The following is a 227,585-nucleotide window of genomic DNA, read 5'->3' on the forward strand; positions in this document are numbered from 1 at the left end:
ATGTATGTATGTGTGTATGTATGTATGTTTGTGTGTATGTATGTATGTGTGTATGTTTGTATGTATGTATGTATGTATGCATGTGTGTGTGAATGTGTGTTTGTATGTATGTGTGTGCATGTACGTGTGTGTTTGTATGTATGTATGTGTGTATGTATATAAGTATGTATGTGTGTGTGTATGTGTTTGTATGTATGTTTCTGTATATGTGTGTGTGTGTGTGTTTGTATGTATGTATGAATGTGTGTATGTGTGTATGTATGTATGTATGCGTGTGTGTGTGTGTTTGTATGTATGTTTCTGTATATGTATGTGTGCGTGTGTCTGTATGTATGTAAGTACGTATGTATGTGTGTGTGTGTGTGTGTTTGTATGTATGTACGTATGTATGTATGTGTGTATTTGTATGTATGTAAGTATGTTTGTGTCTGTAAGTATCTATGAATGTATGTATGTATGTATGTATGTATGTATGTGTGTATGTATGTGTGTGCATGTACGTGTGTTTGTATGTATGTATGTATGCATGTGTGTGTGTTTGTGTGTGTGTGTTTGTATGTATGTATGTATGTATGCATGTGTGTGTGTGTGTGTTTGTATGTGTGTATGTATGTAAGAATGTATGTGTGCATGTATGTGTGTGTGTGTGTGTGTGTGTGTCTGTATGTATGTGTGTATATATGTATGTGTGTGAATGTATGTGTGTATGTATGTATGTAAGTACATATGTATATGTGTGTGTGTTTGTATGTATGTGTGTGTGTGTGTTTGTATGTGTGTATCTGTATATGTATGTGCATGTATGTATATGTGTGAATGCATGTATGTATGTATGTATGTATATTTGTTTGTATGTATGTGTGTGCATGTATGTATGAACTAAAAGAGAGATGGTTTTCCACAAAAGTCCATGAGTGGGAAAGGTGCTAAGCTGTAGTGTGTCCTGAGTAGCACTTACAAAAACTGGTGTCTCTCATGTTGACTCAACTCGCACCACTCATTAAAGTGCCACGCTCCCCCAGCTGAGCCTCATCACATCATTAGATGACTCCAGTGGATACACATGTACCTCACAGTGACGTCCTTTATATCGTCACACAGCTTAACCGCACCTCATTATTATCACTCAATGAAAACTAGTCCAAAGTGTTTCTGAAAAGGAAAAAGGAAAAAGAGGAATTATAACCCCCCATCACTCCTAACAGTATGAGCAGTGTGTATTTATGTATGTACAATATGTATGTATGTATGTACAGTATGTATGTATATATGTGTGTATGTGTGGGTGTGTATGTATTTGTGTGTATGTATGTGTGTGTATTTATGTATGTGTGTGTGTGTATGTGCGTATGTCTGTGTATGCATGTATGTATGTGTGTGTGTGTTTGTGTGTATATGTCTGTGTATGTAAGTATGTTTGTGTGTGCGTGTGTGTGTGAACACATACATACATCAATACATACACATACATACACACAAATACATACACACGCACACATACACACATATATACATACATACTGTACATACATACATACATACATACATATTGTAGATACATAAATACATACTGTTCATACTGTTAGGAGTGATGGGGGGTTATAGTTCCTCTTTTTCCTTTTTCCTTTTCATAAACACTTTGGACTAGTTTTCATTGAGTGATAATAATGAGGTGCGGTTAAGCTGTGTGACGATATAAAGGACGTCACTGTGAGGTGCGTGTGTATCCACTGGAATCTTCTAATGATGTGATGAGGCTCAGCTGGGGGAGCGTGGCACTTTAATGAGTGGTGCAAGTTGAGTCAACATGAGAGACACCAGTTTTTGGAAGTGCTACTCAGGACACACTACAGCTTAACACCTTTCCCACTCATGGACTTTTGTGGAAAACCATCTCTGTTTTAGTTCGGTGATCCACCAACAACTGAATTGAAAGGCCCAGATGGAGTTCGCTGCTCACAAGAGCAAAGACCAGTGTTTGCACAGCCTAGTCTGAAGGACCTATTAACTGCTACTGGGCCTGTGAACTCAGTAAGCTAACCCACCTCCCAGCTATTTCTCTAGTCTTTGAAATCAATCCAACTGCTTCTTTGTCCTCCCTCGTTTCCCCCTTTTCTACACACTCCAGGTTAGGACTAGTGTTGATACTTAGCCCTTAACCCCCAGACCTGACTAGTCCGTAACATAATTTGGAGGCTCATCCGGGATATATTCAAAGATTAATATCTATTAATGTTCGATAAAACTGGTTTAGCGATTAGACTTCAGTTGGTGAGTTACATCCAAGCATTCTGTTTTTGAGAGGAGACACAATTTAGTTCGATTCAGCTTGGGAAAAGCTGTATGTTGCTAAATTTAGAAGTAGACCATGGACATACAGCTATGGGTAGAATAGCTGCACGGTGCTAACTTCTCACTTAAAACAGATGGTTATGTATATATGTAAAATGTAGCTAGCTAGAAGGGAAGTTAGGGAATACATTAACCTGTGTGTTGAGGTTAAAAACGGGGATATAAGTCTATAGGTTGGCGATAACAGGTTGGTTTAGTTGGTTAGGTGATAGCTACTTAGCTAGTTATGGCTGGTGATTTTCTGGTGTTTGCTGCAAACAGTTCGGTTTGTGGTCTATCTGTGAGTAGCATTGTCATGAGCGCTGTGTGCAGGTTATGAGTATATCGATTTGTGGGAATATAGAAACCAATGTGCTACCTTTTCTTAGCAGGTTATATGTTTTGTTGCTAAGGCTATTTGGTAATAGTTACCTTAGAGGTAATTTTGTGAGGGTCTTGTCTCTCTTGGTTAGCCTACTTTGGTGAGCAGTTACTAATGGTAACAATGGCAACTTTCAAGGTAGAGGAGTTTTGTGGAAGCAATTTTGGGCGCAATGAGTTGCTTAAGCTTAGAAAGGAAGATTTGCTTGCAGTAGTTCGATATTGTGAGGTAGGTATAAATCAAGAGACTAGAAAGCCAGAGATTGTGGAGACTTTCATTTCAGTGTTATGCCTGCATGATCCTGTACAGGAGAGAGAAACAGAGGAGGAGAGAGAAAGCAGAGAGAGAGAGAGGGAAAGAGCGGAGAGAGAGAGAGGAGGAGTGGATGTTTCAGCTTGAGTTAACATAGATGGCAGCAAGAGAACAAGAGCAGAGGCTTGATTTAGCAAAGTTGGCATTAGAGCAAGAGAAGCCTAAAGTGAGCGATAGTGCCTTACAATATAAGCAAAAAGCTTGTTTTGATGTTTACATCTGTTTAAAACCCATGCCAAAGTTTAATTTTGATAATGTAGTTTCTTTTTCTTTGAAGCTTTACAGAAAATTTCCAAAGAGCTAGAGTAGCCTGAGAATAGGTGAATGTGGCTAATCCAGAGTGCGCTTGAGGGTAAAGCCAAGAAAGCTTATGCAGCTCTAGATGCTTCCGACAGCAGAGACTATGATGCTGTGAGGAAGGTGGATTTTGCAGCCAATTAGGTGGTGCCAGAAGCCTACCAACAGAGGTTCAGGTCTCTGCAGTGAAAATCAAGTGAGACTTTCCTTGATTTGGTTTAGCAACAGGAGGTTGTGTTTGACAGGTGGTTAGCAAGCACTAACATGCATACCTTTCAAGAGTTGTGGTAACTTATGCTGGTGGAGCAGTGTAAAACCAGTTTACCCCGGCATATGGAAATACAACTAAATGAGAAGCGTGTCACTGAGTTGAGAAAAGCTGCTATGGCAGAAGATTCTTACGAGTAAACTCACAGAGAAGTGTCTTGGAAAGGAAAGTTTGGCAGACAGGATAGGAGGCAGGCTGCCACTGACAGGCTTGCAGAGGCTGCCCACATCTGTTCAGTCTCAAGGGTCAGGGAAAAGGTATGAGAAGCCATATTTTCTTAGAAATGACATCATCTGCCATTACTGCAAAAAGCCAAGTAATATAAAGTCCAGTTGTCCCAGTCTCAAGAAAAGAAATTGTTGATTAGTTAATTCGTGCCCAGACACAGACTGGTCCCTGTGAAGTAGACAATTTGAACCCACCATCCTGCCCAATAGTGAAGGGGTTTGAAGGTTTTGTGTCAAAAGGAGTGGTTTCTGGTGCACCCGATAGGGAAATGATGCCTATATCCATCTTGTGGGAGACAGGTTCCATGCAGTCCTTAATGGTTCAGGGTGTCATAGACCTACCGCCTATTTAAAATCTTCTACCCTAGTGAAGGGTGTGGTAGGTGGTTTTATTAGTGCTCCTTTGCAGAAGGTGTTCTGGAGTCAACCTTGCTGGTTGAATGAATTGCCTTTGTTTGGGACAATGACTTGGCTGGTACTCAGGTTTGTGTGACTCCTGTTGTGAGTGAGAAACCTTGTGAGGTCCCTGAGACCATGGCTTTGGAGAGAGAACACCCTGAGGTGTTTATGGGATGTGTGGTGGCACATGCTCAGGCTCTTGCTGCTGAAAAGGGAAATTCAGTCGAGCAGGATGAACTGTCTGGTGCCATGGCTGATACCTTTTTAGCTAGGCAAGCTGAGGCATCCTCCTGCTCCCAGTTTTCTCAGGAAGCCCTTATATCAGAGCAAGAAAACAATCCTTCTGTAGCTCCATTAAGACAGACAGCTAAAAGATGTAGCTGAATGTTTCTTTATCAAACATGGAGTCTTGTTGAGGAAATGGCAGCCTTGTGATTGTCCTGCAGAGGAGAGGTGGACCGTTATTACCCACATTGTGTTGCCTGAGAATTTCAGGAAGGAAGTCCTGCATTTAGCCCATGAAGTATCCATGGCTGGTCATTTAAGCATCCGGAAAACTCAAGCAAAAATCAGCAGACATTTCTACTGGCCCAAGATGCATTAAGATGTAGTTTTGTACTGTCTCAGTTGTCATGCTTGTCAGGTTGTGGACAAGCCTAACCAGACAATTCCAGCTGCTACTCTCTGCCCTCCACCTGTCATGGAGGAACCTTTCTAAAGAGTACTGATTGATTGTGTTGGTCCTTTGCCAAAATGGGAGTGAAATTCTATGGTACATTAAGGTTATTAAGAAAGTGGTTGATTACAGTTATGTTGTTGAGACACCCGAACGGAGACAGAAATCACGATTATGTCACATCAGTCTCTTGAAACCTTATTATACTTGTGACACTTCGTCCACTGTGTGTATAAAGTCTCAGGTTGCTGTGGATAGTTACGGCTAGGCTTAAGAATTCCAGCACCCTGGCCAATCTTAGAGAGTCACTGAGTTATCTCACCACAGAGCAGAGAGAGGATATATTACTATCTAGTAGACCAGTATAGTCCTCTGTTTAGAGATACCCCTTGCTTAACAAATTTAATAACCCATGAATAGACAATGGTGAGGCAACCCCCATTAAGCAACATCTGTACCAGATTAACCCACAGAAATGGGCCCAGGTGAAACCAGAATTTCATGGAAGAAATTGGTGTCATTAAACAAGGCTCAAGTCAATGGAGTTCTTCCTTAGTCCTGGTTCCCAAGCCCGATTTTACTGTGCATCCTTGCATTGATTACCAAAAGGTAAATAATGTGACTAAAACCCATGTATATCCTGTACCTAGGCTGGAGGACTGAATTGATAAGATTGGAAATTCACAGTACGTGTCAAAATGTGACTTGTTAAAGGGCATGTGCCGTTGACAGAAAGAGCCAAAGATGTGTCTGCAATTATGATGCCAGAATGTTTGTATCGCTGTCAGGTTCTCCCATTTGGCATGAAGAATGTGCCAGCAACCTTTCAGAGGTTAATGAATTTGGTAACCTCTGGATTGCAGAACACTAACATATCTAGATGATGTGGTCTTTGTTGCAACACCACTCACAAACTTGTTGAAAAAGGGAGTTAGATTAAGCTGGTCAGTCTATTGTCAGAAAGCTCTGGAAATGGTTAAAGCTATTCTAGCTGGTGAACCAATGCTAGTGGCTCCAAACTTCTCTGTCCCATTCAAGCTTGAAGTGGATGCATGTGATGTTGGAGTGGGGCGATGCTACTACAGACTGATGCATCAGGAATAGACAGGCCTGTTGCATACTTCTCTAAGAAACTGGATCGCCATCAGAAGCAATATTCCACGGAGAAGGAAGCTCTGGCTCTTGTCCTGTCTTTAGCACTGGAAGTGATCTGGTAGTTCTCACTGATCACAACCCACTTACATTTCTGTCAAAGTTCAAAACATCCAGTCAGAGAGTGTTCTGTGGAGTTTAATTTTGCAACCACATAATCTGACGGTAATGCATTTACCAGGGAAAGAAAATGTTATTGCAGACACTCTGTCAAGGGGATGAGCATATGTATTGTGTATGTTGAAAAGTTTGGGAGGTGCATCATTGATAGTAATGCATGTGAATTAATGGAGACAAAAGACTTTTAGATTAGATTATACATTTGTGTAGTCTTTCAAACTGATAGTCACAACTCCAGAGTAGTTAGACTTGTTACTAATGAGGGTTACTAATGTCATGTCTGTATTGTTGATTTTAAGAAAAGAGAAAATTATTCATATAAAAAGGATAAAACAAAAAGAGAAGAAAAACAAATAGGTTGGATCCAGATGTTTTCTTGTTTTTTAGTTGTTGTTTTTTGTTGTAAGGGGAGAGAAAAGTAAGGAGTGATGGGAGGGTTATGGTTCCTCTTTTCCCTAAACATTTTGGACTGGTTTTCATCGAGAGAATAATGAGCCATGGTTAAGCTTGTGTCAATAAAAAGGACATCAGTGTGAGGTGTGCGCACAGCCACTGAATTTATCTAATGACTTGATGAGGCTCAGCTGGGGGAGCGCGGCAGTTGAATGAGTGGTGCAAGTTGAGTCAACACGAGAGTAGCCAGTTTTTGGAAGTGCTACTCAAGATACACTACAGCTTCACAACTTTTTCGCTCATGGACTTTTGTGGAAAACCAACTCTGTTTTATTACAGGATCCATCCACCAACAACCTGAACTGAACTGAAAGTCCCAGACTTAGCTCGCCGCTCATAAGAGTAGAGACCAGCATTGGTGAGGCCTAGTCTGAGGGACCTACTAACTGCTAACCTGCTAATGGGTCTGTGAACTCAGTAAGCTAACCCACCTCCTCGTTTCCCCCTTTTCTACAAACTCCAGGTTAGGACTAGTATTGATACTTAGCCCTTAAACCCTAGACCTGACTAGTCAAGTCAGGCTGAACAACATGCGCAAGAACTGGAACAGTCCAAACGGTGTGATCAACGTCATTTTGAGGATATCTAGCGGGTGGATGTGGACATCCCCATGGTGGTATCCACGGACAAGGTCCACTTTGGAAAACATGACTTTTCCAGCCAGGTGGATGGAAAAGTCCTGTATGTGTAGGACTGGGTAGTGGTCAGGTGTTGTTGCGTTGTTGAGGTGGTGGTAGATGCTGCATGCGTGCTGTCGGTGCTGGGAGGGGCATGTTTGATTATGAGCAATAATTGATAATTATCAAAGGTAATAAATTATTAAAATCAATACAATTATTAATACAAATTAATAATACGGGGCATCACCCCGAAACAGTAGGGTAGTCTAATAAAAGGAATTCACCTAGAATTCTAATATCTGAGGGATATCAGCATCCATGGGTGAATGAAGAAGGTTTGAGTCTGAGCTCTGAGTCTCTCAACCAGCCTTTTATCACAACAAGTAAACACAAGATGGTGGATGGTGATCTGGGATGATGATGTTGCGCGAGAGTTTAGATGGCGGATGTGACTACGGGAGGAGAGACTACAGCCAGTTTGACATGTGTCTCTAACAATAGGATAACTTGGGAGCAGATGTTAGCTCTGTTGCCAACTTATCTGTGTTATCTGTGATAGTTAAATGTGTGTATGGGTGTGAGTGTTTATGTACATGTGTGCGTGTAAACAGAGTTAGTAGCAAGACAGAGGAAAAGAAAAAAAAGCCGGCTCACAGCGGAGTGAGTGATTCAGAGGTACGCACAGCTGGCATGGGAGACGTGCGTACACCCAGCTAGAGGGCATGAGGTAGACACCAGATTCCTGGGGATCCAAGCCTCAGAGAATGACAGCCTGGCACTCGAAAGCAACAAAGTGCCTCACACCAAGGCAAACATCAGCACAGGCCCCAGGGGTGCCGACCGCAAACTTTTGCGGAGCACAAAAGTTTAGATGGCGGACGTGAGTATGGGACAAAGTTGCGTCACGCGAGGATCAAATGGCAGATGTGACTGCAGTGTTTTGATCAGAGATAATAGTAAGATAGCATCTGCCGGCTTAACATGTGTCTGTAACAATAGGATAAGTTAAATGTGTGCATGGGTGTGAGTGTCTATGTGTGTGCGTAAACAGGGTTAGTAGCAAAAGAGAGGAAAAGAAAGAAACGCTGGCTCATGGTGGGTTAGCGACTGCAGGTTTCTCGATGCGTAGCAGCGAAACATGGGAGAGTCGACTCAGTTGGAGGGCAGTGGGGCATAGAAGTTATCCATGTCTTCATGAAGAAATCCTTTTCTTCCTTCTGCAGGCAAACAGGAGAGCTCTGGGTTGCAACACTTGCCTCTTTTCGGATCTGGCAGTTGTGCTCGGTTGATCACAGGGAGAAGTCTCAGCTCATCCAGTGAGGGGAGGATCTTCAAACTCGGTGAGGGGAAATACACGTGCATGGTAGTTTCCTCCTTTAGTAAAGTGGCTCACAGAGAAAGTAAAGCTTCCTCCAGCATGGCTACAATGGAAAGGCGATGGGTTTTTCTGTGCACCTGGTACTTAAAGCTGCTGTGACGTCACGGCTGTGTTGCTGTGACTCCCTCTGGTGTTGGAGCATCTCTGCTAATGAGAGACAAGAATTTGGGGCTCTCTGAGATTCACACCAATGTGCGATCTGCAGGGCAGGCTGGGAGATGTAGACTGTGTGAGCAGCCTTTTGGTGCTATTCCTTTGTTTCAGGGATTAAAGGACAAAGGCGGCCTTGTTGTCAGGCTTCAGAGTTTACAAGTAGGCCTGCCTTTGTCTGACCATATGGTTGAGGCCCAGTTGTGCCACCTGCTCCCAGGCTTTGGGGCCATGTTGAGAGGTGAAGCCCATGAGCTGTTGGAGTGGCAAAAGATGCAAACTCTACCTTGGCAATGGTGAGCTTGGCTGGGTCGAGGTGTCGAGCCTGGGCATATACTGGTGGGCTGGTGGTGGTGATGTAGTGTTCCACCCCATGCTTGGCGGCAGACAATGAGAAGACGGGCTGCTTGAGGTCTGGAAACTCGGTGTGGAGGCAGAGAAACGGAGAAACGTCCTGGCGTTTCCCGTTGTGACTAAACTGCAAGGAGATTAGCACTACTTGCTTTAGGGCCAAACTTTGCAAGGTAAAAACACAGGCCGGTGGTTCGCTGGCATGGGGGAGCTGCTGCTACAGCAGCAACTGTAACATCTCCAGTCAGTGATGAAAAAGCTTGGGCTGGAATAAGCGCAGTCACGCTGTGTTTTTGTCCTGCTAGGAAGAATGTCACTGCGTTACCATAGTTTAAAGGACCGTGTCCAACTGTCACTGTGCCAGTGTGAAGGGAACACAGAAAAGGCACATAACTGATTGTGTTGCACCACAAATTATAGTACATATATATACACATACATACATACATACATACATACATACATACATACATATATATATACACACACACACACACACACACACACACATACATACATAAATTTTTTACTGAAACACATACACATACATACAAACAAACTTTCTCTATTGTTGATATATTTACACTCATATACACACACATACATATACACACACACACACACAAACTGGTTTTTCTATGTGGCAATTTGTACTGACACACACACACACACACAAACTGATTTTTCTATCTTTGTGGGGTTAGGGTGATATACTTTCTTCTATTGTAATATAAATCTACTCAAATTAAAGCTGAGACTTGGTATTTTAATGTAGTTATTATTATATTTCAGTTGAATGTGCTGAAGTCTTAAGAGCAAAAAATGTGGAGAGAATACCAATTCAACTGATGTATAATATCTACAACAGCAACATGTTAAGCAAACAGAGAGCTTACTCAATTATGAAAGCAAAGTTACTGCACTAAGGCTCCTTAACTGTAGCTGAGTTGATCCACACATACATCAAATGAAATAAATGAGCATTATACACAGAAAGTGCATTTACTTAACCAAAGTCATGGATTTTAACAGGCAACAAAAATAACAATAATATTTCTTAAACTTCTCAACAGAATTATTTGTCTTACAGTCTCATGGACACACATGATCTCTCAGTTCACAAAAGTCTTTAAATGAAAGAAATCCAGTATGAAATTATTGGAAAAGAGATGAAAATGTCAACGTGGCAACTTACTTTGATGTGGTGAACTATCAGCAACACACCAACCGCTACAGAGCATGAAGCTGGAAACAGGATACAGCAGTTATCGGTGTCCTTCCCTGACTGGCCAAGACGCTACATGATCCAGAGCTGAACAGATGGTGGCACAGAAATTAACCTAATAAAACAGGCTATTTTATTCATCCACAAGGGGGCTCTCAATGATTATTTAATAATGCTGACCTTTTGAAAAGTATTGATTGCATGTGTCTCTCCAGTAACACTTGATGAACACTTGTGTCACTTCCTCATCCCAACCACTAGATGGTAGGCATGACTTATTTAGCAATGGAAGGACTTCCTGCAGGGACCATTTTTATTTAAAATGCCCTTGGCAGGTATTACATTTAGAAATGATTTTGCATCACAAGTCACATCACATAATTAATTTAAAACAACTGTTTGCTAAATTTAATATTTGCATTGCTGTATTTAAGGCCAATACTACTGTTCCTGGGAAGCAGAGAAGAACAGTGTCATAGACCGTCTCTTGCTTCTGTTTGGGATGTGTCCTTTTTACTTCACTGCCATGTTATTATATCTACTCAATTCTTAGACATATGCTTTAGTCATGCTGGTTGAATTTGATATTTGTGTTAATCTGATAACTATAGCATACTATACTATACTATAGCAACCAAAGAAAATCAAAATCCATCTAATCCAATCTGATCTTACAATTTTACTTCACTGATTAATCTAATTTCTGAGGAAGAATCTCATTTTCATGCCATACAGTACTTACAAAAACAAAAAGGCGATTTCCTTTGGATGTTACTGTAATGGAGCTGTGATATTTCTGGTCTGAAGAACCTTAGTTATTGAAAGAGTGTCCATTGGGAACGGAGCGCTCAGAGTGCATAAACAGCTGGCGTACCAACACCACCCTGTCGCTCTACAACAGCCATTGGTAAAACAGACTCTCTGAGCTCAGGCCCACACCATCCAGTCTACTGCTTAAATTTTAAAATCTCAATTTCTACATTTTTAAAATGCTGCATATTTGATGATCTGAAAGGAAGGAAACTCACTCTGGAAAATCATGAGCTGCCCCTGCTTGCAACATAAGCATTTCAGGAAAATGCCCATCAGTGTCAAATAGTTAGAGAGAAACAGCATTATTGCAGCAGTTATGGTTTCTGTTGTTCCCTCATAACTGTAACAACTGTAAATAGCGGACATGGAAAAGCTGGGAGTGTAAACCTGGAACTTGATGGTTGTGTCTTAGATTTCACCCGCTCCCATTTTACACCACAGCAGTCCAGTCTAGCTACTCTCGTCTCTTCTCAATGCAACTAGTCAAGCTCATGCATATTTAATTGTTCATCCACTGGGCTGAGATCAGATGAACCTAACTAGCTAAAGGGGTGGTGCTGGGGAAGATATTGATGACGATGAGGATAATGGTAATGTGTAAAGCAAGGGGCTGGGTTTTGGAAAACCAGCTACACCTGCCCCTCCTCATCCTGACTGGTTGAGTTATGAGATGGAGAGGAGATCTGAGCGATTCGTTCAGTTCAGCTGCAGACAAAAGGGGCTCACAATGCCTAGAGACTAAAAACTGGATTCTACACTTCAATTTGCTATATATTCCTATGTATATTTATAAATCTTTCTCTAAACTGGATCTTTTGGAGATGAAACACGTTCCAGAGGCTGAATGGTGCCTTGTACATTGAGGAATACAACATCATCCCTCCCTCCACCTCTGCACTAATTCCTCTCTTCACATCGGAGAAGGGTGGAAGGGTAAAGTCTGTGTTACCTCTGAGGGAGCCTTGGCACCACTGAAAGGTGGAGCCAATCCCCAGTGCCACAAACTCAAGAAGGATGAAGAAGAACATCTAGTGGATTTTTTTTTCTCCTTTCTCAGAACAAAGTGTGTTAGTGACGTATCAAGACACTGTTTTGAGATAAAGGAGCCAAGAAAGCAAAGACACAGAGAAAATGCCTTTTGGTGGGTTAGCAGGTTTGAAGGAACAGGTGCTTAAGCCAGGGAAGGAGGAAGTGAAGAACACAGTGGGGGACTCTCTGGGAAAACTGCAAAGGTGAGAGAGTTTGTATGGAGAATGGTGAGAATGAGGCATGAAGGCTTTGTGTGTTTGATCCACACACTCAAAAGTTTTTTAGAAGTCGTTCAACTGCAAATAGCAGTCGAATGACATATAAGCAAAGCAGTCTTTTCACTCATTATCCATATATTGTATTCACGGTAGAGATGTAATTTTTAAAACAACTGAACAGCAGTGTCAGAGGGATATGCAGAGCCTGGAAGCAACCACATTAAGCCCAACGTGTTCTCAGAGATCCTGACGATAAATAAATATTTGATTCTTGTGCTTTCCCTGCAATTCCAGTGATGTAATCACAGATCTTATTTTAAGACATGAATACATATTTCATATCTGATACATATTTCACAGAGGGATCTGTGTGTGTGTGAGTGTGAGTGTGGCAGGGGTAATGGGGAACCTCCATATATAAGGAAGATTGTTGTCATTTTCAGTGATAAAGTACTAAGTATGCAATTTCCTGGAAAATGAATTGTGTGTGTGTATCATTAATATATATGTAGCCTACTTTTGTCATGTATAAAGGGAATGTATTGACTTCAAAATTACAAAAAAGTGGAAATGGGAATATCTTTAGTTTTTGCTGTTGATCAATGAATGTAGATCTAATAATAAAAATAAACCCATCTTTGTAGATTTTTGAAATAATGAACATTTTTCATCTCAATGAATTCTTATTATTGAGCACACAAGATTGTAAAAATGATTTTTATTGGATGGCAATGTGGGACAAAATGAAGTAATGAAATTTATTCAAGTAGATAATTTGATTTTGTCTGATCAAAAGTAAAAATAGTCAAATTAGTCAATATGTTCTGTTGTTTCTTTGCAAATGTATGTTAAGCTTGAATCAAACAGTTCATGTATGATGTGAATAGCCTGACATTGATCTGGACCTTGTGTTACCTCAAACACATTTGTCATTTCTTTTTAAAATATGGCCAGTTAACAACATTTTTTTGCAATGAACAAACAAGCCATTTTGGTGAATGCAACAGTGGTCAAGTTCCACCACATTTTAAAAACTGAGCACATGAAGTCGGTGATCAGGTAAGGAACCTTTAACCCTGTTTTTGAACATATACATATTTTAGGAAAATATATGAAAGGATACTGAAAGGATGTGTTTTTTTACATTAATGCAGCTTGTACACAATGTTTGATGTAGTTGTTTATGGGCTGCACTGTTCTTTCAATTCAAAATCATGAGAATTTCAAACAGATTAAGGCTGACAAGGGTCTTATTCAGGTCTTTGATATTGGTATCCAGGATGGTTTTCTGTATCTGTTACTCTGCACTGTCGCCTAATTGATGTCACTGAAGGCTGTGAGGAGATGTAAACTTATTCCTAAGTCTACGAATAGACTGACTGTATTTATAGCAGTATTATTTAATGATATAAAATAGGTGACAGGACAAATAAGCCAGTTGTTACCATTTAAAAGACACGAGTTGTTCTTAAAACCCTGAAATAAAAGTGTGAATTAGATTTGTTTTTTAAATTTTTGATGTCAAAAACTAATCCCAGTTTCCTGTAAATGTCTTAAGAACTGCAGCGTAGATCTGCTGCAGGAGATGAAAGCAGTTTATGGGTGTTGGGGGGAAAACAATGAAAGAGATGGACTCTGGGTAGTGGAGCAGGTCTAGAGAGTGATGCACCTTAAAGCAACCTGATGAAAGAAGTACTGTGACCTTTTTAGTCATGTGACTTGGCTTCACATGCTGCCCTCTGCAAGAGAGCAGAAAGATTCATGTTATTGTGCTATTTTGTTGCCACATTTCCCAGAAGTTATAGACAAAATGACCGGACTGTGACATGACCATCATGCACAAAACTATGTATACTACTGTATGTATACTACTGTATGACTTGCAGCTAAATTCAGCTTTAAAAATATTACAGAGTTTAACACAGGGGGAGTTGAAAGTGCAGGAAGAATATGGATGAAGACAAATGTCTCTACTTCAGGCTGAAGAGATAACAATAGATTGATACCGCTGATTATCACCTACATTTATTGCAAAGTTGAATTTGTTTCCTGCCATTTGCTCCTCAGGAAAATAGATGGTAGTAATGTAGAAGAAGAGGACAACATTGAACTAACAGAGGATGGGCGTCCAGTGGCATCAGCACCGCGTCCTGCCCCACTGCTGGACTGTAACTGTGGTGGTCTGCCCAAGCGCTACATCATCGCCATCCTCAGTGGGTTGGGTTTCTGCATCTCCTTCGGCATCCGCTGCAACCTTGGTGTGGCCATTGTAGAGATGGTGAACAACAACACTGTTTATATCAATGGGACTCCGGTGCTTCAGGTAGCTGGAGGTTAAACCTTTTCAGACCCTTACAAAGCAGACTAAATTATAATTTAACTTAAACTTACTCAACTCTTTTTGTACCAAATGACGTTTGTTGGCAAATTAAAAACTACTTCAATTTTAATCAACTGTATGATTATTACCATATTTTATATGTGCTCCCCTCAAAGTCTTTTTTTCTTCCTTTCCAGAAAGCTCAGTTTAACTGGGACCCAGAGACAGTGGGGCTGATCCACGGCTCCTTCTTCTGGGGCTACATTGTCACTCAAATCCCTGGCGGTTTTATCTCAAACAAGCTGTCCGCCAACAGGTCACATGCCCTTAATGACTTCATAACTGTTAATAGTTTATCTGTAACACTGTGATCTAAGTTTTATATGACTATTAATTAAATATATTTGGTTTTTAGACTGTTGGTTAGAAAAAATAAGCAATTTGATAATGTTGCTTTGGACTTGGGTAGTTGTGAGGGGCATTTTTCACTTTTGTCTGACATTTATTGACTAATCAGTGCTGAAAATAATTGTTGCAACCCTTAACCTAGTGCAAACAGCTATTGACCATGAGATAGAAACGGTTACATTTGAGGTGAGGTGACAGATGATGGTTTTTCTCTTTTGCTTTTACTTTTTTCCTTGGGTTTAGGATGAAGTCATGATAGCTGCAGCCCTGACCACATATGTTAAGACAGGATCACAAGAAAGACTAAAAAATGATAAAGGTTTGCGGGGAGTGCCTCCTCGGCCCTGTGTGGTTAAAGGGTTAAAGCTGTACGGTGCGGTGAGCGGTACTGATGGAGCAGATAGCAGTCCTGTAATAAAAGCTTCACAGGAAAAGAGGACACGCCACTGACAGAGTTAATAATGAAAGATCCTGCCTCTGATTTCTTTCTGAAACACCAGCCACTGGAATATTACAAGTGTCACTTACACACTGTTTTGGAAAAAGAGAAGGAAGGGGGGGATGAGGTGAAGGAGGAACGAGAAGGGAGCTAAGCCGTGCTGCGGTGATGAAGCAGAAACTTGTGGATTGAATGGGATGTCATTATCTCAGTCCATGAAAGGCAGAGGCGTGAGATCTGTCTCATTATAAGGCTGACTGAGATGCTTTGACCGTGAGATATACTGCCTGCCAATATTAGACATCTACAGTAGCTTCCAGACACTGGGTAGCATGTGTTTGTTGTGTTTTTAGCTGTTACAAAAATATCTGAACAATATCACAACATTCAACAGTCATGGTTGAATGTTGTGTGTAATTTGATACCAATTTTAGGGAAAACAAGAATTTCCTTGAAATAATTGTTCCATTTAAGCCAAAGTAAATATCATTATTGATTTATTATTGGAAATTTTACTCTCCATGTTTATTTGTATGTTTGCCTGTTGATGAATTTCACTGTTTTGCATGTTTAACAGGCCTGCTGTGCACAAACTAAAATACTATGTAGGTCACATTAGCAATTAGTTGGAATTAAGTAATTGGAGGTGCACCAAATAATATCAAATTACACCTTTTTTCCAGGATAAGGCTTTAAAGGAATAGTTGGACATTTTGGAAAGCATGCTTATTTGCCTTCTTGCTGAGAGGTATATGACAAGATACCACTCTCATATCTGTATGAAGCCAGCAGCCAGTTAGCTTAGTTTAGCACAAAGACTTGAAACGGGGAAAAAGCTAGCCTGGTTCTGTCCAAAGGTAAAAAAAAAAATCTGCGTACTAGCACCTCTTAAGCTCATTGTTATGTCCCATTTGTTTAATCCATACAAAAATTATGGGCCAAAACAACAATTCACCATCTCACAGGGGTTTACGTGCTAGATGATTTCTTGCCCGAGAGCAATGTTTCTGGAGTCTTCAATGGTTGTCTGGCAACTGGAGCCAATGAAGAAATAATCCAGCACATCACCCCCTGTAAAATTGTTGTTGTTACATGTTGGTTTTTGTATAAAATAAACAAAACATAATTAATGAACTTCAGTAGTGTTTTTTGGTGGATTTTGTTACCTTTGTTATAGAGCTAGGCTAACTGTTTGCTCCTGTTTCCAGTCTTTGTGCTAAGCGAATTGGCTGCAGCCTCATATGCATCGGACATATGAGAGCAGTATTGATCTTCTCATCCAACTCTCAGCAAGAAAACGAGTAATGTTTCCCAAAACGTGAAATCATTTCATCTTTAATTAAGTGATTCAGGTGGACATTAATGATACCTTTGCACAAAGGGATGACATGCCAGTTTTTCTACAGGGTGTTTGGAGCTGCCATCTTCCTGACGTCAGTGCTGAATATGTTCATCCCATCAGCAGCGAGGGTACACTACGGTTGTGTCATGTTTGTTCGCATCCTGCAGGGCTTAGTGGAGGTAAGAAAAAAGATAGTGATGGTTAAAAAAATTTGCAAATGATGATTCTTCTTTATTAGTGAATCCAAAGTTCCCTTTCAAGTTGATATTTGACCATTAACATCCACTGTCACATGACCCTGCTAGGGTGTTACCTACCCAGCATGCCATGGGATGTGGTCTAAATGGGCACCACCTCTTGAACGGAGTCGACTGGCCACCACTTCTTTCTGTGGTGAGTGAGGCTTCTGTTTTGTCTTGTCAAAACACTCCAAAAATATTCCCAAACTGACCACAACACAAGGCTGTTACAAACCCGTTTGTCCAGTTTACACAGCCTTACAAATCACACTTGTTTTTCAGATGTGGTCCAGTGCTGCTGCTCCAGAAATTAAAATAACTGTGTTACACTTTGAACTGGTACCATGACAACCCATGCATCAAAACCCTCTTGACATTGTCTGTAAATGAACACGGCTCACCTGCGTACTCTGAAGGAGCTTTTCCCTCTATTCACCTAAATGAAGTGTCGCATTGCTCACTATCCAAAAGCACTCTCATGCTCCCTGCTCCATTCAAAACAACTGTGTTCATGAATCTGTCAGATAATAGGAAACACATTAAAACACCCTCTCTGTGGTGGCTGTGCCAATGACTCATTTTGACGATGTTTATTCAATGAAACTAATGTGTTTCTTTGATTTGTTTTTATTAAGACACATTTACACAGTGTGGTTTTATCACATTAGAGTCAGTTTCCTTGTAAGAAAGTTACAGTTTTAAGTAGTTTTATTCAAACTTGAGAGAAAGAAAAATAAAGATATTTTTTTAATATTTGAAATATTTTTAGATAATTATCACATATCTGATGTTACTGCTTGGCATAATAATACCTTGACATTGCTATATGACACCCATTGCTCCCATTGTTCCCAGGATCCTATGCAGGAGCGGTGATCGCCATGCCTTTAGCTGGAGTGCTGGTTCAGTATGTCGGGTGGTCTTCTGTCTTTTATATTTATGGTAAGACTGATGTTTGCACAAACATCACAAATGTAAAATAATAGCACAACAGTTCATTCACACAAATAAAAAGCAATGTAGAATACAAAGAATACAAGATGTTGTATGTTCATGTTAAGATAAAATACAATGAAAGCAAATACAAAAAAAAAGTTTTAGGCAGGGGCCAATCTGTTGCTTTAACTGTGGCTGTTTTATGGCTTTGGAATAAAACCAAACTTCCTTGTATTCGTTTTATATACAGACAATGATAACTGCCTTTTAGAGGACTTGTTTAACATTATGCTGTGCAAGGGATCTCCATGTTTTGTGAGTTATTTTAGAGCTGAGGTTATCAACCACCTTGCATTTTGTTCATGTCATTTTAACTAAGGATATTACTTTCTACTTAGTTACCCTTTACAAATGGTTTTAAGTAATAAATAATTGACTAATGCTTTATAAATCTTGTGTAAGCTATTAGTAAGAACAACCTTTGGGTTGCCAGGTTGTGAAAAAAATCCTCTGGGCTGTGGTCTATCCTCCAGCAGGATATTTGCCTTTTTAGCTCATTGACTCATCAGAAATACACTGTAATGGATCACTTAGAACTTCTAGAGTAAATTGCAGAGACCCAAATCCCTTTTAACCCAAATCCCAATTAACAACTTATCAACATGTATAACTGCAAAATTAATGGATTAATACAAGTATTTATTAACAGATTACCAATATTTAAGTAAACAACTTGTAAAGGATGACTCAGAATACACCAGGTGTCAGCTGGGTGACATGCAGAGTGGTTTTCATAATACGTTTCTCATTAGCAGTTGTACTTTGTATTCTTTGCACAATAAACCTTATCTGAATTGGTTCTGAGTTTGATTAAAACGATTAACACTGACAGAAAATTCATACTTTGCCAAATGTGTTTTAATAAAAATCTACTTTGGTTCTGCTGTGATATGATCTCATGATTTATTGGTGTAAATTAGCATTTTCCTGTCTGGGCTCTGTGGCTCACACCATGTTCATTTCTTTTTAATAATGAAACTAAACTTTGTGTTTCATTATTAAGACCTAGAGTAGGTCTGGGCTTGTTTTAATTAGTCTGTCCTGCCCCTCCTGCTCTGTAACACCTTAAAAGGCCTCCACTACACAGATAAACATCTTTAAGTGTATATGTATAATACCAGTCAAAAGTTTGGACACACTTTCGTATTCAAGGCAATGGAAAGGTGTCCAAACTTTTGACTGGTACTTTACATTCACTCTCTTTGTTGTTGTTTCATGAAAAGGTGTTTTTGGGATTGTATGGTATGTCCTATGGCTACTGCTGGCATATGGAAGTCCTGCTGACCATCCCACAATCACAGATGAGGAGAGGACATACATCGAAACCACCATCGGTGAAACAATGCGCCAGCTAAGTGTGACTGAGGTGTGTATGTGTGACACTGTATGCTGTAAATTTCAGGGTATCACAGTGCAATTTTTTATCATTTCACTAAAATCCTGGCACACACACAGCACAAACGGCATACAGTACATTGACTTCTGTCTCCCAATTACAGAAATTCAAGACTCCGTGGCGTCGTTTCTTTACCTCCATGCCCGTCTATGCCATCATCGTGGCCAACTTTTGCCGTAGTTGGACGTTCTACCTGCTTCTCATCAGCCAGCCGGCGTATTTTGAGGAAGTCTTTGGCTTCCCCATCAGTAAGGTTGGCCTCATAGTTTCAACTCTTCAACTGAAAAATGACAAATATCCATAAAGACAGACTTTTTAAATCATAGGACTGATTTCCATTATGACTTTCTGAATGTATAATCTCCCTGCAGGTGGGGCTCCTGTCTGCTTTCCCCCATATGGTGATGACAATTGTTGTTCCAATTGGAGGACAGCTGGCTGACTTCTTACGCAGTAACAAAATCATGTCCACCACAAATGTGAGGAAACTCATGAACTGTGGAGGTATGTCATTGTTAAACTTTATATTGGAAATTAACACACGCTCCGGTTTTACAGGGCCCCCAAATCATACTTCCTTTATTGATACTTTATTTCAAAGCTGTTTTTTTGTTATTGTTATTTCACCTTCCGACGGTATTGTAGATGATTAGCCTATTCATTGTGAATGCAATGCAACATTTGTTTCATACTTGTTAATTGTTATAACTAATACACAAATAATAATCGTTTAGCTGTTGATAATTTCAACAGCAACATTTATATCAAGATAGCATTTTTATAGGCTCCAGATGTGTTAGCCATTGCTTTTGAGCTAGCTTTGCAGTGAGAGCAGGGATGTTTGGGTAAATTACAGTCAACAGATGAAGGTAGTCTGTGTGAAAGTGGAAGTTATTCAGTCTCTAAACAGTAGTCTGAAATTATTTAGGATGCAGGCTTTGTGAAAAAATAATGTTAATGTAAGGCTTCTGTCCTTCTCTGAACTTGTTAGTTTATGATTTAAATCATCAAATCCCATGATGTCTTCATTGTAATCAGAATCGGAATAAAAGCATAATTTAAGCTAATAAAAAAGTGGAAACACATGATACTGTAAAAGTGGAATTTCAGCTTGGAAACGCAATAAAGTTACCAAGCTATCAACAGGTCAGTGAATTCAGCCCCGTGTAGGTAGATCACTCCATCTTTAGCGGTACCTGGTTGGTCCAAATATGATTGAAACATGAGGATTTAATGGAGATTTATGAAAGACTGAGTTTTATTTTCCGTTTTTTCCAAGGTGTCAGTTTCTTTTTAGAGCAGCTGATAATAACAGCACAGCTAATAATGGCACAGCACAGTAAATAGCGGTCTGTAAAAACTGCACAAAATTTTGCTGAAACAGTAAGTTTAGTTGATTATAACCTGTATTTTAATGGCATTAGATGACTATATTTTCAACATATAACTGCTTTTATGAGATATCTTGGATTTATTTCTTGGCAAAAGCGTCCAAACAGTGAGATCCTTTTAGATAAATTATAGTGTTATATGCGAGTTTACAAGTGAGGTGCAACCACACTAATGGCGACTTGGCTACTTCCGCCTGTAAACCATCTATAAAAAAAGTTGGGTGTATAAAATTAAAAATTAATTAATTAAAATTAATGACCTGTTATTAAAACTGTGATTTAAAAATAGTTATTTTCAATTTATCTATCCTGTAGACCTCCCTTCCCCTCCCCAGAGCATGCTTAATGTAATTTTCAGGAACTTGTGCTTGAACCATAGACTCCCACTCTGGCAGCAGTACCAAGCGTTTCCATTTGGTCTGTATGTTTGGGGTTATTGATACATTTCTTACAGATACATGGGTATTCATTGCTGATTTATTATGGTGTTTCTCACATTAAGTAATGATACACATGCTTAATCTTTACAGGATTTGGTATGGAGGCTACTCTACTGCTGGTTGTTGGGTTTTCTCACACTCGTGCGGTGGCCATCTCCTTCCTGGTGCTGGCTGTAGGCTTCAGTGGATTCGCCATCTCAGGTATTTCCACAGCAGCACCAAAGAAATGTTTGTGTTTCACCTTAAATTCAAGAGTCTTAACTAAACCTAAAATGTAAAGGTTTTGTTTAACAGTTGGTTGAAAACATGTAACTGCACAGGATGGATGTTGCAGATCCACTTTTTTTTCTTTTGTGCCTCTCTCTGTGTTACAGCTCCGTCTTTTGGATTATGAAAGACCTGTCTAGAAAGTGCAATGCTGTTTTCTTTTCCTTTGGGTGTGATGCAGTATACATGCATTAGTCTGCCAAGCCTTCACACAGGCACTGCTCCTGAATATTTCATAAACCGTAGTCAAGGAAACCAAAAACATCAAAATTTGTGTGTGGATCTAAACCACATTCACTTTTGACAAAGAGAATGTATTCAGTTGCTATGATAATCAAACGTTATTGTGTATACTGTGTTGTTAGGTTTTAATGTCAATCATCTGGATATCGCTCCCCGCTATGCCAGCATCCTAATGGGGATTTCTAACGGGGTGGGAACGCTGTCTGGAATGGTGTGTCCTCTTATTGTTGGAGCGCTGACAAAACACAAGGTACAACAGGCTAATTTGCAACTCTGACAACTTGTTTCATCATATTTTGCTCTTATCTTGACTGTAACTGAAGATTTCCTATTTGTTCATTTCATATTGAAACTGAACTGATTAAATTATTTCTTTTATTTTTAATTATTGTGTGTAAAGCCACTCCCAGTCCTCTATAAATGTATAAAACATCATCAGTAACTAAGAGACAGTGTCCATCACTGAGGTTTCCCCTCACTGCATGTATAAAATATATCAGGCTTGCTTTTTGGTGAAACACAGAATTTCTGTAATAATCTTGCACCTATCAAAGGCTGTTATTAATAATTTATAGCGCTGTAAAATTTATTATACACTTTGCAGTTGTAGTATTTCCCATACCCTGAGTAAGGCAGTGGATTTACAGCATTACCTCAGAGGTACATCATTGACAGATCAGTTATTCTGCTTCTGACAGGATATTCATTGCCTCTATTCATCTCCCCACAGACTCGTCTGGAGTGGCAGAATGTCTTTGTTATTGCGTCCATGGTGCATTACTCAGGGGTCATCTTCTACGCTATCTTTGCTTCGGGAGAGCAGCAGGACTGGGCCAACCCTGAGGGCACAAGCGAGGATAAATGTGGCATTATTGATGAAGATGAGCTGGCTGAAGAGACAGAGATCAATAGCGAGAACATGACAGCCCCCAAAAAGAGTTATGGAACCACAGACAATTCATCTGGTCGGAAACAGGGTTGGAAAAAGAAGAGAGGGGTGACCATGCAAGAGGAGGAGGAACACTACGGGAATGGGGATTACCAGGACGGGTACCAGTGAGCCCTGTGGGGCCAAGGACTTCCAAAACTCTCAAACTTGATCAAGGCTGAAGCTTCAGTTTCACACCTGTGGAAATGTCAGAAACATCAGAGAGCTGTCCGGAGCAGCAACATCATATGTACCTCAAACCAGCCTGTCCTCATTTTGGTCGATACACCAGTTTTACTGTGATAACTCATAATTCATAATGAAACACGACATTAAGGAAGTCCAAATTCTAACACATATTTTTATTAGGAATCAAACTTTCAACAAGAATGAAAGAAACATCAGCAAATACATAATAGAAGCAGAAATTACGATGATGGATGAGACACTTGAACAATAAATGTAATCTACACTGACTATAGAGTAGTATGCTTGGTATCATGGCAACTAAACCACAAACGACAACATTCATGAACCGACTAGTGTTAAAAGAACATCAGCAACACACGTCAACTTTCAAACCCGACTTCACTTTTCCTGCAACCTGCGTTGATCGTACTCTGTCTGTGCAAGCAAACGTTGACTGAACTTTATGTAGCTTACTTTTAAACTTGTGGACAGATTTTGAAATGTTTTGTGTCAGCTATGCAACGTGAAAAGAGACGTGCTACTGGAATGTAATAATGGGTTTGACAGCAAACCACAGTGTTAATGTTTGTTTGTTTTTTTTGTTGTTTTTTTTTGTTGCTTGTATGTATTTGTTGTTGCTGAATGATTGCACTATATCACCGCTTCGCTCGCTCTTCTTTTCTGGGCAGATCTAGTTCACCCTCCATTTGTGATGCATTTCTTCCAGCATTATATCAGCTTCATTATTTATAGTGCTGTGAGCTCATAATGGGATGAAATGGATGCTGAGTTCAGTACTGATGTTACTCCATGAAGCATTTAGAGTAACACATAACCAGCATAATAATTTATTCTTCTAGTGTCTTTTTTTGTGGTTTCTCAGTGTTTGATACACGGAGACCCAGTCTGTTTCTAAAAATAACGTACTGTAATGTTTCACTTTAATCATAAAAAAAAGTATGGGAAATTTACACCCACTGTTTATCATTACTGTGAAAGAACAGAAAAACAGTTTTGTACAGTAAATTATCTTGTTGTTGGAGAGAGCATTGGTTTGATTTGCACTTTACTTTAACACACAAGAAATGAAATATGCTACCTTTCTATTCTGTATTAAGATTGTTTAGAAACATAAATTCCATAAAGAGCTTCAATATTCTGGATTATTCTGGATTGCATTGGAGGATTATTGAATAATGTGCATGAGTTTTTCACCATTGCATTTTACTTTATGTATTCAAAAAAAAAGAAGAAGAAGAAGAAAAGAAAACAAGCCTAGTTTTCTGGTCTACAGCAATACTAGCATCTCTGTTGGGTGTACTTAGGCACAGAGCTGCTTTGAGCTAAATGCAAAGTTAGCAAGGCAACACGGTAACGTTGACAGTGCTAGGTCGCTAATAGCAAGTATAATGTTTACCATGTTCACCCTCAAAATGCTGTTTTATGTAAGGTCACAGCAGTAGCTCTCTGCAAGAGATGATTTTAATCTTCTCATATCTGATCAATAGGAGATTGGCAACTGAAGATCATGCATGTCTGACTTCATAAAACATGCAGCAGGATTCACTCTTTAATATCCTTAAATGAACAAAAAAAAGTCTCCTTCCTGGCTTTTTAACTAACTTACATTTTCAACTCACTGCTCTCTTTCTCTACTCCCAAATATCACGCAAGTTTTTTTTCGGTAAATGGCATGTCAGATGTGAATGAAGAGGTAAGGAGGAACATTAAAGGCTAATTCTGGTTTATTTCAACCTGGTGTATTTGCCATAAATGTGGCCGTTGTTTCATTCTAACTTGCGTGAGCCTCCTAAAGTTTTCCAAATAAACAAGATTTTTACATGAATCATTTCAAAACAAACACAAACGAGCCACTATTAGCAGCCATTATGGCTAATGAGTTAGCTATCGAACTGAAAATGGGATCAACATCCAGAGCAACATGCGTGTCAGTTCCTTTACACATGAGCCTGTGACTAGGTTTCCATTCAGCTTCAGTTTTACAGATTAATTCAGTGCACAGATGAATATGCAGGTAGGTTAGCCAGCAAATTGCTCAGGATGTGGATCCATATGCCGTTATCTGTAATGGCAGCTATAGTTTGTTTCTGTGTTCTGAGACAAATGTTTAATGATTCATTTTAAAATCATGTTTATTATGGCCACATTTATGGGAAATACATCATGTTGAAATAAACCTGAACCATATCAAGTCACCAGTGTCTAATTTACAAAAAGTCATCACTAGCAGCTTGATGAAGTCAGCAGTGCTACATATTTTATGTCTGAAAAGTGGGCTTTAGTTTAGTGTGTTACATGCTAATTTTGCTAGGACTGATGGGACTGTCAGTTTGCAGGTATTTCATCATAAACCAAAGTACTGGACCATGACCTGGTGTTGGCATTAAATGAAAAGTCATGGACATGAATGTGTACACCAAATTTCATAACAATCTATCCAATAATCCATTTCACTCAAAACCACGAACATCAACATTATGGTGGTGCTACAGGAAAAGTAAGTCATTTGGTTTCATCTGGGGAACATGAATGTACTGTATGTACAAACTTTCATGGCAATAAATCCAACAGTTGTTGAGATATTTAAGTCCAGACCGAAGTGGTGAGCCGATTGCCATCCTGAGAGCCATGTTGCTAGCATGGCTAAAAAGACTGTTTTAAAGGCTAAAAAGAAGTACAAGAACACTTGTGCCTTCTCACACTATAGTATAGTATAGTATAGTATAGTATAGTATAGTATAGTATAATAGAGTATAGTATAGTATAGTATAGAATTTTACACTCAAATTATTCATATAAAGCCTTCATAAAGGCACAATGCACCATTTAGTCAAGTTAAATTCTCATTATCTTCTGCAACTACTTGACAAAATAGACTCTCCCTAACACTGCTTGTTTATGTTAGTGGACTCAAATTAGATGTCTATATTTTTAAATATTCCAAAGACGGCTGTTTCCCATCACGCTTTGGTAAACATCCTTTGTCTTATCTGACCTTATCCGCCACTGACTCATTTTCACCACGGAAGATAATTACTGGACAGGATATTCGTCACCAGTGTCAGACTTGCTTCTCCAAACTACTACCACTTCAAAAGATGACAGTCAGAGGGTCTTTTTACTTTGGAAGTTAACATACATAAGTTAAACACTTAAAAATACTACTTTGTGTCCATTTGATATTTAATGTGTGTGTCACTTGCAATACAATTTGTCTGGGATGAGTAACAAAACACCAAGGTAAAAGGAAAGACAAAAGCCCAGACCGACACCCAATATCTGCTGTTGTCCTCATCATAGAAAATGGACATGGAAATATAAAATAGTTGTAAAATAACCTCATCAATACTTGTGAGAGCCCTGAAGCTGTACATGTAACTTATAAATATGTACAACATAGTTGTATCTGTCCAGAGGCCACTGCTGCCAACTCATTCCTCACATGCTCTCAAACACAGACCAGATAGTCCACAAACAGCCAGCAGCCAATGGCAAAGGTTCTGTTTATTTCAGAGAGACTGTCTGTTGACTCAGAAGGGCCTCTTCTGATGGAGCAACAACCCATCAATGATTAAACTATTGTTTTTGGACAAATTAAAGAATGTAAAGACAAGAAAAATTAGATTTTATGTGTCCATATTAGAGTACACAAAGACAACAGGTTAGGTGAGGTACAGTATGTGCCAATATAAACAAATCTGGTGTTGACTGTCACTGCACATTACAGTCATATGATAAAATGGCTTTGATCAGTTCAAGGACAGATGATTGCCACATAGTTTCCTTCTGTGTTTTTCTTTGATAACCTAAATTTTTTTTTTATCCTTGTGAAAATATAAAATTGTAGTGTAGCCAAGTTGTTACAGTGACAGAAGACATTCAGTTTTATTCTAAGATAAGTCCAATAAACTACTGGACTAATAGCAGAATTTCTCCTCGGTTTGCTCTCAGTTGTTTGTGTCGTGTTAATCACTGCATGTATATGTTCCATGTGTGTTGTTTGTGTATGTGGGTGGGATTTGTAATCTGCTGGAGGATTCATGTGGCAGCCTCTTGTCTTGGTGAGATAAAGAGGGATTTTTTTAGAGAGTGTGTTTGGAGGGAGGGAGTTGACATGGACAGGGATGGACAGTTTAATTAATAACCACCATCCATTTCTCCCTGACCTCAACTGGTCACACATGCTCTTGCTGGAGTCCAGACACAAGCAGCTTGATGTGCATCAGCAAATATTGATGGAACTGTAGCTCACAGTGTGGATATCAGAAATAAGGCTGAAGAAGAAAGTTACAAAGCAGGAAAAACAGAGACATCATCTGACAGGGATAAGGTAAGGACTACGAGACCGACTATTAATGCATTTCATGTTCACTGGTGAACACATGACTTCTTATGAGCCCGTGGTGTGCCACTGTGTCTGACGGGGAGAGAGGTATGTTTGGCTGTGTGGGCTGTTAAAATGAACTCGAGGTTTCTGTATCCTTGTGGGTTGCTTTTGGACCTCAGGGGAAATTACACCAAGTTAATTAAAAAAAAAATGTGGCAGATGAAGTCTATAAAAGTAATCGTTGCACATGTGACCATGTTGTGGCCTTGACACCAGAAAGGCCATGGAGAAGTTTAAAGACGTCATTCCTGAGATGCTTCCAAGCTCATTTACAATTCAGGTTTTTACTATAGTATTAAATTAGTTGTATATCTTAACTAAGACTGAAGGCTTGCACACATTATGTTTAATAAAATTACATTACAGGGGATAATAAAATGCTGATCTTGTGATACAGCCTGTTAAGAGAGCTGTAACTATTCAACATATACTTGAACATGTGATGGGACAGGACATATAAAAACTGCTCTAACAATAGATAGAAAGAATATACTCTTTGCATGACTTGTTGTCGGGGAGGCCTTGTTAGGGCCTGACCTTCATCCCCCACCTCCCTGCAGGCAGCTATCGAACATCTCATCCGTGTGTGGGAGAGAAGACCTGTCAGGTGTGTTGATGTAGAAACTCAGTAGCTGATGCTTAATTACTTTGTGATGGAGGTTTCAGAGGATCCTGCAGACCTCTAAGAGAGTCCAACAGAACTTCATCATGCTTGACAAATCACAATATTTCATGATCGTTACAGAAGCAATCAGAGACGTACAACTTCTGTGCAGCGCACTTCAACTGGCGTTTTCTGAGTTGCTGCCCGACAACCCTCCTGAATGAATGAGTGGGTGGGCCCCGACATCAATGTGGTGGGACCACTGCAAATCCCACCCAGCGATGAATTCTCCATCTCAGAAAGCTCCCACTTGTTTGGTAAGTGTATTTGGCATGAACTAGGTCACAGAAAGACAAAACACATCTAAGAGTCTTCAGCCACACCAACAGTTCTGTGACACTGTACTTAGGCACAGGGGTGCTTTTAGCTGAACGCTAATGTCAGTATGCTAACATGCTCGCAATGACAATGCTGATGTTGTATGTTTAACATTTTCACCATCTCAGTTTAGAGTAGCATGATAACATTTGCTAATTAACACTGAACACAAAGCACAGTTAAGGTAATGGACACATTTTAATTTTGACCTGATAATGGTGCTACAAGGGAAATAAAGGGATTGCAAAAAGTTATTACAATTCATCATGAGGTAGACATAAATGTATCAACAAAACTTCATGGCAATCCATCCAAGAGTTGTTGAGACATTTCACTCAAAACCACAAATGTCAACCTAATAGCGGGACTGGAGGAAAAGTTAGTGGGCCACCAAAATCATAATGATTCAGAGCCATGAATATTCGTTCAAGATTTCATGACAATCCCTCCAATAATTGTTGAGATATTTCAGTGTGAACCAAAGTGGAGAGATAGAAAGATACCTCATCACAAAAGGCACAAAAGGAAAAGAAAAGAAATAGAATAACAGGCATCCCAGATCAGTGATCCTGCAGTTGTCAGGTACGTGGAAAGACCTGAATGTCACAACAACCAAGTCAGGCTGACAGCACAGCCTCCAATCAATCTGAGTCAGTTGTAACATCTTAACACCATGTGTTGCGATTGAGAGTGAGTAAAAATTAGTTAGTCAGCAAGCAGTAAATTGTTTCCCAGCACCTGCACGAGATTTTCAGGGACACATGTCTGTCTTGATGATGCATGAACTAGCTCACAGCCATTTAATAAACCCCTGCACACCACATTGTAGTCAGTTGGTAGCATCGCCAAAATCTGGAAATGACTTCACACATCAGTTAGCTACTTTTAATGATGTATAGAAATGTGACTGTCTAGTTAATGGTTAGCTGTGGCAACCTTTGTGCCACTTAGGATTTCTCAAGCAAGCGCCATGTTCAGTGCCTGATCTGCTGTTCTGCTGTTCTCACGTCTTTAAATGACAGAAATAAATAGAAGTTCATTTTTTTTTAGTTATAGTTAAAAGGAGAAACTAAACTACAAAACACAGCCTGAATGTCTGGATCAGAGCATAAAGTCTCTGAATAGTCTGTGTTTGGTATCACAGAGATGGCCATGGTCCAGACCAAGTCTTCAAAAGGTCAGTGTTACATTGTACTTAACAGGTATCGTATCAGTAAAGAGTGTCAGTTGTCTGTGATTTCCGAGAATGTTTTAGTACAGCTGAGTGATGATTCATGTAGAGCAGACGTAGTCTTTGAAATGGCATTCATCGCCCCTCTGCTGTTTTTAAAGATGTCATGATTATACCATACATGCTTTTGGAAATCAGCAGTGATAACACAATATCATGATCCTGCTAACATTCCTATATCACTTTCAAATGTGCCAACTTGTCTGGAACAGAGGTACATGTCATTCTAAAAGACACAGTGTGCTCTGTGCAAGCAAGTTGTTAATCATTTATGGGTTTATAGTATGTGTTGTGTGGGTTACTGAATACTTCTGAGCCAGTTTATATTCTGACAAGCTTCTGCAGCGAAGAACTTGAAATGTAAAGGCGTTTTTCCTTATCAGTATTGAGGGTTAAATGATAGTGATTAATGTTTCAGACTATAAAATCTGAGACAAACTGGTGATTTTGGGGTTAAAACATAGAAGTGACTTGACTTGACATCATTCTAAGTGGATTTCCTTTGACATTTGACTGAATCTGACACTGAAGCTTCACCATTCTTCTTCAAGGAACCTGTCCATATATTGAAGCTCCAATAATCAATATTTTTATTGTAATGCTGTTACCTGTAGTGACAATCCCGCAGAGAGGTATCATCCAACTCTGCAGTTCCCAGTTTGTTTTAGCACCGTTCAGCACAATGTTTTGGTTTTCGGTTTGTTTTGGTTTTAACTTTTAGCAGCTGGAGGACCAGATATTTCCATCACGGGTTTGGTGGAGACCAAAATGGAGCTATGTAGTGGACTTCTGTACATTTGTTAGCTGTGCAGAAAAACAGCTCCAAATGAGTGCTGATGGTGCTCCATGTCTGTTGGATTTGTAAATAGGCATGTAATGTTGTGTTTAGACCTTGTTCCACTTCTCCCAAATGGCCAAATAAGAATCAATTAATACAGATTTAAATGTCAATTTAACTTTTGTACATGCTGTTCTTACGCCGTTTTCCATTTCCTCTTCTTCTTGTAGATATTCTGGCAGATCAAGGCAGTCCTCTACTGCAGGATCCCGACATATTACCCTTCAGCAGCTATCCCAGCATGCAGTACCCGTCCATGGAGCCAACCATGTCTTCCACACCATACTACTCCAGTCAGAACTACTACCCTCAATACAGTGGAGATGAGTGGTACTCACACACAGGGATATATGAACTGAGGAAAGGACCTCTCGAGGTCAATTATGATGCGGAGAGGGAGGAGGTGTCCACGGTGGTGCCTGCTGTGTGCAAGAGGACCCGGCACATCCCGCAGGCTGGAAGGGTCAAAGGGGAGGAACTGTGTGTTGTGTGTGGAGACAAGGCCTCTGGATACCACTATAACGCTCTCACCTGTGAGGGATGTAAAGGTGAGAGGAGCGTGCACGGCTATGTTGGATTTGAAATCATTTCCAGTGTTTGCTACTTGGGTTTTATTCATAAGGGCAATTTACTTTTTTTAATATGAAGCCAGAAACATGAGTAAACGCTCACACATACAAGGCAAATGTGTGTCCTGTAAAGATATTTCCAGTCAGATGTTTTGTTTATGATCAGCTTTTCAGGCAAAATGCAAGATCAGTCTACACTGGCATTAAACCTTTATGTTTTTTATCATCCACTCATGAGACATGCAATATACATATGTTAACCTCAAGTTTTGGAACTTTGACCATGTTTCACACAGATATCCAACATCATAACAGTATATGGATAACAGAAAATCACAAAAATACTGTATGTCCCATTCAACCAAAGTATTGGACAAAATGTAATTTTGACCAGATGATGGCACAAAAGTCAAAAGATCAAAGTTATTACAATTCAGCCTCTTGGCCCATGAAAGTGTCTACCGATCCAAAGTCATTAGAACACATCGTCTGGGAACAATTGAGAATAATTTTGTACATTTCAGGCCAATCCATCCAATAGTTGTTGAGATATTTCAACTTGGTGCGATAAAGTCTGTAGGATTCATTCTCTGGAGACCAGGGATGTCTACAAATTTTCAAAGCAATCCATTTTAAAGTCGTTGAGATATGTCAGTCAGGACCAAGTCAGGGTCGACAGGCTGATCGCCATCCCCACAGCCATGCCGCTAGCATGGTGAGCGAAGTCATGGCCTTTAGCAGCTCCTCCCCATGTTTCTATAACACCGTGAATTTGCTGTGATTCCTGCCAAACTGTCGGCCAAATTACATACGAGTGTAATTCCACACTGTGATGTCGGACAATGCCAGGAGTGCAGCAGCTGGCCTGTCTTGCCATTTGACAGAGAATAGGCTCAGGTCTACCTGGCCTCTGCCTGGTACTGCTGCCAGATTGGGTTCCCTCTCAGCTTTCTGCCGTACAATGCAGGAGCAACCTGAGCTCAGTTACGTTAATGCATGTCATTGTGCTTAATGTCCTATGTCAGAATGTCTAATAACTGTTCCAAAGTTATTCTGTGTGTGTGTGCGTGTGGAGCATCCTCAGCTGGGCTCACAGGATTCTCTCTGTGATATTATTGGAACGAGATGTAACCTAAGAAGCAGTAATTTTATTTATATTGCAGTTATTTACATTCATTTCAGTGAGGAAAGATCCTGGATTTCAAAAATTTAGGCAGAGAGAAGGATCACTAAAATTTCTGACCTGTTCAGTGATGAGAACGTTTTCATTAATGATCTTCAAAAACTGTAGTGTCCCTCATTGACATTGCTTTAAGTATCATCAAATAAGGAATCATGTTATTACAAGCGGTGTTACCTAATTTCTTCGTGAACAACAGAATTCCGAAACACAGTAACTCAGTCATGGATAATTTTAACATCAAATTTTAAGTAGTAAAAACTACTTCCCCTTTTTGCTTTTAAGCTAGCTTTTAGATCGGACTCAACTTGTTGTCTTCTTCTCCTTCGTTCTGTTCTCTACCTGTTCCACTTTTTTCTTTTGGCCTCTGTTGATTACAGACTCTGCAGCCCTCTATTGGACATTCTGCAAAACTGCCACATTAATCATTTAATTTGATTAAATCCTCAACCATCAAACCCCATAAATAAACATTACATTTATGGGGGTTAGACTGACATTATTCCAAAAGGTTTCCTTCGGTATCTGACTGCTTTGGACACTTAGGCTTCACCAGTCTTATTCAAGGAACCAGTCCATATTATTAAAGCTGCACTAATCAATGTTTTTGATGACTATGGCTGTAACTTGTAGGGATGATCTCACAGAGAATTATCACCCAAATCTGCAGTTTCCCTCAGCTTTACGGAGCTCTTGTTGCATATTTCAGCTCACTTGTGTTGGTTTTCCGTTCTGCAACTTTACTGTTTTGGTTCACTCTCACAGCTCTCATTAGTGTCGCTTTTGGCAGCGGCAAACAGCTGTTTTCAGCTGAAAAGCTCTGAACTCACTATGCACTCCCTGCCCAGCAGCAAACAGCAGAGAGAGTTAGCAGCTGGTGAACATGGTGGAACATTAAGCAGCTAAATATCCAGATATTTCCCTCAGGAGTTGGTGGAGACAAAAGATGAGGGAGAGTGAATATTGGATTTACATTCCTCAGGTGGCAGGGTGATATTATGTCAGTGTTGTGTTGACAGCTTGTTTCCACTGCCTCAAAATATCCACAAAATCAATTAATACATGTTTAAGTATCAGTATAACTCCATATGGAGAACGGACTCTTTCAGACTTGTATTACAGTATATTATATATACAGTATATATACAATTTAGTTATTACCCCTTATACGTCAACGAGTAAGCGGTAATTTACTCCACTACTTTACTGTTGGGTAATACATCATATTTATAAGATAAATGTGTTATTATGTAGAATCTTAATGTGCAAAATAACTAGCAACTATAGCTGTCAAATAAATGCAGACGAGTAAAAAGTACAATCTAAAATGTAATAGAGTAGAAGTACAAAGTAGCATCAAAAGAAAACAATTAAGTACCTCAATACTGCACAATTGTCCATTTCTATATCAAAGTGCAAAATGTATCAGCATCTTCTGTTCCAGGTTCATGCCTTGTTTCGCCCTCCATGTTCAGGTTTCTTCAGACGGAGCATAACAAAGAACGCTGTGTACAAATGCAAGAGTGGCGGAAACTGTGAGATGGACATGTACATGCGCAGGAAATGCCAGGAGTGCCGACTAAGAAAGTGCAAGGAGATGGGCATGCTGGCAGAATGTGAGTATTACTGCTCGTTAATAGACTTTGATACCTGTTCATGTTGGCAGAACACTGAGGCAATCTTAATCAATAATGTGGGGAATGAAAGGAATGTAGATACTGTACATTCATATCATGCACACACTCTATTTTAACTTCAGTAGAGTCAAGAAAGACAGTCAAAGGCTGCCGTGGTGAGCCCTCATTTGCTATTCTGACATGACCTGTTTTATTTTACTGTGGGATTGAATGTCTCATATCACACAGAAGAAAGACCCAGCTTTTGTTACTGCTACAGAAATAGAAGCAGTTAAACAGACACCTTAAGCTCCATTTAGGACAAATTAACACCATCATTAAAAGAAATTTGCTATAGTGTTGTTTGTCTTAAAAGTTCTCTTAACACGTTTGTCTAGGGTTTTTAAATACTGAGCATAACTCAGTTGTAAAGACAGAAACTGTAAATGTGAACATGTACTTTCTCTGGAGTCTTTGGAGGATTATTAGTTATCGGGTCAATTAGGAGCTGTCAGTTGAAAAGGGCAGGAGGACAGACTGGACTCCTGTTGCTCATAAATAGTGCAGGCAAGTTGTGATGAATATTGCAGGGTGGCAGGCACTGATGACTAACTGCTGCTGCAACAGGGACTCAAAGACCTTTTTTTTTGTCATAATGTAAAAAGACAGATACTCTCCTCACTGGCCTCTCAGGACATTGTCTCTCTTGTTCAAAGAGGGAAATTATTTGATCAAAATCAGAAAAAAATGTGAAGTAATGACAAGGTTTTTTACATTCACACAATACTATTAAGATATGATAATACAAGACAGTTAAATGAAAATGTATTGATCGTTACTGGGAAATGAATTGAATATAACAAAAAAAGAATATGGTAAAGTTTTATAATGGTAAAACATTAATTGCACAAGATTAAAAAAGCAACATTTCAAAGTTCACCAGTTGTTCTATATAAATGTTTACCAATATACAATATATCAAAGGTCTCATAAATGAAAGTAAACATTTACAACTGCTGCTGAATGAAGAGCTGTGAGGCATTTAACACACAAAGTGAAGCCTTCATCACTGCCGGCAGGTCTGCTGACAGAGATCCAGTGTAAATCTAAAAGGCTGCGCAAGAACACCAAGGCCTCCCCGGGACAGTCGACCGGAGACGAGACAGAGGGGGCGGACAACATAGACAACAAACAGGTCACCTCAACCACCAAACTGTCAAAGGTAATCAGACACACTCATTGTACAGCATGTGTACTGACTGATGAGTGTGCCACATGTTTCCTCCTTGATTTCACATATTTCTACAAGTTCAGGTTTGCTAAAACAAACTTATGCTGCATTTTATTTTACTTTAGACAAAATGGCTGTTTCCTATAATTTGCGAAATACCCTAATGCATATTATATAAATTTCAGGTGTGGCATTAACCAGTTTATCTATGTGTGATGCTGTTAAAGGCTAGACATATAAATAATAAAGTAGTTATAAATTTGCTCCAGAAGAAACAACACTCTCTGTTTATCAAAAAGTACATATTGTGGCGTTGTGTCATTGTTCACTTAGTTTTAAAAAGTTGTCCACGAAATGTGCATGAAAAAGTAATTAAGGGTTCAAATAACCTTTTTGACAGCTGGGTGTTAGTTTTAAGAAATGTGCCACCACAAGTTTGGAATGAATTACCAGCTCCTCAAACTCCTACATATAAATCATATAAAGTCTGTTATATAAGCTGTGAAACAAACAACATCTGGCACCACTTATGTGTTGTTTTTGTTTTCTCTTTTTATTCAGGAAAAAGTTGAAATTACAAAAGAGCAGCGGGCACTGATGAAAGTCGTTGTAGACGCTTACAACAGACATCAAATTCCTCAAGATGTGGCCAAAAAACTGGTATATTACACTTAATATCACTTCACATTTCACTTTTTTCAATCTGTTTCATTGCTGTTTACTGTTGTTGTTCCCCCCACAGCTACAAGAACAGTACAGCGCAGAGGAAAACTTCCTACTATTGACAGAAATGGCAACAAGTCAAGTCCAAGTTCTAGTGGAGTTTACAAAAAATATTCCAGGTATCGTTTCCTTGTTTGCAAATCATATAGAATACACACTTTTACAGGCCTCACCACACTGGTGCTGCAATGCCAGCAAAATTACAAAATGTGTTCCTTGCTGGATGTAACACATGCTGTGACGCCTCTTGCAGGCTTTCTGTCTCTGGATCATGAAGATCAAATCGCTCTGCTGAAAGGTTCGGCTGTGGAAGCCATGTTTCTGCGCTCTGCTCAGGTTTTCAGCAGAAAGATGCCGAACGGACACACGGAAGTTTTGGAAGAGAGGATACGTAAGAGTGGTGAGTCAACCGAAGCTATACATCTGTGAATGTCAGGTGCTGTCTGATACATCATGGTGTACTTTTGGTACTGAAGAGCTCCATCCAAATTCAGATGGTGTAACTACTCTGATTCATTTGGTTATAATGAAAACTGAACTTAAATCACTCAAAATATAATAATCTGTGTTATTGTGAGTGTGAAACTACAATATCTGAAGTATTTCATGACCTTCAGGAGTCTTGGTCCTTTGCACCACCATTTGCAGCATCATGACATTTGTTGCTCCAACTGCAGTCAAGCAGCCAAGTCTAGTCAGATCAATAATTCATCTCCCTGATCTGTGTGATGCGGCTGAGAGATGTGTGCTGACCTGTTGATCTCTGGATGGGTGTAGGTTACACAAGGTGCACAGACACCCTTGCTGGGTACAGTTTCACTCGGTTTGGGCGTGTGTGTGGGCACGCTCACAGGTAAAGGAGAGCATTCAAGGCAAACACAGCTCTTTGGTAGCATTGATAAACACACACGTATATATTGTTGGAAAAAAAAAGGGTTTTCTCAAATAGATATTACATATACAGTTACCCCAGAGTTTACTGCCTGGTGGTTTAAAAACATTTTTTTTGTTTGCGAGGTGTCATCATGTCAGCCAGGTTGGACAGTTAGACAGACAGTGACAGTGATGGCAGGAGTGTGTGTGTGTGTATGTGTGTGTGCGTCACTGGGACCCTCAGCGCTGCTCTGGTGTGAATGGTGGGGATAAGAGATATTCACACTAAAGGCCAGTCTGGGAGAATAAGGGAGCAAAGCTGTCTGAAGAGACCATTGTTCCTTATCAAAACATCAAGAGTGCTATTGTCCACTTCTCTCCCTCTGAGCCCCACTGGCATTTCTGAGTGCTTGATGATGTGTCCAAGCAGACAGACACCCTGTGCTAGTTTCAAGAGAGTCAAAAGTAGGAACTGCTGCCAGTGTGCGAGAAGAAACTGAATGCAAACGTTTGAAATGATATACGGAGCACTGTGCAGTTTGGCGGCAGTGCATCTGTAGTATTCATTCTTATATATCATTTAATTGTTATTTTTAAAAGAACAGCATGAAAGTTCATATTTGCTTTATATTTTTATGCTCACCAAGAAATGTCTACTCTTGAAAGGAGAATGAAAATAATCTTTGTGCAGGTCTTACTGTTATTGTTGCTATTATTTTAATTTGTACAAAGAAATATTGTGACATTATGTAATTAGAGTATTTCAGTTATGGAATCATATACAGTGAAACACTGATCCAACGCCTCATTTGACAGTAATTAATCCTTGTTATAGAAAAGATTTTACAGTTAAAACAACTTTTATCTCTCTCAGATATTAATTATGATACCACTTAGGTATAAAGATATACTTCAAGAAGAATCTGCTGCACATTGATTCATTCTTTCTTTGTTTCACCCATCCATAACATCACATTCATCTCAATAAGACACAGCGCACGTCATCTTTGACGCTCTGCTCTGATTTGTAGAGGAAAAGCTGAACAGTTTGTTAGCCTTCGAGGTGAAGTGGTAATTGTAGTATTACATTTGATTTTAAAAGGCGGCCATTTCCAAGTGGTTTCAAAGTGCAAGATTGTTTCAAATGCACTGAACTGTGTGAAGCGTTTTGCAAAAAGTGTAATTCAGGAAGTTGGTTTTCTTTTCTTGTCTTTTTTTTTTCAAAATTAATCATTAATTCTTTGGATGTTTGGATGTCAGATGGTTATTGTGTAACAACATCCACTATGAGATTGTGCAACTTTTTTGTTTGTTGAGTTGTTTTGTTATCAGCTGATGCGGTTTCTGATTTCAATTTGAATTTACAGGCAAAGCTACTGTAGAAGTCCTTACTTAGTAATCAGTCTTGGTCTACAGAGAATCAAATGATTTTTTAGTGTTTAGATACAGTGTTTAGTTTGAAAGGTGCATTTGTTTTCAAATAAAATAACACCAGAATATTTACTGTGAGAACATGAGGTGCACGATCATATACAGAACCAGTCAAAGGATTGCACACACCTTCCCATTCACTTGAATGAGAAAGTGTGTCCAAACTTTTAACTGGTGCTGTAGGTGAACAATAATGCAGATTAGAGGCGTCCTGGCTCAAAGTGCAAACGGTTATGCAAGACAAGCTCTTCCTGCTTTTTTCCTCTTATAAGTGAATATTACCACATGACATTGACCATGTGTGTTGTTCCCACCTTTACACAGCATTTTGTGCCTTCATTTATATAATTATCTCATCACAAGAGGTGCAGCATGTGAGTTAGTTTACCAGTGTCCAAGTTTAAATTTTTGGTATCAGACAGATTTCCATTAAATAAAAGAACTTTTTTTAACACCTTTCATATAGATACAGGAAGGATACAGTGGATTTAAAACTGTAAGGTTTAACCTCAGCAGTCAGGATCTAAGACTTAAGGTTCATATTTGACTTTACTGTATTGTACAGTTGCTTGTGTGTTTTCTGCAGGTATATCAGATGAGTTTATCACACCATTGTTCAACTTTTACAAAAGCATTGGTGAACTCCACATGGCGCAGGAGGAACAGGCCCTCCTCACCGCCATAACCATCCTGACACCAGGTGAGCCAGTATCAACAGCTTTAATTGATATTTTGTTGTGCCAAGTTGTTGTGTCACATGTGCGGTGTGTTTCCTAAATCAATATCATCCTTAAAAGACTAATGTATCATCACTAGATTTGGTCAGGTGTCTATATAAACAGACATCTGAGCCTCGCTTTAGAGCTCGCTCTGAGTTTTGCCTGCCTGACTGTCTGCTTCATCCTTTTCCTCTCCAGACCGGCCTTATGTGAAGAATCAGCAGGCTGTCGAGAGACTTCAGGAGCCAATGCTGGACGTGCTGAGGAAGCTGTGTGTCCTGCAGCATCAACAGGAGCCACAATACTTTGCTCGTCTCCTGGGCCGACTGACGGAGCTGAGGACACTCAACCACTATCACGCAGAGATGCTCACATCCTGGAGGATGAATGACCACAAATTTACCCCGCTGCTCTGTGAGATCTGGGATGTGCAGTGACACACCGGGAGAAGGTGTCAAGTGGTAGTTTGGGGATGATAATATGGACATTTCAACTTGCAAGACAAAGTCATGGTCCAGCCACAGTGCATATTTATATTGGATGATATGGAATTAAATCCCTGCACAACCTGTTTGCCTCTGTGTTGCCTGACCTTAGTGACAGTTATCATCATTTTGTTTTATTGTGGAGTTCAGCCAACTCAGACATTTGAAACATTACATTAAAGGATGAGTTCACAATTTTAAAAATCTGTCTTAAAACAACAGTCAGGTGCCCATATGAACATAGAAACAGGTTTCCTTGTTGTAATCATTCCTCCTGTTCATACTGACCATTAGAAGATCCACTTCAAATGCACTTACAATGTAAGTGATGGGGGACAAAAAATGGATTTAAAAGTTTATCTTAAGAAGCTTCAGCCATCTAAGTTAGACAAATAAAATGGATATCTGAATTCCCTCTTTGTGTCTTGATGGACAGTGTTTTCCTGTTCAGTTGCAGTGGAAGGATTGTAACAAAAAGAGGGGATCTGGCACTAAAAAGACAGTAAGATATTGACTTGATTTGACTCATTTGGATGGCTGAAGCTTCATATTAGCTTCAGATAAATGTTTAAATACATTTTTGCACAGAAAAAGGGCTGTGGATTTTGGGATCTGTGGATCTCTTCATGGCCAGTATGAACAGGCACTTCAATATTGTTTTAAGACAGAATTGTGAACCTGTCCTTTAAGTACAGAAAGGTTTTGAGCACAAAGAGGCAACTGTTCAAAGTTTGGCAAATTTCTTTTACTGTGGACGTCATGTAAAACATATTGAAGACCCAGAGGGATTAGTAGACAAGTACAAACACTGGAACGTATGCAAAGCAGAGATGGTGCTCATTAGTTTAGATTACATTGAATTTAATGATGGGTTCATTTTTTTTTATTTGTAAAACCACACGTACACATACTGGCTGTAAATACATAAAAGTTGTATATTATTCCTCAATGAATAACAAGATTAATAGGAAAATGTTTACATTTATAAATGTTTAAGCTTATTTTTATAGCTGTTTGTTAGCACAGGGGAAACAACCATTTGTTGAGGAGTACACATACAGATGTGATATCTGCTACATCTGGTTCCTTGTTTCTCATATCATTTTTTCTGAAATATTATCTTAATAAATTAAACAGAAATATGTTTAATTTACTGAAAAAATGTTGACTAAATATTAAAATATGAATATAAAAGGTTTTCTGATTAAATATGGTCTTTCATTTTACAAACTGGAACAACAACTAGGAAAAACAATTATTTTATAACTTGTTTAGTTATTCTGTATCTCACATTTAACCTTCTTTATTAATATTTCATTCTAGCAGGGTATCAGAACAAATGTTTCAGTCAATTTTCTATAATTAAAGAATATTTACCAGTGCTGTTGGCCATTTTTAATGCATACATATCATTACACTGATGTTGATGTTTGGTTCCTCCATTCTTCCCTTTTGTAAAGCTCATTCTTAGATTTTGTGATACTTGGTGTATTGCTATGATGGCTGTAGTTGATATTAATTGTGGTCGTTGTAGAACTAACGAGTTTTAACAGTTGCAGCAGCTACACCTGGAGAGTAGTACACCTGACAGTACAGTCAACATAAATGTAAACTGACTTTACCTTGTACTCAGTGCAACATATTGTTATTTGACTTAGAAGAAATGAGAACTTTTTAATTCACTCAAGTGTATGAATTTATTAAGTTTTGCCTAAAATGCACACAAAACATCAAAATAGATACATCCACAGTATAAAAGCTCCTCATGTAACACCACTCACATGATCATGATGTATCTAAAAATCTCATTTTTACAGTGAGTAAATTTTAACCATTATACAGAAAATAAACTATACATAATTTACAAAATTGTCCTCATGCCGTACAATGATCATTTTTACATTAAATGCTTTTAAAACTTCTAAATACAAATAATTCTAAAAATAAATTTGTGAACCAAACTGCAATTTATTAGTTGATCAAGAATTTATCATACAAACACAAACAATACTTTGTCTTTTTGTGATGTCTTACAGGTAATTGCACTTTTAGGACAAAAATAACCATCTTGAATGCTAGATAATAGTAATACAGCGCCATCTTGTGGAGAAATTTGGCAACAAACTTTATCCCTGGAATTACATTGTTTGAACAGTAAACATACTTACACTATACTGAAAAAAAAAGATTAAAACAATTTTGTATCTGCTTAATCCATATAGAAATAACCTACAGAATTTCTACAAATCAAACAAAATAAGTTTACACATGACACCATGAAGGGTGGAGACGTTTAGAGATGAGTTCTGTCCTGGTTTGTGGGAGGAGTGACTGGTTCTGCTTCAGGATACACCAGGAAGCCAGAGAAGGTGGTGTACCTCCCCTGGTTGCTGTAAACGGCGTAGCGCTCATCCTGCTGACTGTACAGCCACACGCTGTCGCCCCGACGGAGAGACAGCAGCAAGCTCTGACTCTGCATCTCCCGCCTCTTGGATGTGTCCTCATCAAACACCATGGCCTGCACCTGGCCCTTCCCGGTCATCAGCTTCACAGAAACAGCTTTACGAGGGTGTTTCCCCACAGTGAAAGCAAAGTAGTAGGCCCCTGGGAAATGGCAGGTGAACAGTCCTGAGGTTTTGTTGAAATGGCCGCCGATGTTGACGTACTCCACATCAAAGGTCAGAGGTGGCTTGCTCTGCTGCCTGCCACTCTGACCCATGAATGTGGATGTCCGTGCCACTGAGAAGGCCGATCGCGGCTGCTCTGACATCTGACCTCCCCAGGGATCAGCGTGGGGGGGACAGTTCGGGTAGTACAGCCCTGGTTGGGACAGGTGATTGCTGATGTAGCTGCTGGTGGAGGTTTCAGGATAGACGAGGTAACCAGAGAAGGTGATGTAAGGGCCAGCATTGCTGTACAAAGCATACTGGGGACTTTGCTGCAACATTAACCACACTGTGTCCATTTCCTTCAAGTTGATCATTATGCTTTGGCTTTGAACTTTCCTTCCTTTCTTGCGGTAGTCATCATACGCTATAGCCTGCACCTCCTCCGTGTTCTTCACCAGTATGACAGAAAGCATTTTCTTTGGAAATTTCCCCACAGAGAAGGAGAAATAGTAAGCTCCGGGGATGCGGCAACGGAAGTGACCGGTGTCCGGATTGAAATCTCCTCCGATGTTGACCATGAGCCTGTTGAAGGTCACTGCCTTCTGCTTGCCTCCTACCACACTGTTGGTTTGTGTGGCGGAGAAAGCAGAGCGGATCCCTGTTGTCACTGGAGGGGCATGAAGGGGTGAAACTGGTCCAGAGCAGGCGATCATGATGAAGAAACATGCCAGGTAGCAGTGAGTGCTCCACTGAGCTAAAAAAAAATTAAAAAAATCAAAGAAATTACATTTACAGATGACAGAAAGAAACTTAATATTTGAGGTGTTGTTGCTGTATGAAATAGAAATCTATTAAATTTCAAGGAAAGATAAACTTCTGTTAGATTGAGCCTTGTGTGTAATAATGCCTGTAAAATACTCCAAGCTGATAAAGAAGTCTGGCTAAGCCCTGTCGAGATAGATCTCAAATCAAGCACTCAGTGTGAGCAGTAGCCCCTCTATAATGTGGCTGATATTGTCTGTTCTCTCTGTGCACTGAGAGAAGGGACTAGATTAGGTGCTGGTTCATCTGTTCCTGTGTGTGTCAAACAATGGAAAATTTTGGAGGGTTGGTGAGGTGGGGCAGGGCAGAATGCTAAAAGACATCACTGTTAAGTGTCAATGAAACGTTACTGGGAAGTATGGGTAGGTTGGAGCAAATCAGTCCCATGAAATTGTAGCTTTTTCATTATTTCTTAGGGAATTCATCTGTTTACATTCCAGAAATTGTGCTATTTTTACCTTTACACATATTGAGGTAAGAGATAAAATAAGGTAAGATATGTACCGGTAGAAAAGCATTATTTTATACAAAATTACTTTGGAGGAGCTTTTCTTTTAAATGTTTGGAAACGTCCACAGAATTTTAAATCACACAATGTCAGACTGGCCTGAAGCGTCTTCATGATCAACAGTAAACTAGCGGAAACCTTGCACCTGTAAAGGCGACCAACATGAGTAGTAATTAGGCTCAGATTTTACACCTGGCTTTTCCTCCTGTTGCCTGTAATATGCATATTTTACAAAAGACTAATAATAGATATTTTGCCCGAAAAGCAGTAATGTTGTCAGAGTTAGGAAAACAAGTGAGCTGGCAAAAGAGTAGCTTTATAGGAGTCAGATACTCACAATTAGGTTTCAATAAACTTTTCAAAACTACAATCCAACATTAAAAAAAAAGTCTACCGTGTAACATGTTGAATTCTTATGGATTTGAATGCAAGTTTGTGTAAAAAAAAAAAGTCAAAAAAAAAAACCTTGAGTACAACGAACTTGATCAGAGATTAACCTAAAATCATCACAAAATTCAAAATAATCTTTTTCTATTATATTTTCCTGCCAATATAAATAAAATAACAGATCATACATTCATTTCCCTTTCTGTTTCCACTCAATGAATTTGTTCTCAAAAACAAAATCAATTAAAAAAATATCAGACTCACCTGTTGGTCTCTGTTGGGATAGAAATTGCATGCTGAACATCCTCTTCTAGTCACTTTTTTAAAATGAAGCTCCAGTGAGTTCGCTGCACTGCTAATGTCCACATAACAGGCCTGACACCCACAGGGACAATGCTTTTGTTCCTACGCATATATCAGGAGGAGGAGCTCCAAACACCCTCCAATATATAGCTCCTATTGGGCCTGCAGTGCAAAAAAAAAAAAAAAAAAAGTGAACATGCCTTGAACCGTGGAAGTGTTAAGTCTAATTCATGCTTTGTTTTGTCTAAAACAGGTAGAGAAGCAGTAGGACACACATTCTGGCAGCCTCAGAGAAACATTTGCTTCTGAATCAAGTTATTAGTTTAGATAAAAAAGTTCTGGAAATGTGAATGTGGAAGATGTATTAAGTTGCCAAATAACGCACTGCTATGTTTATGGTATCTGCCAAGGTGCTGTAAATAAATAAACTGCACTCTGTAGATGTGATGTAATGATTTGATCAAAGTGTTGTGGAGGGTAAAGTCACAACTGAACAAATCATTAAAATTCACCATTAAATTTATCAATATCACAGTGTAAAACTGCTCCATAAAGGTGTAAAATCTCCACCTGAAAAGTGTCTATAAGTGGCAAATAAATGTAGTGGAGTAAAAAGTATCACAATTCCCTCAGAGTTGTAGTGCAGTGGGAGTTATGTGTGGGACTTATTGTTGTTGTTGTTGTTGTTGTTGTTGTTATTGTTGTTATTCATTAAAGATTCTCTGTTTGTTTGTTTATGTTTTGTTGTTGTTGTTTGTTTGTTGTTTGTTTTTGTTTCTGCTCGTGCAGTGGTGCGGAAGATGTTTGTGTTGATTTGTTTTATTCCGGAAAATAATAAATAATTCTAAAAAAAAGTAGCATAAAATGGAAAGTAAAGTACAAGTACCTCAAATGTGTACTTAAGTACATTAGTTAGTTACATTGCACTGCTGGTATTTCAATGGTGTTTACCATGAGAAATTGAAGAACTATACATAAGTCTGATGCACAGACTTGTTATTCCTTGAAACAATTTCACATAAAACTGCGTCAAATATTGATCATATTGTTCTTTTAAAAAACTTTATTTACACAATGGAACTTACAACAGGTTTACCTTTCCAGCAACAGTAACAAGGCAACGTATGCTCGAGGTAGTGTACAGATCATAATACATCAATAAAGAAATCAATAGAAAAAGCAAACAAAAACAAAATTAAATTAATTACAAATCAAATTCATTACACAAGGCTCTAGTTTTCATGGCATTAGAATTTGTGCAGTATTTTAGTGTTTCCAGGTAGGATTTTAAGTTTTAGGACATGTTGGATTTCTGTTTTGCAAATTTGCTGGCGTGTTTATGGAATTTTGCCAATAAAGAAATAAGATTAATAACATATATTTTCTTGATAGGCATTTCATCAGCAAAAAAAAATCCAAATAAAACAAATTCAATTTTGAGACACCTCTCACATCTTATTTGAAACAAAAAATTACTACCTATACCAATATACAGATTATTCCAAACAAATACAGAAGCAGGTTTACTAGTTGTGCTCCTCTGGATTATTTCTCTTATACATTTAATATTATTTTTTATACTTTTTTATACTGAATTCCCTATATATAATCCTGGTGGAGTAGTCTGATGTGTTATATCTCTGGTTGACAGCAGCATTTTAATACCTGATAACATCAAAGACAATAGTAATACTACTACTCCCTGGAGAATTTGATATTGTCTTTTTTTTCCATCACTTTATTTATAGAAGGCGTCACTTACAACATGTGTGACATTAATACAATAACTATAACAATAAATAGGAAACAATTATGCATCATAATGAAATAAAGATAACATAAAGAACATGACTTCACTTTCAGTTTGTTGTTACAGACAACATGGGAACAGGACAAAGAGTCAAAGTAATAATAATAATTAAACAGATAAAAAATAACTTAACAGAAAAGGCAATAAAATCAGATTTACTTAGAGCATATTAATTGTATGTGCACATTTCTTATTGTTAATAAGTTGGATAGACTCAAAATACTCTCTAAATTCAATCATGAAAAATTCAAACGAGAACTTGGATTTATGGATGTGAAATGTTCCCAGTAAAATTAATAAATTGACAGTCTGTTGAAGTTTCAGGTCTTGTTTAATAGTATAGTATTACATCCTTGGCTTCCAGTTTATTGAATGGTTGGTTTGAGTGTTAAAATAATCCTCAATGTTTGTTTGTTTTTTTCCAGAATCCTGATGTTTACTGACAATCATAAAATAGATGTTTAGTTGTGTCTTCATTTTTACAAAAACGATCATATTGTTGTCAGCTGTCATGACGCAGAGAGCCCGGAAAACGTGTGTGTGTGTGTGTGTGTGTGTGTGTGTGTGTGTGTGTGTGTGTGTGTGTGTGTGTGTGTGCTGTCAATGCCAACGACAGAGAGCAGGCAGTGAGAGCCTAAAGCCCGCATTTAAGACAAGATGGCAGGACTGCCCCGCAGGATCATCAAGGTAAACATTTTACCCTTCAAGCAGCAGCGTGTCTGACTTTTCACTGACGGCTCAAACTCAACACACTCAGTCTAAAAACTCCCAAATGCTCCGCTGTTCCGCCCCGGTTCACTGTTTTGTTTGCTAACGTTAGCATCCGGCTCGCTAACGTTAAAGTAACTTCCGTTTCATTTCCGTGCCCAGATACACCGAGACACGGCGGGTTAAAATACATAAAGCTGCGTAAAGAAGAGATCACTTATTCCAAATATACGTTACTTAACAAGAATATGAGTTTTCCCTTAATTGCTTAAATCTGACTATGAATGGCTGGCTAACCAGGCTAACGATGCTAGCCTGTGCTAGTTTGTTAGCTGTGTTTGTAGTTGAAAGATGAAAACAGGAACACTCGACGAGCCAACACCAGCCGGAAACGCCCAGTATTATACTTTTCTGTTAAGTGAACATAAGATGTGACATTTTCCTATTGTAGTCTTTTCTACGGACTCTGACTGGCCTTTAGATTTCACTGTTTTTAAGTTACTAGCGTTAGCTAGCTGGGAGTTAAAGCTAGTATGATAGTTTAGACGTAACGTGGTGACGTCGTACTACTTAACCAACACAGTAGACTGGTTTGATAGTTGACCTGCAGTCACTTCCAGTGCAGACTTTTGCCGCAGAGCCCCAGACTCTCAGAGGCTGATGTAAGCAGGTTAAAGAGGGTTTGCTAAAGATGCTCTTATTTAATAAGTTTCATCCACTGGCTTTCAACAATGTGATTTATTGTCATAGGTGTTTGACACTAATGTCAGTCTTTTGCTTTTATGAAGATTTGTTTTCTGTTCTCTGCACCACTCAAATGCAAACCCACAATCACATTAAAGATCCCCTCCAGACATGTTTTAAGATGTATGTAAAATACTCTACTTTGAGTAATAATTTGTGTCTGAGATGGTTTTTCCACAAAAAAAGTTCAGTTATCTTTGATGTCTCCTACTTCACTGTAAAGTCCATTCTCAGTGTTTGCGCACTGGAGGCTTCAAGTTTCCACATCACACAAATCGCGCACCCGTTAAAATCAGATTTCCATTGAGCACAGAGAAACCTTCCACTTTCAGCAGATGAATGTGAAAACAGCCTTCCAGTGCCAAACTCTGCACAAATATCATTCTGCACAATGAAGCTCAAACACTCAACTGTAGGAACAAGAAGAAAAACACATTTTTGAGTACATTTACCTGTCGTGACAGTCATAGTATTAAGTGTACGTAGCATTTTATTTCTATGTCTTCTATGTGATTTCACACTGGACTCTAAAGGGGCTCACTGGCTGCCTGTCTGTGTTGTTACATTATCTTGTGTTCAGGAGTTAGGTGTTTCAGGTGGGGTTCAAAGTAATGTTTTCATTATTTATTAATACACAGATTATTTCTTAAATTAAGTGATTAATCATTTGGCATATAAAATGTCAGATGCCTAAAGTTCCCAGAGACCAGGGTGATGTGGTGGAACTGCGTTCACTGTCTGACCAGCAGCCACTAATCTTTGACTATTTAATTCATTTAAAATGAATTAAATAGTTAGTATTTAAAGTATTTACAAATACATAATTTAACATCATTATTTCCAGATATTGAAATTACAGCTCATCTGATTTGTAAAGGAATAAGTCTGTGTTGAGATTTATAATTAAAGCATCTAGAAAAATGAAGGAAACACAGGTGTTTTGCACATGTGAAGCTGCACAGGTGAGTGAGTAAACAGACCACAGACTGGTGTTGGTGGGAAAAGGTGGGAATGCTGGGAACACTACATAGCGGACCGAGCCCTTGAGCCCTCAGAGCGTGTGACTGGAACTGGGAGCCCCTCTCCCGTCTGTGTTTTCACTGCATGGTTTTGTCTGTGGGTTATCTGAAACATTTCAGGAATTTGTCTCGCAGTTGCATTCAGGAAAAAGAGCGTCAAAAACAAGTGGAGGCTTTACGAGCTTTATTTGATGCTATTTTTTTCATACGTAGTCGGTTATGTTGTTTTTATTGTTCTGTTGTTGTCAGCGATGATGGATATACTGCTGTATATGAGGCTCGTGTGCAATGCGTTCAGACAGACACAAGGAAAGACGAGGTTTAAACAAATTAAGCCTACCGTGCCTTCCAGAGTTACAGGAAAAGTGTTTGTTGAATATCAGTATTACAGTTGAATTACTGTAGATTAATGAAGAGCTGAGAATAGTACAGTGTCTAATGTTTGAATAGCAGTGAGCCTGAATGTAGTTTCATTGTTGAAGGCATCTCTCAGGTGTGTCAGTCCAGCATACCACACAAACCATATCAGATACCCGCTCCTCTTTCTCAGCAGAGGTGTGTGTTTCTGTCGGCCACTCAGCTGTCACCGTAAGCTGGGAGTAGCCTTGCTGCAGTGGCTGATGGGTATGGACATAACGGTCTCCTGGTGGTGTGGTGGCTGCGTCAGTGTCACCTCTAAAAGACAGTGACATACTGCACAGAAAGTCTTCAGATTCACAGCAGCACTTAGCCGCTGTTGTCGTCAAAGACACCCTCCTCTCTGTGTTAAACGATAAATCCAAGCAGACTACAGTCCAGCTTCTCACAGCTTTTTGCAGCTCTGAGGTTTAGGCTGTGGCTGTTACAAACCTTTAAAATTAATACATTTATTAAACAGGATTTACCAATATTGAATTTAAAAAAGGAGAGAGCATTTCCTCCAATAAGATGTGTTTAAAATCACTACAACACTGCCATATGTCGTTTCCAGCAGTATAGTCAATACTCGATACAGATGTAGATGTCTATAAAACACAGCTTTGTTGGTAACTGCCATGATTTATTACCAAGCATTACACTGTCTCCAAGTTTCCGCAATCACTGAAGGAGAAGAGCATAAAATACTTCAATCCACTGTGTCATATAGTTCTATATGGATCTATATGATTGGTGGATCTTTGCGTGTAAGATGCGGGCTGTCAGTTGCCTTGAGTGGGGAAATAAATGCTTTTGTAAAATAGCAAAAGAGGGAAGTCTGCTCCCCTTCAGTCATCACAAAAGCTTTCAGACAGATGGAGAAAGAAAATGTCTTTATCCTTTTACACAATTGGTTAGTAAATGTAACATAAAAACACACCTTTATGTACTTGTCATTCACAAAAGAAACTTTGTAAATCAATGCAAAGTATCGGCAAAATGTTGATTTTTTTGGTCCTTGAACTTGTTGAAAGGTGTGTTGCAAAAGAGAGAGACATCACTTACATCCTACATCCAGCTACAATGAAACGGTAGATGGGATTGCAGATTGGTTGCTCTGGATCCCTTGGAGGTCATTAGCTGCCTTTTGTAGTATGACAGGTGCTCTGTGCTGCATCTTCTTTAAAAGTCGAGCCATTTTCCAGTCTGGTAACCCTGTGCAGTTGTATCTCAGCCCTGCCAGAACATCTTGCCCTGCATCCTTCCTTTCACTGATATATTAAACACACATACATCTCTGAACGGGGCCTTATACAGGCAGTGCAGTTTGAGGCACCAACACGTAGTTCATTTCTTCCTTTTTTTTTGTCTTGATTTACCAGGAAACTCAGCGTTTGCTTGCAGAGCCTGTCCCAGGCATCAAAGCAGAGCCAGACGAAGGCAATGCCCGCTACTTTCACGTGGTCATCGCTGGACCTCAGGACTCACCTTTTGAGGGAGGCACATTTAAACTTGAACTCTTTTTACCAGAGGAATATCCCATGGCAGCTCCTAAAGTACGCTTCATGACCAAAATATATCATCCCAATGTAGACAAGCTGGGAAGAATATGTCTAGACATTTTGAAAGGTAAGTGAGCGCCGCAGTACTCTGACACAATTAATGCTTGGGCACATACAAGCTATTACGTGTGGTGTACAGTGTGTTATTCAAAGGGACAATTGACAGGAAATGTGTCTTTTCCCAAGCAGCTTTACTGGCCAGTTTACACCTTTTCTGTCTTCAGTCTGTTGAGTCAGACTTGTTACTGTAGGAAAGCCTGTATGTATTGTGTCCTGTGATATTTGGCCTGTGAATGAAGTGAGGGATTTGCCAATTTAATCCTGCTCAAAAGATCAAGGGCCTCTTGTGACCTATCACCACCGTCTCTTCACTGCCCCTGCAGCTCAGAATAGATACACCATTCCCTCTATTCCTTTCTCACTCTTTTTTTTCCCCCTTCTTTTCACCACCCTTTTCACTCTGTCGTCCCTTCGCTTTTGTTGGTCTCCTTTTTTAATTTTCTTAGCACCCTCTGTCTTTTTGTTTTCTCCTTTTCTCAGATAAATGGTCGCCAGCTCTGCAGATTCGTACAGTGCTGCTATCAATCCAGGCGTTACTAAGTGCACCGAACCCTGATGATCCCCTAGCGAACGATGTTGCAGAGAAGTGGAAGTCCAGTGAAGCTGAAGCCATAGAGACAGGTGAGAGCTGTGATCTGGCCGGGTTCATAGGAACATCCACCTCAAACACACATATACTATACAGCAACAAATCACTGTTTACAAAGTATTTTGCATTTGAATTTGTTGCTATGTCTTTATTCACCTATATCATATCCTTATTTTATACTGTATATCTTAGTTACTGGAACATGATGAAACTTTACTCAGAATATTGTTTTCATTGTTTAAAAAAAAAGTCAATTTCCGAGTGAGTTCCTCCAGTGTCTCTTTCTGAGGCATGTAAGAGGGGTCCCTTGTGGCCATTGGTGGTTATTGTAATAAAACTTAAAACTAAAGCTGCAGACAGCAATAAGGCAACTGAGTTCATGTCTCCCAAATTTGATCATGAAGTGGAAAAAAATGTGATTTATAAATTCCAGCATTTGTTCAAAATTCATTTTCATATCAGGGTTTTTTTTTTTTTCAAAAAACAGGTGGGCATGTATGGCTGAAACTAATGATTATTTTCATTATAGATTAACCTGCTGATTATTCTTTTGATTAATCAGTTCATCATTTAGTCTATGAAATGTAAAAAAAAATCATGAAAAAATTGGATTCATAGTTTGTTAAGAAGCCACAGTGATATCTTCAATTTGCTTGTTTTGTCCAAAAACTTGAGATATTCTATTCATATTTTATTCAGTTATTCATATATGACAGAGAAAAACAGCATGTTGTCACATATGACATTTTTGGTATTTTTGCTTGAAAAATGACAAAATGAATGAGCTATTCGTTTATTTCTGTTGATTGATTAATTGGTTATTTGCTGCAGCTCTAATGGGGATGTCATTTGGGAGCTTCTCCTTCATGCTAACTACGGTTAAGAGTCACTTTGGTAAATGTTGCTTCTCTCTTTTTGCTCTACAGCCAAGTCATGGACCAGGCTTTATGCTGGAAACAAAAATGAAGTGTAGAGCAGCCTAACAAGCGGCGACACAAGTGGAAGACAAGTGTGAACACAAATCCTCATGTTCTGCCAAGACCTCTTCCTACTTCATTTGCATTTAAAGGACACCGTCTCATATATATATATATATATATATATATATACATACATATATACATACATATATATATATATATATATATATATATATATATATATATATATATATATATATATATATATATATATATATTATAAACATGAATATATTGTAAAGGAAAAAAAACTGCTGACAATTGATGACAATTGCTGACAATTGGTGATTTAAATGCACACTAGTAATGAAATGACTCGTCTTTGTCCTAATTCACTGCTGTTCAGATGCATGGGCGGAGGTTTTAGATCCACTCACCTGGCTTTCTTCATACATTGATTTTTTGCCAACTGCTGCTTTAACAAGCGTGTAGAGGGGGATAGAGGTCTTACATCCCACATTTTTGGGGGGATGTGTATTTTGGGGGAGGGGGGGCAGAGCAGTGGAGGGGTGAGGAGGAAAGACTGGCTAGATGTGGTCCATATGGTATACTTTTTATGTTTCTTTTAACTTCTTGTGTCGCTGTTTGTTTATTAAAAGCAGCTAACTACTACTAGCTCACTGTATGTAGACACTCACCTGGAGATGGACCAGAGTTTTGTCCTGTGTAGACGACCAATCAGGACGCACAAACAATCAAAGCCCTACTTCTTCTTTAAGTCACGTCTGGCTTTGTAAAAAAAACAAAACAAACTAAAAACCAAACTGAGCCTGCTACTGTCACATTAACTTTTTCAACCACTGCCAGTGTAGACTCGAGGTAGACTTGTCGATGGTGTGGAGAGAGAGTGTGAGGTTCAGGTGGACATTGTGGACCTTTCCCTAGTTTTAGCACATATGTTTTATGACCATATCCAGTCTTCTATATGTGACTCTTTCTTGCTATTGTCATACTAACCACTCTGCTTTTTCCCTGTGTCATCACAGTCTAATGCTACAGTGGTTTACCTTCCTCCAATTGCATTTATTTCACATAGCAAGGGTTATACTTGAGCTATCGGTTATTTTGATGACGTGAGGGGGTTGGGGTGGGGTGGGGTGGGGTGGGGGGGCTGAGGGACATGTGTAAGAGAAGATGCTGAGTTTTGGCAGGATCAAATCAAACTCCCAAAAGATCATTGAAGGCTTCGACTCTCGACTGTCAGCGTGTCTTTGGCTGAAAAGTCTGTATTCAGTTCACTGTTTGTAAATTCATTCTTTCTAATAATCTGGGGGAGGAAATGTTTTCCTGCTCTCAGACTGCTATGAAACAGTCCACCTGCATACTTTTTTGTTCTGTAAATAAAATCTGTTGATTAATAAATCGTTTCTCGGGCGTGATTCTTGATGGGATACGTATGATACCGCTGTTGATGTACTGTATGCTAAAAGAAAATCATTTAATACGTTTGTACAGCTGGCTAGTCAGATACAGTCTGATAATGCTCATGACCAACGCCAGTGGTGAAAATAGTTACTTCTTTACTCTAAGTAGGGCTGCATATAAGGATTTTTTGCAGTATTTGGTATTTTTAAAACAAACCATGAATTGAGAAAATAATCTGTTGAGTAATCGATAATTAAAATAATCGCTAATTGGTAGCACTGTCTCAAAATTGCTTGTTTTGTTGACCAACAGTCCAAAAACCCAAAGACATTCAATTTACTGTCATATAAGACAAAGAAAAGCATCAAATCCTCACGCTGGAGAAGTTGGAACCAAGTAATGTTTGACATTTTTGCTTTAAAAAATCACTTATGATTAATTCATTATCAAAATAGTTGCTGATTAATTTTCTGCCGACTGACTCACTGTTTCAGCTCTGAAAGTATCAATATTACCATATAAATGTACTTAATAGAATAAGTCCCCCATTCAAAATTCTATGTAAGTGAAAAGTACAGAAATACAGATAATACAGAAGTATTATCAACAAAATAACTGCCACATAATATATGGTATGATGTATTACAATAGTGAATTATTATTGATGTGTTAAAATGTAAGCAGCATTTCAATGTAGATGATTGAAGTGTGGCTAATTTAAAGTATTTTACAAACTGTCACCTCAACAGGTGTCACTTATTTAGCCAAATTAGACCTTCTCTCACGACTGTGGGCATGCGCATATGCACTGATCTCTTAGTCCTGTCATTTTGGAAGCAGTCTACATTTAAAGTTGAACATCAAGTTAATCACTGAGTGCCATTTTTAAACAGCTCGCCTCCTTCCACTAGAGGGAGACCCTGAGCTTTCTAACTTTCATACTTAATAGTACATTATCTGGCTTTATTTACCTCACTAACACTGCTGTAACCAGACCGTTTGACTCCACTGGACGTGTTTCAAAATTGACGTGACGTGTTTTGTTTATTTGACCTCACTTTCTTTCTTTCTTGGGGCTATTATCGGGCAATCATGAAAATCCAAATGCGACTGGTGAAGAAAATGTGTTTTTTTCAAACTGGGTTAAGGCAAAAACAAGGCGTAGGCTATGCAACAACAACCAATGGCCAATAAATTGATTTAAAAACCTACAAGCACGAGGCGGCGCATTTATTCCATTCACTCCACTTTTAAAGTCTGTAGTACAATAATACAAATGAGCTGCAAGGGTCAAAGTCGAAGTTTATTTATTTGTTTTGGGTAATTTGTTTCTTGTTCTATTTCTGTTAATGTGACTTTAAAAAAAATAATTTCACTAGAGGGATCACAAAAATATTCTTTAAACACTAATTTCTGAAATAAAACGTTTGCTCAAACAATTTTAAAATGAAAACGAAAAGTCTCTTTAATCATTTTCTCAAGAGCGCTTGAAAACAACTCAAGCAAATTCCGCGAAAAGCGCTCACGCACGCGACGCTTGTGACGATTTGGCTCATTAACGTCGCAGTTAATGATGAGCACGAGCCTCAGTGTGCAGTCAGCCTGTTGCGCAGCTCTTAGGTCAGTCAGCTGGGTCGCAGCTCACCGCCCGCAGATGTGAGTTTGTTGAATCATGCGTGTTGACAGCGGCCACTAAACCAACATGGTAGCTACAATATACGAGCGTGCAGATGCGGTCTGATATGGTCTCACATCCAGGGAATGAATGAACCGAGTACAAACTGTTTAATTGGGACTATTTGAAGAAGATAACTACTGCGGGGGATCCGCTGCTCTGCTCCTGCTCTGCTTTCTCTCTCTCTCTCTCTCTCCCTCTCTCTCTCTATCTCGGACGGACTTTTAGTGTCTGGTTGAATCCAGGTTCTCGCTTTTTTTTGCAACACTTTTTGACGTTTCCTGCCTCTCGACTATTGGGGAATATATATGATGAAGTTTAAGCCCAACCAGACCAGGACGTACGACGGCGAAGGGTTCAAAAGAAGAGCGGCGTGTTTGTGTTTCAAAAACGAGAAAGAGGACGAGGTAAGACGTGTTCGTCGACGGCTGTGGGTGGTTGTTGAACTGTTTGCAGTGGTCGTCGCTGGGACCTTTTAACAAGCTGTATTTTTGACATACCTAGTCCCAGTTCACCCACTGGAAGCTATCCTGCTTTAACTGTTTAAGTTAACAAACCTCTTTAGTTTATCCGTGCACGCACGTGTGTGATGTCTTCAGGTCTTTAGGTGAACATTACTTGGCTGCAGGGCCAAATATTTGACCTATTAAACTACAGGAGGTCTTACAAGCTGGCACCCAGCAGGAGACCATCATTTTCATTTCCTGTCCAAGAGGAAATCCAGATAACTGCCTCAAGAGTTGTGCCACTGTAAATCTATTCCAGCATAATTCAGAAGGATTGTGTCTATTTCCAGTAACAGCCTTGCATGCTCAATGAGAAGAGTGTATTAAATGATATTTTGCTTCCACAAATAAACTTCTCATCTCGTCTAATATCACATGTGATTATAAACTTTAGTGCCACCAGTCACATGTGGAACACCTCAGCCTGTAAATACCACTTGTCATTATAAAATCTTGCTTCTACATTCACTCACAACTTATGCTGTCATCAGCTGATGTTGTCACTGTACTTGGGCATTTCCATACTGTGATCACCAGTGTGCTGGTAAGACCTGCACCCTGTTTCTGGTGCAATTCTGAAAATTTCCCATCTGCAGTCTAGTTTTGTTGTTGCTTGTTTTGAACTGTAGAAAATAGGTGCATCAGAGTTCTGTAACCTTTGCCACCTTAATTCATATTTAGTCTGTATTAAGTTACAGGTTGTAAAGTAAAATTAGCATTATAATAATACATTCATATGTACAGCACAGTTCATACAAGTGCAACTCAAAGTGCTTTACATCACTGCTGCAACGTTTACTCGATTAGTTGCTAACTTTTAAATGAATCGCCAACTATTTTTATAATTGATTAATCATTTTGAGTCATTTTTAAGAGGAAAATTGCCAAATTCTCTGATTCCAGTTTCTCAAATGGGAACATTTGTTGTGGACTGCTGGTCGGGACAAAACAAGACATTTTAGCTTGCATCTTGGGTTTTGGGAAACAGTGATTGAAACCTTTCACAATCTTCTGACATTTTATAGAACTAATCAATTAATCGATAATGAAAATAATTGTCAGTTGCAGCTTTAAATATTACCTCAGTAACATTGGCAGCACTCACACCCACTCAAGATTGCTTAATGCTGAATAAAATATCAAACCTGATATGTTACCTCACATACGAATATCAAACGTAACATGCCACCTCACAGGGACATGTGGATATTTAAAGAATGAAAAGGCTGCCAGCACAGTTGAAAGTTTGAATCTAACGGAGGCGGATCCTAACACGAGCTCATAAAATCAGCACATAAAGAGAACAGATTTTTCATTTGATGCTGCTGAATTAAAGGGGGGGGGTTTAGTATAAGTTAAGGGTGAGTCAATATGGAAGTGGTGATACAGTGGGGGGGGGGCGAGGGCAGGGGTGTTCTAGATCACAACATGTCTGCCTAGTGACGGCAGCCCCTCTCAGGACCACATGCGATAGGGGGAGTGGGGTCGTAGGGGGCTGAGGGGCGGAGAAGGGGTTGAGTGTCACACTGTGTGCTAAACACCAAGTGACCTATCAGCTGCAATTTATAGAAACAAGGTGCAGGCACTTGCTGTCCCCTGACAGATTCGCTTTCCTGCTCCTCGTGCTCCCACCCTCTCCCCTTCCCCTTCTCTCTCTCTCTTTCTGTCGCTCTTCCTCAGTGTCTCTCTCTCTCCTGTCAGAGTGCTGACGTGCTAAAATCACTTTGATTATTGTTGATTGCACTGGAGGATTATGCAGTGGTGTCACATCACACACCAAGCTGATCCTGTTCTTCATTGCTACTGTCTTCGCTTTGATTGCATGTGTCACAGTTTATGTGTTAAACTATCCATCCAGTCTGCATGCCAGGTTTACAGCCACTTCCTCCATGTCAGCTGCAGACACAGATCTGCAGAAAAGTGCTGGACAGGATGACTTAACATGTGTTTGTACTTGAAAAATCATGTAATTCTGGCACCAAATATGTTACGTTTAGTCTTTATGTAATGAAACCAGAAGTAACTGACATGTCATAAATGTTTCCAGTGGGGCCTGACCGATACTGGATTTTTGGGGCGATACTGATATTAGGAAGTAAAAAAATTCGGATATCGATATATCAGCCGATAATCTTATATATACAAAATATATTCATAAACACACGTTTTGCAATGATCCCTAAAATGTGGTTATCAAACACTTGTGACAAAGATATGTAATGGAGGCATGATATTTTACAGTTTAATGATAAACTTTATTGTATAAAATGACATCAGTGCACTGAAACAGTGAACTTCACTAATAATTATAAAAAACTATAAATTAAAAAAAACATGTACATATATTAAACTTGAATTAAGAAAAAGGATCACATATACATAAAATGCTGCCTCTATAACTTAAAAATTAAAAAATATTGGCGCATATCAGACAACATATGCGCTGATACCGATATATCTACAATAGACCAATATTGGCTGACTGATATATCGGTTGGGCTCTAATTTCAACCACTACATCTTACAATAGAATGCAAAACGGTTTCCAAAATTACCATCAAAATGAGAAAGAAAACATTAATCTTCCTTTTTTTAATGAATTGTTCATTTAAATGATGGAAAATTTCACCTTAAAATGATCCAGAGCTGAAGGTGATGTATTCAGATCGCTTGTTTTGTCCAACTAACAGTCCAAAACCCAAAGATATGCAGTTTACTGTCACATAACGAAAAGAAAGACATCAACATCTTTATACTTTAGAAGCTAATGGTTTTTGTATTTTTTGCTTCAGGAATCACTGAAAACATGAATCAATTATCAAATTTTCTGTTGATCATCTAATTTGACGAATCCTTTCAGTTCTAATCACATCTGACTACAGCTGGGCAATATGGTGAAATCAGCATCACAGGCTAATGTATGTAGAAATAAATCATTTAATTGATGTTCAGTGCAATTAACTGTATTCCACTGTTATGTATTACGCAGGACAAAGTCACACATGTACAAGAACTAGACAAAACTTAAAAAATCTAAAAGAAATTGAACCTCCATTACGTTTCTGCTTTTGCTTGGTGTGAGTTTTAATATCTGTCTGCAGTATTTTAGCTGGATTGTGATCAGGTGTTTATCACTGTAAAGCTGATGCGGGGCTCTTCCTCACTGAGCTCGCACGGAGGTGAGCTGTTGGGGTCATTAACCTCCTCCGGTAAGCTCTTTTGTTTTCATGCCGAAAGACAACTGCTGATCCAGTGGTTTTTGAAAAGCCTTTTAGCTGCGGGCGTGTGCGCGCGAGCAGCTGCGTACGTGCGAGTGCCTACGTGTTTCACATGGCGTTTGTGTGTAATTGCGCATGCATGTGTGTGCGTTGTGTGCATTTGTGTCAGTAAGACAGCTGCCAGTGTTTCTACAATCCGCAGGATCCTGCACAGGTAGTCCATGGGGCAGGGACTCAAATGCTGCTCTCTTCTTCTGCAGCTGTTAACTTGCCAACTCATCATCATTCATCACACGGCAAACTCTTTACAACACATTAATGTTACATACAGTGTAACAATCCTGGTGGAGACTAAATAAATTAGTGTGCTAGGTTAGCAATTAATGCCGGAGGGTGCAATATTGCTTCAAGAGATGCCTTCTTTTGCATCTTTTGGCGTCAACATTTCCCTTTTTTTTGCATAATTGTCCAAAGCTTTAACCATTCTAATCATAATCAGTGAACCATGCACTAATGTCCTTTTATGTCTTCCATGTTTTCATATGGCACTATAAAGAAAAGTAGGGTGGTGACTCAGGTTCAGGATTCAGGTCATGGAAAGTGATATCACTTGTACCATCTAGCATGGCCTGTTATCCATACATAAATATTGACAGAGTTGCCAGTGTTTTGAAACCAGTCATATGGTCTCCAGAGAGATTGTTAATGCAGGAACAGAGACAGAGAGTTTTGTCAAACCCACATGCATTTAAACATTTATATCAATGATCCAAAGCAAGTAAACAGGCCAACAGGAGCTCTTTGTGAGTTTTCAGTGGTATTCGCATAGCGGCTGATTCTTAACGAGGACGGTGTTGGTGACGGGATAAGCTCGGCTAACGGTGACGCTGTCAGAATAGTATTTGTATGTAGTTCTTTCTGAATGTGATGGAGCCCCTGCGATTTCTTGAGGGTTTTATCTTACACTTGACCTGGTTACAGAATGAGTTACCGCCAAATGTCAAACAGCCTGAAGTTTCACTCATCGCAGTCATTTCTGTGCAATCAAGACCAGCTTCGACGGCAGTGAAGATGTTATCGTTATTGCTCCTCACAAATCTGCCGTGCTTCCACTATCGGATCTCAGCAGGAATGTAGGCACATCTTAATGTTAGGAAACTTCTGTTGAACAGTCGTGTTTGTTTAGGGTTTAAAATATGCAAAGAGCAGATTTCTTTTTTTTTGTGCTGGTTTTTAATCAGCCTTTGATGTCAAGAGATCCGGTTGAGGGTTTTCCAGTGCAGGAGAATGGACTGGCAACACGTCACGTACCAGGTTAGCTGAAGGCCGAATTCAGAAGGTATTCACACGTGAACTTAATGTGAGTCAATGTGATGCCAGATAGGGTGTAAGGTCAACTGACTTTATCTCCAGAGGAGCACCGTGCTCAAAAAAGACCAAACTGCATGTGTTTGAGGTCAGTTAAACATAGTATGCGGCTTTAATTTAGACTTTCGGATTCCTCTGCTGATCATCAGGTTTTATCACTTCTTAAGTTTAAATGTTTTATTATTATCAATCTTTTTAAAAATAATGAATCATTAATAAGAATATTTTGGGGGATTATTGGTGCTTTTAACATCTAACAGGCTGATAAATGGAAAGTTACTCTCATTCACTTATTTTAATTACGTGGCGAGTGTGACCCATCCACACCACGCTCATGTTGCATTAAATAAACTAATCGAACGACTGACACGACATGTAAGTTGTTCTATACACTTCCTGCTGAATGAACAACTCCACACCCAGCTGCCACCAGACACCTGTAGTGGTGACGAGCTCTAAATGTGGGCATGCCGTTGCCGTGTTTTTGGCACCCTGAAATCAAGATACCTGAGACCTGACCAAGTCCTCTGTCTCTCTCTCTCTCTCTCTCTCTTCTGGGCAGGTGCTACTGGTGAGCAGCAGTCGACATCCAGACCAATGGATTGTGCCAGGAGGAGGAATGGAGCCTGAGGAGGAGCCCTGTGGGGCTGCTGTCAGAGAGGTGTATGAAGAGGTGAGCTCTTCATCTTAACATACACAGTTACACACATACACACACAGATATAGGTTAATAGGTTTGTGGTACTTTTCCAAAGCATACTGTATGTACTTTTGTGTAATATTGCAGGTGAAAGTAGGAACTTCATTGTTGGTCGTGGGAACTTCCAACATGTGAGTTGTGAGAGTCAGCTGATGAACAACATTGCACTTACAAGCTATGTTGTCATAAAATGAAACTGGAAGATAAACAATAAGCAAACATCAACATTGAAGTATTGTGAACTAGGTCAAATTCATGTGTTCAGAAGGTCTTGGGTGTGGAAACCGACTCCCAAAGCCTCAGATGTTGGAATTTACCCAAAGGCACGTAAACGTATCATCATGACAAGTTTTTAAAAACCTCTGCCCGGCCCTGCATAGCTATGTACTGATAACATTGACAAAAAAAGCAAAAAAAACAAAGCAGGGTAATTCAATGATTTGTAACCTTGCTGAAGCATATTTCAAGTAGATTCTTAAACTAAAACCAAAAGCAATCTTGAAAAACCGAAATCTGAGATGTTGTGGTATGTGTTGGAAAACAAAATGAATGCAGTTAAAGCAGGTTAAACCACAGTTAGGAACCATTAATCTTACTTTTTTTTTTACTTTTAAATTCTAAAACTATTGATGTATATAACTATTAATTGTGAGAGGCACAAAAACTAATTATCATGAACAGAAGGTAAGTACAGCAGCAATTCTTGGATTGTAATGTCATCAGTGTTCACAGTATGAGATGCTCCCACTTTTTTTTTTTACGAGCAGGATCCAGATGAGGGTTTGAAATATTTGGCAGTGATGCATAAATAGCCAGTTAATTGTTCTGTGGTTTAGTACCGGGGTTGCTGGTAGTTGGCCAGAGTGTTGTGAGGGGAGTGAGCTGTGAGTTTCTGCCTCGGATAGTAGTGTGCTGACAGCTTTGAAGTATGGCAGTGACATTTGGGAAGGGTCTCCAGTTACCCACATCCTGTGCCTCCCAGACCAGACATGTACCTGAATATAGATGAGCTGCAAACAAACTACTGCTTCAAGCTAACAATTCAAATTGCTATGTTTCAATACCCTGCTGTCAAGGTCAACACATCGACGTCATGGATCCACATGATCGTTTTAATTAGTGCAAATGTGAGATTTCTCTCACATTTGAGCCTGTCTTAGGCTATTTCTATGTTTCATCAATATGTCTTACAGTATGTGTATAATCACTTCAGCAAAATTATATACTGTTTTGACAAAAGTTTGGGAGAAAATTTCTACACACATACTTGACAGACAGTAGTTTACCAATTAGACACTACATACTAATTCTAAGCAGGTTTTGAGTGTGTTCACACTAGAAGTATGCTCAAAAAAAGCCAGTATGAATACTAAAAAGCCCCTGATTTTTGTATGTGCTGTTGATGTACGCTATTGTGTCACAATGTAATGCACAAAGGAAATGTGGGAGCTGTCCACAGCTGCACAAACGCATAAAATAAATTTCAAATTCTGGTGAAACAGCTCCAGAATCATCTTGGGGAAAAAAAAAGAAGAAAAAAACTCTTTAGATAGATATTTGGATCTTAACCGGCAGTGAAATTAAAAAGCTGCAGTTTGGATGGTGTGCAATGATGTATGAATTTTATAATTTCCTGCTAATTTCTTGTATACTAATTTCAAAAACATTATACTATAAAGTTGAAGCATGTACTATGGAATTGGGACACAACAATAGTCTCTGTCTGTTGTGGGGTTCCAGACACCCTAACTGATCACAGCAGCTCTAAAACGAGAGGCCAACTTTTGAAATATGCCACACAGCAAGGGTCAAAAGTGCTAAACAAAGCCCTGAACTCCTGGAATGCTTCTATTTGTCTCCCAGCCAGCAACAGGGATCATTTTGATTTTGAAAAAGTTGGTGATACATGCCACCGGTGTCCTCTACTTGGAGCACGGTCCACAAACTGCATAGCTTCACTGACTCACACTAATGCTGCGGTTCAAAAACTTTTTTTTTTTATGACCCCTTAATACAAAACACTTTACTCATCCCAGGGTGCATGTCTATTTGTTCTGTTCAACTCAGGAGGGATTTACGCCTCACAGACTGTTTAATTTGAACAATTTTAGTGGCCTGAATGAAAGCTGAATGAAAATTTAAACAAAATTTTGTGTAGCTGGTTTATTTTTAACCGATTTCCTTCTCTGGTAATCCTCTTGCGACCCTTTGGATTCAACTTGTGGCTTCTCGCGGGTCCTGAACCCCAGGTTGGGAACCACTGCTCTAGGAAACGTGAGTTGATGATGTTTCACCAGCTATATCCAGTGGCCACCCTCCTCTAAAGTAAATTTGTAACGAACTGTGCATAAGCAGAAATTGATCTTGACTCGTGCCCTCTGTGCTGTCGCCCCGTCGTCCCGTTATTCAGACTATGTTTAGGTCTACCTGGTCATGTCCGCTCTGCCGTCTCACAGGCACGTGGCATTGCTAGGATGGCACCCAGCCTCGGGGTTTCCCATCCCACATGAGACAAATGTTCGACATGCATACACATTTGAACAGAGACATGCTGTTCCTCATACCAGGTCATGCGTTGTTGTTGTTGTGTTGCAGCTCAATGACAATACCATACAGCTTCGTCAGTGTCGGAAACACAAATTTATTATCCCACAAGACGATGTTCGGTACTGTGTGGTAACTCAAATGTAAAAGTATTGAATGACTCCTGATTAGTTTTCTTTCTGCGTGCACAGGCTGGTGTGAAGGGAAAGCTTGGCAGACTACTCGGGATTTTTGAGGTAAGCTTGTAAAACTGTCATGAAAAATTGTAATGAATTCTCACATGATATATAATACATTATCTAACAATCATGTATCAACCCTAATATCATACTGAGGATGCCTTTATGTGCCAGTCTTCAGAGACAGTACAGTCAATCACAGTTTACACGTCTCTTGATGCGACAGCTTTACATGCATTGCATCGACACAGTTTATAGCTGTAACGTAAATCTAAACCTTTGCAGCACAATCAAGACAGGAAGCACCGGACGTATGTCTATATCCTCATAGTGACGGAGACACTGGAAGACTGGGAGGACTCTGTCAACATAGGTATGCCTCTATATTTTGTTCACTCTCTCACCATATTGCTGATAGTTACACATGAATGATACAGGTATTTATCTAGAGGAAATACCTATATCATGGAAGGAAAAAAAGCTTTTTACAACAAAGACTTAATACACGCCTTTAAAATAAAGATGTCAGATGTCACACAAATCATACATTTTCAGGAGCAAGCCTGCTAATTGTTTATGTTTTGAAGATTTGGGGTCCTCCAAGTCAGTGGTTCCCAATACTTTTGGCGTGTTAGCCCTTTAAATGCGACCCCTTGTCACAAGATATGGACTTGCAGTTCACCCAAAGAATGATCCCCCCGCCCCCACCTTCTCAGATAGATTTACACAGATCATAATATTTCTGTGCACAATTTTAAGAGCATACAGGAATTCAAATGAAAATAATTTTTTTTAAAACATTTTGAATTATTAAAGGTTTTCCCTTTGTCGATCAAAGTTCAGAAGATTGTATCTTAGTGTCAGTAAACAACAACCATCAAATTCATAGGCCATTAGTTTCTCCAATTCTTTGATTAGGCATAATGTTGCATAAAACATTAAGAAGTGTGTAGAAATACTCAAAGTGGATCGTAGCTACTTTGGTCATTATTATTTTGCCTAATGTTGCCTTTTGATATGGATAATTTATGGGCATGCCAAAAAAAAAAAATCACCAGTAGTAGTTTTGAGTGTGAAAAATGTGAAAAATCAAATGCTTCTCCTGGGATTGCGTAATTCAAGTCTTTAAATATTTCTAACTGGTCTGGAAAAAAAGTGGTCGTGACCATTTACTCCCTTCACCCACAGAAATAGAGTTCAGCTTGTTCACAAGGGGGAGGAATGTTTGCTGTGCCCAGTTGTTTTCCAGTTACCGTCACTCACCACAGCCCCCCTCCGTACTTGTCCTCTCTTGCCCTGCGCGAGGGCTGCAAATGAGCGGAAAGGGCTCGGCAATACTGGTTTAATTTACTCTCCCTACTCTGCTGAAAGGCCAGCGGTGGTGTGCTTCAGGGTGTCAACATAAAGTGGGTGAATCCTCCCCTCTCACACCACCCTCTTATTATCACAGGCCACGTTGAAATCCTTAACCGACTGCTCTGGAATTGAGCAGGAGGAGATAATGGGTTGGAAGTAAAGTATAAATAACTCACAGCTGACAGTTTACTGGACAGATCGTTTTATGGAGGATGCTGTATTTGGAAAGTTTGGTGACAGGAAGGCTTCATAAACACTAACTGAAGTAGGTCAGGAATGCCAGTTTCCACTCTAACTTTAGTACTGAAGCATGTGTTGCACAGTTTATTCCTGAATATGTTGTATAATATTGTGGTTTAGCAAATTCAGGCTATTTTTCCTGTTAAGCAATCTAACTCGCACCTCAGACAGCTCGGATAAAGAGCTTTAGTAAAGAATGTTGGGGGGCTTCAGAATCAAATGATATCCTGACTGAGAAGTGACCCTAATAAAGTAGAGTTACACATTACCTTTCATCTGGGTTATATAACATGTTGTGATTGAGCAACATGTATATTTTTCAATACCACCGCCAAAGTGGAGCCCCCTGCTCACACTACCTCACATGCTTTTCATTCATTGGCTGGACTAGATGAGGGGGGTTGGGTTTGTGTGTGGCTCGGAGCATCAGGAGAATTGAAAACGCCTGTGGATCAGAGGATGCCGAGAAGTGGCCTGAGCATCGGCTGATGAACTGGCGCGGTGTCTGACTCCCCCTCGTTATTCTGTTGCTTGTTTTTTTTCTTTTGATTCTCACCTACTCTGAAGAAGTCCAGATGAAACGACATTTCCGAGTGAAACAAGATAGACAGGCGCGACATAACGTTGAGAGGAATTTGATTTGAACCTTGAAAAGTGTAATAATGAATCCTAACTCTGTGCCGCTAAAAGCTGAAGATTGATTGATGGGTGGATGTCGTGATATTATTGGTTGAAACTGGTTGGTTCAAGCCTTTGTAAGTCATATTTTGTTTTACAGGAGGAATAACATGATTGGATTTTGATATAAGTTTATAAAGATATATATATTGTTAAATAGGTGCACAATACGACCAGGGATGTGATCTAAAAGGGTTAAAAAGGGATTTTTCATTTCATCTCGACTTAAATAAAACCTGAACGCTGAGCTAGATTGGTGAGGCCGTGTATCACTTTGGGCTTGCCGTCGAAACAGTGCGTTGGAGGAAGCAGCAGGTCGGGGCCCCGGCGTGCTTTGGATCGTCAGAGTCTGGTAAGCCCACATCCCTGCTCCTCCATTTGGTCCAGCCTAAATCCCACACACTGTTTTCCACCAACATCTCACATTTATGTGTCCAGTCTGGGTACATAACAGTTTTAAATGTGGAGTTTTATTTTACACAAACAAATGTGTTTATAGTCAGCATTTCTTACCTAAACGTTACCTTGAGATTTCCTTCTTCATAAAACGTTTGCAAAGCAGATTTTTAAAAAAATGTTTTGAAATATATTATAATATTATTAAATACTTTGTTTCATTTCCATATCAGTCTTCTTCTTCTCAGGCTTTTGTCAGCACATTGCTACACTTTTTGGTCCATTACTGTCACCAACTGTCCATCAGTGGTGTTGCATGAAAGTAGCGGCTCAAAGTGTATTGTGTCACCACAAGCTAGTGTGGACACATCGTTGTTTGTGTGTACAAACTACAAACTAATTGGGGAAACTACGCTACTAGAAGTCACACTCCAGTGGGTACCTTTTTAAAAAAAGAAAAGTTTCAGATCAGGTTTGTATCAGTTAAAGCATATGTTTGGTGAACAATTCAACTTTGAAAAATATGATCTTTAATGTAAATTTGGTTGGGAGTATGTTAGAAATGATTTGTTGCATTTAGCCATGTGGCTATACCAGCTTCTAAGACTAAATGAAGAGCTAGATTTATGGTGTGTCTTTACAAGCTCAGTTTAACTGTTATTATGTAGTATTTATACAAATTGTTGGAAATTATATCAGAATTTGATTTTTATTTGTTTGTTCTTTTGGCTCGGTTGATGTATTTTAATTTAACCAAAAGATGGTGCCATAATATGTAAAGCAAACACAGGTGGTGATGCAGGTTACACAGATGATAACTTGATTACCAATGATGTGATTATCCAATAGGATGCCTTGTATTGTTTGGAAATGTATAAAAAGTGGTTTTCAACCCAGCATTCTTGTTTGGCCCCTGATGAAGACACAGGTCGAAACGTTGGGCTTTTGATTCAGTGCAGTGCTGTTGAAATAAAAGAAACTGAAGAAACGAACAAGTCTATGTGCGATCCTCCTCCTTCAACCGAACAATTCAACTTGGAAAAATATGATTTTTTTTGTAAATTTGGTTAGGAGTATATGAGAAATGATTTGTTGCGTTTAGCCTCGTGGCTATACAAGCTGCTAAGAAGCTGTAACACATACCGAGTTCCATCGATTGCAGACCCCAAAGAAAGGATGTGAGCCTCACCTCAAACCTGGTGACTCATCTCTCACAGTGTGGATTTCCTCAAGCTGAGTGGTGGAAGTGGACCTCGCCGTCTTCTTGCATCGCTAGCCATGCACTGACGGTTCATTCAGGTTGACATATAAACACAGACAGAAACCAAATACTTCAAGGATGAGAATTATCATTCACTGTCCATCAATTCAACACTTTTTTACCTCCCTCTACAAACTCATATTAGATAAGACCCATCATCTTCTTGATCTTCTGCAACCGATCAATAGGAAAATGACAACCATGTTAGCAAGATATTCTACTGAAGTGTGATTTAGTAACCTCCACATGTTAATCAGTGAAAGCCAGATGTCGAACCACTTGCTCTTTTCCTTTTCTCTGATATATATATTTTATTTATCCACAGGAAGGAAGCGTAAGTGGTTCAAGGTTGACGAAGCCACCAGGGTGCTGCAGAGCCACAAGCCTGACCATGCAGAATACCTACGCAGACTCAAGAACACCTGTAATCCCACCTGCAGTCCGGTCTGTAGCTCGACTAATGGCAACACCCTGGGCTCCCAAGTGACGGACAACAACACACCTCATTACGTTTGCTCCACACAGGCCTCGGATCTAGTCAACAGATAGGATCATCGCTGGCAGCAAGCAGTTCTTTTAAGAGGACTCCAGGATGGATATATCACCTGAAACAGACATCTGGATTAATTACATTACTAACAAAGACTCTTAATATGTACAGTATGGACTCCCTGAAGCTGATTTGAAACCAGTTTTTAGTGGGCTTGAAGAGTGCCAAAATGTTTTCCTAGTATATTTCCGATTTTATATGTATATTTTTTAACAACCATCACCAGCTGATAGAGCAAATGTGTCCCTTTAAAGCTCTCTGCTTTAGATGGATTTTTTTTCCCGTGGGCTGCTTATGCGATGGAAAGGTCATTTCTAGTCTTACATGCTGAGTAATATTTGATTGGCAGTGCACACAGTGTTTGGGTGGTTTTCCTGGAGGCCAGTACTGGGAAGTGTTGGCTCTTAGAGGAAATCATATCCTTACAGTCACGCAGTGCCAAATCATGTCCATCTGCAAGATGTCTTGAAAAGCTCCATGTGTATGAATATTTTATTACCGTTAAGTTTTTTTTTTATGAATTGTTATGACACTTTCTGGGTGTGTGGAGTAAAACTAATGTCGTCTCACCACAACTTGAGTCGTGTGAGGTATTTATGCTGAAGAGAGCTGGGTTTACTTAGATATTACCACCTTACAAGTACACACAGTATCATCTCTATTCAGTAGTATTAGAAAACGCTGTACTTGTACTAGGATTAGGATTAGGAGAATATCTGCAAACCAGTAACCATGGTGATGCTGCCTTGAACATCTTTTTATTTGTCCAGACAATCAATGCTCCAAGGCTTATTGTTTAATTGAGCAAATTATATTGACACACATACAAGAAACAATATCTGAAGAAACTATTATTATTATTAATAATAATAATTAATTAATTATTATTAAGTGCTTTTGACAAATGTGAAGTCCTGTTAATGTCTGAGAGGACAATAAGGTGGCCTTGGTTTTGTAGAAGAGCTCCAGTGTGTCGTGCTTTTGTCTGACTCTTCTAAGTGCCTTCACGAACACAGAAGTTAATTGTGTTAAGTCTGTGAACACCGAACAGCATTGACTGGAAGCAGTACAAGCCTTACACACACTGCATTGTACCCACTGTATTATAGTGTATTTCTCAGCTTCTGTTAGATTTGAACAATATAATGTACAAAGAACCTTGGGTTTGTTGTTACATTTGAATGTACAATATTTAGTGTTCATCGACTGAATTTATTTATTTATGTTTCATAGGGAAAAATCCCCCCTCTCATCATGAACAGGAAACTATGACAGGAAGTCATGGTCATGTGGGTAGGTCTGGACTGTTTTATCAGCACCCCAGAAAGAGAGAGAGTGCAAATGATGTGATAATTTCAGTTTATTGACTATCATAGGGTCTCGTAATTTAGCAGCATTGGAAAGATAAGTGAATAACTCTTTTTTTTTTTTTTTTCTATTTGTGCATGTATGACTGGAATATTCTGCTGTGCACCATCATGTTGTATATATTACAATAAATATAACATTTCAATACAAAAAAAAAAAACTCCAGCAGTGAAATCAGTGTGAAGTTGGATATTCAACAGACATTCAGTTTGAAAGACCTCCAGACAACCAGTTTCTCTTTCTGTATATGGCAACAAAACCTCACCTACGCAGCACATGATAAAATTAGGTTAGGGACCATCTGTAAATTACTGTCTGACTGAAATATCACATCGGCTATTTTTTCAATACCAGTAAACTGAAATTCATTTTAATTTTGGATTTTATTTTTTCATTCTGTTAATTTACATAAATATTAAACAGGAAAGTTCGTTTTTTGTGAATACATGATAAATAGTATATGACTACTTTGTCTATTATTTTAATTGAAATATTATTTTTTCCAATACCTTCCATGTCATGTGACCCAGTGGTTCAAAAGCTATTTTAAAGTGCCTAATCACATGATCCACAGGGGCCACACCCATTCATATTAGTCATTAGTACTTTTTCAAATTATTAATAATATTTTTTCATGAATATTATTTGTTTTCAATAGCTTCAATGTCATGTAAACAACTATTGACCACAGTGTTTTATTTTTATTTCATTTGTGCACTGAAACATGACAGCACTTATGTATTATCTCGAATCTTGAGACTGTTGAGTCCTGCTCGACCATCCTCTCCATGACCCGCCCATCCACTGCTGCTGCCGGAGCCTGGTCAGGTGTTCGTGGTACAGCCACCTCAACTTTTGCTTTTGGAAGAACTGATTGGATTTTCGTGTCCGGACAAACACAATCAAGGCCATGCTCAGACGGATACTACAAATGGTAAGCTTCTGGGACAACAAAGTCAACCGTATCGCCTTTGTTTGGTCAAACCGAGTCCGTTTTTCGCTTGGGAGACACAGGCCTATCCTTTCTGTTTTTAATGCTGGAGACGCGCGTTTTATCAAGCGAGTGTGTTGCGGGTGGGCGGGGTACTGGTTTTTGAGCAAACGGAATTGATGGAATGGAAAAAACCCCACTACCTCGGGAGGTTGCAGTGAACATACCAAGCGCTCCACACAGCTAGCCGTTAGATGCTAACTCGGTTCGATTGACTGATGCTACTCTAGACAGGGATGTAGCAAGCTAGTACCTGTCTTTATAACGCAGTAGCAAACTAATTCGCTAACGTATCCATATTGTCAGGGTTAGTCGGTGAGGAACTCATCCCTAGCTAACGTAGTTTGTCACTGAATCATTTTATTATTAAGGTTTCCGTTAGCTAGCCATGTCATAGCATTGGGTTAATTCATCGTCCACTGCACACATGCTAACGCTGACGTCTCGTGTGAGCTGGCTCAACACAACATGAAAGATAATCATGCTCTTTAATTAATTAGGCTTATCATAATGTTAATGGTAGTATGGTCGTTTGGATAAATTACCAGCTTGTCACAAAAGTTACAAGTGGGAGGTTAGCTGCCTAGCTAGCTTTCTACGTAGGACTACATTTCCCACAAGGCACTGCTACATGCATCATTGTGTACACTTTGAAGTCTCGGCCAGTAAACTCAGGAAACTCCATCTCTAAACACCGTGCATTTAGGTCAGGGGTGATTAAAAGTCTGACCTGTAACATATACACACTTTAAAAACAAATGAAATTGAACTGTTGCCCTTTTTGCATCAGTGATCAATAACCTCAGTGTTAATTATTCACCCCAGTGTTGCCAACAACGCAATATTATAACGGGCGGAGGGTGTTTTAGGAAACAGTCTGATTAAAGAGGACTCATTGTCTAATAAACATCTGTCCTCCATGTGTTTGTGAACCACTGACTTTATTTATAATACAGTCTTGACTGTTGTAGTCTACTTTGCCAAGATAATGATTACAAATGCATTTTTATTACCTTTCAAACTTTCTCCGTCACCTTTGACCAGCAATGTGTTTGTACAGTGCAATACAGGCACAAATAAGGCTAACAGGCATGTTGTCAGCCTATTTCAAGATAGTATAATACATCTTTAAAAAGAAAAGATTACCTGTGTGAAATTAAATTCATTTTTACTTTTTTATTTTTATGGATATGAATATTATTTCCTTATTTGGCAAAGTCAGTGAAGTGCTAGTTAATGTTTGTGTAGGGTCAAAGGGTGTTCCATGATGCAAACCTTCAGCCCGCCTTCAAAGTGGTGTTTATCTAACCCTCCAATAGACTCTAGATGATACTGTTCGAAGCGCCTGTACCTACACACATACACACACAGCCACATATTGACCTCATTCATTCACGCAGACTATGACCAACAAAAACAAACCTTTTAGTGAATGGACCATTGGTGGTGCAGGGTTTGCTGCAGGTTTTTTAAAAATGAGGGAGACATCCTTGTGTTTTTGCTTCACGCCAGCGGACTGAGCTGATTTGAAGTCCTGTTTTACTTCAAAGAAGTTACAGGTTGTGTTATCTATTATAACCTGGCCAGTTGCCTGACATATAACCACATAGCATTTGTATGGCTGCTTTAATGTGTTTATGGAAACACTCTTAGGACACAGGTGAATAGTCCCTGTCATGAGACGTGGTGGTGACAGCACAGCATCATGCTGTGAGGATGTTTCTCTGCAGCAGGCCCTGGAAGCCTGCTGGAGAGAGACAGCAACCTCCCTTTACCCTTGCGCTCTTTACTTGCTCACATCTGGGTAAAAGTTGGATCAAGTGAACAATAATTACTTTTCAGAAAAGAACTATGAGGCTTCCCAGAGAAGAGGCCAATGCCCTCAGCAGAGTCTTGACTCACAAAAACAACTGCAGGGTCCAACTTATTAGACTTAAACACATTTCGTGTAAATGAATAGCTGCACTTTTAATGTTGTTGTGTTCTCCTTTCGGGTGTGTATTTATTTAAGACCGCTGTATCATAAAATAACAGCACTGCAGTATGTGGTGGTACCAGTTCCTCCAGCTCCCGAATGATGTCTGAAAACTACTTGGACGTTTTCCAGGATTCATTGTTTTACAACTTTGAATCACACTGAATGTAATTGAGCTTTACTGACACTGACTGAAAAACAGAAAAAAAAACACTGTCAGCAATTACAGCCTTCTATGTATGTGGCTAGATCAGTATCAGCTTTGCACATCTGGAAACTGGACAATTTTTCCCCTTTCAGCTTTTACAAAACTGCTCAAGTTCTCACAAGTTGCATGGAAACTGTGAGTGAACAGTAATTTTCAAGGCCTGCCAAAGTTTTCTGTTGGATTGGATTGAGGTCTTGACTCTGACTCGACCACTTCATGACATTAACATTTTTTTTAATCATTACTGTGCAGTTTTGGCTTTATTTTGGGGGATGTTGTCTTTCTGCAGGTTTCTTGCTGCATTTATTCTCTCCTTTGTTACTTGCTGCATTGTGTTACCATCCATCTGCTGCAGCTCAGCCAAGAAACACTCTCCATGGAGACCCTGACATTGAAGTTTGCATCAAAAAGACTAATTTTGGAAGACATCCACTTGATTTGACTAACTCATACGGCTGAAACCTCATTTTGTTTTAAAAAAATAATAACAATCTGGTCCTTCACTATCATTGTTTAACTGATTTTTTTTTTTAGGCAATTAAGTTATTAAACAAATGTAAAGTCTATTCTCTCTTCTTCTCTAGACTCCTGGGAAAGGAGGCTCCCAGAACGCAGAGTCAGAGCAGCCCAGCACAGACCTTAATCATGATCAAACCTCTGAGGTAAGGTTTTTTCTTCCTGCTGTAAAGTGAAACTGTCTGATCAGTTATTTTCACATGGTTGGTCCTCATAATGAACTTCTGTTTTTCAGGGCTTCATCTGTCCTCAGTGCATGAAATCTCACAACTCTGCGGAGGAGCTGTTCAAGCATTACCAGCTGTTCCATGATACCGGAGACCTTCCCGCTCATATGGCCCCCACAAGGTCTGATTGATATAAATATAATGTTTAATTATAACGTGACAAAGAGTCTGATCCCATCATACACTTGATAAAATGTTACGTTGTGTATTTGTGGTAACGTGCTCCTTCCTCCTTGTAGAGAAGACCTCACAATGTTACGGCAAGAGGTTCAGGACCTGCATGTTTCTCTCAAGGTATGATCAAGTTTTTTGAACTGTGACTGTGAGTGTTACAAATGTGTGTAAAGTGATCAGTTCATTCAAAGACGTGTGTGTGTGTTTTCTCACCATTAGGAAGAAAGATGGTTCTCTGGAGAGCTCAAGAAGGAATTAGACAAAGTCCAAGGACAACTGAAGCAAGTAATTCCTTCAAGATGTTTAATATGTATTATAGCAACAATGTCTTACTTTATTACTTAATAATAATATTACTGTATGGAAGAGTTTTCTAAGACATAATAGCAATGCTTACTCTTACTGTACATGCTCCTCTCTTTCCCTCGATTCCTCAGAACGAAGGACCCGTGAGCTCAGACGACTCAGGTAGCGGTACGTTACATTTCTAAATACACATGTAAAAGATACAGGAAAATGTTAATCGCTAACATGCGGCGCTCTTTTCTCAGCCCTAGAAAGGAAATTGAATGAATCGGAGACAGAAAAGTTCAACATCAAGCAGATGAAAGACCTGTTTGAGCAGAAGGCTGCCCAGCTGGCCACAGAGATAGTAGGTTAGTGTGGGACTGTGCAGCCCAGGAAACTGGGAGGCCTCTGTCTGTAGGGCAGCGTCACGAAACTACTCTTTTACTAGATCACAGTGAAGCTCAATCCATCCATTGTGTTTTATCCAGTCTCGCAGAAGTTATTGTTCTCTTTTTTTTTTTTTTTACAGTTTTTTGTGACGATGTCTTTTCCTCAAATCAGTTTTTTTTGTATGTTCAGATTGATATGAACAAGTGAGATATTTGTGCGTGTTTTGGATGTTATTAAATGGACGTTTTTTGACTTGTTGAATCTGACAGACTTAAAGTCCCGCTATGATGAGGAGAAAAGCTTAAAGGAGGCTGCTGACCAGAGGCTTGCCAAATTGACTGAACAACTGCAGAAAGAGAAGCAAGAGAACGAGAGACTCCAAACAGAACTGGTACGACACGCATTAAGTTTCCATTCTCTCCTCACCAGGCTTGAAACATACTTTTTCTATAGACCTTTCATGAATGTTGTGCTTTTGAGTAAGAGAGAATAACGTTGAATAGACACCATGAAATCGGGTTGGCTCTGAGCTGCGCGGCGGAAGAATCGACACAGCTCCCATCCAGACAGTCTGCTCACCGTTGTTATAGAAACGTGAAACAGAACTTCATCGAAATAATTTATATCTCTACACGTAAAAGTAGAGTTTCACACAAATGTAGGTTTGACGCCTTGTGTATTACATTATGATAGTTGCATTTATTGGGCTGTAGTCATAACTAAGAGGACCTAGTTTTGTTTTAACCTAATACTAAAAAGCCTGTTGGTCCCCTCTGTCTGCCTCTCTGTCCCTACGGCTCTGTTCTGCCCCCTAGCTGCAGCGACCGGGAGTGGAGGATGTAGAGGTACTGCAGAAGGAGCTGGTGCAGGTGCAGACGCTGATGGACCGCATGACACGTGAGAGGGAGGAAGAGTCCGAACGCCTCAAAAACCACTACGAGCAACTGCAGGCTAATTACACTACCTCAGAGGTGAGGGGGGGGAGCACATCTTCACCTGTGACTGATTCTCGATAAAACTTTCTCCCAACGTCCTGCAACATAAGCTCTCCCATCACTAGATTATCTGTAAGATAATGTGAAATACAGTATATTTTAGTTTTTAGGCAGGACAGCAGGATTCTTATTTAAAAATTACTAAAAATAATTTATGAGGTAGTTCCTATTTACTGTAGTCATCTTAGACCAGATGGCTTTTTGCCTGTTTCTCATTAATTAATGCATGGTGAATAATTCAGCCTCATCTCCTGCATTTTGGATCCCAGAAGGAGAGGAGTATTTATAGGGCTCCATCAGGCAGCTCCAGGCCCTCGCTCTGCACATCTCTGCAACATATCTCAAAAGACAGTTTCATATTCATTTACACTGAGAAACGACAGTGTGACTGAAAATTGTCTGGTATTTGATTTCTTGATGGAGCTCAGGATTTTAATTAGACTGCAAGTAGTCTGACGAGATAGTTGTAATATCTTGAGGTTTAAATTCCACAGTATGAGCATGCCTAGTCTTCCAGCACATGTCAGCATGGTATCTGAAATATAAGGCAACACTTAACATTATATTCAGGCTTATGCACTGTCTGCCCCTGCAAAATACACAGCAAAAAAACACATCAACCCCACTTTTGTATACAAATACTCTGCTTAATGCTGCCACAGAAGGAAGTCGTCACTATTAAATGCAGTAAATTTGTGATAAATCCGACTATTTATTCTCTCAGCAGCATCATGCTCTGTGTTGCAGATTGGCCTCTTGCTGTCGTATTGTGATTTACCTTTTGTCTGTGTCTCTCTTTCCCTCCCCTTCTTCTTCTACTTCTCACATACTGTATCCCTCTCCGACACTCACTATTTCTTCAAGATTCGTAAACTGGAGGTAAAAACGCGTTTCGAGTTTGTCTTGAATTCGGTTTCATCTTTTTGAGTTTCTTTAAGTTTAAGAAGTTTTTCAGAAATCTTGTTGTTTTGTTTTGTTTTTTTTTTCTATCAATGTGCAACCTCTTTATGTTTTTGTGCGACTGAAGCCTGGTTGTTACTATTTTTTGTTTTTTTTTCTTTTTTCTTTTTTTGGTTATGTTGTATGTTTCAGTTCTTTGATTACACACTAAATGCTGTGACTTTTATGTGTCTGTCAATATTATATTCTAGATGACCATATCCCAACTGAAAGCAGAGCTGGAGAAGGGTCCACAGGAAGCAGCCGTCTATACGCAACAGATCCACCAGCTGCAGAGCAATCTGAATAATTTGCAACAGCAAAGCCAGGTAACACACACACACACACACACACACACACACACACACACACACACACACACACACACACCACTAGAAATAAAACAACTACAGTTATTATAGTCATTTGACAGTTTTTATAATTCTGAACAGATTACAGCAGACACAAATATAAAATATTGTGTAGAATTACTTTTACCTCAGTAATGTTAACAAGCCTTGCCAGCTGTCCCTCAAGTACAGAGCACGCCATCTCAGTTTCTGTAAACCTTCCTCTGTTGCTCGGCATCAGATTCAGGCGCGCTCACAATGCCCTGCTGTCACCAGCCTTCTTTGGCAACCGAGACATGTTGACAAAAATCACACGCAGCTCTATAATTAAACCAGCAGGGGGGGATCTCTGCCATGCCAGCTCTCCTACTTGGGGTGAAATACAATCACAGGTAGCTGCATTGGTGCAATGGGAATAGGGGGACGAGGGACACAGTGTTTCTGCCAGTGATTAAATCCTCGCACATCAGGTGCTCTCCCAAGGCCAAGTAGGTTTTCTGATAGCAGGAGGATTACAGAACTGGATCTTCAATTTGAAGACCCACCCCACGCTTCTCCTCGCAACAGGATACCCTGATAGACCTGATACAGATGAGAATAGAGACAAAAGTAATGGAGCAGACAGTGACATAGAGAGGATCAAGACAGGCAAACGACCAACGCAGGGTTTCATTGGTCTGTAGCCCCATAATCAGAGAGGAGTGGCAGAGAGCCTCGACAGTGACACAAGAGAAGGACCGCAATGAGTCTGAGGGATGAACAAAAGAGGTTGGGAATAAACACAAAGTCTCTAGAGAGGGTTGTTAATGTTGCCCAGCTGCTGCGGTGGACCGGGAGCCAGCAGAGGTTTACTGGACATCTGTGATGTCCAGGAGTCCTGTCACACTCCCTAGTTAGCAGCACGCGGCAACTATTAACAACATTTTGTTCTTTATCACCCTGTTGCCAAGTTTACTGCCAGAGCTTACACCAGGGCAAATGTTGTACACATACCATGTTATTCCAAGTCCTCTGTCGTAAAACTTTCCCCTAGAAATGCCATACCACACTTTACTCTGGAGTGTTTTTCTAGAGCAGGGTGACTGTTTTTTTCCATAGCTTATATCACACGTGGTGTTCGTGCTTAGTTGCAGCTCCTATCACGCTAACTGTTTAATTTAGAAAAGACAGATGTTCCAGCATGGCTTAATTCATGCCTCATACAATCATTTATCAGCCTTTGAAGCACTGTCAGTCTTCATGAGTCATGAGACACTTTATCCTAAATAAACATTAGAAAACAACGTTTTTTTTTTACTCGATCCTGTTTAGTAACATCTTGCACTCTTGTATTTCCCAAACATCTGTGTAGCCAGTATTCATGTGATCCATGTTAACGTGTCCTCCCCGCTTTCTTCAGAGCCTGTCTGAAAAGCTGGCACATAAGGAGAAAGAATATCAGGAGCTGGAGGAGTGTCTGGGGGCTGAGAAGGCTGCTAAGAAAGGAGTCCAGGACAGCTTGAGGGAGAGGGAGCAGGAGGTCCAAGAGCTCCAGGCTCGGGCCACCGGGGCCGAGACGTCCCTGCAGAAGGCCCAGACAGAGCTTGGAGAGAAAGCTGAGGAGGCGGCCAAGTTGAAGAGTGAGATTGCGGAGCTGGAAGTGAAGCATGCGGAGCTGAAGGTTGAGAGGAAACAGTTGGAGCAGCAGAGGGAAGAAAAAGAGAGCCAAGGTGCTCAGCAGCAGACTGAGATCGGTCAGGTGAGTGTGACCCAAACAGACTAGATACATTTAATAAGGACTATAATGACTTTATTCTAATAATGTGAAATATATATTAAGTGCAGGTGTCTCCATCTTAATCGTCACTGTTCTCTCTGCTCTTTCGTAGCTGCACGCCAAACTGCTGGAGGCAGAGAGGCAGCTTGGCGAGGTGCAAGGTCGTCTGAAAGAACAGAGGCAGCTGTCTGGGGAGAAACTAAAAGACCGCGAGCAGCAAGCAGCCGACCTGCAGCTCAAGCTCTCCCGTGCTGAAGAACAGGTAGGCATCAGATGAAATTTTAATGATTGCTGCAAGGAAACTAAATTAATGTGATAGAGGAGACAGAGCATCTGTACAAAAATGTGTCTGAGGTTAAATTGTGCATTGTAAGATATAATATACGCTTTAAAATATGTGAATATAGTTTACATTTATCATCTCTGTAGATGATTGATTAAATTATACAGAAACAGAAAGATGTTTGACTAGTAGGTGAAAATGCATTGAGGTTTATTATAAAAAATTGATCAGAGTTTAGAGATTAGAGTAAAATCGTCTCTTTTGTTCCTTTTCAGATGAAGGAGAGCGCCGGTAAGAACACAGACCTGCAGCACCAGCTGGAGAAAGCCAAGCAGCAGCACCAGGAGCTGCAGGTGCTGCAGCAGAACACCAATGGCAAACTGCGTGAGGCACAGGTACTGGTCACAAAAAAAACCCTCACATCTGAAGCATTGATAATGACATTCATAAAACCAAGAGAGGCTTTATATTCATCTCCAGTTGTCATATGGAATTACATGTGGCATACACACATCATGAACTTTCAACTGATGTCGTTATAATGGCAAAATATGTGTGTGTGTAGATAAATGGGTGCAGTCTATGTATTGCTTTTAGACCATTCCCCATGACGTATATACACAACATAAAACTTATAATACTTCTGCTGTGCTGGTTTGCCCTCGTGCTGTAGAACGACTTGGAGCAGGTGTTGCGTCAGATTGGAGATAAGGACCAGAAGATCCAGAACCTGGAGGCTCTGCTGCAGAAGAGCAAGGACATAGTGAGCCAGCTGGAAGCCGAGAGAGAGGACTTGTGCGCCAAGATCCAGGCCGGGGAGGGTGAGACGGCTGTGCTCAACCAGCTAAAAGAGAAAAACCATGCACTACAAGAACAGGTGCATGAACACACACGTGTACTGCTGTAGTACTGTTGACCTACTAAAACCTGCTATGTAGATTAAAAAGTAGCCAGTTGGTTACCACAATAATGATGGGGAATAATTGGTTATCGCTTATAACATTTTTCTGTTTATGGGGAATTTAAAGGTAACACAGTTGACAGACAAACTGAAGAACCAGTCAGAGAGCAACAAGCAAGCCCAGGATAACCTACACGAGCAGGTCCAGGAGCAGAAAACCCTGCTGCGTTCAGCCCAGGACCGAGCCCACACCCTGGAGACTTCAGCCACTGAACTCACTGCCCAGCTCGCAGACAGCAAAGAGAAAGTGGCCCAGCTGGACTCTCAGGTAAGGCATCTATACAAGCACCTCTGTGTAATATACTGTAGATTCAGGTATACGTATAGTTGGATTATTGATGATGTTCAGCTGTTTGTTCTACAGAGTACATTGTATTTTTTGATCATGAGAATGTCTTTGTTGGTCTGTTTTCCTTTAGCTGAAGGCAAAGACTGAGATGTTGCTGTCTACAGAGGCAGCTAAGGCTGCACAGAAGGCCAACCTGGAGAACAACCTGGAGACTGCTCAGCATGCACTGCAGGACAAGCAGCAGGTTAGCTCATTCTTTGGACCGATGATGTTGAAAATTGACTAAAATGCAGTGTCCCTTATTATGTATCCTATTTCTTAAGAGTGGCTTGGCTTTGATTTTATAAATATATGTGTAACAAGTCATTCCTTGACTTGTCTGTGTTGTTCTCTTCCATTTCCCTCTTTTTCCTTTTTTTTTTTTTATGTTGCACCCTCTCTGACCGTCTTGTGTAGGAGCTGAATAAAGTTCAGAAGAAGGTGGAGGAGAAGGCTCAAAGGCTCAAGGAGAGACAGGAGCAGTGCATTCAGCTGGAAGCCAGTCTGAAGGAATGCAAAGACAGACTTCTGGCCTCAGAACAGCGTATAGAGCAGCTGGAGGGGCTCAATAAGGTTTGTTTTGAGTCTTTATTGTGAATGCCTGCCACTGAACTGCAATAGCATGCAAGTGTTGTTGTTTTTGTTTTATGTGATAGCTGCTGTAACATTGAAATTTCCTTTTGGGGATAAATAAAGTGCTCTATCTATCTATCCATGTATACCATACCTTAGACTTAAATATGGATGCCCAGCAATCTGTAGGGTCCATTTGGCCTACATTTTTGAATGCCCTGTGTAGGCACAAATTGAGTTTTTTATAAACTAAGATGCTGTTTTAATCTGACAGAAATTGGAGACACAGGTGGGGGAGGTGCAGGCCACACGGGATCAGGCGCAGCAGGAAGTGCAGAAGCTGCAGAAGGAGGGGTCAGAGATTAAGCGCAAAGCCAAGGAGCTGCAGCGCTCACTGGAGACTGAGATAGCAGGGTGAGAAAAAATATACTGGTGTGTTGGACTTGATAAACATATGATTAAATATCAAAATGTAACTAACCATCTTTAACTGTGATTCAAGGTGCCAGTATTTTGTATTCTTGTTTGTTTCATTATATTTTAACATATTACAGTACCCTAAATACAGCATATATGTCTTTCCACTGTTTAGGGCTTCAACACTACAAGAGGAATTAAAGCAAAAGGCAACTACTTTGAGTGACACCCAGCAGAAGCTGGAGCGCTGCGAGCAGGAGAAAGCTGCTCTCAAGGTGAATCTGGACAAGGTGACTGAGGAGGGGAAGGCTCAGCATGCAGAGCTGGACAGGAAAGCTCAGAGCCTGGCTGCAGACTTACTAAAGGCCCAAGAGGAGAAAGAGACTCAAAAGAAGGAGCTTACATCCACTCAGGAGAGCCTGGGCAAGGCAAAAAAGGCGCTGAAAGAAAGTCAGAGTCAACTGGACACTGAGAGGAAGAGCCATAAGTCAGCCATGGAGGAGAAGGTCGGTTCAGTAAAATGCTCTCAGCGACAAACGTCAACATAATTTCTTTCCTTGTGGAAATTTTTCTTAACAAATAGCCCCCTAATTACAACACCAGTGCATCAATCTGTATGTAAAAGGTCGTCTAAACAATATTAATCTTGTTTTAATCCTCAGGAAAAGTCAAATGAAAAGGCCAAACAGGAGCTTCTGAAGAATAATGAGGGCATCACCAAGGCAATGAAAGAATCTAAAGAGCAGTTGGAGCAGATGAGAGAGGTAAGCTTCCTAAAAAACGGAGATGATTGCACGATGAAGCATGATTTGTTTTAAATGCAACACCTGAACAACTGTTGTCTGTCTACAAATGTCAGGCAGAGAAAAAGTTGAAAGCGCAGCTGGCCTCACTGGAACAGCAGCACTCAAAGACTCAGGAGGTGCTGAAGGAAAAGGAGAATGACTTGGAGAAGGTGCGGGCACAATTTAAGATGACCCAGGGGTCCTTTGAAGAGGAGATGAAGAAAATGACAGGCAAAGTAGCGGAGTTACAGGAAGTCAATGTCAAGAAGGTAAGTAGCATTCCCAACTACAGTTACAAACATGCTTTTTGTACTGTGAGGACATAGTTATACATATAATGATCTTAAGACCTAAAATGTGTTAAGTGTATAAATTTGTGTATTTGACTCTCATCTCCAGGCAGAGGAGGAGAGCAAGCTGAAGGAGCAGGTGTCAGGGCTCAGCCAGGAGCTGGCCTCTGAGAGGAGCCGGACTGCAGAGCTGCAGAAGACCTTAGAGCAAAGTCAGGAAAGCTTCACCAAGCTACAGTCTGACTTCTATGGCAAGGAGTCCGAGGTCTCTGCCCTGCGTCAAGACCTCAAAGTAGGTTCATGCAGTGAGGAACCGCTTCAATTTAAAGCTGCTTTACTCAATATTTTTATATTAAAAATGGATGAAATGACTCTTTGACAAAAATTGACAGAGAATTATCACCTGAATATGCGGGGCCCCCTCAGCTCTGTGGGACATTTTAGTGTCTTTCAGCTCATTGTTTTGGTTTTCCGGCCAGAAACATGACTCCAAATGAATGCTAATGTCGCTACATATTTGCTGGATGTGTAAACAGACAACCTAATTTTTTTCAACTTCCTACAAAATTGTAGCACAAGCTCTTCTCAGATGTTTCTACAAGACAGATTTCGATTAATTCTTAAGTGACTTTTGACCTTTCTCTGTCTGTAGGTGTCAGAGGAGAAGCTAAGTGTGACCCAGGAGGAGCTGGCTGCTAACAGGACCCATCAAACAGGTTTAGAGGCTCAGATCCAGGAACTGAAGGCGGGCCGGGCCTCTCTGGAGCAGGAGCTCACCAAACGGGATCAGAGGCTCCAACAGACGGAAAAAGCCCAGAAGGAGCTGCAGAAACAACAGGTCAGACAACATGATTAACACGCATATACGTAAACACTTACGTGACTCAATGTGATTAGGTTCATATATTCTAAATTGTGGCTACTCCCTCAGGGTCTAGTTAAGGAGGAACTGGAGAAGGAGAGGGCCAATGTGGAGGAGCTGAACAAAGCCAAGAGTGTCCTGGAAAAGAACAACACCAGACTGACTTCAGAGTTAAAGGAACTAACAGAGAGGAGCGAGAAGGTCAGTTAGTTTTCATGATAATCAAAACATACAACATGTCTTTTAATTTAAACAGGAAAAGAGATGCTGAAAATCAAAATGTAGCTTAGAAAAATCATGCAAGTGTTAAGAGTCTGGGATAATATAGAGACTGACTGCCATTATATGTCCCATACTGCCCCCCATGACCTGCTTCCCATGCATGTGTCTTATGTAAACAGCTTAACTCGGGGATACTGCAGGTCATCAGGGCCTCATACTTCAAAGGTATAGCTGAGCATGCTTGAGTCGACAATGTGACATGAGCCTGGATTTTTCAGTTCTTCAAAGCTGTCGTAAAATGTATCTAAAGCTGTTGTCGTAGCAATAACGTCTTAAACTTAAACCCGCTCAAGCCTTTAGAAGTTTAACCCCATCCATGACCTCATATTCACATTTGAGATAAGTGTCTCTACCAACCGTTATGCTTCTTGTTTGCATATCTGTTGATTTTTTTCAGGAGCTGGGTGAGTTGCGGGAAGCCAAACAGCTGTTGATCCAGCAGAAACTGGAGCTGCAGGGTCAGGTGGAGGTGGCACAGGGTGCCCTTGAGAAGGAGCAGAAGGAGCACCAGGCCACCAGGGACAGCAGGAGCCAGAGAGAGGAGCAGCTCCTCGCCAAAACCAAGGATGTCCAGGATCAGCTGGTAGGCTATTCTAATAAATCCCACCAAATGAAGCTTAAATGAGGAGCTAAAGTGTCATTCACTCTCCTTTTGATTCCTCTTTTTGTGACATGATCTTTGCGTCCCTCTAAAAGGTGGCAGAGAAACGAGCCAGAGAAGAGCAGGTGAAACGCGGGGAGGAGGCAGAAGCTAAGATGAGCGTTCAGGTGACGGCTCTGAATGAAAATGTGGCCACGCTGAAGAGGGAGTGGCAGGGCAGCCAGCGGCGGGTCAGTGAACTGGAGAAGCAGACGGATGAGCTGAGAGGAGAGATTGCTGTGCTGGAGGCCACCGTCCAGAACAACCAGGACGAGAGACGTGCTCTTTTGGAAAGGTGTGTTGATGTTGTTTCCCATTCAACAACATGTCATCCTCCCACAGTCAGATTATTGAAATGAACCACATCCAGTTTTCTCCAAGGTCACCAGAAGTTTCTTGTGTTGAGCTTTTGAAGAATGAGGTTTTCCAAAGTATCTAACACATCCTTTTAAAACAAACTTTTGCCTTAAGTTCCAAGTCAAAAATATATTATAAGACTGACAACATTATACCTTTTGGTTGTCTTGAGTCTTTTATCACAGCTGAAAATGTAAAATCTATCAACCTCCAGACAGATTAGTCACCCTGAGCTGCTGAACGTCGCTTCAGGGACATTTTGCCCACATCTCTCCTACAACTTCAAATTCACTCATTTACAGTCTTAATTTTTAATGAACTTCATTTCCCTGTGCATAACAAATGATAATTAAATATGAAACTGATCTCATGCTAGGTCTATTAACGGCTGCTGCACTGCCCCCAATCACCACCACAACAGAGAAGGAAAATAGGAATTGGCAGACATCAAGGACGGCATCAGCATGTCAAACGTGGATACACTGATAATACATAAGCGACAAGACGTTCATCAGGATATAAATAGCAGATCAGGAAAGGCTGACTTCAGTATTACTGAGCAGGTTTAAGGATGTATTTGGCCAATTTCCATGTGCTTTATTAAATTCCTGCTGTGATATTGCACATGTAGGGAACAACACTGTTCTGCACTATTAATAGTTAAATATTAGATCTGTACGATTATTTAAAGAAAATGAATCTACACAAAATGTTTGTTACATCACCTGCAGACATGAATTTCTGAGAAAATAAATGACGGTTACAGCAACTATCAGACAGCAGCACTGCGCTAAATAACGCTACTTGTCAGAGTACATTCTGTGAAAGAGAAGAGCACCTAATTTCCAAGTCTTATTAATTAATAGCGGATAGCTGCTGACACACCTTGCACACACAGCTGCTAGAGCGCAGGTGTGTGCAGCTTTTGATATTCATTCCTTTTTGTACTCTTATCTATAAAAGCACCACGGACGAGTAACTCTTGAAAACACGTGTTAAGATTCCACTCACGTTAATTTAACATCTTGAGGTTGAGTTTAAGTGTAGTTAAGCGCTGTTTTGACTTGTCTTGAGGTGAAGAGGTGCGACGCGTTTAGTCACAATATTGAATTCAAATGAGACAAATACACCTGTTAACAATAGAGAGCTTTGGCAGCACAGACTGGCGGTAAATAAATTCACCCAGAGGACATCATCTTCATTCCCGTAAGCACTGAGCGCTGAAATTATTAATTAACAAACCGATTAAGCAGCCAGCCAAGTAGAGTAGTGGCGGTGAGAAATTCCCCTGAGCCTCTCATTATTGTGCACACAAGTCATCAGTGTTGTTGTGTTTTCAGGTGTGTGAAGGGCGAGGGTGAGATAGAGAAACTGCAGGCCAAGGTGTTGGAATTGAGGCGGAAGCTCGACGACACGACAGCGGCCATGCAGGAGCTGGGCAGAGAGAACCAGTCGCTCCAGGTCAGTCCTGAAAACACTGGGCGTCTTGTTAAAGATGTACAATGAGGAAATATTGGAGGGGGGAAAAAACACTATAGTACAGCTACCTCCTGCTACCTCCAACAGTTTGTCTTAGGTTTTCTTGCACATACACATGTTAATAAACGCTCAAATTTCTCTCTCCGTTGGTCTTCAGATCAAGCAGTCGCAGTCTCTCACCAGGAAGTGGGCCGAGGATCACGAGGTACAGAACTGTATGGCCTGTGGGAAAGGCTTTACCGTCACCGTCAGGAAGGTAAGAAATTAAGTTTTATGTTCTGCCAGACGACAAGACACTATTATTTGTCTGCTTTTAATAACGTCGTGTCTCTCCTTCTCCCCTGTGAATATCCAGCATCATTGCAGACATTGCGGAAACATTTTCTGTGCCGAGTGTTCGGCCAAGAACGCCCTCACGCCGTCCTCTAAAAAGCCAGTACGGGTCTGTGAGACGTGCTTCGAGGAGCTCCAAGGCTGATTTCCCCCTGCTCATCTCCTTCCCCCCCCCCCCCCCCAACACCCCTTCACCCCTCCCCTCCTTCCCTTCCCCCTACCTGCTCCAGCGGACAGAAGAAGGCGCGTCTTTGTCGCATTTAATGTGCACTATAAAGGACAGACCCATTGCAAAGACCCTCCACCTGCATGTGACTTCTGGCTCTGGTGTGGAGGGGGGGGTTTATGAGCTCAGTAAAGGGTTTTATTGCAGAGACATCAGAGCCATGTGATGGGATAGAGTGGGGTTTGGTTGGGATTGTCTGTATCTGTTTTTGTGCCTTTGCTACTCCTGTGGACTGCCAGAGAGCGGAGACAGAGAGAACTAAACACCATCCATCTCTTTTACGTTCATATTCACATCTGCATTGTTGTTTGGCATCATTGGCGACGGCGAGGTGGCTGCTTCGTGAGTTTGTAAAATGTTCAGCATCAGTTGTCAGGAGGTGTAAAGTCAGTGTGACACTGCAAGAGTGAACTGGGAGGGAAGTAAATATTGTAATAGTGATGTTGAAAATCACTGCTGCCCCACAAAGGTAAATGCAAGTAACTCTTTTGTCAAAAAAAAAATCTGTAAAAGTATTAATAAAGAAATAGAAATTCAGATTTTTGTAGCAAGGAAGTTAAAATCAAGTGATCAGTAAATGCAAACTTTTTTTTTTCATATAATTAATACATTTAACTGGCATACTGTGATTAATATGTGTAATACAAATTTGTCATATGAATACTAAGGTTATATTTACAACTTGGCCTCATATTATCTGCATGAATTACATGCTATTAATGGTTCATTTGGCCCAAAAAACAAAGCTACAAAAGTGTGTTTGTATATCAGCTGATGTTTGTGAACAGGATTTCATTGATATATAAAGTAGAGATTTTAAGTTCATGTGGGTAAAGAGCACTAGATCTTTTGGAGAATATTGTACAGTATAGATAGCTAAAGGGAAGTAACTACAGCTTGAGATTTTAAAGGTCAAAAGTAATTTTTGTGGGGGGGGATTATAAATCGTCAATTGTGAAATTACTAACCTAAAGAAAACAATTCAGCAACCGTTTTGTGCACCAGCCGTTTTCTGTACGAGTCTTGAATTAATGTGTAACCCCAAATCGGTTACTGCATGTTGCCTTTGTGTGGCAGAGTGTTTGTTTATGTGTTGAAATTAATGTATTCAGCCTATTTCATGACCAAAGAATGTCTGCAGCAGGAATAGAGACGAGAGGAAAAGCCCTGAGTTTGTTTCATATATCAGTGTTTTTATCTAAGCGTCTCTTTTGAAAGCTTTTGAGTTTTTAAACCACAGGGTTCAACATTTTAATCTTGAACACAGCATGTATGACGATCTGAGAGGCTTTTTTTTTTTTTTAATGTACAGTTGGATGTTTTTTTTGCTGTGCCACATTTCTCTTTACATGCTAATTTCTGCAAAAATTGTGGTGCTTTCTGCAGACTGGTGATGCAGTCATTGAAGGTGCCTGCATGTTTGTTTGTTTGTTTTTAAAATTTTTTTTTCCTGCTGCTTGTCTCCACTCAACAGCACTGACTACTGCTGGAGCTGTGTATGTGTGTATGCGTGTGCGTGTGTATGCGTGCTCTGCTTTGAAGCAATAACTGTGGCTGCGTGTGATGTTGCTGTAACAAGAGCGTGTGTATTAGTGTGTGTACACTTTAGGCCCTGCTGTGTTGTCTGCCTGAGATGCACTGTACGAATGTCGGCTGCTCGGAACCTCAGTATCTCTCCGGCACGTTATTCGGGGACGTCGGTGCTGATTTCAGGTGCTGGTCGGTTCTCTGTTCAACCTGTCTGCAGCTGAGAACACTGTAAAAGTTAATTCCTCCTTTGTATAATTTATAATTGCTGTCAAGTTGTCAGATATTGGTAAGATCTTTTTGTCTTAAGACTGGAGCAGGCTATAACACTGTAAGCCAGACGACAACGCAGACTGTTCTGGCAGTTTTTTTTTTTTTTTTTTTTCGTTTTATCTTCAGACTTATCAAATGAGCTCTTTATGCTTGTACGCTCATTGCAAAAGAATGTCCATCTCAGCTGCAAAAGCTCTCGACACCACCTGTCTCTTTTTTGCATTGCATTGGTTTTGTTATGTCTACCTCAGATTGGCACAGGAAAAGCACTATTTCTAAACCTTAGAGATCACAAATATTGTATCATTGCCTGGATTTGGTCAAGAATTTGTGATCTATCAAGTTGTACAGACCCTAAAACCTAGAGAGATGATTTGCACCTTATTATATTCTGGGCTCGTCAGTATGAGAACCCAGCCACAAACGTAGGACCACCAACTTTATACAGGCTTCAGCATTTCTAGCCCCGATGTACTTAAACTGCTCATTAATATTAAGGCTGACATAATTATCTTTGTAAATGTTTGTAATGAAAGAGAAAAAGGAAATATATAACACTTGTGGATGTAGAAACATGACAACAGTGAAACTGTGTGTGGATTCATCGGTCTTACTCATTTTTACAAAATGGCACCACAGACCTGTACACACTGAATTGTGGCTTGCTTCGTGTTGCTGTCAGTTATCATGCATGATGACTTAACTGGCCTGTGGCTCGCACCTTTTCTTCATTTGTCATTATTCGGTGGTTGTGAAGGTGTGCCTTAGGCCGACGTCTTGTACGTCTCCGCTCACCATTAGCGGCGAGCGGCGACAAGCACCGTGCACTGTCAGGGTGACCTCTGTCCACCTGAAGGGACGAGATTTAAAAAAAAAATGGCATTTATGTTCACATGCACCAGTTGATTTTTTTTTTTTTTTTTTTAAATTCAGCATCATGACGAACCTAAATAAAACCTACAGTATGTTTCTATTTTCTTGGTGGTGTTTGTTTGTTTGTTTATTTATTTATTTGTTTACAGACATGAAACAAGACTCTCACAGCCCAGGAAAGTTTGTGAATTTAAGAAATGCATAAGGCCTCTAAATATGAATAAATTGCATCGTATATTTTAATAAATATAGCAACCAAATTCATCAATAACATCTTTCTGGAATGAATTATACATTTTAATTGTGAGTTTGTGCATCAAGTCATTCTTGACTTTGGAAACATCAGTTGATGAAATAACAGCTCCATATAATAGTTTAGTATATAACAGCTGTTCTGGAGCTTTTGACCATATCACATGATCTTTAGCATATTGAGCTTGTTCAGTAATGTAGATGTTCTGAGCGTTTCAAGGACTTCTTATGAAGCAACTGAGCAAACTCATCTTCCGATGAAGACTGTGATATTCTTAAAATCACATAATGCTCTTAACTCTTACATACGCTTAAAACTGTTCTTTTAGCTGGAAATTTTAAGGATTTTTCCAAAGTGACCTAGAATATACAAAAATGTAATTTTTTTTTTTTTAAATTGTGAGGCTGATACACATTTTTATACATACTATAGAGAGTATTCCAGTTTAAATTTGACCCATATTTATTCAAAAATCACCTTTAAAAAATGTTTGCATTCTTCACAAATTAATAAAATTCATTAAAATCATGATGGCTGTTATGTTGTCCTGTTTTAGGTCAAATAAGACAATAATATAGTGTGATTGTGAGTTTTCTCTATAGAGAAATAGTGTAAAACCTAAACATTCTCTGTTTAAGCTTAATTATGGATTAATCACTCATTTATTAATTACTACTTAAGTATTTATGAGTGTAAAACAGACTTGTGGTTCAGAAGTGTGGTATAGAGACTTAATTATTATGGGATACTGTGAAGGGACAGAATATAAAACAGTCTTTGAGGGTTAAAAATGAAAAACACTTGAGAACCACTTGTGCTACACAGTCAGATATTTATTGTACACTACTGCAGCAGCTGCCTCTCAAGGCAAACAATGAGTTTACAAAAATGATCCTAGTGCTAGTACAGTCATTTACACGACTTCAGGGGGACAGTGAAGTGCACATTGACAGCAGGGACGGTACAGATGGCTTCTAGTGCTGATCGATGAGTCATATCTGTGAAGACTCCAGCCACAGTGAGTAGCCCTTGACTCGCGGCTGCTGAGAGTCCAGCCTCAGCAGTGCTGTCACAGCGCCCTCTATCTTAGACATCCACGCTCTCTGGAAAATAGAGATATCATCAGGTTTACTGTTAAGATGGTTTCCTCAGATAATATTGATTATTTCATTTGCATCCCCCCTTCAATTGTAAAGTGTGTTGATATGAGTCATTAGCAACACTTTGCCAGAGCTAAAAAAAAAACAGCTTCATACATGCACAATCACTCCTGTTCAGTCACTTTTTTAACATTTTCCCTCCATTTACAGAGAGGCTCAAATAACTGATACTGTACTGGAAATTATATTGTAATATTCAATAATCTTTAATATGACCAAGCTCCAAACTACATAGCAATTTTTAGTTTAACTTTATCTACAAGTTTAACTTGCAGATAAAACCAATGAATATTTTAGGAAGATGAAGTTTTGGGCTCATGTCCATAAATAACTGAGCATCCAAAGTAAATCTGAACTAATGTAAAAGTCATAAATTGCTTTATTTGATAAACTAATTCACCTACATAGAAAACTGCCTTGAGATATACATACATTTAAAAAGATAATCAAGAGTAAAAACCCTAAACTAGCCTTATTTCTGTGATTCTCTGTTTAGTGTGCAGTCTTACATAAATGCTAGTCAGAATATAATTTGAATATATAAATAACATATCCGTATATCATTTTGCACATCCGTATGGTATTCACGCATTATTTTCATGAAGTTAATCAGTGCTCGGCCAGCTCTCATTGGACTGCATGTCACAGCTGAAGTGATCTACCTTGGCAGCCTCTGACGCAGCTTGCAGGATGAATGCACCTATACACTGCTGATAGCGGTTCTGGTGCATGACTATGAAGGAATGAGGCAGCCCCGATGCTACGAAGGAAGCAGAATATAACAATTCTTCCATTAAATTACATCATCTATAGCTAGTGATACTTGTTGTAAACACAGACAAAAAAATCGCACTCAGTGTATTCACTCTCTGACAGCAGATAAATAATCAAGTGAAAAATAAACCGTTAGTGATCATCACAGCATCAAATTTAACAGTAAATAAGCATTCTGAAGATGTCCGAAATATGTAATAAACAATGTGTATGGTACTAGTGTTGCTATTATTACTTGAGGCGTTTAGTTGATCAATGTTCTTGAGCTGCAGTCGGTCCAGAGAGACAGGCTGGTCGAGAACCGTGAAGGTGCTTCCCTCCTTCAGCAGCTGATCCAGCTCCAGGTGCTGCGGTGTCCTCAGAGGATTTTGGTCTGGACCGATGGACCGCTATGCAAGACAAGGAAGAAAGGACACAGGGTGATATGAGGTCGCATTACAACAGCCTGTTAGAGTCATACTGTAGTGAATATCTACCAGAGAGGTATGTACCTTCTTGTTTCGCTTTATCTTTGTGATCAGCAGGAATTCGTCAAACAGGAACAGATAGACATCGATCAGCTTTGTGTTCTCTGGTTAAAGGAACCGAAGAGAGATGCTGTCAGATTGTGCTCAAATCTAAGCGTTAACGTAAAATCTGCTGGACCGGTGCCGACTGTACAAACCTATGAGCACCAGTTTCCCTTCGTGAAGCAGGCTCCTGTGAGAAATGAGATTCTCCAGGGTTACGGCCTTCAAGAGATGTTTCAGATTCTGAAAGAGAAACAGTCATTCAGATGAGGAGGAAATACTTACAACCTTTTGACATGTAAGCTGATATTTCAACATTTGCGTTTCTGAGACCAAAGTAACCGCTAATGACACACTGCTTTGTGAAATGTAAATAGTCTGAAATAATTTTCTTTTCATGAGGACTGTGATGTCTGATTTCCCACCCAGATAGGTAAATAACCGGATTATCTTATCTGTACAATACAGACGGGCGAAGCGTCGTGCACAGCTGTAACTTTTATGCTTTGCTCTGTCAACACGGCTCACGAACACACGCACACACACACACACACACACACAAAAACTTAAATACTAATATATTAACATATACATATAATCAGACAAACCTCAGGGACGAAGGCACGCTTGTCTCTCTCCCATACAGGCAGCCACACCAGGGCATCTCTCAGCTGTTTCACCTTCTGGTAGTTATCCAGCCATTTGACCTTTCCCTCTAAATCACCTAGAGACAGACAGAGAGATGCCGTTTCAGTCGAGAGGGACAAAAACAGACAACTACCTCTGAGTGGAATGTACTGCTAAAAACTCATTTCATGTTAGGTAAGTATTACTGAGTTTTGGGATCAAATTGTTCACATTCGTGAGATCTTTATTTCAAATAACAGATAAATTGCTCTTCACAGTGTGACAACATGAGTAATGTTTTCCTGTATAGTCATGGTTGCCTGCCAAACACGGGTGTGGCGATATCGTGAGAGATTACGACATCTTTTACAGTAACTATCCCCCACACCCAGAAGACATTGGCCTACGTATCATAGCAGAGGTTAAAATGATCTTTGTCACATCAACTCCGCAGCTCTGCCGCGCCTCTTTAATGGTTATGGGAAAGTGATTTGTGAGCCCTACGCTGTGTGGTTCTGAAAGGCTATTTGTTCAGTGCAACAAAATGACAGTGAGGTGCGTTGCTGCAGCGCATTTCCCACAGCCTGTCCATCTAGTTACAGAGTAAACTGCCACAACAGGTCTACAGGCAGAGGCACGCAGTGAAGAATGACCAGTCAGGGCTGCTGGCTGCCATCCAAGTCATGTAGCCTGTTTGCTGTAAAACACACAACCTGGTCTCTCTGTATTTGTATTGATGGAGATAACCTCACTTACATTTGCTTAACATTCTTCTCGGATCTTGTTATGATATGTTTGTAAACCACCTCTACAGCCCTGCTGCAGTAACGCTTCAGTCATGATCAGCTGAATGACACATGAGGTGCAGAGGGAAGTTTAGCTTGTCATCAGCAGCTGACAAGATCTGTGTGAAGTGTTTCAAGTCACATAACTAGCTGTGCAACAATACGCACTTAATCAGTGAGAGTAGTCTGCTGATAAGGCAGGTGGTAAAGAGCATCACGGCGTGTTTTGGGGAAATATAGGCCTCTTTAAGTGATGTATTTGTTTTCTTTTAAATGAAAGTGAAAACGGTGTATGCTGCTCACATATAGATGTGTCCACTTGCTCCGCTACAGTCTGCAGGCCTTTGCTTTCCGCCTCTGTCTGAAATCTCTTCGCGATGTTCCGCAACAAGAGCGGGTATCGGGTTAGTCTCTGCAATGGCGCCACCAGCAGGTCACGCAGTTGCAGCCTCCGGCACTGCTCATTCCTCTCGCACCACTGGGGAGAAAAGGAAAGAAAAAGAGGGGAGGTCAGAGGGGTGTAAGAGGTCGACACGGTGTTAGAACAGAAGAAAAGGGGGGGGGGGGGGGGGATGGGCAGTGAAAAGCGTGTGAAGAGAAATGATATCTAAAACCACAACACAATTAAAACCCCAAACAGGTTCATAAGCATGGATGACAGGGAAGGTTACACAGGGGACAAATTCCTCTCTTTGGCAGGCCTCGGTGACACTGAACAGGTTGTTTGCCATTTAGGCAGCGATGTTGCTGTGTGTTCTCTCTCATATTTGGCACTGCTCTGCCTGCTGTGTTGTCAAAGTACACGGTGTCCTTGCAACACTCACACACACACATACAATTTAGCTGCTTTCAGTGACTCTCCTCCTGTACCTTCACGTAAGATCCAAAGTCCTCTCTGGGCTTCAGGCTGTCCAGATAAAGCAGAGCCGCAGAGTAGTTGAGGCAGTACTTCTCCAGGCAGTGACATATGCTCTCTTGGAAAGCCTGCCAACAGATAGGAGTGTTACACAAATACTGCATCACGTTACCTAATAAACTGCAGATAGACAGATCATAAAAGAGAGGAAGAAGAAGAAAATATAACCTGTGATGGAACAAGTGTGACATGTTTTTTCAGTTCCCGTGAACTGAATTATTTCCTTCCCTGCTGCTTTTTGTGATGCATAATTAACAGCATGAGGAAGAAGTTCTTTTTTGTTGAACTCAAGAGCTCAAAATTATTTAACATCAAAGAACAAAACATGAAACTAGAATTAGTGTAGATGTTTCAGAGGATGTGCACGTTATTTGAGACAACCCAATCCAGTCAAAGCCATAAATATGGTTTCTTACTTGTTATATTTTATTCTGGATAGGCTCCTGTAGTGTGAGATGAGACAGCCAAATACTAGCAACAATGAATGTGTCACAAAAACAATATACATATATTTAATACATATTTGGTGTGCACAAATAAAGTATATAATAACTCTAAACATTACAATCTTTGATTATTGATAACATTTTAGTTTACATAAACTGAATATCCAGCTGCTTTTATCAGTCTGGGATTGAAAATGTAATAATATTTTTTGCCTCCAATGTCTAATCAGTGGAGTTTTGCAATTGAATGAATGATTGCGTGCAGACTAGAGAGTGTGTCAGTTTAAGTGTGTGTCCACATGTGAGTCACACTTGCCTTGCCTAGCAGCTCCAGCAGGGTGGGCCCGCCACCCTCAGTAATCTCCAACATGTCCCTGATAACGCGGAGGAGGTTGCTCAGGAAACCAAAACTCACCTGCAGCAGAAAACAATCAGTGTCAAGTGTCGCCACGCAACCACAAAATACTGTCAAAGCTCCGTTGCTTTCAGTTTGTTCAAAGTAGAGAAAATTACATAAGAGCAGAGTCGTGCTATAGATGCTACATGAAGATGCTTGTTGCAAAAATTCCCAATATTCCTATTTTGCTTTTGACGCTGCACAATAAGCTGCATGAAGGCTGCTGTTATATTATTTACATAGTGCATCCAAAGCTGGCAGGCCAAGTGTTACTTATTTGCATCATGTCTCACCAGGCAAAGCTCATTGAGGTTTGCAAACAGCCTCCACAAGTCAACATCAGTCAGGCAGTTCCTCGTCTGCAGGTTCGTGAGTGTAGCCAAAAACACCTGAATGCAACGAAGAAGTCAGAGAGAGAACAGACTCAGGCTATCTGTCGCGCTGGCATAACATTTCTAATTCACAACTGTAAAGAATGGAAAACTTTCAGACTTTTCCGTGAGGAATTCAGTGACAAGACGAACAGCACAAAGCAGCAGGTGTTGGGTTTCGTTTGGGTTTGGTCTATTTATTTGTGGTCCTGTGGTGTGTTTGTGTGCGTGCGTATTTGCATGTGCGTGTGCAATACGAGGCATTGTGCGGACAGAGTCACCTCTTTGAGAACCATGAGCTGATCCAGGAAGTAAACACACTCGCTGGTGAAGAGTTCCCAGATGGCCTCCTTTCTCTTGAAGCCCTGAGGGTCAGAGGTGGCGCTCACCTGGGAAGACTGGTCCCGCAGGAACTCTGCCAGAGAGTAGTCCTGTACACAGATGGATGGAAAGAAAAAAAAAAAAATCACCGATTGGCAAGAGAAAGACACAAAAAGAGAAGAATGAGACATTTATCTTCATTTTTCTTGTTTAATAACTGTATATTCTTTGCTACCACCGTCCTGATAGACTCAAGCATGTGCCGTGTTTGTTTATGTACATGTGTACAGTACCTGACTGGTTACTGCCTAGAAATTCTGGTTCTTGCATAACTTGTGTCATTTAAATGTTGCAGGAGCTTCCCTCTCACTGCTGCTCTGTTATTTCAGAGTCGCAAGTTAAACATTGAATTCTGTTTGGATTGGAAATCTGGATGTCTTAGTTGTTTGAACTGTGACTTCGTTTGGATTAGAAGTCACTCTGTGCAGTCACAACAAACACAATTTACATAACAAAAACCACAATGCTTAAAGGGTTCTTTTTTGCTGTTGTTGTTGTTGTGTTCATTTCTCACCTTATACTTTTGAAGGTCAGGGTTTCTCCAGTCTGGAATCTGTGCTGTCGAGAGATGTTTCTCGATATCTGACACCGTGCCTATGTGCGACTTCCCTTTAGTCTGAAAGGTGAAAAAACAAAGACATTAGGCGGATTTTAAAAAAGGGATTACAGTTATGGGTGTGTGTTGATCAAGGAAAAAATATGTGTGCATATTTGTGATTTTGTTCAAACATTTGTAACCATCTTGCACACAAAACCAAATTAACAAGTTTGGCTCAAGTTTCGCATTTCAAGTGTTGGCCAATTACAAACACTGCGGATAAGAGGAGCCACATTAATCTGCTTTGAGAAGTGGGTCAGAGAACAATGTCCGAACCAACTGCCTACTGCTAAAACAAAGTACATCAAAACAAACCACAAACACACTGGTGGTATGAAGCCAACAATCACAAAAAGACACACAGCACACTTACCGTACTGCGCCTTGAAAAAGGCCACTTTAACTTCTTAGTATCTGTAAAAAATAATAAACACAAAATACTGATTAAAAAGGGTACGAGGCAGAATGTTGGTTGTCCAACAGATGGGATTAGAAACAAACAAACAGAACAGTGTGTTAGGATAAAAACTGTGTTGGACTCAAGGACACGACTTACAGCGAGTGCAATATGCTGTTACTTTGGCACATATGACTGGTTAAAGTTTTACGATGGATTACATATAAATCAAATTTAGGTTTGCCTACAAAAGCTCTAAAGGTGCCAAATATGAAAGCTCAAGTATTTAGAATTCAAGTATGAAAACTAAAATAGTGAAATCTGTGAGGTCCTTCCAACTTTATGGGGCTCAAGGGTCAAAACCTAGAATGGGGATAGTTTATAGAACCATCATAATCAGTATATAACATAGCTACTATTTGGTGAACTCTTTAAAGCCCGTTCCACTGTTATGGAGAGCGGGCCATGACCAAACTTTAATAAGCACATCTTTTACTCTGACTAGGGAACAGCGTGATAGCTCATTTTACTTGTTAAGGCCTCATTTTGTTTGCTTGTCTAATGGTAAGTTGACTGACGCTAGCTTTGATGGCAAGATAAATCAGTTTATGTGCAAGCATCACTTAACAGTGGGTGGATCCCTGGCGCTCTGCCTGGACTGATAGAGACTTGGCTCACAGAGTAATAAACAACATAACAAAAGCATCTATTACACCATATATCGTTTTACCAGAGACGTCGGAACCATTTAATATGTCAGCGACTCCATTAGATACAAAAAGGTCTCCTGGTGAAACATCCAATCCGGGCAAGCTGACCACCACAGAGCTCCGCCTCCTCTCCTGCAGCCTGAGGACACGGTAGACAGGTGAACGTCATGAGATCCCCCACTTGAAACTTTTTCTTTTGGAAACACGCTAAGATGAAAACTCGTAGTAGTGCTTGACATTTTAAAAACAGCCCCATTGGACATCTGAGATTCACTGTAACAAGACATTTTATTATTCTATTGTAAATGTAATACAGCCAAAGAGAATAGACTTACTGCAAGCCACAGGAAATAACAGAATTCCTTCTGTCATTTTACATGCTTGAAATACCACTGAAATACCATCCGCATTGTGCAGCAAATTGGCGATTAACACAAGTCGCAGAAATTATAAAGGACAAGTATTATGTGTCTGGCTTATATGTGGATAGCTGCTGATTAATGGATCACCCTGCTTGTGTGCAAGCTGTCAGTGTTTACCAGTTATAATCCTCTTTGTCTCCTTTCATAGTTAGTAACCAAGCCATAGCTGAGGCTGGAAAAACACAGGCCTGCCTTTTAGCCTCAGGCAAAGCTCGAGCTGCTACTGTTCTCAAGTGTTTTGACTTATCCTCTGCTGTTGTACTTCAAGGATTACTGCTGAAAGTAAAAAGGAGCATTCACGTGTGGAAATTAAAAATCAAACTCCATAACCAATGTAATTCAATCATGTTATGGAGTTAAGGGTGATTGATATTAAGTAAGCAGATTGAATGTCTTGCAAAAGCGAGGCCAGGTGAAGGTTTCAATTCATTGCAAGAATAAAAAGATTCTTAATGTGGTAAAACCTGAGTGGTGACTATTTGATCACAACAGTCACAATCCAAACGGTGCCAAAGTTAACAAGTGACTTCTAGTCGTTTAGCATGGCTGCAATCAGCAAAAATAAGGTACGTAGCAACCAGACAGGCTGGTTTTGCCAAAGGTTAGATTCACTTTCAGCATACTGACACTGATCGACAGCTGGTCAGTGACCTGAGTCTACGCTCTGTGGTTTCACTTCTGAAATTTTCAGGCTTGGAGTTAAAAAGAACAGTTTAGAGTTCAGAGTGAGATAGAAAACGAACTGATAAAGGAGAAATAATTACACAAAATTTAAAAGGAGGTTTGGAAAAGGCCATGAGGAAGCCTGGCTTACACATGAGGGCTAATGTTTCTGTTTATGTTAACAATACAATAAAACTAGAGCAGAAGTACAAGCAAGAGGAACAATGCTGGTACTGGTTTGTCTCTGTCTACTATTGTATGTAAAAACTGTTCAGTTAGACCGAACGAGAAGATTTTCTTCCTCCTATAAACCCAATATCCCTATGTAAGTAGTTGCATATCTGCTGCCGCGCCTGCTCAGTTGCACAAACAGCAAACAAGACAAACTCGAATGCACATGTAGGCCAACCTGTACGCTAGGAGGATAAGTTATTCTACAGCTGAACAGTTGTAACCTGGTACGTTTTCCTCCAGGGCACTTTTGTTGAAATGTGAAAGAACCAACTGTTCCTTTCTCTTGTTGGCAAGGACCGTGTTTTTTCTGGTAAACTTATATAAACCCTGTTCCCGCCAGATCAATGTATATACAGGCAGTGCTGAATCAACAGTAAAACATATAACAGTCAGCAGCAGCCGTACCTGAGCACTATGGAGGATACGTGGCTAATGGGACAGTAAAGAAAGGAACGATTACTCCTCTAAACCAGGTCAGTGCCTCCGTGCAGTTCATTCCACAGCATCCTCACAATGACATCCTGTTGCTTTGTGGCCGCTCCGAAAGCTCTCTCTGTGTCAGCCTCTCTGCCACCGAGAGCACTTGTAAAAATGGGTGCTTTGTTCCCGCACAACGAGAGAAATAATGATGCTCAAAAACAAAACTGTCCCGACCAATGGCTCGCACGGCCCGGTCACTGTAAGAGGCACAGTGCCAGGGTGTAATTACAGGGACAATAGCTGCCTAATTATCCAGTGAGGGGAAGAGCCCGGCAGCCCATTAGGAGGGGTGTGGGTGGCGGTAAGAGAAAACAGCCTTAATGAGGGTTTGTCTAGCCCATACATAACCATGGGACTCTCAAAACTTAACCCACCAAGCTTATGCTCCATTAACAAAGACATGACTGACAATGAATGCACAATGGGGCTCCTTAAACCAAAAGGTCCAATCATCTTTGCTCACGAGTGTCCGGCGAGCACGTTAAGACGAGGCGCTCTGGTTGTTGAAGCAAAATGTTAAAGCTCAAATTCTTGTGTTAATGAGATGATTTGACAGATATTTTGGAGACAGAAATGGCTCATCATGCAAATCAGAGATAAATCAAAGGGACAAAAAACAAGGACAAAACAAAGGTGAGCGCTGTAGTTCAGCTTATCAGATACAGGAAAAAAATTTGACTACATTCCTGATATACAAACTTGAAACTACGCTTAAACATGCAAAGGCAGCCCAAGGTGCACCTACCTATTGGTATGGCAGTGCTCTTTCTCCTGCAAAAAGAAGAAAACAATGCATCAGTTCATGTGAAACTTTAACCTTTCTATAATCATACATCACTGTTTACTGAAATCATATAATACAATAAATCCTTAAAAATGGAAAACAGGCTTTGGTTGATGCCGTGTTTAAGTGAAAACATTTCAAGTAAGATGATTTTACAGTGTAAAAAATGCTCTTACAGTAGGTTTTAATGCTAGTATCAAAAGCTGTGATTATACTATTTACATGCCATATTAGCAGTGTCCGACTGTACACTCAGCATTAAACAAAGCGCGCACAGGCCTCCTACTGCTAACGACACCACTATATCACTTTCAAAGACGTTCAAATCTGACTCAGTGTTTTAAGTGGTCGCTTGGATTCAAAAGCCTCTGATATCTGAGGAGAATGTCGGGACTTTATTGAGAATGTGCCTGGTTGAATACCAGGAGCTGATGAATAGATCTCCCCATTATCTTTTTCCATCGCTCACTGACCCCTCCATTATTGGGTGACTGCTGACTGCGGTGAATAGGGGCCCAAGGAGAACACTTCCCAGGGCTCTCTGGGCAGTGGGTTTGGTCAGAGCTGTCAGTGCATGTAACTGCTGATTCATTTGCTGTCAAAAGCTTGCATTGTGAATGACCACCGCAGGAGGCAAGGCAGAGTGAGGGAGAGAGGGCTTCCGCAAGGAAGGAATGTGTAACAATTTAATTTATAGGCTTTGGATAAAAAAAAAAAAAAAAAATCAGCACATGGCTCGTGGTGATGGTGGGAAGAGGTTTGCGTGATTCCCTTACAATGTAGACATGCTTCAATTAAAATAATGCTTTGACAGACAGGTAAAAGCTCACCTGTATTTCACTAGGAAATCCAAAATCTTTCATTAGAGTAGGATGAGCACTGCGACATTGTTGTCTCGTGGAAGTAATACTGTTGTCAAAAGTCTTTGATCTCTGTGATCTGGTTCTCTGTCGGCCGGAGGATGAAATGGGCTGATGATCGTGACAGATCTCTCCATCAGAGAGGGGGCTCGCTGCAAGAGGAGACTTGACTCTGTGTACCGGGGAGAGGGGGGTTACGGGGGATGCCGTGCTCGCAGCACGCTCCTCCTGCGTGCTCCCCATCTTGACAGGATCCCGGGAATCAGTCAGAGGACGTCGAGTGCTCCTCATCCTCCTCAAGGTGGGAGATGTGGAGATACGGCCGGGAGCCTGCCGGTCAAACTGGAAGAAAGGTGCAACCAAGCCATCGTTGTCCACCAGGGACGAATGTCTCAGCTTGGAGTGTGTCCGTGTGAGATCTATGTGCATTATGACCGGGCTGCTGGTCTGACTCTCCTTGTGCTCACAGGGCCCCAAATCCGTTTGTGTCTGCGCGTCCACCACACCTGTGGTGACAACTTCATTTTCAACCCATTCAATGTAACTCCAGTCCAACTTCTGGTCAACGTCCTGGCCTTTATCCTGCAGAATAACGTGCTTCAGTGTAGACATTTTAACCACAAAGTCATTGTAGTTGCAGCAAAGATCAGAAAACGTGTGGTTCAATGGTCTTGGTTGCTTTGCCTCTTCTGGGTTAAGGTCAGATGATAATCCTGTTGCATTCCAACACTGATCACACCATTCACTTCTCAAGCTTCTGAGGAAAAAAAAAAAAGAAGTAGAAAACGTGTCAATACCCACAAGCAAGCAAAACGAAGCAGGTCGGGCACACATGTACCACCTAATCCTCTAAAAGGGGATTTGAACAGGGTTGAAAATAGCTGGTTGGCAATAAAGTAGCCTTACAAAGATATAGTCCAATTCAGTGTGTCTGAATACATCTGTGTGTGTGTGTTTGTGTGTGTGTGTGTGGGGGGACCAAGTGGACTTTCCTATCCTAAAAACCAATGGGACAATGATAAGATATATTTTATTGTCTCCAGGAAAATCTGACTTGGGCAACAGTGCTACACCCAACTGCAATCAAATTAATTCTATACATAGTCAAAAAAACCCGATACAATGGTCAATAAATTACATATAACAAAATACAACAAAGATATGTAAAATATTGCACATGGATTGTGAGATAAAATATATGAATACATTAACATTATAAAAATGAGGAATGAAATCTTAAAAATCATAACTCATGATGCATAGAACTAATGAGACACTACATAAGTACAGTAAGGAGCTGCACAGTTTGTTAATGTAAGTGTTGACAATGTGGTGTGAGATAAAAAAGAAGCTAAAGAGGCCGTGTTTGTACTCTGATATTGATCTGCCCTATTAGCAGCCTGATAAAGATACTCTCCGGTCGCTTTCACTACGATTCTTTCACCATATCAAGATCATTTCATTGGTTAGTCAAAGCCGCGCGAGCTCATCCACGAGGCAACAAAGGCAACAGAAGAAACAATGCGACAACAGCCCGTAACTTTTCAGCTCACAATACACTCTACTGGATAACACCTGTGTGACAACAGAAACCGCACCTGGCTCGGAAAGAAGCATTCATTGAAATGTAAGAAGTCTGGTTTACTTACATCCACCGGCGCTCCGCGACGACTTGACCGACTGGCGGTGAAGTGAAGTGTGACCCGAAGAGAGGAGGCGGAGGAGGGGGGTGTAGTAGTCCTGGTGGTGTCGGAGGCAAACTAAACAGCCAGGCTCAGATATAAGGCTGAAAGGGATTTGAGGGAGAAAGTCTCCGGCAGACGGTGTTTGGTTTCCTGACAACAGACAAGAGAAAAGGAACAGGTCTGTGTGGAGGGGAGTGAATGAAATGTGGGAGTGGAGCTCTGCTGGAAAAGGTGCGACTGCATGGGAACACCAATGCTCTCTCTCTCTCTCTCTCTCTCTCTCTCTCTCTCTCTCTCTCTCTCTCTCTCTCTCTCTCCACACACACACACACACACACATCAGATCATGGTCACTTTTGGGGACATTAGATAGACTTATATTAATTTCCTGGAGACATAACCTAACCCTAACCTCGACTATTGACCCAAAAATCAGCTTTTTCTCAATTGGGGACACTGCTTTTGTCCCCAGTTGGATAAACCGTCCCCAATTAACTGGTCCTAAGTCTTAAATTTGTCCCCAAAAGTAGCCTATGACAGACCACATCCTTTCATTTAATCTCTTTTCATCAGTTGTTCCAGCCACTATCACCTAAGACTGTTTAACTATATCTCATTATACACCAATGCTCTCTCTCTCTCTCTCTCTCCCTCTCTCTCCACACACACACACACACGTGCGCTCACAAAATGATTAGTCCAATAAAAATAAACTACACTGTACTTATCTTTTTATTAGTGGTATCACAGGAGATGAAAAACAAACAAACACTAACAGTGCAGTGTGAATAGAAAAATTAAAATATATTATAGCTTGTCTGTATAAACTTATAGCTAAATCATTTTATTTAATCTCTTTCCATCAGTTGTTCCAGCCACTACCATTCAATACTGTTTAACTATATCTCATCATACAATAAAGGTTCTTTAATCTTATATTTATTTGTTTTCCACGATTTGTTTTTCTTTCATTCTGTATACTATGTAGTAGTAATGTAGCTGTACAGTATTGATTCAGTGTAGTAATATGCTACGTTTGTTGTCTTTTTTCTTTGATGGTGAATTTTTACAGACAAGGCGATGCAATTGATCTATATAGCACATTCCATACAAAGTAGAATTTCAAAGTGCTCTACAAATTTTATAACACAATAAATAAAACAAACACATGAAAAAACACCATTAAAATTTGATTATCAGTAAACAGTAAACCAGAGCAGAGACACAAGTTGAATCATAAGCAGCAGGCAGCTGGTAAGTTCTGAACATCACCAGATGAGGTTGTTTCAAGCATACTTGAATTTGTACAACATGCTTTTGGCAATATTGTACTTAGTTATGGGATTTTCCACCATATATATGTGATAAACTGTTAAATACTGTTCTTATATTAACTTCCTATTTTCTGTTAAATGCTTCATTTTATCAACTGACTATTATGCACATCAGGGCTGTAAACATGTTACTTCCAGGCAGTTTGTGTGAAGACACTAAATCATTTTGCAGCATAAAAAGGTCAGTATCTGGGAGGCGAGAGTAGACTATAAATATCAACACCTCTTCCAGGGACTCCAGGGTATTTTTCTGGTCTACAGAAGTGAGTCTACCATTATGCAACATTTAGGCTGAAGTATATAAAGTAAAGCATATTGTTTTTTGTGTTAATTTTATATAGTTTTTGTGGATTCAAATGTGTGTCACTGTCTCTCACCTGCAGATAAACAGCCTGAGAAACCAGAAGGAAATAACCTCTTCTGCTCCATTTGTTTGCACTTCACACACAGACATGGTCTCAGACCAGCTGAATCACCTGTTAGTGAGTTCATGTGAACACTAGAGGGAGATGTAGGTCAGATAATGGGATTGTGGCCTGGATGACGTAGCAGCTGAATCTGAACCCTGTGAGGGTGAGGAGTGACCTCCAGCGGCCCCTGGTGTATCAATACAGGTAGTACAATAGTATAATGTCTTCCACCACAGTCATCGTATTATACACAGTATACATAGTTATTATGATCCTCAATGTTACTGTTTCACTGTAGGTCATTTAGTCCACTTAATGACTGAGACAAATAAGATAATTGATGTACTTTAGGATGAACAATAGGATTAGTTTGGGCACCACAATACCTCCATACACATTTTCAAAATGAAAGTTGCACCTGTCTATTAACATCATCACTATCATGAAGGCATGTGGAAACTCCTATTGTTCAAAATGTGTCAGATGTCATTAAAGCCGTCATCATTATCATAATCATCATGATTATGAAAGAAGACTAACCGATAGATGTGGTGGCTGTGAAGTGAAAAACACATCAGCGAAACAAAAAATGTAGCAGAATTTCACAGATGGAAGAAGTAAGCTTTTGTTCTCGATTCTGATAAAATATCAGAAGAATGAAATTGGATCAGGTCTGCTTTATTTTTGTTCTGCATGTTTCTTATGAGGTCACTCTGCTAACCTGCCCTACAGGTATTTATTTAAATAAACTGCACCTCAGTGTGTGGTTATGATTGGAGATGCAATGATTAGTTAATTCATTGATTAGTTGATTAACAGAAAATTAATTGGCAAGTATTTTCATAATCGATTAGTCATTTAATCACTCTTCAAGCACAAATGGTAAACATTATTTGGTTCCAGTTCCAGCATCTCACATATGAGGATTTGATGTTTTTCTTTCTCATATATGACAGTAAACTGAATATCTTTGGGTTTTGGACTTGTAGTTGAATAAAACAAGACATTTGGAGACATCTCACCAGGGCGGTGGGAAATTAAAACAAGCATTTTTCACTCTTTCTCTTACAGACCAAATTGATGAATTGAGAAAATAATCAGCAGCAATAATAAAAAATAATAGCTGCAGCCCCCAGTTGTGATAGAAAAGGAAGTGAAACATGTCTGTTTTTGAAGTCTCGTTCTTGTCATTTTATAGGTCACAGTGGTGTCTGTGTAAATGCAGCTGAACGTCTGATTCACTGCCAAACTTTTGTGATTGGTCTGTGAAGGCAGTGCCCTACAAGCACACACAACCTAACTTATTTGGATAAAGTCAAATAATGTGTCAACCTTTTGTCAGGCTATTAATGTGTGATTTATGATTTCTCCTGCCGTGTTGTCCTCTCTGTCTAGCTGCGGAGCTCATGGCTTGTACCCAGCTGTTGATTTATAGATTTTAAAAATCAATTTCCCACAAATATTTAAAGTGAGACGATAGCTGCTTACTTTTGCTTTGCTTTGTGTTTTGTGACATGTTTGTTTTTTTTGCTCGGGTTGATTTGTTTTCTGAAATGCTGCTGTTGTCTGCACTTCAAGGTATAGACATTTGAATAAATCAGGGCAAAATATGAACTATAATATTAAAAAAATGAAATAATCCTACCAGACATTAACAATTTATGAGTTTAAATTGTTAAAACGCAGCTCATTATAATGAAATATATATCATATATATATCATCCTGCTTCTGTGGAGCTCTAGTAGGTCATTCTTGCAGGTCATTTTATTTCATTTCAGCAGTTTTATTTCAAAATGTCTCTCTCTCTCTCTCTCTCTCTCTCTCTCTCTCTCTTTCTCTCTCTCTCTCTCTTTTTTTAATTTCACAACACCATTTCCCCAATAACTATTTTGAGACCTTTAAGTCACTTTCAAGTCTTTGTCAATCAAGACAAACAAAGCTATCAATTATGTTTGATCGTCTGTCTGCTCATTCAGACCGAAGCAAATGACTTGCATTAAACTGGAATGTTATGGAGAAAAAAAAAAAGATTATTTCACAATGTCATGGTTATATTGTATATTTTGCCTGTATTTCCTCATACAACCCATCATTTTACTATCTCTCCATCTACACATTCATAAAACAAGTATAAGTTTCATAAAATAAACAATAACTTCTGTTTAAATCCAATAATAAACAAGTAAGCTACCTGTGTTGTAGTCTATTGAGCAGACTTTTTCATATATTTTGATCTCCATCTGTATATCTACTTTATCAGCTATCTACCCCCTCAGCTGTAGGTTTATTGTGACGTATATCCTCTAAAACTTGTCATGTAGTGATTAAATGAATGCTGAGGGCCTGCTCTGAATGAAAACATGCCTGTGAACGGAATTTGCTCACAGCCCTGACAGCAGCAGTCTCCTCCCCCTGAAGTGGATGTGAAGAAGAGGCTTCTCCGGGTCTGTCTGACATACAGGAAGAAGTTGAATAAGTCTAAAAACACAGAAAAATCGCCCGCTGTTTGTGTTTTGGTGTACTTTCGCTTTTTCTTAATCGACTGGCTGAAATGTAGAAATGGAAGAATGAAGACTTGCTGCTGAACTGGAGGCGCTGTAACGTGTGGATTACTTCACCCGAGGAGAAGTGCCATTCGTCTAAATGGAAATCCAGGACACATTTTTAGCAACTCTTCTGTAAAAAGAAAAAAAAAAAAATGTCAGAGCACAGATCCAGTTTTCTTCACATTGGAGACATTGTGTCTCTGTACGCGGAAGGCTCGGTGAATGGCTTCATCAGTACTTTGGGGTATGTTCCTCCTGCCTGCTTCTCATTCTCTACTCACTAGGGAGTCAATAAGGATTAATCCTCCCAGATGCACAATCTTAACCACTTACACTTAACATATGACACGAGTTGTCCACCTCTTCATCTCTATACTTTCACCCTAAACTGCTCAAATCACAACTTAACGTGCGACCTGCGACCAAGGCCTGTCAGCGCGCAATCTGCTGCTTCTCAGGAAATTCGTGCACGTTTTACGCAAATGTAACAGGAATGCAAAGCAGCGTGTCACCCAGGTAGACTAGTGGAAATAGGTTACAGTCAGATTTGTTTGCTGTGGGTCCTTAAAGTAAGGTCCGGGGACACACAGGGCTACATAAGGGGGTGTCTGAGGGGCCTCAGCACAATGAGGGAGGAGTAAAGTGACACTTGTCTTTCATTCATATGAAAGTTGGGTTGAAAGGTTGTGATATATTCTCACTCCTGCTTCTCAATCCTCCTCACATGCAGCACGACGTTAGTGTTAGTGAGGTTAGTGACCCTACAGGACGCTGCACTGTCTCCTCTGATGATCCTGTAAGGATTTTTAGTATTTATTTGAGCAAATGAACACACACTTTGAAGTGTCCTTATGATTTCCCTCAGTGTGCAATATAGTTGAGTAAGTTTCGATACATTTTGATTTGGGAGAGAGCAATTTGGAGCTCAGAATCTTAGGTCTGGGGGGTCAGGAGCCCTACAATGGGTCACGAAGAATCTGAGGGGTCATGAGATGGTGAAAGGCATCAACATTTATGTATATATATATTTTAATTTTTTTCCCTGAGCTTTCCTTTTTTCTTCTTTTGAAATACTCTCTAGTTGCCAATAATTTATCAATATTTGATGTTTTGAGGATGAAATCATTCTTAGTGAAACTGCTCACAGCTCAAAGACATCAACCTGTGATGAAGGTTCATAGGTCACAACCAAAAAAAGTTGAGGGAACCATTGCTATAAAGTATAATGTGAGTAATTTATCTTTTCTGTGTCGTGGGTCATACAGTCAACCAGTCAGTTGTTGAAAGACTTCATTTATTTATTTTATCTATTCAGTTTATTTCTCAGACACAGTGCATATCCTCTCTCCCCCTCCCTCCTTCTTTCTCTTTCAACCCAACCAGTCAAGGCAGATGGCCTCCCACCTAGAGCCCGGTTCTGCTTGAGGTCTCTTCCCGTTAAGGGGGAGTTTTTCCTTGCCGCTGGCGCCAAGTTCTTGCTCATGGGGGAATGTTGGGTCTCTGTAAAATAAAGAGTACGGTTTAAACTTGCTGTATGTGAAAAGTGCCCTGAGATAACTTCAATTGTGATTTGGCGCTATATAAATGATTTGAAGGAAATTGAACATTAATAAACATGACTGTAAGTCAGCCAGAATCAGCCAGGAGGCTAGTTTTCATTCGTAGCCAGATGTGAAGTTGGCAGCCTAAAATCAAGAAACAAGTTTAAAACAATAATCATGATGAAAGGCATGTCAATTACAATAAAAACAGAACACAGACAGAAATAAGCAGAACACAGACTTGGGCAGCAATACAAGCAGAACAAGTTACGGTTCAGCAAAGCAAAAACAAAAAATTACAATACAGCTTTGCAAACACAGACAAGCGAAAGACAGACATACGCAAAGACAGATATGAGCAGCAGGACGACAGATAGCACTAAGGTAATAAACATATTCAATGTTTTGTGTAGGTGTGATGTAAACGGCTTTGCATTGTGTCATTCTCCACACGGCCGTGCAAAATATGCCACGAGCAGTTTGTTTGGCTGCAGTTCCTCCTCACTGCAAGGTGAAACGCCTCGCTGGTTCCGGGTGCACTCTGGCCTCTGAGCCTGCAGAACGAGCGTGGAGAGATCGACTGGCCCTGAGGAATGAGTCTGCCCCACCCACCATCCTCTCCCTTTTCCTCACTCTCTGTTTCTCACTCTCAATATCTTTACTTTTTCTTCCTCTTAACAGTAACTTGACAACAACTGGTACATTCTGTAATCTCCTGCAATACCTTGTGCCGTAGAGGATCAAAATAAAAAGCAGTTGAAATATGTTTATACCTTGATTTACAACCTGGTTGTTCTCAGCAACACTCACTGGCTCACTATCTGCAGGAGTGCATACAGCCGACATGTCTTTTTGCTGAAAAGCTCCTATAACTGGATAAGGCCTGTGCCAATGCAAATGTAAGCAGCAGCAGCAAACAGGAGCTGTAAAATTCAAAATGCAAAAAGTGCACAGTGACTATCGTTCACAGGTCCCATTGTTGTGAAACAAAACAGCAAAATTCTTATCAGTGATTCAATAACTCATGTAGTTTGACAGGAGAGTTTTTTTTATTGAGGGCCGTGTCGTGCCACAGCTCACCACGGCCCGGAGAGAGCGGCAAAACAAAGACCCTGCAGGAACCTTTTTGAGCCACAGCCCCTGTGAGCACAATGTACCCTTGGCTACAATACCTCTGTTTGCTTAGGATAACATTAAATCTGTGAATTCCTCACGCACCCTGGTAAACACTCAAAAGCCAAATGACCTTTCAGTTTCTTGTAAGGCCATTTGGGTGATCCGGTGCCGTTAGCGTCCTTGACCTCTTGGATCTTGTGCTGTCTCACATTTTTCTTCATGAGGAAGGTTCATTTTGGAGATCCATGATATTTTTGTGTGTTCCATAGTTATTAATCAATTTATTATGTTGCAGATCTGTAGTACTGCACATAATAAAAAGGTAAAGGATAAATTCTTAAGGTCTTATCTATATGGTGATATTCCCATTAATTTATACTTTTCATACAAGTGAAATATCAACAGGATATGTTTAATGAGGAAATTAGATTACTGTTCTGCTTTATCAGCAGGTTGAAACATGCAGTAACCAACATCACTCTTTCACACATACGCAATTTTTTTTTTTTTTTTTTTTTTTTTTTTTTACAGATGAGTCATTCTTCTGCCATCTTTTCCTCAGAAAACAGCATGTTTCAAGACATGTATCAGACATGCTGCTGCACATTACATGCTGTATGTTTTTCCTGCCTTGTTGTCTCAGTCAGCTCAACACAAGCAAGGAGCTATAATTAGCTTGTCTGTGTCCAGCCTGGTATATTTATCATTGGTTCATGTTTAACTCGGTTATCGGAGCAAGCTGGACACGCTGTGAGTGTCAGGCGTCGTCACAGCCCCTCAGTTTGAACTACAGCTCTTGGCTCTCTGCGGACTCGCAGTTACTTATTTATGAGCTTGTGGGACTTTTTCAGAGAGCCTTTCCTGTTTAGCCATTTAGCACTTGATAATGCTTCCTGTCGGGCTCTATTGTTTCTCATCTAGATTTAACTGTGATAGAGAGCTCCAGGAAATAATGTAAAGCCTGTGGATTGACACTGATCAAGCGGTGTGACATAAATAGGAAATAGCTTGGCTCAATTCAGCAAGGCTGCCAGCTTTTGTATGAATTGGAGGAATTGTGCATTGCATTATGTTTCTCCTCAGCGAATGGGATGAATGGATATGCTTGTTCACCTCGGCCTTTGGTGTAAATGGGATAAAGGGAGACGGATGATATGGAGACTTTTGCATAGAAATTCATAGTGGGTGTCATCAATATATTTCAGCAGGTTTAAGGCACCATTTTCTCTTGTGTAAAGCATTCTGCAACTGTAAAGCTGTGCATAACCCATAAACACCGTGTGTCCTAAACAGCACATAGGAAGACTTCCTGAAACGCTGTGACTCTTGGCCTTAGAGAACTGGTTTTCCACACTGGCATTAAACCTACTTCTGTGTCCTTTCACATCAGATTATCTCAAATATGCAGACATGGTTTGGTTAGCTTGAGTCTTGTCCTGAATTAACTGAACCAGTTTCCTGAAGGAGGATTAGAGTTACTCCAGGACTAAACGAAGCCTTAAATAGAATTTACAAGGCAGGTGTAACTTCAGATTAAGGAATTATTTGGTTTGTTAAAAAGAAGAGCAATGAACACCACTTCCTAAACAAGGACATACTGACAGCTTCATCCAATTCAGTAATTTTGAGAAGATTTCTTGCATTTTCAGTGAAATTGCAGTGAAAACTGAAGCTCAGACTCACTTAATGTTGTAGTTATTCTGTTCGCAAACTCATTCTTTTTTCTGCCCTCAATGTTTTGTCTGCTTTAACTCGTCCAATCCCAACAAATAATGGGCTCTGTGCAATGACGACTAACATCCGTAGTGGGAGTAGAAATTGATCTTCTTAGTCCAGAAATCCATAATCAAGTAAAAAAAAAACTCATCAAAAAATAAGATGTTTTGCAGAAAGCCACTTTTTAAATATTTTAGATTAAGACAAACTCCTGGTTTAATTTACACTCTGTCTGGAAAACCACCGTATAACTGGGGAAGACGAATTTTATGTCTTCAGATGTTGCTCATTTTCATCTGCACTGGCATATTATGTGATGAGACAGATAAATACATGCTGTTTTTAAAATAATCTCCTACGACTGTGGTAAATGAGCCTATATAGATGACTGCTTACTGAGTGAACTCTCAGCACAGTCTCTCCTAAACGCTCTTTTGCAATATTAATTTAGTCCTGCCAGCTCTAGTGACTCAGTAGTGCCACCACTTATATCATAAGAATCATCCCCTAAACTTCAGTCAAATGTGTAGATTTCTAACAGGTGAATTCCACTGACCTGCTTGGCCAACCTAAACCTGTCAATAAAACATCTCCACTGTGTAAAAGGGTCAGTAAGTGACAAAAAAATGACGAGGATGTTAAAAGCGAGGCAGTTATTAAGAGAACGACACTCATCGTTTTCCCTCTAATCAACCCTGCACAGAAACCACACAGTTTCCTCTGAGCAGCCTTCTGCAGCCTATGCATGCTATAGTAACCCTCAGCTAACATGAAGCTCAGTCTTCAATTACTTTTATAATGTCCACTCTCAAGAGTGTATTTTTCCATACACTGTTGTGTTGAAATCTAGTTCTGTCTCTTTTCCATCCATCCATTATCCCTCTGCAGTATGTGAAAGTCAAAGAAACCCGGATGTGTTTCACTCCAGTTTATCTATCTCGCTACAAACCACAAGGCTGAGCAGATCTTCCCCCTGCTGGGCTGGAAAGCAGAGATCAAAGCGCCGTTAAATTAGATGAGCTCGGTCCAGAACTGTTCAGAGCATCGGTCCAGATAACTGGGAGAGCTTTAAGGAGAGGGATATGATGGTGAACAGAGCCGTCACTCTTTCTTGTGTCACCACCAGCCCAGCTTTTCATCTTGCAGGCAGCCAGTCATCTGAAGCTTGGTTTTGAACCGTGTATTCAAATGACTGGTTTTAACAGCAGTCTGAGACTGTTTTATGTATTTGCATTTTTCTGTGATATCATCATAATTGGGGTACGGTGCATGCAGTGTTAATCTTTACTTTTAAAGCAAGTGATTTACTGGCCAGTAGAAACATTGCGTATCAGTTGCACTGAATGTACACAGAGCTTGAAAGTAGCTACCTCAATAATGTGTTTAAGAAATATGTTGATTGAATTGTTTATCATTTTTTGCTCTTCTCTGCAGGCTTGTTGATGACAGGTGTGTGGTCCAGCCTGATGCTGGAGACCTGGCCAACCCTCCCAAAAAGTTCAGAGGTGTGTGGGATAATACCAGTCACACTGTTTCGAGGTTACACACACATAAACACACATAAACATGAAAAAAATCCTCTCAAGGCTAACCAGATCATTTGCGGCCAACCTTGTTTTACACAACACTGTGGTTTTAGGAAAGCCTTGATGGGTGTAACTGACTCTACAGGTTCCAGCTCGGTAAATAACCATTAACCTCAAAAATGCAATTAAGGCTCTTTTTTTCTCCTCCATAGATTGCCTCTTTAAGGTATGTCCCATGAACAGATATTCGGCCCAGAAGCAATTCTGGAAGGCAAAACAAGGAAAACAAGGAAACAACAACACACAGGGAGACTTGTTCAAGAAGTTACAGGTAGGATTTTTTAATCACAGAGAATGATCTTAATCTAGTTTTCCCTTGCATCCCAAGGCTTCAACAAATCTCTTTTTCATTACTCAGCATGCAGCAGAACTGGAGCAGAAACAAAACGAGTCAGAGAACAAGAAGCTCCTTGGAGAAGTCGTCAAATACAGTAATGTCATCCAGGTACAGCCCATCTCTACAGCAAACACTTGTGGCGTCGGATTGTCTTGAGTCCAGAGCCTTGTTTTTGTTTGTCTGTTTACCGAGGTTGTGTTACTGTCATCCAATTTAGTTTGTTAAATGCAATCAGGAAATGTGTTTTGTAGTACACATTTCTTCAAATTAGGTTGAATTGAATTAAACCGCAGACTAATTCTTTTGAATCCAATAAGAAGTTACCTTGAAGCATTTAAGGATAGATTCACAAATTTTCAAGTCTGGCTTAAAACAACAGTCAGATGCCCAAATTAACATTAAAGCAGGGTTTGCTTGCTGTAATCATTTCTCTTGTGTATACTGGCTGTTTAAGATCTCTTCCTAATGCATTTACAACGTAAGTAATGGGGAAAAAAATCCACATTCCTTGTTTTGTGCAAAACCGCATTCAAAAGTGTATCTGACGCTTATATGAGGTTTCAGCAGTCTGAGTAGAATCAAGTGGATATCTTTCAAAATTACTGTCTTTTTAGTACAAAGTTCCCTGTTTTTTCTCTGGACAGTGTTTCCCTGTTAAGCTGCATTAACAGTAACAGTAACAAAAAGTGGGAATTTTGCATTAAAAAGACTGTAACTTTGGAAAAAGTCCACTTCACTCATATGAGCCTCTGATAAACTTTTGAATGTAGCTTTGCACAAAACAAAGACTGTATATTGTCCTCCATCACTTACATTGAAAGGATTAGGAGGGGATCTTTAAACGGCCAGTGTGAACAGGAGGAATGATTACAGTGAGCAAAACCTGTTTCAGTGTTCATATGGACACCTGACTGTTGTTTTCAGACAAAATTGTGAACCTGTCCTTTAACCACCTGCTGCTTTAATTGCTTTTTCCCCCGAAATTGGATCTGCTATTACTCTTGTGTTATCTAAACACCGTGATTCTTCTGTCTCAGCTCCTGCACATTAAGAGTAACAAGTACCTGACGGTAAACAAGCGTCTCCCTGCTTTGCTGGAAAAAAATGCCATGCGGGTTTCTCTGGACCCAGCCGGGAACGAGGGATCCTGGTTCTACATTCAGCCCTTCTGGAAGCTCCGCAGCGAAGGAGATAATGTAGGTTTCCCTCTGCTTGGAGTCATCATTTTTTCTATAGACACAAATACTGCAGAGCAACTTGACACTGGTGTTCCTCTCTGTTACAAGTACAGCAGATGTCGTTTGGTGTATTAGCCGACTTTTTCATCCTATAGATTGTCAGTTCATTGTTTGTCCTGTTCCAGTAACATTTCTGATTTTGTCCTTCCCCTTTGGCTTCAGCATCCTATGGTTAAAGGTATTGCTCTTGATTGTGCATGATGTTTGTGCATTATAAGGTCAGACACAGAATATCATGTAAACGCATGGTTGCACCGGCCTTCCTCTTTCTATCTACTGTATGTCACCGATGCTGCATCATTGTATTTGAAATGTTTATTTTTAAATATTCCAGTACAGCATTGGAATAAGCGTGATGATGAGCCAACCATTTTTAAAGCCACAGTGTGCTTGTGTGTGGCTGCTTAACATGAGATATTTAGTCTATTATAACATATATTAGACTTGGTTAGAGAGCATGAACTGTAGAAACAATGATACAATTACAGGTAGTGTCTTTTCAGTCACCATCTCTCTGTATGCTGCATTCACGTCCGCTCACCATGGTAGACATAAACCTGTTTGCTGTGAACAGCTCTACCACCATCTCATGTGAAGCTCATCTTGTTGCTGTTGCACATAGCACCCTCTTTTAAAAGAAAAAAAATAATAAGGGGATGTTTGTAGACCTTAGACAAACCCCTCGCATGGATACACTCTTACTGTCTATTTAATCATTTGAACACTACTGGAAGTTTACCAACCTGTGTCTCCTGCTGGGATATGACTGTCTCTAATTGGGTTCAAGGTGGTCGTTGGAGACAAGGTGGTACTGATGCCAGTGAACGCAGGGCAGCCTCTTCACGCCAGTAACATCGAGCTACTAGACAACCCTGGCTGCAAAGAGGTGGGACTAGTTCATTTATTATATTTTTCTGTCAGATAAAATCCTACAAACTATAAATTTTCATTTAGAAAAACTTCTAGCTTATAGTTTATCTGATGTTTTACATCACTTTACATGTAATCTTTTAATTGTGGTTAAAAATCACCCCCAAAAACGTGCTTTTACAAGGATTTCAGCAGACATCATGTGGCTCTTGACTATGCAGACCATGTTATAAAAAATCTTGATTTCATGTGGTTATTCTCTCTGCTTCACGCTGCAGGTTAATGCTGTTAACTGTAACACCAGTTGGAAGGTCACCTTGTTCATGAAGTTTAGCGACTACAGGGAAGATGTGCTGAAGGGGGTATGTTGTTTTATTGCCTTCAGTGTGATTTATTTAGAGTATTTTTTTTTTTTAGCAGAACTGGATGTACTGCAGTTTGCATTTTTTTTGAGAGTAAACGGTATGCGGTCATCTTGTGGTCTCATGTTTGTACATATCCTCTGTCAGGGAGATGTGGTGAGGCTGTTTCACGCTGAGCAGGAGAAGTTTCTGACCGGTGACGAGTACAAGAAGCAGCAGCATGTCTTCCTCAGGACCACGCTGCGGCAGTCTGCCACCTCCGCCACCAGTTCCAAGGCTCTCTGGGAGATTGAGGTAAAGCACAAACAGGAATTAATGTCATTTTTAAAAAATTTAATAATGTAATTGATTGTGGTTTGTTAAAGACTTTTATAGTAATTGCTTTGTCACTTTAGTGACCACTAGACTTTCATCAACAAAATAAAGGTCCCACTATAGCCAGCTGAATGGAAATCACACTTAAATTTGCAGTTTTCTTATAAATAAGGATCATTTTTCCTAAAGTGAGGTTATAATTTTCCCTTTTACACTACATGCTATAATATCTGCCTGTATGCCATTTCAACCTTTTGTTTGTAATCCTCTGTCTATTGTACGGCATGTTCCTCTTTATCAGCTTGCACTAAATTCAAGTTCCTGTCGTCCCTCCGCTGTTTGTGCCAGGACGTACTTATGTTACCATATCAGTTGTTGACATGTTGTTGCGCCAGTGTGACAAACACCAATTCCTGTTGTACTTGGCACATGGCTGACTCAGATTCTGAGTCATTCTTACAGGCACTAAACCGACGTTGGTGTATCAAGTATTTGAAAATGAAGCCATGCATCCCTGTTTCATTTGGTCGGTGATATTTGGCAGAAATCAGCTTTTAAACCAATCATTCATTTCTGTCCGTTGAACGAATCCAGAAAACCAAATGTGCGTGCGGTGTTGTGATACCCATCAAGGCATAAACTGAAAACTGTGAACAGTGTCATATGTCTTTCTGTACATTATTAGTAGTATTACTCTCATTTGTTATTTTGTGTCTCCATGGCAGGTTGTGCACTATGACCCCTGCAGAGGTGGAGCCGGTCAGTGGAACAGTCTCTTCCGCTTCAAACACCTGGCGACGGGGAATTATCTCGCAGCTGAGGTGAGTTTCACTCTTCAGGAGTCTACTTTTCGATCTACTTTTGTGAGACAGCTCTTCAGTTTCTGAACACAGTTGAGGGGGGACTTTAGTTGATGTGCTGTAGGTGGCAGTGTTCCCACTGATATTGCCAGTGTCACCCATCCTTCACTGCTGAATAGTTTGAAGGGTGATGAGGATGATAATGACATAAGTATCATCAGAGCTTTCTAGATCTGAGGCCACTGACCGCTCTCTCTCTTCAGGTGAACCCTGAATTCAAAGACAACACGGTGGAGTCTAAAGGAGAGGTGAGTCAGTCAAACAAGCACATTGAGCTGCAAAGTCATACAGATGACCTCAGACTGGGTCGTCAGATTGCACTTGACTGAGAGAGCGAATGAGTTGTGAACAGGAGAGAAGATTATATGAGTGTTTTAGTGGAAAGAACGATTATCTCAACAGATCTCCAACTCCGTCTCCTTATCCTTTGTTATGCAATACCACCAATTGCTCTCTTTCTCTCACACACACACACACACATACGCAAAATTCTGCCAAACTCTGAATCTATATCAAGACATTTCTCCTCAGCTCATAGCTACCTTGCACATTTGTATTCTGGCGATGCAAGGAACACGCACACACAAACTCTCTCACCCTCACACACTTTCTCATGCACATGCTGAATTTCAGACACACAGGGGGGCTCCTTACATAACGTCTGGGTGTGGGGGTGCCCTGCGAGAGGGGATGGAGGGGAGGCAGACGTGCTGTCTGCTCTGCTCCACTCGCCTGTGCTAAGCTGGTGGGGTGAGTCACCAGCGGAGGGGGTGGGTTGGTGGGGGAGAGGGGAAGAGGAGAGGGAGGAGAGGGGAGTGGGAGGATGGAGAAGCTAAGGCGTGGAGGCAGCTCTGGGGAGCTTCCCATTGACATGCAGAGAACAGTGGGAGAAATTAACCCTCGCCATTATCTGCTGCATCTGCACAGCGCAGACTGTGCCAGCCTACGTGCTGCAGTGTATAACACAACACACACAGAAGTCATGGCTCCCTCATTAGTGTAAGACACTGTGACAGTATAGTTTGGCTCACATCTGTCCTTCCTTAATTACAGATTTTATCAGCTGTTGCGCTCATTTATCAGTATTTACCGCCGTGACGTGGCAGCCCGACACACAACATGTCAATAACAACAAGGTCACATATAGACAGACCAACGCTCACTGTAAAAAATTGTCTCGTCTAGGGAAATGAAGCTGTGTTTTCAGAATATAGCAAAATTCTATCGTTCAATAAGTTTGTGGAATATTAAGTAAGTGCAGTTTAAAGTTGTGGCCTTGTGGGGAAGTGAGTGAGCGAGTGCTGCTGCATGTGAAGAGGAGAGACCTGCTGTTTGTGCCTCAACTGTTTGTTGTGACTTGTTAATCAATCATTTGTAATCTAGTAATCATTTAGCAATATATCAAATACTTGCTGGTTGCAACTTTAAATATGTGAGAATTTGCTTGTTTATTAGAAAATGAGATAAGGCTGCGACTAACAATCCTTATCAATTAGGTTGCTGTTTATTTTCTAGATTAATCGCTTTGTCTATAAAATTTTAGAAAATAGTGACAACAAGCTCTATTTCCACTCATTTCTACTGCATTTTTTGTGTGTGTGTGTGTGTGTATCCTGGTGCATGTGTGTGTCTGGCTGCTGCAGAATGAGACGGATACTGTTTTCTCCAAGAGGAAGCATCAAGCAGCAGAGAAGATTGCTTTCACCCTGGTTTCTGTTCCCCATGGGAATGACATTGCCTCACTGTTTGAGCTGGATGCCACCACTCTGCAAAGGGCTGACTGTCTGGTGCCCAGGTCAGTCACTCACATGGGGGCAACACCAACAATAACAAGTTACATCTGCTGTAGTTGTATTCACAGGGGGCATTTTTCACCAGAGCTCACAGCCCAGAGCACAGCAGCTCTTGTCAGAACATCTGCCATTAGGGTGAAATAATGTCACTCGACTACAAAACCATCTGCTTTTGTGAATTTCTGTCAAATAAGTGTTTTGTTGTTTGTAATGGAACAATCTACTTTGAAATATACTGACACTTGTTACTTGATAACTTCTCAGTGAAGTAAAACTAAGATAGAAGTTTCTCATCCAACTGGAAGAATATGTAACGTGTTTTATAACAAGACTAATCTACACGGTAGCTGCGTGAGGCTGTGAGGCTGCACTTGGGCATAGTGGTGCTTCGAGCTAAATGTTAAATTTACCATATAAGGGGATCACCAAAGTCACTGAGGTTCACTGGGGACAATGGATATCTGTACCAAATATCACAGCAATCCATCGAAAATGTGACCAGATATTTCACTTAAAACCAAAAATGCCAACCTCATGGTGGCACTAGATGAAAAGTCAAACGATCACCAAAGTCAGTAGGATTCATCCTCTGAGGACCATGAATGTCTGCACGTGTTTTCATGGAAATCCATCCAGTAGATGTTGAGTTATTTCAGTCTGGATCAAAACGGTGGACCGACTGACCAACCAAACGATCCATAGAGCCACAACTCTAGCTTGGCGAAATTTAAAACTGAATATGAGGCTAATTGACTCACTAGTGTAGCTACTTTTTCGATTAAAAACAAACCAATTAACTAAAAATCCTATGTGGTCTAAATGATTGGTCTCATCCTTCCTCAGAAACTCCTATGTGAGGCTCAGGCACCTGTGCACCAACACATGGGTGACCAGCACCAACGTCCCCATTGATGCAGAGGAGGAGCGTCCGGTCATGCTCAAGGTCTACACAAGCGCGCGCACACACACACACACACACACACACACGTAAAGCAACAGATGCATTACTTTGGAATTTCTCTTGGCTTTCACAATAGATTGGTACCTGTCCCACTAAAGAGGACAAAGAGGCTTTTGCCATTGTATCTGTTCCCCTGTCGGAGGTCAGAGACTTGGACTTTGCCAACGATGCCAGCAAGGTCCTGGAGTCCACCGTGAGGAAGCTTCAATATGGCAACATCGCTCAGAATGAGAGAAGGTACAGGGATGAGCATGATGACAGCGGGACACAGGGTGGTGCATCTTTTATGATTTCATATGTTATTTTTGCCCTCATATATATTTCAGGTTTGTGACTAAGCTCCTGGAGGACCTGGTTTTCTTTGTGTGTGTGGTACCAAACAACGGTCAGGATGTCCTGTCCGTGGTCACCTCTACACCCAACCGAGAGAGACAGAAACTCATGAGGGAACAGAACATCCTCGCCCAGGTCAGCACAAGCACAAAAACACTCACTCACACACACCCACGTCTGTCCTTTCTGTCCTCTCTGGGACAGAATGCAGATTGGTCTGAAGTGTGACAGCAGTGAGTCCAGGAATGAGAGTGATGCCCAGAGCAAATCTTACCATTACTACAAGACTATCATCAGTTAAACTGACTCTTGCATTACCATTAGCGAGATATTGTACAATGACTGCAGACTGGCCTTGAGACATGTATTTTCATGCTATTTCAAAGATGCTCAGTTCTTAATCCAGGTTTCTGCTCCTCCAGATCTTTGGCATCCTGAAGGCTCCATTCACAGATCAGGGTGATGGTCCGATGCTGAAGTTAGAGGATTTGGGAGACCAACGCTATGCTCACTTCAAGTACATGCTGAGACTCTGTTACAGGGTGCTACGACACTCCCAGCAGGACTATCGCAAAAACCAGGCATGTTTCTGCCTTCTACACATGTCTAAATTGAGTTTTGTTGAGTTGTCATCAAGCTCATGAACAGGCGTATTGTCCCAGGGATGCAGGGTAGTCTAAGGATAGAGAGTGTGCTTTTTACTGGAAGCTTATCAGCATAGATTTTGCCAGGCTGGGGAAATCTATGCAGGGATCACAGGTGATGTAATGGTGCAGTTATCCTGAACCTAATAGGTGCTTGACAGTTATTTTAATCGATTAGCGGACAGAAAAATAATTCATGACAAGTTCAGTAATGAAAGTGAGCTCATATCATTTTTGAATGAAGAAATAGCACATTTTCAATCATTTAAATAAAAAATTGAATTAATAAGCAATGCAATGCAGCAATTAAACTTATTAGTATTGCTGTTACAGTCTTCAGGTCGGGTCAGGTACGACTGTGGCTGATGGCTAGCTAATATTAGCAAGTTGATTTTATGTATCTGATGCTACAGAGTCATTTCCCCGACTTCAGGACTTTACTCTTCTTATGCTACTGTTATGCTACATTTTAGCATGTCACAGACAAACCTTTGGTTATGACATGAGTAAAACAAGAAGTAGACACACATTTCTCTGTTAGAAGACATGTTTGTTGTTTTAATTTCCCGCTTTTGTTCTAATTTCACTCTCTGTCAGTCTATTCCCCTTATAATGACATTGATAAAAGCAACAGCAGCCCTTGATTAACCCCAAACAGCTCCTGTGGAGCTGCTCAGTGGCTAACAGGCTGTGGAAGTGACAGACAGTTTCAGGTGTAATTATGTAATTATGGAACTTCATGAATGTGAATGAGGGTTTTTTTTTTTTCAAAGATTTTCTTGTTCAGCGAGTTCTCCCTGGTTAAATAATGGTTAAACAAACAAACTGGAAGCAGTGATTCAGCACAGATTCAAGCTTCTGTGTTACTCGGGCTCTTTCTGTTAACTTTACCTCACTACCATTTACATTAGAGGTGATTATGACCATATGTTTCTTCTGCCACATAGGAATATATAGCCAAAAAGTTCACAATCATGCAGTCTCAGATCGGTTATGAGATTCTGGCTGAGGACACAATCACAGCTCTGCTGCACAACAACCGCAAGCTGCTGGAAAAACACATCACAGCCAGAGAGATCGAGACCTTCGTCAGCCTGCTGAGGCGCAACAGAGAACCCAGGTCAGACATGTGCACCTCCCAAACATGAGACAGCCCAAAGGAACAATTTAATGAAAAAACAAATATATTTTGTTGTCATGTATTCTTGTCTTATATTCTTTCATTCCATTATTGGTATATTATAAGGTGTTGCTGTTATTGTGTCCATCAAATTTAGAAACTGTAAGAGACCAAGAGAAAACATACAAAATCTGTCATTTAAAACAATGTGAAGAATTAGGACTTTTCCAAAACAACACCAACAGGAACAGATCTTGCATATATCAGTAACACATACAAACTTCCCCTCTGTACAATTAGTTCAGGTATTTGTTCTTGTACTGAAACTTGTGTAAACAGTTGTTAAACATGATAAATCGTGTCTGGTCTGCTCGTCCAGGTTCCTGGATTATCTCTCCGATCTGTGTGTGTCCAATAAGACTGCCATCCCCGTCACGCAAGAGCTTATCTGTAAATTTATGCTGAACCCCACCAACGCAGATATCCTCATCCAGACCAAGTGAGTCACACCCTTGGAATCTATATTTAAAACATCTGAGTTGATCCTGTCATATTTCACTCGTTCATTTTTAAACATGTGCATACACGCAGGGAGCTGTTTAGTGTCTGTTTTGAAATATGTATTTGCAGCAGTTTTACGTCAGAGTTTAATGTGTGCAGTTTTTCTAGTAACTGCTTTATGTCACACTCTCTCCCTTCCTCTCCTTCCTCCCCCCGCAGACTGATCCCTAACACGGAGACCACCCTGGAGTCCTCTCTGCTGCAGGAGGAGGTGGAGGAGGAGGAGGTTTGGCTCTATTGGATCGACAGCCACAAGGAGCCTCACGGAAAATCCATCCGCCACCTGGCCCAGGATGCTAAGGGCAACCATAAGATGGACGTAGACATAATCACCTACTACAGGTGTCTGTGGCATTCTTGCCTTTATGTGCTAAACCTCCTCTCCCCAATAACACAAATGACTGAAACAAGCAAGCAAGAGTGAATGTTTTGACCATTTTCTTCCCATGTACAATCTGCAAAGCAAAAATTCCTTCACGTTCTTTTCTTTTCTCTCTCCATGTCCCTCTCCTTCTCTACAGGTACCAGCTGAACCTGTTCGCTAAAATGTGTCTGGACCGTCAGTACCTAGCCATCAATCAGATCTCCTGTCAGCTGCCCGTGGATTTGATCCTGCGCTGCATGTTCGACGACTGCCTGCCCTTCAACTTGAGAGCCTCCTTCTGCCGCCTCATGCTACATATGCATGTGGACCGCGACCCACAGGAGGCTGTGGTTCCCGTGCGCTACGCCCGCCTCTGGACTGAGATCCCCTCCAAGATCACCATCCATGAGTAAGCATCTATGTGTGGGATTATGTGTGTGATGGTGCAGGCATACGTGATGGAGCAAGTCACCACATGCAGATTGTTGTTGTGCTTTTCTGCAGGTTTGAATATGAGTCCACTGACACTTCAAGAGAGGAGATGAAGAGGAAGTTTGCTCCCACCATGGAGTTTGTAGAGGAATACCTCAAAGATGTGGTCAGCCAGCCTTTTCCATTTGGGGATAAAGACAAGAATGAACTCACACTAGAGGTAAAATAAACCAGATATGATGCATACATATGTAGGAGTAGCTATGCCAGTTAGTCGGTAGGTCCACCACTTTGGTCCAGACTAAAATGTCTCAACAACTATTAGATGAAATGTTGTATAGACATTCATGGTGCCCAGAGGACTTATCCTACTGACTTTGGTGATCCCCCGATTTGTTCTCTAGTGTCACCAGCAGGTTGACATTTGGTTCAGAGTGAAATATCTCAACATCTATTTGATTAATTGTTACAAGCACTTTCATTATGAGCATGTTAGCAAGTACAGCCTCACAGAGCTGCTAGTGTGGCTGTAGACTTGGTCTTGTTTAGGTTATGACTCAAGTGCTTTCATTACTTAAGTTATTTTTTATTGTTAAGTGTTTTTCTAATGATAACTTGCTTGTTTTACTTCTCTCTTCCAGGTGGTGAATCTGGCACGTAACTTGGTTTACTTTGGTTTCTACAGTTTCAGTGAGCTGCTGCGTCTCACACGCACCCTGCTGGCCATCCTGGATATTGTCCAGCACCCGCTCACTTTCATGAACAAGCTCAACAAGAGTCCAGAAGCTGGTCAGTGCAGTTACACTGTGCAAGTGCATTATGTCATTTTGTTAGTCAGGGCAGGTTAACTTTTTTTATTTAGCACCTCTTAAATGCAACTGAGTTGATTAAAAAGTTAAAAGCCAATGAGGAAAGAAAAATCTGCTGTGTCTTAGTTCATGGACTTAAATACTCACATGGGGGGGCAAAGGTAGTCCCATAGTTTGGGGGCATAATTTGGGAGCAGTGTTTTGGACCAGATAAAGACGCTTGGGTGAAGTTACAGTAATCAAAACATGTTGATATGAGGGTAAAGATTACTTTCTGCAGGTCAAACTAAAATCAGATCTTTTTTTAATGGTTTGACACACAGAGATAAAGGTAGTAAGTAATTAACTGACAAAGGTTTCCTTTAGGCAACAATGTCCTGCGTACGATCCATGGTGTCGGGGAAATGATGACTCAGATGGTGATGAGTCGAGGTGTCCCACACAGCCTCCCTGACACCTCTCCCTCCCTGCGCTACGGGAAAGGACACTTCCTGCCAGATAACGAGGACGTCATGGTGATGGACACCAAGCTGAAGATCATAGAGATCCTGCAAGTAAGCGCTGCCAGCTGAATGTGCATGTTTTGATTTCTGGTGCAATTTCACCTGCTTGATTTTATTTTTCTGCCCTGTTTTTCTCCCCTGTCAGTTCATCCTGAGTGTGAGGCTGGATTACAGAATCACATATTTGTTGTCCATCTACAAGAAAGAGTTTGGGGACAAGACCTTAAGTGACAACTCTGTCTCACTGGCTGAAATGCCCATAATGACACGTGAGACATTATTCTTTCCGTAATGCAACTACTGCAGATTTCTTTTGTTGTTGTTTATTAGATGTAAGCCACTGCAGCCTGCTATACTTAAATGACCTGTTGTTCACTTTATTTTGTCTGCAGCTTCTGAACCAGACATAGATGAGATTGCAACTAAAGCAGAGAGCATGTTTGCAGGGAGGTAGGTGAAGTTGTGCTTGTTTACTGACTACCTGTATTTTAATACACTCTCAAACATTCACACAGAGGAACTTAAAAGATGTAAGTTGACTTTGTTTGAACTATCAGGTTCCTTTATCTCTACGGAGATCACAGCATCTGCTCAAAACTATAGTCAGAGCTTTATTGTGCATAGGTGTGTGAGAATTTAACTGACTGCTGTATCTGTGATTTCAGCTCGGAGTTAAGTGCAGTGGAGCTAGATGATGAGGGTGGCCGAACGTTTTTGAGGGTTCTGATCCATCTCATAATGCAAGATTACCCCCCACTGGTGTCTGGCTCACTGCAGCTCATCTTCAAACACTTCAGCCAGAGAGCTGAGGTCCTGCAGGCCTTCAAACAGGTAGCGACACAGCAGTTACACTTGAGTATTTGATGCTTGGTGAACTGACAGACTGTGGCATTAGTTACTTCCTAACTTAAGTCATTTTTGTCATGGTTGATGTAATCAGTTTGGATTAAGGCTCTCCAAAGGGGCCAAGCAGCAGCTGGTGTAAAGTGTCTCACTAAGAGCTTCCTCGGCTGGCGTGTAGCACTGCACAAGCTCCCATTTTAACAGCGAGCTGACTTTCCAAAGTGTTGCACTGACACTTCTTGGCAGAGATTTGCTTTCATACACATTTGTTCTTTTAATATCACTATGTCTGGTTTATTTCTAATCCTGAGTGTGTATTTTTCTTATGTGTTTTCCAGGTCCAGCTGCTGGTGTCAGAGCAGGATGTAGAGAACTACAAGCAGATCAAGGCCGACCTGGACCAGCTGCGTCTGACTGTTGAGAAGTCAGAGCTGTGGGTGGAGAAGAGTGGAGTCTACAGCAGTGAAGATTTGGGAGTCAGGCAGGGCAAAGAACAGAACATAGAGGTGCTGTACCATCTTTTAATAGTATCCAGCATCTAAAGGCAAAGTTTCACAATTCAGATTTCTGTGTAGCATTTATTTCTTCACAGGATATTACTATATTTGTCTTAAACCTCCCATTTGTCATTCAGCTACACTGGTTTCTTTGTTTGTTATCATTGCTTATCAAAGCCGATGGAAACCACACAGTGCAAACTACATAGCTTAGCACTTAGGAATAATGAATAATAATGTCTGGAAGAACGGAAACTGGCTGTAAATCAGTTTTTATTAGTCAGGCCTGTAACATTATTATTGTTACTTTATTGCTTAAGAAAAGTAATGATAAGAATCAGTGCAGAGACTATTCCCATCATGCTGTGACAAATCCTGGTAATTAGAGACAGGATATAGGGGTTATTGTGTGCCAAAAGATAAACCTTGTGGGGTTTGAACACATGAGAATTGTGGTGCCTTGTCAGCCACGTCATAAAGCTTGAATAATTGAAATAGCTCATGTATTGTCAAATTCATAAATTAAATCAAATTTGAATGTGGTTACTAAAGACTTGTTTTTTGTCTCTCACCAGGAGGTTGTCTTGAGCCCAGTACAGGATGGAGATAATAAACCTCAGATTGATAGCAACAAAGCAAACAACTACAACATAGTCAAAGAGGTGAGCTCCATGTCTTTATCTCCAGATTATTCTTGTCAGATGTCTTTTTGTTCTGTAGTTGTGTATAAAATGTGTTTGTCTCATTTGTAGATCCTACTGCGACTCAGTAAGTTGTGTTACCCGAGCAAGAAGAGTCGTGTGCAGCAGCAGAGGCTTCTGAAGAACATGGGGGCCCATACTGTGGTGCTGGACCTGCTGCAGATCCCCTACGAGACAGTGAGGAACAAACGCAACAGCCAACTGTATGACTACTCTCACTTAATGCTGCTGTGAAATCATCTTTTCTTTTATCTGTCTGGTTCTGTCTTTTCACAGAGTGATGAGAAGATGAATGAGATCATGAACCTGGCGCATGTTTTTCTGCAGAACTTCTGCAGAGGGAACCCTCAGAACCAAGTTCTGCTACATAAACACCTCAACCTCTTCCTCACTCCAGGGGTATGTTGATATTACTCCTCGATTTACTCCTCCTTGATCAACATGAGTCACTTTTTAGGAAGGCACTTTTTGTAAAAGTAATGTATGAGTAATGTCAAACAAGAAGAAACTGCAGTTGCGTCAGTAAAATACATAAGTACAAGGTTCAAAAACGGCAGCCTGACAGTATAAAAAAGTTTGTTTGTGTTTTAATAAAAAATAAATGTTCTTTTCATTTTCTCTTATATCCAAATGATTAAAAGTACTGCTTTCATGAGGATTATCTCTGTGAAAGACTGAATCATGGCTCCTGTTTTTTGACCAGTTGCTAGAAGCTGAGACGATGCGTCACATCTTTATGAACAACTACCTACTTTGCAATGAGATCAGCGACCGCGTGGTTCACCACTTTGTCCACTGCATTGAAACGCACGGGAGACATGTTCAGTACCTCATGTTCCTGCAAACCATTGTGAAAGCTGATGGGAAGTACGTGAAGAAATGTCAAGACAAAGTCATGACAGAGGTGAGAATTTTGTTTTTCCACTTACATTTTATCCTGCACTGCACAGATACAGGTTATGGTTTAGATTTTTTTTTTAAAAAACACAAATGAGGAGAGAATGTATTATATAAAATTCATGGACAATGCAGACCCAGTCCACACAGCTGCACTGTAGCTCTCCTTAAGTTTCAACAGTATCATTATGAATGATTTGCACTCATTTTCCCCACAGATCTCCTGAAGATTTTAATATGTATCTGAGATTAGTATTATTATAAAACATAACATTATATTTGTCGGGATTACCATGCCCTGAAGAGGTCTAATTTCATATTTTCATTTTAGTCTCTGTGTATATATCATTATGTCATCTTATGGGATAAACAGATGCTAGTATGTATGCGTATTGTTTACTAGCCGGAGCACTTTGCAGCATAAAATTTCATATTGCTCAAGCTTCTGGAAATTATTTAAATTCAATGCTTTAAGGTATGCAGTTTATTGTAATTTTGCCCATGTGTTACAAGAAGAAATATTTGCAAATAAAAGCATCTGTGTCTTTATACATTTGTTACTTTAACTGTTTATGTACGAGTATATCTGCAGTAGGATTACAGCTGAGATGCACATTTATAGAGAATTATACAGCAGGGCTGCAACTAGGACTGGGCGATATGGACATAATCAAATATCATGATATTTTTGACCAAATACCTCGATATTGATATTGCGACAATATTGTAGGGATAACTATTGGTGCTTTCACTAGATATTTACACAATGAGATTTTTGATAAATAATCATCAGTAATGTAGATATAATGACTAATTGGGTAAAGGCAAATAATAGAGCAGCTAGAACAGTCTGTTAAGTTCAGAAAATTATATCACTTTACTGTAATGCAGCCTTTAGAACCAGGAAAAGACAACACTTATGCCATATCACGATATTACGATATCCAAAATCTAAGACGATATCTAGTCTTATATCACGATATCGATATAATATGTATATATTGCCTAGCCCTGCCTGCAACTACTGATTATTTTCATTATTGATTAATTTGATTATTACTATTAGTGGTTTGGTCTATACAACGACAGAAAATGGTAAAAAATAATGACTGTCACTGTTTCCCAGAGCCCAAAATGATGTCCTCAAATGTCTTCTTTTGCCCCAAACAGTCATATTCAGTTTGCTATCATAGAAGACAAAAGAAACCTGAAAATAGTCACATGTGAGAAGCTGGAATCAAAGCATTTTGGCATTTTAATCAATTATTAATCAATCATCAAAATAGCTGCTGATTATTTTTCTGTTGATTGGCTAATCGATTGATAGACTAATTGTTGCAGCTTTAAAGAGCTACAGAACAAAAAGACATCTGAGGCTTATGAAGTTAAGACCATGCACTTCAATATTCCTGGTTCAAATGTGGTTTGGGACCTTTTCTGTCATCTCTCTACTATTTCTATCCAATAAATGTATAAAAGGCCAACAAAAATCATTTAAAAAATTGAAATTTTTTTTTACATTCAATATGTCTTGGTGATAGTGGTGGCATTTATTTCACACGTTTCTTTGTCTGTTTGTGTGTCCAGCTGGTGAACGGTGGGGAGGACGTCCTGGTGTTCTACAACGACCGCTCCTCGTTCCCGGTGTTGCTGCAGATGATGGGCTCTGAGCGTGAGCGAACAGATGAAGATGGAGCTCTGGCCTATCACAACACACTCGTGGAGCTCCTGGCTGCCTGCACTGAGGGCAAGAACGTCTACACTGAGCTGAAATGCAACTCTCTGTTACCACTGGACGACATTGTCAAAGTTGTCACTGATGTCAACTGTATACCAGAGGTAAAGGATAGATCATTTTTACTAGATGTAATAATATAGCTTGAACTATATGGTCTAAATGAATTATATATGCATATTTATTATATTCATATTTTATTTTTATAAATTTTGTGAGTATAATTAAGGTCTGTCTTGTTTATCTTAAAGTAACCTGGCATTTCATTTCTTATTTGTTTTTTCGCTCAGGTGAAAACTGCGTACGTGAACTTTGTGAATCACTGCTATGTGGACACAGAGGTAGAAATGAAGGAGATCTACACCTCCAACCACATCTGGAAGCTCTTTGACAACTTCCTAGTGGACATGTCCAGTGTAAGGCTCTGTCAGATTGAAAGGTCACACTTGTACGCACGATCCTTTTCTAATGAGGCGGCTGTCGAGATACAGCAAGGCTTCCTCATATATGCTTAGTCACATACATGTGCAGAGAAAACCCTTAACAATGTGATGTGAAGATGAGCTTGTTCATGGGTCTTCTTTTTGCATCTCAAGGTGTGTAACACTACCACAGACCGTAACCATGCCGATCTGGCCCTGGAGAAGTATGTGACTGAGACGGTGATGGCCATTGTCAAGGGCTTCTTCAGCTCACCTTTCTCTGTCAACCACTCCAACCTGCAGGTATAGTTTCCCTCCACCGACAAGCTACAAGTTAAATGTGCCTGCAGAGTAATGCTCATTCATGGCACATCCAAATCCTTTGCCAACTTTCAGCTACTTTACCTTAAAAATATTTGACAGCAGACTGCCTCCTTCACTGCACCTTCAGCTGGGACCTCCTTGTTTCATTGCAGACATTTGTACCTAGAACAGCTGCTTGAGGTGTTTAGGTAGAAGTTTGTGTTAATGTTTCCTATCAGAGACAATATTGAAGTTTTCCCATTAGGAATATCTTTGTCTTTCCCTCCACTTACGCCGGTTTAAAACACACAGTTTTCCCTGCTTTCTTCCCTTTTCACAGACAAACCAGTCTGTCTTCATCCAGCTGCTCCAGTCTGCTTTCAGGATCTACAACTGCACCTGGATCAACTCAGCTCAGAAGGCAAATATTGAGAGTTGTATCAAAACTCTGGCTGATGTGGGTAAGTGTTGCTACTCACCTTTGGTATTGAAAAATGACAGAGACACAGAGGAGGCATTGAAACACATTTAAAATATATTATTAAAATGTAAATTAATAATAAGTGCAATATTGAATATATTAATTGCACTTTAAAACTGATTCTGTATCAGTATTTATCCAGAGATGGATTGTTTTTCATGTCACATATTCTTATTTTAATAAGACACAGACAGAGCAGCTCTACTGGGTCATTTGTGGTTTAGATCTCTGACCCCTGCACCGTGTTTCCTTCCTCACACCAACTGCTAATCTTTCATGTTTTTCCCCAGCCAAGGCACGAGCAATAGCCATCCCAGTGGACCTGGACAGTCAGGTCAACACTTTATCTCTCAAGGTCCATAGCCATATGGTGCAGCGAGCAGCCAAAGACTGGAGAATCTCTGCACGTACGCGGCCCCGTAAGGAGCCCCTGGGTGGCCCTGACTACAAGAACATCATTGAAAAACTACAGGTACACATACAAAGATAACATCAACAGGAGAATCCAAGTTAAGGACTTTATGAGGGCTTTATTTATGTAGGGCTTTATGTATGTTTCTCCAGTAGTCTCTCCATAACAGCATTGGATTGAGCATGTGTGTGTTTGTGTGTGTGTGTGTGCAGGGGGTTGTGTCCTTACTAGAGGAGCAGTTCAGTCCGAAGGTTCAGGCAGAGTTTTCTGTGCTGGTGGACGTTCTGCACAGCCCCGAGCTGCTGTTTCCAGAGGCTGCTCGGTTACGCTGCGAGAGCGGAGCTTTCATGTCAAAGTAAGTCACTGCTGAAAACTTGTACATGGAACAAAGAACAGAACACATTCCCCCTTTTTTTGAAGACCTGCAGGCCACATTTTAAAGTGTTAGCCTGGCTATAGGAAAGACCAGCAGCATGAAGTAGTGGTTTGGGGTTCGATGAGTTAGGATTTTTGCTGGTATTCAGTCACCGAAAACCAATGCTGACAACTGACATGTCCAAACTGTCAACTGTCAAAAAAATCAAACGTCATTTTTTGCCAGAGGAAAAACTGAAGCATTGAAGCCATGTGAAACTGAAAGCACCCATTGAAACCTTTACTAATGTAATATGATTCATTATGTTAATTAAATCTCGTGGCTCATATTACATTAGCTTGGGAAAAAGTTCAAAGTAAAAAAAGTGACTAACTGCATGAGTGAAATTATGTATTAATGTGTAAAGAATGCAATTAAAGTATAAAATGAATAAATACAAAATATGCAAAGAAAATAACTTGTCACTGCAGGTTTTACAGACTGTTATGTGTCTGTTGTCAGGGATTATACTGGCAGCAGATCACTCAGTCTAACATATCAGATATTTAATACAGAATTAGTTTGATACATCATCAAACCTCCAGGAGTGCTGTTACTCTGCTGCTGTTGTCTGACCTCCCTGGAGAGCAGAAAAGGAGATTTTATCTGTGGCAGATCAATAAAGTATTGCTTTGTTTTTACTTGTGAGCCAGTGACTGCATTAGCAGGACATGACTGTAAATGATACGGCACTTCTATTGTCACTCTGTCAGGCTGATCAAACACACCAAGAAGCTTATGGACAAAGAGGAGAAACTGTGTATCAAGATCCTGCAGACACTCCGAGAGATGCTGGACAAGAAGGAATGTTTTCAGGAGTCTGTGAGTAGACGACCCTGTGTATAAGTCACCAAACATGGTTTCTGTTCATGCATCCGTCACCTTACAAAAGAAAAAAAATCAGGATTTTGTTTGAAAACTCTCACTGTTACACAAAAACACACTGATTAAGTGAAATTATTCAAAAGTTTGCTGTGGAATTAGCCCTGTCTTCAAGTGCCAGAAGCGCTGCACTCATATCAGCGGTGCTCTGGTCCTTGTTTTCTCCCAGGTCTGTCGGCCCAGAGCCCAGACTCTCCTTCATCAGTATGCTGTGGGCCTTTCTATGTTACATAAGGCAGGGAGGCACTTGAGGACACACTCACACTGAGAGAGAGAATAGGAGAGAGGAAATAAGGGAAGGAGGAGGAGGAGAAGGAGGAGGAGGGGGGCAAGCACTGAACAAACAAATCAATACTGCAGCGAGTGGGGTGGGGGGTGGAGGGGGTGCAGGGGCCCGTCTTCTGCTGCACCCCTTCTCAGCCAGAGGCCTGTAGAGTGAATGAGTCGTTAGAGGAGACTTAAAGAAGTGGCTGCGTGTGTATGTTTGTGTGCACCGCGGGGTGGAGGTTGAAAGTGTGGGCCAAGGTACAAAAAAAGTCAGATCTGTAATCACCTTTGGTAGGTTTAGGCGAGTTTATTCCAGCTGTGTGGGGAGAGGAGGTGACGCTGTGTAGTTCACATAACACAAAATGTGCCGCTCCCATCAGGAATTACATTTGTGGTCATAGAGTTTTTGTTTTTCTCGCTGAGATTTTCTTATGCGCTGTTTTGCATTGCTTAGAGTTCAGTTTATTGTATTAAACCTTGTCCTGGAGTAAACTAGGAAAAAGCATGTGTTGCTGTCCTCTGACCATGTGGGATTTCATGCAGATATGATTATTTTTGGCTGACAATGCTGTCCTACTAAAGGCTGTTTTTCTTGCTTCAGAACATCACTTATTTAAATATTATGTATGTGCCTTTAGGTTCTCTTTCAGCGTAATTGCGTTACTGATACTGTCAAGACTACTTTCTCAATATGGTACATGCCAGCTAGTGTCACTTACTGCTTGAGGAGTCATAGTTTTGTTTTCCCTACGTGTGTTTGCATCTTGTGTCAGCGAGCCAAGCTGTTTTCCGAAAGGCAAATGATTCAACAGTTGTGTGGAACAAGATCAGAGGAATTCAAAGTGGAAAAACAGTCACTTTTTAAAAGCGGGTCGGTGCATTTGAGAAGCCAGACAGTGCGGTAACGATATGTGAAATGTCAGTTTGTGTAGGTGTGCATGAGTGTGCTCGAGCATGTATTTGTGGCCTCTCTTTGTCATATCCCTGTAGCCCAGAGCGTGGAGCTGCAGCCTCACTGCACAGGAGAGAGGGAGAGAGAGAGAGGGATGGAGAGAGAGAGAGAGAGAAAGAGAGAGAGAGAGAGAGAGGGAGAAAACGATTGATGGAAATAATGAGAGAGAGGGAGAGGCAGACAGACAAAAACAGAAGGAGAGAGAGACAGAGTGACAGCATAGGCAGCAGAGGTTGGTGGCTCCCCTGGGGTGCAATGAGTGGGTGGAGGAGAGTGAGAGAAAGAGAATGAGATGGAGAGAGAGAGAGAGCGACTGAGGAAGAGAGGGAGGGAGGCAGCCATGTGAGGAGCCATGTGAGTGGAAAGGAAAAAAAAAAGTGGGCAGCGGCTGCAGGGTGAGGGATTGGAGAGAAGCGGAGTCTGCTCAGTCCATGAGGAGAGAGGGCAGGGGGTGCGCTTACGTAACAGCCTGCAGTGGCTGAGCCAGCGTCACGTGGAACATCATGTTCTCTCTCTTCCTCCCTCCCTCCCTCCTTACTCTCACTCTTCTGTCCGCTCGCTGCCTCTCTCTTCCTCCCTTGCCCCCTCCATGCTTTGTCTCAGTCTATTGCATTCTGTCTGCCCGCCCGAGTTATTTTCTCTATCTCTCTCCCCTCTAGTCCCACCCAGGCCCTGCTCTGTGTTTGCCTTGGTCATGCCAGGAGCGCCGGTCGGGCATTGAAGGAAGCTGTGCAGCAGTCATTGTACAGAGATGTGTTGGCTCTCAGTGCTGCACTTCACTTGTTTTGACTGTCAGATAAGAGCAGCTTTATAAATATTTGTGCCTCCACTTGCCCTCGAGATGTCTCGGGTGAGGAGGGGTTTTAGGGGGGAAAAGCCTTGAAAGAATGTATTATGCATACTCATACTGTATTCAAATATTACACAAGAAATATACAAGAGGAATTTATCTAATGCACTTTTTCTTTTAGAGCTGCAACAATTAGTCAATTAATTGATTAGTTGCCAACTATTGAATGATCATTTGGAGATGTTTTTCAAGAAAAGAAATGTCCAAATTCTCCGATTCTAGCTTCTCAAATGTGAATATTTTCTGGTTTATTTCTTCTGAATTCAGTAAACTTAATATCTTTTGGTTGTGGACAAAAGAAGATATTCAAGGACGTCCCTTTGGGCTTTGTGAAACAGCAAAACAACATTTTTCACCATTTTCTGGCATTTTATGGACCAAACAACTATTTGATTAATTGAGAAAATAATCAACAGATTAATCGATAATGAAAATAATTGTTAGTTGCAGCCTTACACTTTTTTTTACTTGAAGCATATTATTCTATACAAATCCTGTTACTATACATCTCTCAATACTTTCCAGCTTCCCCATCTTGTCCGTAGCAAACCAGCTCATGTGTTGCTAATGAAGACGAATATCTTTAAAATCTGTCACAGTTATATCATTTCACTATATGTATATAGTTTCAGTTTTAAGTGAGTGATTTCTTAAGAAATGTGAGCACTGTAGTGTTTCACTGATGTCATTCAAACATGAGTGATTAGCGTATTTGTTGGGGACTATTTTCAGTTGCGGATTTGTACACGGGTTGACTATTTATGGCAGGAGGACGGTGTTTGTTGGATCGACTTGAATGTTGCACATCACCCAGAACAATGCTGTGGCTCGTTGATGTGTTTTTAAATAAAAGGATAAGATATATAGTAGCAGGCTTTGATAATACTTGTTAGTAGAACAGTTCATTGTTGGTTTTGGTCTTTTCATGGGATTCATTGACAATAAGAAAAATATACAATATCAACAACCTTATCCTTTTACTAAATGGCAACTGACAGACAAGTGAGATTAAATTAAACGTTAAATTAAACAAGATTAAATTAAGCATTTCATACATATGCATGCATATATATGAAATATCCTGTCATGTGTATGAACATGTACACGTCTTTTTGTTTACTGAGGATTGAAAAAGCCAGTTATGTAATTTCAACCACTCTCACACTCTGTTTGCCTTTCTTCCCTCTCTTTCACACTTATCCCCGTTATTCACATGCTGTCTGTCTGTCCCTCTTTCTCTTCTCTTCTCATCCCTCTTTCCCTCTATTTCTTTCCTGCTTGCCAAGTTTCACACCACCTGCCCAAGGCAAAGCAGATTTACAGATTACCACTCTCTCGATGCTAAGCGCATCACACGCACGCATGTAGACGTAAAGCCACGCTCAGACATACACACACACACGCGTGCACACACACACACACACGCACACACACACTCCCAGGCATGCAGTGCCACTCTGGCTGTCCCTGTGTGAGCTCATCCTGCAGGGTTTTCCTTGTTTTGTGTTCTGATGGGAGAAGTGGAACAAGGCTTAGGTTCATCCACATGGAGCAGGTCAGGCAGGCAGGCAGAGGGCTGGGTGAGCTCATGGATACCTCAAATGGTTTGACCTTTGGCTGGATTCAAGCTGACACAGCATGCTGAGTCAAGTCAGAAAGTTGGAGTTAGGAAATGTAGACCTAAACCTAGACCCTGAATACCTCTTTAGATTTTATGAATTTTTATGTAAGGCCAAAAAAATAAAAGTATGTGAAAATCTTTGACATGAACAGTATGTTTTATTACCTGCTGAAAAGGTTTGTCCTTCATTCCTCTTGCTCTCCCTTCCTTTGATCCATCAGTCAGGTGTCTGTTAGGGGAGTATTATGTTTTGGTTTCCATGGCGATTTAGGGATTAGCACATGTTGTTTGTCTGTCTGCTCTGGCCGTGACTGGGCACAGGAAGTCTGTGTTCGCTGTGTAGAAATGCCTCCAGACCAGGAGCACGGTGCCTGGCAAACTCTTTTAGCTCCAAGCCACGGAGGAAAGAGATGTAGTGTAAAAAAAAATAAAAAAGAAAAGACTTTTAGTGAGTTCAGGGCCTTGCGAATCTGAGGGCCACTATGAATGAGATTAATTGTCACTGGGAACAGTGTTTTGACACGGTTCATAGTGTGTTATTTGAATCTGATTGCATGTGAGTTAGGTCACTTGCGCTCAAGCGAGGCACATGACAAGCAACAAGCATGAATTAAATGAATTGAGGCTTGTGTTTAGACTGACTGCTTCTAGCTGTCATTTTTTAATGACATTAGAGTGTGTGAGTGTGGATGCACACACCTGGTGGACAAAATAATATACAACAGTCTTGCAGCAAATAATAATTATTTGGTGTTTGGTTTTTGTTGAGACAGTCAGAGGTCAGTGGTCATTTTTGAGGTTTAGGTTTAAAGTGCTATTAAGCAAACATCCCATTAAGTGTCTCTCTTGCCACTGTTCCTCTTTGCCAGCACATTTTCTCTGAATTTGGCACCGTCTTTATGTCATCATTGGTTTAAAACTTTTCCCTTGCCACTTGGCACATAATTTGTCAGTGTTTGTAACTGATGCACCAGCAATTTAGGTAGGAACTATCTGGTTTTGCGTCCCACTGTGAGTTCCCTTACGTTGCTCTGGTAACTCGCTCATGAAAATGATGATCACATCTCTATTAAAGCTGCAAATCTGTATTCAATTTGACTCACTTGTGTAGACTCTTTAACTGCGACTGACTGAATCGCTGTCACACACATTAGAAAATGTGATCATGCACATATGCCAGTGGTCACGAGCAGAAACTTACCAACACTGATGGAAAAAAACTTCAGAATACAGACTCAAAAATGACAGTTGAAATGATTTAACACCTGTAATAAAAAAAAAAACAAGTCCTCAGTAATTTTTATTTACTGCAGGACTGTTTTTATTGCAAGGTGTTCCTCTTATTTTGTCCACCATGTCCACCATGCTCGGTTACCAGACGAAACAAACAAGCCTTGCTTGTATCTTGCCAGCCAACCCATCTTCAACATCACAGTCTTCCTAACAAACACAATCAGTACTTAACAATGTTAGAGAATCACATGTAACACTTCCACTGCGAACCCGCCAGCTAACAGTTGGCCTTTTGCTGCATGCTTGTTTATGCTGCTGGTCTTGTATTTCCCTGAACGAGTCTCACCAATTGCTCTCACATGTGGGCCTTAATTTGTTTTGCTGATGTGCTTGTTTGTTGGATAAAAGCATTTTATATGCTGTGGAATTGCTGCTTGAAAACATTGTAAATGGCGACACGTGATGCCTGTGTCCGCGCATGTTTGTCTCTCACAAAATTTCATGAGATGCATGTAAGGTGTGGATATGCAACTTCATTGAACAGTGTCACCTAACGTAGCATAGCACAGCCCTCCATAAAACTAAGTGCAGGATCGATAATTCACCCTCTGATTAACAGTAGCAGCAGATAACATTAACTCTAGCGTCTGTTTACTCACCCGGCCAGGATTTTAGAAATGAAGAGGTCATGAGTTTAAGCCATCGTCCCCGATGTTCAGTTTTACTTTCTGCAAATTATGTTTAAATGGAGCACTTCTTTGAAATCTGTTTGCAAACTCAACACAACTAACTACACTGTTAACCACAATAACTATCTCAAATATGTTTCTCTATATTCCCTTTAATTAGTGCTAGATTACATAGTGCTTTCCAGGAAACTTCCTAAAACATGATGGACCCATAAAGTAACAATCTAAATGCTGTTTCACTGCGCTCTCTGCACTGCCAGGAATAAAATTCTTGAGGAGAATCATCCTAAAAAATGTGAAACTAAAAAAGTTTCTCCTGCAAACTCCTGCAACGTTGCTAAAACAAACCAAATTCCCAGAAAAAATACATATGACCTAAGTCTCCTCGATGGCAGCTACAGCCCTGTCTGTATCCCTCCACGTCTCTCTCACTGCACATGTTCCCATAGTGTCTGTACTAAAGCAGCAGGGTTATCCGACTGTATGTGTCTTGATTTCCTGATTTTGTCCTAGTCATAGAATATCTCCCTTGGCAAGTGAGCCTTGCAAAACACACTGATATGGATATGTATCACCTTTATGGAAGGTAAGCTTTTCATTTTCCCTCCAGTTCCAGGCTGTTTGAGGAGCTCACTGCCGCCTTAGAGACAACTCTTTGTTAGATAACATGCACCACATGCTTTTATTCTGTACTCGATGATAGTATCATGTGCTAATGACAACAAATAATACTCAGAAGGTGGAGTTTCAGTTTGATAGTTTGTTGACCTAAATGGCCTAAATAGCCTGTGGGGAAACTCTTGGGCTGTGTCACGGTGTACTTGATCAGTGTCCCCCCACTATTTACAAAAGACACCAGTCCAGAGTCCTCTCAGGTTTCTGTTGTAGGCAAAAGTAACACAGAAAATATGTGAACTTGTTTGGGTAACGTTCTCCTCCTTTGTGGCCCGAGTCTCTGCCACAGTCGACCTTGTCTGACCTGAGCAGTTCAAGCCTTCCCCCCGCCTGTTCGCAGTACTGTCTGTCTTGCTACCCTCTGCTGCCTGTGTGAGTTTTCAGACCACCTAAAGAAGCACAGGGCAGCCTATGTCTTTGTCTTTTTGTGCACGCTTCTCTCTGGAGTCGGAGAGATCTGCAGACAGCAGAGCTGCGAGGGGGCTGGAGGAAGGAGGGGGGGAGAAGAGGGTGGTGTGAGGATGCCGGAGGTGGGGATCGGCAGCTCATCCCCGGCTTGGACACCAGAGCCGCAGTGTGGCGTGCCGGTGCACATTTTAAAACACCACGACTGTCTGCTCCATGCTAGGTTTTGTTTGTTCCTCTCCTCCTCTCCTCCTCTCCTCCTCTCCCTCTCCCTCACCAACATACCCCCGCCCCCCCCCCCCCCTCACTTCTGTCAGTTCTTCTACCTCTATTTCTATCTCTCTTTCTCGTGGCTCTTACATCACCTGACTGGAGTTTTTCTCGTCAATGCAGCAGCAAGCAGATGAGTCAGGCTGGGCTGACTCTCCTCTCCCGCCATCCTGCCTCCCCTCTCCTCTCCTCTCCTCTCCTCTCCTCTCCTCTCCTCTCCCTCTATTTCACTGCTCTCCTCTCTCTCTGCAGACCTAGGCAGCAGACTGCATCGCCCAGAAGGGAGGCGAACACGAGCAAAAACCTGTCACCCCCACCCCCTTTCAACTTCCCCCTCCAGAGCGTTTCTTTTTTACTGGTGTTTGAGAGTAGTGCAAAACCAACACGTCCTCTGTCAGAAAAAGGGGAAATGTTAAGTCAAACATGATTCAAAATGCAATCAGTCAAAGAGCGTACGTGGGGATGCACTGCCTCATAGAGTGTAGTGCTGAGTTTGTAGTTCCCCTGAGAATGTGTCTGTGCATCGCTGCATGGAAATGTGAGGAGCTGGCTCAATGGATCCTCACCTTCAGTTCAAGACGTATGTGTGTATGTGTGTGTATGTGTGTGTGTTTGTGAGATAGCAGCCAGACAGTGCAGGCAGACAAGTGTCTCTGCTGACTGCAGATGAGATGGAGTGTTTACTGACACAGGGAGCAGGTGCTTCTCCACATCTTTGCTCTCCACTGCACTTAGTTGGAGGCTCTTCAGCTGGACTGTACCTGGCCAGTGTCTGTTGTGGGGCATGGCATTGCCTCGTTTTGTCTCATCTCATGTGTTTATGTTGAAACTATAGTATCTATGGTGTTTTTTTTGAGGGCGTTGTTTCAAGTGTTTTAAAGAAAATATGCCGTCAATGGTTGTGCCATTTGTGTACAGTATTTCTCTGTGATAATGTCATTTTTCTATGTTTGGCAGAGACTTCCATTTGCAACATTACAGATTTGCAATGTACCAGCAATTTTCTGTAAGCAGCAACTATTGTAAACAATGCTTACAAAGGCGGCTACACAAATGAGTCATATTAAACTGAATACCAATTAGAAGAATATGTCAGCTTTAATAGAGGTGTGACAATCACAATAAGGGAACTTGCAGAGGGACAAATAGGCAGGCACATAATCGCTGCCTGAATTGCTGGTGTGTCAGTCGTAAACACTGCGACGTTCTGTTATGGAATAGTAAAGGGAAAAAGGCTCAAAACTGACAATGTATGCTGAACACAGGAAAACTGCATTAACTGATAGGAACAATGGATTGTCATGCTTATCAATTAATCTATTGATTTTTCAGTTAATCAATAAATCATTTAGTGTATAAAATGTCAGAAAGTCCCAGTAGCCGTAAACTCTTTGCTTGGACCAACAGTCCAAAACCAAAAGATATTTTGTTCACAGCGATATAAAACAGAAAAAAGCAGCACACACGCTTGTGTGACTCAATCCAGCAAATGTTTGGCATTTTTACTCAATAATTGATTAAAGAATTAATTGTTTTCAAAATTCTTGTCAACAAACACTTTACATGAGACACTATGAATGAAAAGGGCGGTACAAATTAAATGTATTATAATAATTATTTTAATTGGTTAATCAACTAATTAAAAAAAACAGTATGAGCTTCATAAAAATTGTATTTACTGCAAAACTAGTATTTTCAGGTACTTCTGTTACTTTGTCCACCGCCTGTGTCTTAGGGAAGGCTGATTGTCCTAAAAAAACAGTTCCATGAAAACCACAGGTGGCTCCCTACAGTCCATTCATCCTTTTGCTCCATCCTTTAATCAATTAGTTTATCCATCTATTCATCCATCCTTCCATGATCAATAATGACGGTAGAACGATGTCATCAGAACAAGGCTGTTTTGAGTTGTTAGGTTGCCATGGAAACTGATGCTAACTACCCTTAGTGTCCATAAGTTCTTTTCTATCCCGTCCATCCGTCCATCATTTCTCCTCCCCATTGCACTACAAAAATAAGGTGACAAGCACAATCCAAGTCACCCACCTGTCAATCACACTCGCACTTTGATTACACAACCACCGTTGGGAGATTATCTCCATGAATCCTTTCATCTCATTTCTGCTCATCTGCGTCACATGTCACAAGAGACACAGAGAGATGTTTGTGAGAGATGGAAAGAAAATAAATGTGTTTCTTATATAAATTTGTAACTGGAAACAACGTGGTGTTGTGTAACACATCATGTACTGCATATACATAAAACATTCTCTCAAGCAAATGACCACATCCAGCCTCGTTTTATCACTTTTTCTCATCAGTGCTTCCGTGCACATGCAATATGTGTGTTTTCTCAAATGAGATTCAGTTAGTCAGAGTTTACTTCATCCTTAATCCATCAAATGTTACTTCATCCTCTGTTCTTTATCTTCTCACTCAATGCAAATTTACACAATCACAGAAATATTGGTGATGTTCCTATTTATGAATTTGTCGTATATGTTGTAATTGACAGAAGGTGGTGGTCATAGTGATTGCAGTTGTTAGGCTGAGCAATAAAGAAACACCTTTTTCTAGTCCAAAAAAAGAAAGAAAAGATCATCATCACTAATTATAACAAACCTAAATATAACCTCTTTTCATCTTCATGATTTTTTTTTAAATAAACACTGTCTCTGCTGCCGTCTCTCATAGATTCTCATTTAGGATCTAGTAAATGGACACACTATTATTGTTATGCTCCTCAAGGAGAGGCTCCAATTTCTTTGTTGATAAAAGCGTTGCCATCCTGCAAGCCATGGCTCCCATCAAGACAGAAATGCATCATGGGATGACGGTGATCATTCCTATTAGGTGGAAGATGAAATCTCTTAGGGATGATTGGCTGGATTTCATGCCAGTGAATACACCACACCACTGCAATACATAACCATTAAGATGGGACATGTGTTAGTGTCCTTCATTTTGACATTATTTTTATGGACGTGATTCAGAAAAAGCTACATTTTCAAATGTGTATAAATGTGAATTTGCTAGTGTGAGGCAGGTTCTCTCTCAGACTGTGATATGGATTTAACATTATGATTTCTCTCTCCACAGGGAAGGGAGTTAAGAAAGATTCTCCTCACACGCTACTTTGGAAATCAAAAGCTTCTCTCCAAGTCAGAGCTTGGGAGTGGAAACAGCTCATCTGGCGGCTTTGTCAAGCCGTCATCCGGAGGTACTGAGAACCCCAAATAAACCCAGTAGACACTGCAATAAATACTCAAAGCAGAGGAAACAACAGCAGCTAACATGACAGCACTCCTCTTCTTAGAGGAAGTGCTGTTTGACAATCGCTGGCAGACTTTCAACCTGTCTAAAGCGATTTCTAAGCACCTAATAAATATATACAGTATTCGTGTCAAAAAAGTTATTAGAATTCAACATTATCAATAATGTGTGCAGTTATATCTGTTGAGAGAATAATTTATGTTGAATCTGTGCAGGAGGTTCCCCCATGTTGGACTCTGACAAGCCAGGCAGCAGTATGGTGGACATCCAGTGTCTGCTGGACAATGTTGGAACGTCAGAGCTGGTGATTGATCTCATCGTCAACACCAAGAATGATCGGGTGTTTGAGGAGAGCATCCTGCTGGGCATTGCCCTTCTACAGGGCGGAAACACACAGATACAGGTGGGCGATATAGACGCTCAAATCCTCCAGCTGAAACCCAAAACACACACACACACACACTTACAGATTCAGAATTAGCTTTATGCTCATTGCCAGTCTGCCTCCTTCCCAGAACTCCTTCTACAACCAGCTGTACAAGCAGAAGAAGTCCGAGAGGTTCTTCAAGGTCTTCTACGACCGCATGCGCTTGGCCCAGCAAGAGATCCGAGCCACCGTGTCCGTCAACATGTTTGAACTCAGTTGCAGAAAAAGGGATGACGATGGTGATGTCAGTAGCGTCAGGTTCAAGAAAGGTACAAATGAGTAATGATGCGTTTTAACCTTCCTGTACTTAAATTATTACCAGCACACCACGGCTCTTTGGCTAAGTTGGTCAGAAAACATTTTTCACCACTGGTGTCTGGAACATGGAGCAAACCACTGTGTAAAATGTAGCTGAAAGTAAGTAAATAAGGTTTTTTTTTTGAAGTGAACCAACTGTGTAATAATGCCAAAGGTACTTAGAGATGAGCATTTAAAAGTGACATACTGAGTCATAGGAGTTATGTCCAGAGCACGGCTCAGCATTTCCATAGAAACACGCCTGGAGTGAGTGAAAGCCACAAAAAAGGCTCAGATATAAACTTGAAAATGTTAATGCTTTTACAGTATGTGTGGTCCTGAAGTTGAGTTTAAACAATAGTGGCAGATAAATCCAGAATGATCTTTGTTGCTGTGCTGACCTCTCTGCAGACTGTTGTTCCCAGTTCCTGCAGTCACATGTCAGAGGCCATGTGACGGCCCACATCACAAGCCTATCAAAAGACCATTGTATCAAGATTGGGTGCTTTCATGCTACAGAACCCCACTCAATAGTTGCCCACTTGTTGAGTGGGGTCTTTGAATTTCTTTTTTAATAGTCTAGAATATCAAAGTGCTTGCTCATTACATATTTCATATATCAGGTCCTTCCACTTGCAAAGACTCATCTTCCAGCAAATGTTACTTTACTGTCCAGTGAAATGTGCTACTTAGTGTCTCCCTCCATGCTGCGCTGTAGGGAAAGACTCAGGTCTTCATATGAGGGAGGACATGCGGGGGCAGCTGAAGGAGGCCTCGTCCGTGACTTCCAAGGCCTTCTGTGCCTTCAGAAAGGAGCTGGATCCCGAGCTTGAAGGTTTGGGCCAGAATAATGAGGTGGCTGGGACTGAGGAAGTTTTAGAAGAAACTCAGATGAGCCCAGCCATCACTATCATGAAACCCATCTTACGTTACCTACAGCTGCTCTGTGAGAACCACAATTCAGACCTGCAGGTACTGGCCATTCCACTGCAAAAAACACTTTTAAACACATCTCTACTGTTGAACTGACTACTGATTGACGGTTGTTTTTCTGTTCTGAATCCAGAACTTTCTACGCAATCAGAACAACAAGACTAACTACAATCTGGTCTGTGAGACCCTTCAGTTCCTGGATTGTATTTGTGGAAGCACCACCGGAGGCCTCGGGCTGCTGGGCCTTTATATAAATGAGAGTAATGTAGACCTGGTTCGCCAAACCTTGGAAACCATCACAGAGTACTGCCAGGGCCCCTGCCATGAAAACCAGGTAGGAGGAGGACTGATTAGTAGACAGTAGGTTTAGTGTAGTGGATATATGATGTTTAGGAGAATAACCATAGTGGTAGTTTTGAATGTTATAGCCCACTAACTACAAAATGTACTTCACTTAAGCATCACTGCCAACCATAAGTATACCATAGGTATCAACGGAGGGTAGATTTCCAACTTTCCAGGCAGTCATGGGTCTGCTTTCATTTCAGTATGCGATAAAAACCAACTTGCAGGGACATTGAACCTCTCTTGACTGAAGCAGTTTATCACAGTGAATATTTTGTGGTCCTTACTTTTGTGAAAGTCATATTGTCACATAGTTTAGTAGAGGAACCATTTTTAAATCCCTCCTGTGAGATCCTTTCAAGGTATCTTCAACATCTGAGAGTTGGATGTTAGTTGCCAAAAAGGGGACTGTATGTTGTCAGAAATTCAAACCCAGAAGATAAAACACCAAACGAGCATGTATGTTAAAATCTGGTCATTTGCAGCCTTGCTGTTTGGCAGTATCTTTGGACACCAATATGTTTATTGGTATTCCCAAATTTTCATGTTATCTTCACCGTGCATGACATTAGTGTTTAAATATCAAATGATTGAAGGAATTAATTGATTTTTATTTTCATCATACCATTAAAAATGATCCATCTCACATGGGATTACATGACACGCAATTAAAACAACATATAAATAGTAACTTCCGGTGATTGACATTCATGTTCCAAACAGAAACAAATCATTGCTGCAAACCACATACTGTATGTAGTATGGAAATACATGCCTTACACAGAAAAACAAACAAACAAAACAAAAAATGATATAAACGCTACCTACATAAAACATTTTTCTTAATGACCAGGCATTGTCCAAATACTCACACAGAGCAAAAATGTCCATTTTAAGTGTTTTCGTAATTTTCCATAATGAAGTAATCAGTTATGGTTCAACATTGATCTCACAATCATTTCTCTTAGATCAGCTCTTGAATGTGCATGTATGACTTGTCAAGCACAGACACACCTTCTACTGATGAATTTTCTGTTTTCTAATTTACTTCAACCCTAACTATACCCGTCTTACTTTCCCAGACCTGTATAGCCAAGCATGAGTCAAATGGCATTGACATTATTATCGCACTGATCGTCAACTCCATCAACCCCCTGGGGAAGCATCGGCTGGATCTGGTGCTGGAGCTTAAGGTGAGCAGCAGGTGTCTCTGAGAGGCTTACTATTGCAATACTTACAATTTGCTCTGTATTACTCATTACATGTGTAGTACAAGAGACTGATCACAAGATGACTGGGAGGTGGTTTTACAAATTTCCCCAATGTTTCAAGTACCTACTTTGGCCGAGTGTTGCACCTGAGTTTTTTGAATGTTGTGTTTCCTATCAGCTTTAAATTCAAGTCAATAGTTCCTGAATAATTTGTGTCTCAGAATCATTCATGTAATGTGTAATATTAAAGCTAATTGGTTGAACCGTGTTTTCCAGAATAATGCGTCCAAGCTCCTATTGGCTATCATGGAGAGCCGCCATGACAGCGAGAACGCAGAGAAGATTCTCTACAAGATGAGACCCACTGAACTGGTAAGTGTGTGTGTGTGTGGGGGGGGGGGGGGTTGGCATTTGTTCACACATACACATTGAAAGGTCCAATGTAAAATCTGTTTTTAAGTACTGTACCGAGTGGTGAAATTTCCTAACTTTTATGCTTCAGGTGGATGTAATGAAGGAGGCCTACACTCAGGGTCTGGAGAGTGAGGAGGAAGGGGACTGTCTTGGAGACCAGATCAAGCCCAGAGACGTCGGACACAACATTTACATCTTGGCCCACCAAGTAATAAAAATGCCTGAGCGTGTTTTTGTGTGTGACTGAGGCATTGCAGCATTTCCTCTCTCTCTCTGTCTGACCTCCGGCTGACCTCGGGGCCACACAGCACAGGAGTTGGTGTATGTGTGTTTGAGTGTGTGTCCTCTGTGCTACGTGATAGAAGACTTCTCTTTTTGTAAAATTAGTTTTCAGGATGTGGCACTGCAGACAGATAGGCTGTACTACTAAACAAACATGCTTCATCTTGTCCACCATATCAACAGTAAATAAATGAGATGGGTGGTTGTTTTGTGAATGTGTGCACATCTAGACTATGTCTTCTGGCTTTCTCTACAGTTTATGTCAGTTGGAGAGGGCAGGCCGAGTCTAGCAGGTTTTCACTTCTGCCTCTTTAGAACCGAGTGTCAGACGGGGTATTTTTGTCCAACCAACTGACTAGTTTCATCATGACAAGGAAGGGATTTTTTTTTACTTATATACTGTTATTTTTTAACCTCAGAAAGTGAAAACTCACACACACACAAACTTAGAACAGTAGATCATAAAAATGCGGACCGTAAACTACTCTACAGATTTTTATTGGCAACCATGGGATTTACAGAAGGGAGATTTGCAAAAGCTCTATATATTTCTCACCCTGTTTTGACAGTTATATATTTAAAATAAATAAATAAGAAGAAGGAGAAGAAAAACAAACAAAAAAAACCTCAACCTCACAGCAGAGTTTTCATTGCATTCCAGTGTAACAAGACAACTATCTATCTCTATTGTCACATTAGCCTGACTTGCCAGATGGTTTGTTACACAGAACCATCTGAGAAGTCGTCCTTGGAATCTGTTTGGAAAAGGGCAGGCACTTTCAAAAAACACTAGGCAGGTGATTGGATGATCTGTCCATCTATCACCATCTTACCTTGCAAGGCAGCTGGATTTGCGAGATCACGCGAGAATCCTCATAGGACACTGATTGGTCTGAACCACCGGCGGTTCGAGTAAAAGGAGAAGGGTCTTGCTGCAGTGTTGCAGACTCACCCTAACCCTACACGATACACCCACTTTTTTCGGGAATCATAAGTGCAATAAAGAGAGTTCGGTATTCCATGTATGTTGAAACTGAAATGAATGAGGTGTTTTCTTTTTGGATCCTAGCTGGCCAGACACAATAAGATCCTGCAGCAGAGCCTGAGGCCAGGGTCGGTTTTGGGGCTGGGATCAGGGGTGGACCCCGACAATGAGAAGGATGACGCCCTTCATTATTATGCCAATCACACAGCTCAGATAGAGGTAAACCTCCTCATCATTTCATCCATTTATCCTCTGAATCTCTAAAACAGCAAATCACAACATTCTTGTTTTTGCCAGATTGTGCGTCACGACCGCACCATGGAGCAGATAGTGTTTCCGGTCCCTAACATCTGCGAATACCTCACCGCGGAGTCCATGGTGCGTGTGTTCACCACCACTGAGAGAGACGACCAGGGCAGCAAGGTTAACGACTTCTTCCAGCAGTTTGACAACCTCTACAATGAGATGAGGTGGCAGAAGAAGATCCGCAGTAAGTCTTTACATTCTGAATCCAGCACTCGGGAAAATAATGACTGTGGCAGCAGTAAAGCAGGGTGCAGGATGGTAAATCATGATTATCATCCAGAGTGTCTGGTTATTTCCTGTAGTGATTCTGTGATTTTGTATGCTGAGTTTTTTGTCTCCGTACTTATTCTTCCTGTTATGTTCCGACAGAAAATAAGGCTCTGTTTTGGTTCTCACGCCACATCTCTCTTTGGGGGAGTATCTCCTTCTACCTGGCCTGTCTACTCAACATCTCTGTGGCTGTTTTCTACCCATTTGGTGATGATGGAGATGAGGGTGAGAATTTTTTTTTTTTTTTTTTATTGCTACAAATGATCTGTGTGATGTGTTGGGTTGAAGCCAATCCTGCTCATGTGGTGAGCGGCTAAAGCTAGACAGGTATTGTTCATGCCAGTTAGAGCTGCAGCCTCCTCTCTGGATAAGTGTCCTGCAGTCTCAAACTTGTGTATTTTACCTTTTCAGTGTGATAGAAGGATCTAGGAAATAAGTCTGCAAATAGTGGCCTGTGGGCAAAATCTGGACCTCTATCTAAGTTATTTGGTTGTGCAATGAAATCTAAAACATTCCCTTATTGAGTTGCAAAACTTTTAGAAAAAAATCAGAAATATACTCTAGATGTGACGATATAAATGTAGAGCCCATTTAAATTCCAATTACATCAAGATGATTTTACCATTTAATAATCACTACAACCATGTGGAGAGTAGCTGATGATCTGTGTCTTATTTTGCATCATGTGCAAAGCTGTTTGATTGGTCACGCTGTGGACAGCTCATAGTGCTGAAATTAGGTCGAATAAATTTACCGTATGAGAAATAAAACCATTCATTTTCATTTCTTTAATTCAAATACAAATAAAACCAACTGTATTATTTAACCACAGTAATTTTGAATGTTACAAACAGAAATGATGAAGTGATTGTATTAGTTTTTTATGTTGCAAAGGAGGCACATTGGCCTGGAGATGGCACCTAAAAGTAAGATGATCGCACATGTTACTGTCCATTCTTCTGTAAAACTACTGTTGTCATTATCCACCATTATTTTTGAATGGTTTGAGAGAGACATGCTATGTTTTATTGGTTATAACAGCTGACCTGCAAGTCATTAATGGATCAAACAGACAATGTCAGATTTGTGATTACCTACTTTAGCTGTATGTATATTAAAGCAGCTGCACAACATGACTAAGGTGGGCATCTACTTACTAACTCATTTCAACATTGACCAATTTTATTTAGCTGTTTGCTTTCAAATAAAATTTAGATGTCTGTGTCTCCACTGCAATGATAAAAGTGCCTCCTGGCCAAAACTAATTGCCAGCCTCTGCATTAAATAATTCATAATGTATTGACTATAAAAAGTATGCTCTGCATCAAAAGTGCATTTTGTATGTATGTGTTTTCGGTGGTTGAAGAGTTTAATAGAAGCCTTTGAGTCTCTCACACTGTGATATATACATAGGCCTTTTTCACAGAAGACATTTGATGTGTCACAGCAGGAATAGCACAAGTGTAAATTAAAAGTTAATGATGGCTGAATTTCGTTAAGCTGCTTCAGTTTCAGGGTCCCGGTATTGTGCAAGCTAGCTCGCTGTCACACTGTCATGGCTTACTGGGACACTTGAATAGAACGGAGCCATCGTTAATGTAATTAGTAACACCTGCACAAGTCTAAATGTCTGGTGCTGTGGAAAAATGCTTATTGTTTTTATTGTGTGTTTGCACTTGAAAATGGCTGCCCTATGTCACAGTTAGTTGTATTTATTTAAAGACTTCTCACACCCACCATGGACTCACTTATTTGACTCATTAGCCTCATGTTTAGTGTAGGCGTGTTGCTTGACTGACATCTCCCTGGCTCTGTGAGGACGGGACAACTTTCACTTTAATCATTCTTATTTGTTGAGATTGGTGACTTCATGTAACTCCTGTGCAGCAGTGCAGAGCTGGTAAACATCATATACAGTATCACTTTTTCCCCACTCTCCCTCTCCATCCCATTACATGGCATTTATCTGTAATGTTGCCATATTGTATTCAGGTTAAATGTACGTGACACTGCCAGCCATATCAGTGGGTTTTTAAGAAGCAATGCAGATTGTTGTTTTTGTGTCATTGTGAGATCAAATGGTTTAAGCCCAACTGAAATTTGAACATATATGTGGCTCTCGTGCTCTTCTGATAATGTAAGTGTTGAAGTATTTTCCTGAAAGCCTTTCTAATCAATAAATCATCAGAACATTGCCGTTTCCTGAAGAATCGTGAGCGACTTTATGTGGTTTTACAGCCCTAGCTGAAGAAGAGACGGCTGTTTGAATGATGAAGTTGACGGTCCCTATGGACCAGTGTTTGACATTTTAAAGTGTTGCCTCTGACTGTGTTGAGCTAAGTTAAGCTCTTAGCTCAGGTGAATAATTCATTAGAGAAATGCCACGATGTTTCGGAGCTTTGATGCTCGGTACCTTGATTGATGTTTTATTCTTCTGCCCAGGCATTTTGTCCCCGTTCTGGAATATCTTGCTGTGGGTGGCGTTGGGGGTGTTCACTGCCTTACTTCCTGTATTTCCCAAACCGTGGGGCATCCTGTTCTTCCTGGTCTCCCTCATTCTGCGTGCCATCTACACTATGGGTCTCGGCCCCGCTCTGTTGTTACTGGGTACTGTCAATGTAAGTAATTGAACATTTAACCTATCGTCTAGGGGTGTGTTTTTGCCTCTATATACATCAAAATTGTTGACTCCCTGAGCCTTGTCTTCTCTTTCAGCTGTTCAACAAGATAGTCTTTCTGGTGAGTTTTGTGGGAAACCAGGGAACATTCACCCGTGGCTACAAAGCAGTTGTTATGGACATGCTCTTTATCTACCATCTGAGCTATGCTATCATCTGTGTTCTGGGCCTCTTTGTGCATGAGTTCTTCTACAGCTTTTTGGTAAGAAATCTCAGACACACTTCACTTCCTTTGCATTGTGACTGATTGATCAATAATCATTTTTTTACACTAATTGTGTAAGAAATGTTCTGAAAAAAGACATTTTCTGACTCGCCGATGTTGGTTGATCTCCCTCTGCAGCTGTTTGACCTGGTGATCCGAGAGGAGACGCTGCTCAACGTGATAAAGAGTGTGACGAGGAATGGCCGCTCAATTATTCTGACAGCTGTTCTGGCCATCTTTCTTGTCTACTTCTTCTCCATCATTGGCTTTCTCTTCCTCAAGGACGATTTCCGCATGGAAGTGGACCGCCTTCCTTCACCAGGTCAGAACTCTTAGTCCTTACTGATCCCCTGCCTTAAACAGACCCGTTACTGATTGATAAAGTAAGCATGTCTACAACAAAATGTAGATATTACGTGAAGTATATATTTACATCACCTTTGCAAATTAAAATTCTATATAGAGTCCAGCAAGGGACCTGTCATCCCCCATCTGCCTCTCCTCATTTCCTGTCAGGTCTATACTGTATAAAATATCCCAAAAAAAGGTTTTTTGATTCTCCAGCAGAATGGCAGTGCCCCCTATTTTATCCTTACTTGTAGTCACTTTATTTTCTGTTGTGCCGTGGCTGCAGTGCTCCTGCATTTAACCTTAGTTAAACTTTAAAACATGTTGTAAAACTGCGCTCTCTTACAATACTGTCATAAACATCTGTATGTGTTGTTTTCCTGCTTTAAACTTATCGATAACGCAGTGATTTTACAGCGTAGGAGTTAATGAGTTTCAAACCTCAGGTGTGAACAAAGATAACTGACAGGCTGTGCGGTTGGCAGATCTACATGTCAAACAATCTAACATTGCTGACAACCAACTTCTGAACTATCAAGTCTAAAATCAAAAGGATTCTTTGGCTCAGAATGAAACTGTTACATAACTTGGTTTCAACTTCATAGATGGTTCACCATATTGAAATTTCTGTATTTTGTCTGCATTTTTTTTACCTTTCTAGTTTACAATTTATTGAACAAAAACTGTCAAATCAAAGTTTGTGTATGTACAACCTCTAAATAAAAAAAGAAGGATATGTACAGTACATATACGTACACAGACACATGTTTTGAAAACACTGTGGAGAGTGTGGGTGTGTTAATGAGCTCTGGCACAGTGCTTCGATGGTCAGGAAAGACAACCTGCTAGCACATGTGCACCTGTTGCATAACCTGGTGGCCGCGCCATCCTGTTTTTTGCTGAATAGAGCACAGCAGACGCGGCAGAGCAGTGGTGGGTTATGTAACCAGCTGGGCTCACGCCTGTCTGTCTGTTAGCTGAGGGTTGAGCTGAGGCACAACCCGAGCTCCATCAAGGCTGAGTAGCACCCTGTCCACGCTGCTGCTGCCGCCTCAGGGCTCTGACCCCTGCGCCCTACCGCAGCCCTCCTGTCCCCTCCACTCTCCTTCTCCGTCTTCCTCCGCCTCTTGTCTCCCCGCCCTGCCCCCCTGTCCTCCAGTCTGTCATAGCAGAAAGCCCTTTTGGTGACACTTTGGCCCAGGTGTAGAGTTCTCCTTCTGCCTGTCTGCCTGAGCTGATCACACTCAAGTACAGCTTCTCTGCTGCTCAGGACTTTGCCGATGCGCAAATGATTTGTTCAGGTTTTTTCAGCAACACTTCACCGCCCACCTAGCAGCTGCTGCCTCAGTTTACATAATGTCTGACTATATCTTCCTTACTGATTTTACTGGTGCTGATTAGAATTAGCGGGAAGGAGTTTTAAAGCCAGATCACAATTTTATCACACTTTTTTATTTGTAAAATCTGTGTATGTGCTGTTATCAACTACACACAACTGTTTTTCACCTTTTTTCTTTTTAGGAAAAGGGGATTTATTGAGTAACACTAAAGCTTCTGACACATGTATGAAAGATAGCTGCCCCGTTTCCTCACCTAAATCTGTTCCTGGTAAGTTGTATTATTGAGTGACATATTTTCTGTCTCTTTATTATTTTATTTTATCTTTTTTTTTTTTTTTTTTTGCTTTGCTTTGCTTTGCTTTGCACAACACCCAACCCATAATAAAAGTCACTGTTGAGTGGGCAAGTTTTAAGATTTAGTCGTCTGACTGGGGTGTGGGTGTGTATGTGACCTTTCCAGCAGTAGTCAGTTCCTGAAAGGTTACTCAGACACACACACACACACGTACACACACATACACATAATCATACACTGTTCCCCACACACACACACACACACACACACACACACACACACACACACACAAACACACACACATATACAAGGAGGACACAAAGAAACTTGATGAGGCAGAGGGGGTGACTCACACTCCTGTTTGTTCTCCTGCGTCTCCATGGATCACCTGCACTATAGGGGCACGCACGTGATCTCATCCACATACTTCACCTCCTCTTTCTCCTCAGCAGTCACGCTGTGAATGCCATTTCCTATGTATAGTGTATGTACAATTCATATTTTATATAAATAATATATAACATTTCTTCATAATTTATAGCACTCGTATTCTTCTCATTTTCTCCTGTTTTATCCTCACATTTGAGGAGGTGAGGGAGGTGATGGTGTCATTTTGATCTTTAGTCACACCATTACCGGCTGTTTCCAAAAAAGAGTGTTTAATTGTCATCTCACGCAGCCATGAGAGTCAGCTGATTTATCATTTCTTGAATTAAGTCAGGCTGTAATAATAGTCTTTTTTTTTCCAAATTTGAGTTTTATTAAAATCTTTTACACACCCTCAATTAACACTTAAATTTAATTCAACTCAAATTAGCTTCAGTTGAGATTAATGGTACGAAAAAATAATTGCAGTAGTAAGTTGTAGAAATTTGATTGATCCTTTAGTCATCAAATAAGGAAAACAAAATAAAGAAAATGATAGTTTAAATGATACATTTCAAGTCTGTCAAGTTAATTTTGTGTAATTTCTAGCTTGTTATGTGTTACTGGCTGTCCTTATAGCTTTTAGAACAGGTTGGATTTAGCAGCTAGTGCTGAACATTCAGTCTTGTCCTTTCTAATGTTGTTATATTTTCTCTTAATTTATTTTCCTTCCTCCTGTGTTGCTTAAATTCTATCTCATTCTGCCTTGCTCTCACGTGTCGTCCCGTGTGTCTGGTTACAGATGAAGATGATGGGATAGAGCGGGTGTGCGACACGCTGCTCATGTGTATAATCACAGTGTTGAACCAGGGGCTACGTAATGGAGGTGGTGTGGGAGACATTCTCAGAAGACCCTCCAAAGAGGTACGAGAACCTTCCAGTGAATGAACAAATTAGTGTTCACTTTTTACATTTTTAAAATATTTTTTCTATACTTAATGTATGTTATTATTGCTATACATAAATGGCATTTGTGCTGCATCAGCCTCTGTTTAAGATGAAATTCAAATCTTAGAAGTGACATAATGCATTTTCTCTATATTTTACACATAATCGGACCATCCAGGAGCCTCTGTTTGCGGCCCGCGTGGTTTACGACCTTCTTTTCTTCTTCGTCGTCATCATCATTGTTCTTAACCTCATCTTTGGCGTTATCATTGACACTTTCGCGGACTTGAGGAGTGAGAAACAGAGAAAGGAGGAGATCCTAAAAACCACCTGTTTCATCTGTGGTGCGTACAACCCTTCTGTTCACTCAGTACTGTATGAAAACACTGCATGATACATTTGGAAAAACTACATAAAATGGAATTCATGTCTAACAGGGTTGGAAAGGGACAAATTTGACAACAAGACAGTGTCCTTCGAGGAGCATATCAAGTCTGAACACAACATGTGGCACTACCTTTACTTCCTGGTTCTGGTGAGGGTGAAGGATCCAACTGAGTACACTGGCCCAGAGAGCTATGTGGCCCAGATGATCGCGGTAAGTAGACCATGCACACACACAGCACAAACACACAGCACACACATACACATACACATACACATACACATACACACAAACACACACAACATTGCCAATAACAGTGAAATGTATTGACATCACCTCAGTACCTTTCTAATGCAGTTTTATCCATTAACGGTTGCATCATCAATTAGTGAATCACGCTTTTTTTGCAAGCTGTAAAATGGTGTAATGAGTTGGGAATTTGAGACTGTTCTTTACTAGCTTTACCATTGCACATAAACACACAAGCTTGAAACATTTTGCTTATTATTCCAGGGACATAAGGACAAACAAGCACATTCATTTCACATCCTAATGCATATCTTGTTGGCGAGCTGTGCCAGCAATCCGCATACAAATGTCATGGTTTTGGTGTTTGAAAGTTGCACAGCCTTCTTATTTAGCAGACTTGCACAGTATGTTAGAGAAGCATGAGGCTCTACAGCAGACGAGCGATCGAAAAATGAGACTGAGCCTCCAGGCCTGGGCCAAGCATCCCAATTTATTCTCCTTCTCCCTCACTGCTGGAGAGAGATGGGTTTCTGGGCTCAGGTAGTCTTCCTAACCTGCTAGGACACACTGTGGTTAAATACTAATTAAACCCAGTCCAGCTCTATTATCATCAATGCACCAACTTGCTGCACTGACACACAGACAAGAAGTTGAAGGATGTAAGGGCAACTAAAGGTGTTGCCGTTAGGTTAATGGATTCAAATGAAGTCTCGGCACACAATGGCACATTTTGTGATTAACATTCGACCGTGATGGGCATAAGAATGGTCGCATTATAATGAACAATTTGCATAACAAACAGGTGACAGACATCGAATTAATATGCATCAGCAGGTCCTCCAACAGGTCGGTTCTCTGATGCCAGGCCAAGGTATCACTGTATGATGAGGTAATGATGAGTCAGGAATTTATATTAACACCTCCTGATATGCTGCAGAGCAGAAAGACTCACAGGACGGTAACATACTCTAAACTAAACCCACTTTCTGTGTCTATTTTATCTCTTCATGTAGCACATATTTGTTTTATAAAACGATATTCTTTCATAACGCTCACAAAAGGGTGCAACAATGTTGAAATTGTAATTAAGGCTGTCTTGTGATCAGATGGTAGAGTGGGGGTTTCTGACATAACTTACCCTACTTGTAAGGTGCATGGGGAAGGGAAACGGTAAAGGGACAAAAACTCCCACCCCACATCAAACCAGCAAGAGGAGCGCCAAACGAAAAAACATAAGTACAGAAAATCAACCAAAACTGTGAGAAAATGCTGTGTTTATGTAGGATGCCATTGCTCAAATAAGATGAATAGAAGAAAGAAAGGAATAGAAGGAAGAAAACCTTTTTTTTAATTTATTTAAAATTTAAGAAAACCAATCACATGGTCAAGTTGTTTTAGATCAATCAAATTCCTGAACACTTCTCTTTCAGTTCAGGTTATTTTCTAGATACCTTATCTTACCCTATAGCTAATCCTATATGAAGTATTTGTCTTGGTTTGGACTTGGGTTGTTGAGTTTTATGGACATTGAGCAACAAGTTGGTCCACCACTTTGCTCCAGACTGAAATATCTCAATGACTATTTGATGGAACAGACCATGAAATTTGGTGCAGACATCCCTGTTGTCCAGAGGATTCATCCTAAAGACTGTGACGATCCACTGACTTTTTCTCCAGCAGATCCAAGTTTTCACATCTATGGATTGGTATAAATGTACAGATTACATTTATTGGTACAGACATTCAGGGTGCCCAGGAGATCCCCTAAATGTTCGTCTAGTTCCACAATGAGGTTGACATTTTTGGTTTTGAGTAAAATGTCTCAACAACTGTTGGATGGATTGCCATGAAACATTCGTGACAATCTCAGGATGAATTCATTCATTCATTCATTCAGATAAACTCAACATTGATGATCCCCTGAGACTGAACACACATTTCCATGCTAACACTTAGGTACTTACAGAAGGGCTTTTAGCAAAATGCTAAACTAAGTGCAGCTTCAGAGAGCCACTAGCATGTTTGCAGACCTGCCTCATATACAGTTAAGTGCAATGACAGAGGATGTAATGGAAAATCAGCTAAATTTGAAAGTAGAGTCCATGATGTTGATCTCTGCACCAGCTTGTTCCATCTGTCCTCTCCACACCGCAGCCATGAGTGGGATTTTAGGATTTGACTTGACATGTAGGTAAGAGAGTGTGTGTGTGTGTGTGTGTGTGTGTGTGTGTGTGTGTGTGTGTGTGTGTGTGTGTGTGTGTGTGTGTGTGTGTGTGTGTGTGTGTGTGTGTCTTTGAGGGCAGGTGGGAGGGGGGCCAGTGTGCAGTTGGGTCTCCACATGTTAAAGTCCATCTTTATCCTAATCTCCTGCACTACTGCACTACAATTTTAGGCCGACAACTCAACATGAAGCTACTGGACTAATTAAAACTGTGCCCTCCCATCCGCATGTTGGAAAAGAACTGAAACCTGATGACCTCAAACACACACACACACACACACACACACACACACACACACACACACACACACACACACACACACACACACACACACACACACACACACACATACATACAGATCCTGGCTCTCATAATGAGTGCATCTGGTTGGGTAGGATAGAGTGATGTGGTGGCAAGCAGCAGAATAGGATCGTGTTACACTGTCTGCTGGTGTGCTGTGCATGCGATGTGAATCTGTGTGCGGGTGTTTGTGTGTAAAATTATGACAGCGACTACAGGCCTAGCAGGTACTGCAGCAGCCACAACGCTGTTACATAACCCATCTCAAGTGGCCTGCTAATAGCTCAGCCTGCCTGGCACGTGCTGTCCTGTCCCTTTCTCTCTCTCTCACACACACACATACACACACTCACACATACACACACACATACAGAGTCACCATCACGTCATGAACCCTTCATTTACTTTACAACACACACGTGACATGTTGTCTGTAACAAAAAAAAGCAGTAACAGAAACGGTCAAATAGAAAAGGACCCTGCACTTGTGATGTAAAGTGAGGGCAGAGGTCAAATTTTGCTTCATGAGTAGTAGGATTGGAGCTCATTTAACAAACAGCTCAGTTGAAGCACCTGTTGGTGTGTGTGTGGTAACTGTGGAAAGTGATACTATCCACAGACTCATTTGGTACACTCTATTTACGTGTGCTGTGTCGTTGTATCTCTTGACACTCATCTGTATCTTTGTGGCTGTTGATGAGATGAGTTGTACCACTACGTCATTGAACAGCTGGAACTCTGTTATTTTTAGTTTAAATTCCTGACCAAAGTGCAGTACTGCATACAAGATAAATAATCTATATCACTGTGGACAGAGTGCAACCCAAAATGCAAAGAGCTACTGTGATGTTTTATGTGATTTTAATAAAACATGGTAGCATTTTCCTTGAGGAATATAAAGAGCATAACACAAACTATTTCATAATAAATACATTAAATGATTATTCCTTCAATAATTTATGAATAACAAAGTCTCTGAAATATCTAAACAATGACAATTGCTTAAAGTTATCACATATATTGTCTTCAGATATCTATTTTTTTCTGACCAACAGTCAAAAAACCCAGAGGTATTTTATTTAAAATTGTATATAAAAAGGAGAAAAACAACCAAATCTCTATATTTCAGAGGCTTTAAGTGTCAAATGTTTGGATTTTTCTTTGATGAATGGATCATTTTCTGTTGATCAACTGTGGTAATCAATTACCAGCTATTATTTCTGCACTAATTTACATTACAGCAGTGTACAGCAGTTTTTTTTGCTTCAAAAAAGTCAGGAAGAGGTTATAATAATGTCATTTGCATTTCCCTTTATCAAATACATTTTGGGGACAATTTTTAAACTTGTCATTAAGCGACCATAATGCTAATTTTTGCCTTGCTGGACTTTCTGCGGTATCTGACATTGGAAACATCTGAGGTTGTTTCCACAGTCTGTTTACAGCAGCGAACTGACATTTCTGTTTTTTTGTTTTTTGTTGTTGTAGCTTTTCTGCTCAGTTGAAGTGCAGTACGTGGTGAAACACACCAGTGGTATGGTGGCAGCAGCAGAGTGAGAAGCACATGAACGTCTGTAAATTCATGCTCACTGAGGTGTTTAAATTGATCACTGAAGCAACACTAAAGCTGACTCATTCACACAGTGGACTACTGTACTATCGAATGAATAGCAACAAGATAAGAATGGGACAGTTCAGATTCTATACGGTCACAGTTGAACTTTATCACATTAATTTAGAGATGATGCTTCAACCGACATCAGTGAATGTACGTTCAAACTGGATACTGTATTCGCCTCTAGTAGTGTCTGTTTTTAAATCTTTGAGGTTACTTAATCCATCAGTTCTGGATAACTTGATAAAACAAGCATCAGATAGCCCTCAGTTTCAGAGATGTTGAAGCTTTGTCTTTGAGCTCACAGAGCCTTTGCTGTATTCTCCAAGCTGTGAGAAAGAAAACTATTTTATTCTTTGAATGCCTCGATGCCAAAGGCCCAAATTAGCCCAGGATTTCCAGACAGGCTCTTATAGAAAGACTTGATTCATAATGTGTAGCTCAGCAGTCATACTTAATCAGTCTAACTGCTTCCCCTGTAGTCAGGGATGAAAAAGTATTCTATTCAAAAATACTGATAGCTAACTTTAATGTTGCTCAGAGTGGAACATTTTGAAATAGAGGATTACTATAATAAAAGTTCAATAAAAGAGTAAAGTAGACTTTTACGCAGTAATCTGAGTAAGTTACACTTTGTTACATATGATAACTGCAAAAGGACCAATGTGGCATCCTGACAGGAACCTTCCTAACCTACTTAATGTACAAGTACTTACATAAAAAGATACTCAGTTATAGTAAAATGTCCACTTTTAAAGTTAATTTCCACACTTACCAGTGTCAGAAGGCCCTTTTCATTCTCTCTTTTTGTTAGCGACTTTAAGCTAAGTGTTAACGTAGCATGCTAACATGCTGAAATCACTGCAACATGCTAAATGCATGAATTTTAACAACAGGTTTTGCTTGTTGTAATCATTCCTCCTGTTCATACTGGCTATTAAAAAGATCCCCTTCAAATGCACTTCAGTGCAAAAAATGTATTTAAAAGTTTATTTGAAGATAATATGAGGCTTCAGCTGTTCAAATTAGTCGTTAACAAGGATGGGATTTTGTCCACCATCACTTACATTGAAAGCCACTTGGAGGGTATCAGTATGAACAAAAGGAATGATTACAGCGAGCAAAACCCGTTTCAATGTTCATGTGGGCACATGACTATTGTTCCAAGAAAGACTTGAGACATTATGAACCTATCCTTTAATTTCCTCTGTCACCACCCTCAGTTCAAGCACGACATGTATTTTGCAACTAGTGGTAAAGATCAAATATTGGCAAAGCTTCCATTTCCCACCTATTCAGCAGTGTTTTTGCATGGTGTGTAATGAGCATTACGGCTTCACAGACCTATGGATGATCAGCCTTGTCTTTCTCTGACCTAAAAATATTGTTTCGATCATGGTTAGTTGTGCAATGTTTTTTATGAATCACACTGAATAAGGCCTACATGTCTGTTTTTATAACAAAGGGCAGAATATGTCACAAATTTAGAACAATTTTCTAGATTTTGACTTTACTTTTAATGTATAAACTTAGAATTAAAGCAAAGGTTTGTCATGGCCAGTCATTATGTAGTAATGATTTGAATGTTTGGAATAGGTGACGAAAGTATTTTGTTTATAACTTTGGAGCGGGAATCCCATGATATGTCACAGCCATTAATATCCCACTCAGCAAAGTGTGATAAACTCATTAACCAAAGGAACAAAAACAAATAACCCACACACCCCACATTCCTCTGCATCCTCAGACTCTACTCTCCTCATGTTCTCCTCACTGTCCTCAGCGTCTCACACTCTCATCAGTATTTCTATCCCTGAAGTCTATTCTTATATAAGAGTAGGTGGGAGAATACCTCACTCCTCCTACTGGACTTACTGTGGTGCCAGTCAAATCCCACTCTCAGCACCTTTTTAAGTATTTTTTTTTATCAGAAGAACTGGCAAAGGAATATTACATAAGATCAGCTAATGGCGGTCTGTCTCACTTCCAGAGACGCACAAGAGCATGCGTGTTGTAAAACACACACTCTCGCTCACATCCTGCTATGTACATATCCATGCAGATGCACACCAACAGTACACACACCCACACATGTACAAACACAGACGCACTTAAGTCCATTACATAATGCTATAGGTTCATTTTGCTCCCTGTTTTCTCATGGCGTTACTGCAGATGGTTTGCTCTGTCCACTGCACTGTTGGAAAAACAGACAATAAACTAAATGTCTGTTTTGCATATCAGCATACACATACACACTCACACACACAAACACGTACACACACAGACACACACACACACATACAGAATATAACACTAAACTCCCAGTTGTGTTCTTGATAGACGACAGTGACTCATCCCCACATCAACAGTGTGTTTATGGAGTGGGTGAGAATTGAAATGCCAGTTACTGTTCATTTGGTGTATAATTGCTTTCTGCAGTATCCAAGAGATAGCAATGCTGGTTAAAAAATGTTACACTGTCAAGCGCAAAGCAGAGAGCAGCCTCCATTCTGATGGAATGATTAATATTAAACCTTCACGCCCTTCTCCAGTTACCAATACCTCTCTGTTTACTCTCCTCCTGCAGTCTGGCTTTAGCACTGTAATACTCCCCGCATGTCTATGCAAATCCTGCTTGTCGTTGTCTGTGCCAACATACTGTTGCTGCCGTCTCTCTGACCTACTGAGTCAGCTTTATTTCGGCCCTTTATTCCTTTCACCTCTCTCACCGCTTCTCTCATATCCCATGTCTCCCTTTCGTCTCCCAGGAGAAGAACTTGGAGTGGTTCCCCCGAATGAGAGCCATGTCTCTGGTGAGCAGCGAGGGAGACAACGAGCAGAATGAGATGCGCTCTCTGCAGGAGAAACTGGACAGCACTGTCACTCTGGTGGCTCAGCTCTCTGGCCAGCTGGCTGAGCTCAAGGAACAGGTAGAGTGCCACTTCAGGCCATTTTCATACTGTAGTGGGAAAAGCTCTGATCTGAGCGCTGTGGTAGTCCGAACTACATGGCTAATGAATAACATTAATAGTCTCCTGTTTTTAAAAAAACTGATGTAACAACATCGTGTTTGGCTGTATGCTGTTCAGTCAACTGTTCACTCCACGTGCTAACTGACCTTGAGACACCTTTCACCTAAAAACACCCACGGGGCAAGAGGTCACATGCAAGAGGCAGCATCAGCAGTCTTATTTTGCTCTATATCTCTGTACTGAGCAGTCCAAATGGATTCTATCAGACCTTTGATGCTCCTGAACGCAGCACGACAGGTGACTATCACGTCAGTAATCAACGCGACTGAGAGCCGCCAGTGAGCCTCTGGCTGTTTGGATGACTAGCTCTGTTGCTGCAGTGTGACTGTTCACTCTCATCACCTGCCTCCCATGCATGTGATCCCAGTCACAGGCCTGTCCTTGTTCCTCTTCTGCCAGATGTGTGAAAACAGCTCCTGCTGGGGGAGGATCACACTCCAATAAACAAAACAACAACCTTTGTCGACCCTAACAAGCAGTTAAGTCTGTAACATTCTCCCTGCTGGTCGGCATCCTGGGTTTAACCCCTGTAAAAACTAAGTTTGTGTGCTGTTGAAGTTCCCTTGAGCAATCTCTGAATCTGCAGTTTGGGTCAACCCCAGGCTGTCTTATTCTCATCTAGGTGTACATTGGGCTGTACTGACTCATTTGTAGTCATGGGGTTAGTCAGGATTTCACTCCCCCTTTATGATGAACAGAACTTTTGGCAAAGACATCAAGAACTGAGTGTGTTTGCACAGAACTAGGTGAGGCCACAGCTCTGCAGTCACAAGGGGAGGCCTGCAGGTCTCTCAGTGTTTCTGACTGGGAGGAAGATTCTCCTGCAGCTCCTCCCTTGTTACAACCTGAACTGACTTCGGCTCTTGACACATCAGAGCTAAGATTGTGTGCATGGTGTGTGTGCGCGGGCGCTCTAATGTGTTTTTGTGGGTTTCAGGATTCTGCACAGTTTACAGTTTCCTGTAATCTGCATGTACACTTCATGGTTTACAGAGCCAGTGGCCTTCACATATGACGTCAGTGCTGAAACCATTGCAAATCTGATGGTTGTGAGAAATCAGGCGCTTCTGATTCATGAAATCCCCCCCCCCACACACACACTTATACAACATCCAACATGCAGGTCACACTTCTGCACAATAACACGCCCACACGTGATGGTGTCCTCTAAAGTTTCCAGGGGACATTTTGGTTTCCAGTCATAACAGCGGTGCTGAACAAAGCAATTTGCATACAACTATGGAGAGGATTTATCTCTTTTATAACGTCTCAGTCAAATGTTGAAACGGAAATTTAAAATTAATACTAAGCCGTCACAGAATAATTGTTTGCAGAGTTTGAAATGAGTAATTCAAAAAGTCTGGTTGTGCCATTCAGTATTTTTAACGTGCATCAGCTAATCCAGATTCATTTCTTAAAGTAATGAGCCGAAGATTCATTTTGTTTCGTCTAAATAAATTTACTTGCTCTTTGAGTAGAAATTTACAAAGTCATTTTACCTACACTCCAAGTTCAAATACATAAATGTTCCCCTCTGGAATGCAGTAATTATGTGTGAACATAGTGGGAACATTTTGTTTTGCATAATAAAGTGCCCACTAGAACAGTAATAGCAGTAATACACGTTTGCATATCATGTGTTTGCTAGATGTAAAGCTTGGTGTTTTTTTTCTCTCTGTCTCCTCCACAGATGACGGAGCAGAGGAAGAACAAGCAGAGGCTTGGATTCTTGGGTCCTCCTCAGCCAAACCATCACATCCCAGCTCACTGAAGGGCTCAAGGCTCAAACAGGACACAATGACCGGCCTCTCAGCTGCAGGCTCGCAGTATAAACCAGATAGAAATGCAGACACACATAAACTCCAACCTTGAGAACAATATATGTACTTAGATGTACACCTACAATTACTAATGTCAAATTGCAAGAGGCCAGCAACTGCTGACACATCATTTTTGACATAGTGCCTTTTTTATGACACAAACATTGCCTTATGGGATACAAACTGTATCTTATGTGCTCATTCAGTCATTAGGAGCACACGTTACAGGCTGTCTGTACACACTCTGGTATGCAGAGGGACTCGTCTCTGTGAATGATTGGCTAGGCATGGCACACATCTGCCAGTGTAGTGTTAGTGTGCCAGACCGAGGTCGAGGGAAATGTTAAGGTAAGGTTAATGGTTAAGTGCTGTCAAGTCTGTGGACGGCCTTCTCTTTACCGTCATTTCTCGACTGGCTCATTGCTGATGTGTCAGTGAGCGGACAAAACCGCCCGCACAGAGATCAGTGATTGGCTGTGAACTGAGAAGTAAGGGGAGTTTGTGGTTTTTTCTCTGATTGGTCTCCAGGGGAAGAGTGTGTCCACTAACATCAAGTATTCTCCCCTTAACCTTTTAGATTTCTATTTGAATTGCTAAAAAAATGTGCTCTTCATAACTGGAATATTATTTTAGCATTTTGGAAAAGGAATCATGCTGCCTCACTCATTAAGTTTTATCAACAGTACATTGCAATAGCTGAAAGTGCACTTTTAAAAAAAAAAAAAAAAAAAAGGGAAAAAAGTTAGGCCTGTAACCTGGAGACATTAGTTAGTTTTGGGTATCATTTTTGCATGCTTTTTATTCTGTTTAGAAATGCATTCACTGCACCATTTCAGTTGCCTTCTTACAGATTTCTACAGAGTATATAAGTAACAGAAATGTGAATAGAAATAATGATTACATGTGCAGAACTTACTTGAAAATTCTTTTATGTCTAAATCTAATATTGGTACATAATGTAGTACTGACTGGAGATGGTATGCTTACAGTTCTTTGTTACAATATGAACATCCTCATTTCCATAGAGATGTCAGTTAATAAGGTAATATTTACTGTATTTGCTCTTATCTTCATCTTCTACTGTTTCTTAAACTGTTTTTGTGTAAATCATTTTCACTAGTCTCTCTTGGACTGCAATGGATACGTCTGAACTTGTGTTTTTAAATTTGCACATACTAATGGCAAATTATGAGTGCATGCACCTGATGGAAACTGTATTTTGACACTTTTTGTTTAAACAAAGTGTATAGAAAAATGTCTTTTATGTGGTCAGATGTTATAATAAATTTGTAACGAGTGGTTTTGGAGTGGTTTTTAGTCTACAGCTTGTTTCAGTCCCTTGTTGTTGTTGTTGGGGATGACTGAGTACTCCCTCACACTCACCCTGACCCCCTACCCAACCACCCACCCACACAGAGTGTTAACTCACACTCAGACTTGTCCATGAAGGGAGCAAAGGACCTAGAAAAAGTCAGGATCATGTTTCGGCTCATGCAGCACGGTTAGTCATCTAATATTAAAAGCAGAGTTCACAGATACATTGTGCATGCTGTCACTGCACTGCTTTTGTTTAGCTCATCTTGATATTTCATTGCAGCTAATTAATACTGTGGCTGATATGATGCACAGAGAATCTGGACCAGACGCTGGAATTTAACCTTTGTTCTCACATCAGCTCACCTCATGAGAGTTTAATACTCTTTAAAATTGAATGAAGTAATTAAATTACAGATTAGACTAGCAGATGTCAAATGTAATCATCTGAAGTTACTGTATTGAGTACTTCTGTCTGTTCAAAAGGTAGTTTTTTTCCTTTTCCAAGCCATATTTTTATTTGTGAAATAATGAAATTCCTTTGCAGGTATAAAACATTGGTTATATTGAGGACTGTCATCCGCATATCCATCCACATTGTTGGTAATTTAGCACTACTGGAAATGGATTATTCAAAGCTGTGGCTGGTTGATTATCTGCATGTTTATGCTTGTGTAACATATTTGAGATGATAAACAAATCACAAAAGGCCTCAACTGGTCTTTTATCCCGTCCTGTCATTTACCCTCTACAGAGAAGCCCATCCTTCTTGGCTCCAGTCCGCTGTTTACGCTGGCAGGCCTGCATTTGCTCCTGCTGCCTGTGACAGCCATTAAAATTAGCTCACGCAGTGCCATAATGGTGAGCAGCTGTCACTGCGTAGACAAGAAGGCTAAAGTGCAGCATTACTGGAATGTATTGGACTCAGAGATGGAGGGGAGGGTAGATGATAATACCAGGACCATCATTACTGTCTGGCAAAGTCTTCTTGCCATCGTGTGATACCAAACAAACATCTACTGCTCTGATCTGTATCAAGATTTATGTTTTGACCAGGGAGAGAAAGCATTTAACTTTGGCGTCTAGTTACCAAAGAACTTTTTAAATAACTTGGAAAAATCAGCTTAGGATAATACACAAGAGGGTCTATCACATTACATCCTCTCAGAACACACTGAACCTTTTTAACGCACGTGAGCAGTGTATCGTTTACTTTATGCACACTACCTGGATCACAGTCATTTTTGAATCTCTTTGCAAGCCACAGTTTAAAGTCACGTGCTTAGCTGGTGTGTATTTAATAGTGAGAGTGAGAAAACACCCAGAGAAAGTCAATAAATACAAGGCAACATCCCAAACTCTGTGGCTGGAAGCAGCAGTTTGTCCAGTGGGAGTGAAGCAGACGTTTTGACTTTTAAATGGACTGTTTCAGACCAAACTGACATCTCTCAATGATAAATTTAAACTATAAATTCAAATTAAACTAAATATTTAAATAGATATCAACAATATATACTCCAGATAGACATTATTAGCTGCACAATTAAAATATTGGATCAGAGTTCAGCCTGTTGTTTTCAAGTTTCTGTGAAAGTTGTTGTGATTTGTGTCAATACACATATTGATCTTCTTTCTTCTGTCTCCTCTAAAGACTCACAGCAGTGTCAGTGGCCACCAGAATCAGATATCATTCAGTGTTTTTGCCCTGAAAGATCAATTGACCACACAGAAAGTTGTTACTGAGCAGCGAGGAGCAGGGCGGAAGGTCCCTCCTTGCTGTCATTTTTTATAAATAAACATGCCCCCATGATGACTGGCATGTGACTTCCTGTGTCTGGCTGCGAAATTGAGCCTTTGTAGTCACATGATGAATCGACACCATAACACAAAACACATGGAAAAACACTTGCCTGCCATCCATCACACGTAGCTGCAGTACATAGGCTGTGATATTATATGTGAAATGCATCATTAAACAGAATTCATAAATCACCTCCACAATATTTCAGCTCTTTGAACCCACATTTAGTATCTGCTCAAAACAACATAACTGGAGATGTTGACATTGCTGTAAAACATGACACTTGTTATTGATTTCGACACTAATTTTGCAAACTGTTCTTCGACAGAGCTCCATCATCACTCAAAAAAAACAAACTGTGATGACGTTTCAGATATTTGAAAAAGTTAAATAATAATGTGATTTAGGACATTTTCAGAAATGTATTAGCACGAAAGGTGATCTCAGAGGGAACCGATCAGTTAATGGCTGTGAGCAATCACAGTTAACAGTGTAAATTAACAGTTATGATTACAGTAAATCACAACCAGGCTCTTCATTTATTTATTTATTTATTTATTTATTTATTAAAAAACAGCATGGTAAACATATAGAAAGAACATAACAGATAAAGCCAGGGGATCAGAACACTGACAGCACTCATAAATCAGCTCAAATCTTAAAAAAGATGGTTTATAATTGGAAAACTTAGATTTATGAATATGTGATTTTGCACAAAATAAAATCAAATTGATGATATAGTATTAATTTGCTTTAGTAAAAGTGACAGAGACTATTTCTCTTTGAAATAAAGCACATATATCCCTGTTATTATTGCTCTTTTTAGAGGAGAAACAGATCCGACCAAAACTAGTAACAACAGGATCCAATCAGTTCAGATGCTGCTGTGTTTCTAAGAAGCATTACGACACCAGAAGGGATTCATCAAAAACTAAAACATCTTCCCTTGATGTTATAGGAATACCATTCTTGAATATAACATTAATGCACCACTAGAATTAAGGAGCTGATTAACCAGATAAATTCCACGGACAAACCGGTTTCTCAAGAATAATGATTTTATGTTTATATAATGTGTCTCTATTGTTCCAGATGTGGTATCTCTGGGGGGGGGGGGGGGGGGGGGGGGGTATTATGTTTATAAATTAAATACCAGGAAAGGAGCATTTGTTTGTTAGAATTTGAGAATTTTTATGGGGCTGCAAGTTTTGAGAACAAATAACTGGGAATAAAATTCCAAATTGAAATCAGGTTTCTAAGAAACTGTTTAATCCAATGTATCTTGAAAATATTGTTAAGGGTGGAGAAAGTTCGGAAGAAAGAAAGTTCAGGACACCATGTTCATGGGAGTTCATTAAGACTGATTTTCTAACATTATGTATTCTGTTTCTCCACACAAAATTATAAAGCATGTAATCACTGGCCACAGAGGTCTGTTTGTTCACATCTAGAGATAAGGCTGCATAAGTAAGTCAGGACATGCCCTCTGTCTTTGTCAGCAAAATTCTTCTTCTAAGAGATAAAGCTCTTTGAAGCCATGAATGTATTTTTTTTTCTGCACCTTTCCTATGATGGGGTTGAAATTCAAAGAGCATCCAGTGTCTTTGTTTTTGTTAATAACAATTCCAAAGTAAGTGACTGAATCTTTCACAGGAAATGTTAGAAATAGAGGGAACAGCTCACACTTACTGATGTTTAAACAGAGCCCAGAGGCACAAGAAAATGTCTTAATTGTATCAATGGTGACTGAAACCTGTGAAGCATCCTTTAAAAATAAAGTGGTATCATCAGCCAGCTGACTAATAATGATCTTATTTTCAACTATTGTGATACCTTTCAAGGGGCTGAGCTTAATGAAGTCAGACAGTAGTTGAGCACAAATCAGGAACAAGCATGGCAATACAGGACGGCCTTGTGTGACTCCACAATTTAAGTCAAATCTAGGAGAGATGCTGGCATACATTTTAAATGGACAATTTGCATTCTTACACATCATCTTGATAGCTGTGCAAAAGTAAGAATTAAAACCAAAGATCTCCAAGGCCTAAAATATAAAGTTGTGTTTGACTGTGTCAAATGCCTTGCAGAGATTTAGAAACAAAATAAAATCATAGTCAGCATAGTCAATAAGGTCTAGCATAAGCCTGATGTCATTAGATATATGTCTATGTCTCATAAAACCAATCTGGGTTTCATCAGTAATGGTCCAAAACAGCTTTTATTCTTTTGGCAAAAATTGGAGAGAGGATTTTGTGATCAGTATTAAGAAGGCATATTGGCCGCCATTTGTCAATCCAAAGTGGATCTTTCCTAGGCTTAAAAGTCCTTGAGATTAAGTGAGAGGAAGAGTTTGATTTTGCGTTCTATAAACACACCATGGAGGAAGAAGGCTAGTTGATCTGCAAAAGCAATGTAAAATATTAAGCCGTCAACCCCTGGAGATTTATTGAGTTTTAGGTGATGAATTGCAATCAGGACTTCACCTGAAGTTACTGGGCTATCACAAAAATCTTTGCGGTCATTCTTAATTGACTTTGTTTCGGTGAGATATCCTAAAAAATGGTTAGCTGCTACCTCATTATACTGTGACTCATACATTTTTTTTAGAAAATGTGGGACAGTAATTAACTATCTTATGGGGATCATCAGTAATAACTCCACTGACATTGAGTTTTTGAATAGAATTGGCTTCCTAATGGGAAGAAATAGGCAGTTTTGCTCCTCTTCCTCCAACTATTTTCTCCTTGACCTCACAAAAGCTTTCTCCACTCTCATTCTGTATATTTCATTCAATTAATTTTGTTGTAAAATTAAATCCTGTGTGTCATTTTCTGATAGATTTTCAGACATAATTTGAGTGAGAGCAGTTATTCTAGTAATTACCTTTGTTTCTTCAATTTTCTTAGATTTAGACAAAAAGGACTCTCTTAAATATTTTCTCATCTCAAATTTTAAAAATGCCCAATTTCTGAAAAAGCAATTAAAGCTTTGTTCCAGAAACAATGTTTGGACCTTATTCATCACTAAATCATGTTTTAAAACAGAATTATTATGTTGAGCCTCTAAATGTATGATTAGTGTTCGATCTAAAAGAGACTTGGAGTGACACAGCTCTGTGGCCTGTTAGTGGAGTCATTATTATATTAACAGTAATGTTATTCCCATCTAAACAATCAGAAACTAACCAATAATCTATGCATGACATAGTGCATGCTTTATTATTCAATGTATAAAGTTAAACATTAGATATGTTTTATCCATATATCTACCAAATGGGACTTTTACATGAATGCCATCAGATTAGAAGCTGAAGAATTGTTTGCACTTGGAGGCCACTTATCTAAAGAACCATCTAAAGCAATCTTGAAGTCACCAAACACAAATAGTACATTTGGGTACTTGGATAACCATCACAACCATGTTCAAACAGACACAACGTTGCCTTCCTGATGTCACAGATTAGTCATACATTTGGATTCAGGCTTTACTTTGAGAACTGTTGTTGATATGAATGACAGATTCTGGTACAATGTGCGTTTTACCATAAATTTTGATGGAAATGCTGGACGCATGTTTAGGTACAGTTTATTGCGTTTGAGCATGTCTTGGAGGATGCAAAGATAGAGATGCTCTCTTTGTGCTCAGCTTTCAATCTTTACTACGACTAATAATGCAATTAGTTGCAGAAGCAAATCCATTCATTTGAATATGACTGACGTTCTGGGTCTGATTTGGCTGCTTCTCTGTATATGTATGGTGACAAAACAAGAAAAAGAAAACTGCACATGACTGACACAAAGATGTGTATTTGTAACCACAAACAATATGACAGTCATGAAAGAGGAAATGCACTTATTTGCATCTCTATCCAGATGAAACGCTCAGTTCCTAATCAAGACGTGTACGACTTCTGTGAAAAATAAGTCATATTTATAATCCCCCAGTCAGTCAACCTTTTTTCCATCATTGACAAAGTAGATGTAACACTGCACACTTGTTACATCCTCCCTCTGGGTACATGTGCCACTTAATTTGCAACGGAAATTACCTAACATTCACCATTCTCTGCTCAGCATGTTTACTGTAGGTGACTGCTGTGAAGAGTAAGAATAAAATTAAACTTAAACTCTTTATAAGGTTGGGCAAGTCAAGCTTGTTTTTAAAATGCAAACCAAAAATAAATGTGGTTGTTTTGTGGCTTTCCTCCATCCTGCAAACAGACTGAGATGATTTGAATGCCACAGTCCAGCTGCCTGTCTGAGTCCCCCTTTCCTCACCCCAGCCCGTTCTCCCTCCCTTTTGTGGCGGCAGTAGTTTGACTCCTACAGGCTGTTTGAGTCATGCTGGCTAGTGGCCTGGCATCCACCTTCGCAAGCCACAGCCCAGCTCTGAGCCCCAGTCTGGATCCAGACTTATGTCTGCCTGGGTTGTGTGTCTGCTGTCAGGATCAGTTTTTGGTGCATGTAACTGGACTTTTTGAAGTATTACAGGGTTTAAAATACTTTACTCTTGTTTTTCATCAAGGACTTTACACAAAATATTCACGAATCTGCATAAGATTTAAGAGTAGCAAATGACACAAAGCAGGTTATTCATGGAAATAATTCACCCGATTGCTTTTTTAAATGTTTGTTTGTATAACAGCAGACAGCTGCAAAGAATATATAGTTAAAAACTTCAAAATAATGTGATTTCCTGGTTGTAAAACAATAAACTAATAAAGTGTGTGCTATTTTTTCATGTAATTCAGATTAAAGGGGATCTTGCACTGACATTGTAGCCTCAGTATGTGATCTTTTTTACTGTGAGAAAAGCAGTTTTCCAAAACATAAAGCAGTACCATTTAACATTTGCAAGCCGTAATTTGACAACACAGTGATTCAGTGTGCCTCCTAAAGCATCACTGCAGCAAAAGATCATGATTATTAAATCTCAGTAACTCAAACTAAAGGGGATTTTGCGAGACCTAGAGTTTTGGAGTTTATGTTGTTTTCAATATTATGCTTATAAATTGTCTTGTGTTACAATTGTATATAAGCTGCATAGGAGCAAATGTTAAGATTGTTTGAACATTGTGAAACATTAATATGTGGTAATGTTTTTCAAAAACAGATCAGTTGTTTTTTCCTCTTCATCTATTTATATTATGGATTTTCATAACAGTGGCAACTGGAAGTATAAAGTTACATAATATACAAAATTCGTACAAAAAGCCATTATAATACAACCACCACAAAAAAACAAATATGAACCGACATAAAAGAAAACACACATAGGCGCACACCAAAAAGGCAAATGTCCCTGTCCTTAACAGTGTCATTTCTTCATCCTGACCTGCCATGGTCATGACATTAAACCTTCTGCCACTGCTGGAAGGAGGGAGATCCAATCTGCAGACCAGCGAAGAAGACTTGGTAGCGGTCTTTCCATAGGATGAAGGCACCGACGGCACAGACGAGTGCTTGTACCAGGTTCAGCACAATCTGGAGCAGGAAGTAGAGTGTGAGCGTCCCATTGATCACCTCACAGTCACTGACTCCCTCGTAGGTGAAGGTGCGAGCTATCGGGTCCTCTGGCTCCAGCTTGCACTCGCAGTCTTCTCCCACCTGCTCACAGGTGAAGCTATTGGCTTGTGAGTAGTGGTGTCCAGCAAACGCCATAACCAGCACTGAAATGACCAGGCCAATTGCACACAGGACAAAGTACAGGAGCTGTGGAGGGCAGAGAAGTGTGAGGTCGTGCACTTTCACCTTTCAAGGAAAGCTTTTTTTTTCTATCTTCCACTCAGTGTGTTTTGTACTCTAGAAATCTGGCTCCTGCTGTAGTCTGTTGTCTCATGATTAACCCAGAGAGCCAAAACTGTAGCTTAGAAACAGACATGCTGGCTCTGTGCCTATAGCAAGTTCATTTCAAAGAGATTACCCACAATACTACAGGCCAAGGTCTGACCCTCAGAGTAGGAGCCCAGCTCTTAACACAGAGCAGACGCCGCACATGTAAGACTGGCCTGCAGCTACAGCCGCAGCGCTTCCCACCTTAAGTCCTGTGCGAGTGTGTTGTGTCTAAAAATACAGCTGTAAAATGTGACAGAGGCTCTGTGTTGTTTATGCAATTGCACAATCTCAATAACGCTAAACCTTCATCTTAATCCATCGCTTATATAACAGGAGCCCTCATTCACTGGTGTGTTCGCTCGCAGTTACATGCTGCTTATGGAATTATGCAAGTGATGAGCACTGCTTGATTTGAAATGGCATTTATGTTAATTTTGGAACAGCTGTGAAATCTGGAGTGTGGTTGGTGACAGGGAGGTGTATGTACAGCAAGTACATCAACAAGTGCTTCCGTGGACATCATGTGCCCGATTTAGCAGGTAGAAACTGAGAGGAGTCAACATTCAATTGTTGTTTACAGTCCATGTGGTATCCTGGAATACCTTTTAGTGTGAGAATGTAAACTCACACTTGAGAAAGTGAGCGTCTGGACATAAAATATACAGATTTGAAAGGGTTATCAGAGAGCCAAGACCCTCTTCTGACAACATAGCAACACTTCACTTGAGAAATGTCTCCAGCTACAGCACATTCTCTACTCACTCGACTTGTTACTCGCCTTATGCCAAGGGCAACTGAAATAAATAAATGAGCTGTCTGTAAAGCCAGAAATTCTTAAGCGAAAAGTGAATATGGTTAAGCCAGACGTTTACTGAGCTCTTTGAATAAATGATATTAATAAATGAAGGCACATTTGTTTTGAGGGCCAAATAAAGAGACACAGAGTGCTAACTGCAGCTGTTCTGGCACACACAATATTAATTGTTTTAAAAGATGTTCACTGCAATTGTGCTTCCTTGACAAACTCTAAATACTTAGACTATCTAATATCTGCTATATAAACTTTGTATATTTAGATGTATTGAGATAATTCCTGTTTTTGGTGATTCACAGAGTCTGGTGGTAAAACTATACAGTACAAATACACTTGAAATGGGCTTTTTTTATCTCGCCTTTCTTCAAATACCATTTTGCAAATTAGCCGCACCTCTTCATGCAAAATATTAGCAAAGTGTATTGAAACACTCTCTTAACATCATATGTGCATATTTGAAAACTGGTATGCACACATGAGAAAAAAAAGGGTGCTGCTTCAATGATCTGCTTCTCAGTAGCAAACAATGGTGGACTGATTTTAATTGCCTTGAAATTCCAACTGCATATATTGTCTGGCTAATTAAGCTAAACGATAGAGTCATATTAATGAATGCGCTCATCCACTCAGAGGAATCCCTGCAGAGCTCTTTTTGCTGCAGTTCCCTAAGAACAAATGGGATTGTTATTCGTGTTATTAGTTTATTAGAGAGCCTGATTTGGGTCCGTACATGGCATGACAGACTGTCAATCACAAATAACTTCTATAAAACATCATATCAGGGTGCGTATAGACTCACCTTAACAAAGAATTGCATAGATGACCTCTCATCAGGGAGGTAGTGGAGAAAGTACAGGACAAAGCCAACGATGGCGACCAAACACAGCTGCAACAATACACAGAAAAATGATTGGCATAGTTTGGTAAGATTCACTCATATTGGACTATTTCTCAATAGAATATTTGTTTTGTGGGCTTTCATTACCACAAAGAATGTACTCAACTCATGCATTCCTGACTTGATGCATCCATGATATTATTTCAATAGACTGTATTATGTTTATATTATACAGTATGAGATATATAGTATGTTTGCTGTGCTATTGAGAATCTTGGTCTAGAAAATCTTTGTGTCCAGTTTTTCAGGGGTGTCTGTTAATATTGCATGATTCAGCAGTAAGCCGTCATCTGATTACATTACTCTCTCTCTCTCTCTCTCTCTTTCTCTCTCTCTCTCTCTCTCACACACACACACACACACACACACACAGACACACTCACACTCTATCTCCTCAGTGCAATTGGAGTCTTGTGACTAACGTGCAGCATCTTATTTAAATGTTTTTCCCAGGTTCTTAAGCATTCAGGATTTTCTGGAAAGTTCTTGATGACCTCAGTGTTTTTCACTCGGCTGAATCTCGTGAGGATCTAACTCGGGATGTTGGTGTCCAGGGATGTTTTTGAGAGCAGATGGCATCTGTGATAGATAGGACCCAAACAGGAACAACATGTTTTTTTTTTCCTCACTCCAAAACGTGACTTTGAATTTGATTCTGAACTATGATGATAAATACAATTCATCTTTTTGTTTCTTTTCATTTTGTCACAAAACAGACAAACATGTATCTTAATTTTCTTTGGATGAACAGATTAAAATGTTAACATAATCAAACTGGTTCCTAAAAAAAAAAAAGTGCTTTTCACATGTAATGTAATCTGACAACTGTCGACACACTTACATTTCACTTGCTTTCATCACATTTTAAATTCAGTTGGCATTTAAACTGTTATTTCTTACTCTTTAAATTAAATTACAACTGCTTTCATTTCTTACACTTCATCTCACACTTCAACTACTTTCACTGCTTACGTGTCAACAGACTTCAGTTGTTTTCTTGGAGAGACATTTCAGCTTGTTTCACCTCTTACTCTTCAACTCTTAATTTAACTTCTTTGAGTGCTTACGTGCAAACCAACGACTCAACTTCCTACAATTCCACGTGCTTTCAGTGGTTAGAGTTCAACTGATTTGGACTGCTTTCACCTCCAACACTTCAAGTGACACATCAGCTCCTTTTAGTGCTCGAACCTTAACTGACCTCATGTTACTCAGCTACTTTAAGTGCATGAAGTTAAACTGCAAACATTATCTCACATGGAAAAGACATTTAAGACACATTTTCTTTAATTTCTTGTGATTTAGCCTTTACTCAACTATTATTTTAATGTCAGTTTTGAAATTACACGTGTAATTAAAATATACACCTATCCTTCAAAATGAAACTTTTAATGAGGTAGCTGCATGTATGGTGTATTTACATGAGTGTGTCTTGATAAGGCAGATGGTGGGATGACAGATGATGAGGTGTGAGCAAGCATGCATGTCACGGTTGTAAACAAGAGCAAGTTGCTTAGATGCTACTTAGGCGTTCAAAGGTCAAGTTGGAGTACAGCACGGCTTGTCTCATTCGCCCAGATGTTCAGGATTTAGTGGACATACAACCAAAAGAGCAGACGGTGCAAACAGGCTTCATGTGTTGCAGTTAGGCAGTTACACACTGAGGGATATAGCTGAGGGTCATGCACAAGTATCAGAAATGGGAGACTGAAGTTCCATGCAAATATGAGAATGATGTTAGAGCGTAAGGATGGAGCTTACAATGATCCCAGCCCAGTGTGGCGTCTCCCTGGCCAGGAGCGAGGGGCTGATGGCCATCATAAGGAAGGCCACGGCTGTGACAGCCACCCCCAACAGCAGCTGGAGCGTGGCGACGAGCAAAGGGAAGCGAAAGAATCTGCACTTATGGCCGTCCGTTGGCGCTGGGCTTTCATCTCTCTTCTTCTTGCCCTCCATGTCTGAGGAACCTTTCTGCCCCTGCCTCATTTTTCCTCTTGTCTTCAAACTCTTTCCCCTCTCTGTACTTACGACTTTTACTGTACTGTTTTGGGTGGCTGAGCCTGCCTGCCTGCCGTCTGCCTCTCTCCCCCTCTTTTCCCCTCCCTGCTGAGGCCTCCTCTCACCATAAAACCCAACTCGGCAGCTATTTGGAAACAGAGAAGGCTCTGAACTAATATGGAAAACATTTGGACTGGATTCCTTAAGCAGCTCCAGTGCCACATATAGAGCAGGCAGCATACTGTGGAGGAAAAGGAAGAGGAGGGAAGGGGGGCAGGAAGACACAAAGGGGGATTTCAACAGACGACTGCGAGATGATTTCACTTGTAGTCACATTTAAGAGAAGAAAGGGAAAGTACAGAGGCAGAGCAGCAGGTATGAGTTAATGAAAAGCCAGCGCAGAAGAGGTCACACTTCATTTGAGAGCGGGAGTGATTGGATCGTTCTTTGTCAGCACTGTTACACAAGAGAGCCATATGCTGCCAGCCAGAAAATGTCACATGACTTACAGGAAGAAGTAATGTGATCATAAGGCATGTGAGAGCATTACAGGGGCTCAGATTTTAATGTTTTTGAACACTTTAATGTTCATAAGAAGGGAACAGGTGTCACTGACAATCAGCTTAAGTTTATGGAGTCATTTATACAACTTTTGTAATTTGTAATAACACATATTTTTGTGGAAAGCGCTTACTTACATTATGACTACTAAAAACAGTATAGTCTCCAAAAACAATTAATTACTTTTTGGGAAATGTGATCTTATTAAAAAATTATATTAATTGTTTTAGGAGATCAGACAAATCAAAAAGTCAAAGTCACAAAACTTCCATTTGTAATTATCCCGCCAATCACTGTCACATTATTATCATTATTATTATTGTTATTATTATTATTGTTATTAGCCTATTATTATTATTTTATCAAAACACCCAGATGAAGGTGGGAGAGCTGCACTCATGCTGAGATTAATAAAGAACCGCGATGCACGTGTTCGAGCACACAGCTGGGCCGGTGCCATGGTTACTGACAACGCAGCTTTAGACGACTGGAGATGTGTGAGTAGGTTACCCTGTCGGTCCTGCCCCGGGCAACAACACAGAGTGACTGGCTCGCGTGAACGCGCACGCGTGCACACGCGCACACCTTCAGTATTCAAAAGGGGTCCTCCCCGTGTTTACGCTGTATATTTACATTAACATATATGATTTCACTAAGGATTAGCAGGGGCGTTATTTGGTTATAGAGACATTGGGAAGTTGCCAGATTTGACTTTAAACTAAAGCCCCCACCTGCCCCCCCTCACCCCCAACCCCCCTCACCCCCACCCCCATACCCCCCCTGTAGTCTATAGCAAGAACAAACTGCACCTTTAAAAGTGACAGAGGAGCGTTTGGGGTTCCTTCTAAACTGTCCAGGATAGTTTGGTTATTTCTGTCTCATAATGTATCATAATAAATCATACAGATGAGATGCAAAGTTTAGGAGGCAAATGATGTTAGATGAATGATGCTCCTGTTTCTTTTCACGCCTGCTACATTGTGCGCAGGCATCACGTTTCATCAACCAGGTCAAACTGGTTAACACTACTTCGCTATAGGAGCGCCGACGATATAACACAGAGAAGGTCTAATTACCGGACTTTGTGCTGGTGCAGACTACACGTGAGTCGGAAGCTGTTCCCTACCGGAGGCGCGCGTGCGCTCTCACCACAGCACCGACGGCTTTGCAAAGTGGCAGCTCAGGGAACTATAGACATCAGTCTGAAGCGCAGCTCCACTGGAGGACACGCACTGTGCATCATCTCCCTCAGCCAGCCGTGCCTGTGTGGCTCGTGGAATAAACAAACATTCCCCGAAGAAGCTCAGGAGCGAATAACCAGCAGCAGAGAAGTGATGGATGAAAGAATACCGCATTTACAGGACAGGCAGTTTATGGAGCACGCAGATTTCTTGGGGTGAGTGTCGCTTTTGGCAAACTCTGTCAAACTCTGTCTTATGAGCTGTTATGACAACCTGGTGTTTAATCGGACACTTTCCCTTTTACTTTAGGGTGGACTACCCCTCTCTCTACATGTGCAAATCCAAAAGAGGAATCAAACGAGAAGATGGTGGGAAGGTGCGGACTAATAAAGAATTCCTAATACTTTGTGTATTCACAAAACTTAATTCATATATACACTACTGTAACTTTTTTTTTTTTTTTTTAATAAACATATTTCTGTTCTGATGCAATAAACGCCTCTATTTCTGTCAGCAGGACGCATACAAGTTACCCCACCGGTTGATAGAGAAGAAGAGAAGAGACCGAATCAACGAATGTATTGGCCAGCTGAAGGATTTGTTACCCGAACATCTGAAGCTATCGGTAAGATCACGACATAACAAAAGTTTTTATGCGCTCAGCGAACATGTTTTTTTTTACAGGACAGAGATCTCGCAAATAGCCAACTGAACCTTTTTGTTTTTCTCCATAGACGCTCGGGCATTTGGAGAAAGCGGTTGTCCTGGAGTTAACATTGAAGCATTTAAACGCACTGACTGCTGTCACCGAGCAGCAGCACCAAAAGATTATTGCTTTGCAGAATGGTAAGATGAGCAAACATTAACAAGTTTAATATTAGTAAGATCAGGTTGCAGTTTTAAGCAGGTCAGATCAAATATCCTTAAAGGTGATAATTCCAGTTGTGAAACTGTGTGCTTACGATATGGAATATAATAAATGGTATTATGGATAATACGCAGAATTATAACGAGAGTGCACTTTGAGAATACCACATTCTTGTTTGACAAATGTACATGTTACAAGCGGATCTGTTAGTCTGTTTTAGTATGCAGACATGCAAGCGTGCTGTTTACACCTGCCCACCATATATTGTCATTAGCCTATGATGTGCTGCACCTTACAGAGTAACGCTCTGTTAATCTTTGAACTGCAATGTTTCGCAGGGGACCGGTCGATGAAATCTTCCATTCATGCAGATCTGGACGCGTTCCACTCTGGGTTCCAGGCCTGTGCCAAAGAGGTCCTGCAGTACCTGAGCCAATTTGAGAACTGGACGACACGAGAGCAGAGGTGCGCGCAGCTCATCAACCACCTTCACAAGGTGCTGGCGCAGTTCCAGCCCGGCGCGCTGCCGCTCCAGCACCAGCTACCCACCGGGGACGCACAGGATGGGCAGAAAACCGACAGCCAAGCCAACTGTGTCCCGGTCATCCAGAGGACCCAAGGCGGGGAGCTTAACGAGAATGACACAGACACGGACAGTGGATACGGGGGCGAGGCTGAAAAGAGCGATGGCAAAGAGAAAGAATGTGAGCGCAATACGACGCAGGGACCCAAGGCAGTGAAGATCAAGCAGGAGTTTGGAGATGAACGCGCTGCCAAAAAACCAAAGATGAACTGGTCGGGGAACGGGTTAGGGGGCGCGGACCCCACCAGGCCTGATGTGGCGCTTATGAACTCTCTGATGGGAATAACCAGTGTGGGACAGCAGACACCCATTTGCATGCCTTTCTACTTCATCAACCCCTCAGCCGCAGCGTCTTATATGCCTTTTTTCGATAAGAGCAACATTGAAAAGTACATGTACCCAGCTGCGGCCGCTCTTGCATCCCCTTTCCCCTGGTTATACCCCGCACACGCGTCAGCAGCGGCGGCCGCGGCTGCAGCTGCCGCTTTCCCCGGTTTGTCTGCGCACTTTGGAGCCTCTGCTCAGCCCAAGGACTCCCTCTCTCCAGACAGCGACGGGTCACGCGAGGCTGAGACAGGCTCACCTGAGGAGCGCGAGGAAAGTCCCGCGAGTGACGACGGTAACGATGACGTAGCTGACATGTCCCAGGAGGGCAAGAATAGTCCACACAATCAGTTCTCTGCTTGTCCAACGAGCTAACGTGTCTGTGTTACCTTTCCGTGCATTCTGCTGAGGAGTTTATGTATTTTTTTTTTTTTTTAAATTAGGCTAGTTTTAAAACGAGGTTTCACAGAAGAGTTTCTCATGTATAATAACATCTTGGCGAAACGGGGCAGTTGTGACGGCGTGTGCCTTTTGCACTTATGCTAGATTAATCAATCTGAATGATTATCGACAATGATTGACACTAATACACGGCTGTGTTGTGCTGGAGATAGTTTTTTATCCTCTTTGATAAAATATTTTCAAACGGCAGCATTGGTGCCAAAACTTTGAGTACTACAACAGTGCGCAATATCCCAATCAGCGAGTCTCTCTGGATGTATGAAGCTGCAACTGACCTCTGCCAAGGTTATTAACAGCTTGGCTGACTCTGACTGTAAATATTATTACCTGGAAGATTCATTACTATGTAGATGTGCACTAAATGGGCCTATAAAAGAAGTGCTCCTGGGAGTGTACACCTACAGTACCTCATCCCCAACTTTGACTGGGGTAAGCTTATTGGGAGGCACATTAACCTACTGTCCCTCCTGAGAGGAAATAAATTGTACCCCCCACCCCTACCCCCCACCCCCCTCCCAAACACTCATCTCCATCAATACCACCAAATAAGAAAATCTATCAGTTCAACAATCACACATTTTATAAAAATGAAATCATGGGAGAGGGGTTACGCCTGATTTCCCTCAACTCATGTTTTACAGATCTGAGTTTACTCTGGTTTCCTTTACTTGTTTGTTCTTGTGAGGAAAGAAAATAGAAACAATTATTTAAATAATTCAGAATGATGGGGAAAAAAAAGAAGCCCTTCATTCACAAAAGGGGCTGCTTGACCAGCATATTGTACGTCCCCTGAATGAAACATTTCTGCACAGAGATGCCATGACCTCCTGTCCTGTACCTCCAGGAAACATTGTAGGATAGCACCTTATAGATCTTTGATATTGAATGTACCTGTATTTTCCCAGCTGTTAAAGTTTGTATGTAGGATGATCTTTACTCTTTGAGATGTAAAGTGCACTTTTTCTGCTTTTACTTCCCCCTGCCCCCCCAACAATCACCTAATCAATTTGAAAGTCAATCACTGTAGTTCTCTTTGAACCTTTCTTATTGTGTTTTCTTGAAATAAAAAAATATGATTTCAACTCACAAGAGAGAGCAGAGATACCAGATGCTTTGTGATGATTTCATGCAGTAAAGTGATGATAAAGTAATTTGCCCGATTTAACAAATCACTGCTCATTTATAGCTCTTTCAAGGTAAAATGATTCAGATCATAATCAGCTTTCAAAGCCCCGCACCCCACTGCACACCAGACTATCCTTGATTCTGTTATATGCTATCATTATGTAAAACCTCGCTTTTCAAATATTTGACAAAGGTGGGAAAGAAGCTGTGGTCATGTGACCATCAGTTGAGATTAATTCCTGCAAGTGTAGTGTTGTTTAGCTTCTTCTTTTTCTTTTTTTTTTTAAAGTGTCACACGTGACTGAATAAACAGATGATTTTCATTGTATTTTGCATACATGACATTGCTTTTGTAGTTCTCTTCAGCTGGTTTTTTGCCTCAAATCTGTTATCAACTGTTATATAAAGTGGCATGTGTGTCTGTAAATAGTTTTTGTGAATATACCATAAAGTATACATGTCTATGTCAATGTTGTAGAAGTCTATGGATTTTTTTTTTTTAAAGATTTAACTGAGCAACTGTTGCACACTTCGTTAATGCTTTACACATATGCTGTTCTAAATTATTGCTGATGAGTTGTAAAATAAATATCAAAACTAAACCCTGCAGCTTTCTTCTTATTCAACACAAACCCTGTACTGGTTCACAGTCTCTAATGTAATCAAATGCAGTCAGTCAGGATGAGTAAAATTGTGTAAAATTGCACAAAACAGACAATTCAAAGCATTTTATTTCTAATAGCATTCATAGATGATAAAGAATACTGGAAATCCAGTAGATGAAATACTGTATATTGTTACTAATACTCTACATATTATTATATTACTCTAATCAGCTGACAGGTCACAGCGGAGGAATGTACAGTAAGCCAAGGCTTTAAACAAATGTCATGTGATAAAAGGATGATGGAGTGAGATTACCCTCAGTCTCTGCAGGCTGATGAAAAACAAGGGGCCTCCTCCCAACTTGTCAGAAGCTTAGAGCAGGATCTAACCCGGTCTTTGTTGTTGCCATTTGATGGCTTATTGTAATATCATTTGAATCTTTATGAATAATTACATCACTCTTGATGATCCAGTGCCTGATTTGATGTTTTTCTGGTGATCTTGGCAACACAGACGTCTGATTAGTGCTAATTTATAGGTTTCAGGGTATGTTGCCTTAAGGTGCAGCTCCATTTTCAGTCTTCTATACTTAAGCTTTCTCAGCGTCAAATTACAGTAAGGTATACATTGAAAGTTTAAACAAATGTATTTTTCGCCTTATATGACCAGATATAACATCTTGTTAGTATCTTGCGTCAGTCATTCTTTAAGATAAATATGCATTTATGCTGACAACATCTTTTATTATTTCATTCTTCTGTGGGAAAAAATGTGCTTCTTTTCCAGCCATGTTGCGCCAATGCTTCCACCATTACTAAGCAAATGTCTCCATCTACTGGCCAAAAGCTTGAAAGACATTTAGTGCACATGACTGAACAACACATTACAAATTCCTTCTCATTTACATCCACAAACAATTTTTAACAGTTACCACGAGCACCAGTTGTGACACATCGAATTTTGTCAGATGTTTTATTGAATCATGCAATCCATGTCATATCAGCAGCCAGTTACAGCCATACATCTGTCAACACTTTGCAGTATATTAAGGCAGGAAAAAATAGAAACAGGTATGTACAGTCGACATCTTACAGTTCTCTAGAACATATACAGTTGTAAACAGTGACCATAGCTACGACTTGTCCAAGGGTGGAAAATGCACACAAGTGGTTTCTTAAAGGGAAAATCCACCATAATTTGTAGACCATTATACTTTCATGATCTAGTTTAAACTGTAGAATTTAAAAACTCTCCTTAAACTAAAAAAGCAGAGAGACACACTGCAGTGATGTGTTTGTGTGTTTTGTACATAGTGGACCTCCCTTTTGTATAACACCAACCATCTATTTATTCCTGGGCAACAGTACTGATCTAAACTGGTAACTACAGTATACAGTATGTGTGCATGACAGGAGATAAATCAGATTAAGTGAGAATGCATTTTACAGCACGTTGTATTACAGTGACAATAATACAGTAGCAAAGTGGAAAGCACTATCAATAATGTTCTTTCCATTTCTACAAAATACTGACATAAAAATGAAGTTTCCTCTTTGTTGCCATGCTATTGTCATTTGTGTCTGTGCAGCAATGTGGCACTAATACAGCTTCCAACATATACTGACTATGATCATTGCTTCAATGTCTCTACTAAAGCTTTACTGTACATTATTTAAATCCACCAACTGCTGAAACAATATAAAGGCACTTTGCTGTGATTAGCAGCTGAACTACGGTCTAAGAGGGGCTTCACACCTTGGCTTTGTTGACTCTGAACACACACACACACACACACAGACGTCCCTTTAATCACCGATTCACTCACTCATACTCACAGTAACTGTAGTGATCCATTGTAATATTACATGCCACCATTTTTAGATTCTATTGACAACTGATTTTACTGTACTGTGGGTGCTCTACACATCCAGATATGGCTATATTCACAGCACAATCATGCAACAGGACCTGCTAATCTTTGGCCACCGATCCTAACAGCAAAACAAGCACAATCAATTTGGCAAAAATATACTATGTTGTCATCTTGACAAAAAACAAAACAAAAAAAGAAAAAACAAAACAAAAAACAAAACAAAAAAACAGTTTATGTGGAAAATTAACACTTTTGTTTTGCAGATATTACTGCAGGAATGAGTGCACTGCATTTCTGTAACTGTGAATGCACCGCTTTGTAATAAAATATAATAATTCACTAAATAAAGCTACAAAGTAAGAAAACATATTTACAGTATGTCACGATTTTGGTACGTACAGACAGTAACATTCTTCAGTAACAAAACTATCAACCATTTGTGCATAGATTTAACATGAACAGAAAGTCAGAGCTATGGGAATAGATTCTGATTTACAAAATGATAGACTCTATAGATATAGTTTTTATTATAGACACAAGTGGATCCTTCATTACTTATATGAGAACCAGTCATTATGCTGGGTAAAGTGTATTCATGGCAGAATTACAAATGCTTTCAGGGATTATAATTCATCGATTCACAAACCAAGATTCTCAAGGATACTGCTCAAAAGGCCATAGTTTTGAATCATGATGCAAGTGAGAAAACAATACAAATCATTCTGCAGGTACTAAAGTGAGAGTAAAAGTACATAAAGTGGGTGTGTTTATAAAGGAAGTCCATGACAGCCTGATGTCTAGAAAGTCCTAACATGTTTAGAGACAGTGCGCCATGAAACATGGTGGCACTGCCGTGCTTTTTATTCACGCCACAACTTCACACCATCTTCCATTCCCACCAAGTGCTCCATGACTTCCATTCAAAGATCAGCATTGTTCATTCACTGCAGGTCTTCACACTCAACGTTGCCTTCAGGTAACTGAAACAACAGTGCATAGTGGTGTGCTACTGAGGTATCCTGTAACAAGATATCCACTTACAAATGGTTTCTAGGGAGAAATGGGCTCTTAAAAGGGAGCTCTGGTGTGTTCCCTCCGAGCAGAAGTGCGCAGCAGAGCCTCAAACATAGATCCCCTCTGGGTTCAGGCCAGAGCTGAGAGGGCTGTGGAGGACCCGGAGGTGACCGGACATGGGGTGCAAGGACACGGGACGCTTCAGGGAGCCAGACAGGGGAACTAAATCTGAGAATGAAAACACATGAAAGATATAAAATGAGAAAATATAATGTAAATGTATTTCAAAATTTGACCACAAAAAGCTTGTTCAGTTGTGGCATGTGACAACTGAGCCATTCAATGAGAAATTTCTTGTTTAACTTTCTTTCTTTTTAACATTTCAAATGATTTTGTTTTTTTCCTTACCTTTTTTTTAACATATCTCATTCATTAACATTCATAATAGCAATAAATTCCCAGATTAAAAAGCAAAAAACTTAGTCCTGTGTATGCTACACAATATGCCTGATATGGCGTCACCAGGGGGCAGCACTGAGCTGTGCAGAGAATCAGCTGATGCAGTGAATTTAATAGCCAGGCACAAAAGGTCTTGCTGATATTACACATATACACACACACATACACACACACACACACACACACACAGGAAGGTTACTAGAAGGACCTGAACACTCATTACTTTTCATAATTGAAAACCATTACCATGAAGTTTAATAAAGAGACTTAAAGCTCTAAACGATGTAATGATGAAGTACATGTCATGCAGTAAGAAAAATATCTGGGCTCTAAGGAGGTTGAGCTTTACAAGTGAAGACTATGATGTATTTAAGATTTCATCCAAAATCTGTGCGAGTAGATATAAACCATTTATAAACCACTGTCCCATAGCTGCAGTACCACTAGTTTCTCCATAAGTGTCATACAATCACGCAGTTCAATCAATAGTAAAGTGGAGAAGAAATATACAACATTTACACACTAAAAATGCAATTTCCTTAATTTGTTAACTATTGTTATTAAATGAAAGGAAACCTCTGTTTTATGGCCTGGCTTGAAGATAGAGGTTAAATTTATTAAGTTATTCATTATTTCTGTGTGTGTAGGTGTATTTTAACAACGTGCAAATTTAGGTTTCTGCCTACAAACCTTTTTTTTTTTGGAGTTCCATGCTCAGTCTTAATTTTAACAAGCTGGTTATATCCCTGGTTACAACACTGTTATGCACTATTTCCACCACAAGATTGTTCCTGAAAGTCGATCTCTATCACTATAATATTACTAATATATATTTCTATTAAGTTTTTAATAACCAGCTGGTGGATAGTTGATGTGAACGGCCTCTATTGGATCTTGACTGCTCTGCTATTATTCATTATGCTCTTAGTTTATGTGTCAGCTCTCTGCCATTCTCCTGTAGGATGACAGAGCTTTGGTCAAGTGAGCCCATCACAGAAACTGCTGAGCATGTGATGGAGGGACAGTGTGATGGAAGGAGTGAAGGAAGGATGGAGAGAGAAGGGTGAATGAATGGCACCAAGTCAGTCTCTAACCAGGCAGCTGTTGGCATGGAGACTATAACTGCCACTGGAGTAGGTAAAAACTAATACTGTATTCTCCACTAACCTCCCACCCCCTCCTCCCCTCCCCTCCATTTTCTCTATCACAGTGTCTCTAACACACACTCACACATACTGTACACACAGCTGAGTCATTTTCACTCAGCAGGCTGTCAAGATATGAGGTAGAAAAGTAATAAGCACCTTGATGGAACAGGATGACTTTACTAATGCACAGACAGAGTCACACACAAACTGCACTTAATGCACTTTAATAAAAATAAGTCATATGTTGCCTGTCTGAATGGCAACTTAAGAGCACTATTTATCCTCAGACTGCTCGCACTCTGACATACAATTACATTGTAATGTCTGTCTTTGGTCAGACAAATTCATATCAGTTAGACTTAACTGACCCTTATGTCACAGACTATATAACATGTCAACAAGGTCAGTTCCCCACTTGACATTTATGTGAACAGCAGGAGAGACCTGGACATATATAACATGACATGTGACTGTATACTTATGCTTATATGTTCTGCGGCAAAAGTTTCACAATTTATACCTTATAATATAGGATAGGATAGGATATTATGAAGTTGCAATATCTACCCATTTAAAGTGCAAGAACAAAATGACATTACCTATACCATGACTGTTGCTGGTACTTTCATCCTCAGTGGGCTCAGCTGGCAGCACTGTGACTTTGGTGCCGGTTTGCTTGATAAACTGCTGCAGGTTAACTTGCCTCAGCTCCTTGGTCAGCTGCTCCAGCTCATGCTGCATGTCCTTCAATGAAACAGCACCAAGAGAAATGATGTACAGGGAACAGTAAAGCATTATCAGTCGCTTGGAAGTGAATGAATTCTACATTTGTAGGTTAAATAAGACGAAGTTGCTGTGTTTGAGCTTTTTGATCTCTAGACACTTGCAATATTAGTTTAAATACTCTAAGCCCTCATCCATCTAAGTTTTTATGGTTTTGGGTCAAAACACAGCTGGTGTATGTCATAGATCCTAATTATTAACCCATTTCTCAGATCAACATGTTGAAAAATTCCACATTAACAGGCTTAATTGTTAACAATTAACAGATCTGAATAACTGAAATACACATCGGAGAGCACCTCATTTTACTCTCAGACACAAATCAGACACATTTTCTGAAAATTACAGAGCATTATTTGACCAAAAATGTGGGTGAAATAAAATGGATTAGCTTATTTTTTGACTGACAGGGATTCGGCATCACAATTCAGATGGACAGATGGCATTCTCAATGAAGGTTTTCTTACTGATGGATGGTCTCCCTTATCAGTACGTCACCCTTGCAGCACTATCTTGTTATGCCTCAGTCTAACAAAAAAAAAATCAAGGAAATGACAAACAGATACCTGAATGCATGCATATGTCTCACCTGCAGTTTCTTGCTGCTTTGTACTAGTGACCTGTCCACAGCTCTGCAGCTGCTCTCCAGCTGGACAGCCTGTCTCTCTTGGGCTTTCAACTCTGCTTTGACTCTGAGGACCTGAGCCTGAGCCTCTGCCTCATTGACCCACTTGGTCTCCTGTCGCTCCCTCTGCAGCCGCTCCTCTTCCAGACCTGCCTCTATACCCTGATGGGACAAAGAGAAACAGCTATGGAAAAAGAAGGAAGCCACATACTTAAATATACTTGCAGCAGAAAGACTAGAGAGACTACTATTAGCTTAACAAGATGAAAAGGATTTGATGAAGGAATTCTTTATTTCTCTGTTTATTCCTTATCTTATCCCAAAACTTGCAACTAAAATGCAGTTTTTAAAATTAACTATCCCAAAAAATCTCCCACATATAGCACACCTGTACCATTTCCAGCTTCTCTTCAATCTCTAGCTCACAGTCCTGCAGACGCCCACGTAGCTCCTGCAGCCTTTCCTCCAGCTGTCTCTCACTCTCTATCTCAATCTGCAGCTCAGTGGCCCAAAACTCCTCCTCCTCCATCTCCACCTCATTCTTCCTCAGGTGCTTCTCCAGCCTCAGGATCTCCTCTATCAGCCCTCCACCTCCAGTTGGGTCCCCACTGCTCCCTGAACCTCGCCCCCCTCGCCCCTCAGCCCAGGCCTGGAGCTCAGCCTCATAAGCTCCCAGCTTCTTCTCCAGCACATTCAGAGTCTCCCTCTGTAGACCGACCAGTCTGACCAGATCCTCCATGCGACAGGCCCACAGGCCAGGGGATGCAGTCCCAATGGCTGCTCCTGCATGGTGGTGATTTCCACCGTTTCCCAGAAGAAGTCTTCGTTTGGTTTCTGCCTCTCCAACCCGTCCTCCGCTCAGTATCTCCCTAAGGCCTCTGGGTGCACCGGTGAACGTGAGAGACTTGCGACGTGGCTCGCGGCGGCGGAGGGAGCGATCGTTGGGATGACGAAGCTTTGCGAGGGGAGGGAGGCTCTGCCGATGCAGCCCACGTTCAGGCCCCCTGAGAGGAGGTCCCTCTGAGGGGGGCCGTTCAGTCAGGGAAGGGCCTGTGCGATGCAGGATCAGCTGGACATCACCAGCATACTGACCCCAGGTGTTCAGAGAAGCCACAGGGCTCTCATGAGGGGCTAGGTGACGCTCAGTGTCCCGCCATTTTTCTACCAGAGTGTATCTCCCAGTGCGACCTGTGAACAACGCAACAGAACAACATACTTAATAAAAATATGTGACTTGACTCTGATTTTTATGCTAGTAGATGATAAAGCCAAATTGCGAGTCCAATGTCAATCTACTTTTCTGAGTTCAGTTGCTGGAAAAAGGCAGCAGTGGTTTTAAAAGAGAGATGAGAGTCTCAAGCATACGGTAAACATGCAGGCTGGAAAACCAGAACACTCAGCTAAAAGTGGCTAAAAGCTGCATAGATTTGCAGTGTTGTGGTGATTTTTCTCATTGGGATTGGCACTGCGAGCAGCCCTTTCACATTACATTTGATCTAATGTTTATAAAAAACAAATTGCTTAATGCTGTTTAAAGAAAACCTAGACAAAACACTCGTAGCACTGTGTAGACAGAAACACTTGAACAGCTGGTAAAATGCCAAAGTACCAAATCAATTTCGGTGTCTGATCACTTAACGTAGCGTATATGTTTTTAATAGAAAAGGAAAAGGCAGAGGAGGGGGCTCAGAAGTGCTGCTTTCTCAGCTTGGCAGAAGAGCCAAGGATGAGTCAGACTTTCCCTCCTCCCACCCTCCTTTTGTGGGAAGTGATGTCAATACAGTCTGCTCAAGTGCCCCCGCTCCTGACAGAGCCATATGGGACAGGGAGGGGGCTGTAGATCCCAAGAAAGTACCAATAAAGCCTATGACTATGACCCACTGTATCTCAGCAGGAGCTTAACATGTAGGCAGGGGACTCAAGTACTTGTTTACTTCATAGAGATTTCTTCAGTTAACAACAAGCAGATTGGTATTTTTGGAAAGCTTTATACCCAGATTACAGTTGTGAGATGATGCATGCTTTAAAAACACACTCGATTCAAAAGCTTTTCCTGTTTTTTACTTTCAGGTTCTCCGAGTGTGAAGGAAATAAAAAAGTTAAAAGTTACTTTGTGTGAACAATAACAAACATAACAAAGAACTTAAAAAGCATTACATGGGAGAGAGGCATTTTTAGCAGTCCGTCCTGTTGTGTAAATGGCTTTGAGATGGAGGTATGGCAAACATCAACATCAGGCTGTAACTATTATGAAGCAAGATTTGTTGTAGTGGGTAGGGCAACACTCAGCTGAGCATGAAAGCCACGCTACACTGGAGTTTCATAAAGTGTAGTTGAGAGCCTGGATCATCTGCATATTTTCTAAACAGTTGCTTTGTCTGACGATCACCATCTCTACATGAGTGTGACATGGCGGAGGAACTAAGATTAGGAATAAATAGGTGACAGAAATAGCTTTGGATCAAAAATACAGCAAGGAAGATGTAGAAATGTGGGTTGTTTCATGACATGAAATGTGGTATAACTAATATGTGGTATAACTTGTTTTTTAAAAGTAAACATTAATTGGGTACATGTCGCTGTTAGTCAACTCAGGAAATATAAGTTTCCAGCTTTTTTAAATAGCAGGGATCAACTAACATACTAATTAACTCTAATTTCACTTCAAAGTGAAATCAAAAATACATTAATTCAGCAGAAAAGTTCCAACAGGCCTGATGACAGCTTGTATCACAGCTGTGGATTTCTTGTAGAGCATGATTTACCTATGGCCTGAGCCAGAGCAATCACCACTTCCTGGCAGGTGGTTGCCTCGGTGACCCCACAGACGACCCTCTGGACTCCATCCACCCAGACCTTGAGCTCCATGTTGGGTCAGAAGTGAGGAGGCCTGTTGTGGTGTGTTGGCCCCGACATTCTTGAAGGCTTCAGTGGTGCAGGGCAGCTGAAACCCCTCTGGCTACTTCTCTGCGGAGGAAACACAAGGGAAAACAGGAAACAGTTAGTCAGGATGTGCTCAGGGCCAGGGTTGTAATGCTCTATTCCCTGAAAGGATCAAATCTGAATAGACATACAAGGATGCAAACAGTTCCGCCTGTGATGACGCATCATTTAATACGCAGTTTAATCAGGCTATTTTAGTAGTTGCTTAAAAGGTAAAGGGATAGCTCATACAGCCAGGCCTGCCAGGACCAGCTGGCCATAATGCTTTTGTTTTGTGCTTCTCTATGAATAGGTACATGTCTGTTGGGGGTGCAGGAAGACACTGCCAGCAGACATTCCCAAGCCCAGTTCCTGTTTTTGTATAGAGAATTACATGGAAGCAGCGAAGACAGACCAGGAAGATTGAGTCAGTAACCGCGACAAGACAGGAACAGAGAGTGAAACAGAGAAGGAATGTTTCATTAAAAAAAAAAAAAAAAAAAGGAGCACGAGCCGGAAAGGATCATAACACAAGGGAGTGAAGTGGGCTTTTGTTTTTGATGCCGCTGTTCTGTAACACATGTAACAGAGTTAAGAGGCCTGCTGTCTGTACTTACAGTGTACATCATTCCCTAAAGGCTCATTAGAGCAGTCAGTACTATGATGCAAGTCAAATACAACAAAAATGTAAAGCTTGAGTGTTTTCATGAGGCTTATTTTGATATAATAGCCACTGATCACATTATAGATGCAATTTAAACGATTCACATATGAATCTGTGCAGAAATGCAAACGTTATCATTAACATTATCAGATTTACAAAGAACATATTAAAAATGTGAAGGTTAACCACCAACATGACACAGTATATGAATTATCCATCTAGGGATCCTTCAAAAACATTCTTCAAGGACATTGTACTGGGAGGGAATGAATGGCATCTCTCCAGATCTGTATCACTCTTCATGGATCTAACCTTCACTGCACCTACACTACCGAGTCAAAAGGTCCTTTTGTTCTCCAACCCCCCACCAATTACACCTCCCCCCGGCCCTCAAACTCTCTATCCACATTCACAAAGTCATCCACACCAGCCTGTCTTACCCACCAACCACTGTTTTTCCACATATGGTGAAGACATTAAGCAGTGCTGCAAGGTAACATTTGTAAAGTTGGATAAACAAATGAAGCTGCAGTTAATGATTATATAATCTATTGAGCACTTTTGGTTGACAGATTAATGGTTTACTTTATTAAAAAAAGTAAAAAAGGTATCATCTTCAAATTACTTGCTTTGTCTAACTTGCACTAAAAATCTCACATAAAAACAGAAAATGAGCATCCAATCCTCACTTTTAGAAGCTGAAACAATCAAATATTTGTCATTTTTGCTTTACAAGTGACTTAATATAACATTAATAGATTATCAAAAGTGTGGTTGATTAACTTCCAATCAGTTGTCTAACCAATTAATTGACTAATCATCTCAGCACAACCAACCAACACAAACAACATTTAGCCAGATGTAAGAGATTCATGTATTCAGATTCAAGTGTGGGTTATGTGCAAGAATGGACTATATATGTGTCTCCTTTTCTATTTAAATTCCATACAAACTGTGCATTTGCATGCAGGCAAGTGTCATCTCTGTCTGGCCTGGCTTTTGATCGCTCTATTCTTGGCGTATTCACAGCTGGTTGGAAAGTGCTTTTGTCTTTTATTGAGACTGCCCTTATATGGCATTACAGGGCTGAAGGATGGAGGAGAACAGGAAAACAGTCACTCACAAGAACACTGCGAGTCTGACCCAAAACACTGTCACCATTTTGTTTAACCCTTTTTCCAGGGGGGGGGTTGTGGAAACAGTATTAGGGACTGAGGAGGTCTTGATGCAAAGCAGGCACAGCGGATCAGCCAGGGAGAGGGTTTGAATACAGTGGAGGGGGGAAGGGGGAAGGCGAAAAAAACTACAAAAAAAACACACACACACAAAAAAAGCTACCTAGAATAATAACCTTTGAAGCCATCTGAATGAGAGGGATTTACAAAAACCACTGCATAGAATTCTGTACAAATGTACCGGCATTAAGAAATGTTACAGTAGTTATTGTGTTTCTAGTCAAAACAGACCAAAAACACAAAAGGTACGACTGCTCAAACAAAACAGAACATTTTACTGTGCAGTAAAGACAAAACAAGCTGATTCAATGCCTCGTCTGTGCACAAGCTCGAGAAGGTTCTGCAGGGCATTTATAAATGTCAGTCCAGACTCGTAACATTTATATTATTCATTAACATTAACCCAGAATACCCGACTGATCATACAGACACAGCGGTGTGGGGCAGAGTGCCATCCTGAGCTCTGCAAGCTCCATTCCTCTGGCCTGTCAAAGCCGCAGTCTGGGGAGATGCCCGCTCCCTGATTTGTGCAGCTCGTCTTATGCCAGAGAAGCATTTCACGAGACAGAACACGGCTTAAATTCCTGTGAAATCGATTTGAGCTCAGTTGAGAGATGATCAACTGCTGCAAAACCTCAACCCCTCATGACTCCGGAGCACTGCATTTGTTTCAGTCTCGTATTGGTTGAGTAGTGTTGACTCAAGATGCATTCCTCCCTGTGCTGTGAGGTGTGTGTGTGTGTGTGTGTGAGCGGCACTGAGCAGCCTGCCCGCCCGGCTGCTGATGACAATTCTCCAGGCCTACAGGAGCACGCCGAGTTGGCAGGGAAAAGGCTTCCACGGGCTGCTGGTGTAAACAACCTACCATATGGTCCTGTGGGTGTTTCATCACGAACCGACACACGACTGTAACATACTCCGTGAAAAAATACTGTAGGAGTTCTTACTATAGCAGCTTAAATCTGGCGCTGCCTCTCTTGGGGATTTACAGTCTGTCAAGCATCATGAACTGGTCTGAGTATGGTGCAGTTTAGCAGTTTCCTGAACAAGGGGGTATTTGAGCAAAACAAAATGGGCATTTATAAGATTAAAAACAAAACCAACAGTGAGTTCTGCTCAGGAGAAAGCAGGTGGGGCAGCAACTCAACCAAGTAAACGGATCTCACAGGAAAACTCTACGTTCCAACAAGTACTAGCTCCAAGAATAGATGATATTACACCTTTGTTCCTGAACAAATTTGCTAACCATTGTTCACTAAGGTGGAAAACAATGCAGCCTTTCATGAAGAACAGAAGTTTAAGCCATTGTAAGTTTGAATGCTTTTATACCCGAGGAGCTAATTAAAACAAGTAGCTAATTTATTATAGAGAGTGTCTGACTTGCAAAACTACCCCATGCTGCTGTTAATTAAAGACAATGGGATACTTCTTACAGACTGGAGCGACAGCAGTTCTGTTCGAGGGCTTAAAACCTCTTGCCTATTGCTAACCGAACTTTAATTCAAATTTCACTTCCTGTAGAGCAATGTGTAATTACTAGCAATTTATACTCCGCTGTAATTGGTAACAGATCTGTTGTGAAACGGAGCTCTGTGAGCACCAGGATAGACGCTGGTTCATTGTGGAGGCACTGGTATTGTCTCGGGTGGAACAAACTGGAGAAATCTCTTTATCCCTCCCTTTCAATTCCTTCAGATTGTCATCAAGTGCTTACAACCCAGAATAATCACTGATCCTAAAGCACATTGGGTGGCAGCGGTATATCATTTATGTGAGACATGCAGACAGGAAGGAACCGCTGCGGTTAAAAGTAAAGGGTCTTGCAATGAGAACCTGATAAGGAAGTTCCTCATCCCAAATATGCCAGCCTGTTTATAATACCCTCTGTGAAGTGTAAACATTACAGCGCATGGCAAAGACTGTTGCCAGAGACAGGCCTTGATCCTTTAGAGTGAAAACTGATAACGTCCAGGGTATACATTCCTGAGCCGTGAGAATGCAACGGGCCATGACTACAAGATAAGAAAGCTATGGGTCCCTCTGCTCTGTGATCTTGACGGCTTTGCAACAGGCAACAGCAATGGAATGACACGCCAACACACTGCAGCAAACGTGGAATATTTTTACACTGAAGAATTATTACACGATCAGCGAACTTGCTTCCAACATTCTGCACAAATAAAATGGCCAATCCATAAATTGATGCTTCCAATTTTTTTCCTGCAGTCTCTGAAAGCCGCTGCTGTGCAAAATGTCTGTGTCCTCTCAGGTAATTTAGTGTCTCAGTTGCATTAATCTCTACAAAATGACAGGACCAAATGCCTGCAGTACAGATAATAGTTCATGAATGACAAATTAAATGTGACACTGTACCACCCCTCTATTAGGAGGATAAGAGACAGTTGCAAAATTGCTTAAAGTCCCCTTCCACTCAAAAATGTGTTTGGCTTATTGTCACTTCAGATGGATGTTTGAGCTTCACTGTGCAGAATGATGCGTGTGTAGAGTTTGACACTAGAAAGCTGTTAAACTTTTGAGATGAAATATATTTGCCTTGATTCTGGAATTTTAATGAGAGAGAAAGAGTAGATGTCATTTTAAGGATTTTAAGGGGAAAATTGAACTTTTTTGTGGGAAAACTGTGTTAGATGCAAATTATTTAAAGTAGAGTTATTCTATAAACATCTTAAAAACACATTTAGAGGGGATCTTTAAGATAAATACATTTATTTTAACAGGTTTTTGAGTGTGTAAAACAAAATGAGATGTTGCTTGGATACCACAAGAACCAAGGGGGCAACCTAAAAATATAACCAAAGTAGGATGAAGCACTTCCCAAATGCATCCGAGCACTTTTATTCTAACTGTATTCCAAGTTTCTGCTCTTGCTCCAATCTGAAGGTTGGGGTGTTTGGGATTGAACCCATGTCCAGTCACGCTACAGACACCCTCAGCTCCTGTAAGTTCTCCAGTGGCCCCTGCCCTGGAGCGAGCCTCCTGGTCTCTCTCTCTCTCTCTCTCTCTCTCTGCCTGACTGATATTAAAACTATTAGGCGCTGGAGCTGCCTCCCCCTTTTTGGGAGGTCAGTGCTGGCAGCATCTTGAACATCTGGACGGCACGTTCGGCCAGCTATAATGCCGCCTTTGTTTCTTTGCCATATTCACTGCTCACTAGCCAGCTTTGAAGAGCCAGTGGGGCAGGCAGCGGGCTCCTGCACGGGGGGAAAAGAGGCAAAGCAGCAACACAGCAGGGCAGCAAGAGGCCTCTGGCCAAGGTTTAGATGTTACTGCGGTTTGTAAAACATCATCTGCTGTTGAATCACACTCTTGCATATAGCATTTACAGAGCTGCAAAGCTAGCAGTGGCTGAATGGCAGCCACACACAAAAAGCACCAAAACTTATTTATTTTTCCGGTCTGTAGGTAGCTCTTTGCAGCCTGGTCTTTGTAGTGCTGTGATGCCATTAAATAGAGCAAAGTCCACTGAATTACATGATTCTATATCTGAACTAAAGCAGTCCTTTAAGATCAGAGTCTATGGCTGTTAGATATACATGAAACCCCGGCTGAGTGCAACAACTCTACAGGTTGGTTCTGCTACACCTGCTGTATGTTTAGAAGTTGTGTGAAATGGACTATAAATTATTTCATATTTACATTCTGTTATGATGAGTAAAGACTTTTTGAGACCAGGAAAGCTTATTATATTTACAAATAATGCAGAACTTGATGAGAGGCAGGAGTGTCATAAAGGGCAAAGCAACTTTTTAAAGTGAATGTTCTACAGGATTTCTAGGCCTGGTAATATAATACTGCAAGGTAATAAAATCTGAACCAATTGAGACCGCATAAAATACTTACAACTCGTCTTATTTCTCAAACTAATAGACAAAGACTTGATTTAAAAGCAGTAACAGCTTGATATGTTTGCACTTAACGTCTTGAAACATATAACACAGAGGTATCTTTTGACACAGACCTGCATTCTGCCTCATATTTTTGGTGTAGTGGGACGAGGCTGGAGAAATGGCGATAATGGGCTGTAGTGGGCTCACAGAGTAGCCGAACTACTCTACTACAGAAATGTTTCCGTTATCTCAGCCTCACAATTAACAGCAGGCTCAACTGCGGCGCATTCTGCTATAATTAGGTCCGTGTAATGGTCTTACCTTTAAGGTGCAAAGAGGATTCAACTCACTGCTGCCTATCCGAAGTGAAGTTTAGAGGGGAAACACACGTTAAAGGCGAGAATTCCGCAAAATGTGTCCTTCTTCACCATTGCCCTGTAAATCACTTCCAACGAATTGCGACAAAGTAACGTTTGGCAGCTGGGTGAAAACGGGATAAAAAAAGACAACAGACGCCTCCAAAAAAAAGAGATAATTGACGTTTTGTATCACTGTCCGAAAGTTTGTGTCTATCCTCTCTGTGCGCTAGTCTTTTGCGGTCTCACCAATAGGCTGCGGAAAATGCCCCTCTCCCCGTTTCATTACTCCTGCTGGTAAATACATCGCATTGGAACTGGGACACCGCAAGGCATTGTGGACTGTTTAAAGCTGCAATACACTCTGAGGGGGGAGGCTACCTACAGCCAACTTTTACGCATCCAGGACATTTAAACAGAAGAATGAGGATCATACAGACTCGTCTTTTGATGAGATATAGACTTACGAGGAGCTCTCCACCTATATAAGTCCCACCTGTTGTTAGAAAGGAATCTGAGCAAGGTGGGGTCGTCTTGCATCAGCAAGCAATCCATAGACAGATTTGTTTTAAAGAGCTTCCCCGCCTAAACTTCAAATCCATTCAATGCATTGTTTGTTGTCCTCTCGTGTCCAGCTGTGTCTCTCCGCAATTTGTGTTATTTTAGTTCTGCTCTGCTCATTTCTTAAAGAGACCTCTTCAAATCTCATCTACTAAATCGAGAGAGCAGGTAACCTACTTTCCCTTGTAGATAAAGGTACTTTTAAAATGGATTCCTTCTCATCTAAAGTTGCTTTTATTTCCCCTGGTAGGTGCTGTGCTGGTAGCCTTTTATGGCTACTGTGTCTCATAAACAAACCCCAACAAGCTGCTCTTTCACCTTCCTGACAGAAACAGACCAGAGGCTGTGAATGCCTTCAGAGAAAGACAGGTCACATCAATGTGGAGATAGAGAGAAAGAGATAGTGAGACGTTTAGGCACAAAGGGAGAAATGACAGATGAATAGTAGAAGTCAAATCAAGTCAATTTTATTTATACAGCACCAAATCACAACAGAAGTTATCTCAGGGCCCTTTTCTGGACTGTACCCTTATTTTATGGAGACCCAACAGTCCTTCATGAGCAAGGAAAAACTCCCCTTTAAGGGGAAGAAACCTTGAGCAGAACCAGGCTCTAGGTGGGCGTCTATCTGCCTTGACAGGTTGGGTTGAGAGAGAAAGAAGGAGGGGGAGAAAGGAGGGGGAGAGGGAGGCACACAGAGAAACACAGCAACAACAAAAACAACAATAATATAAATATGACTAACAATAATAGTGGTAGCAGTGGATAAAAATGAATAACAATAATAGCAGCAGCGGTTGGAAGATGTTCACAGATGGAGACAGGTGAGGTGGCCTGATAGACACAGAGAGACTGTGGATGCTAATTGTTGAAGGGCATCGATCTAAACTGTAATGAAGTTGAACTAAGACTTCAGGTTTACTACTGAGTACTTTCATTGCTTCATGGAAACTTTGTTATTGAACAAGAGATGTTAAGAGTCCATAATGAGTTAATAAGTACTACTGCAGAATAAAAGCCTTAAAACTAATCTTCTGTAAGGAAAAAACCCAAACTATACTAACATTATTTGAAATACAGTATAATTACAGCACATAAATGCAAATTAAGATGGCTAAAAATACTATGCAGCTGCTATATTCCACATTATAAAGGCATTGTGCACAAATACACATGAATACACACAAAGTGACGATCAAAATTAATTCACTAGGTAATGAAAAGATGATTGAGATCTATATAATAGTAATGCAGACCCTTAATATTTCCCATTCTGAATGAAAATTATTAAAAACAGTCACTATTTTGCTCACTATTTACTCCATAAAGTAGGTATTGGTGGATTAAACAGTGGATTTGAACAGAAGATAATGCAAAATTAATTATATTTCCACTTCACCTTACACACAACATATATAACATGTATTCAACTGGAGCAGCTGATAAGCTTTGGCAATACGACCATATAAAAATGGAAGCTCACTGCCCTCTTGTGACAGACTTGGAGCAGGACAGACTTTCCTGTTGTAGCAAAATGCCTACTGGACGAACATGTCTTTAAATATTGTCCTTTCTTGGATGAGTTGCCAGGAACTATAGAGTGTTGTAATCAGTAAGTAAGTGTTCTTATTCATCAAGTCTGGCTAAATCAAGATTACAGACTTATTCTCTGATCAGGAAGTCGTCTCTAAAGTTAGAAAGATGAGTTTCATGTTACAGAAGTGTTTTTTATATAAATGAAATAATCATTTTCATAAATACTATTTGAATCTTTGGCAAACGGTTGAAAAACTATGCCAGTATAGACCAGTTTCATGGCAGACATAACTTGTCATAACAGGAAAAGCACAGGTTTAACTAATTCAGGTAGTGATGGCTCTTTTCCATCAAGTGTCCCAGTAACCAATCCAGTGATCCAGCACACACGATACCAGGGCCCTGAAACTGGCTCCCCTCAATGGACTGCAACCATTACAATTGTTATTTAAAACATCTATGATTTAAAAAAAAAAACTTTGTTAAAATGTCTGCTGTGAAAAATGATATTAAATCAATTATATATTTTATCTATATTATAGCACCTGTCTGTGAAAAATATGGCAACTTTATGCTTTGAAGTTTTTTTTGTAATTATACAGAAATTATTTTGCTTTTAGGTGGAGATTTACTGCTTGCATTGAAGTTTTTATATGGATTATCTACAGTTAAATCCAGGAGGAACAGGCCCATCACTGGGGAAATGATCGAGGGTCCCAGATTAACTTTACACTACATTCACATTTGCAAAGCCTAACTGACAGTATACCTGCATTATGTTAGTGATATTTATATCCACCAGTGAGATAAAATGACAGAATTATGTAATATTATTATATCCAACTGATTAACAGTAAAAACATTTCATAGCAGATTCTGTTTCACAAATGTTTACTTGTTGACCGGTTGAGAACAATGCATAATATGATTTTATTTGCATTGCATGCAACTACAACTAAATGCAGTGGGGAAACTATTTGTGTGTAAAAGTTGCCTGTGCATTGGCATCTAACCAGAGTGCAATTTAGGTGTAAAATGCTGATGTGCATGATTATAAATTACTATGAGCAGTTTACAAAATAGATGTAGGTTTACATCCACCTTTCAGTACAATAGATTCTCATTAAATGCCTTTGAAAAATTAATTATAAATATCTGGTTTCTCACATTTTTATTATTATCGTGTTATCGAGGAATAAAACACAACTACACATACTTTTTTGAGACAGACTTTCACTTCTGTTTTTTTTTTTTATCATACAACCAGCTGTGATCTCAGTAGACAAACATAGACTGTATATGGACAAGGAGTCAATAGTGACCTCTAGCGTGTCTACTGTATCAAGAAATAAACACTGTATCGCCTTTTTCTATATGGAGTCATTCTATGCCTCTTGTATGTGCTGTAGCTATTATTGCTATTAGTTATTAAATTTGTTGCGTCTTGTCCCACCAATATTAATCACAATGTTACTGTGTCTTTTACCAGATACTGACTGTCCCTGTGATTAAAATAACTATGTATTCATATGCGTGAAATGTGAATTAATTTATTCCTTTCCTTCATTTTACTTCTTTAGCACATCTTTCAAAAGTTGTTGTTGTTTTTTTTAATCTGTGTTTTCTGTAATAAACCTTTCCTTGTGTTTATGCACATCCAGTGCGCAGGAGGTAGAGTCGTGAACACTTAGGAAAACTGACAAGGGATTGCCAAATCATTTCCTTGCCTGGGAATGACGTCCCTGCAGCACATTCCAGTTATATTTAGAGCCTATATATAGTGGAGTCGCCCCCTAGGCTTTGTTGACTCTGCAGCAGGCGGCAGCAGGGGATCATCACACTGAAAGGAGACGTCCTGAAACTGACACCATGTGACCTATATAGTTACAATATTATTTGTGATCATTAAAACATGAATGTGAATCAGTCTGGCTGGATACAAATTAGATTTAGTAAAAATAAAAATAAAAATCTAGTGATAATTGCATAATTTGTGGATTAGGACAAGAAGGGGTTGCTGTTGTAGTGATATGGGGTTATATGGGTTGTAGTCATCCACTGTTATAAATTAAACCTATTTAAAATACAAATAGTATACCTATAGAGGGCAAAAGAAAACGTAGCCTATTATAGTGCTGTTCATATTGCGACACAGAGTCAAGTGATATGCCCCAAACCGGTTGAAATCCCCAGCTATGCTTTCTGGGTAAAGTGCGCCCCGGTATCCGCCCATATTCGCGTGAAGGAGGCCAACCTGAGCAGCGAGGCCCGGACGCTGGATCAAATGGAAAGTTCAATCGATTAATTTGTCCACTTTCTTTTTTTTTTATTTGCATGTTCCCCGCTTGCTTCTGAAACGAGGTAGAACGACTTAAATGCGGGCGTTTCGCTGTGAAATAGGAAATGCAGAGATCGTGTGAAACGAGAGGATTATCAGCTTGACTTATTTGGTCGCTACTTCGGACGCGGAACTCCACTCTCTAAAAGGTAAAACAAATGGATAACATTCACACATGCCGTGTCCCCCCTTTTTTAAGGGTTCATTGCAGTATTGTACTCCCTCACTTCATGGTTAGGTAAATGCGTCCACTTTGTAACCACTGAGCGATATTAGTTATTGAAGTATTATCCATTTTTCGTTGTAAGTGCAAACTACGCCCAATTGTTAACCTAACGGCTGGCCCTGCAATGCAGACCTTCTGGCTAACTAGCCTGTCAATGGCGGCTTTAAAATCTGCACCCTTCCCCCTTTTTGAATGAATGATACCGAGTTCGTCCAGGGCACACGGTGCAGACAGGGCTGCATTAATGAATTACTTTAGTAAATCGTGTGTGGTTCGCCCATGAAAGCCCGGTTAGCTTCGTGGACGAGCTCTAATGCTAGGCTAGCTAACAGCTAACACAGCAGCCTGCTTGTTAACAGTGCTCAGAGGTTTTCACACAACCAAATCTGGCAACCCTGCGGGCACAGAGCAGTGGATTTAAATCAAATTCCTTTCGACTTTTAAGCCTGCTTTAGGTGTTATTGCCTGCTTGAACGCAGCACAGGGGCTTTAATTGAAAAGTGGTGAGGCCTGTTTTAACCTCGGGTAATTCATATAGGTTACTAACTGTTGCAAAGTAGTCTAATATTCAAATGGTTGCTAATTAACTTACTTGCTTATTTACATTTAATATGTCTTAACCGTGTTTGTAATTTCCTCTGGTTTGTTATTCTCTGATAAATGTGGAGCTTTCCATTTGATATTGCCTTGTTGTCAATGATTTAGTAAATAAAAAGCTGGGTACACTATGCCATCCAGATGGCGTCAACATAAGGAAAAAAAAACAACAACCATGGCAGGCATAGAAATATATTTAGAAAGAGATTTATCCATTTAAATACCACACCATCACAACTAAACCACAGTTTACAACCTTAAAAGGTATTTTAAATCTAATATTACGCATATGAGAACGATTAAACTGACTTGATCTATTATTGAACCATAAATTAGCTGTAACCCTCCATTACATCCCTGTTTGCTGCTGAGTAGAGTTGACAGCTTACTGTACTTGAACTATGTTCAGTCATTCAAAGGCACTTTTACTGCATAATAAGGTGAGAGGTGATAGTATTTGTACAGGCATGGCAAGCATGTGGAGGACAGCTTTCAAGTACTCCTGAAATGATCTGTAACACTGTCAGTGGTTATCTGCTCAGGTAAAGATAAGACCGTTTCTTTTACCGCCGGCTCGCTTAACGGACAGAATAAGTGTCACTGTAATATGTGTAAATCACAGACTGTGTTGGGTGTAAAATATGACATTCAGAGAGCATTTTAAAGTCTTGAGAATGCTAACCAGGGTGGTAAAACTATATCTTTCGCTGGCTAAATACCCATCAAACCACATTCTGCATTGTGTTTGTCTAGACAAAGCAATAATATTCAGTCGAACTCCTCCCTGACTGCAGGCTGTGAGCAGTATGTACTGTAACATCTGAAAAGGCCTGTTGCCACTATTGATGGTCGCTGCTCCACAAAGCAGCCAGACAGCAGAGAGCTTCCCACTTGCTTGTCAATTTTGGAGCCTTAATGTAATGTCATAGATTTCTGCCTGGGGATAGTTTCTGTTGTGTGGCTGCTACTCAGAAAATACCACCGAATGTGTTGCTAGAATTAGACATTCGATTACAAAGAGAACACGTAACTACTTCCGTCTCCGTGATATTTATTCATTTCATTTCTTTCACTTTGGTACCTGATTAATTGTGATACAAAGCCTGTTATTTCTTTCTGTCGTAGAAACAGTTTTTATTGGAAACTGTTTCAGTTCATCACCATTTGATTGCTTTTCAGGGCTGATAATGATTTAATGTGGCAATTTTTCCTGAATCCAGTAGCAGTTTCTCACACTTTCAGCATTTTTCACACAATATCTTGTAGGTGAACCATCATATTCTGTTGGTGGTGACTGTAATTTCCTCTGCAAGCTTCTTGTTGAATAATAAAATGGGCATTTTGTAAATGAAAAGCAAAATAAATATGGCGGTATGAAATCAAATTTTCCAGTGAATCGGCAGTGTTATTAAAAGGATAGTTGAGGTTATTTTTTACATTAGGCGGTGTGATTTACTTACTGAAAGTGATGTTGAGACATTTTCTCAGTCAGCCAATCCCAAGTACAGAGACTTCCCAGTAAGCTGACCACTTGTCAGACAGAAATGAAGAGCTGCAAATGGAGCCAGTTAACAAAATTGTTTTAAGCCACAGCCCTGGAAAGAGTGCTAACCATTCACAACAGGATCAACATCTATAGTGCAGAGAGGCTTAAGCATCCGCACTTCTGAACTATTCCTTTAGGCGTTGACAATTTCTTTAAATGTAATGAATTGATGCTGTGCCAGATGAGTGTCTGAGTGTAACATGCTTTCCTTTGGTCCCGCAGGTGAATCATGACAGAATATAAGCTGGTAGTGGTGGGAGCTGGAGGTGTTGGCAAGAGCGCACTTACTATTCAGCTCATCCAGAATCACTTTGTGGATGAATATGACCCCACCATTGAGGTAAAGAAGCTATATGTGTGCGTGCATGCATGTGTATCTGTTGAATATGTGTGTTTATGTGCACTCAAGTCTCCATGACTGTCTCCATGGTTATGTGTGTATTTTGGCATGGGGGTGGAACAAGGAGAAACTCCTCATAAAAAAAAAAAAGTAGTTACAGCAGGTTCTACTGGTTCAAGTCTTTAAAAAGACGCCAAACAGGTTTTTAATACCTTTCCATGCATGTCAGCCTGCCTACTGTTCCCAGGGGACCAACCTGTACAGAGTGAACAGTCTTATTATGATTTCAATCAATTATCGATGTACTGATGCAGGGTTAGACCTTCACGATGGATTATTTGAATACAAGATAACATCTGAAACAATAGCCGCTCACTGCATCAGACAGTAATTATTTCTGTTGGAGTAGAGTGAGTGGGGCCATCTGTGTGTGTTTGTGTGTGTGTGTGCGGGAGAGTGAGTGAGGGAGTGCTTTGACACAGTGGGAATTAGGACCTCATTATATTTTGAGGCCTGCTGATAAATGGAGTGGCCTACTACAGTTGGAGTAGGGTAATCATTTAATACAGTACTGTGGTATCTTTCAGTAAAATCATATCAGTACGTTCATGTTATGATGAACCAATATTAGTATGATAAATAGATCTTTTTTACAGATAAGAAAATATCCCTCATACAATATATTTATATACATTTAATAATAATAATAGTAATATGTTATTCATCAATGTCAAATTTAATTTTTGATATTAGTTTGTCTTAATATCAGCTAGTCATAAGAGAGTGTTGAATCTAGGAGAATCGTGCCCAGTATTAAAAATGTCTGCGCTCTATTATAACATAGATGTCTAAAACGCACTAAAGATAATAGTGAAAATGAATAATGCAGAAATTATTTTTCATTTTTATGAAGCTGCTATTTGGACATTCATCACTATAATCCCTGTGCTGATCACTCATCACTTTTCTGACCTCTCTCTCCTCCAGGATTCCTACAGAAAGCAGGTAGTGATCGACGGGGAGACGTGTCTGCTGGACATCCTGGACACTGCAGGTCAGGAGGAGTACAGCGCCATGAGGGATCAGTACATGAGGACAGGAGAGGGCTTCCTCTGTGTCTTTGCCATCAACAACACCAAGTCCTTCGAGGACATTCACCACTATAGGTGAGCTGGGAGGCTTAAAGTCTGCAGAGCGTTTTAATCACAGATAAAAGTAATAGGATTTTACGTCTCGTTTTAAATGGATTTGCGCTTCATTTAATTGCCTCGTGGTTCATGGCGGATTTTTTGATATGTGAAGATGACCTATTGACATGCACAATTTCAGGAAAAGAAAAAAAAAAAAAGAATCAAATCTAATATATCACTATGTACTCCATATAATCATATTGGGACAAAATTTGAATATTCAAACATTGTGGTTCACATTTGTGGAACTTAAAGAAAACGCATTTGCATGCGATTTATTAGATTGTGAGCTGGTAAAATTGAAACGTTTTAAAATACAGAAAAATCTGAGTTACCCACCTATGTGCAGATGGATTGAAACATTAAGTAGAAGTTTTTACTGTTTTATTATAACATTATTTGACATATTCTGTTAAAATGTCAAAGCTTTTTTAGCTTCACATTTCAATAGTCATCTGGATACTGCCTTAATTGAATAAAAAATAACAAATATTTGCATCTGTCAATGTCCAGAGAACAGATTAAGCGGGTGAAGGACTCTGAGGACGTCCCCATGGTGTTGGTGGGGAACAAGTGTGACCTCCCGTCCCGGACAGTGGACACCAAGCAGGCTCAGGACTTAGCACGCAGCTACGGCATTCCCTTTATTGAGACCTCAGCCAAAACCAGACAGGTGAGAGTCCAGCCAGAGTCGGCCACACCCTCAAGACTTAAACAGCGTAACTTGTCAATCTGTCACTAAACTGCTGTAGTATTCCACTGCAGCTCTGTAGAGCATGTTGAATGTTGAAGTTGCATGCGGTCTCAGGGTTACTGGCTTAAAGGACACAGCCATCACTATAAATTTCACTCGAGAATCAATTTTCATTTATCGAGAGGCATAAACTCAAAGTAATTTTGACAAGTGTCCTTGCAAAGGCTTGATAATCTTAGTACTTGGTTCACAAGAAATGTTAAAGTCTTGAGTCATGTGGTGCTATTGATTTGTGTCACATTCAGTGGCTCTAATGGTCTTTTTTTATAATAATGTTGCTTGGAAATGTGCTGCGCATCATTAAATCCTCTCTGGTTAATTGAATTTTTAATTTATGGGTGATAATGTAATCATTGCATGCTACTTTGTCATGGATATGTGAAATTACTTCATCATTAGGGCCATCTGCACAGGATCCTGCATTATAAATAATCAGCAAATCTGTAAATGTGTGTCAAGGAGTCTGCATGAAAGGACACGCTGTCGGTAATTTCTCGGGAGGGGGGGAGCGGGGGCGAGGGGGTTAATGATTCTGCTTACTGGTTATTGTGACTGGGTGTTGGAAGATTTGCCGTGGCGTAGTCACGTCAAATGGTGTGTATTGTGAATATTGCCTTAGGTGATTGGCTGGCTGACGCGGTGATCTGTAAAAACATCCTTTTCCTGCTCTCTCTGACCCAGGGTGAATCACAGCTCCTTTTGGTGCGGGGGAAATTAATGATACAATGATTAATTTCTTACAGCTCAGTTCACCTGTTTGTACCTGAGCGTACCGATAATTCACTATCCACCTGGTGCTGCTGCTGGACCAGTATCTGTCTCTTACATTCAAAGCCACTCAGTGTTTCCCAAATCTCAGTGATTTCTTTTTTTTGCAAGACATCTCAGGGAAATCTCCCACATATAATGCACAATCAACACTACCCTCCTAATGCATGCACTTCTCTTTTACATTAAGGCTATACAGTTTAAGTGATACTCCACCCAAATGTTGTTAGTGTCAGCTCACCCACTGTAGGCTTGAAAGGTAGCTGTTCATAGTTTAAAGTTTATAATGTTGTTCTGTAGTTGGTTCAGTTAAAAATGGATTTGAATGGTGACATGTTTATGAAATTTAATATGTTCCTAGAAGATTCCACTCCTGCACACGACTGCACCTCTTCACTGTCCATCTGTATGCCCCATATATTCTATATGTCCACACCGCTTCTGTCAGAGATTCAAAGAGGGTAAAAGTGCAACAAAGAAGCATTGTACTTTTTGGCAAAATGATGATTGTTTGGAACATACTTAGAGATGAAATTTTAAAACTTGTCACTATTGGAATTCAGTTCATTGCAAGGAAGGAAACTGAGAACCCTTTCAAGCCTACAGGAGGTGAGTGTTCGATATTCAAAAGATAGATTTTGAGTGGTGAGTTTATGTAGATAAAGCACCTGTAGATTCAGCAGGCCAGATGTTTGCAGGTAGACCCACCTCAGACCATCAGTCTGCTTCGCTTCTTTGTATCTGTAGGCTGTATCACATACAATATGTCCCCTGTATTCCTCAACATTGAGGGAAGTTGTGTCTCATACTGCAGAGAGTGGAAGATGCCTTTTACACTCTGGTACGGGAGATCAGGCTGTACCGGCTCAATAGGCTCAGCAAGGAAGAAAAGACTCCGCGCTGTGTCAAGCTTAAAAAATGTGTTGTGATGTGAAAGGGGTAAGTGTATGCAGCCGTGCCCCCACCAGCTCTGTGTGTATGTGTGTGTGTGTGTGTGTATGTTATAAGGGATTGTGGAGAAGGCAATGGGAGAGGATTCGCAGTGAGAGCTGGTGCTTCATGGGTTCTCAAAGCTAACCTGCTGGTTTCTACTGGGGCTGTGGTGAGGCTCTAACAGGAGGTTGAAACAGCTGATGATTTGTGTGTCTCTGTGTATCATGGCTGATTATTATTTAAGGCTGTTTTCACACTGGGTTGATATACTTGAATCTGAACTTGATTTCGGTTGTCCTCTAACTCCATCTCTATATGTGTGTAATTTGGTTCTGATCTGGGATACGTTGGCACCAAGGTGCAGGTGTTTAACATCACTTCCATAAGGAAATGATGACTGTTCCCATTTTGATGTATGTAAGGAAAATGGTGGATGATGTATATAAGCAGGCATAACCACACCATTGACGGAGCGACCATCAGAACGAGCTGCAGCAAAGTAAAAAAGACTAACATCAATTCTTCTGCAACCCTACTAGGGGAAAAATGTACATGACCTCAAGTATAGGTTGATAGTAATTCTATGCCTACGGAGAGGTTTTTTTAAATCCTGTTTAATTGCTAAAAATGCAACTGATGCTATAAAATGCGTAGTTTTTCCTGGGGGAGTACGGATTGAATTTTGACTGCACACAATCTGTATTCACAACCAATCTCAGACTACATGCTTCGATACGGTTCCTTGGTGTTCACTCAGATTCAGAAAAAGCAGTCATATTACCAAATTTTTAGGCGAACCGTCCCCAGATTCTGGCTAAACTACCAGTGTGAAAGTGTCTCAATCTGCTGAAATCAACCTGAAGAAACGGGTATGGGCTCGTAAGCCAACTTGTGTGATTAATGGAGATTATGGTGAATCTGGGACCAAATCATGTGCTGAAATGTTTCCAAGGAGGATGTGTGTTAAGATGATGTTGTGAACAAAAGTTGGTGTGTGTTTGTGGGTGAGAAAGTTTTTCATGGAGACACAAGTCCCTTCTTTTATTCTTTCCTTTTACTTGCTGTCTTTATCACAACCTGAAGGTAGCTCAGCTTTCTCCTCTGCAGCTCTGTGCAGATTCAACGTCACATTTATTGAAGTATTCAGACTGTTCTAGTACTTAACATGTACTCGCCTCAACAGAAAGTAGCTGCATTTACATGGAGCCTTTTATTCACTAACAATCAGAACAAAAGCTCAGCTAGACTATAAAAGCCTCATTTAAACACCACGTCAGAATAAATTGGCTCATTCTAAAAAAAAAAAAAATATATTTGGTTCTAAAGTGGTTTTAAACCTTTTTATGAACTGTCTCGCAGATTATTTTGGATTTTCGGAATGTATCTATGCTCCTTTTTGCATTAATTTAACTGAAATCAAAGATGTTCACCTGAGGGAGATGTTCCACTTTCTCTTCTTTTATTTGTTGCTTATGAGAGGTTTTTTTTTTTTTTTTTTATCACCTTTTTCCGGTTGTTGCATCTCTTCTGGGGGAACAGCCTTTGAATAGTTTATGTTTATTAGTTTTGGAGAGATAAACAGAAGGCTCGCCTTCTGTTTCTGTATTTCTCGCCTTCAATAACTCTGATAGCAGAATATTTTTATAAAACTGTTACTTGTACAAAACCACAGCAGTAAACAGGTACTGGTGCCAGGCGCTTGATGCAGGCCCATCTTTTTTTTTTTTTTTTTATAAACAGTTTGTTTGTGTTGGCGGACTGCACAAACACTATTGAAATATGAACAGGACATCTTGCCCTGTCATTTTATTTAGCGGCCATTTAAACACTGTTTGAGTCGTCGATTGCACTGATTAAATCCAGAAGGAAAACAGTCGGCCCATGTAACTGCAGCTATTTGTCAGCGAGTGAACTACTGACTTTTACTTCTGAGGTACATGACGTTACAGATACGTTTGCTCTGTTCTTTTTCAGCTGTGTCTCACATAATCCTCAACTGGATTGATGAATTTACCTGCACTCTGATGTGTGTCAAGCTGATTTACACTTCACAGACAGAAAATGAGTTTAAGACATAAAATGGACAGAAAAGACATTTACATTATTCAAAATTTAAGTGTTTAATTTATGGTTTTGAATTGGGGGGGAGACAACAATAAAATGAAACTAGCATAGATATAAAAATGTTTGCAAAAGTTGTGAATGAAGCCATTTCTTGGAAGTGGAATAGCTTCATGCTGTCAGTTGACATTGCAGAATGGAGTGCTGGTTGTCTAATTTCTAGTTTTGGACACGGCTGTTAACAGAAATATTTAATCTGTCCCAACTATTCTTTAGTGGAGTCTTTACTAGAGTGATATCACCTTTTAAATCAAGCAGCATTTAAGAGATCATGTCATAATAAAAGAACACTGTCAATACTCCAAATGCTATCAGGTTGTAATTTTTTTTTTGTTTTGTTTATTTGATTATTTGATCCTTTTTTAGTATGAATATAATAACCTGTGACTGTAACCTGCATCCTTTTCATGTTTTTTTCCAGGGCGTTGATGATGCCTTTTACACATTAGTGCGAGAAATCCGGAAGCATAAGGAGAAGATGAGCAAGGAGGGCAAAAAGAAGAAAAAGAAGTCCAAGACAAAGTGTACACTTATGTGAATAATCACCCCTTTTCAAGACAGACTAAAAAAGAAACTATGTTGAACAGTTAAAGTAATACATTTTGTACATTACACTAAATTATTAGCCTCTTTCTCAATACCCACCATACTGAATACTAAACCTGACCCGATTTTTCTGCCTTTCTGTTATTTGCTACTTGGACACCAATAAGCTTTATTTTCAGTTTAGTGCCAGTTGCCCACATGTGTTGGTCCAACAGCTTGTTTGATCTTTATAGGATGATGTTGATTTGGATAATTTTCTAGAACTGCTGAGCTGTGAGTAAATTTCATCACAACTCAGGTATGACAAATTATTCAGTAACAACTTGGAGTTTTGTTTTTTTTTTCTTTCCTTTGCTTGAAAGGTCTTGACCTGCAAAAATTCTCTAATGCCCTTTGAAATATGGGATGCCAAAGAATTAATTTTCATCCCAATCACATAGACAAAACAGACATGAAGAAAGGACCAACATTCAGCCAGATGAGATCCAAATGTCCCAGCCACTGTGTAATGTCCCCATCTCTAATGACCTCTAGGTATGACTTAGTTATGTCACTGATATAAGTATGCATGCAAACTCCTACTCTTCTCCGAATGTTTTAACACCCTAATTAGCTATTAATTAATTTTGCAATTTGTCAATGCTTTGTATTGTGTGGGGAGTGATTTCTTGCCTACATGAGACGTTTGTTTTTTCTTTTTTCTTTTTGCATGCATTGTGTCCTAGATGGCATGGGTATTGCAAACTGCCTCTGGTTGATACATTTAACAGAGCTAGCAACGAGGAACTCTGACCCAAGTGGACATCAAATAATCCAGTTTTTCAGGTTTATAAAGTAATCAATGTGTTTTTGCTTCGTATATGACACAATTTAAAGATCCATGATGTTCCAGATTTTACCGGTTTTGTGATATAAAAATGTGACTAGCAGCCAGGTTCTGTGTTGGTCAGAGTCATTTTATGTTGCAAGGATTCATGCCTCGTCACAAGCTAATGTTGAACAGCTTGTTAAATATTTCCTGCTATGCTTTATGCTAAGACTCGACTGCAGGATTGTTTTAATTCATCCTGACAAGAACCATTTCATCGCTATTTGTTACAAGCAATCAAAGGCAGAATTCACCTGTGAACGTCGACCTCAGCGAACGGCGTCATATTCAAACAGAATGCGGACATTTTCACCCGCTTATTATTCAATGTTTGTTAAATTTGAGGATGTCTGATGCTCCAGTAGCTGACCCCTAGAGGTGTCACGCCTTCCACTTTTTCCTAAGCTGACTCGTTTGCTTGTGACTGGCTAGAAAGCAGAATGCATCTTTTAAACAGCTTTCAGGAATATTTCTCTTGGTGTGGTGTTGGAGATTGTTCAAAATGTTGTTCAAATGGATTTTCAAATTCTTCCCTTTTTTTGAAAGAGTTTTTGCATTAATTCCCCAAAGTGTTGAAATTGTTTGGTGGGCTGCCTTTCAACAGAAATGATTGTCCAGCGAGATAATTTGTCATTTTCTCTCACAAAGCTTGTGTATCGTGGTGATGTAACTGGAACTGATGTTTGTAAATTAGGCAATAATTGCCATAAAATTGTTTTTTAGACAAGATTGTCTGAATTTATAAAAAAAAAAAGTCCTAGTTTCTTTGGTGGGTCAACCTGTATTTCACCTTTTCCATCATATTTACAAGCTGTTCCCCTGGGGAGTTTTATTTGCCTTTTATGTTTGCATTAGGTGCTACATTTAGACGGTAGAAAGAGCCGAGACAACATTTACTTTGTCTGTGTGTGCTCATGAAATACACAAAATGCTGTTTTTAGGGGAGTAATGTTATTGACTCAGAAAATCCAGACATGATACATTTTTCTTTCAGGATTAATGAATTTTGACCCAGTTTATTATTACCTCGTTTTTTTTTTTTTCATGAAGTAGATAATAACTGTTAATGCAATTTTAATTATGGAGCCCTCTTGTTAACAATACTGTTTCAAAAGTAGTTTTATGTTCCTCTTCCTTTATTGCGTGCCAACAGCTGATTTCTGAAATGTATCATTTATACCTTGATCGTATTTTAACAACCTTTGTATAGTTGTGATACTGAAAGGTGCATATTTTGTAAATTGTGCTTCATTTCGTTGGTGTGTCTAAATGAATGTTGCTTTAATGGAGTTTCACTCCGCTCTGTGTATGTGACTAGAGAGTGTGACTGTGTCCAGGTCTAGGGAAGTGAATGAATGACCACTTTACAACACGCCTGTTGTGGGGAGTGTAGAGTGGTGATCTGATCTCAAATGAGTCTATTTTTTGCCATGAATCTCACCACTCCTATTTAATGTGTAATAAAGAACAAAGTAAAGCGGAATCTAACTTTGTCATTCTTTCTTAAAGATCCCCTCCAGACAAGTTTAAAGGTATGCTATGCAGGATTTTTCTAAAAAAAAGAAATCTTTATCATCACTTATGACCCACTGGAATTATGCAACATGTATTTATCTATAGAGACCCTGCCCTCTGCCCGCATTTTCTTATTTTGTTACTATTTTGCTGTGTTCGGGAAGCTTCTGGGCCTCAATCTTTGGGCATAGGGTGTGTAGCTCCACATTCACAAAATCCGGTAATGCAGCACCTTCCCGCAATGCAGAGGTGTGGGTGTGTTTATTTGTGGTTTAAAATGCAACCGCCATGAAACAATCAGAAAATAACGTTTTAATTATCTGATTCACTGCTTTGTTCTTGCCAGTGTTGTTTGCTCTCTTCATTCACTCACTAGCTCGCTTGATCACAGCTTCCCTCTGTTGCTTGTTGAGATGGGGAGGGGCCAAATTTGGATTTTGTTTACAAACACCAACTGACAAATCCTGCATAGTATACCTTTAAATACATATAATTACTCTTTTTTTTCCTCGATGCTTATTTTCCACAAAATGTTCAGTTACGTCCTTTTAACTATTCTTAAAATGACATCTACTTCTTCTCCATCATTGAAAATCCAGAATCTATGAATTTGCAAATACTTGTCATTACAAAAGTTTAACCAATGGAGAAATATGTTTCCAACTGCACTTACAAGTCCATTCTCAGTGTTTGTGCACTTGAAGCTTCAGGTTTCTACATCATACTTGTTTAAGTTGCATACTGGACCATGATTTGCTCTAAACTAGTTGTGATGTCACAAATCATGCTTGTACCTACGCAGATTTAAGGTAAGCACAGAGAATCTTTACTTCTTTAAAAGATGAATGTGAAAACAGCCTTCTAGTAAAATTCTTTACATGCATCATTCTGCACCGTGAAGCTCAAACATCCAAGTTGAACAATGAGAAAAACTTTTTGTGTGGTGGGGGGCTTTAAAGTGTCCTATGATTCTCATTCCCTTCCAATTTTATTATTAACTGGTTTCTGACGCTTGAATTAACCATTTGCACATGTATGGTCCATCACAGCACACCTAACTGGAGATTATGGCTATCATTCATCAGGTATCAAATGTGTGACTTTATTGCAAATAGACAGTGTGTTTTAATGTTTCCACCTTTGTAATGTCTGCACATCACAAACATTTCCAGCAGGTGGCACTGTTCACTCACTGTGGCTTCTTTGCTTCTTAAAGGCCACAAAATCCATGAAGGAGCTACACTCCCACACAGAGTGAGCCTGGATTTAGCTTTAATAAGTTTGTCTACAAAACCAAAACAAACAAGGACTAAATATATTCATTTAATCAAAACACTGGCATTCCAACTGTTGAAATGCATGGGCAGTTACTTTTGGTCGGGATGAAATCATTTCATGCATTGTCAAGTTGATTTTCTTTGAATTTGAAATCAAATCAATCATTTGAACCTTGAAATGAATAAATAACAGTTTAATTTCACCGGAAGACAAAAGGCACGAGGAGTCATTCAGAGTTTCTGTTGCATACTGCAAATACATCACTCTTCCTGTCTCTCTAATGAATAACATCCCACTATAAAAGGTGCTAAAATACCAAATGTCATAAATGTTTTATCATTAGACTAAATATTTTAAATGCAACTCCAGGCAACATTAGTAAAGCAAATCCCAAACAAATTATTAGGTCCAACAGATAGATTTAATCCCCCAAAACATTAATGATTGTGAAAAGTATGTAACAGTATTAAACAAATGTGTTAGATTCAGTCATTTGTGTGTAAGTGTAATTTTAGGCAAATGCACAATATTCACATTTTTTGTTTCTATGTAAAAGCTCTTTCTTAAAAAGATTTGTGTCTATTGTTGGGTGGATAAATAAGGCAAAACTGCTTTTAGAAGTAGACAATTCAGAGCTGCATTTCAATGCAGCAATTAAGATTATCAATATAGTGTACAGACTTTCCAAACAAATCCCATTAGCTGCTAGTTTTGATGCCTTGGTATAAAGAGGATGTTTATGTGATGAAGTTCCTCGTCAGACATTGTGCAATTTTAATTATACGCATCGTTGCTTTATATCATCATGTCCAAACAGCATGTGCCCTTTTCTACGGAATAACTTGTGTTCACAGTACAGGTTCAACATAATGTAGCCATACTATATCTTATTAGCTTAGTTAGTCAATTAGATATTTAGCCATCACCAATTAATAAATATAAATAAAAATGTATGTCCCTTTGGAATAAAAGTTACATCAGTTACAGCCAATGTCGAGAATTACGTCTGAAGGACATCATATTTTTGTTTTTAAACCTAAAATCAACACTAGCATTACTTATTATGTGTATTAAAGGACAATTTTATTTTTGCTTTTTTATTTTTCACATTTCCATTTCTTCAGTATTGATTCTGAATGTTTTTGAGTGGGACCGAATTGGTTTGAATCTATTTTGCAAAACATCTCATGCTCAGATTCAGTATTAAACAACGCAGAAAACAACCCAAGAGATGTTTGATCTAGCCTGCAAAGGTAATCCATAACTCTTAATGAGAAGTCAAGACTGTTTTGCACAAAGCAGCATCAGAATACTATATCAGGCTATAATCATAAAAAAAAAAAAAAAAAATCAGTTCACTTTAATATCAGTGAAATTCATCTTTACTGGGAATGACTTGTACTATTCAGCCAGTGTTTGTTTATAAAACATCTAACATCGTCTAAGGATAGGAGGGTGTCATATTTTGTGCAGATTGTAAAGGACCTTGAGGCATTTTCATTTGTGATATCAGGCTATATAAATAAAATTTGACTTGACTTTCACTAGTTTGGAATCCAACTACAAAAGGAAATATACAGTACCTGTATCAATATCACATAGATGATATGTTGAAAAAGTGCCAAAAATAGTGTAAAACAGTAAAAAGATCATAGAAAGTTAGTTAAATGTAATGCAGGAACTGTCCATTATAGCACTATAACCGGACTTTAAAAATATTTCTTACTGCGCCTTTAACTTTTGAGTTTAGTTGTTTTTAGTTGTATTTTTCAATCCATCATTATAAGTCAGATGATATATTGAACACTTTAGGAACATGCTAACAAAAAGCAAGTAAACAAAATTGTTTTCATAACATGATTTAATTGATTCTATTGAACAATGTACAATTTTATACCTGTTACTTTTTGAATATTGCGTTTGTAACCTCAGACTGAAGCTCTCTGCGTTTAAACTTTCCTGTCACTGTACTGTTTGATAAACAAAATCCAACCAATACAAGACAAGACAAAAAAAATGAAAAAGAGCACCAGTGTCAACATATTTCTGGAGTTTTTGACACATTATACACATACTGGGTGCTTTAGAGGTCAGCATGACTGTATTGGCACAGTTTCATATGAAGTCCCAGCTCACCAGCCCTCATTTACTGCCACAGTGACAGAAGTTGTCCTCTGGCTTCAGCGCGGAGGACTGTGTGTTTGTTTAGTCATATTCTGTTAGGGGGCATGTCATGTAGCATCAAAGATATTTTTCTTTGCAGATTTCCAAGAAATAAATGCCAACTTGATCATGACCAGGGACAGTATACAAGCTTCAAAAGGACATGGCTGTGTATGTGTCATATGCAGGCAATGCTGGGGTAATTGGCTGAAAAACAATGTTTGGCGCAGAAGCAGCCTCTACAGTGGTATGCTATTTTGGATTACTGTCTTATAGCCAAAGCTGTTTATTGACATGAGCTAAGACGATCCTCGCTGAATCCTTTTGTCAATTATAAATTAAAAGTGTTATTAAATGTTTTATCTTAATAGTCCATTTGAATTTTCTTTTATCTTCATAATTATTCTACATCGGATGTGCTGGATAGCCTTTTTCAAAGGAAGTTAAGTTGTTTCCAGACTGTTGCTGTGAACAATAAACTATGTTAACATATTGTGACAAGCTCCATTACTCTTTCTTCTTAAACAATGGGGCTACGGTGCCTGCCACATAGCAGCCAGGAGTGAAAAAGAGAGGAGATCTAATGAATTATGCAGAGAGAGCTTTCTCTCAGCCTGACAGTCTGAAACCAGCCTGGAGAAAATTGTAAGAGAAGTACGAGTCAGTGCAGCCATCACAAATCCCCCTCCCTTCCCCCCCAGGGACCGCAGAGGCCAAGGCCTGTCAGTCAAGCGCCCCCTCCCTAAACTGTAATCTGGGGACAGCGCTGAGAAGCCTGCAGGTCTGATAAAAACGCTGAAAAGATGCCCCAGAAAGCAATCCGTGGCACTCTGGGCTCCTGTCAGGCAGAAGGGTGGGGGAGGAAAAGACACAGCAAATGTTCCTAAATTGCTAACAACCAACCAACCAAGCCTCAGACCGGTTCCACACAGAAACCATCCAGCCCAGGATGGCAAATCCCTCTGCCCACTTGCCCTGTGCACACTATATGGAGCGAGCACATTCACAATCACCACTTCTGACCCCTGTGAATGTGTGCAGAGGGGTGAATTCACAATCATCTGACTGTCTGACCTCTGCCTTGTTAGTGCACGGAGCAAGAGAATTTCCTTTTTATTTTAATGAAGCGTGGCTTCCCTCTCTGGCAGGCAGCTGAGTGTGGGGCAGCAAGAGCACAGTCTGGTAATGAGAGGCCAGAAGGTTCAGGTGTCTTCAAACCGCAACACATAGGAGAGACTTAATACCGACGTGTTTTCACCAGCCCTGGAGGAAACAGAGAGCTGGATGAATATTCATGGAGCGGTGATGAATTGTGTTGCCTACAGCGTCGTGCCACTTTGAAAGCCCTCATGCTGCTTCTTTTATCACAGGAGGTCCTTGCCACTGAACCTCACGGGCCACAACACAGCGCCCTGGCATCCAACTACCAATTATCATCTGAGATCATTAACTTGTTATGTTGACACAAACACTGCAATTTCAGATGCCCTTCTTTATTCAAATGACCCTATTCATGAGGAGTGGCTGACTGACTTGATTGGATTTTTTTCTTGCACGCTTCGCAATCACTCAACAAGTGATGTTTGGACACAAAATTAATGAACAGCGTGCAATGCTTTGAACTGTGTGCACGCTGTGTTTCGAGATGGATAAACAAGCTTTATAATATCTTTCAAAGTATGCATCAGCACAGTACAGTAATGGCATACTGTTGAATGTTTATACTTTGTTCCATTCAGACAGCAATCTCCAAATAATGATGGTGAGGCACAAGACAGAGAGATAAAGGGATGGAGGGATGGAGGCGGAGTGGGGTGGCAGGGTGGAAGGCCTGGGGATTGAGCAGCGTCATGTTCAGCAGCCCCAGACGGGTGATTCATACCAGCCTCATCACTGGCAACAGACAGGACATCCAGGCCTTTATTACCTCCATCCATCACCATCACTTCATCAATCTGAGCTCCTGTGAGCCAGCTCTCCAACCAGTCCCCAAACACCCATCCCAACGTGCTGCCGGACAGAGATTTACACCCACCCACTAACACCCTCTCTCTCTCTCGCTTTAACACACACACAAACACACACACACACACAGAAAACAAGAGAGATGAGCTTCTATGGCGACTAGACACACACACACACACACACACACACACACACACACACACACAGAAAGAGAGGGAGTGTGTAAAGGCCATTCTGCAACCAGACATGGTGTGAAGCTGTTCCCCAAAGGGCCTCTGGCTGACAGGCTATCCTGCATTCTGAAAGCCACTTACACTTCAGCCACATCATACCACCTGCTGCTGCTGACCAATGTGTCAGGGAGGCATATTATGATGGATACACTAAGCTGTGGGAGAAATCATTAAATCATTTCCATTGCTCTCCTCATTATAAAACCCTACACACTCTAGCGTACATACATAATACACAACTTGATTTTCTCTCCTGTTATGTAGGAGATGGACACAACATCACGAACGCATTTACAATCTAATGCAACAATACAACAGTCAATAAAAAATGTGGTTATGTTGTTGGCAGAGGAGCTGAATTTTTGAGGCGTTGCATGGATATTGCATTATATTTTAAAAGATAAAGCCGGCCAAAGATCAAAGGGGAGTGTTTAAATCAGCAGGACAGAGAATGTTGGACTGACTTAATAAGCTGTTATCAAGCTTTAGCTACACAGACAATACTAGTAGGATCAATTCATTGTTGGTTTTGTCTTTTTCTGGGGATTTGTTGACAGTATAGTTTAAGGTGTTAATGGTATTTCATCCTGCCTGATAAGTATGTACAGTAGGAAAACAAAATATATAAGGAAGGTCGGCAAAATTTTAGATGAATCTCTTATAATGCTATCTACAGCAACAACACAACAAACTGCAACCACAAAACTTCCCAGAGACCCATCTGAGACTGTCGACATAAATGTGACTTTATAAGCTTCAGTATTTATTGCAGGGGTGTATGAAACTGTACATGTGCCCATGATAATGTGTCCAACCCCTGTATACACAGAGAGCACAGCATCACGGCTTTTACTATAAATAGGCAATTTGGTAGAAAGATGAAGCTCAGAATTCCTCTTAAAAAATAATCTGCTCTCTCTTTATATGATTAAATTGGTGCGTGATTAATGTTTTGTTCTTATTTATTCACAAATATCTTCCCAGTCTGCAGTTTTTATGCTCCCAGGCTGCAGAACTTTCTCACTTAAATAAATCATTGTTTTGAATTAGTGTTGCATTAAACACTTTATAGGCAGAGAGATTCATACTCCAGGAGGCTATATTCAGGTTGTGAAGGGGATTTAAAGGACAAAAAGAAAACCGATCATTTTTGGACATTGTATCATATTGATTTATGGCTGCTACTCTTCCACCTATTCTGTGCATCTATGTACACAGACCTTTGTCATAGTATATAATGTGACACAGAGGGTGTCATTAGCCAGTATGAATATAGCCAACTTGGGTGAGATAATCGATGTTCTGTCCAGAGAAACATTTCACTCTGGGCCTTGTAATGTTATTGATTTAGGCACCACGTCGTGTTCCACCAGTGGCTTTAATTTATTTGAAAAAATATTGAATAAACTGAGTTTTTTAAAGGGGGCTTATGAGGGCTTATAACAAAAAACACTGACTGTGAGAGTTGAACAGAGATGTTTACTTGCTCGACCACATGATGCTAAGTGATGACAGGGGAGAGAGAGGGAAGGAAGGGGCTTAATAGAGGGGAGAGAAGGGAAGACACTTTTAATGTAAGTGTCCATCAGCGTGGCGATGTTTGGGTAATGGTGGTTTCCGTGGTGACAAAGCGAACAGCAAATACACTAAGAGAGAGACATCTTGTGCTTTTGGGGACGCAAGTTGGGAATCTGGTTTCACAAATACCTCCTTGAGTGCTATATTAAGATGTATTCACAGTGTTTTGCTCACAATCTGTTAGCGTGTGCGTGTGTGTGTGTGATCCTCATGTGCTTACATGTGAGTTTATATGCACCAGGATGTAGGATATTACATTCATACTCTCACGCGCAGATATAAATAGGCGAGCCAGAATACAGGGGAAACTGAATAATAATTTGCTTCACTGGCAGCTATTCAAACTTACAGTCTGTCACACTAGCGTTATGCAGAGCAAGCAGAATGCAGAATTTGATAGCAAATATTTGGTCTGCTGTGCAATAAATTCAGTCTGCAACTTATCTCCGGCTATACTGATTAGATTTATTGTACGGGGCAGATTTGAGATCATCACAAATACAAATTATATCATTTCATCTCTTCTGCCTTGTCTTTGTGCTCACTAGCTGTTCTGATTTGTATGTATGTTTGACAAATGAGTAAGTAAATGTATGTGCAGGTTTTATGCCTTTTTCCTTATCTAAGTCGTATGCACCTACAGTATGTGTGTGTGTGTGTGTGTGTGCCTATGTGGCAGCGTGTGGCAGCGTTATCTCTTCCTCATTCAAGTCATGTCACAGGCCAGACACTCCATTGTCAGGAGAGGCTTTCATCCACTGACTTCAGATGTGCCTGTCATCCAGTCCAATTATACAGAGAGAAATAGGTATTGTTACACTCTGGGGATTGATTCAAGACAAAATAGAAAAGTGAAGAGAAGGCTACACAGTCATCCACGGCCATGCGCCACTTGCTTGATGTCACACACACACACACACACTCGCTCGCACACGCAGCTTTGAAATCACATGGACGAGCAACTTCAATATCTCGGTGATAACAAATCCTTACAAGGTAACATGGCCTCACTTCTGTCTACAGTGGAAAGTGTCTGGCAGGTAGGTTACAGTAATTTGAAATGTAAGGATTGAGTGCTGCGCCTCCGCCTCAGCCTCACTGTCAGGGTGATAGACCAGCTTTTTATGGAGATAACTCCGAGCTGATGGAGGAGCTGAGCAATACCGGGCTTAAGACAACTCCAACTTGCTGCTGAGGGAGGTTCAGAGCCGCTCAAGCATCAGTCAACACGGCTGACACGAACAGTCTCGTTTCAACATTTTATGCATTTTCCTTGCTGCTTTTTTGGCTCTTCCCTGTCTCCCTTTCTTGTTTAAAGCCAGCAAGGATGTCAAGAACCACCACTCACCTCCAACCACTCATGGGGAACAGCTCCAATTTATTTAATACCAGCCTGCTATTGCACTCAGATCATGTTTTGCTGTCATGTTAGTCATTGTTAAGCATCAGAAGCTGTAGAGAGCAGCCACAGTAGGAAAAACTGTAGAGCTGTAACTGTGTTCTACTCTGTGGTTCTTGACTAGTTTGCAGGTACTCTCTCAGTCCTTGATGCGAATGTGCTGCATTATCAGGATGGTGAATGATTAAGGAGGGAAACAAAAGTTCAGACTTGCTTAGAGGCTCCATTTACCTCATCTGTCATTTCATTAAGTTTGTCAGGTGTAACCTTGTTTATACACAAGAGTTGTGACAGCTCAAGATGGCAGACGTCTCAGTTTAGACAATCCCCTTATGTGTAGTCAACCCTGCGTCTCAGCCCAGCCTCCAGTGTCCTTGCTCCTGATACTGACTCACTGATGTGGAACGCAGTTGGCTGAGATGCTGGAGGGCATGGGGAGAAGGGATTTGCTCCTTGGCTAAGTCTTTTCTCTGTGCCGATTCCTACCGGGCCACGAGAGAAGGTTTAAATTCTTATATATACACTCTCAAATAAATGGGCACGCACACACACACACACACGCACACATCTGTTTCCCTGCCATCAATCTCCCAAATCCACCCAGGTTGTTTTGAAAGTGATAAATTCAGCCATTTAATATCCATAATTAATAATTTATTACACACAGCATGCCACAGATTTAGATTAGGTTGTATTTTATCCAGGTAATAGTTGTACCCTTGAAGGTCATACTAAATGTTTTTCATTATTCAGTACAGCTGTGCAATAACTTACTAATAATGTGAGTGAACGTCACAACTGGATAGAAGAGAAAAGCCCTGGAAGAGCAAAATATTACGTGAGGATCCTTTTCGGACATATGTTGCTGAGAGTTGATTGTTTACTATGTTTTTTTCTTCTAATTAAGTCATTTGTTAAGACTGGACGTTGCCATATGGTTTGCCCACAATGGCCCCAATTAGGTTGCCACATTTGATGAAAATCCACATCTTTGTAGTTTATACTGTGTATCTGAAAATAAATGACCCCACAAAGCAGCACACGACTATTTCACAAGGTAGATAGAAAGAAATGGGTTTAAATTCAAAATGTGTGTGTTAGGGATTGTGTGTTATTTACCCCAGCACTTTATTTTTAAACTGTAACAGTTTTTCTAAATGTGTGAGGTATATTTTCAGATGCACCTGCAGCTCCCACAATATTCATTTAGCACAGTGTGTAATCAATTATAACCCTCATAAAAAAAACAATATTCTGAGGAATGAACGTTTAAGGAACGATAGTTTTTATTTTTGGCGAGCTGTTGCAGGGCCATTAGTCAAAAGTTAAACAACTTACTGCTGACAGCCAATGAAAAGTTAAAAGAGGAGGCTTTCCCTGATGTAGAGAACTGGCTGTGTGGATTCTTTTTTTTTGTAAGTGAACCAAGTTATCTCGCTGTCACCCCCCTCCCTCCACTCTCCCTCCCCCCCATCCCCGCCTCCCGCTCTCTCTCCCTACGCCTGTCTTTCTCCTCTCTGTGTGTCTCTGAAATACACACATACTCTCTCGCACAAAGGAGGGAAAGTGTCACTATGGAAACAAGGAGGCAAGATTCTAAAAGCTACCTCTTGAGACGAGAGTTAAGACAACAAAAAGGAGTCCACAGTGTGAGTGGTGGCAGAAAAGCAGCAATATACACAGCATCTATACTGCTCCCTCCTGTTCCGCCGCCGTGAACGTCATCTTCAAGCTGCCTCGTCAGCTCTTTACCTTTATCCCACTGTTTTGTGCCTTTATCGCACTGTGTACATCTGTGTGCTCACATGTAGGTGCATTTTAATATACTCTGCTGTGTTTGGGTTTAAGGGCTGAGTCTAGTGCTGTGCCTGCAGTTTGGTGCATATAGCTCTGTGGACAACTGTGTATGTGTGTGGGTCTGGGTGTAATATGCACCACACATTTCTTTAATAGGGCTAATCCATTTTAATCCCACCTGCCACTGTTACCTTACAATGATGAATGTAAGCCTAAATGAGTTGAGACACAGAGAAATGCCCGCGGGAGACAGAGGAGGAGGCTGGGAGGTAGATGTAAGTCTCTATATGTGTGTGTTTGTGCTCACTCGTACATACACACAGGCACATGCATGTGTGTGTGTGTGTGCGTGCGTGTGTGTGTGTGTGTATTTATTAAGGTTTTCCGCAGCAGCTGAAACAGGTTTTTCCTCCCTGCTCTGTTCAAGGCTATTTTCTGCGGGTCTGCAGGGTCACCACTGTCCTTAGTGATGTCTCCTTCAGCTGTAATCAGCACCATGGACAGCAACACCGATCTCCACCACCGCAGGCACCACAGCAGGCATCCATCTCAATAGACTCAAAAGAGGCTCCCTCAGCTTAGCTCCTTTCCTCTTTCATTCCCGCTGATCTAAAAGAATTGGATAGGTGCAAGCAGGCTGCCCATTAGGCTTCAGTCTTGATGTACTCCTGCAATCCTTGATCTTTAACAGTGATGGAAAGGAGATGCAGAGAGAAAGAGGGAGAAGGGAAGCTAATTGTGAAAGACCTGCAGGCAGCCACATCTATTAATAAAACCTCTAATGGAAAACTCCTGGTGGATAAGTTTCCTGTGTGATGACAGTTTCACATGCGTGATTATGAGGGGTAAAATTCAGGCACAAGGTGCCATGAATGGTAAAGTCCTAATTTAGCACTTGTTACTGTGTACAGAGCCACAGTTTTTTTTTTGTCTCTCACATGTGTCTTTGAAAAATAGTTGCAATATATGGAAGCGATGGAAAGAAAGAATAGAAGAAAAATAAGAGGAGCAGGGGAGGGAGACGAGCGATAGGAGGAGTATACTACTGTACAGAGTGAGTGAGTGGTTGAGTTAGGGTGAGAGAGAGATAGGAAGAGCGAGACAGAGAGAGAGAGAGAGGGTGCAGATAGCGGGAGGGGAAAACCTCCTCTCTGAAAGGGATGATGTCAGTCTCTGCAGCTGAGCCCCGGTCCCCGACTCGATAGGGTGAAGACTCCCTCCTCCAGAAACAGGCTGGCAGGCACAGCCTCATCCACAAAGAGAGAGGCAGGGTGAGAGACAAACAGAGGGGAGAAGCAGGGAGAGTCTTGGTGAATGAAATCCTGCAGGTACGTATGCCATGTTATCATCTATCTCTGAGTTCATTCATTAGTGCCTTTTGTTGCGTGCTGCCTGCCATTACGCTTTAAATTGCTGCCAGCGTCTCATTTGTTCAAAGTAATTATCTTGTTTTTAACAATGTGTCACAGCAAACCTCTGGAGTGTGAGCGTATGTGTGTGTGTGTGTGTTTAGTATACACTTCTATATCCCAGCCTGTCTGTGTGAATTTGTGTGGGTGTGTGTGTTTTAACAGGGGGTGTGGAAGGAGAGGACTCACTGTAAATGAGTGGGCAAACACACACACACACATTAGTGGAAAGTTTTTAATGAAGAGGAAACTGCTGTATCCAGTCCTCTGGGGAGCAAAACCGCTTCAATTATTCAAATCCAAATCAGATGCGGGGTCCCCAGAGCAGAGGGCATGACAGAGATTTGAGATTAGAGTGTTGGGGATTTTGTGCGAAGAAAACCCATCGACATGGAAATTGTTTTTTTTTTTTGTCTTTGGCGTCATTGTTATAGAGCTCTTCCTCTGTGTGCAAAAGAGATTTGCCTGGTTAAAGCAATGCCTTCTGGGATACTGGTGGTCAGACAAGTGCCATAGCTATGGTGAGTCATCCTGTAACATCTGTCACTGACACCTCTGTTTCTCCACTTTAGATTACAGGTTTGCTTATGCACAAAAGGCTAATGTCATTGTCAGATCTGGTAATTTATGCTCCCCCTCACATAAGTTCAGCCAGCCTATAGAATACATTCTGTATTATACGAGGGAAATTGATTTTCTGTTGCCGAGATTAGTTATGAATGTCACAGGCGGCCAGACAACAGCAACAACCAGAGATGACATTGACAAAGGATAAAATGTGTCTTTGTACTGGAGAATCCTGCATAGCCAGGACTTGTGTGTATGTGTGTGTGTGTGTATATGTGTGCGTGTGTGTGTCCCTTCCCCTCTCTCTCTGTCTAATGAACTCACAGGCCATCAGACGTAAAAAAAAAAAAAAAAAAAAAAAAAAAAAGGGAGCAGGTCAGAGACACATTTCACCAGCAGCCATCCATTTACACACTCAGGCTGTTGGCATGCCACTCAATTAGTCACAGCGTGGATTACACTCCACGAGGGGCTCAGGGATAGAATCACACTGGAAATCCAATTTTGTGCCACATCAAATGTCAGGGTTGATCCTTCAGATTCTCTGTGATAACCACAGAGACAGCGGGAGGAGAAGCTGAGGGAGTGCACTGTGGAGGTGGAGGAGGAGGGGGAGAGGATGAAGGTTAGAGGAGAAGAAATAAGGGGTGGAGAAGGAGGGAGGGTGGGGGTGGGGGTGGGGGGAGCTGGAGGGGGCGGATGGAGAGAGTCTCAGGGGTAGGAGAGGCAAGCCTGCTGGCCAACAGGTCCACTTACCGTATGGTGGTCTATGCGCAATATGGGAAATTAAGTCTCTCAGATGTATGATTACAGTTTGGTCGATTTCAAAGTACAAATTGCCATTAAGAGATAAAGCTTTTTTTTCTTGTTGCCGACTTATTACCTACCTAATTATTACCTGATGATTTTCTGTGTAGTCTATCATTGAAATGAAGGAAAGAAGTATTTTTGGAATCCTGCACATATTAATCGGGATGTGTGTCATCTGTGAGGCCAGCCGCTCTGAAGACACCTGCTGTTGGGTGAAATGTTCCAGTCAGACACACACCAACAGGCTTTCATTTGTTTGCATAGCCCCTGCAGAGCAACCCCATTTATTTCTGTAAACCTGGAACATCAAACAGGTACTTTTAGCTATTGTGTACAGCCTGTTCCCTCTCTGCTGCTGACTGGAATGACAAATGGTTGAGTAGATAAAGGCTCTCTTGGCTGTAAGGGACCGTGGCTTCCTGTTGAGGGGCCATTAATTAGGAAATCCAATGTGTGCTTGACTTTAATGTTTAGTCTTCTACATTATCTTCTCCTCACTGTGATTTAGTTTTATCTGCTCATTTGTTTAGTGATTCATTTTGATGTTACTACTGCCCTACTTCCTTTGACTCCTGTTTCAGGTGTCAGTCTTGTGGGAGTGTAGTTTCCCTGTGTAGTTTTCTGGCTGCCAGCACTCCTATTCAAGGATGTTACAGGGTAGGCAGTGTTTTGATGGTTGTCAGGCAAAATTGGTTCGATGTCTTGATTTCAAAGATTTCTTTGTCCCCTTTGTTCACACCAGGGGAGTGTGTTTATATTGAATTATTCATACACATTCTCACTGTGGAACACAAATGATTTCAGATATCATCCCAGTGGAAATTCATCACGATCTCCCCGTGTGTGTGCAGAGAAGGATGCTCAGTCATTCCCTCCCTTCCCTCCCAATCCATCTATCTATTTATCTTCCTCTGTGATGGCTGAAACCTCACATTCCCAACAGAGGCGACCCCAGTGCCCCTCAGCCTGTGTGTCATTACTGCTGACCAGTGGCCCATCTCTATCTGCCCCTGATCTCTCGACCTCCCTGAGAGGCAGCCAGCAGCACGCTCCACAGTGAGGGAGGAGGGAGCGAAGGGTGAGGGTGAGGCGAGAGAGGAGATGGAAAGGGAGGGGAAAACAGGGAGAGGGGTGGGTGGAAAGGTGAGGGGCCAACAGGGAGGGATGGAAGAAGAAAGATGGAGAGTGGGGAGAAATGGGGTGAAGTGAACGACTGGGGAAAGGAATAGGAAAGAAGAAAAAAGCAGGTGAACGACTGAGATAAAGGGTGAAAGAAGAAAATGGGGAGAGGCAGACGCAGAAATGGAAAGAGGGGGTATGTTGCTGAGTAGGAAATTGAAGGAGGAAAGAGAAGAAAAGTGGGAGAAAAGGAAGAGGAGGGGAATGAGGGTGGCGGCAGAGGAAAATAGAGGGAAGAAAGTCGGAGATCAGATGAGACAAGGAGGGAGACTCAGAAATGGAGGGAGAGAGAAGAGATGCTATTTCAAGACCATACTTACTGATAATGTCACTCTACTTCAAAGTGCAAAGCGTTCCTGTCATGCTCCTGCGTGACTGTGCCTCTGGAGAATTTCCTCATAGATCAGATGATAAAAGGATGCCTGACAGTTAGGGTGCGTGGGGCTGCTATTCACTCTGTGAGACACATTCTGGGTTAAACTGTGACAAAATACACTCTGGTTTAATTTTGTCTTAATCAACACACAGCTGCTGACCGGAGGACCTGAAGGAGATACAACGGGTGCAGCATGACACCAAGCACAATCCAAGGATCAGGTAAAATACAGGATGATTTAGGGATAAAATATCAGTCATGATTGTTGCAATAAATTACCAGAACAAGATGAAATCATAACTCAAATAAACACACTGAGCAGGAGGATAGACTTGATTAGGAAAACATGTAATTGGAAAGAATTAAAATGCGTGTGTGTCACTGTTATTTGGTTTTCTATTTAGATTTCTCAATTTGACATGTTATCATCATCACAGGCTTTGATGGCTCAGATGTCATTGAAATCAATCACGCAGCCTTTAGGCACTGATCACTGAATCCCTGACTGGCCAAGATGCAGTGTGGTGTATTTAATCTCAGCCTGGAGAATGAACCATGCATCCTTTCTGATTGAATACTAACTAAATCTAATTTTGCAATATGAACTTAGAAATTCTGATAACATCGTATATGCTGGATTCAAACTCTTGATTAACTACATACTGTACATATAGTTCTGTGAGCTTTTTCCATCTTCTATGGCTTTAAACGTTTCACTTGTGTAGATTTACTTAAGCACAATTCTAATTCTCAGTATGTCTTATTTGCTTTTCTAATTAATGTTGATACTACTGCCATTGGATCAATGGCATCCATTTACAGCAGGAAGACACACAAAAACACGCATGCACACACAACAGCAACAACAGATGGTCATCCATCCGCCCACTCTGACCCTTTTCATTTGGG

The 227,585-nt window shown here is 40.4% G+C and overlaps 12 protein-coding genes across 20 annotated transcripts; 8 read left to right on the plus strand and 4 right to left on the minus strand.

Annotated features, from left to right (window-relative positions):
• Positions 1-6,594: 6,594 nt before the first annotated feature.
• On the plus strand, positions 6,595-23,970 carry slc17a8 (solute carrier family 17 member 8). Its single transcript, XM_042412522.1, has 14 exons — positions 6,595-8,117; positions 8,461-8,577; positions 10,190-12,386; positions 14,469-14,724; positions 14,919-15,037; positions 16,975-17,089; positions 17,216-17,303; positions 18,005-18,091; positions 19,369-19,511; positions 19,645-19,794; positions 19,913-20,045; positions 21,463-21,573; positions 22,005-22,132; positions 22,613-23,970. Exons 3-14 carry the CDS (start codon positions 12,286-12,288, stop codon positions 22,940-22,942), a joined length of 1,761 nt encoding a protein of 586 aa, XP_042268456.1. The 5' UTR covers positions 6,595-8,117; positions 8,461-8,577; positions 10,190-12,285; the 3' UTR covers positions 22,943-23,970.
• A 3,958-nt stretch (positions 23,971-27,928) lies between these two features.
• On the plus strand, positions 27,929-39,286 carry nr1h4 (nuclear receptor subfamily 1, group H, member 4). 5 transcript variants are annotated; one of them, XM_042412338.1, is made up of 11 exons: positions 27,929-28,014; positions 28,153-28,328; positions 29,534-29,566; positions 30,629-31,006; positions 33,683-33,823; positions 34,903-35,045; positions 35,616-35,714; positions 35,797-35,896; positions 36,031-36,177; positions 38,647-38,781; positions 38,999-39,286. In XM_042412338.1, exons 2-11 carry the CDS (start codon positions 28,232-28,234, stop codon positions 39,235-39,237), a joined length of 1,512 nt encoding a protein of 503 aa, XP_042268272.1. In that variant the 5' UTR covers positions 27,929-28,014; positions 28,153-28,231; the 3' UTR covers positions 39,238-39,286. The 5 variants fall into 5 exon arrangements, with proteins under 5 accessions (XP_042268272.1, XP_042268274.1, XP_042268275.1 ...); XM_042412340.1 differs by having other exon boundaries at positions 38,668-38,781; XM_042412341.1 differs by lacking the exon at positions 29,534-29,566.
• A 1,682-nt stretch (positions 39,287-40,968) lies between these two features.
• c1qtnf13 (C1q and TNF related 13) lies at positions 40,969-43,983 on the minus strand. Its single transcript, XM_042412438.1, has 2 exons — positions 43,876-43,983; positions 40,969-42,648 (listed from the first exon to the last, which is right to left on the minus strand). Exons 1-2 carry the CDS (start codon positions 43,913-43,915, stop codon positions 41,579-41,581), a joined length of 1,110 nt encoding a protein of 369 aa, XP_042268372.1. The 5' UTR covers positions 43,916-43,983; the 3' UTR covers positions 40,969-41,578.
• Positions 43,984-46,272: 2,289 nt separating this feature from the next.
• ube2na (ubiquitin-conjugating enzyme E2Na) lies at positions 46,273-51,903 on the plus strand. The gene is made up of 4 exons (XM_042410557.1): positions 46,273-46,411; positions 49,974-50,220; positions 50,694-50,834; positions 51,729-51,903. The coding sequence occupies exons 1-4, from the start codon at positions 46,382-46,384 to the stop codon at positions 51,773-51,775; spliced, it is 465 nt and encodes a 154-aa protein (XP_042266491.1). The 5' UTR covers positions 46,273-46,381; the 3' UTR covers positions 51,776-51,903.
• A 2,670-nt stretch (positions 51,904-54,573) lies between these two features.
• nudt4a (nudix (nucleoside diphosphate linked moiety X)-type motif 4a) lies at positions 54,574-69,011 on the plus strand. The gene is made up of 5 exons (XM_042412924.1): positions 54,574-55,229; positions 60,477-60,587; positions 63,350-63,394; positions 63,623-63,710; positions 67,594-69,011. The coding sequence occupies exons 1-5, from the start codon at positions 55,131-55,133 to the stop codon at positions 67,815-67,817; spliced, it is 567 nt and encodes a 188-aa protein (XP_042268858.1). The 5' UTR covers positions 54,574-55,130; the 3' UTR covers positions 67,818-69,011.
• An 899-nt stretch (positions 69,012-69,910) lies between these two features.
• eea1 (early endosome antigen 1) lies at positions 69,911-88,584 on the plus strand. Of its 2 annotated transcripts, none has more exons than XM_042412094.1 (29): positions 69,911-70,120; positions 72,945-73,022; positions 73,112-73,224; positions 73,343-73,397; positions 73,497-73,562; positions 73,715-73,751; positions 73,829-73,933; positions 74,225-74,346; positions 74,771-74,926; positions 76,102-76,218; positions 77,639-77,977; positions 78,108-78,257; positions 78,554-78,673; positions 78,952-79,155; positions 79,307-79,507; positions 79,659-79,772; positions 79,985-80,140; positions 80,415-80,554; positions 80,733-81,063; positions 81,220-81,321; positions 81,417-81,611; positions 81,742-81,924; positions 82,285-82,470; positions 82,564-82,695; positions 83,174-83,359; positions 83,473-83,711; positions 85,114-85,234; positions 85,410-85,508; positions 85,608-88,584. In XM_042412094.1, the coding sequence occupies exons 1-29, from the start codon at positions 70,097-70,099 to the stop codon at positions 85,728-85,730; spliced, it is 4,194 nt and encodes a 1,397-aa protein (XP_042268028.1). In that variant the 5' UTR covers positions 69,911-70,096; the 3' UTR covers positions 85,731-88,584. The 2 variants fall into 2 exon arrangements, with proteins under 2 accessions (XP_042268028.1, XP_042268029.1); XM_042412095.1 differs by having other exon boundaries at positions 73,715-73,745.
• Positions 88,585-89,549: 965 nt separating this feature from the next.
• Positions 89,550-102,190, minus strand: plekhg7 (pleckstrin homology domain containing, family G (with RhoGef domain) member 7). Its single transcript, XM_042411916.1, has 17 exons — positions 101,901-102,190; positions 100,222-101,008; positions 99,353-99,378; positions 96,829-96,947; positions 96,075-96,115; positions 95,618-95,719; positions 95,004-95,153; positions 94,645-94,740; positions 94,271-94,369; positions 93,463-93,576; positions 92,896-93,070; positions 91,789-91,904; positions 91,336-91,423; positions 91,163-91,242; positions 90,907-91,060; positions 90,560-90,657; positions 89,550-89,840 (listed from the first exon to the last, which is right to left on the minus strand). The coding sequence occupies exons 2-17, from the start codon at positions 100,861-100,863 to the stop codon at positions 89,730-89,732; spliced, it is 2,211 nt and encodes a 736-aa protein (XP_042267850.1). The 5' UTR covers positions 100,864-101,008; positions 101,901-102,190; the 3' UTR covers positions 89,550-89,729.
• A 3,805-nt stretch (positions 102,191-105,995) lies between these two features.
• itpr2 (inositol 1,4,5-trisphosphate receptor, type 2) lies at positions 105,996-164,086 on the plus strand. 3 transcript variants are annotated; one of them, XM_042411051.1, is made up of 57 exons: positions 105,996-106,471; positions 112,035-112,105; positions 112,339-112,457; positions 112,545-112,631; positions 113,561-113,719; positions 114,549-114,647; positions 114,910-114,993; positions 115,141-115,287; positions 116,034-116,129; positions 116,372-116,416; positions 117,812-117,963; positions 118,805-118,904; positions 118,999-119,159; positions 119,249-119,390; positions 119,678-119,836; positions 120,847-121,019; positions 121,399-121,518; positions 121,740-121,922; positions 122,102-122,353; positions 122,449-122,596; positions 123,018-123,165; positions 123,552-123,739; positions 123,834-123,957; positions 124,081-124,138; positions 124,354-124,519; positions 124,870-125,037; positions 125,604-125,690; positions 125,781-125,906; positions 126,006-126,128; positions 126,433-126,633; positions 128,214-128,465; positions 128,652-128,777; positions 128,958-129,086; positions 129,427-129,547; positions 129,858-130,039; positions 130,192-130,334; positions 131,108-131,216; positions 141,338-141,458; positions 141,727-141,914; positions 142,027-142,207; positions 142,954-143,207; positions 143,302-143,502; positions 144,596-144,706; positions 145,001-145,096; positions 145,227-145,346; positions 146,490-146,624; positions 146,703-146,895; positions 147,081-147,206; positions 149,424-149,599; positions 149,697-149,861; positions 150,003-150,186; positions 151,734-151,820; positions 153,016-153,137; positions 153,340-153,505; positions 153,599-153,759; positions 160,704-160,865; positions 162,658-164,086. In XM_042411051.1, the coding sequence occupies exons 1-57, from the start codon at positions 106,380-106,382 to the stop codon at positions 162,736-162,738; spliced, it is 8,070 nt and encodes a 2,689-aa protein (XP_042266985.1). In that variant the 5' UTR covers positions 105,996-106,379; the 3' UTR covers positions 162,739-164,086. The 3 variants fall into 3 exon arrangements, with proteins under 3 accessions (XP_042266985.1, XP_042266986.1, XP_042266987.1); XM_042411052.1 differs by lacking the exon at positions 151,734-151,820; XM_042411053.1 differs by lacking the exons at positions 105,996-106,471; positions 112,035-112,105; positions 112,339-112,457 and adding an exon at positions 113,924-113,939 and having other exon boundaries at positions 112,547-112,631.
• A 5,385-nt stretch (positions 164,087-169,471) lies between these two features.
• Positions 169,472-175,695, minus strand: sspn (sarcospan (Kras oncogene-associated gene)). The gene is made up of 3 exons (XM_042410508.1): positions 175,210-175,695; positions 173,350-173,436; positions 169,472-171,613 (listed from the first exon to the last, which is right to left on the minus strand). Exons 1-3 carry the CDS (start codon positions 175,684-175,686, stop codon positions 171,254-171,256), a joined length of 924 nt encoding a protein of 307 aa, XP_042266442.1. The 5' UTR covers positions 175,687-175,695; the 3' UTR covers positions 169,472-171,253.
• A 1,292-nt stretch (positions 175,696-176,987) lies between these two features.
• On the plus strand, positions 176,988-179,927 carry bhlhe41 (basic helix-loop-helix family, member e41). The gene is made up of 5 exons (XM_042412092.1): positions 176,988-177,403; positions 177,498-177,564; positions 177,706-177,813; positions 177,923-178,034; positions 178,395-179,927. Exons 1-5 carry the CDS (start codon positions 177,342-177,344, stop codon positions 179,336-179,338), a joined length of 1,293 nt encoding a protein of 430 aa, XP_042268026.1. The 5' UTR covers positions 176,988-177,341; the 3' UTR covers positions 179,339-179,927.
• A 2,185-nt stretch (positions 179,928-182,112) lies between these two features.
• LOC121897954 (ras association domain-containing protein 8) lies at positions 182,113-196,420 on the minus strand. Of its 2 annotated transcripts, none has more exons than XM_042412772.1 (6): positions 196,049-196,420; positions 189,824-190,025; positions 187,453-188,246; positions 187,023-187,220; positions 186,250-186,394; positions 182,113-184,271 (listed from the first exon to the last, which is right to left on the minus strand). In XM_042412772.1, exons 2-6 carry the CDS (start codon positions 189,924-189,926, stop codon positions 184,150-184,152), a joined length of 1,362 nt encoding a protein of 453 aa, XP_042268706.1. In that variant the 5' UTR covers positions 189,927-190,025; positions 196,049-196,420; the 3' UTR covers positions 182,113-184,149. The 2 variants fall into 2 exon arrangements, with proteins under 2 accessions (XP_042268706.1, XP_042268705.1); XM_042412771.1 differs by having other exon boundaries at positions 187,447-188,246; positions 196,049-196,419.
• Positions 196,421-200,383: 3,963 nt separating this feature from the next.
• On the plus strand, positions 200,384-211,890 carry kras (v-Ki-ras2 Kirsten rat sarcoma viral oncogene homolog). The gene is made up of 5 exons (XM_042411995.1): positions 200,384-200,667; positions 203,110-203,227; positions 204,215-204,393; positions 204,931-205,090; positions 209,415-211,890. The coding sequence occupies exons 2-5, from the start codon at positions 203,117-203,119 to the stop codon at positions 209,529-209,531; spliced, it is 567 nt and encodes a 188-aa protein (XP_042267929.1). The 5' UTR covers positions 200,384-200,667; positions 203,110-203,116; the 3' UTR covers positions 209,532-211,890.
• Positions 211,891-227,585: the final 15,695 nt, after the last annotated feature.

This window comes from Thunnus maccoyii, chromosome 5 (assembly GCF_910596095.1).
Source record: "Thunnus maccoyii chromosome 5, fThuMac1.1, whole genome shotgun sequence".
Classification (NCBI taxonomy): domain Eukaryota; kingdom Metazoa; phylum Chordata; class Actinopteri; order Scombriformes; family Scombridae; genus Thunnus; species Thunnus maccoyii.

What these genes read in the sequence shown, in the direction of transcription:
- slc17a8 (XM_042412522.1), top strand. Translation starts at nt 12,286, where the DNA reads ATGCCTTTTGGTGGGTTAGCAGGTTTGAAGGAACAGGTGCTTAAGCCA. An exon ending in AACAAGCTGTCCGCCAACAG is followed by an intron (nt 15,038 to 16,974) that starts GTCACATGCCCT and finishes GTTTTTCTACAG; the next exon opens with GGTGTTTGGAGCTGCCATCT. An exon ending in TTCTGTCTTTTATATTTATG is followed by an intron (nt 18,092 to 19,368) that starts GTAAGACTGATG and finishes TTTCATGAAAAG; the next exon opens with GTGTTTTTGGGATTGTATGG.
- nr1h4 (XM_042412338.1), top strand. Translation starts at nt 28,232, where the DNA reads ATGAATGAGTGGGTGGGCCCCGACATCAATGTGGTGGGACCACTGCAA. An exon ending in GTTTACAAAAAATATTCCAG is followed by an intron (nt 35,897 to 36,030) that starts GTATCGTTTCCT and finishes CGCCTCTTGCAG; the next exon opens with GCTTTCTGTCTCTGGATCAT. An exon ending in AGAGAGGATACGTAAGAGTG is followed by an intron (nt 36,178 to 38,646) that starts GTGAGTCAACCG and finishes TGTATTGTACAG; the next exon opens with TTGCTTGTGTGTTTTCTGCA.
- c1qtnf13 (XM_042412438.1), bottom strand. Translation starts at nt 43,915, where the DNA reads ATGTTCAGCATGCAATTTCTATCCCAACAGAGACCAACAG. An exon ending in ATCCCAACAGAGACCAACAG is followed by an intron (nt 42,649 to 43,875) that starts GTGAGTCTGATA and finishes ATTTTTTTTTAG; the next exon opens with CTCAGTGGAGCACTCACTGC.
- ube2na (XM_042410557.1), top strand. Translation starts at nt 46,382, where the DNA reads ATGGCAGGACTGCCCCGCAGGATCATCAAG. An exon ending in TGCCCCGCAGGATCATCAAG is followed by an intron (nt 46,412 to 49,973) that starts GTAAACATTTTA and finishes TTGATTTACCAG; the next exon opens with GAAACTCAGCGTTTGCTTGC. An exon ending in ATGTCTAGACATTTTGAAAG is followed by an intron (nt 50,221 to 50,693) that starts GTAAGTGAGCGC and finishes TCCTTTTCTCAG; the next exon opens with ATAAATGGTCGCCAGCTCTG.
- nudt4a (XM_042412924.1), top strand. Translation starts at nt 55,131, where the DNA reads ATGATGAAGTTTAAGCCCAACCAGACCAGGACGTACGACGGCGAAGGG. An exon ending in AAAACGAGAAAGAGGACGAG is followed by an intron (nt 55,230 to 60,476) that starts GTAAGACGTGTT and finishes TCTTCTGGGCAG; the next exon opens with GTGCTACTGGTGAGCAGCAG. An exon ending in GGAGGACTCTGTCAACATAG is followed by an intron (nt 63,711 to 67,593) that starts GTATGCCTCTAT and finishes ATTTATCCACAG; the next exon opens with GAAGGAAGCGTAAGTGGTTC.
- eea1 (XM_042412094.1), top strand. Translation starts at nt 70,097, where the DNA reads ATGCTCAGACGGATACTACAAATG. An exon ending in ACCATGCACTACAAGAACAG is followed by an intron (nt 79,156 to 79,306) that starts GTGCATGAACAC and finishes GGGAATTTAAAG; the next exon opens with GTAACACAGTTGACAGACAA. An exon ending in CACTGCAGGACAAGCAGCAG is followed by an intron (nt 79,773 to 79,984) that starts GTTAGCTCATTC and finishes CGTCTTGTGTAG; the next exon opens with GAGCTGAATAAAGTTCAGAA.
- plekhg7 (XM_042411916.1), bottom strand. Translation starts at nt 100,863, where the DNA reads ATGTCTACACTGAAGCACGTTATTCTGCAGGATAAAGGCCAGGACGTT. An exon ending in AGCTCATGGTTCTCAAAGAG is followed by an intron (nt 94,741 to 95,003) that starts GTGACTCTGTCC and finishes CGTTGCATTCAG; the next exon opens with GTGTTTTTGGCTACACTCAC. An exon ending in TGCTGGAGCTGCTAGGCAAG is followed by an intron (nt 93,577 to 94,270) that starts GCAAGTGTGACT and finishes ATCTGTTGGCAG; the next exon opens with GCTTTCCAAGAGAGCATATG.
- itpr2 (XM_042411051.1), top strand. Translation starts at nt 106,380, where the DNA reads ATGTCAGAGCACAGATCCAGTTTTCTTCACATTGGAGACATTGTGTCT. An exon ending in CGGTGGAGTCTAAAGGAGAG is followed by an intron (nt 116,417 to 117,811) that starts GTGAGTCAGTCA and finishes TGGCTGCTGCAG; the next exon opens with AATGAGACGGATACTGTTTT. An exon ending in ACCACAATTCAGACCTGCAG is followed by an intron (nt 143,208 to 143,301) that starts GTACTGGCCATT and finishes TTCTGAATCCAG; the next exon opens with AACTTTCTACGCAATCAGAA.
- sspn (XM_042410508.1), bottom strand. Translation starts at nt 175,686, where the DNA reads ATGCTGCCTGCTCTATATGTGGCACTGGAGCTGCTTAAGGAATCCAGT. An exon ending in CACACTGGGCTGGGATCATT is followed by an intron (nt 173,437 to 175,209) that starts GTAAGCTCCATC and finishes GTATTGTTGCAG; the next exon opens with CTGTGTTTGGTCGCCATCGT. An exon ending in CTATGCAATTCTTTGTTAAG is followed by an intron (nt 171,614 to 173,349) that starts GTGAGTCTATAC and finishes TGCCCTCCACAG; the next exon opens with CTCCTGTACTTTGTCCTGTG.
- bhlhe41 (XM_042412092.1), top strand. Translation starts at nt 177,342, where the DNA reads ATGGATGAAAGAATACCGCATTTACAGGACAGGCAGTTTATGGAGCAC. An exon ending in AACGAGAAGATGGTGGGAAG is followed by an intron (nt 177,565 to 177,705) that starts GTGCGGACTAAT and finishes TTCTGTCAGCAG; the next exon opens with GACGCATACAAGTTACCCCA. An exon ending in GATTATTGCTTTGCAGAATG is followed by an intron (nt 178,035 to 178,394) that starts GTAAGATGAGCA and finishes AATGTTTCGCAG; the next exon opens with GGGACCGGTCGATGAAATCT.
- LOC121897954 (XM_042412771.1), bottom strand. Translation starts at nt 189,926, where the DNA reads ATGGAGCTCAAGGTCTGGGTGGATGGAGTCCAGAGGGTCGTCTGTGGG. An exon ending in AGAAGCTGGAAATGGTACAG is followed by an intron (nt 187,221 to 187,446) that starts GTGTGCTATATG and finishes TTGTCCCATCAG; the next exon opens with GGTATAGAGGCAGGTCTGGA. An exon ending in CAGCAACAGTCATGGTATAG is followed by an intron (nt 184,272 to 186,249) that starts GTAATGTCATTT and finishes TTTCATTCTCAG; the next exon opens with ATTTAGTTCCCCTGTCTGGC.
- kras (XM_042411995.1), top strand. Translation starts at nt 203,117, where the DNA reads ATGACAGAATATAAGCTGGTAGTGGTGGGAGCTGGAGGTGTTGGCAAG. An exon ending in GAGGACATTCACCACTATAG is followed by an intron (nt 204,394 to 204,930) that starts GTGAGCTGGGAG and finishes GTCAATGTCCAG; the next exon opens with AGAACAGATTAAGCGGGTGA. An exon ending in CCTCAGCCAAAACCAGACAG is followed by an intron (nt 205,091 to 209,414) that starts GTGAGAGTCCAG and finishes GTTTTTTTCCAG; the next exon opens with GGCGTTGATGATGCCTTTTA.